This window comes from Phacochoerus africanus, chromosome X (assembly GCF_016906955.1).
Source record: "Phacochoerus africanus isolate WHEZ1 chromosome X, ROS_Pafr_v1, whole genome shotgun sequence".
NCBI classification, from domain to species: domain Eukaryota; kingdom Metazoa; phylum Chordata; class Mammalia; order Artiodactyla; family Suidae; genus Phacochoerus; species Phacochoerus africanus.
Genome location: NC_062560.1, coordinates 18,771,102 through 19,019,781, shown reverse-complemented (window position 1 = coordinate 19,019,781; position 248,680 = coordinate 18,771,102). Strand labels below are relative to the sequence as shown.

General features: G+C 39.2%; 2 protein-coding genes and 1 long non-coding RNA gene across 9 annotated transcripts; all 3 read left to right on the top strand.

The window, feature by feature from the left end:
• The first annotated feature begins 100,125 nt into the window (after window positions 1–100,125).
• RPS6KA3 (ribosomal protein S6 kinase A3) lies at window positions 100,126–218,939 on the top strand. 7 transcript variants are annotated; one of them, XM_047765816.1, is made up of 25 exons: window positions 100,395–100,445; window positions 124,657–124,750; window positions 125,736–125,772; window positions 130,774–130,817; window positions 131,859–131,915; window positions 162,248–162,364; window positions 168,246–168,327; window positions 175,820–175,900; window positions 176,654–176,733; window positions 177,263–177,369; window positions 186,106–186,143; window positions 186,376–186,518; window positions 186,701–186,771; window positions 194,330–194,418; window positions 194,615–194,679; window positions 194,756–194,858; window positions 196,701–196,825; window positions 199,448–199,573; window positions 202,542–202,631; window positions 205,488–205,646; window positions 208,208–208,369; window positions 209,493–209,569; window positions 210,082–210,199; window positions 216,304–216,444; window positions 217,356–218,939. In XM_047765816.1, the coding sequence occupies exons 4-25, from the start codon at window positions 130,815–130,817 to the stop codon at window positions 217,476–217,478; spliced, it is 2,157 nt and encodes a 718-aa protein (XP_047621772.1). In that variant the 5' UTR covers window positions 100,395–100,445; window positions 124,657–124,750; window positions 125,736–125,772; window positions 130,774–130,814; the 3' UTR covers window positions 217,479–218,939. The 7 variants fall into 7 exon arrangements, with proteins under 7 accessions (XP_047621778.1, XP_047621771.1, XP_047621772.1 ...); XM_047765817.1 differs by having other exon boundaries at window positions 125,672–125,772; XM_047765818.1 differs by lacking the exon at window positions 130,774–130,817.
• LOC125118918 (uncharacterized) lies at window positions 132,137–138,396 on the top strand. Its single transcript, XR_007132915.1, has 2 exons — window positions 132,137–134,735; window positions 138,353–138,396. It is a non-coding gene; the product is annotated as an uncharacterized LOC125118918 (long non-coding RNA).
• A 6,819-nt stretch (window positions 218,940–225,758) lies between the features above and the next one.
• On the top strand, window positions 225,759–244,652 carry EIF1AX (eukaryotic translation initiation factor 1A X-linked). The gene is made up of 7 exons (XM_047764699.1): window positions 225,759–225,993; window positions 231,505–231,588; window positions 234,450–234,553; window positions 235,619–235,669; window positions 237,907–237,988; window positions 238,937–239,028; window positions 242,080–244,652. The coding sequence occupies exons 1-7, from the start codon at window positions 225,978–225,980 to the stop codon at window positions 242,083–242,085; spliced, it is 435 nt and encodes a 144-aa protein (XP_047620655.1). The 5' UTR covers window positions 225,759–225,977; the 3' UTR covers window positions 242,086–244,652.
• The last annotated feature ends 4,028 nt before the right edge of the window (window positions 244,653–248,680 follow it).

Genomic DNA, 248,680 nt, shown 5'->3' with positions numbered 1-248,680 from the left:
GAAAGAATAAGAAAGTCTGAAAATGTCCTCTCCCCACCCCTGGTAAACACCGCAGCCTGTTTTCCTGCAGTATGGATTTATTTTAAGAGAACTTACTATTTTTATATTATCTGTAGTGCAAATCTCAGTTATCAGGAAACCTTAGGTGATGAGCTAGTTCTTCCAGGTTTAGACATAAAATATTTTTTTTTAATTTTAGTCAGTTCACATCTTGAGCACTATGTCAAGTGAAAGAACCCAGACTTGAAGGGCTATATCCTGTAATTAGATGACTGTATAAACTTCTCAGAATTCATTGCACTATACACACCTAAACAGGAGGAGTTTAACAGTATGTAAATTATCCTCAATTAACCTGTCTGAATTTTTTTCATCTATTCAGAGTGACGTATTTTGAAATCCTTTTACTTTCTTGCATTTTCTACCTCTAAACATAATCTGACCTTTATCAATTTGGGATTTGAAAAGAATTAGGAGTTCTAACAATTGTTCTCTTCCATATAAAACTGATGCCCTCAGAGCCTGTTTTCCCTAAGACTAAAGGGTCCCAGATTGCTGTGCTTTGTCAGTCCCTGTGACTGCTTTATACTTTTTCTTTCTCTCCCCTTCCTATATGCTGTCAGCATTGGCAGATACCCTACCCCTACTCCACTCCCACCCTACCCCAGAGTATGTACTTTGCCCAGACAATTCTAGATTGCCTCTTCACAGGGAGCTATACCCAGTTTCCTGGGATAGACCCTGATAGAAGATTATATGAGAAAAAGAATATAAAGAATATATACATATGTGTGTGTGTGTGTGTGTGTGTGCGCGCGCCACTTCGCCATACAGCAGAAATTGGCACAACATTATAAATCAACTATACTTTAATAAAAATTTTTGAAATAGTTTGCTGCTTCTAATCTGTTGCGAACTATGGGGAGTAGGAGTGAGGGCAGATAATCATATGGCTAAGAATTGCGTGTTAAGTACAAATAAGTAAGTGCTGAATAAGGGCCTGGGAAGGTTTCCTATAATAAAGTGCACGAATTGAGTGATTAATCTGGTGTAGCCACTCAGAGGCCTGTTTTACGTATTTATTAGTTCTTGACCAAGTTCCTGAAAGGTCAGGTTGCCACATCCCTGCATTCATTCGGGGTGAAGTGTTATCACAGTGTTTTATTCATACACACTCATACGCATGTATTTACACACAACAAACTGCTTAAACAACAAGGAGAAAGGAAGGAGCCAAAAGAAACATTCCATTCTGGATCATTCAGAATAGGTACAACATGGAATACTACATAGTTAAATAGCTAAAATGGCCCTAGGGAGGAAAATTACACATGTATTATGCCTTATTATTACATTATATATTGCATCTATTTCTTGAGTTGGACAGAAAGGACTTGGCTCACTGCCCACAGGATAAGGTCACACTTTGAGTCAACCAACTGATAATGGTCGGAAAGCTTTTTAAAGAAGTACAAACAGTAGGGGCTGTTTTCTATCTATTTCTCAAACAGGGTATTTGATTAACCTTTTTTCAAAGATAAGAGAAGCAATGACATGCATAGCCTGCTGCATGTGTATCCACTCATGACGGAACCGTTTTAAATCTCTATGAAAATAGGGTGATTTCTACACTCACGAGTCTAGATGGAATTTTGTTAATTCATTCTCAGGGGACGTAGTAATTAATGCAATATTTAAAGCAACAGGAAATAGTAATGCGGCTTTGGAGTTCTGGCATAAAAAGGCATAATGACTGGAATACAGAATTTCAATTCTTGGCTTCTCTTCCCGGTGCTAAAACCTCCACAATTGAGTTCGTCGATGACTTTCATTACATTAGTCAGACGTCCTCGGTTTGCTTCTCTCTCTTTTCTGTAACTGCTACCGTTTTCAGAATAGCCTTGTAAAAATGAAGGCATTCGTTTCAAATTTATAGTCTCCTAATATTTTTGAGCCTCTCTTTTGTTTCAGGCACTGTGCAGGTGCTTTTCATCCTCAAAGGACAGGCACTAGCATTTTCTCCATTTTACAGCAGAACCAGCTAAGGCTGAAAGAGGTTTCAGTAGATTTCCCAGAGACACGAGGCTGGTAAGCCGAGACCTTGAATCTGAAGCACGGATGCTGCGCCAATGTCCTTGAACTCACTGACATCGCTCCACTACATGAAAGGTAGAGGCCTCATTCCCTTGACGTTGTTGTAGTGGGGAGTACCTACTAAGTCTCAGTCTTCATTTCTTTTAAAAATTTCTACCTCTGGTGCCTCTGCTCCTCTGAATTATTATTCTCTCATCATTTTATTTGGGCCATCAAAGTATTTTTGGTAAACATGAGCCATAATCTGTTACATCCAAGAATTTTTAATTCTCTCTGTAATGTGCCAAGCTCTTCGGAATCCTCCTTTCATTGTGAAAACATCAGTTTTACCCTTTCCAAGTATAACAATGGCCATCCTGAGACTCACCTTTATAACCCTCACCAGAAGAAAATGGACTGAGTCTTCATTTTCTGAAATTCTGAGCAACCCTGCCTTCCCCCATCACTTCACAGGATCATCACATCTTAGTAAGAAAAGAATTAGACCCTTTTCACCGTGTCCCAGGATTTTTTAAAAAGTAAAGGTATAAGAATACCTGATACAATCTGTTGATTTCATCATTTATGCTTTCACACAATTTTTTTTAAATGTTGTGTCTTCACCAAATGCCATACCTCCCTCTCCAAGTGACTCTGTAGAAATGCAGAGCTTTGGGGAACCTTTACAGGGAAAAAAAAAATGGGGGCCCAGAGAGCTGGCCTCATGCATTGTTTGTGAGAGCCAGTGCCCAGGTTTGCCTCGCTCCCACTGCTTCTCTCCTGATTAACTGGCTCTCTCCAGTCTCCCCATCAAACTGCTCACGGAGAAAGCTATGCCTGCCGCTTCCCTAGCAGAAATGTCTTCCCAAGTTCTAATGGGTACCGATCTGCTTCCCTTGGCGATATTAAAGCACCGCCCTGCTGGTGTTAACTTTCCGGATCATCAGATAACGAGTTGAGTCACTTCTGTGTTCCGCCGAGTGCCTCGGCCATCCACTTGCTGACTAATGGGAAATTCAATGAAGGGCAGGCAAGCGTTTCTGGGGCAACAAGTCAGAGGAGGAGCGGGCATCGATTCTTTGCTTCGATCCTGCTTGTTACCTGTCAGGTCAAGACAACCCAGCCTCTTGCAATAACCTTAACAGGAAAAGAGAAAGGAGAATTCCTTCTAGCTCTCACTAGCCTCGTTTCAACTTATATGTCTTTTAAAAATGAGAAACTGAAACGAAAGACGGAAGGAATGAGAGCAAGGAGGGAGAGTGATTACCCGAGGGTACCGAAGGAAGTTGAGAGCAGAAGGGCAAGTCCAAATTTTTGTCCCTCCCCTGGAAAGACCTGGCTCTCTTCCTTTCTGGAAGCAGGCAGGCTGCTCCAAGCAGTTGGCCACCTGTGAAATATTGCCCCATGCTGGGTTTTCATCAGGAAAAACAAACACAAGCCAAGTTACCTCATGTGTAAAATGCAAAACACAACCTGTACCTCCGAGTGCTGTGAGAATGGTGTGATAGAACAAATGCGAGCGCGCCCCCGCCCAGCCCTGATACGTGGAACGTGCTTCTCAAATGTTAGAGCACGTGGTGGCCACAGAGCCCCCTTCTGTGAAGGGCTGGTCACCCCCACTGCCAGGAGCGCTGTCGGCTCCTCCAGGGACCACCTCAGCTGCAGAGAGCCCCCTGGGCCGAGGCACACCCTTTCCAGGGTGGCTCACACCCTGGAAAGGGAGAAGTAGAAAGGCCTGACCATTTGGGCCCAACATAGGACACCTGCCATGGGCCATACTGTCACCCTGCTCCCCGTGCTGCTGGCCCACACTATTGCCGGGCCTGCCTTGCAGGTCAGCTTCTCCCTCTGTCCACTCCTGCTCCTGCTTCCCCCTCCGTCCCTGCCACAGGTGCTGCCTCCCAGTGCACACATAATAAACATCCTGCCCACTCAGCCACCTCGGAGCCTGCTTCCGGGGCAACCGCACCTGCCACAGGAGAGTGTGGAATTCAGGTTTTAAAATGGTGTAGAGCTCTGGCTGGTACTGAATACAGCCTGTCCAAACCTATTGCTAAAATATTTATACAGCACCAGAAAAATAGCCCTCACATGCACAACGACTTTCAAAAACCATCTCAAGTTAGTGTTAACTTGGCAGAATGGGCCTAGGAAATGAGACCCTGGGAAAACCGCACCCTTTGGGGAAACATTTCTGGATATGGCTTTCACTTCCTATATCACCCAGTTCGTTTTCAGGTATATTTGAGAGCTAAATGCATCTTTTTTGAAATATAGGACCATATATACGTGACTCTTTAGCTGATTTCTTTCGTGACTTTTTAAAGGAATGTTCACATGATGATTAAATTTTAATTTTTCATACTTTTGAGAAATTTAAAAGTTACAAAAATGCAAAGAAAAATATAACAAACTCCTATAGCCCCATCACCCAAAATTAGTAACGGTTGATGTTTTGTAATGTTTGCTTCTGATCATTTGTTTAAAATTCACATGCACGATATTTTTATTAGTTTGCGGACTTGAATGCAAGGAAGCCAAAAAAGGATACATGGTTATTGGGACATTAAACTATAGAAGGTAGGTCTGGAGATGGCCTCACAAGACAGGCAAGTGCAAGGGCAGCTAGGCAGTAGCTAGTTGCTGTGGCACAAGATGTGGCACAAGAACAGTCTTATTTGGAGTCTGGACTCTCAATACGGCTGTTTCAACCCTGAGTAAATTTTCATTTCTTCCCCAGTCCGGGCATCACTCTGTCCCGATTCACAGTTAATTCAAATGGCCTGGGTCATGCTTTAGTTGTCAAGCTTGTGGAGAGGGTATATCTGATCCCCTTACTGAGGCAAGACCCCATCTCCCAAAAAGACTCACGGAGTGGGGGAGTATTCGTTATCAAGCTACTTTTTTTCTCAGCTTCCAACCCCGTCTCCTGTCTCCCATTTTGTGAGGCCAAAGCTGAGACTGTAAACCACAGTTCTCCTTTGCCAGCTGATCCCTCTATTGACTGCCAATAGAAGATTCTAGAAGAAAACTAGAAGTCTGAGAAAGAAAAGTCCATGCTTCTTCCTATTTACTTCCTGTGCCTGTCAGCATTAATCTAGCAACGCTTCTTCACCCAAGCAGTGGTGATTCATGCCAGTAGTAGTAGTAGATTCCAGATTGTAGTTTTTCCCACATGCCCAGAACAAGCTCCCCATGTTCCCTTTGAGCGCAAGGACACCAGGACCAGCCAATCAGCCCTCACCTCCTCACAGGTCTAAGTCCAAGCCCCGCAGGGCCCCTGCTCCCAACCTCTAAGTCTTAAACATTCCAACCTTTTCTGTCTGTTCTTTCACTCCCAGGGACAGTAGTCCTTAGTGTCTCCTCTTCTGTGAATTGCCTAGCCATAGTTTTTATTCATTACTATTATGTTATTTGTCTTTTCCTTATTGATTTGTAAGACCTCTTCGTATATTCTAGATAATATCATTTTTTAAGGTCTTCTCTTGGTCATCATGTGGCTTTAAAAATGGAAGTAGAGGAGTTCCCGTCGTGGCGCAGTGGTTAACGAATCCGACTAGGAACCATGAGGTTGCGGGTTCGGTCCCTGCCCTTGCTCAGTGGGTTAAGGATCCGGCGTTGCCGTGAGCTGTGGTGTAGGTTGCAGACGCGGCTCGGATCCCGCGTTGCTGTGACTCTGGCGTAGGCCGGTGGCTCCAGCTCCGATTCGACCCCTAGCCTGGGAACCTCCATATGCCGCGGGAGCGGCCCAAGAAATAGCAACAACAACAACAACAAGACAAAAAATAAATAAATAAATAAATAAAATGGAAGTAGACTTGCTTTACAATGTTGTATCCATTTCAGGTGTACGGCAAAGTGAATCGGCTGTGCATATACACGTATCCATTCCCTTTCAGATATTTTCCCCATATAGGTTATTATAAAATATTGATTAGAATTCCCTGCGCTATACAGTAGGTCCTTGTTTATCCCTTTCATATATAGTAGTTCGTCATCATATGGCTTTTAACATTTTTGTGATATCATGTGCCAAAGAGAGGTTTTATATTTTGATATACAAATGTATCAATCTTTTCCTTTATGGTTTGTGCATTTTATGTCTTATTAAAAGAGGGGGGGAGGTAGGCAGAGAGAGAAAGAAGAAAGGAAAGAAGCGATCTAACCCAAGATCATCCACTCATTCATTCACTGAAGAAATGTTTATTGGGCATCTGCGCCATTCTTTCTTCTGCTAGTACTTGTAGCAGCAAATAAGACAGACGAGCTCTGCCCTTGTGGAGCGTACATAAATATAGAATTGACTGTGGGGAAGTGAAAGTAAACAAGGGTAAGCTCATAGAAGGACAAGGGGGCTACTTTATCTAGGATGGTCAAGGAGGGGACCTTGAGCAGAGGCCTGGATGGAGTGAGGAAAGAAGCAATGTAGGTATCAGGGGCAGGAGCCTTCCAGACAGAGGGAAAAGCCACAGGAAAAGCCCTGAGGTGGAAGAGATGTTTGAAGTGGTTGAGGAACGGTCATAGTGGGGCTGGAATTCAGAGGGCAGGAGCAAGTGCTAGGAAATAGAGCCAGAGAACTAGGCAGGGCAAGAGCCAGCTATAGGCCACTGTGGAGAGGCAAGAAAGGGACCTTATCTTACTTACGATGTAAGAGTCACGGTGTTCTCCAGTGCCGAGAACGGGTTGGGGGAGGCATGACAGAAACCAGAGAGGTTGGTTGGAAGGGACCACGGCATCCAGGCAAGAGATAATAACTGCATGAACTAAGTCATCAAGAGCTTCTCATATTTTCTTCTCTTTAAGCACATTGTTTTGCTGTTGTTTTAGCCTTTAGGACTTTAATGTAGCAAAATTTATTTGGGGACATGATATAAGGATCTAATTTTAAATTTTTTTCCATATGGAGAGCCAATTGTCCCAACACCCACTGTTTATTGAGCACAGTTCATCTTTTCCCAAATGATTTGTGAAAAAAGCCGTGTTACATACCCATGGCTCTTTGGGGGCAGGGTCTCTATTCTGTTTCATGGATTTAGTTTGTCTATTTCTGTGCCAATACCCTTCTTTTCAGAGTGTTGTAATTTGGGATTATATCTTAATATCTAGAAGGACTGGCTTTCCCCTTCCCCCCACTTCCATCTTTTGTTCTTTTTCAAAATTGTTTAAGATCTTTGTTCGCTTTCATTGTTTCATATGAAACGTAGACTCTGTTGTTGTTGAGTTCCCCCCAAAAAAAATCCTGTGCAGATTTTTGTTTTCATTATCCTAAATTTATAGCTTAACCTGGGGAGAAATTACATCTATAAAGTATTAAGTCTTCCTACATATAAATGTAGCAAGCTTTCCATGTATTCAGATCCTTCAAAAAAGTTAAAAATTTTTCTCTATAAAATCCTCCCAGGAATTTTATAATTTATACTGCTATTATGAACCTCTGTTTTCCTATTGAGTTTTCTATTGGTTACTACTAGTGACAAAGGACTATATTTTTAGTGTCAAAGATATTCTTCTCAAGCATAAAAAGGCAAACAAACAGGGGAAAAGTGGACAAAGGACACAAACAGAAAATTTTCAGGAGAAACACAACCAATCAACGTATTGAAGTTTTTCAGCCTAAGTAGCAATCAAAAAAGTGCAAATTCAAATAACCCTGAGATAATCATCTTACACCTGCCAGAGCGGGAAGGTTAGTTTTCAAATTCTCGTGCTTCCTCTGTTGTAAGGAGAACACTAACAGGAATACTCTTACTCTGCTGGTGAGAGTGTGATTATGGAAAAAATAATATAGCCCAATGTTTTAAGAACTTTAACAACTGTATATTCCTAATCCTGGGGATTCTGACCTGAAGAGAAGGTCAAAGATTGTTAGGAGAAAAATGCTCATCAAAGAGCCATTTCTGATAACAAAAACTTGAAAGAATCTAGGTCTCTGACACCAGGGGAACTGTTAAATAAAGTATGTTACAGCTTCGTGATTAAATGATGCAGCCATAATCATAACCATGTTTGAAGAATCTTTAATGGCCAAGAAAAATGCTCGCGATCAAATATTAAATGAAAAAGGAAGATATGAAACTGGAATCTCATTATTAGTATATATAGCAAATTAGAAAATACATCAGAATATAATATTTACATCTGAGTAGTCAATCACCAGTGTTTTTTATCTTTTGTTACAGCTATTTGTAATCCTAAATTTTCTACAATGTGTCTGTGCTATTTATTTAGAACTAGGACATGATAAGGTTAAATAAACAGTACATTCTCAAAACTGCTGCAAGAAACTAGTGTGAAAGGTGGTGTGAAAGGACCCACCGTGAATTCTCAGTTCACGTCTAAATGTTTGGTTTATTGTAGGTAATAACAGATGGACACTGTCCATGGACAGACTAGTCTCTGCTTGACAGTGTAAAATGTTGGTTGTAACAGTTTAGCTCCTAGTAAGAAGGGGTGCACATCGTAGTCTTGAGATCCCTAATTAAAGCAAATGCAGCCCTGAGTTCTGAGAGCTCCATGGTGTCAGGAACTGGAGCTTCATCAACATACCTTAAAATGCATAGGATTTCTTTAAACTGGGAACTCTTTATAGTTCTAAAGTATGTATATTGTTCACTCATCCACTCAATAAATATTTTTCTGCATATTTGGTTCTAGACTTTATTAGCAGAGTGTCGGCATTTTAAGAGAGATGAGTTTGTCGTGATTTTAGCAAAAAAGAACACGTTTTTCCTAAGGTTTATGTTGTGACTTGGTCCACACGGTGTTCAAGCCCAGCATGTCCGCGAATATAATCCCACCCACAACCTTTCTGGGGAATGTAATTCACTCCTCCTCGCCCTTGCAGCCGGGAAAGATTTCAGAGTATCCTTTTACACTTATGTGGAACTGCCTACCGAGATATTTTTATCGTATCCTCAAAACCACTCATCTCCTTTTCATTTGCCTTTTATACTTGTAATAGCTTCGACTCTTTCCTCTTTCTGAAAACAAGGAAGTTCCCTTGATATTTGTGTATTTATTTTGCTAGGAAACAAATCGGAATTAAGCCCACGTTTCTATTCAGTGTCAATAGAGCTCAGAGAGAGACCAGTTTCCCCCTTGGTTCAGGCCTCTTGGTCAAATTTACTCAGCTTCTCGATCAGCGATCCATCCCCGTCACCAGCACTGGGCTTCTCCGGAGAATAAATAACCTCGGGCGGGAGCTGCGTGACTAATCGTGTTTGCCCAGCCCTCACCATTCCCTCATTAAACAGCTTTTAAAATTCAACTTCCTCTGTCTACCCGTGAGTAACCGAAATACAAGGGGAGTCTCCATCCCAAACTCCAGCCTGAAACAGAGGCTTCCCCTTGGCCCCTTCCCCAGTCCGGTCCACACGGGCACGCAGGCAGGATGATGTGCATCCTGGTGCAGCATTTGCCCAACTGAACAGACCCCCTTGGGTCTGTCCCCATAAGGAGTATCTGCAGTCAAATGCAAGCCCTCAACCAGCCAGTATGGAGCAAAGTGAAGGAGTTTTATGCTTGCAAAAATGATGAGGTGAGGCACCTAGAGACAGAAAACAGAATGCTGGTTGCCAGGGGCCGAGGGCAAAGGGGACCCAGGAGTTCCGGTGCAAGGGGGACAGAGTTTCAGCTTGGGAAGATGAAAACGTTCTGGAGATGGATGCTGGTGGTGGCGGCATAGCCATGCGAGTGTACTTTTTGCCACAAAACTGTGCACTTAAAAGTGGTTAAAATGGTAAATATTTGTGAGGTAGATTGGACAACATTTTTTTTGATCAACCAAGTCGATAGGAGGTAAAAAAAAAAAAAAAAAAAGGAAAAAACAGCCTCATTTCACTCCTGTAATCCAAACCCTCTTATCTAGATGCTGCCTCTTCACATTCCAGATGGGTGAGCTCTTAGATTTTCAGAGTTCCACACCAGGTCACCTGGTGAAAGGGAGCTGTGAGGAAAGGGAGAGAAGGGAGAGTTTGATGCCCACGCCACCCGTGAGACCCTGAAAGACCACTGCACAGAAAGTGCACTTGGGCTCCAAAATTCCCGCAGGCTCACTTTCCCACCCTGGGCTTCCCGAGTCCTTCTTAGGCAGCTGGCCTTGGTCCTTTCCTTCACCTTGTTTCAGGGTGAGCACCTCCCGCCCCACCTTCAACAGAGTTGATTCTCTTTGCCCACCAGCTTCACAGACACCGCCACCCTGAGTGAAGCTCATAGTTTTCCCCCTCGGCCCGTCCAGCCCCTTGGGGTCCCGTCCCCAGTGTGCCCTCCCTGAGCCCAAATAGCAGGGAAGCGGATGGGACAGGAAAATAGCACTGGGCATTCAAGTCTGCGTTTTTCTGAGCCTTCGCCCCAATTCCTAAGTAAAATTCCTAAAGTAAAAAATGGAATTTTTGCTGGAAGAATTTTTAAGTCAAGCAAATCTGCCACATTCCTTAAACGACAGCTGCGGTAAGTACAGCTACTGTGTTGTTATGCAACATTCAGCCAATATTGGCAAAACCGAGCACATGGATAAAACATGAAATGCTTTCCCTGTTTTCCATGTTTTGCCACAAAATTCTGTTCAGAAAAGTCTGTGACTCTTCACTGTCTGTCATTTCTGTGGGCTCCTCCGGAAATTTAGAAAGTGCCCTTCCAGTTAAAGCTCCTGCCCAGGGTAATGGAAGTAACCTCTCTGGCCTTAGGTAACACATTCCTTTCTTACCTGAATTAATGTGTACCTCCATATGCTAAAGCAGCAACAATTCCTATTTTTATTTTGCACTTTCATGGGGTGATATACAGGACTGAGGATTTTTCAATCCTAATTGCTGAGACAGCGAAGACCCACTAGTCTGTTATAAAGACCAAATTCTTCCCTTCCGTCAACATTTGACAGCTTCCCTGCTCTGTGGAAACAGTATTGATAACACTTCTCAGTATTTGCCATCTGTGTAGGTGTAACATTGGTGGAAATTAAGAGTAAGGTGTTAAAGGGAACTAAAAAAACAAATTTCGAACCCGAAATGGCAGTTTATGCCATTGAAATCTGATATGTCAAAAAAGAGAGAAAGCGCTCCGAAATCTATTTGTACTATCGCAAGCATAGCTCTTACTTAGGCTTTCCTCGGCAGTTAGTAAAACAAACTGTTTTGTTTCCAAGAAATCGATTTGGAAAATATTTAGCACACCTCCTTCCTTCTGGTGAAAGAAAAACTAGTAATGAGAGTTGAAAAGATTTGTCAGATTAAAAACAAAGTATCTACAATGCCAAGCCAAAATATTTTCCAAAGCCAGGTTCTAAAAAGTGAACTACATCTTTCAAAATCCCCAAGGATGATTCCAGATTGAATTTCATAAAAATAAGTACCATTTTGGCAAAAAAAATGTTTATTCAACAAAAAGATTGCCAAACCCTAACCAGTAGCCATTGACTGTAACAAAATTTCAGCACAGTAATATTTTTAAAAATTTTATTAGAATATAGTCGACTTACAAAGTTGTGTTAATTTCAGGTGTCCATCAGAGTAAATCAGTTATGCATTTATCCATTCTTTTTCACAGTCTTTTCCCATATAGGCTATTGCACAGTATTGAGTAAATTTCCTTGTGCTATCCAACGGGTCCTTGTTACTCATCTATATTATGTATAGTAGTTCAGCACAGTGATATTACGGCTTAAATGGTCCTTATGAATTCCAGCACACTGTGTGATTAAATATCAAACAATATAGGAACAGCTTGCTTTATTTAATATACTAGATGTGTTCTTGCAAAGATTAAGGTAGCTCAAATTTTTGCAAGATTAAGTCATATTTTTAAAGACCACAGTTCTCCATCTAAAGGAGAACTCTGGTCAACCTTTTATCAAATGAAGCAGTTTTAAAAGAAAGTCGTCATCTCCTAATTTATGTACCTTTTCAATGTATCAGTTCAGATTCTGGTTTTTGTAAAGGGGAGATTCCCACATAACACAACCCTCAACATTTATTTAAGATAGCCCATCTAAGGAAGAGTTATTATCCTCTTGAATACCTCACTACCAAAAAATCTTGAAAATTCACACTTATAATAGGCAACATTATGTGGTCCAATAGTTTTCAAATGTCAGATTGAAGCAAAAAGTTGAAAATAACCTAAAAGGCCATGGATAGGGGTGCTGGTTACGGAAACTGTGATATAGCCCTACAGCAGAATCCTATGTGTCTATAAAAATGGCATGAGTATGCTTTCTATGTATATGTATTGGAAATGCTCCAAAGTATAGTGTAAAGTTGGAAAAAGCAAATACAGAACACTGAGTATTGTTTGTGTAAAGGGGATGCAGGAGAGAATAGAAATTTGTATTTGCTTGTATATGCAGCATTTTTTTAAATCCCTGGAATAATTCAGAAGCAAATAATAACTGTGGTGACCTATGAAAGGAGGTGAATGTGCAGACAGGGAGTGGGCTAGGGGAGAGACCTTTCACCACATATCATTTTCTACTGTGTGGGTTTTGAAGCATGTAAATGTATTTCTGTTGGAAAACACATTTGTTTTGACTCAAGGTCAGATTGAATGATGTCTAAGTCATGTATTCTCTACATATTCATTTCCATCATGGGAGCCTTTTTCGCCTTCCCATCTGCTTTGCCTAGAAGCAGAACCTGAGACAGGGATTCAGATGCTCATGATGGGGTGAAGGACTGCTTGCTGGAAAAGCCCGTTATGGAGGGGAGGAGGCAGAACAGGATGGGGAATGAGCCCAGCAAGGATGTGGTCTCTGGTAAAGCTCAGAGCATAAATCCACCACAAATTGTCCCTCTTCAAGACTAAAGGGCCAGCTTGTCATACCTCAGTATCAGACTGGGCCTTGGGGGCCAGGGGCAGGGGGCTGTAACCTCTCGGGCTCTGTGGCTTCTATTTGGCCAAAGGCAAGTCTCCAGAGATGGGGCTGGCTGAGAGCAGTCAGCAACCAGTATTTCTGGCACTTGGCAGCTGTGTGCACAGCATGGGAAGGGGGTGTGGGTGGGGCCCCAGCAGCACTGAGGATTCTCCACCTTTAGTGTTCATCAGAATCCCATGGTGGAGAGCTTTTTAGAACAGGTGATTGGGCCCCAGCACCAGAGTTTCTGCTTCAGTAAGCCGGGGGTGGGAGCAATGGAGGGAGAGGGACTCGGCAAGTTCTAGAAAGTTCCAAGGTGATACTTTGCCACTGGTCCAGAAACCACTCCTTGAAAACCACTGCCCTACATCATCTTCGCTTCTTGCCCCTCCGTTTCCTCTATAGCTGATTCAGGACCTTCTTAGCTTCCTCCCCCTGCCCATTGCTGACATTTCATTTCAGGCCCCTATTTTATTAAGGCCTAGGTTAAGGGTAATTATTACATTTTTAAAAATAGTGGGACCTATTGTGAGTTACCTTTATTGGCTACACTCATTAAAACCATAGGGTAGTTATCTCACTTTGATTGTCTATAAGTGACACAGGGAGGGCTTGACATGGGTTCAAACAGTGGAAGACCTGCTGCAGTTCCTTGCCAGCCAGCCGTGTTGCTAACTCTATTCTTTTCTGGAAGAGCACATACAGATCATCCAGTTCAATAATTTTCATGAGGTGGTGACACTGTGGGGCAAGGGAACAGTTCTAAGAACTGAGTGGGTGTAGGCTACTGATCTGCTCCAAGCCTTGCATTTTATAGATGTGGAACCTGAGGCCCCACTCAGAGGCATATACCTTCGAGTGATGCATAGCCCTTTGTTCTGGGAGCATCTCAGTCTGGGATCTGGGATGAGGACCCCAGGTTTGGACTTTTCCCAGCCCAAGAACTTCAGTAGCAGTTAGTTCAACTGCAGCTCCATTCCTGTTTCCAGGCTCCTTGCCCCTAAGAAACAATGACGCTAACACTTACTGAGACCCTAGTATGTTTGAGACAATGTACCAGGGCTATCGTGTATATTACCTCTCTATCTCCCTTACATATCTTACCAAGACCAACAACAGGACTAGGGTGAGGGAAGAGGAGTGCCTCATCCCAAACCTGCCCAGGACCACCACCTCCAGGGTGGAAACAGCCACCCTCTGGGGATACGTGACCCTGGCAACCCTGAGAGACAAGTCATCCTCAAGCGACATTGTGCGTGTGACTGTGGCAAAACTGTGCACCATAAGAAGTGGTGGTGGTGTGCAATACTCATCGATAAGAAGTTACCCTTAGGTTCTAAGAATCACAAACTCCCTTGTGAAAAGGAGAGTGGTGGCAGCCACCCAGAAAAGCCACCCACAGCCTCATTTTCATGTCCTCAGCCCTGTCCTTAAAGGTCACATGGCAGTGCAGGCTTTTTTTGACCTGAGATGTCTCCCCCAAAAGGAAAGGGTGTCTCTTTCCAATGGGAAGATTTCTTGTACCTTTAATGGAGTGGCTTCCTCCAGGCAGTTCCTCTGTCTAGAAATGTGCTGCATGAGGCTATTTCAGATTCAATTTAAATCAATTAAACATTAAAATTAAAAATTTCATTCCTCAGTCTCACCAGCCACATTTTCTGTGCTCAAATAGCCACTTGGGCCTAGTGGCTACAGTATTTAACAGCACAGATGGAGATATTTCCATCATTATAGAAAGTTTTGTTGGACAGTGCTAGTGTCAAGGCTTTCCCTGTACTTGATTTATTCAGACTCTTATTTCTCAAAGTCACCTAGGGAAAAAAAATCATTTCATCTTAGTTATACAGAATCTGATTTTCCCTTTAGTATCATCCTTTAGTTCCTCTATGACGTTTTTTTTCTTTTTATGGCTGAACCTGAAGCATATGGAGGTTCCCAGGCTAGGGGTGGAATCGGAGCTGCAGCTGCTGGCCTGCACCACAGCCACAGCCACAGCCAAGACCAAAGCCAAGCCCCATCTGTGACCTACATCACAGCTTGTGGCAACACCAGATCCTTAAGCCACTGAGCGAGGCCAGGGATCAAACCCAGATCATCACAGGGACTACGCTGGGTCCTTAACCCACTGACCCACAATGGGAACTCTGTAGATCCTCTGTGACTTTGCCTGAAATCGCTTTAAAAAGAAGCTCATCAGTGTCAGCCATTCTCAAAATAGAGCCCAGAAATCCTGAGGTTCCCCAAGCCCCTGTCAGGGGGTCTGCAAGGTTAAAACTACTTTCATAATAATACAGACATTATCTTTTTCATTTTTATTCTCTCCAGATGCACAGTGGAGTTTTCCAGAAGCTCCATGATATGTGTTATCACAGAAGCAGATAAAATAATCCATGAATCTTCTATTAAGTCAGACATTAAAGAGATTTGCAAAAATGTAAAAAGAGCAAGCTACTTGGCAGGGAGGGATCAATTAGGAGTCTGGGATTAACAGATACACACAACTACATGGAAAATAGATAAACAACCAGGACCTACTTATAGCACAGGGAACTATATTCACTATCTTGTAATAACCTATAATGGAAAAAGAATATGAAAATATATATATATATATATATATATATATATATAAAACTGAATCTATATGTGTGTGTGTGTGTGTGTGTGTGTGTATAAAACTGAATCACTTTGCTGTACACCCGAAACTAACACAACATTGTATATCAACCAAATTCAATTTAAAAAGATTATATCAGGGGAAAAAAAGCACTACTTTCCCTCTAAGTGTTTTTTGTTTAGGAAAATAGTTATTTTGATTTTTTTAATGTTATTTATGTTCACCTATAATGGTTTGTTAATGCTATCTTAAATGAATTAGTAAATAATTTAAAACATATTTTCGTATCTTACATAGTAAATATTGGTAGTTATAACCCATGTAATCTGTAGCTCCTTGGGGGCCTTAATTATCTTTTAAGAATGTAAAGGGGACTTGAGACAAAAAAGTCCAAGCACTGCCAAGCTATGTTATTAGTGATATCATTGCTTTTTTTTTTTTTTTTTTGTCTTTGCTATTTCTTTGGGCCGCTCCCATGGCATATGAGGTTCCCAGGCTAGGGGTCGAATCGGAGCTGGAGCCACCAGCCTACGCCAGAGCCACAGCAACGCGGGATCCGAGCCGCGTCTGCAACCTACACCACAGCTCACGGCAACGCCGGATCCTTAACTCACTGAGCAAGGGCAGGGACCGAACCCGCAACCTCATGGTTCCTAGTCGGATTCGTTAACCACTGCGCCACGACGGGAACTCCTCATTGCTTATTTTTGTTTTTGTTCTGTTTTTTGACATATACCCATCACTAAATAAGAAAGACCAGTCCCATCCCAGATTCTCCCATTGTTCCTGGCTTGTTTGCCATGGTATTAAGGAGGCAATGGTCTCAAATCCCTTGTAGAATGAAACCAACGTGAACAGGAGAGCAAGGGCTCTGTTGTCTCCCTTGTAGATGAGCAGAACGAACATCTTTCCAGGAAGCAGAGCAGCAAGCATTGGGAATGGGCTGCAGCAAGGTCCTTCCCACTCCCTAGCCCTTCTCTCCCAACCCACCCCTGCCTTCTTGGCCTAAGAGAGGAACTGGAGAAAAGTCCAAAGCTTGAGAAAAAAAAAAAAATCCAAATCCAAGGAGTATGCCAAGGGAACTCTGGGATGAGCATTCAAATCAGTGGCTGCTAATATGATTGGTATTAAAATAAACATATATGTAAGACTGGGTCACTTTGCTGTACACCAGACACTGCAGGAACATTGTAAATCAACTATACTTTAATAAAAAATAAAATTTTAAAAATAAGCTGTTAAGAAACAAATTAAGGAGTGGAGAAAATATACACTTGTGTATTTTAAAAGTCTTTTTTGTAAAGAAATTCTAAAGGGGTATCTGTTTCACGTTGTTTAAGTTCTGTAGGATTTATTTTTTGCTAAAGTGTCAGAATCATATAGGAGGAAGCCAGGTATAAATACATCTAAACTGGAGTTCCCATCGTGGCGCAGTGGTTAACGAATCCGACTAGGAACCATGAGGTTGCGGGTTCGGTCCCTGCCCTTGCTCAGTGGGTTAAGGATCCGGCATTGCCATGAGCTGTGGTGTAGGTTGCAGACGCGGCTCAGATCCTGCTTTGCTGTGGCTCTGGTGTAGCCCTCAGCTACAACTCCGATTCAACCCCCAGCCTGGGAACCTCCACATGCCATGGGAGCAGCCCAAGAAATGGCAAAAAAAAAAAAAAAAAAAAAAGATAAATACATCTAAACTGCTCTGTCTGCCTGAGTGTCAGGAGTCAGGAACGGAGGAGAGGTAAAGCCACCTTAAAAAAAAAAATAGTATCTGGACAGATACTAAAACTGAAGAGCATAACAAAGTTATGAATATTAATAACACAGAAAAGAGAAACCTAGAGCCTGGAACCTAGGGATGCTGATCTGAGGGAAATTATCAAACGTTGGATCAAGTTATATTCTTTTCTGTTTGTTTTTCTCTTTTGAATGGAAGTTGTTTTGTGGAGCGTGTTTAGAACAGTGCCTGGTACATTCAGGGTCTCAACACATGGGACCTGCTTTTGTTGTTGTTTTTGTTATTGTTGCCGTTATCTGAGGGGGTGAGAGTGGGTGAAGGGAGGAAGGAGGAGGAAGAGGCACACCTAAGGGCTTCAGAGAGCCTCGTTTACTCCCACCTTCCAGCTTCCTTTGTTCCTTTTCTTACTTCAGTTGCTGTGGTCGGGGGAAGGATTGCATTGACGGGCCAGGTCGGAGCTATATCCCAGAACGGGCAAGAGGGGTTGGCCCCAAGGCAAAAAAAAAAAAAAAAACTTATGGTAGCTCCATACCTTCCATTTCCAAATGTGACAGCTGATGGCAACGTTCACTCTTTGGCTCCAAATCTGTGAAAATGCCTCCTGAATCATATAGCAAGTTTCTCTTCTGGCACTTGCACCCCAATTTTATAGCATGTTATTGATGTCCCTCAACTATAACTAAGTGCACAACAGAGGTAATACCAAAAGCAAGTGAAGTTAAAACCAAATACTATGAGGGCAAACACCTTGAGGGCAGTACTTAAGAATTTCTCAAGATGGTCTTTCTAAGAAAATACTTGACTTTAAGATAGTTTGATCCAAGTTACATTAGTAAATGGCTGACTTTATGTTTTAGTCCATCCAATCATTCCTCCACAGCCTAATAGTTGAGGTGAGTTCTCTCTTCGAAGGTTCCAATGTGGTAACGAGGGTCACTATGCTACTCACCCCAATACCAAGGTCTGCCTACCTAATGCTCTCTTTGAATTTGCCAAGGTAACCCTCAAACAAAGGCTGGATGGCCATGTCTGGCAAGGATGCTGTGAATGGCATACAAGGTTTATGATAGATGTGTTTCCCAAACTGTAGAGACACTGATTATCTCATTAGGTCAACATACTTTTGTTTAAAAAAAAAAAAAGTAGTTCCTGTTGTGGCTCATCGGGTTAAGAATTAGTATCCATTCGATCCCTGGCCTTGCTCAGTGAGTTAGCCACACGCTGCGGTGTAGGTCGCAGATGCAGTTCAGACCCCGTGTTGCTGTGTCTGTGGCATAGACCGGCAGCTGCAGCTCCTATTGGACTCCTAGCCTGGGAAATTCCATATGCTGTAGGTGCAGCCCTAAAAGGAAAAAAAAACAAATAAAAACAAATTCCTTGACCAAATTGAAGAAGCATGCTGCAAAGTTAAACAGGTTTCTTTACTGCAGGATTTCTCAGGGCCTTGAAGGTAGTAACTTGCACCATGAATCTCCACAAGAGGAACATAGAGTGCAGCATTCCACATACTTCTTTACCTCATAACAAGTTTTTTTTTTTCACAGAAAACCTTATGATAATTAAATGAAATGCCATAAAAGATGAACATGAACAATTCTTACCAAATCAAAGATTTCATAGTTCTATTACTTCATCCTCCACTGAAGACCTAACAGAAATGTGACAAGTGATTTTCACATTTTGATATAATTAAGTGACCGTGTCTATCGGACTAGAATTTCCCAAAGTAGATTATGCAATTCTTCAACGAATTACTGAAATTTTAGTTCAGCTCCAAGTTCTTTTACTGTAACAGAGCATTGAGGGTTTCAACATGTCTAACTAAATGTGTCAAAATTAAACATGATTATTACAGACCAAGAGAGACAAAATAAAGTCAAAACTATCTGAACACTGGCATTTTCTTCAGGCTAAAATACACTTTTTACAGTGTGCAGCCATAAAACTAGCATTTATGTCAAGCTAGGATTAGTATTATCATATTGTAGATACACTGAGGTGCTTTTAGCAATTTTGAAAGGCAGTTTCATATTCCCTACTGTAATAGAATGCCTGAGAAATCACACCCATCTCACTAAAACCAGTGTAATTATGAGAGTAAAAACAACTAAATATCTTTGACACAGCCCTTTGGCTGTCTTATAATACTGAGACATTAAGTTAATGCAGTCTGCTGCTCTGAAGAAATGTGGAATCTGCCCTTCCATCCTAGTTTGAAACAAAAATTGGTAGCATAAAATTGAGAAGTAAATGAACCAAGAAAGATGTCCGTATTTTTTTTGTAATAGCCTTGCCCTGGAGAATAAACTCCCCACTGAAAAAGTAGTTAGCTGTAGAAAATGAGCAAATCATAGACTCTCAGAGGCAAAAAGGGACTTTAGAGATCATCTTGTATTATGTAGACCAAGTTGTGCAATTTATTTTTTGAAAGCGATAAGTGTGGCAATGGGGAACAGATGCCTCAAGGTGAATAATGTCTTATTACATTTATTATTTCATGTTACTTGCCCATTTGAGACTGCTGTAACAGTTGCACACACTCTTCCCAGACTTGGAGTTGGGAACTAGCAAAACAAAGGACCAGGGACAATGGAGAATCCATTTTGATGGTGCCAGCAACAGCATTGGCAGCAATGGCAGCCATATCTGGATTCCAGGGCAGAGGTGGCAGCATCTGCTGTCCAATGCCAGTAGTGTGGTGACACAAACTATGGCATCCGGTGTTCACTGGAAGCAGGAAGAGCGTCACATTGAGGTGTGATTTTTGGCAGTTTGGACTAAATCAGCCAATGTCTGAGCTACAGTCCAGCTGTCCTTGATACTTTGTGAGCTATGCAAAATCTTTTCATTGGCCCTTTTCCTATTGAAGTCATCAGAGTTCAGTTTATTCTTACAGAGAAAGGGAGTCTAGGAGATGGTTTTTTAGGTGGTCTCATCAAGGTTTGCTAGCCTGATGTATCCATGACAGGTGTCCCTTCTTGACATCAGCCTTCTGATCAGGTTTTAGTGCATCCCTGTCTTTCTTGTTTGTTTTACAAATATCACCCAATCCTAGGAGTGCTATGCTACATCTTAATATACTGATCATAGAAGAGAATGAAAGAAATGTCTTTAGGACCAGTTCTTAGAGGGCTTTGAATGTCAGCATGGAGTTTGAAAGTCTCTAAGCAGAGGGATAGAATGACTATAGCTATCATACTTTTACCAACTAATGATGTATAGACTTAATCGGGAGGAGGAATCCCAAAAGGCCAGTTGGGAGACCATCACAATAATACATGCAGAGTGCTAGAATTCCAAACATACTCTCATGGGAATATTCTTCCCACACTCAGATGAACAACTAGAATATATCTTTCAAGTCTTAGTTCAGATGCCAAATCACCTAGTGAGCCATCTCTGAATACCCAGCTGGGCCAGGCGCCTGTTTTCTCTGCTGTTAGATGTTTGGGTGCATTGCTCTACATCAGCTCTCAGTACATTATCTTGAAAGTATCAATTTACCTGATAGTCTCTTCCAATAAACTGGCTTTTCTCTTTGCATTCTAAGCATCTAGAAGTTCGTGGCATAGCCAGAAAGTACACCCACTTATTCCTTCCCAAATCTGGTCTAATTCCAAACTTTCCCATTTCAGCAAGTGGCTCCTGGTTCAAGGAGAAAACCTGGGAATAATTTATGACTGATACATCTTCCTTCTTACCGTCAACTGCCTCCAGTCCCCCTACCAATCTAATCCATCACCATTCAAGATGTACCTGGAAAGAATTCACTCTTATCCATTTCCACTGCCACCATTTTAACCCACATGACCATCATCTCTAACTTGAATGACTGCAACAAACTCCAACTCAGCTCTACTTTTACACGCTTGCTTATCATCAATCTATTCTCCACAGAACAACCAGAGGAACCTTCTTTAAAGCATAACCAGATATAGTCAGTTCTTGTTATTGCAGTAGTTACATTCTAGAAGTTTCTGTTAACACTAAATTGGCAAAAACTGAAGCATTGCTCTTAGGGGGAATACCTACTTAGGTTCCTGTGAGCCTCTGGTCATATTTTCATCAACCAATAAATTCATAACCTTATTTAATGTATGTTAATATTGAAAGACACCTTATTTAATGCATATGGTTGATTCATTAACATTAAACTCCCAGCCAGTAGCACTTTAACTCATGTTTCAGCATATTTTCACCATGAAATACATCACAGCTTTTTTTTTTCTTTTGGCCAGGAAAACTTAAGGATATCATAAACTGCTTAAAGGAAAAATAAAATATACATATTACACACATGAAAATATGTGTCACTACCATTATAGTATCAAAATATATAAAGCCACTATGGACAAAATTGCAGGTATACATAGATGAACCAGGATTTTAACATACCATTTCAAAAACTGATGGATCAAGCAGACAAAGAAAATAAGCACACATATCAAGACCTGAATGCTATAATAAATAGATATAGAGAGAATGCTAAGCCCAACAGGTAGTTGATACACATTGAATCAGAGCATACATGGAACATGTACGAAACTTGACCATGCATTGGGGCATAAAAGAAATCCTAATAAATTTCAAACAAATTTTACACAGAACATGTTTCCTCAGCATAATGCAATATAAGTAAAAACAAGATAAGAATTTTTTTTTTTAATCCTACAATTTTTGGAGATAAAAATAGCCCTTGAGTTAAAAAAGAAATTGAGAAATACCTAAAAGATAAAAACACAATTTGTCAAAAAACAGTTTTCAGAGGGGACTTAGAGCTTTAAATGTGGGTTTTTTGGAGTTCCCACCATGGAAAAGTGGATTAAGAATCCAACTTCAGCGCTCTGGTCCAGCACAGTAAGTAGGTTAAAAGATTTGGCATTGCTGCAGCTGCAGCATAGGTTGCAGCTGGGGCTTGGATTCAATCCCTGACCCAGAAACTTACATATGCTGCAGGTGTTTTTTAATTTAATTTTTATTTTATATTGGAGTATTAGGTGATTTACAATATTTGTGTTACTTTCAGATATACAACAAAGTGATTCAGTTATACATACACATATAGCCATTCTTTTTTCAGATTATTTACCCAAAGAGGTTATTACAGAATATTGAGTAGAGTTCTCTATGCTATACGGTAGGTCCTTGTTGATTATCTATTTTATATATATAGTAGTGTGTACATGTTAATCCCAAACTCCTAATTTATCCCTTCCCACCACCTTTCCACTTTGGTAACTATAAATTTATTTTTGAGGTCTGTGAGTCTTTTTCTGTTTTGTGAATAAGTTCTTTGTATCGTTTTTTTTTAGAGTCCACATATAAGTGATATCAAATGATATTTGTCTTTCACTCTCTGACTTACTGCACTTAGTATAATCTCCAGGTCCATCCATGTTACTGCAAATGGTATTATTGCATTCTTTTTATGGGTAATACTCCATTGTATACATGTACCATATCTTCTCTATCCATTTCCCTGTTGATGGACATTTAGGTTGCTTCTATATCTTGGATATTGTAAATAGCACTTCAGTGTACATTGGAGTGCATGTATCTTTTCAAATTATGGTTTTCTCCAGATATACACTCAGTCAGGGATTGCAGGATCATAAGGTAATTCTATTTTTAGTTTTTTTTAAGGAATCTCCATACTGTTCTTCCCTATGGTTGTACCAATTTACACCTACCAACAATGTAGGATGGTTCCCTTTTTTCCATACCCTCTCCAGCATTTATTGATTATAGACTTTTTTATCATTTATTTATATTTTTTTCTACTGTACAGCATGATGACCCAGTTACACTTACATGTATACATTCTTTTTTCTCAAATTACATGTTCCATCATAACTGACTAGACAGATTTCCCAGTGCTAAACAGCAGGATCCCATTGCTAATCCACTATTCACAATAGCCAAGACATGGAATCAACCCAAATGTCCACTGATAGATGATTGGATTAGGAAGAGGTGGTACATATACACAATGGAATACTACTCAGCCATAAAAAAGAACAAAATAATGCCATTTGCAGCAACATGGATGGAATTAGAGACTCTCATCCTGAGTGAAGTAAGTCAGAAAGAGAAAGACAAATACTATGTGATTATAGACTTTTTGATGATGGCCATTCTGACCAGTGACAACACAGCTTTTTTGCACTTACAGACACTGTACAACATTTTAGCACTAGTTTGGGAACTGTTTTAAACAACAAAATCACCAACAAAAAATAATAAAAATATGAAAAACGTGGCACTAAATATACCACAAAAAAGGACATTGGTTTACAGTATGAGCGCTGGAACAAGAAGGCAGGGTGTTGCCTTATTTGACTTCACCTTGGAACATGCATGTCACGCAAGTCAAACTTTTCACCTCTTTACACGTATTCACAAATGACTGATGAAGCACCAAGAGTCTTAGTTTGGAGGTTACAAATAAATTTCAGACTCCATCGTAATTCATATGTATAGAACCTATGAATAATGAGGAATGACTGTATATCACTCCCTTGATTAAAAGCTCTTCAATGGTTACCAACACTGCCTAGGGGGAAAAAACAAAACTTTTAATATTCTCTACAAAGCTCTGCATGGTTTGCCCCATGCTCAACATCAGGCCCACACTTCCCATCACATCATTCAGTTTCCTTGTGGTAGTATCATAATTTGTAACTACATGTGTTACGTATTTGTTTAACATCCCTCTCCCCTACTGGCTCTAACTTTGATGAGAGGTAGAACTCTTCAGTTTCATTCTTCATTATTTCCCCGAGTCCAGTCCATAGCAGGAAGCAACAGGCAACCACCAAGAAGCCAAGAAAATGTAGAGCACTTTTTGTGCTCTGTACCATGTCCCTTAGCCTACCTCTGAGTTCCTCTTTAGCTGTGTGGACAGTACCACACATGCTACAAGCATCTTGCCCCACGGTCTTCCACATCTCTCCGCTTTTTGCCTTAAGACTTTTTCCAAGGCTTTTTCTCCCAAGGCAGTCCAGAAGCATAGTTAGGTTGGCGGGTGGGGCTGGGGGGTGATGCAGTTACTAATCCAGAGAAACCTTCAGCCAATGGGGAATGAGGATGGATAAATTCTCCCATGTCCTACACTGGGAGGACATTTCTGAGGTTCATTCTGCACAGTTCTTCAAATGGTTTCTGGAGGCATCGAGCCCAGTTGCCCACAGGGATAACCAGCTCAGTAAGGCACATGTAGCTGGTTCTTCGTCCTTCCTGTGTCCATCTCCCAAATAAGCAACCTGCACCCAAGTCTGTTCCCAGGGTCTGCTTTCAAGGGAACCCAGACTAAGACAGTAGTGGGCATATGTTCTTCCTAGCATCTTTTGAACAGCTAGCATTACCCTAAAGATATAAATGAGCTCTATTGTTTGCAACAGAACTGAAGCAGAGGCTATGGAAAATTCAGGATACTGAAGATAGTTCAGTAAGCTGGAGAAGAGCGAGCAAGGGAAACTGTAGCAATAGATCAGACTACAGAGGAAAGAAGAGGTCAGATGATGGGACGAGACCTCACAGAGCCGGCTTTAGTAACTACAAACTCCAACTAAGTCAGCATCCAGAGAGTGCAGCAACAGAGGCACATAATACATTCGTTGTATCCATAATGATTGTTTTCTCCTAAACTACTGACTATACTTCTTGGCCAAATAGATTAATATGAGAATCTTGGACAAGTTGATATAACTTCAGAGAGAAGCCCCAGAAGCAAATAATGAGTAAATGACTAACATCTTTGGAATAAAGATATGTTATTTAATGTGAAGAAACCGAAACCTTTAAGGAAATTTCTGTGGTATTCCGATGCAATGACTAAGCTAACAGATATAAAGGATATCATGGGGTCCTTCCACATATTTCTGAAAGGACCAGGAGAAGAGGCTCTCAGTAACTATGCTAAACCCAGGCCTTCCTATAGGTACCCAACTAGGAGAGTAGAGGAGAGAAGACTTAAACTAGAATTGGTTGACAGGATCTCAGGAAATCTGTGTAAATCAACACAGACTTACTTCTCTGTGCTCCAGGAGGCATATAGGCAATATTAAAGGACTGAAAAGGCTAGTAGCCAGCCAAGTAAAAACATGTTATTTGGAAGCTTTTACATCTCACAGCCCAGCATAGATGCCTGGAGTTCCAACTTTAGATTACAATGAATTACTCCATCTTCATGTGGCAAATTCCACTACCTTCTCCTGTCTGTTTGAAAAGAAGCCAAATGTCACTGGTAATTCACTAGTCAGAAATGAAGCTGGGAAAACTCGTAAATGATGAGAAAATAACGAGCAAATACAAAAACATTTTGCATAAGGCAAGAGAAGAATCTGTTAAAGTGGGGGAAATTCTCTTTAAAGAGATTGTAAAATACTAGTTACGTCCTTCCTATTTCCAGAATTAGGGGCTTCCCAGATACACCCACTAGGAATTTTTATCTTACTTGACTCTTACAAAACTGTGGTAGTACAGTGTCTTCGTTATCACAGGCACCATCCTCCCCCATTAGTTCATTCACTGGTTTTCTTAATAGCACTATTGCGCCACGCTTGGAAAATCCCAGTGTAGAGCTGCACCATCAAGTCAAGCCTTTATGTTTTGCAAAACCCCACAAAATGTTTTCCATTAAATAGTGTTCGCTGGAAATTATACCATTATCAAGATCCCTTGAGGAAAAAGACATTAGACGTCTTGGTAAAAATAGCAGCCATCCCCAAGATGCTGCAACAACCCAATTGTCCCTTTGTGATAGTTCACACTTGCACCAGGAGCAAGTCTACTCACAAGAGCCACTGCGTGGATTATCTTGGCAGACTTGAATTTTATGTAGAATTGTGACCGATTAGTTCTACCCTCCTATCTCCTCCGATGACAAAAAGTCTGACCTTAGTTCAGAGGAAAGTTCATATCCAGTTGATGCCCTGTGTAAGTCTAATTGGGGTGATTGATTCAGAGAATTTAAATGGAAAGGATTAGTGTTTGAATTACATTCCCTCCTTTTAAAGTTCAGGTCTTCATTTTTTAAAATCTAAAGCCCTTTCATCTCCCAGCACCTTTCCCCAAGTGTCACCTGTCACAGTGTTGTACACAGTGGCCTTTACTGGTATCGGTGGCAGTGCTTGCAGTCAGTTCCTTGCTGCCAGAAGCAAATTCTGCATCCTGTCCACATAACCCCTACCTAAGCCAGATGTTTATAACTCAGTGTTCAAGCTTGGTTTGTCACTTGACATTGGCATTTTTCCTTGTAGAAGCCATCTTTGAAGGTACTTAATTGCAAATGGGGGAGGGAAAGGAAGTGGGATGGATTGGGAGCTTGGGGTTAATAGATGCAGACTATTGCCTTTGGAATGGATTAGCAATGAGATCCTGCTGTGTAGCACTGGGAACTATGTCTAGTCGCTTATGATGGAGCATGATAATGTGAGAAAAAAAATGTATACATGTATGTGTAACTGGATCACCATGCTGTACAGTAGAAAAAAATTAAAAATAATTTTTTTAAAAATCATACTAGAATTAAATGTCTTCCTAATTTGTTCCTCACCATCTCATTCCTCTTAAAAAATTTTATGGTGCTTCACAGATTTCTGAAAGATTCCTCTAAGTTACTTCACTTGTTCCTCACTCTAATCAGTAAGCAGGTGTGGCAGATTTTAGTTGTGAGGAAACTGAGATACACAGGGATCCAGTAATTTGGCCAGAGTCTCCTGGATAGAAGACGATAGAGAAGAAACTCAGAGCCAGCACTCCCATCACCTAACCCAGTGTTCTGACAGTTATTCCCCTTCTTGCTTGAACGTGATCTTCTATGAGGGATCCCCTCTTATGGTTCCTGATCATTTGCCTGAACTTTCTTGGGACTGCTGTCTTTGAGATTGGTGTCTCCTTGGGTCTACCTTTCTCAACTCCGACCACCCTGTACAAGTGTGTAGCAGGTGGTGTCAGAGCCTTGCCTATATGCCCTTGGAATTTACCATTCCTATACCTGCTGACCCAATGATTACCAAATACAAGCACCTGCTTGGGGGCTCTCTCGAATTGCTGGAGCCCTCAGCCTGTTTGTAGGTACCTAATGCCCTCTTCATCACAACATTCCCAAAAACAGCTCTCAACCAATGGCTGACAGAAGTTGGTGGATAAATTCCCCTGCTCCCTTACCTCACAGGTGGAATATGAAGCATATTCTACATTATCTCCTATTGTTTCTCAGGTGCACTGATGAGGATGCTCCTAAGTAATACCCCTTCTACTGGTTTCTTTTCTCTCCCTGTCTCACTTTTTCCTTCCCTACCAGTGCTTCCTGGAATCTCCCACCACACAAATCGCTTGCACTCTAATTCTGTCTCAGGGGCTGCTTCTGAGAGGACTCAAACTAAGACGACATGCCCCCGCATCCCAATCTGACTTCCTGGTTGGGATTCTCAGGATTCAGTAGGAAGAAGCTGTTCTCCTCAATAACATTCCCTTGGCCTTTAACAACTGCCTCCACTTGGACTACCAACTTCCAGATTGATCCTAAGTCCAACTATTCCCATGCCTTCCTCATACCCTATATACGAATGTTGTAAACATCTTCTGTCCCTGCATCCTCGGCCAGTCGTGCCTCATACCTCCATCGCCAATGCCAGAGCCCCATAAATTCTTGGAATTCAATTGGATAGATGGATGTTGTGATCCAGATAGGTGAGGGTATATTCTAGAGGGGACAGCATGAACAGAAGGCAGAGATTCATGTGTGAATGTGGGACAAGCAGGGGGTTGTTTATGTCTGGAGAGTTCTGTATGTCTAAGGAGAAGAGGGGGCAGGCGATGACAATCAGGGAAGAAGAGATTACATGTAGAAGGACTGAGCATGCCCTGTGAAGAAGTTTAAATTTTATCCTGAGGTCAGCCAGTCAGCCCTACAAGATTTCAAGCAGGAGAGTGCCAAGTTTAGATTCATATTAAGGAAAATTACTCTGAAGGCTCTGTGGAGGACAGTCTGGAGTAAACTATTATCTTAAATTAGATAATGGATGTGAAAGCACAATGTAAACTGTTAAGGTGGTTCCCAGTGAAATATTTTGAGCCTGGAGGTAAATTACCCCAGGAGTCCTTATTTACACAATGTAGGGCTCTCCTCTATTCCCTCCTCCAGTCGAATCTGGGACTCCTGATGGTAGGAGGCAGCAGTAGATTTATTGCATAAACATGTATTCAGTACCTGCTATGTTCCAGGCACTGAGATTGTGTTGGGATGCATAATGCGTGGCCTTGGTAGAATGCACTATGCAGATTCCAGAACTCACAGCCCCTGGAATCACCTGAATATCCCACCACAGACCTAATTGCAGGATTTTGTAATAGCCATTTCAAGACTCTGATTATACTGCACCCAGTGATGGAAACTAGTGTGAGACCAAGAGGAGGCAGAAGATGGGACCAATGCCAGGTGGGGAGAATATACCTGACTATGACAAGTGAGAAGAAGTGAAGAAAGAAACAAAGGATATGGTATGGCTAAATGTGGGCACGCTGCACACCCACAAGCACTCTACATACCTAGTGTCATTTGGTTCATGTAGCCACCCTGACAATGAGGGACTGTTGTCTCCAGTAAAGAGCAAGCATCTAGGAAGTGGCAGAGCTCAAATTTGAACCCAGAGTGGTCCACCACCAAAGCAGGTGCCAGTAAGCATCACCATCATGGTTCATTTGAGAGTCAAGCAGGCTTCTGCACCTGGATGGGGAAGGACCAGGTGGGAATGTGTGGAGAAAGAAGGACTAATTGGAAAAGCTGAGCCAGAGGGGTCTTGGGGCAGTCAACTCCAAGAAGGAAGTGTGGGGTGGGGATGGGTACGTATTGCCATAGACTGACTACCTTTTGCATGAAGACACCACCATAATTGTATGAATTACCCAACTGTCATCCTGCAAAATACCAAAAATTCCTAAGGCAACCCACAACACTCTTGCCCATTGGCTCATACTAAAATCATTATTATATCTTTAATTTTGCTCTACATTCTAGATTATTCATCCCATATTTCCTAATAAATTGTTGAAAATGGACATATACAAAGAGTTTTGGCATGGTTTTACATTAATGACACTTGAGAATTTTATAATTGAAAACAAAATGTTTACTGCACTCGTGTCTCCCTTTTTCCACTAAAAGAAAATAATCCAGCTGAACCTAAATGAGGTATATTTAAAAACTCAGTGACAATTTTACCAACAGTATGAATAACTAAATGGTGCATTGTCTTGAATGAAACAAAAGCATTTGCTAACTTTTGATAATATTAAAAAAAGTTATTTTTTTCTATGGAAGATGCTAATTCCCTAAATATAACACAGTGGTTTTGCATTATAATATTATGTGTAACAGCTACTTTATAGCTAATGTTAAATATATATATAGCTAAAATATATAGCTAAAAAAATACAGCTAAATATGACTCAGCACACAATTGCTTTGAATTTCAATATTCTTGGTAATGGCTGATGTCATAATGAATAAAGGTTATTATTTGATATAATCTCTGCATTATCTTTTCACATACTATTTTTGATTAAATGTTCCCTTCCAATATCAGAACTGACCTTTTGCAGAAATCTCTACACCAGAGCAGAAATTTATCTCATAAGGCAAAGGGATATTAAATAACAGAGCTTGTCAGGGATGTACTATTAGATCCTGGTCTAGCGTTTTGCTGCTTATGGATGTTGCTACCTTCCTAAAGTTATAATTAACATTCATAGGTGAACTCGTTGAGGCCACTGAGAGGAAACACAAGTCAGTTGAGGTCAATGAAAACCTAGACCTACATCAATAGTCATCTTGACACATTACTCAAAAATTTTGTCTAAAAGAAAAGTTGAAAAGTCAATAAGAGAGAGCTTCTAACTGAATATTAGGCTTCTTGCTCTTAATTCCCCCTCCTACCCGCAAACTCTCACCCTAAAATGAGTTTGCCTTAAAAACAATCTAGAAATGGAGAATGGGCTTGTGCTCAATATGCCTCTTTGCATTTTAATCCTTTTTCAATCTTCACAGGGCTTCATTTCCGGTGTGTTTCGCCAGGCTTTAGAATGTTTACATGGACCATTCCATTTTTCTTGCTCTACAGATGCAGAGAGGTAGCCTGGATAATTTTAGAAGGGATAAGACTGTTGTGGAAAATGTAGAAAATGAGCATATTTATAACTTTTCTGAAAAAAATTCAAAAAGCCAAATTTAGATCTCATAATGTAAAATTGTTAGCTAAAAAGCAATAATATTTTCCATAACCTCCAGAGTGACAAAGAGAAAAGGACTGTCTTGATAAAAAGTCCTTTTTTTTGAGATAGCAATGGGGAGGGAAAAAACCCTACAGATTGTGTAATAAATATACAGTTGACCCTTGGACATGGGTTTGTTGGTATAGCATGGGTCTACTTATACATGGATTTTTTTCAATAAATATACTTGACTGAGACAACTTGACGATGTTCTCCAAATGGGTTTCCCTCATCACTGACTCATCATGTAGGCAGTGAATCTCTATGTTTGTCTTTCAGTCTTTGTCATGAGAATTAAACCTTGTGTTGGCCATCTATGTAATAGCGAGGTTTGAAGCCTCAAATGACTAAAGGTTAGTCCAGTCTTGCTCTGAATTGCAAATAAAGTATCTTTTTCTGCAAACCACCCCACCCCCATATATTTTACAGTATTTTCTATTGCCTGGTAACTAATGACGAATGTTCTTAAATAAGAGATATTTTCAGATCAACTTACAGGTTACTAAGCATTTTTGAGCTACTAATAGATTCCGAGCTCTGAAGGGTGATGTGGAATCTTGCTACTGCAAGTGGTTCCATAGACCAGAAGTATCAGCATCCTCTGTGAGCTCATTAGAAATGAATTTGGGGTCCCTCCCCAGACCTACTGAATCAGAATTTGCATTTTGACAAGATCCCCAGGAGAATCCCATGCACATTAATGTCAAAGAAGTTTGGTTATAAAAGACTGAGAAAAAATAATTCCCACATAGGCACCAATGTGATGGAACCTTTCTGGAGGGAATACAGGGAGGAGGGGGATGGTAAGGAGACCCTCAAATCTGCCTGTGTGCAGGTATGTATCTTAAATAGAGGTGATAGCATTTTACTCCACAATCAGAGATGAGGTTTAAGAATAAACAGCTGCTGGAAGAGGGAGGATACTGACTAAATTCCCAAACATACCTGCTTGTTCTGACTCTATAGCTCCAGTTTTTCCCACTCCCTTGGCTTATCTTCCCATGGAAAGTGAAAAAGACCTGTGCTGTGCAAATAGAGATGAACTGCCCTTCCTGGGCATCAGGTCCCCAGAGTTGGGCCTCAAGGGGCTATACTCACACCCCACTCACATCCCAATCCCTTTTGTAAATTTTATGTTACTTAAAACTTTTTAATTGAAGCATAGTTGATTTCCAATGTTGTGTTAGTTTCAGGTGTACAACAAAGTGATTCCATTTTACATATTTTTTTCAGATTCTTTTCCATTATATGTTATTACAAAATATTAAGTATAGTTCCCTGTGCTATGTAGTAGGTCCTTGTTCATTATCTATTTTATATTATAGCAGTGTGTATCCGTTAATCCCAGACTCCTAGTTTTCCTTCCCTTCACCTCCCTTTCCACTTTGGTAACCAAAAGTTTGTCTTCTACATCTTTGAGTCTATTTCTGCTTTGTATATAAGTTCATTTCTATCATTTTTTTTAGATTTCACACATGAAATATCATGTGATATTTATCTTTCTCTATTTGACTTACTTCACCTAGATGATAATTTCTAAGTCCATCCACGTTGCTGCAAATGGCATTATTTCATTCTTTTAATGGCCGACTAATATTCCATTATATAAATATACCACATCTTCTTTATCCATTCCTCTGTCTATAGACATTTAGGTTGCTTCCATGTCTTGGCTATTGCAAATAGTGCTGCTATGAACATTTAGATGCATATGTCTTTTAAAATTATGGTTTTCTCTGGATATATGCCCATGAATGGGATTGCAGGATCATTTGGTAGTTTGATTTTTAGTTTTTTAAGGAACCTCCATAGTGTTCTCTATAGCACTTGCACCAATTTACAGTCCCAACAGTGTAGGAGGGCTCCTTTTTCTTCACATCTTCTCTAGCATTTATTATTTGTAGACTTTTTAATGATGGCCATTCTAACTGGTGTGAGGTGATAGCTCATTGTAGCTTTTTTTTTTTTTTTTTTAGGGCTGCACTCGCAGCATATGGAAGTTCCCAGGCTAGGGGTCAAATCAGAGCTACAGCTGCCGGCCTTCTCCACAGCCACAGCAACTCGGGATCTGAGCTCACATCAATGCCAGATCCTTAACCCACTGAGCAAGGCCAGGGATAGAACCCGCATCCTCGTGGATACTAGTTAGATTCATTTCCACTGCACCACAACAGGAACTCCCTCATTGTAGTTTTGATTTGTGTTTCTCTTAAATTGGCGATGTTGAACTTTTTTTTTTTAATGTGCCTTTTGGCCATCTGTATATCTTCTTTGGAGAAATGTGTATTTAGATCTTCTGCCCATTTTTTGATTGGGTTATTTGGTTGGGGTTTTTTTTTTTTTTGTCTTCTTTGGGTTTTTTTGGTTTTTTTGCTATTGAACCGTCTGGGCCTTATGTGTATTTTGGAGATGAATTATTTGTCAATTTCATTATTTGCAAATATTTTCTCCCATTCTGTAGGTTTTTTTTGTTTTATTTATGGTTTCCTTTGCTGTGCAGAAACTTTTAAGTTTAATTAGGTCCTATTTTATTTTTGTTTTTATTTCCATTACTCTAGTAGATGGATCTGAAAAGATATTACCATGATTTACGACAGAGAGTGTTCTACCTATATTATCCTCTAGGAGTTTTAGAGTATCTGGTCTTATACGTAAGTCTTTAATCCATTTTGAGTTTATTTTTGTGTATGGTGTTAGAGAATGTTCTAATTTCATTATTTTTCATGTAGCTGTCCAGTTTTCCCAGCACCACTTACTGAAGAGATGGTCTTTTCCCCACTGTTTAGTCTCGCCTCCTTTGTTGTAGATTAATTGACCATAGATGTGTGGGTTTATTTCTGTTCCATTGATCTATATTTCTGTTTTTGTGCCAGTACCATATTGTCTTGAGTACTTAGCTTTGTAATACAGTCTGAAGTCAGGGAGCCTGATTCCTCCAGCTCCGTTTCTTCTTTCTCAGGATTGCTTTGGCTATATGAGGTCTTTTGCATTTCTATACAAATCTTTAAAAGTTTTGTTCTAGTTCTGTGAAAAATGTCATTCCAATCCCTTTTGAATCATACACCCCAAGACAGTGACCTGGTGCAGAAAAAAAATAAAAATACTACCTCCTGGTGCCAGAATGTCTCTAGCCGAATCCTGGATCTATCCTCCAACATCTATACACATCCTCAATAGGACTGAGCATGCTTGCTGAGAGGACAGGCTCTGGTTTCAGGTGCCGGCCCCATCAACTACTGTGTGGCCTTTGACAAATGACTTAATTGCAATGAGCCTCATTTTCCATATCTGTAAACACAACCGTAGGAATAGCTTCTATCTCCTGTAGTAATTGTAAAGGTTAAATGGGTTAATACAAATAAAGCACTTTTAGCAATGCCTGGCACACAGTAAGAACTCAAAAAGAAAGAGCTACTCTTATTATCGTCATTATTATAATTGCTATTATTATTACTCTTATTGCTAGAGCTCTGCTTTTGATTCATCATTAATTAGCACTCTCCGGGTAGAGTTGTCCAACAAGTTTCGTAGGCACACCATCCCTTTCTGCTTCTCAGCCAGTCCATAATTCTCCACCTTATCAGGAAATGGAGTTTTATAAATTACTGTGCAAAACAGGGCTAAAATCCAGTCGCAGAGTCTCGACGCCGGAATACAAACCCTAATCTGCCAGAGCACTAATGATGAGGGGACTCATCGGGCATGACACAGTGAGTCCACGCTGTTTGCTGGCCAACCCCTCCTCCCTTTCTGAGTACCTAGAAACCACTCAATTTAATAATTCATTCTTGAGTTTTGAGTGAATTCAATTTCTAGTTTGAGGTTAGAGTTTGGGGGACATTCAGACATTTTCTCTTTTCCAGCCTTTGAGCTCTCCTTTTCCCCACAATTCCTCAGAATTACCAGCAGTGGCTCAGCAGTTTCATCTGCATTTGTCTAAATTCCCTCAGATTGTCATTTTTCTGTGTCAGAAGACATAAATCCATTTATAGCAGCTTGTGGCTCTCTGCTGATTCCCTCACTTATCTCTGCCTTCAATTCCTCTTAACCAAATGTGTTCTGACCTTTCTCATTCTCTCAATTGCTCACCGACACGACCCCATCAGACCCAAGCAGTCAGGCTAATCCCATTTTATTCTTTGTGAGCCAGGACAAATGGAAAAGCCTATCCCCAAAAGAATTAGCTTTGATTCATTTGGGGTTAAAATAGTTCTGATAACAGTTTTACAGGCTTGTGTTTGTTCCTTTAAAAATTAGAGGATGCTGGATGGGACTTTGGGCCTAAACCTGAAGGCAGAGAAGTCATAATTAGTTCCACATTCTTAAAGATGAGGGAGTGTTGGAGGTTTGGAGGCTTCTGTGAGCATGGAAACTAGAGCCTGCTTCTAGCCTGGAGGTATAGAACAGGGTAGAGCAAGGTGGATACTGCAACAGCCCCACCCACCCACCCCTCACCCCCTTGCCCTGCCCCCATCGGAATGACAGTGAGGAAGGCTGGCACTGGCTATGCTCGCATGCCACAGTTTAGCAAGGTGAAAATGAATACCTTTCCTACAGGCCAAGGAGACGTTGAGGAAGAAAGTATCTGGGCTTAAATTATCACCCTCAACCCACTCAAGATGGCTGCCCACTAGACAAAGGGACCCTCAGGAGCAGGAGGCTTGAGGCATGCAGGCTATGGTAGTAGCTAAGGGAGAGAAAAAAGAGATTGTGCCAGTCCTCATCCATCGGGGACCTATATAGTGGGGAGGCCCTCCAGGGTCTTCTAAGCAGTGTTTCTCAGCCTGTAGTGTGCCCACATGGATCGTGTGGGCATGTTATTAAAATGTAGGTTCTGATTCAGTGAGTCTGGGATGGGGCTCCGCATTTCTAACAGGATCCCAGGTGATCCAGATTCTGCTGGTCTGTGAACTGGCTCGGAGTGTCAAAGCCCTAAATCACTAGTTCTCAAACTCTCCAGTCTTGGGGGCCTTTTGCACTCTTAAAAATTGTTGAGGTGCTAAAGAGTTTTTGTTTGTGTGGGTTATAGCTGTTGATGTTTTCTAAATTCAAAATTAAAACAGATTTTTTATATTTATTGATTCATTTAAAAAACATGAAAATACAAATTTTCAACTTTTGCTTGAAGCCTAAAATTTTCTCATTGACAACAATGGTTTCCTCAAAGTGGAAGGTTCAATTCCATCATCTGCAAAATGACCGCCAAATGCCTGTGTCTAAATAACCAGAGCTGATCTGTCAGGAGTTCTTTCAAGTCAAAATGATTTGCCATGAAAATAAGTGGCTAGTTCAGCTCGCAACTCGACCAACCGCACACATAATTTTTCTCCAGATAACCATCGTATTTCGGTATGCAGCAGAAGTGCTTTCTGCATACTTCCCATTTTATCACACAGAGTATTAAAAAGGCATGTACTCAAAGGTCAGTGTTTAACACAATTAGTAATTTTTACTGCTTTGTCAAGGACATTCTTAATTGAAATTGGATTCTTAATTGAAATTGGATTCTTAATTGAAATTGGATTCTGTTTTGTTTTGTTGTGTTACCAAGAGTGACAGTAATGAAGAATGCCATGACTACTAGCAGAGCTTAGTGCCACTGCTTTGATTCGTGCTAAGGCAAGGCAGTTTTAGCCACCCTTGCTTATTGCAAATTCCAACACAGTGAAAAAGACAGATCACATCTCAGTATTAACAGGAAAATAGTTTTGGTCTCACAGACCAAAGAAAGGGTCTATGAGAACCTGCCGTAAAGAACCCACCATGTACCACATAAGAAAGTCAGCATTTGGAAAGCTGCCACCAGAGGGTATAGAGGCCACAACAACCAAGAGAGAGCAACAATAGCATCCCATTAAGTAAAGATATGTTTTTATATTAAGTGAAGGATATATTTTAAAGCAAGACCAGGCCACTCCAACACAGCTCAACCTTAGGCTTGGGAAAGGAGAGGAAATGAGCAATAGAGATCAAAGTTGAGGTTGAAATTTTAAGCTGGACTGGACTTCTAATAATCAAAAGTGACCAGAAAGTTATGGAATCTGCCCAAGATGTTATTAAGAAAACGGGAAGGGCAATAAGACAGAGCACAGTTGGAAATAGAGATTAAAGCAAAATCAAACACTTTGATGTTTCTATCCCCACTGAGTTGAAACTCTTCATTAAAAAGTTATGTCTCGTCCCCCTTCCGTTTATAATACATACATATTTGAGCTAATTGAAAAGCTCCCTATGTGACATGCCATATTCCTTTTCTTCCTTGTCAACATCATATCATTCATCTATTCAACAAAGTTCGATTGGATGCCTACTGTGCCAGGCACTGTTCAAAGGGCTTGGGAAACACCAATGGAAAAAACAGATGAATATTGTTGGTAGAGCTTATATTTGTAATTGTTACTTTTTAAAGCTTTTTCCCACTTAACCATGCAGGCTCAGCTGCAAAGCATGCTGGAATTTTGGAACAGCACAGCAGGGTTCAGTGGAGCTTGGCAAAATATTCTGAGTGGTCCATAAAGCCAGTCTCAAGGAACATGGCCAATCTATATCACAATGTTCCAGGGCCTGCAGGCTCCAACAGTCAAGTTTATCTGACAATCTAGTGGGCAGGAGCCCAGGATCAAAAGGCTCTGAGCAATATTAATAAGTGTGGCAACACCTTGATTTCAGTGAGATCTAGGAGGAACCCAATCCCAGCCAATAGCTGGATGTACAAGGGACAGTGTACAACTCCAAGGAAGGGGATCTGGTGAGTGCTTGACAAGGGTGGGGTCATAGTGAAACAAGCTGGTGTTCCCCTGGAAACTAGTCATAGGAACAAAAACTAACTCACGAGCTAGAATGGACACTCCAGATTGGATTTGGAACAAAGAGTGATTCAGTGAGTATGTGGCTGCCTCCTGCTGAGCTCTTTGAAGGGTAGTTCCAGGTCCAGTTTAGGAGCATTAAATGTGCTACACTCTGAAAAGACATGTAATGTAGAATGAAAACAACTCTAAACCAGAAAATAAATGTAAGGAAGTCCAACAGAGTTCTGCTTTTTCCCTTGATGTCATCTTAAAGTTGTCTCAATATCCACTTCCTTCAAATGTGTGTGTGTGTGTGTGTGTGTGTGTGTGTGTAAACATGCACATGCGTACAATAGCATGTTTACACATGCACATGCTATTGTACGCATGATCTTATGTTTAGTCTGCCTCAGGGATCATCTATATTGGTCTGTCCCCAGCCCAACAGGTCATTAAGGACATATGATAGGAACTCCAGAGTGAACAACTAGCATTGATGTGATTAACCTTGAGCAGGGCTTCAGTCTCATTACCACCTCCCATTATGCCCTCGGCCTGTCCCTCTGCCTCTGACTGTACCTGTACTCAGCACTACCAGTTTGTGACCTAACCACTCTACTGCGCCACCACTCAGTGCTTCTACTTCATTCCTCACCTCTTTTCTGTCCGCTCATGGTGCTTCCTTGAAATAGCTCTTTCAGAAATGATCCCCTTCAATTCCTCTCCAGGTCCCCTTCGTACTGCCTGACTTCCTGAGGAAACTTAGCTGGACACCATCTGGCTTCCCACTTCCAACTCTAGCCTGGACATGGAAGAAAGAGGTCAAGCAGGTAAACCTTCCTTATCCCTCCCTATCTCTATCCCCAAGTATAGTCATAAGACTCGAGTGAGGAGTTCCCGTCGTGGCGCAGTGGTTAACGAATCCAACTAGGAACCATGAGGTTGTGGGTTTGATCCCTGCCCTTGCTCAGTGGGTTAACGAACCGGCGTTGCCATGAGCTGTGGTGTAGGTTGCAGACGCGGCTCGGATCCCGCGTTGCTGTGGCTCTGGCGTAGGCTGGCGGGTATAGCTCCGATTCGACCCCTAGCCTGGGAACCTCCATATGCCACGGGAGCAGCCCAAGAAATGGCAAAAAGACAAAAAAAAAAAAAAGACTCGAGTGAATTGCAAAGGCTCTAGAAAATAGTAGATCAATAAAAAAGAATGCTAACATCCTTAGATTTAATTATCATAAAAGTCTCAAAGCAGAGCTTCTCAAAATGTTGTATGTTATGCCATGTGCATCGAATCATCCTAGGGTGCTTGTTAAAAATGCAGTTCACTGGGAGTTCCCACTGTGGCACAGTGGGTTAAGGATCTGGCATTGTCCCTGCAGTAGCTTGGGTCACTGCAGAGGCCCAGGTTCAATCCCCGGCCCAGTGCAGTGGGTTAAGGATCCAGTGTTGTGGCAGCTGTGGTGTAGGTAGGTAGCAGCTGTGGCTCAGATTTGATCCCTGGTCCAGGAACTTCCATATGCTGAAGGTGTGGCAAAAAAATGCAGATTAGTGGGCTAAACTCCAGACCAACTGTCTTAGTCTGAGTTCCCCCAGAAACAGGCCCTGAGGCCAGGATTCAATTGCAGAAATTTGGTTTGGTAGGTGGTCCTAGGAAACACTTGTGAGGGACAGTGAGCAAGTTAAGACATGGAAGGGAAGGCAGCCAATGAAAGGTAGGCTCTCACGGCACTTACTACTATGGACAAGAAGAGCTGCATGCCACTGGGAACTTTGGAAACAGTATAGTACACTCATCTCAGAATCTCGACACTGAGGAGGAGAAGGGGTTAGGGTGTTTGGACACCAACTCCCCTCAGCCACTGACTGAAGCTGCGCTTGAGTGATGTTAATTCCCTGATACCTCTGGCCTACAGGATCATAGTCCTCCGGCAAAAAGATGAAGGTGCTAGGAATTGAGGGTGTCGGGTGGGGTGCACTGAAGTTGTCATAAGGGTTGAAGAAATATAGGCAGGGACCCAGCATCATCTGCTACACCACCTAAATCAACATGCCTTTGTGGGGGGCCGGAATCTACATTTTGATCAAGATCTTCACACTATAGCTGGAGAGCATGGAGTGTTAAGAAAATGTAGTACAAGTGGGATTGGATTCCTGTTTTCCTAATGGCTTCTATGCATAAGACACTTCTATTCTATCCTCCCCCCCCCCACCAAAAAAAAAAAAGAAATCAAATTTTAGTAAGCCCTCCTTTTCTTATAATGAAAGCATAGAAGTTGAATCTATCACTTACCTTTATAATCCCTAGGTTGAATTTCCATTTTGTACCAGGGAAGCTATTTTAGACAAACCCTGTGAACTTAAATAGGGAAAGTGATTCATTGGCATGTAAGGTCCGTTTCATGTTGATGTCAGGATGGAGAAATCAGATGGTGCTAAATGTTCTCTCAGGTCAATACTTGATGACTTCATAGCTTTCACCAGCGTTTTTAATGTTTCGACATTTAGCACTCAAGTCCAGGAGCTTTTTGCCACCTCTTTGTGAAGGGGGAGGTTGTGGGAGAGGGATGCTATTGAAAGGTTTTTTTCAAAAGGTTAGTTAATGCACCAGGGCATGGATTTCGTTACACGATCGCATAACACTGAGTGGCAGAACGTATAGTGGGTAATCTAAAAATAATTACTGCTCAGATGTCGATTAACCAAGGGTTGGCCAGGAGCCGGACTTTGAAAATGTGAAGCTGAAGGCTAAGAGACCAGGTTCCTGGGACACTGATCTTTGATAAGGCTGCAGGTTGGGAGGAACTAAAATCAAAACCCTGCTCTTACAGGTCTCACTCACTTTCCATTCCTCTTCTTCATAATCAGTAGCCTTAAAAAAGCGGGGGGAGTTCCCGTCATGGTGCAGTGGTTAACGAATCCGACTAGGAACCATGAGGATTCGGGTTCAATCCCTGGTCTTGCTCAGTGGGTTAAGGACCTGGCATTGCTGTGAGCTGTGGTGTAGGTCACAGATGCAACTCACATCTGGTGTTGCTGCGGCTCTGGCGTAGGCCATCAGCTGATTCTTCCCTTAGCCTGGGAATTCCCATATGCTGTAGGTGCAGCCCTAAAATACAAAAAAAAAAAAAAAAAAGAAGAAGAAGAAAGAAAAAGAGAGAAGAGAAGGAGGAAGAGGGGGTGGGGAAGGAAGGAGAAAAAGGTGGGGAGAAAGGGAGAAAAAAGGAAAAAAATATAGGACCTAACTGAAAGAGCTCCCAGTGGTCAAAGCTGGAACAGTCTGAATAACAAAATAGTATTGAATTATAATTCAAAGTATAGAATAAATATCCATGAGTCCATACTCACATAAATAAATGATTGAATAAATTAATAAATGGGGAGAAGGAACAAATCCTCCATGCAGAATTGGAAATAAATTTTGTAGATACTCTGCCCTAAAGGGAGTGGAGGCTAACTTCCTGTCCTTAAATGTGAGCTGTGCAGAGTGACTTCCCTCCAAGGAGGGAAAGGACGAAAAAGAGAAGTAATGTTGCAGTAGAGAGACTTGACAAACACGATGTTAGCCAGATGACCGATATTAATGTCAAAAGTCATCAGTCATGTAGACAGTATGTGTGTCTACACATACTATGATGTGATGAAAATGGCACCTCGTCTCTGTGATCTTCCTCCCCCAAACCCATAACCCCAGTTCGATCTTGAGAAAAACAACAGACAATCCCAATAGTGGGCATCCTACAAAGTATCTGACCAGTCCTCCTCAAAACTGTCAAGGTCCAAGTTCCCACTGTCGCACAATGGAATTGGCGATGTCTTGGGAACACTGGGATGCAGGAATGATGCCCAGCCCAGAACAGTGGGTTAAGGGTCCGGCTTGGCCATGGCTGTAACTTAGGTTACAGCTGTAGCTCAGATCTGATCCCAGGCCCGGGAGCTCCATGTGCCATGGGGCAGCCAAAAAAGAAAAAAAGACAAAGAAAAAAAAAAACTGTCAAGGTCATCAAAAATAAGGAAAGTCTGTCACAACCTCAAGGAGCCCAAGGAGACATGATGATCGAACCTATAATATGGTTTCCTGGATGGGATCCTGGAAAAAAAGGACATGAGGGAAAAACTAAGGAAATCTGGATAAACTATGGGCTTTAGTTAATAATGCATTAATTTTGTCCTTTTTTTTTTTTTTTTTTTTTTAAGGGCCGCACTGCAGCATGTGGAGGTTTCTAGGCTAGGGGTCAAGTGGGAGCTGTAGCCTCCAGCCTCCACCGCAGCCACAGCAATGCCAGATCCAAGCCACATCTGCGACCTACACCACAGCTCACGGCAATGCTGGATCCTTAACCCACTGAGCAAGGCCAGGGGTCGAACCTGTGTCCTCATGGATACCAGTCAGATTTGTTACTGCTGAGCCATGACAAGATCTCCAATAATGCATTAATTTTGATTCATGAGCTGTAACACACATATCTTGCTAAGGTAAGATAATAATAGGGGAAACTGTGTGAGGTAGTGAGGGAGGTGATGTATGTGGGAACTCTCTGTTCTATCTGATCACTTTGTCTATAAATATAAAACTGTTCTTAAAAATAGTCTATTTTTAAACAGAGAGAGGGGAGGTAAGAAGGAAGGAAGGGAGAGTAGGAAGGAGTGGAAGAGAAAGAAGGAGCTGGGAGTTCCCGTCGTGGCGCAGTGGTTAACGAATCCGACTAGGAACCGTGAGGTTGCGGGTTTGATCCCTGCCCTTGCTCCGTGGGTTAACGATCCGGCGTTGCCATGAGCTGTGGTGTAGGTTGCAGACGCGGCTCAGATCCCGAGTTGCTGTGGCTCTGGCGTAGGCCGGTGGCTACAGCTCCGATTCAACCCCTGGCCTGGGAGCCTCCATATGCCGCGGGAGCGGCCCAAGAAATAACAACAACAACAAAAAAAAAAGACAAAAGACAAAAAAAAAAAGAAAGAAAGAAGGAGCTGGACGGTTTAGGTCTGTGCCCTTAGGACATGCATGGCCAGTTCTGTTACACAGAACCTGTAAGGAACCATCAATGGAAAACTCCTATGGCGCACACTGTCACCCTGGATGAGAAGCAGTTTTCCCTGTGATGCTCCAGCAAGAATTTCCGGCCTGCACGAGAGGCTTGCTGAGTGCCCGACTCCTGCCTTACATGATTGTACAAGTTGTTTGTGGATGCTGACATGGATGGCGTTTAAAAACCAGTGGGCCCACAACTCTGGGTTCCTCTGGCCTAGGAAATGTCTCACTGTTTTCAGGCTGCCATAATCACCAAGAAAAGCCAGAGAAGGAGTTGCCTTATGGTGCAGCGGGTTAAGGATCCAGCATTGTCACTGCTGTGGCGCAGGTTTGATCCCTGGCCCAGGAACATCCTCATGCCATGCGTGTGGCCAAAAAAAAAAAAAAGGAAAGAAAGAGAAGAAAAAGCCAGAAACGTGATGGGGAGCTGCATCTACATCTCTGCATTCTTATCTCATATAGTATTTGCACGCTTTCCTAGCTGCTTTGAGAGAAAGTAAAAGTAACCTCAAGGTGAGCTCACCCATCCTTGCATCCAGACCAGAATCTGGCCTGGTCCCTCTGTAATCATGGATTAGTTTGGACCTGAGGTTGCCTCACCCAGTGAATACTGCTGCCTTCTTCCATTCTGAATACTGTATCTGGCCTTCCCAGTGAACTAATATCTCTTGCTGGTTTTCTGGGTGCTGGCATGCTTTTTTCCATGTTGTTGCATTGATGCTACTACTTACACAGAGGCGGTTATCTTTCTTTACCTGGAAATGAGAACTTGAAGTTCTAGGAGGAGTTGTGATCACACCATTAGGGGCAGAGTTCATCTTTGCACTTCCTGAATGTGAATGGAAGCTGGGGCTGAGAGAATAGACAAAGTCGTTGTCCCGGGAGACCCCCAAGCCCCTGGTGGTCTCACAAGGTTTGCAGTCCACAGTTCTACTTCTTTCTGCCCCACAATCCTGGGTAAATCCCAGGTCAGTAAGAAAGTCTCATATAGTGATTGGCCTAACTGTGGCCAAGAGTCAGAGACCCTCAGTTTTATGCCAGTTCTGCCCCTGACTAGTCAGAACATTCCTCGATATTGATGCTGACACACGCTTCATGGTGATAACAGCAGGAAATTTGCTGAGGAATTGGTCTCATCTCTTTGTTCCATTCATTTTGATAATAACTAACATTTATATCACAGTTTGCAGTATTCACACGAACCTTATCTCACTTGATTTTCAAAAGAATTCTCTGAGGTAACCAGAAGAGTAGTTATTGTCTCATTTTTGCAGAAGGGGAAGCCAAGGCTCAGAGAAATTAAGCAATTGGTCGCAAATTAATGTCACAAGAAAGGTCGCAAAGGCGCAGGCAACTCAGCAAATGGCTGCTCCTGAAACCTACAGTCAGGAGCCATCTTATGTATGCTAAATGTCAGCTGAATGGTTTTCCCCCGTGTGCCCATCCTGCTCTTCTTACAAGCTCCATCAGTTGGATTTTTTAAATCTCAAACTCACATAAGTCTTCAAATGGGGCTCATTGTTAAAAATGAAGAAATAGGTTCAAAGTTACATGCCCACTATCATACAGCTAAGAAGATCTCAGCAAATAGAATCCAGACCTGTATACATTCTGTTTTCTCACATTATGTGCTCCATCATAAGTGACTAGACAGAATTCCCAGTGCTGCACAGCAGGATCCCACTGGGTCACCATGCTGTACAGTCGGAAATATATATATATATAGAAATAAATGATAAAAAAAAAAGAATCCAGACCTAATAAAATAACAGAACTCCGGAGTTCCTGTTGTGGCTCAGTGGTTACTGAACCTGACTAGCATCCATGAGGATGAGGGCTCGATCCCTGGCCTTGCTCAGTGGGTTAAGGATCCGGGGTGGCCATGAGCTGTGGTGTAGGTTTCAGGCATGGCTCGGATCCCACATTGCTGTGGCTGTGGTCTAGGCCGGTGGCTACAGCTCCAACTGGACCCCTAGCCTGGGAACCTTCATATGCCACGGGTGTGGCACTAAAAAGACAAAAAAAAAGACAACAAAAATAATAGAGCTCCTGTTCTTCCCTCTCAGGCACAGTCCTTTGCTAAATTATACCCTCCCTGAGTGACATCCTTTACACCTGTGACATGTTAACCATCAAATTTGTCTCTAGCCCACCCTTCTGAGCTCCAGGCCCATATATACAAATGCCTGCTAGCAATCTCCACTTGGGTGTCCCATACACACCTCCAGGCCAACACATCCTACACTGAACTCATACATCTCCCAAACCTGCTCTTCCCTGAGGACTTCTGACTGTAAGATCACCACAGCCCGTGGGAGTTTGCAGTTAGTAGATGCAAACTATTACATTTAGAGTGGATAAGCAATGAGGTCCTGCCATATAGAACAGGGAACTCTATCCAATCTCTTGAGATAGACCATGATAGAAGAGAATATAAGACAAGTAACGTACATATATGTATAACTGGATCCGTTTGCTATACAGCAGAAATTGGCACGAGATTGTAAATCAGTTATACTTTAATAAAAATTTAAAAATTAAAAAAAAAACAGCCCTGTACTTTAATAATATAATTTTTAAAAGAAAAAAAAAAGATGGGTTAAAATCAGTGAGATGTGTTTGGACAGGAATGAGTGAAAAGGCCTCTATGTCAATTTAAATGATTAATAGTGCTGCCAAAAAGACCTAGAAGTTTTAATTCCCCAGAAGTCAGTATCGAGATGCAGTAGTTAAAAAATAAACTTAGTCTTGGATTGAGTTCATTAGAATTTAGCTTATAGGAAAGTTGTCTATTTTGGAAGTCTTTCTCTATACTTGTATCATAGTGTGGGATTGTTCTGGGCTCTACATTTTAATGGTAAGATTGAAAAATGAAATAAAATACTTTACAAAGTAAAAAAATGTGCAATTCTGACCTAGCAATTCCATTTCTAGGACTTTAACACTATACTTTATGTTTACAGTCAAAATTGTACATATACCCGGCCATTCAGTGATTAACTTTCTTGCAAGGGTCAAAAGACTTAAAGCGACATGAAGTCCATTCTTAAAGGATGACATAAATACATTACACTTATTCAAAAAGCCATTAAAAGAACAAGGAAACTTTTGTTATACTGATATATGAAGAACTCCAACATTTGCTATTAAATAATAATTATTATTATTATCTATTATAATAATTATAATAATCAGTCCAGTGTAGAGATAGTGTTCTAACATTTGTGTAAAAAAACAAAATTAAGGTAATGATATCTTTTGAATTTTAAAGCACGTGAATGTATTAATTATTCAAACTAATAGTAAAGAATAATTTCAAAAATAAAAAAACAACCCCCCCCCCAAAAAAAACAATGACAGCTGGCTTTATATTCTAATGACATCCTCAGGAGTGTTTGATGCCTGTCCCAAGAGTGAACTCTGTGCCATTTTTCCAAATATAAAAAATTATTATCATTAAAAAATGACCGTCATATTCATAACACTGATCTCATAGGCTTGCTGTGACATTGAAATGGGATTAGGCATACAAAGTACCTGGGTACAAAACCTGTCATATAGCAGAATCCCAGTAAATATTAAGAAAATAGAAGAGTTCACATTGTGATGCAGCAGAAACGAATCCAACTAGTATTCATGAGGATGGGGGTTCGAATCCCTCGCTCAGTGGGTCGGCGATCCACTGTTGCCATGAACTGTGGTGTATATAGGTCCTAGACACAGCTTGGATCCCAAGTGGCTATGGGTGTGGCATAGGCCAGCGACTGTAGCTCTGATTCAACCCCTCGCCTGGGAACTTCCATATGCTGTGGGTGCTGCCTTAAAAAGAAAAAAAAAAATAGATCTCATCTATTAAGAAAAAGAAATCATTGTCATATGACAAGGTAATCAAGGAATATTCAGCCAAGAAATTTAGCAAAAAAAAAAAAAAGTATTAGAGGTATGTTAGGCATTTAGTTAAATGTCACATTTTCCAATTTTGCAGTGAGTTTTGGCAGTCATCATAAAATGTGTGATCTACTGTGATTTCTTAGTCTAAATGAATACTTCATTTAACCTGAAAAAAATATATTACCACAGTCCAGTCCACTGCACACATCAGAAACATGTAAATCCTATGACAGCCCTTCCTCCCCCTTCCCCTTGCCCTCCGCCTTCTCAATTCTTTCTCCTAAGCTCGTCTCTAACCACTCTGCTGCTTCATCTACCCTGTGTCTTGCAATCCTTTATCCTTTGTCTTCTTCAGTGGATTTCCCAGTGATCCCCTTGCCTCAAGTCTCACCCCACCCCCTCAAACTCTTCTCTATCTGGCCACGTGGCCCTCCTAGATCTGGCCCTGCCTGACGGCTGTTCCAGCCTCACTACCCTCACTTTACCTCAAGCACGTTGTGTTCAACTCCAAAGTGCATCCAGTCTGCAAACAGCCATGTGCCTTCTGCCTGGAATGGTCTGTCTCCATCTTCGAGATTCAGTTCATCAACCACTGGCAGACAGTTCCTCTACGAAGCATGCCACTCTCCAGGGAAAGTTGCTCACTATCTCCTTCGTGACACACTTGTCCCTTGCACTTGTCCATATCATGGCCCTTCTCACAATTCTTTGCTTACCTGCCTTCCCTCCACCACTATCACCATCCTGGGCGATCCTTGAGAACAAAGACTAGGCCCGCTTAATTCTAGCCCAGTACCCAACACATAATGAGCCTGCCCTAGGTATGCACTGGACGTATGCTGGCATTCATCATCGCTGGATTTTCGAATCACTGAAGGCAACTTAGAGTGAGTCTAGTCACTCCAGACTCTCATTTTACAGATAATGATATCAAGGCTCAGAGAGGATATGACTTGCTGAGCTATATAACTACTTGGCAGTGATGGCAATAAATAGATTCAAATCTCCCAAACCGATTCGCTCCTTTATCAGCTCTTTCCATGATTCCTCACTGCCTCTCACACTCAAAGTAGAAAAGCCATTACGCCTGTCACCGTCTCTGTTTCTAGTCACACAGAGACAACGGAAATTACTAACGCCTTCCCTTTCTACAGCCGAGGGATTTTATTTAACAATGGCTGAATGCTGTCTGTAAAAACGCTTTGACTTCAGAGATGAGATACAGCACAGCCAAGACTCAGCGGCCTACCACTTTGATTTCAACTTCTCAGTTTACTCTCTCACTTCCTATATTGACTTTTCCTCCCATGCAGCCTGCAGCCCAGCAGAAGCTGGAGGAGAAAGAGATTTGCGACTTCCTTTTCCACTCCAACGCCACTTAAACAAGGAGAAAGGTATTGTAAATAAAATAAGTCAAAGGTTCCTGTATAGCAGCATGAAAAATATCGCCATTGATTTTAAGTTCAGAATGAGAATAAAAGGCGGTTCAAGTTTAGAGTCTGGCACTGGGAGTGGTGATGGCACTGCTCAGACACTGCGCATCTATCCATATGTACATATATAAAAGAGCCTGTCAACCTAAGAGATGTTTCTCATTTCTGACATTCTTTAAAAGGGAGAGGTATGTTACCTTGAAAACTAACCATGTCATAAAAAACAAAGAAAGGCCGTGAAAATGTTCCAGATTAAGAGGCTAAAGAGACACAACAACTAAATGCTGTATCTGACCCTGTCCTGGGTCCAGTTATTGAAATGAGAACAAATTATTGATACGAATGTGTTATATTAGTATTAAAGTGATAGAAGTTGATCCCTCTGTTGTGATTAGTTGAGAAATTAGCCTGTTCTTAGGAAACAACACACTGAAGTATTTAAGGGTAAAGCCTCATGATGCATGTAATTTACCCTCCAATGCTTCAGAAAAACCCCCTGTGTGTGTGTAGATAACATGATTCATGGATAGATAGATATGGATATAAAGGAAACAAAGTAAAATATTTACAGCAAGTGAATAAGGGAGTCTAAGTAAGACATTTACAGACGTTATTTTTTTAAGATTTTGGGTTTTTTTTTTGCAGATGTTGTTTATGCTGTTTTTATTCCTGCGACTTTTCTGTTAATCTGAAATTATTTTCAAATAATATTTTTTTAGAAAATCATGTGTGAACAAAATTTCGCTTTTGTGATATTTAAGTTCGATTTGCTCTATCTTCAGTAATCATGTCCCTGACTATATTTTAAAAGCTATACGATTTTTTAAAAAAAGAAATAGGCATAGCATTGTCTTAATTCAGAAGAGAGGGCATAAACACAGAAAAAGATAGAAATGCTAATAAGCAGTAAATGCCAAAATCCAAATGAGTAATGGCAACAAGCGGGAAGGCAGAATGTGATTTCAGGGCTTTAGAGAAGAGATGGAATTGGAGTCAGGCCTGTGACTGGGGGAAGGGTCTAGAAAGGAGCAGAAGTGAGGAAAGGACACTCCAAGTGAAGAGTACAGTGGAGCTAAGGTGTGGAGTTGGGAAAGCACATTCTGTATGATTCGAGAGGTTTCATGGGGGAAAGGGGGGATGCGGCAAAGGTCAGGTATCAGTGAGGTGGCGGCCAACCAGGGATGCCTGGAAATGCCAGTTTAAGGGGTTTGGGCTTTACTCCAGAGGTCAGAGGTCAGCAAACACTTAGAAATGGCTGGCCCCTCTTTCTTCTGGACAACCACAGATAGAGCTGGGAGTGGGCTGTGCCAATGATTATGCAAAGATGACGAGAGGACTCACATAGTTAAGGAACATGTCCTTCGTAGAGCCTACCAACCAGAAATCCATTCGAAAACAGAACTATCTTTGGGCAGCTAATTTGGTACTTCTTGTTCACAATTGAGTGCACTTCATCAGATAATCGTGTCTTGCTTTGAACATGTGGCTATTTCAGCTACGTTATTAACCATGCTGAGGGAATGGAAATTTTTAAAGAAGGATGGAGAGCAGTAATTTTTGAGAGTTGCATGAGGGAAGACTGAGAGGGCAGGTTTATTAATCAGGGTAGTTAATGCTAGCTGCTGTAACAAAAAAAAAATAGTGATTAACATAGTAGTGTTCTATTTATCATTCATTCATGTCACGGTCCGGTATAAGTGGGACAGCTCTCCTTAGTAGGTCCCCTCCAATCGGGTGACTCAGGAATCCAGGCTACTTCTGTCTTGTGATGCCACCCTATTAAACACATGGCCTCTGAAGTCACCATGGCAAGGAAAGATTGATCACACCAGGAGTTTTGTGGTCAGGGAAGGAGGTGATGTATATCACTTTTGACCATGTGTCAGAGCCTAGTCACATAGGCTCAAGCAGACTGCAAAATCCAATGGATTATGTAGTTGTTCTGTGTCCCCGGGAAGAGGAAATAAAATGGTGAATTTGGGGTTCCCCCAAGAGCCAACTCTCAGACAAGCATATGGGTACCAATAGTTTAGGCAAAAGGTTATCTGGGAACATCAGTAGGAGAGTAGGGAAGTGAGATAGAGGGAAAGAAGCCTATGCAGAGGATGCTAATGAGCATCCTCTGGGCACCTTAGACTCAATCGTCCTGGGGGCTATTAGGAGACTTTATAAAATTAGCACTGAGTTGTTCCACCTGAGAGGTGAGCAAGTTGTGCTATTTATCCACCAACTTCTGTCCTTCTTTGGTTGAAGGCTGCTCCCGAGGAAATTAACTCTCTGGCATTTCTGGCAAGCAGGCAAGCATGCTCCAGCTGCCAGAGAAAGTCCTCAGGCAGAGAGTACATGTGCTTGGGTATGACGCCAGCAGTGTGTACAGAACGGTGAGTGCTGAATGTGTGTGAAAGGGACATCAACAGCATCTGCTATAGTGAGCACCCACCCATAGCTTGTAGCCTTTTGCTGCCGCAGAAATAACCCTGATAGAAGAGCTCCCAGGAGGCCAGAGTACAGCCCCGGGGCTATGCCTCTAGGGTGAGTCCTAGAAATGCATATTTAATAAGCTCCCCAGGTGGGTCCAAAGCAGTCCATTTATAGATGAGCATGTGGAAGTACCTCCCATTCTCTATTCAAACTTCCTTCATCTCACTTCTCTTGCAAACCACTAGTGAAACCACTTTCCATGGTCACCGCTGGCCTCCACTTCAAATCTCATTGTCTCCTCAAATCCTCAACTTAGGCACTTGATAAGTGTTATTATTCCCTTCTTGAAACACTCTCCTTCCTTCTGGACGCCGCTCCGCGCCCCCCACTCTTCTAGGGCTTCCCCGGCTCTCCTGGGTGCTTTCTCTATAACCAGAGCTCCTGACTCTTCCTTGGATGCCCGCAATTGTTCCTGATCACTACAGCCAGACTTGGGGAAGAAACCAGAAATGATAAGTGGATTTATTGGCAAGGGTTCCCTGAAGCCATGTGTTGACAAGGATTCTGAGGCCCTATGTTCAATTAGCTATGTCAGCTATGAGGATTGACATAAGGAGCGGCAGCCTGAATTCAGACATTAATCAGCTCTGCTGTACATCTTTCTCAAGTTTCTGCTTTACATGATCTCCCTAACAATCTCATCTATTCTCAAGGTGTTAACTATTATTTATATAGATACAATCTAAATACATATTTCTATTCATGACCTCTCTCAGGAGATCCAAATCCAACTCTCTGGAGGACATATTGACCTTGATATTTATTTTCTAATTACAGTGTCTTTCATCTGCATTCTCTATGTCACATGATGACTTTACCATCTTTCAAGACCCTCAACTTAAAACCAAGGCAGCATCTTCACTCCTTTAATATTTCCTCATCACATTTCACTATCATCCACTATGGTGTGCAACAAATTCTTAGAATTAATTGCTTACACTCTGTCTGCCCCAACACATTGTGGATTCATTGAACCAAAGAACCAGATTTAATTCATCTCGCACCTTTAACTTCCAAAACTGTTTCTTGTACCAAGTAGATGCTAAGTGCCTGAGGATGTATTTATATATACACAAAGTATGTGTGTATGTACATATATTTAGTATATAAATTAGATGTGTGGGTGTTTTGCTGCTTCTAACTCTTCCACCCTTTCCACCCCACGTCTCTAATCAGTCACCCAGCTCAGTCCACTCAAGTGCTCTACAAAGACACCTATAAATTACAGCTCCACTTCTAGCCTAAGTATTTGCCACAAGTGTGGTCCCCTGGAAAACAGACTCTGAGGTAGAGACGTCAGTGCAGGAAGTTGTTTAGGAACACCTGTGGAAGTGTGCAGTTAGTAGGGTTAGGGAGAAGGAGGAGTTGGACTGAAATACCGTCACAATTAAAGCCTCATCTTTTAGGGAGCTCTAGAGCTGGGACGACCTTTAGAAATCACACACCGTCCCATGCATGCGTGCACGCGCGCGCACACACACACACACACACACACACACACCATCGATTAATCATGGGATGTAAGCTGTCCTAGAGAAATGTGATTTGGGGCAGGGGAGTGCTCCTCAGGTGAGTGCAGGGCCCAAAAGGAGACTCGGCTGAAATCCATCAGCCACCAGCACTTCCTGCAACTGGGCTAACAAGCACTGTAGTCCTGAGGTGGGGATCTTGGAAGCACACCACAGCATTCCTTAGGCTGCCTATGTCCTCATCCATTCCCACGTGACTTCTTGCCCCCACTACTGCAGGCTTTGCTAAGCAGTTTCACTGCTCCCAACCTCTTTTTTCCAATGCATCATTGGCCTGCCACCCAGGCTAATTTTTCACAAGTCAATCTGATATGTTCTAGAGTCAAGATACATGTTCAAGAGTCAACACAATATGTACTGTGTTGTACAAATCCATTATACTGTTGTTGTACAAATCGCAGTATGTACAAATCCATTTGTGGGGGGGGGAGTATATATGTATTTATATACTTAAGTGTGTATGTGTGTGTATATGTATATTTTTTTTGTTCTGCACGTATATGAAAGTATCTCTGGGAAAATCCATAGAGACAGAAAGTAAGTTAGTGGTTGCCAGGGGTTGGAGAGATGGTTGCAGAGCTTTGTAAATACACTAAAATGCCCTGAATTGTATGATTTAAAATCATAATCTCATTTTTAAAAGTATTTCAGAGTGGACATAAGAAAATGATAGCAGTGATTATCAGGTTTGTGTCTTTTGTGCTGGACTGGCTTTCAGATTTCCTGAAAGTCAACGTATTTTTTAATATTAATTTGGGAAGGAAATCACTTGTCCCCTCAAAGTTACTCTACTGCTTTAAAACCTTTGAAACTTCATCCCTATAGAAGGAGTGAAGGCCAAACTCCTGACAGTATAATGCAGGCTCTTTGAGAGCAGCCCCCAACCTGCTCTAACAGACACTCATCTTTCCCTCGCCCAGGACTCTTCACCCCTGACCTCAGCCACCTCAAGTTTCTTCATTTTCCGAATGTGCCCTGGCCGTCCTGTCCCAGAGTCTTTGTTCCCTGCCACTTACCACCCACTCCCTTCTTTATCTCCTTTCCCACCCAGCCTTACCTGCATTAGTATTTCCGGGGCCAGATCAAATCTCACTTCCCTAAAGTTGCAGTCGAATGGCTCTCTGTCTTTCTAGGTCTGCTACCACTTTTTTGGCATCTGTTTTTATAGTATTTATCGCAGGCTGCCATTTTATGTAATCGTGTACTTTTTGTTAAGCCAATTCACTTTTGATTCCTCTGTTATATACAGCATGTGGAGTAGATAATCAGTCCAACCTAATTTTTGGTTTAAAAATTTTAAGTGCGGAGTTACGGTTGTGGCTCAGTGGAAACGAAGCCAACTAGTATCCATGAGGATGCGGATTTGATCCCTGGCCTCGCTCAGTGGGTTAAGGATCCAGCGTTGCTATGAACTGTGGTGTAGGTCACAGCTGTGGCTCGGATCTGGCATTGCTGTGGCTGTGGTGTAGGCTGGCAGCGGCAGCTCCAATTCGACCCCTAGCCTGGGAATGTTTTAAGTGCAAATCCACATTTATGCACTTGTTCAGTGATAAGTATGTGTCAGGCTGTAGTGCCCAGGTCACAGACTGTCCTTGCTCTCATGGAACTTACTTTTTAATTTTTATTTATGTATGACATACCTAGAATGTACATGAGTCTTAAGTATACACCTCAGTGACATTTTACATATGTACGTATCCATGTAATCACCACCCACATCAAGATACAGAATATTTTCAGCACCTCATGCTCTCTCTCTGTCAATATCCTCCCAACCCAGAGAAAACCACCATTCCCACTCCTACCACCATAGATTAGATTTTGACTGTTCATGAATGTCATAGACATGGAATCATATAGTATGTTCTTTTTTGTGCCTGGCTTCCTCTTTTCCATCCTAATGTCTGTGAAATTCATCCATGTGCTGTGTGTAGCAGCAGTTCATTCTTTACATTGCTGTGTAAAATCGAACATTTCACAATGTATTTATCCATTCTCCTATTGACGGACATCTGGTTTGGTCCCATTTTGGGGCTACTGTGAATGAAGATGTGATAAACATTCTTGTACATGAACCAACTATAATGGAAAAAATAAAAATCATTTAAAAAAAACATTCTTGTACATGGTTTTTGATGGACATAAGCACTCATTCCTCTTGGAGATACTCCTAGGAATGGAATTGCTGGTGCTTAGTTGGCTTTCGTGGCTTTTGCCCAACATCCTTCTCGAAACAATTGTGCCAACTTGTACTTTCACCAAAAACACATGAAAATAAAGATATAAACAAATAAGAAAAACATCTGAGAGTGAAAAAAGTAACTGACAGAATTAAGATCAGATGATCAAGCTGTATTAGATTTAGTGGCCAGGCAAGACTTCTCTGGCAAGGTGAATTTTTTTTATATTTTATTGGAGTATAGTTGACTTACAATGTTGTATTAGTTTCAGATGTACAGCAGAGTGATTCACTTATACATAATACATATACATATAGCCATTCCTTTTCAGATTCTTTTCCCACATAAGTCACTAAAGAGTATTGAGCAGATTTCCCTGTGCTAGACAGTAGGTCCTTGTTACTCATCCATTCCATATGTAGTAAAGTGTATATGTCAATCTCAACTTCCCATTTTATCCCTCCCCCCAACATTTTCCCTTTGGTAACCAGAAGTTTGGTTTTGAAATCTTTGACTCTATTTCTGTCTTGTGAACAAGTTCCCATTGATCATTATTTAATAGATTCCACATATTAATGATCTCATTCAATATTTGTCTTTCTCTGTCTGACTTACTTCACTTAGTATGATAATCTCCCATGCCCATCCATGTTGCTGAAAATGGCATTATTTCATTCTTTTTATGGCTGGGTAATATTCCATCATACATATGTACCACATCTTCTTTAGCCATTCCTGTGCTGATGGGCATTTCAGTTGCTTCTGTATTATTGTAAATAGCACTGCAATGAATGTTGGGGAGCATGTATCTTTGTGAGCTATAGTTTTTCCCAGATATATGCACAGGAGTGGGATTGCTGGATCATATAGTAGTTCTATATTTAGTATATATTTTGTATATAGTATATAGTAGTTCTTTTGCCATAGTGGCTGCACCAATTTACATTCCCACCAACAGTGTAGGAGCATTCCCTTTTCTCCACACTATCTCCAGCATTTATTGTTTGTAGACTTTTTGATGATGGCCATTCTGATGTGTATAAGGTGCTACCTTATCATAGTTTTGATTTGCATTTCTCTAATAATCAGTGATGTTGATCATCTTTTCATGTGCTTTTTGGCCACCTGTCTGTCTTTGGAGAAATGTCTATTTAGGTCTTCTGCCCATTTTTTGATTGGGTTGTTGGTTTTTTTGCTGTTGAGTTGTATAATTTGTTTATTTTAGAGATTAAGCCCTTGTCAGTTGCGTCGTTGCTCAAGCAAATTAATCAAATCTGAGGAGAAGGTCATGAGAGCATCCAATCCCATGTATATATACTGACACATATATATACTGTATATAATATATACTCACATATACAAAGCTGTATTAGGTGTTTGTATATTTTGGAGATTAATCCCCTGTCAGTCACTTCATCTGCAAAGGTATCCTCCCATTCTGTGGGTTGTCTTTTTGGTTTTTTACGGTTTCCTTTGCTGTGCAAAAGCTTTTAAGTTTAATTAGGTCCCATTTATTTGTTTTTGTTTTTATTTTCATTACTGTAGGAGGTGGATCCAAAAAAAGATATTGATGTGATTTATGTCAAAGAGTGTTTTGCCTATGTTTTCCTCTAGGAGTTTTATTGTATCCAGCTTTACATTTAGGTTTTTAATCCATTTTGAGTTTATTTTTGTGTAGGGTAGGGTGTTAGGGAATGTTCTAATTTCATTCTTTTACCTGTAGCTGCCCAGTTTTCCCAGAACCACTTGTTAAAGAGACTGACAAGGTGAAATTTAGCCGGAGATCTAAGTGACAAGAAGTCTGTCATACACATGTCGGGGAGGAGTGGTTCAGGCAGAGAGCAGCACCTGCAAAGGTCCTTGGGCAAGAAGATGAGCAGAAAGTAGGCTGGTGGCCCTGGAGTGAGTGGGGAAGTGAAACAGGGAAGGGAAGTGAGCAGATGAAGGGTATGTTGTTAAGCCAGCTGCCACAATAGATGACTAGAGTTTAATTCTGTGGGAAAGGTATAAAATACATGTTTCAAAATTATCCCACCCAAAAGCTGAAAGAGCTGGGATATTTATGTACGAACTGCCATAGTCATTGGTTGGGAATCGCAGCTCACATGTTGAGATGGGAGGTAGATGTCCATTCCCTAGCACTTCTGTAAAGTGATCTCCACAATTTTGGAAAAAAGCCCTTGGGTACAGGAATGCAGATGCTGGCGGATAGAAATTGTCCAGAGCCCACTGAAATGGACAGTTTGGGGGCAGGGATGTACTGACAGAGTGCTATATTTTCTTATGTTAATTTTACCTCTTTTCTATTTTAATACTTAGTCACACATACACACATCTAATATAGGTATTTCCTTCCATAACTGAGATTCAGTATCTTCCTCTTTATCTAGGCTTTTAACTTTACCCCCTTGTCACTGTTTTCCTTGACCCTTGACCCCACAGCTAGCTCCTTGATTTCACCCTTCTCCATCACCGTAAATATCATTAGCCATTTGACCAGCTGCATTCCTATGGCCAGCCCCTCCAAATCATGTTGGTCATTGACTTTTGCTTTTCTTGGGCTCCCATTCCTAGGTATTCCTCTTACCATTGTGTCTTACCAATAACAGACTCGGTATATGCATGCAGAATGACTGTTAGAGGGGGATACATAACTGGGCTGGTGTGGAAAGACTTCAAAATTGTGTTAAATCTCAGTTTGGTTCTTGCTACTCACTGCAATCCTCCAAATCCTTAAGTTCTCCTGGATGTTTTTCTAACAACTGAAGTCTTACTTTCTGTACTGTTCTCATTTGCTGCATAATGCTGTGTAACAAAACAACCCAAGCTTCAAGGTCTTTAAACAATAAGCATTTATTTACTTCGCAAATCTGTATAGTGGTAGTTTAGACTAGGAAGTGCTTTTGATCTCAAACGGACTCATTCAGAGGTCTTGCAGCCAGCTGCCGCTCAGCTGATCCAGGATAACCTCAACTGCAATGACTGGGGCAACTCAGTTCTATTTCTCGTGTCACATTTTCCAGCAGGACATATCGTCATGGCAAACACAGAAGAAGAACAAGCAAGTGAAAACACTCAAGATCTCTTGAGGCCTAGACTTGGAACTGACACAGCATCACTTCCACCACATTCCATTGGCCAAAGTTACAAGGCCAACCCCAGTTCAAGAGGAGGGAAAATGGACTCTGATTCTTTAGTGAAAGAAATTCCAAGATCGTGTGGTAAAGGATGTGGCTATAGGAAGTGGTAAAGAATCAAGGTCATTAATGCAATCCGCTGTATTTTACTACTTGCCTTTTGACTTAGAAGGTTGAGTGTATATTCCCTTCCCTTTTCAGCTCAAAATTTCTATCTTAAAATATTCCAATAGGCATTCCAACCATGGCTTATCAGACTGAGAACCCAACTAGTATCCATGAGGATGCAGGTTCAATCCCTGGCCTCACTCAGTGGGTTCAGGCTCCCACTCTGCCGACAGCTGTGGTGTAGGCTGGCAGTTGCAGCTCCAATTCAGCCCCTGGCCTGGGAACTTCCACATGCCCCAGGTGCAGCCCTAAAAAAATTCAAGCAGTCAGTCCTTTTTGGTTCGAATTATTAAATATTGCTTCAGTTCTCCATGTAGATATCAGAGAAAGAACTATAGAAAGTGTGATTCGGGTCATAAATATCCCAAGAGATTTTAACAGGATTGCCAGTCACCAACTGAAGAGCGATCTTGAGCAGAAGTTAGATAAAATCACCCACAACCTTAGAGTTCACTTTCTTCTGTATTGGAGAGAGGGATGCTCTTGTACATCTGACGTCCTCGTGGGAAGAGAGGCAGCACAAGAAGGTGCTTAAATTATATTTCATTTATGGAAAGGAACAAAGGAGTTGCCACTATCACAGCTGTTGCCTTGGCCTTATCATATTAAATCAGGATAGAGGAGGGTACTGAATCAGGTTTTTAAACAGAGTGTCTCCTCATGAGACATCTCTGCCAGTGACATCAGCAGGAACACCAAGTACAGAGTGTCCACTGCCGAGGATGTAAAAAATATTCAAGATGATGTTGATCCTGTGAAGCAAGCAGCCCTGCTGTGGCCTGTTCAACACTATTTCTGTCCTGTGTGAGGTGTGTATCTTGAATTCGATTTACTATCTCTAACGCCATTCACCCACGGTGAGTATGTGAATGCCATAAGGGACTCTGGTTAGGACCTGGAAATCCAGCGCAGTGCAATGAAAGCATAACAGTTAGAAACAGGTAAAAGCATGGAGAAGTCCCCTGGTGGCTCAGCAGCTTAAGGATCCGGCATCATCGTTGCAGCAGCTCAGGTCACTGCTACGGCACGGGTTCCATCCCCGGCCTGGGAACTTTCACATGCTGCAGGCACAGGCCAAAAAAAAAAAGCTGTGGAGAGGGAAAAGAATGTGAAGGCAACTCATTCCTAATTTCCTGCCTAGCGAGAAGGGACAACACAGAATGGTGATTAAGAAACCAGGTTTCCAAGATAGTCTTAGATTTGAGTCCAGGCTCTGCCATTGTTCCCTACATGACTCCAGGTAAGTCTCTTAGCCTCTTGAAGCCTCGGTTTCTTTCTCTGCAAAATGGGACTACTGTTGAGACAATCTCAAAGGTTTTATCGTGGGTTGGTTGGTTGGTTGGTTGGTTTTTGTCTTTTTAGGGCCGAACCCTCAGCCTATGGAGGTTTCCAGGCTAGGGGTCAAATCGGAGCTGCAGCTGCCAGTCTATACCACAGCCAGAGCAACTCAGGATCCAAGCCACATCTTCGACCTACACCACAGCTCACGACAATGCCAGATCCTTAATCCACTGAGCGGGGCCAGGGATCAAACCCGCATCCTCGTGGATCCTAGTCGGGTTCATTAACACTGAGACACAAAATAGAACTCCTCTCAAAAGTTTAATGGAGGAGTTCCCGTCGTGGCGCAGTGGTTAACGAATCCGACTAGGAACCGTGAGGTTGCAGGTTCAATCCCTGCCCTTGCCCAGTGGGTTAACAATCCGACGTTGCTGTGAGCTGTGGTGTAGGTTGCAGACATGGCTCGGATCCTGCGTTGCTGTGGCTCTGGTTTAGGCTGGCGGCCGCAGCTCCAATTGGACCCCTAGCCTAGGAACCTCCATATGCCGCGGGAACGGCCCAAGAAAAAGCAAAAAGACAAACAAAAAAAAAAGGTTAATGGAGGAAAGAGATCATAGGTAAAGCACTTCATGAGGTGCCTAGCACAAAGTAATAAATGTGAACTATACATTTTTTTAAGTGGAAGGGACTTAAGAGTTCATCTAATTAAAGCTGCTTATTCAAAAGATGAAAAACACAGTCACAGAGGAGTTCCTGTTGTGACTCAGCAGGTTAAGAACCCGGTGTTGTCTCTGTGAGGATGCAGGTTTGATCCCTGGCCTCACTCCGTGAGTTAAGGATCTGGTGTTGCTGTGAGCTTCGGTGTAGTTTGCAGAAGCAGCTCGGATCCCATGTTGCTGTGCCCGTGGCATAGGCCAGCAGCTGCAGCTCCAGTTCCACCCCTAGCCTGGGAACTTCCATATGCTGTATGTGCAGCCATAAAAAGAAAAAAACAAAAAACAGAGCCACAGAGAAGCTAAAGGAATCTCTGTTGGTTACATAGCTAGTGACACAATCAGGGCTGAAAACTCAGGACGTTCTGATTCCCTGGTCCCTGCCTTTTCCGCCACTAGCATACCCGCTGGGACCCGCAGCCCTGCCTCCCCTCTTCCACAAAGTGGAGCTTCAGTAAATAGCTGGGAGTTTTCCCCTTTCCCCTCGATAGCCACATCTCAGGCTCAGGAAACTCTGAATGGTATGGAATTTGCTAATGTGGCCCTCACTGCCTGCTCACTTTAATCTGCTGCAAGTGTCTCTGGGAAATAAAATATTGGCAGGTTTGTCCAACAGCTGCTCAGCCTAGAGACCACAGCTTATTTTGGTCCATTTATGTTAACTCATCTGTCTTAAGCTCTTTGTTAGTGACTCACCGCATACTGCTACCAAAAATATACACCAAAATCCAAGAATCATTCATATGAAGGGCAAACCTCTTCCTTAAAATACCACATTTCTGCCGTCTTGTTTTTGTGAAGTTTTTCCTTCCTCCCACCTCCACATCACATTTTCTTCTTTCTTCCTTCTCCATCTTTGCGTGCCTTTGGCGACATGGAAGCTGCATGCTGTGGTCCAGAGAATTCTAGGATGGACATTCGAAAGCCTGGTTCTGGTACTGGCATTCTTTAGCTCTAAAAACTTAGCAAGTCATAGCCGGTATGAGACTCAGTTTCCTTATCTGCAACATGGGAGGGTTAGGTCAGCTCTATAGATCTCAGTAGCCAGGTGGCCAAAAACGCCCTCGTTACTTTTCCCTTCAAGGATTCCAAGCTTTGAAGGATTTTCCTCTGCCCTGTAAATTGCCTCTTAAAATAAAATTAATATTCCCCATTTCCTACTAATTGCAGGTGTAAACAACCAAAGTAATATATATTAGACTCAAGAAACAACAATAAATAGAAAATAAAAGTCTTAAAGTCTTATTAAGAAGGCTGTTCTTTCAAATACCATGACCAGACTTATCACAGGAAAATATGCCATCTTTTTTAGACTTGGTGAAATATTGAAAATGGTTAATATATTATGTCATACACTTAAAAATAGACAAATGTGGGAAGATCACACCAACTTCAGGATGATGCTAATTTCCAGGGAGGAGGAAGGGGTAGGAGATGGAGCTTTTGAGTGCATTTGTAATATTTCATTTATTAAGATCTGAAGCAAATACAAGAAATTTTTAATGTAGACGCGAGGCTTTCCACCATTAATAGCATTCATTCTATTTTATGTTTGAAATATTTTACAATTAAATACATTAAATTAAAAATAAGTTTATCAACTGAAACTCTTATTCATTACTGGTGGGAGTGTAAAGTGATGTGACCACCTTGGAAGAGCTTGGCAGTTTCTTAAAAAGTGAAATCTACACTTACTGTACGACCTAGCAATTCCCCTCTAATGTACAGGCCCAAGATAAATGAATACATACATTCACAACAAACATATACAAGAATGTTTGTAACGGCCTTATAATAGCCAAAAATAGGAGGCAGCCCAAATGCCCATCCGTAAATGAATGGATAAACAAATAGTGATATAGTCATACAATGGAATGCTTTTACCTCCTTTTATCCTTTAATGTGGATAAATCTCAACAACAACAGCAACAACAAAAACATGCTACGCATAAGAAGCCAGATAGGAGGAGTTCCCATTGTGCCTCAGCGGAAAGGAATCTGACTCGTATCCGTGAGGATGCAGGTTCAATCCCTGGCCTTGCTCAGTGGGTTAAGGATCCAGCATTGCCGTGGGCTGTGGTGTAGGTCGCAGACGCGGCTTGGATCCCATGTTGCTGTGGCTGTGGTGGAGGCCGGCAGCTGTAGCTCTGATTGGACCCCTAGCCTGGGAATCTCCATAAGCCGTGGGTGCAGCCCTAAAAAGACAAAAAAAAAAAAAAAAGAAGAGGCCAGATAAAAAGAATATACACTGCATACTTCTATTTACATGAAGTTCTAAACCAGGCAAAACAAACCCACAGTGATAGGAATCAGAACGTGGTTGCCTATTGTGAGACAAGAGTGCCTGGAAAGCAGTGCAGGAAATTTTCTGAAAAGAGGGACATATCTTGAGGAAGTATCTGGGATTGAGGCTATATCTTGACTGGGATGGTGGTTACATGGGTGTTTGAGTTTGCAAAACAAAATTCTATAAATTGTGCATATAAGATTTGTCCTGTAGGAGGTCCCATCTTGGCGCAGCAGAAACAAATCCGACTGGAAACCATGAGGTTGCGGGTTCGATCCCTGGCCTCGCTCGGTGACTTAAGGATCTGGTGTTGCCGTGAGCTGTGGTGTAGGTTGCAGACGCGGCTCGGATCCCGCGTTGCTGTGGCTCTGGCGTAGGCCGGCAGTAACAGCTCCGATTAGACCCCTAGCCTGGGAACCTCCATATGTCATGGGTGTGGCCCTAAAAAGACAAAAGACAAAAAAAAAAAAAGATTTGTCCTGTATATAAATTTTACCTCAGTTTTTGAAAAAATGCCTAAAGGCCATAAACTTACATACTATCCTCATGGACTCCCGGGAGCCCTAGGGGCCTCGGGATAGGAACCAGCCCTGGATGAGGGACTCCTGCAGATTTTCATCTCTGAACTGCATAGGATTTTGCTTTCTTTACTGCTCTTCACTCTCCTGCCAAATAGAGTCTGTCTTTGAAGAAGTCTTTCAAAGGCGATATGTGGTAGAAAGAAGATGGGCTTCAGAATGAGCCAGAGTCCTGGATTTGAGCCTCTTCTCCATGACTCTGACTGTGTGACTCTGGGCAAGGAAGGGACCTCCCTGGGTTTGTTTTCTTAGCGGTACACAGGAGCGTATGAAGCCTCTTTCCCGAGGTTATTTGAAAGATTAAATTAGATCACACGAGCCAAAGTGTATTTCACACAGCCAGGCTCAGCGCAGATGCTCCATGCATTCTGGTTTTCTTTTCTTCCTTCCTTTACTTTTTATAGACCCTCCACAGAATGAAAGTTTCATATCTCTCCCACCATCACAGTTAAAATCCTGAGCATATAGGAATAGCCTCCTTGTTCCTCCTCAAGCACGACAAGCAAAAGCGCTGCCCTCAGGTCCTGGAAAAGGGGCTGCTGCTCTGGGATCCATGATTTCAAGGGTCTTGCTCTGACCAGCTGCCGCAACCACACTCTGCTCTACAGGGCAGAGTCAGTGGGGTCAAGGGGTGGTGCCCATCAAGTGCCTGTGCCCCATCTAGACCACATTTGGGTTACCCAGGACCCCAGAGTATGTTGCCCAGTGGGCCAAGAGCTGGCTTCCAGGGCCATCATGGGTCGCTTCCCCGGTTTGTTTTCCCAAGAGCAGACTGGGTCATCAGTGTGCAGATCCCTAGTTCCAAAGAGTCACCAGAAAGCAGCTGTTTGGGGGAGGGGGGTGTTGACAGAACTTCAATACACAGGCAGAGATGTCCACTCACGTGGTGTAAGACCGCCCCTGGTGATGGGAGGATCCTGGGATGGGAAGGGAAAGGGGGATTGACCTCTGGCTGGGACCAGATGCCAGAGGCTGGCACACCCTCCTTGAGGAGTCCGAGAATTCTAAATCTAAACCCATCCTTCCCGAATTATATTGAGGTATATTGGTCAAGTGTGCCTGACACGATATGTTTTAGAACTTTTGATGTCTAGGCATAAATGTCATGGGCTTCCATGTGCACTCTTGCCCTGGGCTTTACAAATGTTAGGGACAGGCCTTCGCACTTGCTGTTCCTATGCCTGGAACGTCCTTCTCCCGGCTCTCTGCTTGGCTTCCCCCTCGTTTCCCTCATGTTCTTCCTCCCATCCCTCCTCTTCACTTTTCTGAGCATCACGTTTCAAACAGCTCCCTGCCCTCATGTCTCTATATCCTTGCCATAATTTCTTTTTCTTGTTACAATTTGATTTGATTTTTTTTTTTTTTTTTTTTTTTTTTTTTTTTTTTTTTTTTTTGCTTTTTAGGGCATGTGGAAATTCCCAGGCTAGGGGTCGAATCGGAGCTGCAGCCGCCGGCCTACGCCACAGCCACAGCAACACGGGATCCAAGCCGCATCTGCGACCTACACCACAGCAGATAGGGGCAGATCCCCACTGAGTGAGCCAGGGATCAAACCTGCATCCTCATCATTACTAGTCAGGTTCACTGAGCCACAACGGGAACTCCCTGATATTTTATTTATTATGTGTCTAACTTTTCCATTAGAGTATAAGTTCCAAACCATCAAAAAATTTGCTTCCTTAAATACAAAAAGAGTCCTATTATGGCCTAGTGGGTTAAGGTTCTGGCATTGTCACTGCAGCAGCTCAGGTCACTGCTGTGGCATGGGTTTGATCCCTGGCCTGGAAATTTCCGCATGCCTTGGGCATGTTTAAAAAAAAAAGTGTCTTTCTTGTTCAATACTGTATTCACAGTCCCTGGAATACTGCCCAGCACCTAGGAGGGGCTTGGCAAGGTATTTGTTGAATTAATGCAGGAGTGAGTTAATGAATGGAATTCAACTCTCATGCCTTATTTTCTGTTCTAGTCCTAATATTTTTTTTGTCTTTTTGCTTTTTCTTGGGCTGCTCCTGCAGCATATGGAGGTTCCCAGGCTAGGGGTCGAATCGGAGCTGGAGCCTACGCCAGAGCCACAGCAACGCGGGATCCGAGCCGCGTCTGCAACCTACACCACAGCTCACGGCAACGCCGGATCCTTAACCCACTGAGCAAGGGCAGGGACCGAACCCGCAACCTCATGGTTCCTAGTCGGATTCGTTAACCACTGAGCCATGACAGGAATTCCTCCTAATATTTTATAGCATAAAAACCAAAACAAAACCGAAAGAACTTTTAAATAGGCCATCTCGCTTGCATTTCAGATTTATTTCTCTTTTAATAAACTTGCTGAATACAGCCCTCCACTCTTCTAGTTCTCTTGCTCTATTTTTATCATTACGTCTGTTCTTGTTACAGAGCCCTCTGGCCCTTGACATCTCCTATTTTATTTTCATCTATCAGCCTTCGCGTCTCCATCTCCTTCCTTCTTCTGTCTAGAACTCATGGCACATCACTTCAATCATTCTTTTGCCAGCCCTCTCAAGTATCTTGCCCTTTCACCTGGTAAAATCCTAACTCTGGATCAAACGAAGAAATTTGTCCATTTCTACACTTGAGCTACATCAGAGGATAATAAATTAACAAGGATAGCGAAATGATCTAAAAATATACTCATTTCTTTCCTGGCCCAAACTCTTGCCTACCAACTATTGCACATTCTTTGCATGGCTAAAATTAAATATGCAAGTCTTCCATGGCATTTAATTAGCAATCTGTCAGAAAGCAAAAGCTGCTCTACTTTCATTCACAAATTTTAGTTTAATTACATTCCTCACCCTTTCCCAACCCAAGATGGTTGGGTTCAAATCTCTGGTTTAAAAAAAAAAAAACTTAGGTAAATGTTACATCACTTTTGAAAAGCTTGAAACTCCCAGTCAACACATGTCCCCTCTTTTCTTTTTCTGCAACAGTGACGTAGCTTCCTTAGTCCTATTTTACAATCTCCTTATAGAAATTCCAGATCTCTTTTCAAGAGACTTGACAGTAGAAAAGCAGAATGCAATACGGTATTCCATACTGTGACTGTTACTATGTTTAAAAATATTGGAGTTCCTGCTGTGGCACAGTGGGTTAAGAATCTGACTACAATGGCTTGGGTCGCTGCAGAGGTACGGGTTCGATTCCCAGCCCAGCGCAGTGGGTTAAAAGATCCAGCATTGCAGAGTTCCCATCATGGCTCAGCGGAAAACAAATCTGACTAGCATCCATGAGGACGAAGGTTCGATCCTTGGCCTTGCTCAGCAAGTTAAGGATCCAGCGTTGCCATGAGCTGTGCTGTAGGTCACAGACACGGCTCAGATCCCATATTGCTGTGGCTGTGGTGTAGGCTGGCAGCTATAGCTCTGACTAGACCTCTAGCCTGGGAACCTCCATATGCTGTGGGTGTGGTCCTAAAAAGAAAAAAAAAAATCCAGCATTGCCACAGCTGTGGCGTAGGTTGCAGCTGTAGCTCAGATTCAGTCCCTAGCCTGAGAACTTCCATATACTGCAGGTGCCACCATAAACACACACACACACACACGCATGTGTATGCATGGGCAAAGAATAGAAGGCAACAAATAGAAATAATAGTAGCATTAGGAATTTTGTTCCTTAATGCTTTTAGATATTATAATACTGTTTTACAATCAAAAGTGAGGATAGATAGGTAGGGAGGAGGGACAGAAAGGCAGTTTTACTGGAGAAAGAATATGATGTCATTTCATATTCAAATGTCTTTTGAATTTCAAATCAGCATTGGTTACATTAATACTTAGAAGTGTCCATCTCTCCAACCTTTAATAAATATCCCAAACAAATCAAAGTGGTCACAGTAGAACATTTATAATCCTGTGGCTTTAATGTCACATGCATCCTACTTATTACAAATGTCTTATCAGCCTTTTGTTAAATCCCAGAATACAGAGAGCTTTTTTGTACGATCCCAGAGTCTGGATCAAGTTGCAAGAGAAAAATCACTATAAACCCTCATGAAAAGACAACTATATTTTAAAGATTATAAGTAATAAATGTATTACTAAAATTACCTCATAATGTATACATATGCTTTTCCAAGGCCAAAAGTTAAAGGTCAGAGCCTGGAGACTCAATTCTTGCATTGCAGAGGGGGAAATATCTTTAAAGCTGGATTACTCTTTAAACCTAAAGAAAAGTGAAGAAGAGGCCTTAATATTCCCTTCAAGTCCAGGTTCACAAAAAAATAAATGAAACCTCAATCAGACACAACTTAGAATAGATTTACAAGGAGATCCTGCTGAGTAGCATTGAGAACTTTGTCTAGATACTCATGTTGCAACAGAAGAAAGGGTGGGGGAAAAAATGTAATTGTAATGTATACATGTAAGGATAACCTGACCCCCTTGCTGTACCGTGGGAAAATAAAAAAAATTATAAAAAAAAATAAATAAATAAAAATAAATGAAACCTCAGTGTTTCAGTAAACAAATGAGTCAAATAATCCACTTATGATAGCACTAATTTCATGAGGTTACTTTCTAATAAGGACAAAAGTCAATCCTATATCCCTTAACACAACATTGTAAATCAACTATACCTCAATAAAATTAAAAAATAAAATAAAATAATTTTCTAACCCCCCAAAATTCAGTTTTGGTACACTCTCTTCTCCAATTGGAAAATGAGACTCTGAACACCAAGGCCTTTATCTGGTAAAGACCCCTTTCTGGAAATGTTTACTTGCATTTTATTAAGCAAGGCACTAAATACATTGCTCTTGTAAATGTCATCACTATACATGCAGCATTAGATATATCCACTTTTAATTCTCTGGACCATCCCAATTTCATTTCTATAATACAAGATCATTTTTAAAAATTAAAGCTTAAGGGGGTGGGGGGATGTAGTGAGGGTTTGGGATGGACATGCTATAAAATTTGGTTGTGATGACTGTTGTATACCTACAAATGTAACAAAATTCATTAAGTAATAAAAAAAAATTTTTTAAGCTTAGGTTTAATTCTGGGCTTTCTATCCTGTTCCACTGATCCATATTTCTGTCTTTGCACCAGTACCATACAATTTTGATGACTGTTGCTTTGTAGTATAGTCTAAAGTCAGGGCACCTGATTCCTCCAGCTCCGTTTTTCTTTTTCAGGATGTCTTTAGCTATTCTGGATCTGTTGTGCTTCCAAGCGTATTTTAAACCCATGCCCCTACAGTCAATTAATCTATGACAAAGGAGGGAAGAATATACAATGGAGAAAGGACAGCCCCTTCAATAAGTGGTGCTGGGAAAACTGGAAGGCCATATGTAAAAGAATGAAATTAGAACACTTCCTAACACCATACACAAAAACAAACTCAGAATGGATTAAAGACCTGGATATAAGACCAGACACTATAAAACTCTTAAGGGGAAAACATAGGCCAAACACTCTACAACACAAACAACAGCAACGTCTTCTCAGATCCACCTCTTAAAGTAATGACAATAGAAACAAAAATAAATAAATGGGACTTAATTAAACTTAAAAGCTTCTGCACAGCAAAGGAAATCCTAAAGAAAACGAAAAGACAACCCACAGAATGGGAGGAAATCTTTGCAAATGAACCGACTGACAAGGGATTCATCTCCAAAATTTATAAACACCTTCTGCAGCTCCATAACAACAAAAAAAAAAAAAAACATCAAAAAATGGGCAGAAGATCTAAACAGACAATTCTCCAAAGAAGACATACAGATGGCCAAGAAACACATGAAAAGATGTTCAACATCACTCATTGGTAGAGAAATGCAAAACAAAACCACTCTGAGGTCCCACCTTACACCAGCCAGAATGGCCATCATCAAAAAGTCTACAAACAATAAGTGCTAGAGAGGGGGTGGAGAAAAAAGAACCCTAGTACACTGTTGATGGGATTGTCAGTTGGTGCAACCACTGTGGAAAGCAGTATAGAGATTCCTCAGAAAACTAAAAATAGAACTACCATTTGATCTAGCAACCCCACTCCTCGGCATCTATCCAGAGAACACCTTGACTCACAAAGATACATGTACTCTGGTGTTCATTGCAGCACTATTTGCAATAGCCACGACATGGAAACAACCTAATTGTCCATCAACAGAGGAGTGGATAAAGAGGGTGTGGTACATATACTCAGTGGAATATTACTCATCCATTAAAAGGAATGAAATACCAGCATTTTTAGCAACATGGATGGACCTAGAAATTATCATGCTAAGTGAAGTCAGCCATACAATGAGACACCCACATCAAATGCTATCACTGACATGTGGAGTCTGAAAAAAGGACACAATGAACTTCTTTGCAGAACAGATACTGACTCAGACTTTGAAAAACTTATGGCATACAAAGGAGAGAGGTTGGGGGGTGGGGGAATAGGGGGTTTGGAATGGAAATACTATATCATTGTACAACTATAAATGTAATAAATTCATTGAGTAATATAAAAAATAAAAATAAATAAAAGGTTAAAAAATAAAAGATAAATTGAAAAAATTTAAAAATTTAAAAAAGCTTGAAATCAAAAAAGTAAACCCTAGACCTAAATGAATCTTGCTAGTGGCTTCTCCATAAATTACACGGCAAGTCAATAATTATGTCCATTTCCTTCAGAATACCTTATTATTCAACATTCTAGCATAGAGATATGAGTAAAAACATAGATAATTAAATAGAGACCATTCCAGCATCCCAGTAGGTTCACTCTCTTAGCAGTTTTGCTACTGTTATTTAAATTTTTTTTCAAATATGCCTGACTGTTTATCTTAAGGAATACTTTGAGGGGTGGGAAGACTACACTGGTACAGTTTAATATCACTGTGCTTTTCAATAAAGAATGATTGTAGGAGTTCCCGTCGTGGCGCAGTGGTTAACGAATCCGACTAGGAACCATGAGGTTTCGGGTTTGGTCCCTGCCCTTGCTCAGTGGGTTAACGATCCGGCGTTGCCGTGAGCTGTGGTGTAGGTTGCAGACACGGCTCAGATCCCGCGCTGCTGTGGCTCTGGCGGAGGCCAGCGGCTACAGCTCCAATTCTTCGACGCCTAGCCTGGGAACCTCCATATGCCGTGGGAGCGGCCCAAAGAAATAGCAAAAAGACAAAAAAAAAAAAAAGAATGATTGTAAACTATAAACATTTTAAATCATCAATAGAAGCAGCATGCCCCTACTAACATTCAATTTACTCCAAGAGCAAGTTGTTTGTTGTCTCACTTATTTATTGTATTCCTTTATTTGCTATCAAAATTTGTTTACAGAAATAATGAAAGAAGATTGAAATAAAAATTAAGTGCATAGATCACGGAGCAATATTCATAGAAGCAGCAGCAACTGAATGTGCCACCTCTTTAGCATGATACCATCATCTTTTCTTAGGTGGCTCACTTACAGCCAAATAAGGCAGTGTTATTAAATAATGAAGCATGAGCAGGGTGAAGGATAATGGAATAATTCCCACTTACCCCTTTGTGCTGTTTGAGCTCAAGTCAAGGGACATCTCTGCTACTAAGTGTGTTTTATTAAGCAACAATAAAGAGTCCTGGGAGATTCTTTTGTAGTTCTCATTTTTAAATAAGCCCTAAAGTAAAGGAACAATTTCTAGCAACACAGAAATCCACTAGCACTTTTTTGATATGTGTCTTTTAACTAAAAGGTAATTCACAACTCAGAGGAATGAAACTAGTTCTGGTGGAATCCTGATGGTTGCTGATGATAAATATGTGGAACCTCAGAGATGAGTCAGGGAGGATAAAAATGTTGAGGGTCACTGGTTTAACAGTTTAAAATGCAAAATGACTGAGTCTCTTAAGGCAGTGTTTCTTAATTTACCAGCATAGTTCCTTTACAGGCACAGGGATATGAACTCTTAAAATGCCATCATCATCCTACCCACCCTAGAGTCTGGGGGTTTAATTCATACCAGACTCAATGTTGGGCATGTTGCCTCAGAAGCAGACCTGGAGACTAGGATTTGAATGGTTTATTTAGGGGGTAATCCCAAGAAGCATGGCTAGAAGGGTGAGGGACGTATGCTAGAAAAGCAAGGAAACCAATCCAGGGTACATTAAGGAGCAGCTTATTTCTGTGGGCAGAGGGCTCGGTCCCACAGAGGACCTTTGGGAAACAGTGTGGAACATAAGCCAAAGTGTCCTCTCCCACCCTCTGCCCAAAGTCAAGAATATTTAAATTTCAGCTCCCATTCATCGTTGGCTTAGGATGGTTCTGAGGTTTGTTAACTGCTACTCTGACCATAGGCAGAGAGTCACAGGTATTTATAGTAAGACACCCATTGGCTTGTACCAGAATGATGAATGTCAAGGAGACATAGGTGTGACCCAAATAGTCAGCTGCATTCTGCAAGCATGAAATTTTTCAAACGTCTCATGATTTATTATAAAAATTCACACTAACTTTGCATCTCATTCTGCTATAGTCTCTAAGCTAAAGTGATGCTCTAAGAATGGGAACCATATTTATCCGGTGGCTTCCAGTATCTGTCCCTAACATGTCTGAGAATCTAGGGTTAGCACACTCTAGTTTTGAGAAAATCAGAAGCAGAGATAATCAGCATCAGGCTATGCCCATCTGGGCAGGGAGGGGGAACAGGCAGTCTTGGCAAAATTTCTCCACACAGGCTTCATTGAGGAGTATACTAAGTCCATGCCTTCCACTTTGATTTTCCATTTCCTGGCTTTTCGTGGAGCCCCAGTTTGTGCTGGCCTCCCTCTCCCAGAAGTTAAGATCCCCTCTTGACGATGCATGCAGGCTTGGACAGCCAATTCTACCCCATCCTTCAGTAGTTCTTGTACTTCAATTCAGGTACCTGAGAATCCATCAGTTGGGGCCCCAGACTCCAGTTCTGGCAATTGTCTGATTTCCAAGACTCTGCCCACCACATGCTCCCATGCTCATACCCGAGTTCTGTCTTTGTCTCTGTGTCTGAATTCCTATCTTGGTAATCAGCTTCATCCCCAATCCCTTCTAGGACTAGGGCTTCATCTTGTGCTCCTCACTCTTTGTTATGGACTAACAGGCTATGCCATATTCTATCATAGAACATCTTCCTCCACATAGCAGTGAATAACGATGATAGAATATTGGCTTTCTAGGACTCTAGATAGTATTGCCTGTTCCCAGGGCTTCATATCTCTAAAAGAAAGTTATTCATACTCATCTTGGTCAATTATAAGTTGCTTCAACCTGCTCCATGTTTAGGGGACCCTCTCCTTTTTAAACTGTTGATAAGAATTAATCAAGCAGACCTCAATGTTACTCTAAAATTGAGACACTCTGGATAGCAAGTATTATCACCTAATAATCTTTGGAAATAACAATTTTTTCCTCCAGTTATGAGAGAGAGAGAATGCACTTATTAAAATGCTCCAAGAGGAGTTCCCGCTGTGGCACAATGGGTTAAGAATCCAACTGAAGCGTCTTGGGTCACTATGGAGATGCAGGTTTGATCTTTGGCCTGGTGCAGTGAGTTAAAGAATCTGGCATTGCCACAGCTGCAGCTCGGATCGCAGCTGAGGCTCAGATTCAGTCCCTGGCCTGGGAACTTCCATATGTCATGGGTGCAGCCATTTAAAAAAAAATGCTCCAGGAACATTTAGTATACATAAAAATTGGAAAGAGTCAGGAGTTCCCATCATGGCACAGCAGAAATGAATCCGACTAGGAACCATGAGGTTGCAGGTTCAATTCCTGGCCTTGCTCAGTGGGTTAAGGATCTGGTGTTGCTGTGGTTGTGGTGTAGGCCGGCAGCTGTAGCTCTGATTAGACCCCTAGCCTGGGAATCTCCATATGCCGCCGGTGTGGCTCTAAAAAGACAAAAGACAAAAAAGAAAAAAGGAAGCGTCAAACTGCAATGTCCATTGCCACTTTCTTAGCACACCACAGCAATATTACTATGGTTTTTATACCCATCCATATAATTTAGTGGTAACCTTGAGGCAGTCATTTCCTCTGCTAAATGGGGGTGCAATAGGCCGTAGTATACCATGGTTCCGTCTTTGCAGTTCTTCCATTCTTTGTACATTCTTACTAGTGTTTTTATTCTGCGATTTCTGTGTGATACTACAAGAAGATGGAGATTATGCAGTGGTTTTCAGCTATAATACAATATACGGAAACCACATTATCCCCTGCTTTTTACTGCCTCTTCCTAAAGCACTCTGTTGTCATTACCGAATGAAAGTGTTCCCTAAGGATATAATGCTTTGAACTTAATGTTCATTGAATAGGGAGGCTTATTGTCTCTTAGTAGCCTGCTGAATTCTACGGTGAGGTATCCTAAGGCGAGTATTAGAAGTTGCTCGAAATCATAATTTTGATTAGATTCTTGTTCTGCATCTTCTGAACTATTTTACTAATTCAGCATTAAAGTTTTTTTCAAGTCACCCTAAGATTTCTGTTTGAGTAAAATAATAACATTGTACAATGTAGAACGGAATGGAAACTTTGATCTTTAGCCCTACCTTCTACTTATATGAAGATTGAAACAAGCTCAGAGAGAATAAGTGATTTACCCAAAATGCCAGAAATACGTAGTAGCAGGGATCCAGAGCCTGCGTATTCTTACTCCTAATTAACAATCTTTGGTCTACATGTAGAATATGTATAGCTGAACATAACCAACTTTAGGCAAAATAGTTACATTAGTGAAATACATCTTCTGAACCTCATTCCCTGTGCCCCAAGGTTTTCCTTCTTCCTTGAAAGAAAACCTAAATTTTTCTTTCCTTATTCTCCTTTCCCATTCCTATCAAAATGAACTTGTTTTGAGTCATAAACTCAGGAGCTTTTCTCTTGTGTTTTGGGTGGCATCTAACTAATTAAAGTCACATGATAGTGTCATATGGCTTCATGCTAAGCTGTTCAAATATGGATACCCATCAGTATCAGGCCAAGTTCATGGGATAATTGAAGGCATAGATTAAATATTATGATTCATCTTTACCAACTATCAAACTATCTGAAGAGATTGGTTGTGGAAAATAGTGATTAAATCTTTGCCCCTTCAGATCTACTCTCCATCCCTCTCTACCCAACTCAGTGCTCCTGGAGGCCGACCTGTATGGCCCACATCAATGACCTCCCTTCTCTTTTGGTTTCTGATTGGGCTTGAAGAATGGAGAGCATCAATAGGAGATCAAAGGGCAGGAGGAACCCATTGTGGCCCAGTGGGTTAAGAACCAGACATAGTATCCATGAGGATACAGCTTTGATCCCTAGCCTGGCTCAGTGGGTTAAGGATCTGCAGTGCAGTGTTGCTGTGGCTGTGGCGTAGGCTGTAGCTGCAGCTCCGATGTGACCCCTAGCCCAGGAACTTCCTTATGCCACAGCTGCAGCCTTAAAAAAGCGGGGGGAGTTCCCGTCATGGTGCAGTGGTTAACGAATCCGACTAGGAACCATGAGCTTTCGGGTTTGATCCCTGGCCTTGCTCAGTGGGTTAAGGATCTGGCGTTGCCGTGAGCTGTGGTGTAGGTCGCAGACTCGGCTGGGATCCTGCGTTGCTGTGGCTGTGGTGTAGGCCGGCGGCAACAGCTCCAGTTAGACCCCTATCCTGGGAACCTCCATATGCCACCGGAAGCAGCCCTAGCAAAGGAAAGAAGACCAAAGAAAGGGGGGAGGGCAGGAGTAGCAGGAAGTCGGGGTATTGATTACCTCAGCTCTATCTCCATAGGATCTCTACAGGTTGCCTCCATCCCTCTCCTGAAGGCTGGCTACTGTCCCACTCCTTACAGCTGGGTCCCCGTGGCCACTCTCTCCCCCTTGCTCCTCCAGTCCTAGAGGTAGTAACAGCTTCTCAACATGACTACTTCCAGGGTAATGCACTGTCCTTCTCTGGTTTCCCTAACCTCTAGCAGTGTTTTTGTAAGTAGTCCTCTATCACACCTTCTTCAGTTGCCCAGTTTGAATGTGCCATCTGTTTATAGGCGAGACCCTAACTGATAGTCAAATTGGACATTAAGTAATTTGACTAAATAATTCAAATATTTTTATATTATCGCAAGCATGGATATATTAAAGAGCAAAATGCAAAGTATGAATGTATTGTCCTCTGCCAAAGGGTATGTCTGTGAAAAATTTCAAGACATACTGGCAAATATGATCTCCTTCCCTAGGGAAAATTTATGAGAACCTGAACTCAATTAGAACTTTTGCATGACCACTTTTATTCTGGCCTTTGGTTCATAATGAAAGAGGAAGAGGAAAGGCCAAAAATGAAAAGAATTTCATGGTGAGAATTCACCTTATAAAAATGTTTTCAAATAATGCCCTGAGCTCAGAACACTTACTTTCCTTTTTTTCTCTAAATCCAGTATTCACATTGAAAAAGTTTTCTTTTTATATTTCTACTTGCAAATATAATTTTACGAAAGTGCATGAATCTGATCATATCATACACATTTGAATTTTTTTTCCACTTTTTAGGGCCGCACTTGCGGCATGTGGAAGTTCACAGTCTAGGAGTTAAATCAGAGCTATAGCTGCCAGGCTACGCCAGAGACACAGCAACGCGCGACCCAAGCTACGTTGGTCTGCGACCTACAGCACAGCTCACGGAAATGCAGGATCCTTAATCCACTGAGCAAGGTCAGGGGTTGAACCTGCGTCCTCATGGATGCTAGTCAAATTCGTTAACCACCAAGCCATGATGGGAATTCCCACATTTGAATTTTTGGTGTGTCTTTTCTTCTTCTTTTTCCATTCAACGTGGCTTCCCTTTCCCCCTTGCTTGCCCTCCTCTCCAGCATGTATCTTCCTTCCAAATAATCCATGATAGCAACTTAGTATTTCTCCATACACATTTTCTCCAAGCTCATATCTTATACACACACATACACACGCACGCGCATACACACACACACACACACACACACACACACACACCCCTGCATATATAACATTTAAGGGGTTATTTTGGTCATTATTATAGAAAAATGGATTTATACTATAGATTCTTTTCTGCATCTTATTTTCCTCATTCAAAAGCACCATTTGGAAATTTCCAAGTAAAATAGTATACTTCTCATTCTTTTTTTTTTTTAATGGCCACACCCACAGCATACAGAAGTTCCCAGAGCAGCAACCCGAGCTGCAGCTATGGCAATGTCTGATCCTTTAACCCACTGGAATCGAACCTGCACCTCTGCAATGACCAGAACCTCTACAGTCAGATTCTTAGCCCACTGCACCACAGCAGGAACTCCTCTCATTCATTTTTGAATAGCTTATTACACAATATTCCATTGGATGGATATACCATAATTTGTTCAACCCTTCCCTCTTAATGGGCATTTACTTTGATAATATACTGCCACTAACAAGCAGTGTGTGTAAATGCACAATTGTTGCTCTTAATTTCTAAGAGTTGAATATCTTGAGAAGGGATGACTAGGTAAAATGGCTTGGATATTTTTAGTTTTGATAGATGCTGCCAGATTGTCTTGCAGAAAGCTGTAGCAGGTCAAATTTCATCCAGCAGTGAATGAGAGTGGCCTTTCCCCTGACTCCAACGAGCAGTAAGAGTTAGAGATACTTTTAAATTTTGTACCTGTTCCTTAGGCAAGATCTTATTGTTACCTTAATTTGCATTTTGTTTGCTAAGAGCATCATTTCATGTGCTGTTGACCATTTGGATTTGCACTTTGGCCTGTATTTTCTAGTGGCAGAGAAATTATATGTATAAAATAGAAATGTAGAAAGCTTAGGACCTATAACTCAATTTTCTTGGCTACTTATCTTCAGATTGCCTATTCTACAGAAACTTGGTTGAAGCATATAAAGTGTAAGCTGATCTAGATGTTTTTTTTTTCTTTTTTGACCACATTCATGCATATGGAAGTTCCCCAACCAGGGATCTAAGCTGCAGCTGCAACCTACACCACAGCTGTGGCAACTCCAGGTCCTTAACCCACTGCAATGGGCAGGGGGTTGAACCCCATACCACCACAGAGACAACACCAGGTCTATTGTGCCACACTGGAAACTCCACATCAGCCTTCTCTTCTTAACATTCTCCATTCTCTCCCACACTCCCTGCCTCTCCCCAAATCCTCTAGTTTCTCCCACAATTCCTTATCTCTCCCACAATCTTTCATTCTCTCCCGCTATTCCCTGTGTCTCCCACATTTCTTGATTTTTCTCCCAGAAGTCTCTGATTTCACCCATAATTCTTTGCTCTCCCACAATTCCTTATGTCTCCAATAATTCTCCATTCTCTCTCACAATTCCCCATTCTGTCCTGCAATTCCCCGTTCTTTCTGACACATCTCTGTGTCTCCTCCATTTCTACCATGATTCTCTCATTCTCCCCAGAATACTCTCTCTTCCAAAATTCCTTACATCTGCCACAATTTTTGCCACTCCTACAATTCTCCCACAATTCCCTGTCTCTCTCATACTTCTCTGTTCTCAAAATTCCCTCTTACATAATTCCATGTTTCTCCTACAATTCTCTGTTCCCTCTCACAACTCTATTCTTCCCCACAATTACTTGTCATTACTAAATTCTTAAATATATTGGAATTTTTCTGGACTCTTTTTTTCATTAAATGATTTGTTTATTCTTATTCAATGCTATGTTGATTGGGTGTTAAAATATGTTATCTTATCTGGAGAAATGTTGCCTCTTGTGATTTTTCAAAAAAGTACCTTGGCTCTTCTCAGACATTTCTTCTTCTACCCAAGGGGGAAAAAGGGATATTTTGCTCAGTTTTTTAAAAGTGTACAAAAATTCACCTATTAGCATTCTAACTAGAATTAATTGAATTAATATATTAATTGGAGAAAACCAAGGTTTTTCCACTGTCTCCTCCACGATTTAAAGTGTCTTTCCATTTGGTCAAACATCGTTTTATGACCTTTGATTTGAATTTATTAGCCTTTTCCTGGCAGTTCTGAACCTTTCTTATTGGCTTTCTGTTATGAATCTCATGTGAGTTTTTCTCAATATTATGAATGGAATAGATTTTTTCAATTTCCTTTTCTAGGTACATATTGATAGAAAAGAGAAAAGGTATTGATTTTTAAAATATGTATTTTCTTATTTGCACACATGAGTGAATTGAAGCAGTGAATTATATAGAGAGCTGGGGAAATAGCATTCCAGGTAGAAAAAACAGTAAGAGTACAGACTCTGAGGAGGGGACATGCTTAATAAATCAATAAATAGTAAAAAGATCACCATGACTAGAGGCAGTGGGTAATGGAAGAGTGGTATAAGATGCAGTCAGAGAGGCAGCCTTGTGCAAGATTATGTACCTTTATAGGCTCTATCAATTTCTATTGCTACATAACAAATTACCTCAAAATTAGCCATTTAAAGCAACAATAAACATTTATTATCACACAGTCTCTGTTGGCCAGAGATTTGTCAGTCATTTAGCTGGGAGGTTCTGGCTCCTTGATATTGCAGTCAAAATATTAGCCAAGGCTGCAAGCATCTGAAGGCTTGACTGGGGCTGAAAGATCTAAGATGGTTTACTCACAAGAGCCCTGTTGCCAATTTTTTTTTTTATTTCAATCATTTCCTACTTAATGCCTGAAGTAAAACCCTGAAATGTGTGCATCATCAGTTCTCTCTGATTATATTTCCTTGGTTCCTATGCTAATTTTGAAAGACAGATTTTGAATATGAACCCATCTAAATGTCAGACCCTGGCTACAAATGTCACAACCCATGTGCATTTCTAAAGCCTATAAATGCTTTGTTTTGGAAACACAATAGCATTTAAGCCAGCAAGAGGATGGAAAGAAAGTAAGCATGAATATTTTAAAACAGGAAATATGGGGAGCCTCTAGATTTTGATAGAATCTCTTTGATGAAATACTCTGTGTAGCTTTTCTCTTGCAGACATGATAAAAGGCATTATCTCTTTGCAGGGTGACTCTATCATGTCTACCTCTTTACAAAAGGGGAAGCCTCATGTAAATGAAAGGGGAGCAGACTTGGATTGAGAGAATTACCCCCATCCTCCAAGAGCTTAGTCTCTCCTTTCAGAATTAGGTTACATGTTTAACCTCAGGCTGTGACCCTAGAATTGGCATGATTTGTTCTATTTGTTTCTTTTAGTTTTATTAAATTCTTATTATGATAATTGGAGTTACTTTCAACAGTCAGCTTTCTGTGGACCTTCTCCTGGTCAAAACTGCTGGACCTGGTGAGTAATAAAGAGTTCCAGGCCTTTGGAATGATAAGCAAAGAAATCCTTCTATATAGCACTGCTATATATCTAGTCACTTATAATGGAGTATGATGGAGGATAATGTGAGAAAAAGAATATATAAATGCATGTGTGACTGGGTCACTTTTCTGTACAATAGAAAACTGACCACTGTAAACCAACTATAATGGAAAAAATAAAAGTCATTTAAAAAAAAAAAAGAGTTCCAGGTTCAAGAGGTAAAGGTAAGAGCCAGGAAATATATGAATAGCGAATCAGTCAAAATTTAGAGAGAATATAATGTCTTTGATGAAACTTAATAAATTTCAAGAAATTAGAGAGGATCCATCCAGCAGAATAGATGCCAGGAAAAAAAATTGTCAGTGCAATAGTGAGGATGATATCTAGAACTTTCCCATAGACTACTATTCTGTTTTTGAAAAGAGCAGTTCATTAGGATATAACAAAGCCTGGATGACATATCTTTTATCGTCATTTTGATTTCTCCTCTCTGTAATTCCATCCTCATCAGCATGACCTTCTGATAAATAAGATGGTCTCTAGCTACACCAGGAAGAGAGTACCTTGGAGAGAAGAACTCTGTGGTTCAAGTCACTAGAAAAGTCTACACCTCTCTATAAATTAATAAAGTTTTCACTCTGGTTCACAAACTGGACTCCTATAAATTTTGTTTTATGGTTTTCTGGGACCTGATTGCTTCCTAGAGTAGGAGGAAATAAAATGGCATGCTATTTTTTCTTTACTCTCTCATTTTATATTCAAAAGGAAAATCAATGTGCTAATGTTAAAAGCACTTAAAACTTTTTTAAAATCTTGATAAATGTGGATGGAGAAGTATGAAATAAGGGAAAGTCTGAATTGTAGCGCATTTTTTTTTGTCTTTTTGCCATTTTTTTGGGCCGCTCTCGCGGCATATGGAGGTTCCCAGGCCAGGGGTCGAATTGGAGCTGTAGCCACCGGCCTACGCCAGAGCCACAGCAACGCGGGATCCGAGCCGCGTCTGCAACCTACACCACAGCTCACGGCAACGCCGGATCGTCAACCCACTGAGCAAGGGCAGGGACCGAACCCACAACCTCATGGTTCCTAGTCGGATTCGTTAACCACTGCACCACGACGGGAACTCCTGTAGGGCATTTTTAATGAAGCAAAGTTTTGTTTCATACATATTTATGATAGCCTAACCTGCTAACAGACTTTTATAAACAAGAGATGTGTTAAACTTACTTCATTTAATAGATGATTCATGTCTAATTAGCAAAATCCATTTGAACATGAGTAATTACACTAATACACAAAGTTCTTAAGCACAGGTTAATCCCCTGATGTTGAAGGGACAGTTTCACATGTACCTGTGTGTTGTAGGTAGTACTCTCTCTGTTACAGGTTAAAAATACTCAAACTAAACTTGTTCAAGCAGAAAGAGGAAGTTAAGATAAAGATTTCTCACAGGATTCAAAGTCAAAAATGTGATTAGCTGAGCCTTAAAAACTACTAGAATAAAAGGCACATTGGATGAATTCTATCATAAGTCTCTCTGCTCTTTGGCTTTATCCTTCTCCCTTGCTGGAAACTGACTTTATCCATGTGACGGAAAATATAGCTAATAACTACTTCAGAGCTTTGCATCTTACTTTTTCAAGTATCTGAAGAGAGACTGGTCCTCTTTCTCCTTTACTGTTCCTGGGAACAGACTCTGATTGGCATGATTTGGGGCAGATGATCATCCACTGACCAATCAGATGCAGCCAAGGATGAGCTCATGTTGTACCAGCAATGGGGCTCCTATGATAACCAAGTAGACGGAAAGACAGTTTCCAGGAGAAAGGTGATAAGGAAATAATCCCAATATATGTATGATGCCTTGAATATAGGTTTCTTCTTGGGATAGACCCATTAATTTCATCAAATTCGCAAAGGACCCTGACCTCAAATTGTTACTGCCTCAGAGAAATTTACATACTTTAACATTCTCCTACACCAGGGCGTATACACATATATGTGCTTCCCTCAGTATTTCTATACTACATTATTACTTAAACTTTCTTAAGGATTGTACAAAGTAAGTGCAATGAAATTCCCACAAATTCTAAATTATTAGAATCGGCAATTTTATCATGCCAGATCAACAGATTCCATAGTCAATCTCTTGCCAATGTTCATTGTTTTTCTAGTCATATATTATTATTCAGATTACTATAATGGGAGGCGTTAAACATGTCTTTGGCTAAAGAAGAATTATAATTATGTATGTGATCTTTAATTAATGTTTAACAATGATAGTTCAGAGATTTCCTCTAGTGAAAAATGGAGCATAAACTATTTCAGACTGAGAACCAGAACTCAACTAGGGAAGTCCATGCCTCTGTCCTTGATTACTCTTAATATATTTTATAGTTAGTTATTTCTCCTAATACCTGAGCTTCTTTGTAAGGTAATAACTTCTGGAAACTGCATCATGACCTCATCATTCAGCTTTTATTATTCGGTCCACAAAAAGTATGTCTTATGGATAAACTTGGCATATAAACTTGGTGAAATAAGTAGGTAGTTTTTGGATCATCCTAAAATTATGTCTAAAGATTTTCAAGATAAGGTAGGTCATTCTGTATATTACTACACCAGTTGTGAAGAATTATCTTATAATTTACCTCTATTTGCCCAGATTCATGTCTTAATAAACAGAGACAAAATTCTGAGATCTTCAAGCATATAGCTAAGTGATCAGTAGATAGCAAAGAAAGACCTCCTTTTTCACCAAATATACAAGTCAATTTACTAAAAGATTATTTGCTTATTACTATAATTATTGTAACTAAAATGAATGGAAACATAAGAATCAGGTTACAAACTGTTTTGATCAATGTGAATCATTAAATGGGCAACATGAAGTGGGAAAGAGTGATCTAAAGTGAACTGGATTTTATACCAGACTTTACTTCCTTTCTACTTTTGTGACCTGGGTATATGAGTTAACCTCTTTGCATATTAGTTGTCAAGTAAGAGTGGTGAGTTCCCACTGAATCATCTTCCAGCTGTAATATTCCCAAATCTTATTTCTATCAACAGACTAGATTTGGTAGCAAATAACAAAGAGCCAAAATAACTGTGGCAAAAGCCAGGCCAAAATGTATTTCTTTCTCACATAAAAATTAAGAAGTAATGAACCTAAGACTGCTAAGCAGCCTTGCTTCACAAAGTCCTCAAGAACCTAAGGTTTTTACCATAGGATGTGAACCTCATCCTCGTGGCCTAAAATAGTGGCTAGAGCTCCAGTCATCATACCTGTGCTTTAGGCAGCAAGATGGAGAAAGGGAAAATAGGATAAGAAGCAAAGATCACACACTGGCCGTCCTTTAAGGATGATCCTTGTAAATTGCCACATGCCATTTCTGCTAATATCCCACTGGCTACACTAAGTTGCAAGGGAAAATGGGATCTTCATTTTGGTTACTGGGGAACACCTTGCAGTGTCAGCATCATACATCATCTAAAAAGTCAACACTTCTAATAGAGTGCCAGGAAATCTCATTCAATATTTAGTAGTAGGATTATCCATATCCCTAAGGAGTTAAGACTGTTTCTCTTTCAATTCACTTCCACAAATATTTCATTGTTTCCCTTTGCCAGCCACTGTGCCAGGCTCTGGAAACAAAATAAATGTAAGACAGGCTTATTTTCCCGGTCTCATGGGCCTTACATTAGAATAGGGAAGATCATAAATATGTAATTATAAGTGTGATGATTGTTACATAAGAGAATGAGGTGCTTTTGTATTTGTTGTAATTTATCCACCAATGCCTTTAGACGCTCTCAATGGGGAAGAACATGATATTACTCATATTTGTCACAAAGACCATAAAGGAGTTTTCTAGAATATTAACTGGTTCCTGGATAACCTATCTTTTTTCTGGCTCTTTCTAGCAATGCTGGGAAGTGGTCTGAGTTAACTAATTTTCCATGAAACTCTAATAAATTATAAGCCAGTTTTTACCCTGCGAGTCCAGCATGTTAAAAATCTGTGTTCATCTTAATATCTAACAGTAAAAAAATAATAGTGCCAGAGATAGTGAAAAATGGGTTTCCTCAAGTTCATATTTATGGAGGCAAGAAGCCTTGGGAACGATTACATCGGGAACTTTATAACTGATTAGAAATACTTGGAAGTTCCCATCATGGCTCAGTGGTTAACGAATCCGACTAGGAACCATGAGGTTGCGGGTTCGATCCCTAGCCTTGCTCAGTGGATTAAGGATCCGGCGTTTCCGTGAGCTGTGGTGTAGGTTGCAGACGCGACTCAGATCCCGCATTGCTGTGGCTGTGGTATAGGCCGGCAGCTGTAGCTCTGATTAGACCCCTAGCCTGAGAACCTCCATGTGCCGCGGGAGCGGCCCAAGAAATGGCAAAAAGACAAAAAAAAAAAAAAAAGAAGAAGAAGAAAAAGAAAAAAAAATTATATTGTATTGAGAGTCCTCCTTTGTCAGAGACTATCAAATCAGGATATGGTATTTCTTTTTTCTTCCTTTTAATATAATTTTCTTGAAAACTCATCAGATGTATATTTGTCATTAATCATCCACAAAGCAAGCTGTCTGCTACCTACAGTATTTATGTAGTGTTACATGTGTACACATATATATGCTTGAACATTGTACAGAGAGTTGCTCAATAGTTGTAATGCATTCAGAAAATAGAAAAAGAGCTCTTCAGGCACAACATGGTAAATCACCCATACTATATTTTTTTAAATGTTAATATAAAAAAATTAATTGGATATGTTTGGCTAAATGGAAAAAAAAAAAAGGAAAGGAACTCTTCAAAGATAAACTATTGGGAGTTCCCGTGGCTCAGTGGTTAACGAATCCGACTAGGAACCATGAGCTTGCGGGTTTTATCCCTGGCCTCGCTTAGTGGGTTAAGGATCCGGTGTTGCCGTGAGCTGTGGTGTAGGTCGAAGACACAGCTAGATCCTGTGTTGCTGTGGCTGTGGTGTAGGCCAGCAGGTGTAGCTCCAATTCGACCCCTAGCCTGGGAACTTCCATATGCTGCAGGTATGGCCCCCAAAAGATAGATAGATAGATTAGATAGATAGATAGATAGATAGATAGATAGATAGATAGATAGATATTTTAAAAAATAAAATATCAACAGAGCTCTGTTGATATTTTAATATCAATATTAACAGAGCTACATATATAGGAATGTGTTAAATACATATGTGAGAGTGTAATTTTGTAATAATGAAGGAAGTTCATTGTAATGTTCTTCACATCATTTTCCTTCAGACAGGCTACTGACTCTCCTTCAGAAAAATCCTTTCCCACTGAGTTGGCAAGGGTCATATGGGCCTCGAAAGCATTTAACCACTGTACTAGATTGAATGATGTCCCCTGAAATTCATGTCCATCCAGACCCTCAGAATGTGACCTTACTTGGAAATAGGGTCTTTGCAGATGTAATTAGTTAAGATGAGGTCAACTGGATTAGGAAGCCCCTGAATCCAATAACCGATGTTCCTTATAAGAAGGCCATATGAGGACACACAGACACACAGGTGAGAACTCCATGCTAAAACAGAGGCTTGTTGGAGTTCACTTGGTGGCGCAGCTAGTTAAGGGTCCAGCATTGTCACTGCTGTGGCTCTGGCTACAGATGTGGCGTGGGTTCAATCCCTGGCCCCTGAACTTCTGCATGCTGTGTGCATGGCCAAAAAACTAACATAAAAATAAATAAACAAAATATAGGCATATATTAAAGAGATGTATCCAGGAGCCACGGAATGCCAAGGATTGCTCTGACCAGCAGAAGCTAGGAGAGAAGCATGAAATAGATTCTCCCTAAGAACTTCCAGAAGGAACCAACTGTGCCAACAACTGATTTTTGACTTCTAGCCAACAGAACTATGAGGGAATAAATTTCTGTCATCTACATATGTCAGCTGGAATTGTTGAGGACATCTTGGAACCATGATGGGACAAGCCTGAGGAGCAAACCAATTCTCTGAGAATGGCAGAGTAAAACTATGAAAAGAGCCTGGGCTTTTAATAATGTTGTCAAGTCACTGAATTAATTAACCTTGCAATCACTATACCCTTTGTTCTCTTCTTATTGAAAATAACAAATTCCCTGATTCCTTGAGCTTCTTTCAGTTAGGTCTTCAGCTCTTTGCAGTCAAAAACATCCAAATTGATAACCAAAAGGGCAATAGTTTAGCTTCACTTCATGTTAACTAGACTTTTGTACATTAAAAGCTTAACCACTGGGATAAAAAGATGAGTAGAATAGAAACTTTGTATGAGAAGGGGAAAATCTCTTATGTAAAGAGAGAAAAGATTATTATCATTAGCACCATGTTTTTGTGCAGATAACTATGACATCAGTGGTCTTGAATTATTTAATACTTTGTTCCACAGTGTCATTTATGAGCAATGTCTTTTGCAGTTGAAGATTAGCAGCATCTTAGCTTTGTATTTGATTTACCTTGGTCACATAGTTTTCAATTATATATTTTTCCATGTTGGCTATACTTCAGTTCCTCTTTTCAATTTATTAAAACTCTTTGTCAAACCTGAGCAAAATACAACAGAATAGATGCAAAATACAAAAGTAGAGAAAATGGAAATAAGCAGTCACTTCCAGATAAATAATCCACCATGTAAAACATTGATCTTGCTATACAAAAAGTTAGTATAGCAAGTAAAAAGAGCTAAAAGTGACCAGCAAACAATGACAATAAAACTTGTGAATATGGAGTTCCCACTGTGGATCACCAAGTTGATAACACGAAGTAGACTCTGTGAGAATACAGATTCAATCCCTGGCCTTGCTTAGTGGGTTACAGATCCAGTGTTGCCACAAGCTGCTGCATAGGTCACAAATGTGGCTTGGATCCAGTATTGCTATGGCTGTGGCATAGGCCTACAGCTGCAGCTCTGATTCATCCCCTAGGCTGGGAACTTCCATACACTGCAGGTGCAGCCATAAAAAGGGGAAAAAATGTGAATAGCTATATGAGATGAAAAAAAATATCAAAAAGCATTTCTCTCTAAGGTGAAGCTGTTATGACATTAACAAGCTTGGTGAATGAGTTTAAGTACTGAGCAGAAGCTTGAAATAGTACCAGGGAAATGCAGCAAGGGCTGGGAAATTAGAAAGAATAAGTAAAATGGAGCCAAAGAGAAAGATGAGATCATTAAAAGCCATCTACTTAAGGTTCAGATTTGAGATTTGTATAATTAAAGTGAAAACTTTTCCATTTCAGGAACTGGAATTATGTTGAAATGAATTTTGATAAAACTCACCATTCAAACTTTATGAGTATGACTCCATGATTGCTACCTATCCATTATATAGAATGTACCCATGAAATTCTGTTGGCTGAATTAGTCATGACTCATAGCTATGTTTTTAGAACATTTAGATATATTGGTTGCATGAACATTTCAAGCAGTGTTATTCAAATGTACCTTCATTTGTACTGAAGAATACTTCAGTAGTTTTCACCATTTCTAATTAAGGACTAAAACATTATAAACCGCATTATAAACATGTCATAAAATAGACATTAATGATTATGTTTTGTTAATTCTAAAGGAATTCAGCAAAAGCCTAACCAAAACAGTTGTTGACACTGTTTTTAGTGTTAATTATACTCCCTTCAATAGAAATAAATATTAACTTGGTTATTTATTTGCTAGCTCAACATTCATCAGCATCACTCTGTGCAAAGCTTTACAGTAGGCCATGTGTGGAATACTCAGATGAATTAGGCAGGGATTCTGCCCATTCTGATATCACAGTTAATTTGAGAAGTTAAGATACATACACAAATGACTATAACACAAGATAGGAAGTAGTAAATGCTAAAAGAGATGTGGATATAAACTTCAAGGAGAGTGAGAGTATATTGCCATCAGAGAGGTACAGGAAAGACTTTGTGGATAAAGTCCATTGATGATGAATTCATTCCTTTTTTCAAGAAAAATGTACTGGAAAGGTCCCAACCCTCACAGAAGTTGCAATCCTATGGGGAAGACAGATGACGAGTAAAGATTCAAGAGTAGTAAAATCAAGGAATAGAAATAGGGCCAATGTGGGCAGAGCGTAATGAGAAAAAGGGAGAGTGATAGGGGATGAAGTCAAGGAGGTAGGCAGAGTTCAAACCACGTAAAACCATGTAGGTCATAGGAAGGAGTTTGGATTTTACTCTAAATGCTTTGAGAAGCCATTAAATGGTTGAGCAAGAGGGTAACATGATCTGGTTTGCATGTTTAAAAGTTCACTGTGGCTGCAAGGTAGAAAGGGGATTGTAGGGAGGTAAGAGTGGGAGCAGAAACGCCTCTCAGGAGGCAACTGGAAGAATCCAGGTGAGAGATCATGTTGACTTAAGTTCCAGTGGTAACTGGAGAGCTAGACAGAAGTGGATAGGTTCAAGATCTATTGTGAAAATAGAGCCAAAAGGACTTCCTGATGTTGCATGTGGAGTGTAGGGGACTAGAGAAATTAAAGATGATTCCTAGACTTTGGCTTATGAATGGTATTGACATTTATTAAAACTGAGAACGCTTGCAGAAGGAGTGGGGCTGAAGAGAAAGACAAATAAGGGTTCTAATTTGACTGTACTAAGTCCGAGATACTTGTTGGGCATTCAAGTGGAAATATCATGTAGACAGTTATATATACAAATCTGGAGCTCAATGGGAGGCATAAGGGCTGAGGCTATAGATTTGTGAATCATTAACATATAGGTGGTGTTGAAAGCTGTAGACCTAGATAAGATCAATAGGGAGAAAGTGTTGATAGGACTAAGCTCTGGGGTACTCTAAGGATGGATAACATTTTGATAGGCAGAAGTGAGAAGATCACTTAACAGAAAGGAACAAAGTGAATAAGAGCTCAGAGACAAGAAAGTCTCTTATCAGGAGTGGGGAAGCACAGGTAATCCATTTATGGAGAACCTATAATAGATGCCAAGTCCTAGGTTTGGTCCACAGATTTCAGTGGAGAATCGTGGAAGGTTTTTTAATCTGTGGAGTGATTCTGCTCCTGATAATCTGCGGGGTGATTCTGCTCCTGATAATGTGAAAGTAGCTCCTTTGTGACCACCCTTCTCTAGATAACAATTATAAACACTGGGCAAGATTTTTTTTAAAAAAACTCTTACCTAAGTTCAAACAAAAGCAGGAATGTATTGGAAGAAGTCAACACTCGAAGACTTCTGTGAAGTCTTCAGCCCTTTGTGAGTTTTCCATATTCTTTTTACAGCTTTTTGCCTGAACACATGTCCCAATCTTCACCAAGAAGGGCTGCCAAACCCGTAGTCTTATTGGATTGAAGAACCAGAGGACAGTTTGTAGAGTTTGGAGTGAGAACTGGGTGGGGGCTGGATCTCTGAACAGAGAGAGACAGAAAGGAAGTACTTTAAGTTCTGTATTTAAATTTTGCCTAAATCTCTGGGTGATCTTGGAAGAACACATGTACAGGGCAGGCTCCAAGAAGCTCAGGTAAGGTTTTAAAAAAAAATGAACTTTTACTTCAGGTGCTGCCCACCATGGGGGAGACAGTTTAGAATTTGAGTTCAGGAGTTCCCGTCGTGGCACAGTGGTTAACGAATCCGACTAGGAACCATGAGGTTGCGGGTTCGGTCCCTGCCCTTGCTCAGTGGGTTAACGATCCGGCGTTGCCGTGAGCTGTGGTGTAGGTTGCAGATGCGGCTCGGATCCCGCGTTGCTGTGGCTCTGGCGTGGGCCGGTGGCTACAGCTCCGATTCAACCCCTAGCCTGGGAACCTCCATATGCCGCGGGAGTGGCCCAAGAAATAGCAACAACAACAACAACAACAACAACAAAAAAGAATTTGAGTTCAGCCAAGTTAACTGCCCACAAAAACACAAAGTTCCTTTGGAAGAACAGAACCCAATCTCTAAAACATGTCATTGACAATAGCCAGGATACAATCCCAAATTATGAGACATGTGAAGAAATAGGAAAACATGATCTATATTCAAGAGAAAAAACAATCAGTGGAGAGAATCAATGGATATGACCAGGTTTTGGAATAAATAGACATCAGGAAAATATGCTTGTAATGCATAAAGCTGAAGAGCAAACTCAACTCTCTGTATTTTAGAAGAACGAATCTAAAATCAATGTGTGAGATTAATTTGAGGATGCAAAGGCCAGAGATGAGAGAACAGTAAGGAAGTTTTGATGAGTGAGTAGTTCTATAGATGTAAAGTGAGGAAATATGGCAAAAAAAAACTTTGAAAAGTATCATCTGATGGACTAAGAGAAGCTGTGAGAGAATCAGAGATGGCACTTAAGTTTCAAGTAGGGTTGACTGAAAGAATGGTAGCACCACCAGCAGAAATAGAAACATCAATAGAGAATATAAGGCTTGAATATTGGATGACAAATTCAGCTTTCAAAATATTAAGTTGGAAGTGTTAACATGATATCCAGACAGAGTATCCAACGTGGAGTTCCAAATTCAAGATAGAGCTGTGCAGAAGTTCAGAGTCAAAGCTGAGGAGAGTGAGTTGAAATCATTCAATATGGAATGGATTATTGAAGTCCCTGTGAATGTGGATTTGATCTCCAAGGAAGAATGCATATAGTTAAAAGAGAAATCATATGTATTAGTTATCTATTGCTGCACAGCAAATCAAAAATGCTTAAGACAACAACCTTTTATCTAGCTCATAATTCTGTGGGTTAGCAATTTGAGCTGAGTTCAGCTGGACATTTATATTGGTCTCTTGCGGGCTCACTCAGTATCTGCCAGTACAGCTACAAAGTCATCTTTGCTTACAGTTCTTGGAACTATGTCGAAATGGATTTTGATAAAACTCACGCTTCAGACTATATGAGTATGACTCCATAATTTCTCCCTATCCATTATATAGAATGTACATCTTTCAGGCCTCATCTGGGATGGCTCATCTCTGCTACATATGCTCTCTCATCCTTTAGTGGTCTAACCTGAGCTTGTTCATATGGGTTCCAAGAGGGCAAATAGATGTATATAAGACCTCTTAAGGCTCAGACATGGACCAAGTTCCACTTTGTTTCCATCTCATGCTATTGGCCAAAGCTAGTCATCAGGCTGTTCTAGACTCAAGTAACAGGGAAATAAACTCCACACTTTCACAGGAGAAACTGCAGAGTCACATCAAAAAGGACATGGATACAGAAAAGGGAATAATCTATGGCCATTTTGCAATCTACCATGTCATCAAAGAACTTTGGATTTAAACACTCATATTCATAGTAGCACTATTCACAATAGTCAAGAAGTGGAAGCAACTCCAAGTGTCCATCAACAGAAGCATGGATAAACAAATTATGGTATATACAAGCAGTGGAATAATACCTGGCCTTTAAAAGGAAGGGAATGTACACATGCTACACAGGAATGAAACTTGAGGACGTTATGCTAAGTAAAATGAGCCAGTCACCAAAAATACAAATATAGTATGATTCCACTTATATGAGGATCTAAAATAGTGAAATTCACAGAAGCAGCAAGTAGAATGATGGTGGCCAGAGAGGCGAGGAGTAAATGGGAGTAGTTGTTTAATGGGTACAGTGTTTCAGTTTTGCAAGATGAAAAGTTCTAGAGATTGGTTGTACAATAATGTGAATATTCTGGATGCTACAAAACTATATGCTTTAAAATGGATAAGATGGTAAATTTTCAACAACAACAACAACAAAAAGACAAAAAGACCAAAAAAAAGATGGTAAATTTTATATGTTTGTTACCACAGTTAAAAATAAAATATTTTCTAAATAATAGGACCTTGGACACAACCCATACTTTGGGGAGAGAAGGAAAAAGAAAACCAAAGGAGGAAAAACTTGCCCAGTCTAGAGCTAATGGAAACCTGTCTAGCAAGTGGGATTTGAAAAATGGTTCTCTACTCTTCTGTCTCTAAGGACCACTGTCAGGCAAAGGGTTCCAGAATTTAGCCTTTCCTCGGTGGAAGAAAGACGAGACCTATCTGCTCATTTGTCCCTCTTCTCTCCAGGATTTTAGAGTTCATATGCTTTCTTCAATTATCCTGGCTTCCAATAGCATGTTAGAAATTCCAACCCCAGGCTCACCATTTTTTTGTCACTCACACCAGCCCTATCTCCAGATCGTGGACCTCAATTCTGCTCTCTTAGCTTCATGTCCAAATAGTTATTCCCCATCAATAATACAATGTGCCACCAATCCTTCTCAGAACCATAGCCCAGCCTTGCTTCCAGAGAGCAAACATCCCTAGGAGAGTGATCCATTCCCAGAGTGATTCTGAAGTTCTACTGCACTCAGGGATTTGTTTGCTGTGGGCTGTCCTTTTGCTGCCAGAGAAGGGACACTCCTTCTGCCATCCCAGATGTTGACATTTTCCTGGTTCTGCCTTGCTTCCTGCTTCCTCATTCATTACATGCGTGATGTCTTGTGGCCAGACCTGGAGTCCTTCTTCTCTCCTGAAGCTGCTGCAGGTATCAGAGTCAGAGTCAGGGAGATGGGCACCCCAAGAGCTGAATGGGATACCAAAGCTAGGTAAAATTTTAAAACCACCAAATCCTACCCTTAATCACATTTTCATGGTTATCTCAAAAATGTATTGTTCAAATCAGGATCCAAACAAGATCCATGCATTACATCTGATGGTCTCTTTTAATGTGAAGTATTACTCCCTCCCCCTTTTTATTCATTCCATTGACTTTTTGTAGAAACCGACTCAACTAAACCTGAAGAAAACATCACATTCTGTGTATTTGTCTACTTGCTTGCTTCTGGTGTCATTTAATTTCTCTAACTCCTTTTTTTCCCACAAAAGAGGTTATCCCTGGGGCAACACTGTCCAACAGAACTCTCTGCCATGATGAAAATGTTCTATAATGTGCACTGACACACAGGTGAAAATTGACGCTTGAAATGTAGTTAGTCAGAGTTACTGTTGTGGCTCAGCAGTAACAAACCTGACTAGTAGCCATGAGGGACACAGGTTCAATCTCTGGCCTCACTCAGTGGGATAAGGATCCAGCGTTCTCGTGAACTGTGGTGTAGGTCGCAGATGCAGCACAGATCCTGTGTGGCTCTGGCTGTAGTGTAGGCCAGCAGCTACAGCTCCGATTCGACCCCTATCCTGGGAACTTCCATATTCCATGGGAGCAGCCCTAAAAGGCCAAAAACAAACAAACAAAAAAGGAATGAAATGTGATTAGTGGGAGTTAAAAACTCAATTTAAAAATTTTATTTTACTTAATTTAAATTTAAATGGCCAAAAGTGACAAGTGGCTACCATATTGGACCAGCACAGCTCTGGAGGCCTAATTTAATTCCACTTTAGGTTTTAGAAATAATACTTCATAAATGGTGATATATGCTTCCTACTGCACGACACAAGAGGCTCATAGTGCTTGGTTGTTCCACTGTTTTTGATGCTAAGATTGATGTTGAGTTCAAGTGGTGATAGCCAATTTCAAGTTCTCCACCCACCTTTCATCTAATGGCTTCATTCATTTACAATTGTTGCATCAATCTGTTCTTTTGTCACGGTTTTCAAAATGGCACTTTTCTAAGCCTATCATTCCTTCTACAGAATTCTTCTTAAGGAAACTTTATCAACTAATATTACATGTTGGCCTGAAATACAGTTTATAAAAGAAAAGGCATGAGAAATCCTCAAATATTTCTTTGTAATTGTCATTAATAACTGGAGAAAAAGGCAGATGTCTTGCATCTATACAAAGGTGCTGGGATTTTTTCCTGAGGAAAGGAAAGCCACCGTGGATTTCAAGCAGGGTATAAACAAGGTGAGATTTTCATTTTAGGAAGCAACCTTTGGCCATAGTGTGGATATTGGGTGAAAGTCAGGAAGGTAGCTGTTATAACACAGGCCAGATATGATGAACTCTGGTGGGAGTGATGGGGTAGAAGTGTTTGACAGAATCCAGATAGAATAGAGAGCAGAATCAATAAAATCTAGCTGTCAAATAATATAGGTGGTAGGGGTGAGAGGGAGTGTGGTAGGATGACAGGATAAACCCTTGATTTCTAATCTGCTGAACTAAGTAGGTGATAATGCCACAAGCCACCTTGAGAAATACAGGAAGAAAAGTACAGAGAAGTTACTTTCTAAATGAAAAACTAAATCAGCCCAAGCACAGACCTCCCAGAAATAAGGAAAGATTTGGGATGCTACAGCATATTTTTTTTTTTGCACTTTGGCCTAATAAATAATCGTGAGTGCATATTATAGTTTACTAGGGGGAAATTGCTCGTATAGATTTGTTTGGATTCCAGAGATCTGTAAATAAAAATCAGGGATTATTTTTGTTAGCAGTCGGTGTTGAACCTGAAGAAATTAAATTCTAAATTTGATTCACAATCCATCTTTAAACATATTTCAAACTCCTATCTATCATTATTTTTTGCCCTATTGCTTACAGAGGTGTACCTACCATTTTAGGAAATCCTTAATGCAGTGTTTCCAGAAGTAAAAATGCTACTCAAGTGTATAAGCAAAAATATTCTGTGTTGTATTAGTTTGCTAGGACTTCCATATGAAGCATGACAAACTGAGTGGCTTAAAACAATAGAAAGTTAAGGCTCACAATTCTAGGGACTAGGAGTCCAAAATCCAGGTGGCAGCAGGGCCAATCTCCCTCTGAAACCTGGGGAAGAATCCTTGTTTCTTCCTAGCTTCTGATGGTTTGCCAGCTTTCTTTGGCTTGTTGATGCATTATTCCAATCTTGTCTTTACAGGGCCTTCTTCTTATAGGGTAAACGGACATATTGGATTAGGGGCTCACTCTACTCAAATGTGACCTCATCTTAACTAATTATAACTACAGTGACCTCGTTTCCAAATAAGGTCACTTGCTGAAGTGCTGGGTGTTAGAACTTCAACAAATCATTGTGGGATGGGGGTGGGGTGGGCAGAATTCAACCCAAAACAGTGATCTAAAGACCCATAAAGTAACACAGAGAAACATGAAGTATGGAAAGAAAAAATTTTCATTTGAAAATTATCTCCTTTAGCATCCTTTTCAAAAGCCGTATAATGCTCTTTGGAGAAACTAAAATTTATTTTCTTTTTTTTTTAAGAAATGGTATTCACAGAATCTTGCTCTCTCCACCAAGGTGAAATAAAGAATTAGAAAGCAACATGACATGCAGGTATATTTAATAAGAATAATTTTAGGGGCATTCCTGTCACGGTTCAGCGGTTAATGAACCTGACTGGCATCCATGAGGACGCAGGTTCCATCCCTGGCCTTGCTCAGTGGGTTAAGGATCTGGGGTTGCCATGAGCTGTGGTGTAGGTAGACGCGGCTCGGATCCAGCATTGCCATGGCCCTGGCATAGGCTGGCGGCTACGGCTCTGATTGGACCCCTAGCCTGAGAACTTCCATATGCCATGTGCAGCCCTAAAAAGACAAAAAAAAGGAGAAGAAGAATGAAATAAGGTAATGTATGTAAACCATTTAACAGTTTGCAAGTACTCAATAGCTATTAGCAGCTGTTCATATGTATTTAGTATTTTAGGATTTCAATGATGATTATACATTATTATACATGAAATGCTTACAATAGTGCTTGAAACATAGTATCTACTAAATAAATATCTACCTGTTACTGTTAACATTACCATCTTTCTATAAGATGGTAAAGCGTCAAAACTGCCAATGCTACTTCAAATTGGTTTGTTAACTAGCTGCACTTAAACAATATTTGCATATAGTTTCATTTGGTGGGGTTTCTTTAAATTTCATTTAATCTATAGACTCCATCCCTTATTTAGTAGACAATTGTAAGTTAAATTTGATTTATTTTCTAATAAAGGAATTTCTTAGTATCTATACTTCCCCAAGTATTTTACTTACCAGTTACCAGGAACATGACTTGAAAATAAGCTACTGAAATCATAATCGATGCGTTGTTTGATGAAAATGTACTTCATTTACAAATATGGCATTATTAGTCAACAACCATTTTCTCCAGTAACAGCCCTGATCTGACACTGCCTCATTCACACAATTTCTTACACATTTTTGTGATTAAAGCTGCAGATTTCTTTTGTCTTTTTTTAGGGCCACACCCACAGCATATGGAGGTTCCCAGGTCAAATTGGAGCTGTAGCCGCCGGCCTACACCACAGCCACAGCAATGCAGGATCTGAGCCGCATCTGCAAACTACACCACAGCTCATGGCAACACTGGATCCTTAACCCACTGAGCAAGGCCAGGGATGGAACCTGCGTCCTCATGGATGCCAGTCAGATTCATTTCTGCTGAGCCACGAACTCCAAAGTGGCAGATTTCTCAAGTATAGAGATCTGATGTTGAGTTGGTGGTCAAGGACTAGAGTTCCATATAATGCCATAGATTTCCCCAAAGTCACTTCCCCACTTGAGGTCTGGTTATAGACTGGTCTTAAATGAAAGTCACTAAAAAAGTTAGGATATTTTTTTAAAGTATCTTTTCTAGCTGCAGACCTAAATCTACATTCAAAAGCACAAATAAACTTTAAAAATAAAAATTAAAAAAAACCCATAACCACAATAACAGCCACGTTCTAAAACAACAGTTCCATAAAGTTTGGGTTTTTTTTTTTTTTTTTTCATAGTGGTGAGTAGTGGTTCTTGAGTTTTTGCTTCAGAATGGTTTGTGGACTGAAAAAAATTTGAGAACCACCGCTCTAACCAACCAAACTAAATTGATAGTTATAAAACGGGAATGTTTATCCTCTGAAGGAGTACTTTATACTGCGATTTTTGGTTAATGTTAAAGCAGTTGTTTTGAATATGAGTTTGAAAATGAAATTTTAATGTATTATCTCCCTCTTATGAATTAGTGTTTATAAACAAGAACATTTGGTGTGTCTTCTCTGTTCTAGTAGAAGGAAAACAGCAGCTTATTAAAGCTCCACGAATGGCTTCTCCGTTTCTTGTCAGGTCTCAAAGCCCCATAATTCTTTCCCTTCAAACAACTCTGAAACAAAATGACACCTCTAAGGATTAAATATTTTGGAAACCAATGAAAGAAAACATTAAAGCCTGTCTGACACAGACTTCTGCTCCATACTTCCCTGTTCCTCCCATCCTCCCTACATAAGTATGAGTCAGGTAATGTTAACTTTGAATCATACATTTGTTAGTTTCTTTTGACCATTACATAAACAAAGTTTTGATCATAGCCTATGAGGCAACTGACCTGTAATCATTTGCATTTCAACATATGTGGCTTGAAAAACAGAACTGTAAGTTACCTTACATGCTCTTTTCTTTGAATTCCACAGGAAGTTGCAGTAGCATTTGTGTGTGTGTGTGTGTGTGTGTGTGTGTGTGATATGAGTACCTTAAAGAAATCGATTGTGCCATAATAAAATGCTCACATAACAAATGGAAAGAAAGAACTTTCAGGAGTGAATAATTTGAACTACATTACGCATGCAGGAATACTCCCTTTCCGAAGCTGATAACAATAGCTCCATTTATTGAGTGTTTCCTTTGTGGCAGGCACTGTGCTTAATGCTTCCCGGACATTATTTCCATTTAATCTTCCTTAAAATTCTACGAGGAGGGTGTTGAGGAGGGTGTTATTATCCTATTTTCAGGCGAGGAAAACAAAGCTTATGTCGCGAATATTTATTGAGCAACTACTATGTGCCAGACCCTGTTCTCGGCTGTTAAGTTGAAGCTTAGAAACATAAAGGAATCTGGAGTTTGGACATGGGCCTGGCTCTGCTCTTAGCATGATCCCCTACTGCCTTACCTCAAAGAATGTTACATGCTGCAAGTATTTGTATCATAGATTGTTTTCCCCTTAGTTCCTTATAGATTTTATTAGCATCTTTCATCACATGTAACCCTAGAATCATTGAACTCTATATCTGCAGGGCAACCAAGAGAAGATCCTTACATTTTCCAGAATTTGAATTTTCTCAAATAAAGTGTTCAAACAAATGTAGAAATAGTGATTTTTCTCTTAAGCTGTGTGTCCAACAGGAAAATATTCTTAATTTTTATTTGGGAAATTTCAAAGAAAAAATGAAATTCATACACATGAAAAAATATGTCATCATGTATTTTAATTATTGTCTTAAGCAAGATAAAATTTAAGCCTAACTTTTTCTTTCTCTCCAGAAGGGAATAGTTATACAGTCTATAGTGGGTTTTTTTTTTTTTTTTGTATGAAAAGTAAAAATGCTTCAGATAATGTAAAGGGAAAAACCTTTTTTTTTTTTTCAGAGAGATAATGATGATTACACGTTATGGGTTTTCCATAGGGACAAACCAATATGTAACAGAGCTGTGAGTTTTGGATGTATAGGAGGCAGAGATTGTGCCATGAGCCATAGTTTAGTCATCTTGTAACTTTTCCAGACTGATGTAACTCCATTTTTTGAACAAATGTTATTTTGTTAAGTAAATGCCCATTTAAACTTGTATACAAAGGTTATAATTATAGCAGGAAATTGTTGGGGACAGAGGAGGTTAAATCTGGTTGTCCTGTCATACATCAGGAATGATTTCTTGGAAATCTAGTCCAGATTTTCGACTGAGGTTTGCTGTTTTCTTTTGCTGTAGTTTCAAGTAATAACTTTCCAATATTTTGGTTCTGACTAAGAGATATATGTGTGTACGGAGGGGGGAGGGTATTGAATTAGTAGGTAACTGAATCAGCCCTTTCTGCTGATTTTTCACCCAGGAGCCTCAAAAGACAGTGGAATGTGAGAATATCACTTAACATTATAGGACTTGTAGGATTACATAAAAGGCTCAGTGTTAAAGGAAAGTTTTAAAGCAGCACTGTCTTATAGAAATTTCTGGACAAGTAAGCCATGTATGTAAGTGTACATTTTATAGTAACCACATTAAAAAAGTAAAAAGAAACAGGAAATTAATTTTAGCAACGTATTTTATTTAACTCAATACATTGAAAATATTTCAATTCGTAGTCATTACAAAAATTACTAATAAGATCCTTTACATTTTTTGGGGGTACTAAGTCTTTAAAATCTGGTGTGAATGAATATTACACTTACAGCGCGTCTCAATAGCGACCAGCCAACTTTCACTGATCAAGAATCACTGTGTGGCTAGGGGCTAACATATTAGCTTGCACAGGTGATCTCTAGAGGCAGCTATTCTTTAAAGAACTAAGAATTTTCATTTCTTAAACAGGAAAAAAAAAAAAAGTAATCCTGCCCAGGGTAAAATCACCTTCTACATTCAAATAAATCTTTTGGTTGTCACCTAAGAAAAATCCCCCAGATTTTCCCAAATTCTCTCAGCCAGAAAGAGTGGTTGCACTGCTCTTGGATTTAATAAATGAATGAAATAAATTTTTAAAATATTGTTAACCAAAAGGAAAAAAAAATCGCTTTCTTTTCTTTTCGGCCAAAAGGAAGGAGAATAGTGTTTTCCCCAAATCAATGCAAATACTTATCAAGTTGATTTTATCTGCAAGACAGCTGTGCTACTGGTAGTTTGGCCCATTATTAAGTTACTTTAATGCTTAATTCCTGCAATATGACCACTGTTCACATTACTTTTACAGATCAACTCACTGTTTTAAGTTATTTTTCTAGTTTTCAAGATAGAAATGAATAAAAGTTGATACTGAAATCAGCTTTTCAATATACAATTTGATTTACTTAAAAAAGGTTAGTTCACTCTTTGAGTGGAGTAATTAACGCTGGGCGGTGTTAGACACATAATAACGCTTTTCAACTATGTATGTTTTACTAAAGAAAGAATGTTAATTGGAATAATTGAGCATTGTTGGGGGGGGTAACTTACCTTAAACTAACGAAATTGACCAACTTCTTTTCGCTGTAAGGAATGGTAATGTGGCTTTGCAATATAAATGTAAGATAAATGAGGCACTTTGTACATAAATGCAAAACAATACACAACTCCCTATCTTTTCCAACTTTGGCAAGCTGGTTTCACCGTCAAGAATTACAAAGACGGTGGCTGCCAAATTAGCTGAGTTTTGGGTCCAGATTGGATTTGCAGCACTTGAATCAGCATGTTGGGGGAGGTGACAGAATCACGAGCTCAGTCCTCCCCACCCCCACCCCACAGACCACGCTGAGCCTGCCCAGATGTTGCTCAACCCTGAGCTGTCCCCCTGAGTCCAAGGCTGCGGGAGAGGGCGCGCAGCGAGTATTTCCGGCCGCCTCCTCGGGCCGCCTGAACAGTTGAAGCCTCTTCAGGTGGCCACGAGGCTCCCGGGCCTCCCAAGCCTGTGCCCAGGGGCGTGCCCGCAAAGGCAGGAGAAAGAGCCTAACACCTGGCTCTCTCCGGCCAGCGGGAAACCTTGCTCCGCCCGCGCAGACTGGCCGGCTAGGTGTGGAGCTCTAATCTCGTCCTCACACCTGCGTTAGGGAGGAAGGCGAGGGCTCTCCAGGTGTGTGGGTCCTGGGAGGATGAAAGAAAGCTGTTAAAAGGCGTGCACTGGGAGCGCAGCGGGGGACGCGCTGTGGTCGCGGGGCGTGGGAGGCTCGGGACGCCTGGGCCGAGGCCTGAGGGGATGGAGGCATTGGCCGGCCAGGAGGTTTCCCTTTACTTTTTTTCCTTCTCCTTGTAAGGCGGTTAGCCAGCCAATGGCTGCAGTAGCTTTCCACTCAGCCCGGCGACTTTTGTACATTTCTCCCCTGGCGCACTGAGCTCGCCACGGCACCTGGCGCGGGAAACAAGGGGTCGAACCTCCCCTCCCGCCCGAGCCACTCCAGTCGCCCAGGCCTCTCCCTTTGAGCTCTCCCGGTCCTCCTGCGCTCCGTCGCCGTCTGGGGCTTGGGTTTCCTTAACCTGGGGCTTCCCTATCTCGGGCAGGAGGAGTTAGAACCCCTCCCTCTCTCCCCTCCTCCACCCACCGCCAACCTGATTTTTAATCTAATCTTTTATTTAAAGTCAACAGAAGAGCAGGAACCCCGGGCTCCTGCCAACAAGATATTTTAAAATAATTCCCCGACCTCTGCCGAGAGGGGCAGCCTTAAAGAACCTCCTTGTTTTCTCCTTCATGAAGATTTAAGCAACGGGGAACGGCGGGTGGGGGTGCGCTTCGAGGGTAGAGCCTGAAGCCCGAGGGTTCTGCGGCCTTGGAGGGGGAGGTGTCGACTCATGCAAGACAACTAATTCCAAATATTAAAAATATAACACAAGAGCGTCAACTTGGAGAGCCTTGAATCAAAGGGAGAGCCGAACCCTCAGGCGACTACCAGGGCACGATGCCTTCAGTCTCCCAGTCCTGGGGGGGGGGGCGGGATGGTGAAGGGGCAGGTGAATGCCCATCGAATGACCCTGGAGAGGGCGGGTTCTGGGTCTTTACGGCATACGTCCATAGCCTTGGCGCGCCCACATGCACCCACGGAATAATCAGGACGAAAAGACAACCCCGTGCCCCCTCCCCGAGTCCTTGCGCCTCGCCCATCTCCTCCCTAGTTGGGCGGGGACCACTGTTCTCTACATCCCCGAGGAGCCTTCGATCTGCTAGGACCCAGGGCGCTTAGAAACTCCGAGCCTTTCGCACCTCCTCCCTTTCGCCTCTTTTCCCCCCACCTCCCGCCGACGCCCCCAGATCTCTACGGCTCAGCCTTTCCGAAAGTAGGCGAGGCCCAAAAGCTGAAGCTGGGGCGAGGAAGGAGGGAGAAGTGGAGTGCCGCGGCCGGGGGCGTGTCTTCCCAGGCCCCGCCCCCGGGTGCGCGCGGCGGCGGCGGCGCCCGAGCCTCGCTCTGAGAGACAGGTATCGCTTAGGCGCCATGTTGTGAGCGGAAGTGGGGGAGCGCGCGGGGGCTGCTGTTCTGCTGGGAGCGGGCGCGGGAACCGGCGGGGGGGGGGGGGGGGCGGAGCTGTAGTCCCGGCGGCGGAAGGAGGAGAGGAAGAAAGGGGCGAGACCCGGTGCCCGGCAGCGGCGCGAGGCTCTCGCTCGGCGCGCGGGCGTCTCCAGCCGGGCGCGCGGCGTTCGAGGGTCGGTGTCTGCGCCGAGCCCTCTACCCAGCAGCCGCCGCCGCTGCTGCTGCAGCTGCCGCCGGCGCTACTGCCGTGGGGCTCGGGCGGCGACGGAGCGGGGCCGGCCGCGGGGCGGGCGGGGAGGGAGGAGGCGGTGAAGGCGGCGGGCCGGGGGGGAAGATGCCGCTGGCGCAGCTGGCGGACCCGTGGCAGAAGATGGCTGTGGAGAGCCCGTCCGACAGCGCTGAGGTGAGTGCAGTCGGGCGGCCGGGGCCGGCGCGCCCCCCTCCCCGCGCCCCTGCCTGTTCGCTCCCTATCCGGAGCCGGCCACTCGGCCCCTTCGCGTCTCCCCTCGGTCCGGGGTTCCGGTTTGGGTAGTTGGGGTTGGTGTCTTTGCCCTTCTGTTCCTCCACCCGCACCCTCCTCTCCCCTCCCTCGCTCTGGGGGCTGTGGTGTGGTGGCGCGTGGGGTTGGGAGTGGGCGCCGGGGCTTTGCGAGCAGCCGATTTTCATCAACTTTGCGTGGGGGAAGCGGGAGGCGGAGCGGGGGCTGGCGAGGAGTTACGAAGTTCGGCCCTGCCTGGTCGGGGGCTTCCCTGGACCCTGGTGACTTTGGGAAATGCGGGAGGGGTGTGGATTGGGTTCGCTGGGGAGCGGGGACTCTGGAGTCCGGCGGGGGGCGGGGGTTGTCCTGGGGAGCCGTGCACGCGGGGGCAGGCACGCCCCGGGACAGGGGTGGCGACCTTTGGGGGGTTTCGGGGAAGGGGTGCAGGACAGCCAAGACTTTTTGCCCCCCCCCCCCCGCAACTGCAGCAGCGGTTTCTGCTGCTGCAAAGGAGAAAGTGGAAGCCTGGGCTCCTGAACACAGACAGACACACACACACACACCCCGCCCCGTTTCTGAGGTCGCTGAGCTCGAGGACCCCGTCCCTGCGAGTTTAACATGAGTTTCCTGTCCGTAGAGGTGAGAGGGTGATTTTCAAGGAGATCGGCGGCCGCGATAAAGGGCTTTCTGGTTTTCCTCGCCGGGGATCTGATGACCGTCCCCGAGACACCCACCCAAGTGACCCAAACCCAAACTGTGTGCCTAAACAGGGCACACCAGCATTTCCCCGGCTCTTCGCAGCCACCCCTGTCCCAGAACCAACTCGGGTCTGTGAAAATAATCCGGGCAAGACCCATTCCAGGGCATCAGCGCTCCTCTCCGGAGTGGAAAATCAATTCCTGATGGTGGCGCGTCTGTGATTCTTCCTTCTTGACTTTTTGCTGTCTTATATCCCCACAGCGGACTTTGGGGGATTACAGGATGGTAGGCTGCGTGTGTGTAATAGTTACTGAGTGAGTGACCCCATTTCTGGAAAGCATGACTGAAGCGCGGGGGTGGAATGGGGCAGGCTCTGATGAGTGGTGTACTTGGCGGCAGCCGCTGCCCTGCCGGCCTCCGCAGTGTGAGAGGTGGATAGGGTTACTGGTTACGTCAGTAAGACCCAGGCTCAGTTTGATCTGAGATGCGGGACGCTTGCGTTCTCGGGTATAAAGGAGGGGGAGGGGGACAGGGATCAGTTCAAATCACTTTTCACTTTTTTCCTAGTCACCTCCGCTGCTGTGTAAAATGTTTACTTGCTCTCCATACCGCAGGCAGAGTTGTAATAGTGCTTATGGTTGGTGCTTAGTATTTTGAGACTTGGATCACATTTTTAAAACCTAAATGAAACACTGCTCTTCAGTAGAAAAGACATTGATAAATGTTAAGCCAAAAATTTCGTAAAGGAAATTATGCTTTAAAGTCTGGCAGAATTACGAGAATTTCATTTAAAATTGTTAGCCAGACCGATACTGTAAAATTTTTAATAAGAAAATCAAATTTAGAATGTTTAATCAGCTTTTGAATGGATAGCATGAAAAATAGGGTGTCTGAGGCTCGTTTCATTCGTTTTTTTCTTCAGAAAACATTTTGCATTAAATAATATAGCTTAAATGTTAATAAAATAATGTCTCTAAGTGCCGACCTTGTGGAAAGAAATTGAATTTGCTTTGAGCCTGAATTTTAGATGCAAACTTTAACATTTGCAACTCATAATCAGTCCACATTTCTGCTTGGCACATATCAGTGTGTTTAAAAATCAGTTAAAATTCCACCTGATCCTTTTTCTATATAGTACACATTTGGATTAGGAAGGCACAGAGCTGATGTTTATTTAGCACCTACTACATGCCAGATAGTGTGGTACATGCTATTTCATTTTATCCTTCCAGTGATCCAACAGAGTATGATTATGGTCCCAATTGTTACAGATTAAGAAACTGATCTCAGAAGTTAAGGGCACAAAGATTATAAATAGTAAATGGCAGAGCCATGATTCAAAGCCAAGTGAATATAATTCATGTGCTTTGCTTTATATTAGAGTAACTGCTTCATATCTTTTATGGAAAAAGCAGAGTATAAATAAATAAGCCAGTAGTTAGAGGTCATGTATTTTTCAGAAACAGTTATGGTATTATGAGATGTCTCATTTGTTAAAGCATAGTTATTTCAGTTACTGTCATGGTTTCCAGAACATGGCAGATAGGTTTCCACAATTTGCCATTTTAAAGTAATTGTCTTGAGATTCTGGTATAAGGTATGTCAATCAATCAGAGCCAGTGTTGCCTAGCTATTAAAACTAGATTTTAACATATTGCCATTAGATATTTTATTGCCTTTGGTTTTTCAGCTGTTTCAAGTAAATTACTTGTGATTCATATTGCGAAATATTGAGGTCGGTAAGGAAAAGATTGAGGATTTTCATTCAAAAGTAATATTGAACTTAATATTATGCTTGCTTTTATGCCGTTTCTTCCCCAGTAAGTTCTTCTCAGAAATAATTGTATTTTACTAGAATAAAATAATTTTTAAAATAGTCATTTGAGTAAAAACACCAGAATATTTCTCTTCAGAGTATAAGATTTCAGGGTTGATCTCTATAGAAATTTACCTTTTTGGTCTCTTCCTGGTAGGTTGAATTGTTCAAAGCAGAGACTTTTTTTTTCCCTGTATATCCTCAACACTTAATACAGTGCATGGCACATACATAGCATAGACACCCCCCCCCATTACCGCTGAATTAATTATGAAGGTCAGGAATAGGGTAATTATCTATCTTATCTCTGTTCTTAGCGTTTTATAATTTTTTAATAGATGGTTCTTGACCTAGATTTTTTTTTCCTATACCACAGCTCACAGCAACGCCGGATTCTTAACCCACCAAGCAAGGCCAGGGATTGAGCCTGTGTCCTCGTGGATACTAGTTGGGTTCGTTACCATTGAGCCACAATGGGAACACCTGTTCTTAGCATTTTAATCTTCCATTGAAATATGAACAATCTTTAAAGACCTGAGTACTTCACCAAAAGTACCATCCGTTTCTTCATTCCTTTACATGTCTTCTTGACCTCACATGGGTCTCATGGTGTTCAAAACAAAAAAACCCTTGTGGTTGAACTCAAACATGGGTCAGAACATGATAGGCTAGAACTATGCCAAGTATTTAAAGAAGCAAATTTAGGATAATAAAGCAAGTGCTATGTAAGCAGAACCAAGGTTGGTGCAGGATTAAAAACAAAATAGCTTTGTAAATAGTCCAGGTGAATTCAGAACTCTTTAATTAGTTGTTTAAAGATGCTAGTATGTTTTTGAATATTTGAGATTGATATCAAAGAATTGTGGCTGTTCTCTTCTACAAACTCCTTGCCACTGCTGTCAGGGACGTTTACTGGATCATAAGCCTGAACTAAAGTGACACTTTTTTCTCAGTTTCAGTAAAGATAAATTATAGTACCTCTAAATATGAACAATTTTCAAAAATAATAAAATTAAAGAGGTTTATTTTTGCTTTATAGAAATGTGTTACATAAAAATGGCTACCTCGGAGTTCCCTAGTGGCTCACTGGGTTAAGGATCCAGCATTGTCACTGCAGTGGTTCAGGTCACTGCTGTGGCATAGGCTAGATCCTTGGCCCTGGAACTTCTGAATGCCATGGGGCACAGCCAAAAAAAAAAGATACTTTCATTCTTTTAAATAACAAGTTACCCATAAGACATTGAAAAATATTAACTATATAAGTATTTATAAAGAATGAGACCCTTGGAAGTTCCCTTGTGTGCAACCGGTTAAGGATCCAGTGTTACCAAAGCTGTGGCACAGGTAGCAACTGCAATGCAGGTTTGATCCCTGGCCCAGGAACTTCCACATGCCATGGGCATGTCCAAAAAAAAAAAAAAAATGAGACCCTTGTTTTGGAAACCATTTTCAGTGGGTGTGCAACCATTTTTAACGTCAAAGATTATATTGGATTTTGTAGTATTTCCACTATACCAGTATCTCTTATATTTCATTTGTAGGGAGAAACATTCTATTAAAGTGTGATCTTTGGTTTTGAAAAAAAATGTTTTATTAAGTTTCTTTTCCTTTTCCTGTTTCATTTTTACCACCTTTCAGGTTTTTTTCTTTCCCCAAAGTGAAGATCTGAGGAGAGGACAGGTATTGTTACATGTCAACTGTCAAGTAACTGTGAAACATTATTAAACACTTTGTTGTTTTCAGTGATTATAATATTGGATATCAGTTCTTGTTAAACTAAAATTTAAGAGGGTTTGCTTCATTTTGGCAGCTTGATCCTATACTAATGGGGTTGATCCAAAATGTGAAACTTCTTTGCTACATTTAAATTTTAAATATAGAGAGAAACTTAGCCAATTAAAGGAACAAGTATAAGCAGACTTTGCCTTTTCATTAGTATGTTTCTGGAGATCACAATGAGTACATTCTATTTTTATATAAGAAGAGTGGCATAATTGAGTTGTACACTCTTGACCAAGGACATGACATTGAGTAAATTATAGAATGATCAAAAATATAGCAGATCATTTATCAGATGTCTGAGTTTCAGAAAAGTTGCTCTAAAGATTTTTTAAAAATTTATCCACTAAAAATTTTATCCCATTGTGATCATTCACAAGATTTGCTCTAGAGTTCCGTGCTCAAGGACATGTGACCTGCCAGGCTGGGAATGTTGGGTGACATCAAGTGGCCCAGTTTGTCCAGTGCAGACTGGATGCTTTAGACCCAGTGGTTCAGATTACAGTGTACAACAGTGACATCTTGATCTCTTGGTAATGCATGAGTGTGATAGTGCTCAGTTGTGTTTTGATGGATAAAAGTTTTGAAGCTTCAGAATGGAATTGAGCAAACGTATATTTTACACATCCCATTCCAGAGTTCACATAATAGAAGGAAAAAATAAGTAATTGCATTTTAACACTTGACATTAGATGCCCGCTCCTTCTTTCAGAGTTGATAAAATTTCCTGTGTCATTAATCTGTAACAGCAAATCTCAGATACTCCTGTATTTCAATAATACCAAATAGCACAGAAGCAAAGACAAAATAACGGTAAATTTTAATTAAGTAAAATGTGTCAAGTTAATGAAACAAACATGCTATATATGTTGTGTAAAACAAGGTAAAATATATCCATATAAAACTCATTTCATACACTGGGCTGCTTTAAACAGATACCTTACTTACTAGCAATTAATTATTACAATTTTACCTAGTCCACTTTATGAGATAATTTGGATATATGATAAAGTGTTGACGAACATAAGCTTTGAAGCCATGAAGACCTGGGTTTGAACCCTGGCTCTGCCGCTTAATATCTTGTTATGCAAGTTATTTAATGTGTTTATGCTTCAATGTCCTAATCCATAAAATAGGAATGAAAATAATATCTACCTCATGGGGCTGTGGTGAGAATTAAATGATAATATATGTTAAGCATATATCAAGTGTTTAATAAGTAATAGTTATAATGAATCATCTCTCAAACAGAACTGTCTTAGGAAGTTCTGTGTTTTTCTTCTGGAGTAATTTTTTTAGAATCAAACAGAATGATTAAAAATGGTTTGTTTGATCTGTTCAGACAGAGCCTTTATAATATTTGAATATAACTGTAATGGTAAGGTGAACAGAAATCTCTTGAATCTTGTTCTTTTTTTGTACTGTTCTCCTCTTTGATGTCTTTAAAGGGGGGAAACATTTTGAACACTATGAGTGGAAGAAGGAAGAAAGCAAAGTATGTTCATATTTCAGAATTGCTCAAATTGGAAGCCTTCTCAGGATCCATGCATGTCATTGTTTAATTAGTAGTGGGTTTTTTTTTTCTTAGAGATTTAAAAGAGAATAGTGTATCTTACACATGGTGGTGTCTTATAATCGATGAGATATGGTGTATTACCCTATATGTCAACACTTGAAGAAAGTGTGTCTCTGAATGGATAAAATCAATATATAGCATCAATAGGTGGAATTTTAACTTACTTTCTAAAAAGTACCAAAAGAAAATCACACCTTTTTATATTTTAGGATCAATTTTGTTAATTTCATTTTTTAGGGACAAATTAATATAGCACACCTCCCTCCTTGTTACTATAAACACATTTGTTTTGGTTGGTTATTCAGATATGCCCTGAATAACTGGGTTTTCCTGTCTAGAAATACAATCCTTTGGATTTTATTCTGTTATGTGGTATTGGTACTTAAGGAACTTTCAATAGTATGTATGGTGTTTTCAGTTGAGAAGTCTGAAAATGTTCAAAGTGTGTCTCTGCTCCAACAACCATCTCCCACCTCAAGAAAAAAAAAGGCAAAGGAGCATGATAAAATCAAATAAATTTGAGGGTTGTGAATTTAAATGAAATTTGACCAATGTCTCTATTGCATAACTTAGAACTTTTAAGATGATGATGTATGTGATGAATCTGCAAAAAAGAAATTGCTCACAGCATTTGAGACTCTATATCAGCACCCCTTTTTCATGAACCATCTATTGAAGTCTCAAAGGACACAAGTGCTGTGCAGAACACAGTTTTAGAAAATCTGATAACTGCAGTAACCTGATCCAGTATTGCCTGGAAATGAGTTATTATGTTTAATTGACTTTATCAAAGCTTCTTTTTCTTTAACTGTCAGGAGTTTTTATTTCATTTTGAATTGAAGTCTTTCTCAATTTGTGAAACAATTTTCCATTTTGATAGTGACTGAAATTTTAAATGCAATAATTTAAATATTTTAAAATAGTTTAAACTTTTATTCAATCTTCTGAAAATTAATGGTCATATTCTACCTTAATATCAATCTAATTGCCCTGACTATAACTTGACTTGCTCTGTAACTTATGTTTAATATCTGTCGTTTTGGGGAACTCTTTTATTTGCTACTTAGTGCTGTTGTCAATCTGTCTACCTCTTCCATTCTTATTTTTTAATTAATTGCTTCAAACTTGTAGATACTAGAAAACAGCTGGGATTAATGATTTTTGATGCAGCTGTTGTTAATTTGGAAACATTGTTACTTCATCTTTTAAAAAATTTACACTTACAGCTTACCAAATCATGTAAAATGACCTGCTCACCCTTTTTTTTTTTTAATCTCTGCCCATCATATACACATAGCTCTGGATTCAGGGGTATTTGATGGGCATATTACCTACTAACAAACAGTGATTTTATGCTTCAGCATACAATAATGGGTGGCTCAATTATGTGCATTACCTACTCTGAATATTTACCCTCTCCTCTTGAAGGTATCAGCTAGAAAGTAATGTGAATGAACTAGAGATCAGATAGCTGCAAGACTGAAAGCTAGCCTACTGCCCCACCTGGAGTCAGCTCACCACATTGTCTTTTGGAGAGTACTTTTGTGTTTTTGTTTTCCATGAAATAATGCTAGTTTCCTGAATTTTAGATAACCGTACATTTATGCGTAAATCCAAAAGCACTTGTATACTTTGTACCACTCTGAATTATAGTGGTAGCATGACAAATCAGATTTGCCCATCTTAACTAATACTGTATGTATGGTTTCTTACATACCTTAAAAACTAATTATGTTTTATCCACCTCGTTTATTTTTACAGTCTTTCATATGATGATGATCTCATCTTCATATCTGACATGGTCATCTAAATTTCTGTGAACTTGTCTCTAATCCTTTGGCCTGCAAAGCTTGTTATAGGAAACTTGGTTCAGTCATTTGATATGTGTTAGAAGCAGATGTCAAATGATAGCTTGAAACAAAAGATCATTTTGACATTAATAGACTGAAGTGCCTCTCAAGTATAGTGTTTTGGGAAAAATCTTCTCTCCAGAAATCTAGCAGAACTTATTCTGAAATGATCAGTTGGAGTTTGTGTTGTGGCTCAGCAGTAGCGAACCCAGCTAGTATTCATGAGGGCATGGGTTTGATCCCTGGCCTCATTCAGTGGATTAAGGAACCAGTGTTGCCATGATCTGCAGTGTAGTTCACAGACTTGGCTCAGATCTTGCGTTGCTGGGCTGTAGTGTAGGCAGGCAGCTACAGCTCCGATTCCACCCCTAGCCTGGAAACTTCCATAATCCATTGGTGCGGCCCTGAAAAGACAAATTAAATAAATAAATCATCAGTTACCCATAATGTTATTTCATGTCTTCATGTTTAGAAGCAGAGGCGTCTACCCAAAAACAACATAAAGTAATCACTTTAAAATAAAAACAAGTGTTCCCATTGTGGCACAGTAGAAAGGAATCCTCCTAGGAATCATGAGTTTGCAGGTTTGATCCCTGGCCTCCCTCAGTGGGGTTAAGGATCCTGTGTTGTCATGAGCTGTGGTGTAGGTCGCAGACACGGCTCGAATCTGGCGTTGCCGTGGCTGTGGTATAGGCCAGCAGCTGTATCTCTGATTAGACCCCTAGCCCAGGAACCTCTATATGCTGCTAGTGCAGCCCTAAAAAGCTAAAATAAAATAAAAACAAAATTCTAGATGGGCACTGTTCAGTAGCCACTAATCACATGTGCTCATTGAGCACTTGAAATGTGTCCAGTATGGCTGAAAAACTGAATTTTTAAATTAACTTAATTCAAATTTTAATAGTCACCTGTGGCTATTGGCTACCACATTGAACAACACAGTTGCAGATTGTAGGCTTAAAACAAATTGAATCCGTTTTTCCTACACTAGTGTTTTTCACCTCTACCTTCTCTTACTTTTATTTTGAAATTATTAGGCTAAAGCTTTTTCTAAATGAAGAATATATTTAATATACTTTTGCAGATTATGTTTAATCAGCTTTAGCTTGTCCCTCTTCTACCCTGAAGCCCTAAGTGGTACATGCTCCTCAAATAACTGTTCTGAACTTTCTACACCTTTGCTATTTACAGTGACATTTCTCATTCAAGTGATAACATCGAAGCATGGGGAAAATTTAGCTATCAAAAATGGTGCATTATGTTCACTATACTGTGCTGATTAAACTGGGAAAGTAGATTGATATATCTTGGAGATTAACATTTACAGACTGCCCTCTCTGACTAGATGCTTTGTGTATATCAACTTGGATGAGGTAGACATACTCAGCCTCAATTTACAGATTAGGAAACTGAAGCCTAGAGAGGTTAAGTAACTTGCTCTTGGTTGCATAGCTATTAAGTAGAGGAGGCAGGGTTCAAAGGCCAAGTCTCACAAATTGCAAATTCCATTGATTTTCCTCTAGACTGCCCTGCTTGGGTTGAGAACAGCATGTAGGTGAGTGGACAGTCTAGAGGACATCTCTTAAGGAAGAATGGTTCCAGGTGGTTTACATTGAGTAGATGTTTTTATGGGAATGTATAGGTTGACTTAGAAAACTAAAATTGATATTTCTCCCCCAGGCTTAAATAGGCTTTTGTGAGCTAGCCTGAGAAAGAGCATTTGTGACATCATATGGGAAAATTTTTGAGATTTCCAAATAGCTGTCTTACAAGTGAGCATTTGAAACAAAAACTACTGTATTTGGAAAAGGGGAGCTGCTCAGATGTTACTTAACACCTCTTACAGAAGCCCCTAGGTGTGTGCTTGAGTAACTGTGCTCTGTTTTTTAATTGCAGCTTATTAAATCATTACCTTTTTATATTCGCATCTTCTTTTCAGAAAAATCTGTTTGACTTTCCCTCAAGGTACCAGAAAACAGAATTTGGCTAAACCTAAAAAAATTGCCAGTTATCTTGCTGCCATAAAGGAAAAGGAAATTTAAAGAAAAGTTACACAATCATTACTGGCTTTTTTTCCCCCTTTTGGGTTTTTAAACTGTTAGGTTAAATAGCCCTAGTTGATCTTTTAAAAATTGAGATATGATTTATAGACCACAAAATTCAGCCTTGTAAAGTACGCAATTCAGTGGTCTTTAGTATAGTCCCAAAGTTGTGCAACCCTCACTTCTGTCTAGTTCCAGAACATTTTTATAGTCCCCTAAATCCCATACTCATTAGCAGCTACTCCCTAATCATTCCCTCCTTCACCTAGCCCCTGGCTACTAATAATCTACTTTGTCTCTATAGATTAGCCTTTTCTGGACATTTCATATTAATGGAATCATGATACGTGGCCTTTGTGTCTGACATCATTCACTTATCATAATGTTTTCAGGGCTCATCAGTGTTATAGCATGTCCCAGTGCTTCATTTTTTGGTTGAGTAAAATTCTGTTGTGAGGATACACCAGTTTTGTTTATCCATTCATCTGTTGGTGGGCGTTTACGTTATTTTCATTTTTGGGCCATTATAAATAATGCTATGAACATTTGTCTACAAGTTTTTATGTGAACATGTTTTCAGCTCTCTTTAGTATATGCCTAGGAATGGAATTGCTGTGTTATATGGTAAGTCTATATTTAACATTTTGAAGAACTGTAAAACTGTTTTCCAAATTGTTTGTACCATTTTACATTCCCACCAGCGGTGTATAAGGGTTTCAGTTTCTCCACATCCTCATCAACACTTGTTACTGTCTTTTTCATTATAACCATACTAGTGTGTGTGTGAAGTGGTATCTCATTGTGGTTTTGATTTACATTTTCCTAATGACTAAAGATGTGAAGGATCTTTACATGTGCTTATTGTCTACTTGTATCCATAATTAATTCCTGTGCTTATTTTGTTACTGATTTGGGGACTTGAGTGGAGTTTGGCTCTAATGCTGAAACAGAAGATCTTTATGTCATGTTATATAGACAGTTCTCAGAAAACTTAGTTTCAGTTTGTACTTTTAAAAGATTTTATTCATTTTTATACATGGTAAATAAAAAGCGTTTTCTGTAACAGTGGCTTTCCAACTGGGTGAATAGGGCCCTACATTCTATGGAAGTGTCTTAGAGTACCTCATCACCTGGACCCACACCTTCTCCCAGCCAGAGCGGAGTTTGCACAGGAATGCAGCAAGGAGTTAAAACATTAATTATGAAAAAATTGTAGAAAGAAAGCAAATATCGAGGCAGTGATATTTTTCCTTAACAATCTCCTCAATCTTGTTATACTGTTCTTTAGTTTCTTATTTAAAGCAAGAGTACAGGTATTAATTGAAGGTCAACCAAAACATAAAGTCTAGAATGTTTGAAATTACATGTGAACAAATAAATGAATTTTCAAGGATCCATCTCTTTAGGTGAGATATACAGATGTTTCATTTAAAGAAGTAAAAATGCAAAACACAACCCCTGTTTGCTTCTTTTCCTGCTGGCTCTCAGTATAATTCAAGAATAACTATCATAGTGGTTATTGATAGCAGTAAGGGAGGTTACTGAAGGAAATATCACAGGCAAGTTAAAAGTAGGATTTACCTTGGATTATTAAAAAGAGAAGCTTAAAATGAGTTTCAAAGTGTTCTTTTTCCCCTGGCTATTCTGTTTGTATTGTATAGTACTAGGTGATAATGAATGAAATAGAATTCTTTCCTGTGGATTATTAGAGTCTAAAACTACTGAGGTAGAGGCAGTTGAATAACACGAAGCATTCTAAATTAGCCAGGAATGATTCAAACAGATGTAATTAGATTTTTAGGGAGAAAATTATGATCTGTGATGTTGTAGCAGTTTGCCATAGTGCATTTTAAACCATAATGTGGAAATCTGGAAAATAAATATCATTACCCTGAACACCTAATAAAGTTTTGATACACATAACACACACATGCAGAAAATGTTATTTTAACATAAAAATTAATCACTTGGAGGAGACTTCTGGTTCTGCCAAGATGGAGGAGCCCTTTTCCTCCTAGGTCTTCCTTTACAACTAAAACACCTAAGACATCACACAATAAACAAGCACAGGAACACTCTGAAAGGTGGAAATGAGAAGGCACACTGCCTATGACTTTGGGACTAAAGGAATGACACAAATAGTGAGTTCCCTGGGTGTTCTTATTGTCTTCCATATAGCCTGTACAGGTTGGTATAAAAGCCTCTGACCTGGAAACACCAACTGACATGGACAAAAAGAGCTCCAAGAAAAAGCCTATTCTCTTTAGCTAGATGATTGGGGAAAGGGTAGGCTAACAACAGTAAACCTTTTTTTTGGGGGTGGGGCAATACCTACCCTACTGTAGCCAAGCATCCACAGACCCCCCCCCCCCCCGCCCCACACACACACTCACTCACACTCCAAAGAAGCATGTGGCAGTACTTGGATTCTTCCACCCAGCAGTGTTCACTGAGCAGATTGGGGCCCTGATCGCCCCTTCTCTGTCTGTCAAAAGTGGACAGCACTTTGATTTTGCCTGCTGGATGGTTTTGGCAGGAGTTCCAAGGACCTGATCTTCCCTTACCACCACCTGTGTCCCACTTCCTGCAGGAGGAGTTGGTGTTCTCACTAGTGTAATGTCAGCAGGGTCCAGCAGCCAGCTGATCTGGGAGCATCCCAACCTGGGAGCAGTGAGACAGGATGAGGTGGTGTGAGGCAGGGCTAGTCCCCACAAGCCTCCCTCTGCCCTGTGTCGGTGAGGTGCTGAGCCTTCACCCTCACCCAGCATTAACAAGGCAAAACAAGGTGGTTGGAGGTGGCATGGTCAACACTCTTCCCCCCCACCTTGTTGTAGGTCTGAGTGAGTAGTTGAGCCTCTAGCCCCATGTGGCATCTATAAGGTGGAACAGAGTGGTAGTTGGCAGGTCTGCTTGGCACTCCACTTCCCCCTGTCCTCTTCCCCGCTGTCAGCTGGACCTTTCAGGCAGCTGAACTTTCCACTCTACCTTGAAGCTGCGTGAGTCAACCCTCCACTTCCTCTCTTCCTGTTGTCAGTGGGGTCTGTCAGGGAGCTGAGCTTACACCCCTACTCAGAGGCAATGAGGTGATGCAGGTTGGTGCCCCACTTTCACTGAGAACAAGAGTGAAGCTGAACTTCCATCCCACCCATCTGCAGAAAAGCAATGTGAGTCATTGCTCCACTTTTGCCAGGGTGGTGTTGGCGGAGCCCAGCAGGAAGCTGAACATACACACTCAGCCTGCTCTCACACTACACCTCAATTGGTAGACTGCCTGCTAGGAAAGATTAAATAGGATCCAGAGTCTTAAAATCTCCAAAATGTCCTTTATACAGTTGAAATTCACTTAGAGTAAGAACTAGGAAAATTGCATCATCAATGAGAAAAGAGACAACAGATACCAACACTGAGATGCTTCAGATATTGGAATTGTCTGGCAAGGATTTTAAAACAGCCATCATAAAAATACTTCAGTAAGCAACCACAAAGACATTCAAAACAAATGAAAAATTAATCTGAAAAAGAAAACAAAGTGCAAGGTTTAGAACTGAAAAATACAATAACTGAAATAAAATTACTACATGAGTTCAGTAGAAGAATGGAGATGACTGGGAAGAGTCAATAAAATTGAAGATAGAGCAATAGGGAGTTCACTGGTTAAGGATTTGGCATTTTCACTGCTGTGGTTCAGGTTTGATCCCTGGCCTGGGAACTTCTACATGCTGTGGGAGTGGCCAAAAAAAAGATCAATAGAAATTACCCAAAATGAGCAGCAGAGTAAAAAAAAAAAAAAAAATAGCCAAAAAATATCTGAAGAGTGCCTCAGGGAGCTGGGGAACATTAACAAAAGATTATTAATTATTATAGTATTAATTCATGTCATCACAGTCTCAGAAGCAAAGAAAAAAGGTAAACTGAAAAAATAATTGTCTGATATTTCCACAATTTGGCAAAAGATATAAACTACAGATATAAGAAGCTGACTGAACCTCAAGCAAGATAAACCTAAAGTAATCCATACCTAGACACATCAAAATCAAACCTTTGGACGTGACAAGATGTTTAATGGATATAGCGTATCAGTTTTGCAAGATGAAAAAATTCTGGAGATTGGTTGCACAACAATATGGATATTCTTAACATACTGAACTGTACACCAAAAAATGGTTAAGATGGTAAATTTAATCTTGCATGTATTTTACCATGGTTAAAGGACAAAGAATCTTTTTTTTTTTTAATAAGGGCCCATGCCTTCCTAGAGCCCAGGTTTGTGTGTGTGTGTTTGCCATTTCTTGGGCCGCTCCCGAGGCATATGGAGGTTCCCAGGCTAGGGGTCTAATCGGAGCTGTAGCCACCGGCCCACGCCAGAGCCACAGCAACGCGGGATCCGAGCCGCGTCTGCGACCTACACCACAGCTCACGGCAACGCCGGATCGTTAACCCACTGAGCAAGGGCAGGGATCGAACCCGCAACCTCATGGTTCCTAGTCGGATTCGTTAACCACTGTGCCATGACGGGAACTCCAGGACAGAGAATCTTAAAAGCAGTTAGAAGTACTACCTATAGGGAAACGACAGTAGGTCCCACATAGAAACCATGGAAGACAGAAGGAAATGACAGATTAAGTGCTGAAGAAAAACTAGCAACCCAGAATTCTATACCAGTGGAAATACCCTTCTAGCATGAAGGTGCAATCAAAGCAGTCTCAGGTGAAGAGAAGCTAAGAGAATGTGTCTGTAATAGACCATGAAAGAATGACTACATGATCGTTCTTCAAGCAGAAAGGAAATGATAAAAGATCTGGAAGATCAAGAGTAACATGAATTCTACACATTCTCTTCCAGAAAATAAAAGAGGAAATACTTCATGATGCACTTTTTTTTTTTTTGCCTTTTTAGGGCTGTACTCACAGCATATGGAGGTTCCCAGGCTAGGGGTCTAATTGGAGCCATAGCTGCCAGCCTACACCACAGCCACAGCAATGCCAGATCCGAGCCACGTCTGTGACCTATACCACAGCTCATGGCAACGCTGGATCCTTAACCCACTGAGCAAGGCCTCATGGTTCCTAGTTGGATTTGTTTCCACTGTGCCACAACACAATGCATTTTTGAGGCCAGTATTACCTGATACCAAAATTTAAAGACAGTATGGAATAGAAAACTACAGACCAATATCCCTTAAGAATATAGACACAGAACTGTGAGCAAAATATTAGCAAAACCAATCCAACAACATATAGAAAGAACTATACTCTATGACCAGGTGGGTTGTATTCCAAGGGTGTAAAACTGGTTCAATACTTAGAAATCAATTGATATAGTCCACCATGTTAAAAAATTGAAGAAAAATCATATTAATACGCAAAACAAACATTCACTCATAATAAAAACTTAGCAAACTAAGAATAAGGGGGAACTTTCTCAACTTGATAAAGAACATTTTCAAAAACTCTACAGCTAATGTCATACTTAATGGTGAAATGCTTTCTCCTTGTCGGGAACAAGGCAAAGATGTTCACTCTCACCACTGCTATTCAGCGTAGTCCTAGAAGTTCGTAACATTATAATGGACAAGAAAAGGCAATGATTAAAAGACATACAGATTGGACAGGAAGAAATAAAAATGTCTTCATTTGCAAGTGACAGTTGCAATGAAAATCCCAAGGAATCTACTTAAAACTAGAATAAGTGAGTTCAGCAAAGTTGTAAGATACAAGATCAGCCTACAGGAGTAAATTGTGTTTCTCTGTACTAGTGATGAATATGTGGGAACCAAAATGAAAAATGCAGTACCATTTGTAATTACTCAAAAAAAATACTTAGGTATAAATCTAATAAAACATGTATAGGACTTGCATGCTGAAAACTAAAAAAAAAATGTTGAAAAATTAAAGGTCTAAATAAATGGAGAGGTCTACTGTGTTCATAGATTAGAAGACTCAACATAGTAAAGATGTCAGTTCTCCCCAAATTCTTCTATAGGTTTAAAACAAGCTTATTCTAAAAGTTATGTGCAAAGATAAAGGAACTAAAATTCCTACAACAAGTTAAAGTGGAATTACCCAATTTGGTGACTTACTGTATAGTTATCAGTAATCAGAATAATGTGGTGTTGAAGGGACAAATATATAGATCAGTGGAACAGAATAGAGAACCCAGAAATAGGCCCATATAGGTATGGCCAACTGATTTTTGTCAAAGCTGCAAGAGCAATTCAATGGAGGAAGGATAGATAGTTTTATCCAACAGTGGTACTTGGAACAGTTGAACATCCATAGGTAAAACAGTGAACCTTAACTTAAAAATCTTCAGGACTCTGATCTTAATGAAGGGTTCATAGACGAAACCCCAAAAGTATAATCCGTAAAGAAAAAATAAATTGAACTCTATCAAAATTTAAAATGTTTGCTCTGTAAAAAAGATTTTATTGGGGGATGAAAAGACAAGATATAGATTGGGTGAAAATATTTACACACCTATATCTGAGACAGTGCTTGTATCTGGAATATATATAAGGAATTCTCAAAACTTAACAGTAACAAAGGCAAATAGTCCAATTAGAAATTGGATAAAAGAGATGAACAGACCTTTCACCAAAGAGGATATATGGATTGCAAATAAGCATATGAAAAGATGTCAGCATGGTTGGCTATCAGAGAAATGTAAATTAAAACAATAGTGAGCTATCGCTACATGCCTTTTAGAATAGGCGAAAAATAATGACAATACCTAGTGTTGATGAGGATGTGGCCAAACTGGATCTCTCATACATTGCTGATGGGAAAGGAAAAGCCTTTCAAGAAAACAGTATGGCCAATTTCTTTCATTTCATTTTGAAACATAAACCCAGCAGTTGCACACCTAAGCATTTATGCCAGAGAAATGAAAATGTATGTCCACACAGAAGTCTGTACACAAATGATCATAGTAGCTTTGTTTGGAATATCCAAAAGTTAGACACTGAATGTCCTACAATGGGTAAATGGTTAAACAAGCTGCGGTATGTTCATGCCATGGAATACTGGAATACTACTACACTAAACTAAAAGGAATGAATTATTGATACACTCAACAAATTGGATGAGTCTCAAGGGAATTCTTGTTGCGTGGGAAAAAGTTACATATTGTATGATTCCATTTATATAACATTCTTGAAATCACAAAATTGTAGACGTGAAGACTAGATTAGTGTTTGCCAGAGTTAGGAAGAAGGGTGAAAGAGTGGAGGATTCAGTTATAAAGGGGCAACACTCAGGATCCTGGTGGTAAAGAACTGGACAGTATCTTTACTATGGTGGTAGATTCAGGAACCTATACGTCTGATAAAATGTGTAACATGAGCACACACACACACCCGAGAACCTGTAAAACCAGTGATAGCTGAATAAGGTCTGGGCATTGTACCAGTATAAATTTCATGGTCTTGGCAGGAAGTTGTGTAAGACGTAATCACTGGGTTAAGGGTATATGGGACCTCTCTGTATTATTTTTGCAACTTCCTGTGAATATATTATCATTTCTAACTTGAGAGTTTGGGAAAAATTAAGAAAGCATTAGATAAAATTGTGTCTATTCTCAATTAAAAATAGTAAAGTAGGAATAAAAGGCTATGTCCTTAATATTAAAAAAGAGTCTCAGGCCAGTAGCCAGCATCATGATTGACAGAGACATATTATGGGCAGTCTCATTAAAACTGCCCAGTGGAGTTCCTGCTGTGGTATAGCAGGATTGGTGGCATCTTGGCAGCGCCAGGACACAGGTTTGATTCCCCGCGTGGCAGAGTAGGTTAAGGATCTGGCATTACCGTAGCTGTGGCGTAGGTTGCAACTCCAGCTCGGATCTGATTTCTGGCCCAGGAACTCCACATGCCACAGGGCGGCCAAAAAAGAAAGAAAAATTTTTTGTACCTCATGTTTTCACCTCTATTTTACATTCTAGAAGAGTTTGCTAATGAATTTAGATAAGAAAGTCACAGAGTGTTCAAAAAAAAGATAAAAGATGGGGAGTTCCTGTTGTGGCTCAGTGGTGAACGAATCCCACTAGGAACCATGAGATTACAGGTTGGATCCCTGGCCTTGCTCAGTGGGTTAAGGATCCGGCGTTGCCGTGAGCTGTGGTGTAGGTCGCAGACGTGGCTTGGATCCTGAGTTGCTGTTGTTGTGGCTGTGGTGTAGGCCGGAGGCTACGGCTCGGATTAGACCCTTAGCCTGGAAACCTCTGTATGCTGCAGGTGCAGCCATAGAAAAGACAAAAAATAAAAGATAACTATTCATAGATGATATAATCATGTACTTAGGTAATCTAAGGAAACTACTAGGGTTTGTTAAATGATAGTCTAATACGGTGGTATTAAGCAGAGTATATTTAAACATTAATAAATAGCTTTCCTTGTTAGAAATTATAATGGGAGAAAAAGGTCTCATTCAAAATAGCAGTAAAATATTAAATGTCTGGACATAAAAAAGCAAAGGGCAGGAACTAAATGAAAAAATAGTTGCATTAAAGAATAATTTAAGTTGAGAGAAAAGCTATGGTTCTTTAAAATATCTTCAATAGAATTTGAGATTTGTTATTTTCTTGCTTACATTTTTAAAATGAGCATAACTTTTCCTTCTATCTTGAATGAATGTTCCCAGATTAATTTTTCTCTAATTTATTTAGGTTTCTTTTAATTACTTTGTAGCTTATATGGTCAGTTAATACTAATAATTTTTAGTAGACTATTCTTATTGAAAGTGTGCATAAAACATATGTAGCTAGAATTCACTGTGGAGGTGTAATTATAAACTATATTTCTCATTTTTTTTTTCAGAAATAAGCCTTGCTGCCAGGTTTTATTTATACCTATGGTAATTTTAAAGTTATATATTTGAGTAGTTTGGATTGTTTTTCCCCACGTAAATTATACTTCAAACTTATCTTGTGTTAAGATACAGTTGATACTACACAAACAAGAATTTTGCTTGCATGTTAAGCTCTTTTTTATTGTCTATTTGAGCAAGTCCCATTCTGTCTTGTTTCACTTGCAAGCTATTATTGCTGTCTTTTTGTTCATAAGAATGCAGGACTCTGTGTAGGTTTAATTATTTTAAATGGTTATTAGTTAATAGTTATGTTATCAGTAACATATGTTGGGTTCAGTTCAGAAAACATTTAACCACCACTTGTTTTACCAATGAGGAAGCAGAAGTTCAGATAATTTTGCCACAGTCACAGTAAATAAAGCTTTGGCTTTGAAGCCCAGCATAATGGTGAATCCGTTTTTTATCAGAGGGTTTCATTAAGCCTCTGGAAACCAGAAGAAATCATTAGACTTTTTCCTAAGGCCTAAATTAGCCAAACCAAGTAGTACATTAAAGAATTATCTAATACTCATATTTTTAGCCCTAGAAATGAAAGTGGATCCATTAAGGTAAAGGACTTGTCAGAATACTCTCAAGTATTGGTTTTTTCACTTTCTCTGGCAAGATGAGCAGGAGGAGAGAAGCTAACACTTAACTGAATACCCAGCATGTCCAGGCATACTGAACTTTACTACAACCTCTGGCATAACTAATATCCAAATCTTACGGATTAGAAGGCTGAGAGTCATGTTAAGTAACTTGCTCAAAATCACACCTATAAATAAAGGACAAAGCCATGTTCTGAAGTCTCCAAAGCCAGTGATGCTTTCTCTACACTGTGATTTCCTAGACTTAGCTCATCACAGAATTCATCCAGGGTGCCTGGTTAAAAAATGAAATACCCCCCAAAAAGAAAAATGAAGTTCCCACTGTGGTGCAATGGGATTGGTGGTGTCTTGGAACCGCTGGGATGCAGGTTTGATTCCCAGCCTGGCACAGTGGGTTAAGGATCCGGCATTGCAGCAGCTGTGGCTTAAGTCGCAACTGTGGCTGGGATCATCTGATCCCTCGCCCAGAAATTCCATATGCCACGGAGCAGCCAAAAAAAAAAAAAAAAAGAGAGAGAGAAATGAAATACAACCATGGGGCTCCTGGCACTTGTGATTCAGTTTTGGTTTGGGGTAAGGCCAGATAGTGTTTTATTTAACAGGAATCCTAGGTGATTCTGATCATCATCAAACAGGTTTGGGAAATACTGCCAGCTCCTTATTGAGGTGAGGTTCGAAGGTGTTAGGGAGGCAGAAATAGCATTGGGAGTATATAGAGGAGCTTAATAAGTTGACACTTTACTAGTAAAATAAGAATAATAAGGAGTTCTCTTGTGGCTCAGTGGGTTAAGGATCCCACATTGTCACGGTGGTGGCTCAGGTCGCTGCTGTAACGCAGGCTCCATCCCTGGTCAGGGAACTTCCGCTTGCCATGTGAAAAAAAAAAAAAAAGAATAGTAAGATTAGATTCTGGAAATTATAAAATTGCTTTAGATTCCTTAGTCTGCAAAGAAAAACAATGTTTTATTTAATTTTTATTTTTAATTTTAATTTTTATTTTTCTATATGCCATACCTATGGCATATAGACATTCCCAGGCTAGGGGTCAAATCAGAGCTGCAGCTGGAGCCTATGCCACAGCCATGGCAACTCTGGATCCAAGCCGTGTCTGCAGACTATACTGCAGTTTATGGCAAGATCCTTAACCCACTGAACCAGGCCAGGGATCAAACTCCCATCCTCATAGAAATGACTGTCAGGTCCTTAATCCACTGAGCCACAATGGGGACTCCTTACTTATTTTTTATTAGTACTTCGCTTTCAGTGACAACATTTGTACAATCAATTCTTTGGCATTATCTTCTTTACACTTGGATACAAAGACACCACTGAAGGATATAGATAAAACTGTATTTTGGATGCAGAAAAGAAAGCAGGAATTAAGAGTTAGAAATAACATAGAAACAGCTTTATACAGAATTGGTAATTTCCTCAGGTGTAAAAGCCCCACAAAAATTTAAATACTTTTAATCCTTGAAGTCACAAGATTATAACATTTTTAAGCTGGAAGAGCTCTTAGATATTCACATATTTTATGCATGAAGAAACCACAAGTCAGAGAGGCGTAAGGGCTTGCCCACAGTTAGTGGCAGACTTTCAAATCCATGCTGGCCAAGATTCCATTGAACTCTTATGGATAGGAAATAAGTACCAGAAAATAGTGACTTTTTAGAAATAAATTTAGTGGCAAATCATCTTTACCTTATATTTCCTAGTTTGATTTATGGTTTCTTCCTTTTTTAATTGCCCTATTAAGAATATGGATATATTCAAAGGAATCTCTTTTAGGAGATGATGCATTTTGAAATATAATATTGCATCAGTGATATGTTAGAAAAACAAATCATTACCTTCTTAGTATAGGGTATTTAACAGACACTTTCAGAACAATATGTGTTAGGGAAGAATTGTAGTTTTTTCCACTTTTATTACAAAATTTTATTTTATAAATAGAGAAAAATGAGCACAGCTAGATGCTTGTACACGAATTCTCACAGTAATATGAGGAGTTCTCTTGTGGCATAGCAAATTAAGGATCTGGTGTTGTCATTGCTGTGACACGGGTTCCATCCTGGCCCAGGAATTTCCACATGCCTCAGGCATGGCTGGAAAAAAAAAAAAAAGACACAATCTAACAGTAATATTGATATTTCTGTATAGTAGTATGAGCTTTGGCTTCACAACTGGGTTCATTTGTCTTATCTGCAAGATTAACAGCTCTGTGATCTTGTACAAGTTACTATTTTTCAACCTTTTTTTCTTCTCTATATAATAACACCCCTCATGGTTTATTAGTGGTTAATTGGGATTAAATGAGAATATATGTAACATAGCTAAAAATGAGCATTGCATAAATGATAGCAATTATTATTTATCCTTGAGCCAGTAGTTAGAGTAATATTAATATCTGAATAAATACTTTATTTCCTTATTCAATTTTAAAAAGTCATAATCAAAATGTGAACTGTACTATTCCTGCTTTTAAGAATTTTGTATTTACTTAATTACCTCAAACATGGTCAGTCTTTATAACTTTTCATAGATAGTTGAAAAAACCCATATTCTTTTTACATTATAAAATTCAGTATCTACCTATTCTAATATGTTACACCAGTAATGCTTTGTCGTCTTTGTTTATTATTGCTAGTTGATGTTAGTCTGCTAAAATTTCCCCTTCCATTTTGTTTCCATTTATTTCATATTATAGTTCCCAAAATATTTCCTTTTGTGTTTTGTGGTTAGGTTAGTCTCTGATTAAGTGTTCAGTACCATTTTGCATTTATTATTTTTAATGACTTATTTTAAAAACACAGGCTAATTGTAGAAAATCTGAAAAACAAAGAAACGTACACAGAAGGAAATAAACATTTTCACTCTTACTATGAAATCATTATGAAAATATTTAGATGTGATTGAGTAGTGGTTTTAGAATCAGATTTAGGTTTGAATTTGGACTCTGCTTATTAACCTTAGGGTATTAGACTTTTTTATTTATTCAAGTAGTTTTTGAGCACCTACTGTGTGCCAGGCATTTTGCTAGGGGCTGAGGATACAGTACTTAAAAAGATTGACGTACCCGTCTTGCCTTAATTTCCTCATTTGTAAACTAGTGATAATACCTTACAGAGTTGTTAGAACCATCAAAGATGTACTTACCTGGTCTGCGATAATTGCTTAGTAAATGATAGCAATTATTACTCTATGTATTAAACACTAATCATATATTTAGTCCAAATCAAATCACCTTTTTTTTTTTTTTTCCAAATCACCTTTTTAATCAGCTTAAGGATTTTGCTTTACATTTCATTTTTGGCCTAAATATTTAAAACACCTGCTTTCTGGGAGTTATCTGGGTTAAGGATCTGGTGTCACTGCCTTGGCCCAGGTTTGATCCCTGACCTGGGAACTTCTGCGTGGTGCAGGCATTGCCAACAAATGTTGTAATAATAAAAAACAAAAAAAACCGCTTGCTTTCTGTTTCTTTAAGCTTTTCTATGCTTATCTGTTTTTGTTTGGGTTTCTCTTTAAAGCAATAAATAATTGTGGATTTTTTAAGCTTTTAAAAAATATAACGTATTAAAATTTTTATTATCGAACATTTCAAACATAGCAGAGTAATGAGAACATTATAATGAACCACCATATTGCCATAGCCCAGCCTCAAAAATTATCAACTCATGGCCAGTCTCATTTCATCCGTACTCCCCATCACATACACACTACTTTCTCTCTTTCCCTCCCTGGCTCCAGTGGATTATTTTGAAGCTAATTGTAGATATATCAATTTAGACCTAAATATTTATATTTATATTTCTTAAAAGATAAAGAATTTTTAAAACATCTAACTACCATGTTATCATCACTCATAACAACATCAATAATTCTGTAATAGAATCAAATATTTAGTAAGACACTTTGTTTTAGATACTTTAAACTTTACATTTCTTACATTATTATTTTTGAAATTATTTCTGTCATCTTATTTTAAGTTTTTTATTCTTGTGGTTTTTTTTCTTCTGCCTTATGGATTCTTTTGTTTGAGGTTATGAAATATTGAAGAAAGAATTATGGAGCTGAAAAGACTTGGTTTTGAATCCTGCTTTTGCCATTCACTAACTTTTCTGAGCCTTGGTTTCCTCATCTGTAAAACAGGCAATTGTACCTACCTTAGGGACTTAAGGTTGAATGTGATACCTGCATAAAGTACTATTCACAGTCTTTGACAGTTATTATATTCGCCAGTGATTTGGACTGCAATAAATAACTATACTTCTTGGTTATTGTATGGTTTTTCAAAGCATTCCAAAATTTATATTTATTAGCTAATTACTAAAAGCAGTGGTTTTTAAAATATCCTTTTAGGAAGGACAGAATTTAGAATCTTAGTTTCTCACTTCTTCCACTACCTCTTTTATTTTGAGTCCACATTGATTTAGCCTGAGGTTACAAATCTTACCTTTAACTTTCTGAAGTTTTATATTGTTTATATACTTATATCAATTATTTATTCATTATTGACCCTTTCTCCTTTATTGGGGTTAATTATTTTATTCACTTATTTCTTTATATTAAGTTGGTATCAGTATACTTCACCAGTTCTTTCCTTCAGTATTCTTGAGTTCTTATTTTGATTCTCTTTCAATGGTCTAAGACATACCTTTGAACGGTTTATGAAAAAGGGTACTACTAGGATGAAGTTTTATAAGACTTTGCAGAACTAAGAATAATATCCTGTGATCTTTGTACATGAAAAACTAGAGCAAGTTATACAATACTTAGATCATAACTTTTCCCTTTTAACTCTTTATAAGTCATTACTTCATTGTCTTCTGGCATTTTATTGTTGCAGAGGAGAAATCTGAGGTCAACCTGGTTTTAGTTTCTTTGAAAATAACCTATTTTTTTCTGCTTGTATACTTGTAGGATTATATCTTTATCCTTGAAATTTAAAAACATTTGCCAGGACATGTCTTGGTGTTGATGATCTCTGTTGAACCTTCTCAGTCTCCAGTCTCAGGTATTTTTTTTCAGAACTGGAAGTTTTCTTATACTTTTGATTGATTAAACTGCTGTTTGTTTTTTTTTTTTCTTTAGGAACATCCGTTATTCATAGATTATTTTTACGTCTGTCCTCCATAGTTTTTTAATCTTTCCTTTCATTTTTTTTTCATTTACTCAAGTTTGTCCTCTGTGGCATGAATTCTGTTTTCTGCAGTGTCAGTTCTAATACTTGCTATTCACAATGCAGATTTAATTTTGGCTACCGTGTTTTCATTTCTTTATTATCTCAACATAACTCTTGTTTCATAAGCAGAATTCCCCTTAGGGGTACACTCAAAAAAAATGAGGTGGATTCAGGCCTAAAAATGTATTTATTTTCTGAGTCTGCAACCAAAGGAAACCATCAGAGAGAGAGAGAAAAAAATTTCTCAAAGGTTCCTCTAAAACTTAATGTAAATATAACCAGCAGTCATTCCTACCCTAATCCAGAAAGTAGAAATAGTCTTGAGTACTAGCAGGCCTTTAGTTGCTAGAGGAATAGCAAAGCAGGTGTATAAGGGCATCTTAACTAGAAATAAATGGATTTTTCTAATTTCATTGTTTTTTCTCTTTATAAAATAATATATAGTAAATGCATATAATTTTGAAAATACAGTACAAAGAAGAAAATCCTATCACCCAGGTAACTACTGATAAGGTTTTTATATGTTTTGCCAGTTACATGCACACATGTTGGGGGGGGTTCAAAATTGGGGTCATAGTATTTAGTTTTATATCCTTTTTAATTTAATATATTGCAAGCATTTTTTTTCATCATTAATTTTTCTTTGAGGCCCTGATTTTAACCATTGCATAGTATTCCTACATATGAATAGATGTATTATGATTTATTTAACCACTCCCCTGTTGGTCATTTAGATTGTTTTCTATTTTTCAGTATAATGAGTATGATGAATATCACTGTACATAAGTCTTTATGCACATCTCTGATATTTCCTTAGGATAAATGAGGAGCTGATTCTTAATCCTGTCACATTGGTAAGGATTATATACATTCCTTATTAAGAATATACAATGCTTGTTTCTTATTGTTTCAATGATTGCGTAGAAGATTCTTTGGATTCTGAACAATTTGATGGTATCTTAACTGAAGTTTTAGAGAGGTTTCTAATGTCTTATCCTCGAGCACCTTCATGGAAGTCCTATTGCATATGCTTTGGACAGGAAAACCACTGCTGATATCAGGGAGTTTGGAAGGCAGATAATATTTGTGGAAATTTGAGGATGGTTTAAAAAAAAAAAAAGAGAGAGACATAGCCCTTCCTTGTATCTACAACCTGGGTCTCCAAATTAATACACTAGGGCGCTGGCCCCATTCTTTTCCTCTTCCTTTCTTGTTATTTTAGGCTGTTCTCTGTGGGGGATTCTTTTCTGCCAATGTTTTTATGTACATTTCATTTCTAGGTAGTAAGATATATCAGTAGATGATATGTCGTACTAAGTTCAAGGTAGCATTTATGAATCACAAATCATTTTTTTAATCCTAGTCTACTTGTACAGGATGTTCTCCTGGACTCAATGCATTTTTAAAACTTATTTATATTTTCTTCAGAGGTATCAAACAGCAGCCTGGAAATGTACATTGCTATAACATGTCATTACAGAAAAACAATCTGTTTAATAGGGTTGCTTAAATTGGAAATTTTTTCATTAGTAAAATATTCTAATTTTTAACATTTCAAGTTTTTCTTTACAATACTTGGTTCAGAATTACTGATTGAATTGTTCATCCTCTTAAACCAGGAAGATTATCTTAAGTAGTAGTTTTATACCACAACATTAGAAGTTATTTTGAAAACAGTACCTGCTGAAGCTCAAGCTAAAAGTCTTCTTTAACTGATTTGTTCTGAAGAGACTTATACTGTATACTATTCAATTTTTGACTTCTACACATTTCAGACTACCAGAGTAAAGCATGATTAGCATTTCCTAACCTTTTCCAGTATTTCACATAATATTTGCATATGTACAGTCTGCCAAGCTCTGCAGTTTTTTGGCTGGAAGGCATTATGGTGGGATGGGAGAGGATAAATATATTTGCCTCACGTTTTAACTCTTCTTTTTTGTCCGTACTCATTCTTTAGCCACATTATGTAAAAACATGTCACACATATAAATGATCTCTTCCACCCTGCTTGGCAGAAGATTGGCTGTAGTAAGTGGTGAAACAGGTATCTCAACAGTCTCCTGTATTTCTTCATTGCATTCCAGCTTTAGAAGCTCACTCTAGAAATGTAAATATTACATGGTCAGTTGAGGCCAAAGAGGAAGTAGCATTTACTGATCATCTGCTCTTTCCCTTGGTAGGTCCTTTCAATTATATCATCCCTATGAAATAGGTATTTTATGCATCTTATAAATGAAGAAACTCAGGCTCAAAATGTTAACTAATCTACCCAAGGTTGGGTAGCTATAGCAGTAAGTAATAGAACTGAGGTTTAAACCTGGTACTAACTAGATTCAGACCACATGTTTTTTCTCTTTGTTTCTTAAAATTAGAGAAATGAATTTTCTTGTTTAATTAGTATTATTACTTGAACTTTTGGAACTAAAAGTATTGCAGTGTTGAGTCTGACTTGTGGTCCATGTAACATAATATCTAGTGAAGCCAAGGGTCATTTTTCAAAAGCGAAAATTCTTAGCTGCAGAGGTAACTTTATACTCATTTCTAGTAGGTAGCATTTGAATCCTTGTTTTGGTGAAGTAATACAAAAATATTGGTATTTTTAAAAAAATTTTTATTATAGTTGATTTACAATGTTCTGACAAAGTAAAGATGCTTTTCTGGGTCAATTTTGATAAAGCTTCACTGGTTGTAGGATAACACTGGCTTTTATATTTTCGTGACCTAAAAATTAAATTCTTCAGGAGTTCCCGTCATCACAGTGGAAATGAATCCAACTAGGAACATGAGGTTGCGGGTTTGATCCCTGGCCTCCCTCAGTGGGTTAAGGATCTGGAGTTGCCGTGAGCTGTGGTGTAGGTCGCAGACACGGCTCGGATCCTGCATTGCTGTGGCTCTGGCGTAGGCCGGCACCTATAGCTCCGATTCGACCCCTAGCCTGGGAACCTCCACATGCCACGGGTGTGGCCCTAAAAAGCAAAATAAATAAATATTAAAAATCATTAAAAAATTAAATTGTTTAAAATTTTAAACCTTTGCTAAACTCAGAAAGGAAGTAGATGTTTTGCAAAAAGTAGAGCATAAAATACCTTTAGATCATGTTTCGCTTAATTTTTTTCTTAAATTGCTTTGTTAGTATATTACTGTTAATTAGCTGAGTGGAGAGTTTAGAAAAGAAAATATTTGTACAGTTTATGTATTACATGAAGCTGAAAATAGTGAAGAAGCTGATTTGGAATCTTAATCTATAGAAGCTATAGCAATGATTTATAACTGGAAAAAGAGGAATCAGAATTTTAAAATAAGGATTATATATATGTATAACTGAATCGTCATATATTAGTAATCCTCTTAAAGGAAATTTGTATTCGAGGGAAGTTACTATATAAAGAAGAATATTATCTAGCAGTCAGTGCTTTTTCTGAGGTGGTGTAGTAGGCTGCCTATTGAGGTAGTACTTTCTTGTCCTGATAGTGTTCATATATAGGTGAGAATGGGATAAGAATTTAAACATGTGGATGTGTATTTGGAACACAAGATCCCTTACCAGTTCTAAATTTTTTTGATTCCAAGATCAAAAGGACTTTATGTAGCAGTGTTTTATCCCAAGGAAGCTACCCTCACCTTAATAATAGCAGTTTGTGTTGGTATCACTTTTTACAGTTTGTAAAGTATTTTTCCTATGAGTTACCTCAGTTTTAACAATAACCCTTTGAGTAGACAGAGCAAGTATCCCCATTTTGAACAAGTAAAGCAGTAGGCTAGGAGAAAGTCTGAACTGCCCCAAATCATAAAGGTTATCATTGTCAGACCTTAGGACTCTACCCCTGGTCTACCAATTCCAGTTTTAGTTCTGTTCCTACTGTACCAAAAAGTAAATTATAATCTGTGATTCTTACTTTTCACTAACAGTTATAAGGAGCAGATGATTGTCATATTTCCATGGAAAACATGAATGTCGCTCAAGTTAAACGAAGGGTTCTTGGAAGTTTCCGTTGTGGCTCAGTGGTTAACAGATCCAACTAGGAATCATGAGTTTGCAGGTTTGATCCCTGGCCTCCCTCAGTGGGGTTAAGGATCCGGTGTTGCCATGAGCTGTGGTGTAAGTCGCAGACATGGCTTGGATCCCGCGTTGATGTGGCTCTGGCGTAGGCTGGCGGCTATAGCTCTGATTGGACCCCTAGCCTGGGAACCTCCATATGCTGTGGGAGTGGCCCCAGAAAAGGCAAAAAGACAAAACAAAAAAACAAAAAAAACCCCAAGGGTTCTAAAAATCAAATAATGGGGAGCCATTGAGTAGATCTGTGTTACAGGAAAAGAATGCTGGGTACAAATAATGAGAAAATCTAGTTTTAGCTACTAGATTAATGATGATACCATTCACTAAGATTGTAAATATAGGAGAGGTAGCAGATTAGTGGGCCACAGAGGGAGTGATTGAACTTTGGCTACAGTTAAAATAGCTGACTTTGGAAACTATATTTAGTCACTTATGATGGAGCATGATAATGTGAGAAAAAAAATGTATACATGTATGTGTGACTGGGTCACCTTGCTATACAGTAGAAAATTGACAGAACACTGTAAACCAGCTATAATGGAAAAAATAAAAATCATTATTAAAATAGCTGACTGATTATTTACTAAATGACAGGTAGTGCACTTAAAGTCCTATTTATATCATTATCGCATTTATTTTTCACAACTCTCTGAAGATAAGACTTTTTAATCTCTACTTTCCATATAAAGAAAGTAAAGCTTAGTTTAAATAACTTGTCCAAGGCTTCATAATTAGTTTAAGGGAAGAAATTCGAATCTAGGTGTCTGACTCCAAAGCCAGTGTTCTTAGGAGCTAGTTTAAGGTTTGTCTGGGATGTTTAGATACAGATGATCAGTATTCAGTTGAATACATGGTTGTGATTTTTAAGAGAAAGATGTATACTTGAGTTATTTGAGTTCTTACCATCGAAGTATGCAATACCATAGCCTCCGAAAGTGTCTTAGGAAAATAAACATTTTATACCTGCCTCTCCCTTTTCTGTATTTTGGCACCATTTCTATGCTTTGTAATTTGAGTAGGCATTCCCTAACCTAGAAACATATTCTATGAATGTTTGAAAATGAAAGTTGCCCTTTTTATGGCTGAATAGACCTGTGAGATCTCCTAGGATGGATCTTTAGGATGGGGGCTGTGTTTCATTAACCTTTCATCTCCAGCTTAGTGCCTAGAACATAGCATAAATGAAATGAAATGGGTGGATTGATAAATAGAGATAGGGAGAGTAGAGAGAGGAGTTCAAACTCAGAGCAGCTGCCTTATGTGGGATATGAGGTAATGTGTGGGCTACCTTTTATTTCCTAGTTGATAATGCTCCATAGATGGTTAGCTTAGATCCTTGTACATTTACTGAATTAATGAGTGGTCAGGGGAATTTCCTCCTTTCTCCATTGAGGGAACAACAGAAGACACTATGTATAACTAACTTTTGGTTTTGCTTTGTTTTTAATACAAAAATAATACATATTGTAGATATTGTAGATACATTAGAAAATTCAAATAAACAAAACCATTTAAATTGTCTGAAATTCTGCCACCCAGAGATAGCCACTGTTAACATTTTGGTGTATATCCTTCCAGAGTTTTTCCCATACAAATATATACATTGAAACATGTATATATTTATTTAAAATGGGATCATTACAATCCATATTGTTTTGTAAACTGCTTTTTCACTTATTACATGTGACTGTCTTTCTGTCAATAAATTTACATCTTTCTCATCATTTTTAGTAACTGCATAGTATTCCATTATATGGATGTACCATAATATATTTAACTAGTTCTCTATTGTTAGGAATTTAGGTTTCCAATTTGGAGTTCTTTTTGGAAAAAGTTATGGTGAGCATTCTTATATGTACATCTTTGCACACTTGTCCACTTTTTTTAAAAAGGTGAAATGATGGCATATTTCAAAGTTTTATGTGTCTTCCTTTTTAAAAATAAACACCTAGGTTGCCTTTCTGAAAGGTTGTGCTGATTTACACTTTATCCAGCAGTGTATCCTGAGTGCTCTTTTCCCTAAACCTGTATTAGCACTGGATGTTATTTTTTTCTGTAAACTGTTACCAGTTTGAAAGGCAGAGGTATCTTTTGGTTAAATGCATTTCGTTTATTAGTACTAAGGCTGAACTCTTTTTTCCCTTATTGCTCATTTCTGTTGAGGTTCATCGTTTTTTCTTACAGGTTTGTAAAACAAAAGTTCTTTATATATTGAGGTTACCAACCCTTTGTCATATGTTGCTTTTTTTGTAATAATTTGTCTTTATCTTTTTTATGTCTGACAGAAGACATTTTAAACTTTTATGGATTCAAGTGTCATTTTTTTCCTTTATGATTTCTGCCTTTCTTACCTCATAAGTATTATTCACCTATATTTTTTTCTAATACTTGTATAATTTTGCTTTTTGACATTTAAATGTTTAATCCATCTAAAATCTCTTCTGATGTAGAGATCTAGCTTAATTTCTCCCCAAATAATTAATCAGTTGCCCTGATTAATTATCACTGGAGTTGAAATTTAGAATGTGTTTTGCCATAGAAAGTATCGTTAAGTGATATTTGGAGAGGTTATTAAATAAGACCGTTGTAATGCATTTAACTAATAACAAACTCAAGGGCTTACCTGGAAAGGTAGCCATCATTTATTATATTATTTCCATGAGAAAACATTTTTATAGTTGTAAATAATCAATTTACACATTAACTTTTGAAGCACAACCTGTTGCAATTTGGCAACTGCATACTTTAATGGTGGTCCTGTACTTCATTATAACCCTTTGGGGTAAATATTATTCCTATATGATTTTGTTTTGTTTGCTTTCATGTGACTTTATTGTGAGATCTGTTTTGGTAACTTTCTACTTGCTATGCTTTTCACAGAATGGACAGCAAATTATGGATGAACCTATGGGAGAGGAGGAGATTAATCCACAAACTGTAAGTAAAATAATTGTATCACAAAATACATTCTTGAATATATATGCCAGTGCCTTTTTTTTTTTTTTTGGCTTCTTAGGGCCGTAGTCACTGCATATGGAAGTTCCCAGGCTAGGTGTTGAATTGGAGCTATAGCTGCCGGCCTATGCCACAGTGATGCAGGATCCAAGCCGCATCTGTGACCGGCAACACCAGATCCTTAACCCACTGAGTGAGGCCGGAGATCAAACCTGCATCCTCATGGATACTAGTCGAATTCGTAACCCTCTGAGCCACAGTGGGAACTCTAACCAGTGACATTTTAAAAAACAGTTTGATGAGACTAATTTCAAGAGAATGACAAAAGAAACTACGTTGTTGAAGTTTTTCATTAGTAACCTAAAGCTTACCTTTTTAAAGAACCAAACTGCAGACTTACTAGTGAAATAAATAAAAAGGTCATACTTGATGGAGATATTTAACATCGAAAATTATTGTTCACCATCTCCTCATCTTATTTCTTTGGTTCAGCCCTAAATCCCTAGCACCTAGACTGGTGCCTGGCACATAATAGGCACTCATTCAGTATTATATAAATTAATTAACAGATTGCAAGATAACCATTTTAGCTCAGTTATTATCATCATTTTATTCTGTACATAAGATAATTACTGATATTTATGAAATACATATATTCTGCAACTTTCTCTTTTCACTTAGTATGTCTTGAACATCTTTTTATGATGGTATATGTAGATCTGTCTCATTTTAAATGGTTGCATAGTATTCTGTTTTATGCATCTCCTATACTTAATGTAATTTCCCCCTGTTTATTTATTTGGTTACACCTGCAGTATACAGAAGTTCCCGGGCCAGGGATTGAACCCGAGCCATAGCAGTGGCAATGCCGAATCCTTAACTGCTAGGCCATCAGGGGACCCCCCCCCATTTATTTTTGTGAACTTATGTTTCAGTAAGATATAATCTTAGAAAAGAATGTGCCAAAACAAAGGATATGAACCTTTAAATCTTAATAGGCATTGCCAAATTGACCTCCAAACCAAAAAGATATAAAAATTCCACTATATGTAAGTGCCTATTTTACCATACCCTGTTCAACACTGGATATTATCAGAAATTATTTTTAATTTGAGCCACATTAAATAAATCATACTTTCTCATTTCATTTTGCATCTTATTTGATTATTAGTGAGGTTATATATCCATGCATTATTGGCCTTGTGTTTTCCAAATTTTCTTTTGGGATATTTATTGTCTCCTTGTGGTCTGTATGATCTCTTTATATATTCTAGATGATAACTCCATGACTATATCTTGCAAGTATTTTCTCCCTATTTTTTAACATTGATTATATTGTCTTTCATTGTTTATATACAGAAGTTTTCATTTTTAAATGGTCACATTTGCCTTCTGGGTTTCTTGTTTTAGTTAGAAAATTCTTACTTGAACCAAGCTTATGAAAATAACCTCTTACATTTTCTTACACTTTCATTGTTTTGTTTTTTGCATTTAGGTTTATGATCTACTTGGAATTTTAGTACCTGTTATGATGTAGAAATCTAACTTTTCTTTGAAAATGGATAGCCTGTTGTTCCAGTCTTTACTTATTGAATAAATAAAACCAATTCATTCCCATTCATTTGAGATCCCTCTTTTAGCATATATAAAATAGCCTTATAGCCCTAGTGTTAGTTTCTAGGACTCCCCTAACAAAGTACCATGAACTACATGGCTTAAACAATGGAAATTTATTCTCTCATAGTTCAGAAGAGTAGAACTTTGAAATCAAGGTGTCAGCAGAGCCATATTCTCTCTGAAGTTTCTAAGGGAGGATCCTTCTTTTCCTCACCCATCTTCTGGTGGCTGACGGCAGTCCTTGGCATTCCTTGGCTTGTAGACACATCACTCCAATCTCTACCTCCATTGGTCACAGGGCGTTCTCCCTGTGTGCACATCTGTGTCCAAATTTCCCTCTTCTTAGTAAGGACACCAGTCATTGGATTGGGGCCCACCTTATTCCAATATGACTTCACTTTAATATTATCACATCTGCAAAAACTGTTTTCAAGTAAGATCACATTCACGGGTAATGGATATTAAAACTTGAACATACCTTTTTGGAAGACACAGTTCAACAACCCACAATACCCCTGAACATTTTAACTTTACATACATTTTCACTTATTGTACATTTATTTTGATTGTTTTTTTTTATGTATGGCAGGGCAAGCCTTCATACCTTTTTACTTTTCAAAATTGTAGTCTTACACATTTTCTAGAATCAGTTTATCAAACACTTCTGATAATTTTTTTTTAATTAGTCCCTGGGCCAGGGATCCAACCTGCACCACAGCAGCTACCTGATCTGCTGCAGTGGCAGTGCAGGAATCTTAACCCACTATGCCATGAGAGAACTCCCACTCCTAAACATTTTATTGTAATTTTTATTCAAATTGCATTAAATTTACAAATTAACATAAGGAAAATTATTTTAATAATGTTGTCTTCACTTCCAAGAACATTCATTTATTCTGACTTCTTTTATATCCTTTATTGAGATTTTATGGTTTTTTAATATGGTTTGTACATCTCTTATTAAAATAATTCATGAGTATTTTGTAGTTTTTGTTCTCTTGTAAGTGGAATTTATTTTTTGCTATGTCTTCCATCTGGTTCTTGCTAATATATAAAAAAGTTATGTTTTGTATGCCTTTTAATATATTTGGAGAGTTAATTTTTCAGAAATCAAACAAATTTTCATGAATGTTAGATCACTTATGAAGAAGTGAGATCATTGTACTCCTCCTCTCAGAACCCTTCGTAAGTTTTATGCTTCTTTAAATAAAATCCAAACTCTGCAGTGTGACCTATATAATAAACAGTAATAAATATGACCCTGCATAAGACCTTTGCATACATCTCCCTATCGTCTCCAGCCACACACCTCTACCCTCTGCCAAAAGTCCAATCATCCAAATGTATCTGGTTCTCTTTTACTCCTGAGCCTTCATAGGTGATAGTCCCTCTCCCAGAATTCTTTTCCCTTACCACTCCCCTCCATTTGAGTCCTGATCATCCTTCAGGTCCAAGTTTTGATATCAGTTCAACTGAGGTATCTTCCTCACATAAGTGCCACTTTCATTTCTACCTTGAGTTGAGTGTTTTTCCTTTGTGTTACCCTAGCAGCCTGTGCACACCTTGAATGACACCACACTACATTCCACTGCTTATTTACTTGTCTGTATTTCCTACTAAACTGTGAGCTTCCTGAGGCAGTGACCATGTCTGAATTATTCCTTGTTTATATCTGTCTATCTGGCACAGAGTACCCAGTAGATGTTGCATCACTGCTTGTTAATCAAAGGAACATGTGAATTAAACCTTGGCTAGCGCAGGGACCCAGGCATGGGCAGTGCCTGAGACTGCCTTCAGATTTGGTCTAGATTTCTGTATCTCCATTTGAGGCATTTTACTTCATTTGTCTGTATTATATGTGATAGTATATATTTATTAGCATTTAAGCAAATGTAAAAACAATTGCTAAGTGTTAATATTGATTTTTGTGCCACCAGCCACATTTTTTTTCCCTTTATGCAAGAATTCCTTTAGGAGAAAAACCTTCAAATTTTTGATTGTCTATAGTCTAAAAATCAGAGTATTTTCCATGGTTCATACTTTCCTTCTGAGTGCTCATAGCTGTGTTAGCAACATTTACATCTGAAGGAAAATAGCATTCTCGAGATTGGCAAAAAGATGCAGTAGTAAAATATTAGCAGCAGTGTGGGTGAAGTTGTTGAGATCATTCCACATTATAGGAATTGAGTACAAGTATAAGATAAAGCCTACTACTTATTATCTCTTTAATGGTGTTAAAGCCAAAAGATTGTCAAATATATTTAAGCCTTATACTTTTAAATTGTATTTGCCTTTAATGTACAATTGAAAATTTTCATTTTGTCAGTTACTGATAATTTAAATAGTGAAAGTTGAGATGTTGCAGTAGTTTCTATTTTATACGTAACATAGCTTATGCATAAACTTACTAGCTTAAAACAACATACATTTATTCTCTCACAGTTTCTGTGGGCCAGGAATCTGGGCACAGCTTAATGGGGTCCTTTGGTTCAGAGTCTCTCACAGGCTACCATTAAGGAGTTTGCCTGGTCTAGTGTTTCATCTGAACCTTGACCAGGGAAGGATCTGCTTCCAAGCTCATAAGTTTGTTAGCCCAGATTCCTGGCCCATAGAAACTGCAAGATACTGACTGTATGTATGGAGCATCAACTGATGGGCTTTCTTGTAGGTTGATTGGCCCCTTTTCTATGCGTCAGAGTGCAAGAGTGTGATTAGCCAGTTGCGGTCACAACAAAACTATAGGATGGAGAGAATAATAAGAGAGAAGAAACCTGGATCCTTAATGACCTAAAGATCTGACGACACCCTTCCCTCTAACCTAGCGTCACACCTATCAACTGCTTCATGAGAGAAAAATAGGCACTTATGTGGTTTGAACCTTTGCATTTTGGGGTCTTTTTATTACAGCAGCTTAGTCTGCTGACTACATCTAATCACTCATTAATGAAGTAGTTAATGAATGTCTGTTAGGTGCCAAGAACTCTGCTTACTTGTTAGAGAAACAAAAGGACATATGGGAAACTTGAAATTTTAAAATGGCAAAATAAAGCTGTTTTCGTCCTCTTCTCCTCTGGAAAATTACCATCCAAAGCAACAAGGAGAGTAAGAAACAGAAACATGGTCTTTGAAATTAGAAAACTTCTGTTATTTGAACCACAATGTATAGAATATAAAAAGCAGGAGTTCCCGTCATGGCTCAGTGGCTAATGAATCCAACTAGGAACCATGAGGTTGCAGGTTCGATCCCTGGCCTCGCTCAGTGGGTTAAGGATCTGGCCTTGGCCGTGAGCTGTGGTGTACGTTGCAGACGCGCTCGGATCCCTCGTTGTTGTGGCTGTGGTGTAGGCTGGCAGCTACAGCTCCGATTGGACCCCTAGCCTGGGAACCTCCATATGCTGCGAGAGCGGCCCCAGAAATGGCAGAAAGACAAAAAATTTAAAAAAATAGAAATTAAAAAAATGAAAAGCACATAAAAGTCATAACAAGAGGAAATTATAGGACCTAAGTGTTTGTGAGGAGTACCTCAGCACGAAGCCGTCATCCAGGGCCCCAAAGCACCAGAAGATCTCATGAATGAGGTCATCAGGTCCTATAGAAAGTGGAGGTATGGCATGGAACTGAATCTAGAAATTGGTTAAATGTCTATATAAAATGCTCTCACTCTATTTCCTCTCCTACTCCTGGAAGAGACAGAAAGTATTTCATAGAGAAAAATGAACCAGAGAGGCTCCAGACTTGGGGATGCCCAGGCATAGTAGAAAGTGAGGTGAGACCCTGGGATAGAAACAGGGAGACCAAGTGAAAGCCTATTCTTCAATGGTGATATGATCCCCTTCCCCTATCCATTCCACCAACCAGGACCATATCCTCCAGACACGAAAGTAGAATCATCTTTCCTGAAGAAACCAAATGATCCCTGATAAAATACTTTGAGTTACTGACATTTGGGAGATCTGAGATCTTCAGTGTAAGGCTGGCTACTTGGCTAGCTAACCCACAAAAAAAGCCTACCAGTTGACAAGCTCTAGAATATCCGGTACACTCTTAGTGCCTCATTCTTTTTTTTTTTTTTTTTTGGTCTTTTTAGGGCCACACCCACAGCACACAGCATATGGAGGTTCCCAGGCTAGGGGTCCAGTTGGAGCTGCAGCCGCCGGCCTACACCACAGCCACAGCAACGTGGGATCCAAGCTGTGTCTGTGACCTACACCACAGCTTACGGCAACACTGGATCTTTAACCCACTGCACAAGGCTAGGGATCAAATCCACAACCTCGTAGTTCATAGTTGGATTCGTTAACCACTGAGCCACAACGGGAACTCCAGTGCCTCATTCTTAAATATGAGTTAAAAGCGAAATATCACCAGATATTTGAGAAAGGATTCCAGCGTGAAAGAATAAGATCTTGGGGAAACAGACTGTACAGGAAAAGGGAAAAGAAAAGTTAAATTAATATCCTTTGAGGGAGTTCCTGTTGTGGCACAGTGGAAAATTAATCCGACTAGTATTCATGAGGATGTGGGTTCGATCCCTGGCCTTGCTTAGTGGGTTGGGGATCCCATGTTGCTGTGGCTGTGGTGTAGGCTGGCAGCTCTAGCTCCGATTCAACCCCTAGCTTGGGAACTTCCATATGCCACTAGTGCAGCCCTAAAAAGCCAAAAAAAAAAAAAAATCCTTTGAGTGCTAAGAGATGGAATTGATTTCCTAAACCAAGAGTAGGATGCTATTTTTTATCAGAAAAATAAACTCTAAGAAATTAAAAATGTGATAGTAATATTTTCTATTTTAATACAATATTTAGAAACTAAACTTGAGAAAACCTCCCTCAAGATAGAGCAAGACAAAGAAAAAGAAAAAAAAGCAATCTAGCACTTACCCAGTAGGAGTTCTAAAAGGAGATAGTGGAGAAAAAATTAAGAAAGAATACCAGAGACACATGCACCCGCATGTTCATTGCAGCACTATCCACAATAGCCAAGACATGGAAACAACCCAAATGTCCATTGACAGATGATTGGATTCAGAAGAGGTGGTATATATACACAATGGAATACTACTCAGCCGTAAAAAAGAATGACATCATGCCATTTGCAGCAACATGGATGGAACTAGAGAATCTCATACTGAGTGAAATGAGCTGGAAAGACAAAGACAAATACCATATGATATCACTTATAACTGGAATCTAATATCCAGCACAAATGAACATCTCCTCAGAAAAGAAAATCATGGACTTGGAGAAGAGACTTGTGGCTGCCTGATGGGAGGGGGAGGGAGTGGGAGGGATCGGGAGCTTGGGTTTGTCAGACACAACTTAGAATAGATTTACAAGGAGATCCTGCTGAACAGCATTGAGAACTTTGTCTAGATACTCATGTTGCAACAGAACAAAGGGTGGGGAAAAAAATGTAATTGTAATGTATACATGTAAGGATAACTTGATCCCCTTACTGTACAGTGGGAAAATAAAAAAAGAAGAAAAAAAAATTCTGTGATTGACCTGGGATTAAAAGCAAAAAAAAAAAAAAGGAAAAGAAAGACTACCGTAAGATACATGTTTTTTTCCCCACATCTTAATATCTCTGAAATCAGAATGTTTGTTATAATTGAAGGTATGACATTAATTGGCAGCACTTTTTCTTTCATAATGGTACAGTGATCATTGTACTCTTAGATTATATAAATTACAAAAAAAATTACAAAATACCAAAAAAAAATTTTCCCCAACATCATGGCTATGAGTCTCCAGATTAAAAACAGCCTCCTGGAGTTCCCGTCATGGCTCAGTGGTTAACGAATCCGGCTAGGAACCATGAGGTTGCGGGTTTGATCCCTGCCCTTGCTCATTGGGTTAAGGATCCGGCGTTGCTGTGAGCCGTGGTGTGGGTCACAGATGTGGCTCGGATCCCGCGTTGCTGTGGCTCTGGCGTAGGCTGGCGGTTACAGCTCTGATTGGATCCCTAGCCTGAAAACCTCCATATGCTGCGGGTGCGGATCTAGAAAAGGCAAAAAGACAAATAAATAAATAAATAAAAATAAAAATAAAAACAGTCTCCTGAAAGCCTATCAAAGAAAAAGAAAAACAACCCTACTCTCAAGAAATTTCATTATTATGAAATATCAAAACATTAGGGATAAAGTGAAGATCCTAAAATTTTTGCTGTGGGCTAGATATGTACTTTCAAGAGTCATTGTGTTGAAGCCTAATCCCCAGTGTGATGATGTTTAGAGGTGGGGCCTTTGAGAGGCGGTTAGGTCATAAAGGGCACACCCCTCATGAATGGAATTAGTGCCCTTATAAAATAGACCCCAGAGAGCTCCTCTCTCACCCCTTCTGCCACATGAAGATACATCAAGATGGCCATCTACGAACCAGGAAACAGATCCTCACCAAACACTGAATCTGCTGGCAACTTAGACTGGGACTTCTCAGCCTCCAGAACTGTGAGAAATAAGTTTCTGTTTATTATAAGCCATTCAGTCTATGGTACTTTGTTATAACAGCCGAAACGGACTAAGACAAGCTTTTAGAGATTTTTTTTTTTTTTTTTGCCTTTTCTCTTTTTAGGGCCACACCCGCAGCATATGAAGGTTCCCAGGCTAGGGGTCGAGTTGGAGCTGTTGCTGCTGGCCTATGTCAGAGCCATTGCAATGCAGGATCCAAGCTGCCGCATCAGCCACCTACACCACAGCTCACGGCAACGCCGGATCCTTAACCCACTGAGCAAGGCCAGGGATCGAACCCGCAACCTCATGGTTCCTAGTTGGATTCGTTTCCACTGCACCACGACAGGAACTCCTTTTTTTTTTTTTGAGGATATATATATATATATATATACACCATGTAGAAAGCACTGGGTATAAGAATAATATCAGACATTTCAACATTGAAAGTTAAACGTCAAGGAGTAATGCCTTTGATGCTTAGTGAAAATGATTTTCAACCAAGATATTTTAAGACTTGTACCTCTTCTTAGGAAGTTGATGAAAAATGGGCTCTGCCAACACTAGATTATTATCTAAGGGAAAGAGACATGAGATTCAGGCAACTAATGATCCAGCATTTACAAGCACAGTGAAGAAAGTTCTTTCCCATTATGATGAATAAAGGATGCTCAGAAGACTGGTTCATTCAGTAGGCTTAGAGAATCTTCAGTCCATATTGAAGCAGACAGATGATTCCAGGAGGGCTGTCTCCAGAAAAAAAAAAAAAAAAGTTAGCAGTGATCAATTATCCAGTAGGTTTGAGTATTGAAAATTCAACTTGCGAGCCAGGGTGAGAAGAATTTGAGATAGGCATAAAGAAAAGAAAGCAAATTTTAAAACAACTATAAACTTAAAAAAGAAACATTATGCACAAGAAATGTAACTAGAGTATATTTCTTTAAGCAGTAAACAGTGAAATTCATATTTATGTATAATTGAATTCCTCACCAATTAACTTGCTCCAGCTCATGCCTTTTGTTCTCCATTTTCTGCTCAAGAGACTTAATTGTTTTTATCCTTTGTTCTGGTAGAGCTGGGAGAGAGACTGCCTTAATAGCAGAAGGTAGAGTGCTAAGATATCTGAAGCCAAGATATCTTCTTGGATGCCAGAATTTTCTATCCTTTCTCACCTGGCCAGAGGATGCCAGGCTCTTAAGATCCATGCTGAAGAAATAGGGACTCTTGGCAGTTCAGGTCTCCATAATCATCCAAGAATCATTAAAGCATTTTTTGCTTAGTGGGGAAATAATTCTCTTAGTGGTCCTTATATTGCTGGGCAAAAGGTTCTTCTGAGGTTTGAGAATTAAAGAAGGTAAATAAGTACCTAGCACAAAGTAAGAGCCCAGTAAGTGTTAATTTTCCTGTCCTCTTCCTTCCAGAGGCTGATTGATCCTGCTCTCTTAGACCATTCATCAGGGATAAAGTATACCTCTTAGGAATTAGGATGGTATCCAGTAATTTTGTGGCTAACAGTAGGCCTTGCCTCAGACAAAATTGTACAATTACTTGACTTTCTCTTAACTTGGTCCCTTCTGTTCCCCTTATTGTTTATTTCTAATGACCGTGCATATATTAATCGCTTATAACATTAACTTTGTAAATATTATATTACTACAGTCCTCAACATAGTATTTATTATCAACTCAGTCTTTATAGCTCTTGTATCAGAGTCACATGCATGATTGTGAAGAATTGGAGAAAGCTAGTTAAAAGCAGTAGAGGTAAAAATGGTTTAAAAAGAAAATGGAAATAGATTGTAAATGACCTTAGATGCCAAGTTAAAGAGCAGCACCCCTAGGAACAACATAGGCAGGAATACACTGTTATTGCCCCAGTCTTTTCAAATCCCCTTCAGCATGATGGGCCTTTAGCACTACTTCCTTCTGACTTCTACACATGCTGTAGCTACCATTCATATAATAACCCTAAAGCAGCAGTGGTGTGTATGAAAGCCTTCACGATATCCAGGGAATTTCATCAGGTCCCATTTGTCTGCTGGTTTCCATCATTTCCTTGAAGGTTCCCTTAGGCTACCTTAAAACTTGCATTTGAACATCCAAAATGATACGCATAGTCGTGAATCTAGCACACACTTGCACAACTCTTGCAGTTGTCATGAGTCAAAGACAAAATAAACTACAGAAACAGAAGCCCTAGCCGAGTATACAATAGAGACAGTGAAGAACCCACTCAACACAGAAAAGCACAATAGAGCCCTCATTGGCAGGGAACGTTTGTGGAGTGATACGATAACGACACTTACTGACTTACTGTGTAGACTATTGTCTGTTGTTCTAACTCATTGCCTGAGAGTATATTTTAGCATTTAGAACATGGGAAAATATGCTCTAGTAGATTTAAGCATATACCACTTAGGAAGTTGTATTTTCTGAGATAAATAGCATTATAATTAGTACTTCATGGTGCCATTAAATGGAGTATGTGTATAAAAGCCAAATTTCCAAGCATGTAAGGTTTCCTTTGCTATGTTTTTGGCTCTCTTTCAGGGCTTTTTTTTTTTTTTTTTTTCATTTCGAGTGTCTCATTCTCCCACCCTTAAGAGCTTTTTAAAAAATACAGCACCCCCCCTCCTCCAGAATTTCCTTGGTAGCCTAGTGGTTAAGGATCCACTGTTGTCACTGCTGTGGTTTGGGTTACTGCTATGGCTCGGGTTTGATCCTTGGCCTGGGAATTTCTGCATGTTGCAGGTGCAGCAAAAAAACAAAAAAACCCTCCTTTTTAAAAATCATGGCTTGGAGTTCCCTTGCGGCACAGTGGGCTGATGATCTGGCATTGTCACTGCGGTGGTTTGGGTCACTGCTGTGCCATGAGTTCAGTCCCTAGCCTGGGAACTTTCACACTCCATAGATGCGCCCCACCCCCACCAAAAAAAATCGCGGCTTGCCTAACTCCTCTGATCCTTCTAATCCACATTCACTTCTCCTCTGCTGTAGTCTACTCATCACAATATGTCTTTTTTTCAGCTTAAGTGGTCTAAACCATAATTAAAATTCTTTTGATTAAGTTCTGTTCAAATATGAATGGTTTATTGAGTCAACCTGAAATATTGGTGTATTGAAAGTTGTAACCTCTGTACTTAATTTAACCATTTTAGATAAACATGACTAAAGAACTCCAGGCTAAGCAGGAAAAATCTGTGTGAATAGGGAGACCAGCAATACCCCCTAGGCTATATTGCTGCTTACTGCAAGATTTCAGCCTGGGACAGTGGTAGTGCTGCCCCCTTGCCCTCTCTTTTTTATGGTCAGGGGAGATACTGTGAGTGGAAGGTAGCGTGCTTTCCATTGACGTAGAGCCTTAGAAGCAACCCCTCTCAGTGCTCTAGGAATTCACTACCATTTGATTCAAGTTGATGATCATGAAACTTATTTCCTATCTCTAAAATCTTAGAACCTTAGCACTATAGGACATTATCTGCTGATGCATGTGTACTACAGAATAATTCTCAAATACTTAAATGTAAATCCTTAGATATTAAACCCTTTAGTGTCTGAAAAATTGATTTATACCAAAAGCAGTTGTATCCAGAGGAATTAGTTAAGAGCAGGTTAATTTTAAGTTTTTATCATAGCAGTTCATTTTTCTCCAGTGGGATTCATCTGTCATGAAGTCATGAAGATGACTCCTAACTGGGTTTGACCAAGGTTCAGGTCTTGTCAGACAAATATAATGTATGGTGTAGAAAAAATGTTCAGGAACTCTGCCATGTACCCTCTACTGAGCTGTCTTCCTTCAGGGTCTCATCTAAGGGTTTAGTACCCTGGTTTCTGACCTAAATCAGCCACTGGCTCCTTCCCCAGATAGTATTGCCTGGCTATGCTCCCATCAGCCTCACAGCCATTCCCATTTCCAAACTGTGAACTTGCGTAGCAGATCCCTTAACTTCTCTCTATGTCTTAGCCTCTTCATCTATAGTGTGGATAATAATTCTTACTGTGGTGAGAATTAACTCAAATAATTTCTTATAAAGCATGGGTCTTAGCGTATAGTAGTATCTTAAATGATATTGTTAGAATTATACACTATATTGAAAGGAATTTATTGATAAATGAGAATTCATTTATAAATAAAGGAACAAAGGATTCAGTGAAGGAAACTAGAAAAAAACTACCAAGTAAACCTATAAAAAGCAAGAGAAAGGATTTAAATACAAATTCCAAAATCAGTGAATTCGAGGACAGGGAAAATAAAAACAAAAGCAAACACACAACATTAGAAAGGCAAAATAGGGTATGCCCATAGATAGGAAGGAGATTAAAACATGGTATAACAACTGAAATATTTACAGGTGAAATGATATAATATCTGGGATTTGCTTCAAAATTATTATGAGAGTGGGGGAAATAAATATATGAAACAAGATTGGCCAAGAGTTGATAATTATTATAGATCAGTGCTGGGTTCATGAGGATTTGTTCCACTATTCTGTCTACTTTTAGATATAATTGAAATTTTCCATAAATGTGATTTTAAAAACATGATAGTATATTAAGTATAACTCTATGCTAATATGAAAGTCTTGCTGAAAAAAGTGGTTTTCTAAGAAAATCTAAATGATACAGTTTAGGAAGGAATAGAAAACCTATGACTTTACCAATAGCAAGGGAAAAATTTAAGTTATTAAAGTATGCGTACTGCCACATGCCCTCACTACAGTGCAAGGCCCTAGTAGGAAAAACTTTGAAACCTCAAGAAATAGATCATGCATATGGTCTTTAAAATATGTGAAAGCATAGAAGAAAATTGCATTGCCTTTAGTCAGTTTTGTAAAGTTAGCATAGCCTAGCCCTGAAAGTGAAAGTTAACACATAGAAGGAAAGTGTGCCAATTTCATTTGTGAATGCAGATGCAAAAATGCTTTTAAAAATTTACAAATCAAATGCAGACTTCTATTAAAACAATGGAATTTTCCCAGAAATACATATTAGGACATTTATTGATTTAAGTTATCAAATTGGTAGGTCAAAGGAGAAAGACTAAGTTTATTACATTAGTAGATAATAAAAAGACATTTTATAAAATTAAATATTCCTCTTTTAGTAGAGGAAGTAGTCTGACATTAACATGATTAAAATAAGTTCAAAACCAAACACTGACATTATATTTAAATGATTTACTGAGTCTTTTCTCAAGATCACGGTAGCTCTATGCTCCATATGAGAAATTTGGGATTTATTCTGGGATGGGAAGCAATTAAAGAGTATGAGGTAGGGTACGACCTGGTCCGATTAATGTTTTAAAGTTATTCTGGCTGCCGTGAAGAGAAAGGACTATACAGGAAAAGTTTAGAAGGGGGAAAACCAGTTAGATGGCACTATATGATAATGGTTTGTACTGACAGTGGTAGAAGAAATAGAAATAGACAGATTTGAGGTTTATTTCAGAGACAAGTGGAATTTGTTGATGGATTAAATAGGAAGAGAAGGAAAGTAGATAATGAAGATAAGAGAAAGGAAAAAGGAAAAAGACTTACAGGTTTTGAGGACTGGTATTAATTCTGCTGCCTAAAATGAGGAAAGTTGGCTTCCCATTTGAAATCAAATCCAAACTTCTTGATAGTCTGTGAGGCACTACTTAATATGGCTTGACACTTAAGGAATTCTCTTTTAAATATTGAGATAAGGGAGTTCTCTTCGTGGTGCAGCAGAAACCATTCCGACTAGGCACCTTTAGGTTGCAGGGTTCCATCCCTGGCCTCACTCAGTGGGGTTAAGGATGCAGCATTGCTGTGAGCTGTGGTGTAGCTCACAAACACGGCTCGGATCTGGCATTGCTGTGGCTCTGGCATAGGCCGGCAGCAACAGCTCCTATTAGACCCCTAGCCTGGGAACCTCCATGTGCCATGGGTACAGCCCTAAAAAGACCAAAAAAAATTGAGATAGGAAAGAAACCAGATTATCAAATAGACAGCTACTTCATATTATCCTGATAGCTTTAGAAATTGGGCCTCGGAGTTCCCATCATGGCTCAATGGTAATGAATCCCACTAGTATCCATGAGGATGCAGGTTTGAGCCCTGGTCTCACTCAGTGGGTTAAGGATCTGGCATTGCTGTGGCTGTGGCGTAGGCCCCAGCCTACAGCTCTAATTTGACCCCTACCTTGGGAACCTCCATATGCCACAGGTGCAGCCCTAAAAAGCAAAAAAAAAAAAAGAAGAAGAAGAAATTGGGTTTCATAAAGTGTTTCTTTTTTTCATAATATCCTAGTTCAAGCGTATATTCAACATGAATTTTATCATTCTTTTTTGAGATGAATGTTCTCCTTATAGAAATGTTCACTATGAATTCATTTGTGTTTTTTACATGTCAGTGTACACTAAATTGTCTTTTAAAATGTTTTCCAGTCATTTTGATTGATATTAGCATGACATCTTTAACTTGTGTAGGGTAAGGGACTGTGTACTTCTGAACAATCTTTCCATTTAGTGATCAAGATATGAAAGCTGATCTCTGAAAATACTCAATATGTGCTCAATATGTGTCCTAATTGTTCCCGGTATCATCCTTGGTGTTCACCACATTCTAGCCACCAAGGTCTTTCCTTTGTGTTTTGAATTCATTAAGCTGATTCCTAATCTCAGGGTTTTGCATTTTTGCATTCTATTTGAGGGCTCAAGACCATGAGTCAACAAACTTTGTATATAAAAGGGCTGGGCAGTAAATATTGTAGGCTTTGTGACCAGTGAGTTTACTGTAGCAGCTACTCAAGTCAGCAGTAGCCACAGTAGAGTAAAACCAGCAGGAGCTCTTACGTAAATAGAGATGAACAGGACCAGATTTAGCCCATGACTGGCCCTGTCTGGCAGTAGTTTGCTCCTGCCTGAGGTCTTGGTGTTGTTCCCTCATTATTATTTAGGTTCTTCTTGGAGGACAACTTGGCAAATAAGTGAGGATCAAGAAACTTTAAAGTGCTTGCATACTCTACTTCTAGAAATACAGTGCCATTTTTAGAAAGTATTTCTTTTGTTGTTGTTGTTGTTGTTGTTGTTGTTGCTATTTCTTGGGCCGCTCCCGCAGCATATGGAGGTTCCCAGGCTAGGGGTTGAATCGGAGCTGTAACCACCAGCCTACGCCAGAGCCACAGCAACTCTGGATCCGAGCCGCATCTGCAACCTACACCACAGCTCATGGCAACGCCGGATCGTTAACCCACTGAGCAAGGGCAGGGACCGAACCCGCAACCTCATGGTTCCTAGTCGGATTCGTCAACCACTGCGCCACGACGGGAACTCCAGAAAGTATTTCTAGTGCATTGTGAATGTGCACAAAGAATGGGGACATCCCAACAATATAGACGATCAAATACCCACGAATAGGGGATTTGTATAGTAGCATCCTCTGTAGTCATCAGTAGTGTATAGAAGATGACTTAATGATAGAGAACAAAGGTCAGCAAACTATACCCAAGGCCTATACCCTATTTTTGTAAATGAAGTTTAATTGGAACACAACTTTATCCATTCACCTTCCTGCTGTAATGGCAGTACTGAAAGAGACCAATAAGGCCTGCAAAGCCAAAAACATTTACTTTCTGGCCTTTTACAGAAAAAAAAAGTGATATATGTGTAGTATGGTCCAACTGTGTACATGTACATATACAGAAAAAGACTGGAAAGAGCCAAAATAGTGAATTTTTCCCCTGTTTTTCCCCCTTCTTTTTGTTTATTAAGTTTTCTATACTGGACATGGATAATTTTTATAGTAAGAGTTGTTTATGTATTTATTTATTTTGCTTTTTAGGGCCGCATTTATGGTAGTTCCCAGGCTAGGGGTCCAATTGGAGCTACAGCTGCCAGCTACGCCACAGCCACAGCAACATGAGATCCAAGCCACGTCTGTGACCCTGCACCACAGCTCATGGCCATGCCAGATCCCATTGCCCCTTCTGAGCAAGGCCAGGGATTAAACCCACATCCTCATGAATACTCGTCGGATTTGTTTCCACTGTGCCACGACGGGAACTGATAAAACCAGTAAGATGAAAAAATGAAAAACTAGCCGGAAATTTAATAAGATAAATTTAAAGATAGTTAAAAGAGGAGGAAAATTATCAAAATACTATCTAGTTTTATGGACACAACCATACAAGTAGTGTATACTTCAAATTTCAGTATATGATACTTAATTGGGTAGCCATTATTTGAGTTCTTCCTGTGCACTGTTTGCTTTGAGGATACAAATATAAGTATGGTGCCTGTTCTGGAGATTAATCTGGTAGAGGCAATGGGATGTGCTTAAACACTATTAAATGGCATAAGCAATGTACTGAAGGGCCTTAAGAGCTTTCATTCTGGTTAGGAGATAGCTACACAATCAAGTAAAACAATTGCTCAGTGATGAGTGTGTAACACGATTATAAGGGATTCTAATCATAGAGTCTTGAAACTCTATGGTACCTTTTGATGTAAAGGATTTTTTGAAATTTATAATCAAATGTACATCAGTATTTTCCTCTATAGCTTCTGCATTTTCTGAACAGGTAGCCACATGTCCTAACATCTCCCTCAGATGTCATGTCACATTTATTCTTTTTTTTAATTTTATTGGAGTGTAATTCACTTACAGTGTTTTACTTTCAGGTGTATAGCCAAGTGAATTGGTATTTTATATGTGTGTGTGTGTGTGTGAAATTGGTTAAGTATATATATCAGAACCTACTGAACTATACAGTAAATTCTTGTTAATCATCTATTTTGTATAATAGTGTGTGTATGTTATTCCCATCCTCACAATTCCTCCCTCCCCCTCATGGTTTCCCCTTTGGTAACAATAAGATCGCTTATGAAATCTGTGAATTTGTTTCTGACTTATAAGTAAGTTCCTTTGTATCAGTTTTTTTTAATGCATTCTTTTTTAATTTTTTTATTACTCAATGTAATACATTTATAGTTGTACAATGATCATCACAGCATTTCCATCCCAAACCCCCAGCACATCCCCCCATCCTGTATCAGTTTTTATTAGACTTCACATATTAGTGATCTCATATGATATTTGTCTTTGACCTCACTTTATGATAGTCTCTAGGTCCACCCATGTTGCTGCAAATGGCATTATTTCATTCTTTTTTACGTCTGAGTAATATTCCATTATATATACATGGGTTTCTTTTAAACAATTTTATGATTAGTTTTAATTATACTTAAATATATGTATATCATGTAGCATATACCACATCTTTATCCATTCCTCCGTTGATAGACATTTAGGTTGCTTCCATGTCTTGGCTGTTGTAAATAGCACTGCAGTGAACATTGGGGTGCATGTATCTTTTCAAATTATGGTTTTCTCTGGATATATGTGCAGAGTGCAGTTGCTGGATCATATGGTAGTTCTATATTTAGTTTTAGGTTTTGTTTTGTTTTGTTTTGTTTTGTTTTTGTCTTTTTGCCATTTCTTCGGCCGCTTTCACAGCATATGGAGGTTCCCAGGCTAGGGGTCGAATCGGAGCTGTAGCCACCGGCCTACGCCAGAGCCACAGCAACTCAGGATCTGAGCTGCATCTGCAACCTACACCACAGCTCACAGCAAAGCCAGAACCTTAACCCACTCAGTGAGGTCAGGGATCGAACCTGCAACCTCATGGTTCCTAGTCAGATTCGTTAACCACTGTGCCATGATGGGAACTCCAGTTCTATATTTAGTTTTTAAAGGAACATTTATACTGTCCTCCATAGTGGTTGCACCAATTTACATTCCCACCACTAGCTTAGGAGGGTTCCCTTTTCTCTACATCCTCTCTAGCATTTATTGTTTGTAGACTTTTTGATGATGGCCATTCTGACTGGTGTGAGGTAATACCTCATTTTAGCTTTGATTTGCATTTCTCTAATAATTAGTGATGTCAAGCATATTTTCATATGTTTTTGGCCATCTGTATGTCTTTGGAGAAATGTCTTTTTAGATTTTCTGCCCATTTTTTGATTGGATTGTATGTTTTTTTGATATAAAGCCGCATGAGATGTTGGTACGTTTTTGAGATTAATCTGTAGTTGGTTGCTCTGTTTGCGAAGGATTTCTCCCATTCTATGAGTTGTCTTTAAAAAAAAAAAATGGTTTCCTTTGCTGGGCAAAAGCTTTTAAGTTTAATTAGGTCCTATTGGTTTATTTTTTTTTTTTATTTTCATTATTCCAGGAGGCGGATCAAACAAGATATCGCTGTGATTTATGTCAAAGAGTGTTCTCCTATGTTTTCCTCTAAGAGTTTTAGAGTATCAGGCCTTGTGGTCCTTGATCCATTTTGAGTTTATTTTTGTGAATGTTGTTAGGGAATGCTCTGATTTCATTCTTTTACATGTAGCTGTCCAGTTTTCCCAGCACCACTTATTGAAGAGACTGTCTTTTCTTCATTGTATATTCTTGCATCCTTTGTCATAGATTAGTTGACCATAAGTGCTTGGGTTTATTTCTGGGCTTTCTAGCCTGTTCTGCTGATCTATATTTCTGTTTTTGTGCCAGTACCATATTGTTTTGATGACTGTAGCTTTGTAGTATAAAGTCAGGAAGCCTGATTCCTCCAGCTCCATTTTTTTTTCCTCAAGATTGCTTTGGCTATCTGGGGTCTTTTGTGTTTCCATACAAATTTTAATATCTTTTGTTCTAGCTGTGTGAAAAATATCATTGGTAACTTGATAGGGATTGCATTGAATCTGTAGATTGCCTTGAGTAGTACAGTCATTTTGAGAATATTGATTCTTCCAATCCAGGAGAGCATGATATATCTTTCCACCTGTTTGCGTCATCTTTGATTTCTTTCACCAGCATCTTATAATTTTCAGAGTATGAGTCTTTTGTCTCTTTAGATAGGTTTATTCCTAGGTATTTTATTCTTTTTGATGCAGTGGTAAATCAGATTGTTTCCCCAATTTCTCTTGCTGATCTTTCATTGTCAATGTATAGGAATGCAAGGGATTTCTTTGTATTAATTTTGTATTCTGCAGCTTTACCCAATTCATTGATGAGCTCTCACAGTTTTCAGATAACATCTTTAGGACTTTGATGTTGTCTTCAAACAGTGACACATTTACTTCTTCTTTTCCAATTTGGGTTCCTTTTTTTTTTTTTTTTTTGCTTCTCTGATTGCCAACAGTAGGACTTCGAAAACTATGTTGATAAGAGTGGTGTGAGTGGACATCCTTGTCTTCTTCCTAATCCTAGTGGAAATGCTTTCAGCTTTCACATTTATTCTTTTCTGTCACTCTGCTTATCTTTTATACAGCAGTACCATGCTATTTTAATTAAGGTATTTCAAATCAGGGAGACTTAGTTTTGCTATCTGAAATATTGCTTCATTTTTTGGTGGTAATATTAAAAAGAACAATGTGGATTGCTAACTTGAGCATCACTTAGTCATTAAACCCAATTTAGACTCATCCTTTAAATTCAAAAAAGGTTATTTGGTTGCTCCTGTTCTTAAGTATTACTTGAGTAAAGTTGATGATGGCTCTGTACAGAGATACTCCTGTTTTGTTTTGTACACCTTAATTGGTTGAGCAGTAACCATGATGTTTGCCTCTTCTTGACATTCTTAAGAAGCACCTCATGTTCAGATGGCAGTTCTGTGTTGGGTGATTGTCCTAGGCTTGCTGCCCTTTTGCAGTCTTATAAGGAGCCTTAAGTAATTCCTTTTGGGAGATGAGCAGGTTCATGTGGCAATGGAAAACTTCCTTAATGCTTTCCTTGCTGAAAAATTTAGGCACACTTTTTTTTTTTGCTTTTTGGGGCCGGCACCCATGGCATATGGAGGTTCCCAGGCTAGGGGTCAAATCGGAACTGTAGCTGCCGGTCTACACCACAGCCACAGCAATGCAGAATCCTAGCTGCGTCTGACCTACACTATAGCTCATGGCAATGCCAGATCCTTAACCCACTGAGCAAGGCCAGGGATCGAACCCACGTCCTCATAGATACTAGTCAGATTTGTTACCACTGAGCCATGATGGGCACTCTGACTCTCTTAAACTATGAGCCATGATGGAACTCCCTAGGCACACACTTTTAATCAAGAAATATGCACAGTTTCCTGAGAAGAATTGAAAGTTTTATCTGGGATATTTATTTGAGTCCTGGTTGATTCTGATGTACTTGGTTACATAGAATAATTTTTTTAAATTGAGCAGTTTTTTTTACTCTTCAGCTTACATTAGGTCATTTATAGAACACTGTCATAAAAATTTGATCTAGCAGTAACATTTATAAAACATTGCCATAAAAATTTGATCTAACAGGAAGAGCTCTGACCTTTCACATGGTGCTTGTAGCACCTAATGGGCCCTCTAATGTTTGCTCATTACAGGACAGCAGCACTGAGCTCCCATGATAGATAGCTCTATTACCAGATATGTGCCTACGTTGACCATAGTCCTTTAAGCCTGGAGCATGCTTGGTGATTTCGAGAGATTCTTCAGGTTTTGCAAATTCAGTGATTTTATTGAATTCATATAGGCTATGTAGCTTCACGTTTGAGGTTTTTATTGGTTCTGCATAGATTAAGTGTACATTAGGTATTTTCCCATAGCGCTTCATGCTTCTGTCCTTTGGTTTTGTTTAAATGCTGTGAGGTCAGTGATCATGTTCTGAATATTGGCATGCTTTAAAAAATAGCTTCCAGGAGTTCCCGTCGTGGCGCAGTGGTTAACGAATCCGACTAGGAACCATGAGGTTGCGGGTTCGGTCCCTGCCCTTGCTCAGTGGGTTAAGGATCCGGCGTTGCCGTGAGCTGTGGTGTAGGTTGCAGACGCGGCTTGGATCCCGCGTTGCTGTGGCTGTGGCGTAGGCCGGTGGCTCCAGCTCCGATTCGACCCCTAGCCTGGGAACCTCCATATGCCGCGGGAGCGGCCCAAGAAATAGCAACAACAACAACAATAACAACAACAAAAAAGACAAAAAAAAAGATAAAAAATAGCTTCCAAAACAAAAATATCTTAAAAGAACTTGTGAAAGCTATTAGAGGATGAAATGGAGTAAGGGATTGTCTGGTAGGTTGACCCTCTCCTTCTTTTACAGGTTGACTTCATCAGTAAATGTTCCTTCTGCTCACTAATAACTGAGGGAGTGGACTTTTTTTTTAAATGTAGATTTTATCAGCTAAGAATGTGAGTTTTAGCTATGAATCTTGATGTTTTTATCCTGGTTGATAATTGATGTTTATAACCAGTGTGAATTTAAATTTAATTTACTTTCATTTAATACCGGAAGAATTTGTCCTTACATCAAACTCAAAAAGGTTTTTGCATATGGGTCATTTTCTTCTCATAGTTAGAAAACTCTTCCTCGTTGACAGGGAACACCCATGACATGTCTATATATAGACATAACCTTAAAATAGTCTTGAAACTATCCTTTGGAGTGTGTATAAACATTACAAAGGGTAAAATTTCACATGTGTATCCATGACTTTTATTATTTTAATAGTGCTGACTAGTTTCAGTTGCTTTTAAAGTGTCATATAGTTAAGAAAAACCGGCATTTCTCAGGATTCTGGAAATAAAATTATGTTCATTTCACTAGTCGTGAAAATTGTCTGGATTTCTGGGAACCAGGAGTAAAGAACATTTCAACAGGATTTTGCTATCAGCAAATCTGTTTTGGTTTCCTGTTCTGGCCTCCCTACCTATCAGCTACATTAGTGCCCTCGTCATTACGTTTCTCCTTTCTTTTACCACAGGAAAATTGTCAGGCCTCTTTTTCTAGCATTCAGGACCCGCCTGACAGGAAATTTTCTAATCACCGGAACAGCTGGTAGGGAAAAACTTTGCAGGGGCTTGGCCTTCCCTTTCTAACTTAAGTTTTACCGTCAGATTCTTTTATCACCGTCATGGTTTCGTAGCCATGTTTAAATTTTTGTCTTTTCGTGTTCGCTCTATACAGGTAAGCTTTGTTCAACTTCTTAAAGACTAAAATATTTTGGTTGGAGCTAGGTATAATTATACTAATTAAATAATTTCATTTTATACATTCTTTTAGCTTTTCAGAATTCAAAACCAGTTCCTAGGGAATATTTAAAGGGCAGTGTTTGTTTACTATATGTATATTATACATCTCAACTCTGTATATTTTGTAAACCTATTTTTACATTAGCTTCTTAGTGCTAAAGTAGTTTTTATCTTTCTAATGTTTGTAATTTTGTATAATAAAACACATGGGTGTAACTCAGCGTGAACAAAATTGCTAACTTACTAATATTTAGAGGATTGCTGTGTAATAATAATGTAAGCAGTATTTTGGGGAATATATTATTTTAAACAGTCAAGAACTTAAAATCAGATTTTTGTTGAAATTGGTTCTTTTAAAAATTTGAAGGTTTTAATCAGTTATATTTAACTTCAAGCAAGTTAATATTAAAGTAGGTATAGTTTTCAAAGCATTACTTTGTTAAAATGTGCTTACTGAACGATAATTTACATTGTGTTTAATCTAAAAATCTTGCCAAAATCAACTGTTATTCTTTAAAGAGATTTAAAGTTGTCGATCATGATTCCCAGTTGGGAAAAAACTGTTCTTTGCAGCAGTTGTTGAGAATGTTAGCCTGGAGAACTGGCAATGCTGTTTTATCAAATGTAGATTTAAGAAGCTGGCTTAGCTAGGCTAGCGTACTCTCTTAAAGAATTTGGTTGAATGAAAAATGCTGGGCATATTTATCATCCATTAGCAATCACGTAAATTGGATTTGGTCAAATTGTAGTCTAGAATAAATTAAAATGTGGTTTCTCACTACAGCTCGAACAACCAGTTTAATTATGTGTCACAGCCAAATAATTTTTATGCATCTTGATCATCTAAAAAAACTAACATATCTTTTTTAAAATTAAAAAAAAACTACATTATGGAACTGTAGATATCTATATAGAGAGCAGTGCTTTATTTAATTTTGGATTATATTTTAGAGGTAAATACAGTATACCCTTTTCGTTCGTTAGGTCTTTTTTAACGATAGAGCAAAAAATGGTTATATATCCATGATTAGAAAATAATTATTTATTGGCTTTTGCTAAGGAATATTTAAACATTTTATTTCAAGCTTCAACAATATTTTCTGACATTCAAAACAATTTAAAAAATACCAATGCCTTAAGAACACACTTCCTGACTCAAGGGAGGGGAGGAAAAAGGAAATTATGTATACAAGGCAGGGCATAGTGCCAACAGTTGAATCATTCTTTAAAATCAGTTAATGTCACCCAGTTTGTTTTCTAGATGTTTTCATGTTACAATATTGGGTTTTATATAACTCAAGTAGGTAACATCGATTTCAGTTCCTTTCCTTTCACCGTTTTTAGAAGCTTTTTAAGAACAAAATTTATTTTTTTCCCTTTCAACTTAAGAGGGAAATGTTTAGTTTTTTCCCATTAAAAGGGTGAACCTCAGAGACCATTTAAGAGGGAAACTACGTACTTTTTGCTGATCCTGGGAAACAAACAAGGTGGCTTTCTCTGACTATGGGAACACCAAAAGATCGACTTGTCCATGAATTTTCTTCTGCCATTTTTCTCTGATGTCTAAAATTATACTCTTTACAAATTCCTAAAATTATAGATTTTTAAAACTGAGCTGAATTGGTTTTACCTATCAGGGTCATATCTCAAGAGGTATTTATCCAATAGTAATCTTTGAAAGCCTAGGTAAATTGCTGGTAGGTGGATACTCTTCTGTATCTTAGTGTTGCTAATACCTAGCACAGTATCTGGCCCATAATCCAAATTGCCTTCTGACAAGAAAGGAAAGAACCTTTGTCACAGATCAGAAACACTTCCATCAGGGTCAGGCAATCGAGGATGCAAAAGCACAAAGAGCCACCCAAGTTTTAGTCCCCTGTTGAACCTTTTCTTTTCTTCCTTTCCATCCTACACTCTAATCCAAACACTTATCTCCATGTGTGCTCCACACTGGCCTTTGCAGTGGTTTGTCCATTTCCCTGGGGTACTTTTTCCCCAGATGGTTGACTCCCTCACTTCTTTCGGGAAATAGTACCTTTTCAGTAAAGCCTACCCTGATGCTTTTATTTAAAATCCTAAGCCCTCCTTTCCATCCATGCACTTCTGATCTCTCCTATCCAAATTAGTATCTTTTTTTCACATGGTATTTATCATATTCTAACATGAACTTTCTTCTTCTTCTTCTCATTATTATTATTATTGTATCTCTCCCAAAACAGCAGAGATTTTGGCCTATTTCATTTATTGTGTATCTCAGACAACTAGAAGAGTGCTTGGCATGTATTAGGTGTTCAATAAATGACTGTCTAAATGAATGAACAAATGAATTCCCATTCATACCTTGAGAGTGTTGAACACCTGGGCTGGAGTGGCAAATGTCTGAAAGTACTGGGAGTGTAGATGAATGATACAGGGTTGTGATGTGGACCAGCTGCCAGCCTCACAGTTTTGCTTACAAGTAGTTCTTTACTTGTCAAATAAATGTAGACTTTGTAAAAATAAAATTTTGGATTTTACTATAATTTTTTAAAATCCACAACATAAGTTTTTAGTGATAATGAATAGGCAGGAATCCATCTATCATTTAAAGTACACTTATGCCGGAAAATGTAACAGTGTGAGCCTCACAGACTAATTATAATGGATATAACTTCCATCTCTGCTCTACTTCGTTGATAAAATTCTCTTTCCTTAAAACTATAGCTGCTTCACTCTGTACTCATAGGCAAAAACACAATTTGACAAACTATCGAACTATAGTTCTCTGTTTTCATATGACAGATTTATTTCAGTAGCAGATGATTTAGGGACTTAAGATAGGTTTGTCACATGCAAATATCGGTCTGTCCTTAGTAATCAGTGGCTTCAGAAATTTGATATTCCTCTCTGCATCCATCTCATTGAATTCTAGGTATGAGCTAGACGATCCCATTGAAAAGTAGATAGAAAATGTTTTGCTGGTATGATTAGTAAAAATTTAAACTTAGAAGTAACAGAAAAATTTGTTGGGGATAGAACAGTGGCTTTTATCTTTTCTCTCCACTCCCAAGAACATTTTTTTTGCATCCCAACTTAGAAAAAGATTTTTTTTTCTTTTTTGCCTTTTCTGTGGCCATTCCCACGGCATATGGAGGTTCCCAGGCTAGGGGTCTAATAGGAGCTGTAGCCGCCAGCCTACACCAGAGCCACAGCAACGTGGGATCCGAGCTGTGTCTGCAATCTACACCACGGCTCACGGCAAGGTTGGATCCTTAACCCCACTGAGGGAGGCCAGGGATCAAACCTGCAAACTCATGATTCCTAGTTGGATTTGTTAACCACTGTGCCACGACCAGAACTCCTAGAAAAATATTTTTAAAATTCTGGTTAATATCTTCAAAGAGATTTGAAATGATTGCATCCATTTTGAGGTATGGGAAGATGGTAAGGGAATGAGGGAAGGTGCTGTTTAAAAAAAGAAACATTGAGAAAAGAAGCACTTGAAATTTTGTTTTAAAGTAAGATTTGTCAGAACAAAAAAATTAGTATTAGGGGAGGAAAATAAGGATGTCTCTCAGAAAAGAGACAGAAAATGGAAAAAAGGATAAGAATTCAATTCCAGGAGTTTCTGTTGTGGCTCAGCAGTTAATGAACCCTACTAGCATCCATGAGGATGCAGGTTTGATCCCTGGCCTCACTCATTGGGTTAAGGATTCGTCGTTGCCGTGAACTGTTGTGTAGGTCACAGGTGCAGTCGGATCCTGTGTTGCTGTGGCTGTGGTGTAGGCCAGCAGCTACAGCTCCAATTCGGCCCCTAGCCTGGGAACGTCCATGTGCCGCCGGTGAGGCCCTGAGAAGGACAAAAAGAAAGAAAGAAAAAAAAAAACGAATTCAATTACAGACATACAATATCCAACTAACAGAGTTGTTGCAAAAAGAGAAACCCTGAAGTGTGGATGGGAGGAAATTATCAAAGAAATGTTAAAATACTCCCAGAGGTAAAGAATTTGTCTTAAGATTATAAAGGTTCACCAAGCATCTAGCATTCTGAAGAAAAGGAGACCCATATTTATCTCAGTGTAGAATTTCAAAAGTACAAGGACAGAGAAAAATCCTAAAAAAGATGCCATGAGCAAAAACCAGGTCACATACCAAAAAAGTTTGTATCAGACTAGCATCATCCAGTTCATCAGCAGCACTGACTGCTAGAAGGCAGTGGACGAATGGCGCCAACATTCTTGGGCAAGATTGTTTTTATTGTAGAATTTGGTAGCATGCCAAACTATACAAATGTGAAGACAAAATAGAGACATTTTCAGATGTGTGAGATGCAGAAAGTTTTCTTCCACATCACTTTTCTTAGGAAGTTACAGGGAGTAATCTAAGAAAGAGAGATAATGTAGGAAACTGAAAATAAGGGATTCAACCAGGAAAGCACTGAAGATGTATCCCAAGGTAATAGCTGTGCAGCAAAGACTAAAGAACAACCAGTCCTGATGGGGGGTAAGAGAGGGTTCTCAGAAGAATGGAAAATATAGTTAAAAGCTAAGATGTAAAGTCCCCTTTAGCAAAAAATAAAAAAATAAAAAAGTCCCCTTGGATTGTCCCAGAAGTCAGTTATGGGCCAATATGAAAGGATATTTAATATACTTCCTAGCCTGTGTTTGAACAATAGGTTGCCATGAAAACGTGGCTGCTTATACAGACTTTCAGATTTTAGGATCAGGTTGTGGAGAGAGCACAAATGATTTGATTGTGGTTACAGGAGAGAATGTTAATTTTCTTAATAGCCTTAATATTAATAAAAATGTAAAAATACAGCAAGTACCAGGTGGGGGAAGTTTGAGGGAAAGAATGTAATGGGCACCTTTACCCACCTTTTACAAAGTAAGGGCTTAGGATTCTGTCTAAAACTGATAGAAAAAATAAAGTTTATATGAAAGTAATATAATTATCGAACAGTTAGGAGGAAGATGATTTCTAAGAAATTATCAAAGTAGCTATAGAGAGACTTAAATTTTTTTAGAACTTAGATATGGGGGTGAGAAGAGACTTGCTTTTCAACATAAGCTATTTTGCCACTATTTGATTTGTTTGTTACCCATGTGCATGTATTACTTTGATTTTAAAAACAATACATTTTGGGAACAGGAAATAACCCAAGTTGACAAAAGGTAAGGGAATATTGGGAAATAATACTGGAAAAGCAGGTTGATTCCATATTGTAGAGGGCCTCCAGTGCCAGGGTAAAGCATTGCATTTAATTTAGGGAAATTTAGAGGAGTTTTTGAGCAGTCTGGTCATATAACTGAAGTTACCTACTTTCAGATAATGAATTTATCAGGAGGATGAATTGGAGTGGCAGTAGAGGAAAGGGACATTATGAGTGACCAAGCTAGTTTCAGTTTTCTACAGGAAAGGTAGTGAAGGATTGTACCTGGATGATACTATTAGAAATAGAAAGAACAAAAGGTATTCCCAGTATTATGTTTGATATATAGTGGATATTTTAATGGGTGTATCATATGAAGGATCAAAGAGAGACTTTTTTTTAGTGATTTTTACCATGAAAGGAAAGAGATGGTAGTTATTAAAGATGAAATCTTTCTTGAACAGTAACTGCTTTTTATTTTGATTCATGGCCTAATTGTAGCTCACACTGTAAGGGTAAGGCTTGCTCCTGTGTACCTACAACAAAATGCAAAATGGTTATAATTCAGTAATCCTTCCCTCCCTGTGTTGCATCTTTATTTGTGACAGACAGTTGTGGTAGGTGTTTGCTGTGAAATATAACATGAAAAAATGTTGCAGCCTAATAAATCACATCCCACTTAACCCAAGAAAGAAAAGTAGAAAAACATATAGCATATTACAATGTATAGTTCTTCACAACCTCATGATATAAAGGCATAAATAGCCATTAGATTTCAGTTAGGCTATTAAACAGTAGTTCCCACAGGAGGCTCACTGACACATGCTAGAATCCAACCAGTGAACTTGGCATCATGAGTTCAAGTCTATAATCCACTAGTCTTCAGATTTTGATGAGACAGCACTTTAGGGTGTAGAAAAGAAAGAGGAGAACTTCTTTATAGTTTGACATCCATGTATAATATAGATAATAATACAGAAAGTATATGTATATAATTACAAGCCAATAAGTATACAAATACTGGGTATATGCTCATGTTTTTCGCTAATAAGGGTGTGCTACCAAAAGTTCAGAGACCATTTCTGTAATCAGTTTAGTGAACTGACCCAAGAGATACAGAACATTTACTAAGACCAGGGAAGTCTCTATGTTCCTGTGATTGATCTTGGGTGGAGAACCACCAAGAGCCCTGTGACAGTCTCAGCATGGTATAATGCTAAGATCCTTGTTTTGGAAGTTGTTAGAAAACCTGGAATTGAGTCCTAAATCTGCCAGTTCCTAGCTTGTGATCTTTACTTGATCTCTTTAAACTTAAGACTCTAGTGTATTCAAAGCATTTAACCTTTAAATGATCTGTCAAATTTCTAACAGTGAATGGAAGAATTACCATAGAGAATTCTGAAATCGTTTTGCTTGCTCTGGGGTATACTCTACTCCCTGTTATCATCAGCCCTCTCTAATACTGATATGTAGTCGAAGATTTGTCATGAAGCATAAATATAACATAAAAGGTGAAAAAGCACGTAACCCAGGCTTCATCTATGTTACGTGCTTAATAAAGACTTGCTGGATTTTAATCTAAATCTTTCTTACTTACTCCCACATATACATTGTTCTTTGACAGTTTCCATGGGTTTTGTTTTTTTTTTTTTTTTTTTTCAAGATTTTGATAATTTGCGTTCTTTCGTTCCTGATGTTCCCAGGGACAGCTGTCACTCTCAAACTCTTGTACATTGATCTCATTTGGAGAGAAGAGATGCCCAGAAAGGAGTCAGCTCATGTTTGATTCTACCCTAATGCCTGCTGCACAGGATCAGTATGAAGGGATTGTTTTATTATTGTTGCCAAAGTTCCAAGAAAGTCCAGAATGATTATTAAGCTGCCTCACTGGTAGAACATTCTACAAACTACAGCTTCTGTCTTACAGAGTCAAATCATGGACCTGGATTTCTTTTTTTGTCCTCTTAGAAGAGCTTTTTTCCCTTTTACTGCTTATTTTCAAAAGCTACCACATTAGGATAGCCAGGAATATATTTTTGAGAAATCTTTGTAATTACCTATATCGCCAGCCTTCTTTGAGTGTGCAAGAGGATGTTATTTGAGTTCAAACATTTATATGGAATATAATGGTAATAAAAATAATGAATTACTTATGTTTGTGTAACACATTTAGATCCTACTGATAGTATATATACACTAGAAAAATATGCAAAAAAAGATAGTCTTTCACAAGCTTATGTTTCTTGTTGAGTTTTGTTTTATTGTTGTAGTTTTGGGCTGATTTATAATATGTGTTTTGATTAAATAAGGTGTACTTGATTTGTTGACTCAGGGTAAATAAGTAATTGAAATTCTGTATATACTTACATATATTTTCAGCTTTTCTCATCAGACACTTCTCATAATATAGTAAAGTACCCACCATCTTTAAGTATCCTTCTCTTAACCCCAAGTCTTCCTACTATTGCATCATACTGAACAGTTTTTTTTCTATCTAATCCTCCATCCAAGTGTTAAATCTTTTTTGATTTTGTGTTTTAGAGTTATCCCTTTCTCCCCTCTCAGATCTCAGGTAGTCCTTGAAACAGAAAGTAACTTTGATATTTCAAACACAGTGAACTTCAGCCTGCCAGTTCAAATGGCCTTGCTGAGGGTAGAAATATCTACATGGTTACCCTGGAATATTTTTCAGCCCCTCTCCCCAATAACCAGGATTTTTTGAGACCAGCATTGGTTCTACCTGATACAACCACATGTAAGAGCACAAGAGATTACTCTGATCTGTTTTCAGACTTCTTTACACACTCTGCCCTTACCCAGCTAAACCACTTACTCTGATTATCTCCAATAGGAAGAGTGAAGACGTGAAAATACTCAGTGGTAATGTTATGTAGAGGTTCAGCTGGCCAGTGTCCTTGACTGTTATTAATATTCTGTCTCTGACACTTAAAAGTATATTTGCTTGGTATATGTTCTCTTTTTACTTGGCACGCCAGTAAAGTTGATTTGTGTGTATTAATTTGAGGATTTCTAATATGATAAACTAAATTTGTATTGCAAATTTATTATTGCCAGAGGAAGTAGCTCTAACTCTGTTTTATCCCTTTAAATTTGCATCAACAGGAAGAAGGCAGTATCAAAGAAATTGCAATCACACATCATGTAAAGGAAGGACATGAAAAGGCGGATCCTTCCCAATTTGAACTTTTAAAAGTATTAGGGCAGGGATCATTTGGAAAGGTAAGTAATGAATGTGTGCTTTTTTAAAAGTTGTTTTTTCTGTAATTCATATATATTTCATACAAATGGGGAACGGAAATATTTTTTGAAATACTACTGATCTCCCTACAAAGCAGTATTTTCTGTGTTTTTACATTTCTCACTGTCAGTAATTGTGAGAAAATGAATAAAGTCGTTCAAAAGTACATTGCAAACTTTTGTAAATTGGCAGTTTTCACCTCATGTTAGTTTTATCTTCAAGACTATATGATCTCCCTAATTGCACTTCCTGAATGATTAAAAATCACAAAATGTTTCCTTGATACACTGGCCTCTTTCTGAGTCTTTGTGTAGAATTAGAAGGTGATCTTGCAATGCCAGTGCATCTCAATCCTCCAGAGAATCCCTAATACCAGCAGAAAGTGAATGGGTACTCCTAAGGAACCAGGGTGGGGCGCTCCCACTATAAGTATGAAATTTGGGGGACTTATAGCTTGGCTTCAAAGTGAATGCAGGGGTTGCATTCTATTCAGTAATATCTGTGTGTTTTTAATATCACAAAATATTTCCCAAATCCACCAGCCAAAATTGCTGCAGAAGATATAACATCCTTGTCATTCTTCTGCTGCATACTTCAAGAGCACTTCCTGTACTCCATTTTGAGAAGTACAGCATTATAATCACTACTGCTTGATCTGTCTGGTCCTTTTCTCAGCAAGAGGAACATTCTGATGTTGCATTCAACTTTTGCATTGCTGTGCTTTCTCAGTGAGGAAACATTTGAAGATATCATGCTTTGCAAGCTTCAAAATAACACCATTTTATGTATTTTAATGAAACCATTTAGTAATCCTTGGCGGAGTTCCCATCGTTGCGCAGTGGTTAACGAATCCGACTAGGAACCATGAGGTCGCGGGTTCGGTCCCTGCCCTTGCTCAGTGGGTTAACGATCCGGCGTTGCCGTGAGCTGTGGTGTAGGTTGCAGACGCGGCTCGGATCCCGCGTTGCTGTGGCTCTGGCTTAGGCCGGGGGCTGCAGCTCCGATTAGACCCCTAGCCTGGGAACCTCCATATGCCGCGGGAGCGGCCCAAAGAAATAGCAAAAAAGACAAAAAAATTTAAAAAAAATTTAATCCTTGGCGAACATAGGTAATCTGTTACAGCTGTTAACATCTTCCAAACCCAATGTGATGTTTTCAATCCAAAAGTAGCCAGCAGAAGATAATGGTTGCAAGTTTAAGCTCTAGGTCAGCCAGACATGGATTCTCTTTTTTTTTCTTCTACTTGCTCTGTGTGGTTGAGCAAGTTATTTAACTTTTTGGAGCCCCATTTCTAGGCAGTTATTAGGTATTGAAGTTCCTCAAGGTTCATTCTAGGCTCTCTTCTCAGTCTTTATTCCCTACTAATTATTTTCTCTATGCCAACTGTCTTAATAAAACCCACATTCAGCTGACGTAACAAATTTGTTTCTCCATTCTAGATTGTGCCTCCCAGTCTGAACTCTATGTACCACTACTTTTCTCTTTGCATGTCTCAAAGGCATTTTAAACTCAGCGTGTCTATGACCAAACTCATGCTTTTCTCCTAACCCCCAAACCTCTCCTCTTTCATTTTTCTCTGTCACTATGAATGGCATCCAATTAAGCAAGCCAGAAGCTTGGGGAGGCATTCTTGACACATACTTCTGGTCCCCACCATCCCTCCCACCCCCACCCTGCCCCACTCAACTCCCACAAGTTCTGTTGATTTGTGGATGGATCAGAAATTTTCTGTGAAGATTTCTCAAGTCTTGCCTGTTTTCTTCTTCTCCCTGGTACTTAGCCAGTCTGTGCCACCACCATTTCTTCCTGGCTTATTGAAGGAGGCTCCTAACTTGGGCTTCCCAAATTTATTCTTGCCTCAAGCCATTGCCATATAACAACCAACAAGAGCTAGTTTTATACTCTACTCCCTTAACCTTTCAATAGCTTCCCTTTGCTTTTAGGAGAAAGACAAATTCTTAAGATGGCTGAAGAGCCCCCCAACCTGCCCACTAGCTACCTCAACAACATCAGTTTATATACTTTTCACTACCTCTGTTCTGGCTACATTGGCCTTCCTTTTTAGACTGTAAGCAAAAGCCTTTTGCACATGTTTCTTCTTCCTGAAGTACCCTGCCCCACCCCTACCCCTTCCTCATCTGGTTACCTCCGCTCATGCTTATGATCTCAAAGAAGTCTTCCCAGCCATCCTGACTAGGTCACATTCATCTGTTTTACCCTCTCAGAATGGTATATACCTCATCTATACAGCGCTCACCACAATTGGAGGGTTTTGTTTGTATAATTATTTGTTTATTGGCTATCTCCCCTACTAGACTATATGTTCCATGAGTGCAGGGCCCATGCATGCCTTGTGCCATGTCTCAGCATTAAACCAGTAGCACAGTACCTAGTATATAATTCTGAAAAGAATTAATGAGTTAATAATAGTCCTGCCCTCATAGGGTAGTAGTGAGAATTAAATAATATAAGACCAAGCATGTAATATCTGCTGTAAGATTGTATTATCATGCAATTTATTATGGATAAACCCAAATAGATGGATTTATTTCCAGGGAACATAATATTGAAGTTTCCAGGAGTTAGCATCCTTCTTTTATTTCTTTAAAAGTAATTTAGATACCTTACTATAGAGAGCAGACATTAAAAATAGGGTGTCTCCTTTCTTACTCATCCTCAAAAGCCAGTCTAAGCCAAGGAAACAGGGATGACCTGTCAGAGCCTAAGAATAGCTTCATGGAGGAGTTCGAAAGGTCAGAAATGCTAGTGGGGGAAGATCCAATGGCATCTGGGACTGCTCCTGCTGTGCTTGACTGGTGACAGCCCGAGGGAACAGATTGAGTGCCCTGAGCAGGAGTACAGAACTGGATGGCTGGCCTGGTTCTTGTCCCAGTACCTCCACTGTGTCACTAGGTGAATTATTTAACCTCTCGAAGCCCTAGCTTGGGCAGCTATAAAATAGGCATTGCTTAGTAGGCCTGCCTCCCAAAATTATCATGATGATGTATAACAAATGCTTGTGAAGGTCCTTTGCAAAAACTAATAGGAAATGCTGAAAAGTATAAAGAAGGTGCTTTTGAATAAGGGGGTAGAAAGTTTGGAACCCATGAGGAGAATTTTTCTTATAGAATGGCACAAAAAGGCTTGATTAGGAAATCTTAAGGAATAATAAGCATCAGATGAATCCTAATTATCTCCACCTAACAAATTAGAATTTATTTCAGTTCAAAAACATTCAGGGAGTTCCTGTAGTTGCTCAGCACAAACAAACCCGACTACTATCCATGAGGATGTGGGTTCGATCCCTGGCCTCACTCAGTGGGTTAAGGACCTGGCACTGCCATGGGCTGTGGTGTAGGTCACAGACGTGGCTCAGATCCTGAGTTGCTGTGGCTGTGGTGTAGGCCGACAGCTTCAGCTCCGATTTGACCCCTAGCCTGGGAACTTCCATATACCGTGGGTGTGACCCTAAAAAGCAAAAAAAAAAAAAAAAATTTCATAATCTCTGATTGCCTTTAGCATTTGAACATCATTCCATCTTAGGAAACACCCCGATTGAGAATACTTATCTCTGCCTAGGTTGGCTCAGTGCTAATTGACTGAAAGAAACTAAAGGGTGGGTCACAGTGAAAGGGGGACAGGGCAGTGATTTGGGGAGAGAAACACACCCTGCATCAGGGTTTCTGTACACATTGTGGCACTTTTCACTTGATTTGAGGTCATTGCCCATTGTCTTTGGCACAATTTCTCAAAGTAAGGAACTCTGCCTTGCCCTTGAATAAGTCGAATGAATCATTTTTTGATTTTGTGCCAGTAGCCTGTTGTTCTAATGCAGATAATTGAGAGATGACCCTAAAGGTAATTGTTGATTGTAACTGCATCTCTTCTTAGTATCTGTGGCAGCTCAATAGCACTGCTAGAAAAGAATGGGTAGGAGGAAAATAGTTGGAATTAAGGTCCACTAAGTAAGACTTTTTAAAGGTTTGGTGGAAGAGATCATAAAACTAATGGTCAAAATGAGTAGAGGGGATTTATCAATAGTTTTACATGAGTCATATTATAGCATGACTGAATTATTTAGAGCAGGCTCTTTATTTTGCATAAATCCCACACTATATTTTAAAAACAACTTAAAGTATTTGGAAAATCAAGATGCTCAATAACATAGCTGGGAATTGTGTTCTTCATATTTAGGTGTACCTGTATATTTGATTTTTAAAAGGTAATAAAGCAGGATTCTGATTTAATATACATTAAAAATTTGTGAGTAGCCTTCTTCAGTATAAGTGTTTTAAATTGCTCTGCCCAGATCAAAACTACAGTGAGGTATCACTTCACACCAGTCAGAATGGCCATCATTAAAAAGTCTCTAAATATCAAATGTTGGGGTAGGTGTGGGGAAAAGGGAACCCTTCTGTATTGTCGGTGGGAATATAACGTGGTGCTTCCACTGTGAAAAACAGTATGGAGGTTCCTTAAAAAACTAAAAATAGGAGTTCCCCTTGTGGCGCAGTGGTTAACGAATCCGACTAGGAACCATGGGGTTGCGGGTTCAATCCATAAAAAATAAAATAAAAAATAATTCCATTTGCACCAACATGGATGAACCTAGAGATTATCGTACTAAGTCAGTTAAGTCAGAGAAAAACAAATACCATATAATTTCACTTATATATGGAATCTTAAAAAGATATAAATTATTTACAAAAGAGAAACAGACTCACAGACATAGAAAACAAACTGTGGTTACCAAAGGGAAAAGGGAGTGGGAGAGGGATAGATTTGGTGTTTGGGATTAGCAAATACAAACCACTGTATATAAAATAGATAAGCAGCAAGGTCCTACTGTATAGCACAGTGACCTATATTCAATATCATGTAATCAACTATAATGGAAAAGAATATGAAAAAGAATATATTTGTGTATAACTAAATCACTTTGCTGTATATCAGAAGCTAACGTAACATGATAAATCAACTATACTTAAAAATTTTTAAATTTAGGAGTTCCCATCTTGGCTCAGTGGTTAACGAACCCGACTAGGATCCATGAGGATGTGGGTTTAATCCCTGGCCTTGCTCAGTGGGTTAAGGATCCCGTGTTGCTATGGTTGTGGTGTAGGCTGGCAGCTGCAGCTCCAATTCAACCCCTAGCCTGGGAACTTCAATATGCCACAAGTGCTGCCCTAAAAAGAAAAAAAAAATTAAAAATTTAAAAGAATTATTCCACCCATCAATGAGAAATTTATGTGAAATTTTCAAATATAAAAAAGACTATTCAGTTGTAAATCAACTATAATAGAAAAAATTAAAATCTTTAAAAAGAAAGAGAGAGGCTTTTCAGGAGTTCCTGTTGTGGCTCAGCACTAACGAACTTGTCTGTATCCATGAGGACGTGGGTTCGATCACTGGCCTCGCTCAGGGGGTTAAGGATCTAGCGTTGCCTCAGCTTCGACTTAGTTCGCAGCTGCAGCTTGGATTAGATCCCTGGCCCAGGAGCTCCATATGCTGAGGGATGCCTCCCCCCCAAAAAAAGACTATTCCTCAACAGAAATTTGTGGTCAAAGGGAACTCTTCCCATGTAACAGTTTTTGTGGAATCAAAGTTTTTGCTTTGTTAAAAGCAGAGCAATCACTACTTATTTTATACTTTAAAGATGTTAGACTTTTATCTAATTGCCACATAGTTTAGTTTAATGATTTTTGTTTCTGTCTTACATGTTGCTTGGTCTTTGGAAGCTGGCAAACAGTTAATATATCAGAACCTTTCTATTAATAACCTATATTACAATAGGAGTCTTACTTTAGCAATAGTATAGTTTGTTATACTTTGTAAAACTTATTTTCTCCTATTTAAATACAGGTTTTCTTAGTCAAAAAAATCTCAGGCTCTGATGCTAGACAGCTTTATGCCATGAAAGTACTGAAGAAGGCCACATTGAAAGGTAAGTGCTGCTGCTGTTTGTAGTTCGCATAGAATGAACAAACCGAAAAATCTCAGTAAACCTCATGATTCCTAGGCCAGTTACTTAAATTCTGAATCTGTTCCTGTTACTGTCTTTAAATTTAGACTTTCGTTGAGTAGATTTTTCCTAGTGGGCTAAGAATCATATGACTAGTGAGAATGGGAGTTACCATGTTTTAAAAGAAGTATTATAAATTCTTCTTGGGCATTAGGCAAGGAGTTTAGAATATTTAAACTGGATTTAATTCATCTTCCAATTCATATGATTATTTTAATGTTTTTAAAACTTACTGATCTACTGAATACTGAATGGAAAATAACTTTCATTCTAAGGACGTTATCATTTTGACTTCTGACCTCCAAATAAAATTTTATTCTGAGGAGTTCCTGTCATGGCTCAGTGGTTAATGACTCCAACTAGGAACCATGAGGTTGCGGATTCGATCCCTACCCTTGCTCAGTGGGTTAAGGATCCAGCGTTGCCGTGAGCTGTGGTGTAGGTCGCAGACGAGGCTTGGATCCCGCATTGCTGTGGCTCTGGCGTAGGCTGGCAGCTACAGCTCAGATTGGGCCTCTAGCCTGGGAACCTCCATATGCCGTGCGTGGGTGCGGCCCTAGAAAAGACAAATAGACAAAAAAAAATTTTTTTTTTATTCTAATCCCCTAATTTTGAAAAATTTAATCTCAGATTTGGCTCTTACAGGTAAATAGTCACTTAGAAAAAATTGTACATAGATTTTAAAATACCTAAATCTTCCTTTAATTTAGTAGTATTAGTTATTTTACCACGTAACCTCTAATTGTTTTATGTACTGATTCCTAACATCCTTTTCTTCTTTAACTAACCTGTATTTTCAACAGGTTTTTAAATACTCTGGAAGGAATGTTTGTGATGATCATTTGTTGTTTCTGATGTTAGTCTTCCCAGTTAGTAACTCACACTGGATACATCATTTCAAGAAACTTTACCTTCCTTTATAAAAATCACTCTTTGCTTTCATTCTCTTGCTTCCTTCCTGAATGTATTTTCTTTCCTATCCATTCTCCACCTCCTGGTATACTACTTACTTGATTCATGCTAGGATCAGGGAATTAAATTATATCCTTATTGCCCTACTTGATATCACTGATTTTATACTTTTATAATCATGAATCCCATGTTATAAAACTGCATAAATGGGACTTAAGAGGGCTCATTTACAAAAGCAACAACTACTCTTGAGTTGTAATGATATATATATGATAGGATTTATATTGTGCATAATACATGTAAAGGAAACTGTCAAACTCTGAGAAGCCTAAAAGATACCAGGAAAGGAAATAAATGCCCAACTGCTTTTCAAGAAGGCTAAGACTGTCAGTATTCCTGTAGCCATCCTGTTACCACCACATCCCCAAGATTCTCGTTGCATTTTCCTTGAAGTGTTCAAAATTTCGCTTGAAAAGCATGTACCTCAGAGTATTCTGAAAAAAGAAGAGTGAAAAGGGAACAAGCTTAACAGGTTTAAAGCTTATTTAAAGCAGTAATAATTCAGTGTGTTTTGAGGAAAATGATACAGGCATATAAACCAGTGGAACATAATTGTACTAAAGTTTTAGATGTTAAAGTTTAATGTATTTGTTACAACAATATTGAGTAATTGCTATGCTGTATGATAAAGCAGGTATATAAAATGATGGGAAATTAAATAATGATTTTATAAATTTTGTTTGAAATACTCCTGAGAAACCTGGAAAAAAAAATAGAATTTTCTCTTAAACCCTATACCATAATAACTAACAATCTAACTGAATTTTATAACTTAACACAGCCTAGGAAGCTTGTGAAGAGCAAATCAAAAATTACAAACAAATTGACAGTACAAAAAAATTTGGCCTTGCGTACAGTGAAAAATGGTGTAAATAGGAGATTAGGAAATTATTCCCCTCAAGTATTATATAAAATATTAATATGTAAAGAATTGAGTAAAAGACTCCTGGTCAAATCTACGACAGTTTAAACATTGCAATAATTAATGATAGTGATAGATTACAACCCATGGAATAAACAAAGAATCCATGAGTTAATCCGTAAATTAATTAATGGGGAACAGGGGAAAACTCTTACAGTATAATTCCAACTAATAAATGTAAAGGAAATGACTGAGTTAGGAGTTCCTAAGAAATAACATTATAACTTCTCCTAAAGGATGTAAGAATACATTTTATACAAGGCGATAAAATAATATTTGGGAAAATGTCCCAGTTTTCTGATAAAGAAATGCATATGTTAATGAATTATTGTTTCATATGATGGCAACATGAATTAGAAAGCAGTTTTGAAGTTCCCTGGTGGCCTAACAGGTTAAGGATCTGGTGTTGTCATGCCATAGCTTGGGTCACTGCTGTGGCATAGGTTTGATTCTGAGCCCCACAACTTCCACATGACATGAGGGCAGCCAAAAAAAAAAAGGAAAGAAAGAGAATAGTTTTGTAGTAAGTACAAAAAGTAAGCTGAGGAAATAATCTCAAGTAGTTTGTACACTTAAAAATTTTCATTATTAAAAAAAAAAAAAAAAAGGAGTTCCCATCATAGCTCAGCGGTAACAAACACCAACTGGTAACCGTGAGGACAGGTTCAATCCCTAGCCTCACTCATTGGGCCAGGGATCCGGTATTGCCGTGAGCTGAGTGTGGCATAGGTTGGCAGCTGTAGCTCCGATTGGACCCCTGACCTGGGAACTTCCATATGCCACACCTGTGGCCCTAAAAAAAGCAAAAAAAAAAAAAAATTCATTATAACGTTATTTACAATATGAAGAATTTAGGACTATTATAAATATTGAAAAATAGAGGGATGTTTAGAAAATTACAGTATATCACTTAATAGAATATTATTTAAATAAAATTTCAAATATAATCACAAAACTAAGCATAATGAAAATTTGTAAGTGAACAATGGTAGTAAATTTGGCTGCCACAAGATGTAAAACTATACAGATGTAAGCTATAGGAGAAACCATAGAAAAATGAAGATACTTGACATATTGGAATTGTAGGCTGCTGATGTGTTCTTTAATTTCTCTTTTTGTCATAGTAATATGTATAGAGTCTTATAAAATAGCAGTGCTTATCCTACTCTTCTCCCTATCCCAATTCTTGATCCCCAGAGACAATGACTTCCATCTTTCTAATTGCTGCTTCTGCTATTTACCTCCACATTCAGTAGTCTTAAATTGCAATTCTTTGTTTTTATTTGAAGACATAATCTTTTGACTTCCTACCATGAAAGATTAAGATTTAGTTCTCTTATACTGCGACCTACAGTTTCTCTTTTCATGTACTCCTAGTAATGTTTTTATAATGCTTTATAAATATTGTTCCTAGCTGAGCCAAATAGTATAGTGAAGTCACATATTCTTCACATCTTTGCTGTATTGGATTATCCTTTGTTAAATTCTGTATCTACCTTTTTCTTGGTTTACTTTTTAGTTTTGATGGAACACATCTTCTAGTAGTAGCTACTTCAGAATAGCTGAATAGATGGTAAATTTTTTGTAGCTTTGCATGTCTGAAAAATGCATTTATTCTACCCCCTCACTTAATTTATAATTTGGCTGGACATAAAATTGTAGATCAGAAATTTATTTTCCCTCAGATATTTGAAGGCATTGTTTCCATTGTCTTCCAGGTTCCTGTGTTGCAATTATGAAATTTATTGCCAATATGGTTCCAGTCCTTTTTTTTTTTTTTTGTCTTGTTGCCATTTCTTGGGCCACTCCCGCAGCATATGGAGGTTCCCAGGATAGGGGTCACATCGGAGCCATAGCCGCTGGCCTACACCAGAGCCACAGCCACGCAGGATCCGAGCCCGAGCCGCGTCTGCAACCTACGCTACAGCTCACGGTAACACCGGATCCTTAACCCACTGAGCAAGGCCTGGGATCGAACCCGCAACCTCATGGTTCCTAGTCGGATTCGTTAACCACTGCGCCACGATGGGAACTCCCCAGTCCTTTTTGTGTAAGCTATTTTTCCTCTTTCAAAGTCTTTAGAATCAGTCTACTCTTTATCCCTGGTATTCTGAAATTTGTATAGTATAATTTCTTTAGTGTGGGTTTTTAAAATTCATCATACCAGATATGGTGTGGTCTCCTTCAGTCAAGAAACTCATTTCTGGAGTTCCCATCGTGGCGCAGTGGTTAAGGAATCCGACTAGGAACCAGGAAGTTGCGGGTTCAATCCCTGGCCTTGCTCAGTGGGTTAAGGATCCGGTGTTGCCATGAGCTTTGGTGTAGGTCGCAGACGCGGCTTGGATCCCGCGTTGCCATGTGGTGTAGCCCGGTGGCTACAGCTCTGATTAGACCCCTAGCCTGGGAACCTCCATATGCCGCAGGAGCGGCCCTAGAAAAGGCAAAAAGACAAAAAAAAAATTATTTCAGAGGAATGTAGTTGCTTTACTGACATGAGTCTGTATTAATATTAATTCTATTTTAGAGTTTGGAGTTTAACCATGTAAAACTTACCTTCTTCCTAACCACTTATGTCCTAATCAAAATTCCTGATTGTAGGATGATTTATATTTGTCACTAGGTCTTTACATACATAGAAGAAAACAGATTAGACAAGAGGAAGGAATTCTTTAGTGAGTGAATTTCACTGTCCATTTTGAACTAAACAAGGTCTCGTTGATGTTACATGTCAGGGAACTATCTCACGAGATAATCATAATAGAAAGAAAATCATCAAGTTCTAGCCTCTCATTTTATAGAGAACGAAGCAGGAAGTCCCTGAGCAATGAAAGGATTTGCCCAAGGTAACTCATCTAGTTATTAGCATGGCCGCTAAACTATACCTTTTGACACCCTAGTAATTGTTCTTTTCATAATGGTAGAATAATAGAAGAGGGATATATAGTAAATATATTGATGTATATTTTTGTGCCTTACTAAGCAGCTAGGTGATTTTTAAATAAGCTTTGTATAATTATTGAAAGAGGTAGAAATTTGAAATCTAGCTTTAAAGTAATCTAATATTATCTTAATCTTGAATGTAATCCAAGAACGTAATCCAAGATTGTGTGGGTAGCAGTGGAAAAAAGGGTAGGTTTGGGCTAGCCTAGAGTAGAATTACCTACAGGCCTGGGTGATGAACTTCATTCCCATAAATAATAGAACGAGCCTGTTGGACATAAGACGCCAGGTTGTAGTGATAGGACAAGATAAGGAAATCAGAGATTGAAATTGAATTTGATACATCTACAAGACAAGTCAATTAAAAGATAGCTGCATTGATATCAAGAACAATTGATTCCTTTTCCTGTTTTGCCTATTTTCAGTCACTGGCACCAAAATCTCCCACTTGGAGGTGGAAAACTGGTAGAATGGGAAACATAGGATTTTTTTTAATCTTTATTTATTTATTTTTCCCAGGGGCCTTATTTATGAGTTTTAAGTACATGGTCACCTTAAATTGACAAGAGAACCAACTCTTCCTTCTCTCTGTTCCCATCCCCCCTGCCGAAAACGACTTTTTCCCATTGTTTGTGTTAATCTTTGGCACAACTATTCAGTCTCTCTGGCTGAAAAACAGAAGTTATTTATGATTTATCCTTAATTATCTCTCATGCAACAGAAAAGCTTTAATGATCATTTTCACCTCTCAAATCCTTTGAGCTACCAACAGAGTACTTATCAGATCATTTTCTTAATCATCTCTTTACTTGTCTGTCATTCCCATAAAGATTATTTTATTTGTATTTGTATTTCACAGTGCCTGGCACGTAGAGTTTGCTCAGGAAATGTTTGTTAAAAAAGCTTTGTTTACAGGGTCAAATGTAAATTCATCCCAGCAGTCCAACTTGGCAAGAATCTTGATCTTCTCTACTTCACCTCCCCAGTTTCCACATTGATGTGGTTCCTTCTTGCTCACCGTGAATGCCTCCATGTCTTTGCCTGCACTGGTACTCCATACTTGGAATTTTCTTCTCTAGGTCCAATCCTTGCCTGTCTAAATTCCACTCTAAAAATCCCCAACCCAGCCTTTTCACTCTAGCCTCTCTGCTATACAAGTTAAGACTGATCTTTCGCTTTTCTGAATTCCTATGTTAGTTATTGGTGGTAAGACATCATTTTATCCCTTTATCATATCCATGGTACTATAGCTACCACTTAATTGAATATCTCTTACATACCAGCTTCTGGGATGTACAGACCTTATCTCAGATGGTCACACAACCCTCAGAGATAGAACGGTGTTATCCCTATTGTGTAGATGAGAGGTAACTGAGGCACAGAGTTTAAATAAGTAACTTGTTCAAAATTACACAGACTGGATTCGGATTTTTCTAACTCCAGAAAGCCTTACTCTTTCAGCTGCACCAGAGTATCTCCTCTCAGTATCTCTCCTCTCCTGCCTCCCTCAAAATACACCTTTTGGAGTATATCCATCCGTCTCCATGTCTTCCACATATTTTAGATGTTTAACAAATGTTTGTTGAATTGAGATAATAAGGTTGGTAGGGAGGTGTATTAAAACCTATTTCGTTTTTTGGTATGTTTTAATATTTTATTGGAATGCCCTGTTTTAAAAAAGTTACTCCTTTTTGGGCCATTTTTCATAACTTTGATTAAAATACTTGCACATCTGATGTTAAAGTCAACATCGAATATGTTCTTTGTATTTTTTTAGTGTAAAGCACAGATTTTGTAAATATATACAGTTTCTTCTGGTAATACAATTTAGTAGAAAATAGTTTTTAATTTTGAAAGTTCAAGAATAATAGTTTTTATTTACACATGTAAATAGCCTTATTCATATGCATAAAAATGGGAACTCACATTTTTATCCATATAAGCAAAGTTTTATTTAAAATGGGCACCATGGAGTTCCCGTCGTGGCGCAGTGGTTAACGAATCCGACTAGGAACCATGAGGTTGTGGGTTCGGTCCCTGCCCTTGCTCAGTGGGTTGACGATCCGGCGTTGCCGTGAGCTGTGGTGTAGGTTGCAGACGCGGCTCGGATCCCGCGTTGCTGTGGCTCTGGCGTAGGCCGGTGGCTGCAGCTCCGATTCAACCCCTAGCCTGGGAACCTCCATATGCCGCGGGAGCGGCCCAAGAAATAGCAACAACAACAAAAAAAGGCAAAATAAAAAAAAATTAAATGGGCACCAAAAAGATTTTGTTTTAAAGATTGTGTCTGGAATCTGGAATTCCTGTTGTGGCTCAGTGGGTTAAGAATCCAACTTAGTATCCATGAGGATATGTGTTTGAACCCTGGCCTTGCTCAGTTTAAGGATCTGGCACTGCTGCAAACAGCAGCATAGGTCGCAGATACGGCTCAGGTCCGCTGTGGTTGTGGCGTAGGCTGGCAGCTGCAGCTCTGATTCAACCCCTAGCCTGGGAAATTCCATATGCTGCATATGTGGCCGTGAAAAGAAAAAAAATTGTCTCTGGAATCTATTACAGTATAACCATTTGTGCATTATTTTATAGTTCGAGACCGTGTTCGGACAAAAATGGAGCGTGATATCTTGGTAGAAGTTAATCATCCTTTTATTGTCAAGTTGCATTATGGTAAGTTATGAACAACCTCCCATCTCATACTTTTACCTCATTCTCCCACTCCCTGAATGTATTCAGATATACTAATGTATATAAATATTTATTCATCTATATTTGTATGTGTTTAGTAGATACATATAGTAAAGTCATGGAAATTAAAACATTACTTCTTAGATAAACGTTAAAAGCTTTTATTGCATTTACCATCATGTTTCCTTTAAACATTACAGTTTCTGAGTGATAGCCATAGGAACAGGTAGTAATAATCATTTTTAAATAATAATAGTAATATACCAGTATTTTATAGTCGGTATGTTAGCCTAACAAGCAAGAGGGATCCCTAATATCAATGTCCTGACATTCTTATTTCATGTAATTAAAGCTAACGAATGTACTTGTTTGTGTGTATTTTAGTGACATGGTTTTTGTATTTCATTTCATAGTTAAGTAAGTCTTTTTTTGTTGTTGAGAATTTATATTATTGATCACCTGTTTTAGAACTGTTGTATTCCTGAGAGACTGTTGGCCTGAATAAAATCTAACAAATGTTCTAGTGGTTCCGTAATAAGAAACACTGTATTTAACATTTCTACATGGAAACTAAGAGAAATCAGTGGTTAACTTTTAAATGCAAATCAATTTAGATCTATGATATGGTCATTAATTTGCCAAAAATAGTGTTCATTTCTGAATGAACTGACCTTATGTTAGCCTAAAAAATTAAACTATGGTGAATTAAATGGAAATTTTCATTTCTTCATTCAGCTTTTCAAACCGAAGGGAAGTTGTATCTCATATTGGACTTTCTCAGGGGAGGAGATTTGTTTACACGCTTATCCAAAGAGGTATATAATTAATCTCTGTTTTAAATCTATTTATACATATCCTGTTTCAACTAAAGTTTTGTTATGCTTAAATATTATGCTTATCATGTTTTCTCTAATGGCACAAGATTCTTACATTGAAGAGTCAGAGCCAAAAAAAGTTGTTTTCTTAACTTTTGAATTTATTCTGAAAATAGATATTAAATTGATGAACTGTCTTTTGCCTCCTTTTAATTGTACTTTGCATTTAAAGATCATTTTTCATTTCTAAGGTGTTACTGTGGTGGAACAACAATGGCACAATTTGAATATAGTTGTTATTTAACAAAATATAAAATTATTTCCCTCACAGTGAATATTTAGCATTCACTAAATATTAGTTGACTGATTTGATCATTTTCGCGAATTCCTTTCATAAGTAAATTGTGGATGAAACTACTTGGAATTAGCATGTTTATAATTTTTTAAATATTTAGACTGTAGGATAGAACTTTAAATAGAAATAGCAAACACAAAAAGAAAAGTTAGAAAAATTATTATTTTATTTTAGGTGATGTTCACAGAAGAAGATGTCAAATTCTACTTGGCTGAACTTGCGTTGGCTCTAGATCATCTACATAGCCTGGGAATAATCTATAGAGACTTAAAACCAGAAAAGTAAGGAATTATGCTGCTAAGTCAAATAAAATGTAATATAATTATTTAAGATGTAATATAAAAATAATATTATTTCATAAAACTACCACGAACATTGAATTAAACTGCTTGGTCTTCGCATTTCTGCTAACCCTGTGTATTCTCATACTTTTAAATATCTGGTAAAATAGCTGTTTACATTATATTATTTTCGTTTGCATTTGACTTTTAATGAAGTTGAAATCTATGCTTATAGGTATATTGGCAGTTTGTATTTTTGTGTGATTTTTCTGTTCGTGGACTTGGTTCATTTTTCTTTTGGAATGTTAGTTTTTCCCCCATTGATTTGTAAGAGACCTTTCTTTACAAATTAAGAATTTAACCATATGGGAGTTCCCATTGTGGCTCGGTGGTTAGTGAACCCAACTGGCACCCATGAGGACACAGGTTCCATCCCTGGCCTCCCTCAGTGGGTAAGGATCCATGAGCTGTGGTGTAGGTCACAGACACAGCTCAGATCCCCTGTTGCTGTGGCTGTGGTGTAGACTGGCGGCTACAGCTCCAATTGGACCCCTAGCCTGGGAACCTCCATATGCCGCGATTGCGGCCCTAAAAACACAAAAAGACCAACAGCAAAAAAAAAGATTTTAACCTTTTTGCTTTTTAGGGCTGCCCCCACGGCATTTGGAGATTCCCAGGCTAGGAGTCCAATCGTAACTACAGCTGCCAGCCTACACCACAGCCACAGCAATGCCAGATCTGAGCCGCATCTGCAACCTACACCACAGCTCACGGCGACACCAGATCCTTAACCAACTGAGCGAAGCCAGGGATCGAACCCACAACCTCATGGTTCCTAGTTGGATTCATTTCCGTTGTGCCACAAGGGGAACTCCAATTTTAACCATTTGACATAAATTGCAAATACACTTTACTAGTGTATCTTTTAACTTTGTTGATTTCTTTTATTTTTAATTTTTTTTATTACTCAATGAACCTATTACATTTATAGTTGTGCAGTGATCATCACAATCCAGTTTTATAGGATTTCCATCCCACACCCCAAGCGCATCCCCTACCCCCCAAACTGTCTCCTTTGGAAAACATAAGTTTTTCTTTTTCTTTTTTTTTTTTGGAAACTATAAGTTTTTCAAAGTCTGTGAGTCAGTATCTGTTGTGAAAAGAAGTTCATTATGTCCTTTTTTCAGATTCCACATGTCAGTGATAGCATTTGATGTGGGTGTCTCATTGTCTGACTGACTTCACTTAGCATGATAATTTCTAGGTCCATCCATGTTGCTAAAAATGCCGGTATTTCGTTCCTTTTAATGGCTAAGTAATATTCCATTGTGTATATGTACCACATCCTCTTGATCCACTCCTCTGTCGATGGACATTTAGGTTACTTCCATGTCTTGGCTATTGTATATAGTGCTACAGTGAACATTGGAGTATATGTGTCTTTTCAAGTCATGGTTTTCTCTGGATAGATGCCCAGGAGTGGGATTGCTGGATCAAATGATAGTTCTATTTTGAGTTTTCTGAGGAAACTCCATACTGTTTTCCACAATGGTTGCACCAATTGACAGTCCCACCAACAGTGTACTAGGGTTCCTTTTTCTCCACACCCCCTCTGGCACTTAACTGTTTGTAGACTTTTTGATGATGGCCATTCTGGCTGATGTGAAGTGGTACCTCATAGTAGTTTTGATTTGCATTTCTCTACTAATGAGTGATGTTGAACATCTTTTCATGTATTTTTTGGCCATGTGTATGTCTTCTTTGGAGAACTGTCTGTTTAGATCTTCTGCCCATTTTTCAATGGGGTTGTTTGTTTTTTTGTTATGGAGCTGCAGAAGGTGTTTGTAAATTTTGGAGGTTAATCCCTTGTCAGTCGATTCATTTGCAAATATTTTCTCCCATTCTGTGGGTTGTCTTTTCGTTTTGTTTAGGATTTCCTTTGCTGTGCAGAACTTTATGTTATTTTAAACATAAGTATTTTTTCACAGTCATATCTACCAACCTTTTCTTTTGTAATTTCTTCTATGACTTTTTTTCTTAGAAGGACTTTTCCAATCTCATGCATCATATGTTTTCCTTCTAATTTTATGGTTTCTTTTTTAACTTTTAACTCCATCTAGAAATTTGTCACGAGGGATGGCATGAAGCTAATTATTTCTTCCAAATACCATTTATCGAAAATTCTCTTCTTCACATGATTTCAGATTTTTAGTGTGAGTTGAGCAAATTTCCTATTGCATTTATGATAGTGGTTATTGAGAAGCTAGTGTTATTTACATTATACGTACTTCTGTGTTTTAATTTTTCAGTGTTTACTGTGTACCACTTTGAGCAAGAAAGAATATTTTTTCTTTTTTAAGGATATAAACAAGAGATTTGTTCTATCAAGTTTTTTTTTTTGTCTTTTTTGCTGTTTCTTGGGCCGCTGCCACAGCATATGGAGGTTCCCAGGCTAGGGGTCGAATCGGAGCTGTAGCCACCAGCCTACGCCAGAGCCACAGCAACACGGGATCCGAGCCGCATCTGCATCCTACACCACAGCTCACGGCAACGCCGGATCCTTAACCCACTGAGCAAGGGCAGGGACCGAACCCGCAACCTCATGGTTCCTAGTTGGATTCGTTAACCACTGCGCCACGACGGGAACTCCCTCTATCAGGTTTTTAAACATCATTCTTGAGGTGTAATTCGTATAGCCCAATATTCATAGTAGCATTGTTTACAGTTGCCAAGATTTGGAAGCCACCGAAGTGTCCACCGACAGACGAATGGATAAAGAAGATATGTTGTGCACGCATACACACACACACATACACACACACGCAATGTAATACAACTGATCCATAAAAAGGAATGAAATCTTGACATTTGTGACAGTGTAAAATGAACTTGGAGGGCATTATGCTAAGTGAATAAGTCAAAAAAACACAAATACTGTATGAGATCACTTATGTGGAATCTAAGAAACACAACAAACTGGAATTTGCTGGTGGCTCGGTGGGTTAAGGATCCTTCATTGTCACTTCTGTGGCACAGGTTCACTCCCTGGCCCGGGAACTTCCGCATGCCATGGATGTGGCCAAAACGAAACAAAACAAATAAAAATAAACTAGTGAATGTAACAAAAAAGCAGACTCACAGATACAGAGAACAAACTAGTAGTTACCAGTTAGTGATTGGGAGAGTGGGAGGCAGAAACTATTGGATGTAACATAGGCTCAGAGATATATTGTACAACATGGGGGATAGAGCCAATATTTTATAATAACCGTAAATGAAAAGTAACCTTTAAAAATTATATTTTAAGGAGTTCCCATCGCGGCTCAGTGGTTAACAAACCCGACTAGGATCCATGAGGATGCGGGTTCGATCCCTGGCCTCGCTCAGTGGGTTAAGGATCCAGCATTGCCGTGAGCTGTGGTGTAGGCTGGCAGGTAGCTCTGATTCGACCCCTAGCCTGGGAAGGTCCATATGCCGTGGGTGCGGCCTTAAAAAGCAAAAAAAAAAAAAAAAAAAAGTTTTAAAAAATTTTTAATAAAAAAAATACTTCTCCCACTTACATATGAATTCCTAAACAATATAGGTTAGTTTCATTTGTTTTTAAACTTTTTAAAATAAATGCTCTATTTAAGTTTTGTGCCTTGGTCTTGGGACCAGTGTTATACATTAAATATCCACCTATAAAAAATAAAACAGGGGAGATCCCGTCGTGGCTCAGTGGTTAACGAATCCGACTAGGAACCATGAGCTTGCAGGTTCAATCCCTGCCCTTGCTCAGTGGGTTAAGGATCCGGCGTTGCCGTGAGCTGTGGTGTAGGTCGCAGATGGGGCTCAGATCCTGAGTTGCTGTGGCTGTGGCGTAGGCCGGCAGCTACAGCTCCGATTAGACCCCTAGCCTGGGAACCTCCATATGCCGCGGGAGCGGCCCAAGAAATGGCAAAAAGACAAAATAATAAATTAAAATTAAAAAAAAAAACAATTCAGTCGTTTTTAATAGATTCATAGAGTTGTGCAACTATTTATTAAGAATTTGGATATTACTTACATTAAAATGTTACATGCGAAATTTTAATGCTTTTTTTATTTTTATTTTTTGCTTTATTTAATTTTTTTAGGGCCACACCCACAGCATATGGAGGTTCCCAGGCTAGGGGTCGAATCGGAGCTGTAGCCACCGGCCTACACCAGAGCAACAGCAACGTGAGATCCAAGCCACGTCTGCAACCTACACCACAGCTCACGGCAACGCCGGATCGTCAACCCACTGAGCAAGGGCAGGGACCGAACCCGCAACCTCATGGTTCCTAGTCAGATTCGTTTCCGCTGCACCATGACAGGAACTCCCACAATTTTACTTCTATATTACAACAGGAAATAGGAAATTCTCCTTTGGAGTCCTGTTAGGTGATCATTTGGAAAAGGTTTTATTTTCACATTTCACATTTGTTTTTCAGGTGTTTTGTTTTTATTTATTTTTTTTTTGTCTTTTTTGTCTGTTGTTGTTGTTGTTGTTGCTATTTCTTGGGCCGCTCCCGTGGCATGTGGAGGTTCCCAGGCTAGGGGTCTAATCGGAGCTGTAGCCACCGGCCTACGCCAGAGCCACAGCAACGCGGGATCCGAGCCGCGTCTGCAACCTACACCACAGCTCACGGCAACGCCAGATCGCTAACCCACTGAGCAAGGGCAGGGACCGAACCCGCAACCTCATGGTTCCTAGTCGGATTCGTTAACCACTGCGCCACGACGGGAACTCCATGTTTTGTTTTTAGATAAGTTTCATATGGTTCTGATTTTATTCCCCAGATAATGACTAGAGTTTTTCTTGTCATTTCCCCAATTTGTAACTATCATGACATAAAATATAATTTCTGGTGAGAATATTCAAGCATATAATCCTTAGGAGAAAAGACTATAAATATAAGACTATACATTCATAATAATAATATGTTCATGTTTTATTTCATTTACTTGAATATATTTATTGTAGACCATTGTATTAATGTTGGTCACAAAATTACATGTAGGGCGTGGGCCCTGTCTCAAAGGTCAAATGAGAGCTAGTGTAGGTAAGATTGCTTATAGTGAGATATTTCACATAAATGTCTAGATAACACTGTTAAAATGAAATTACAGTTAATTGTTAAATGATCCAAGTAGATACCATCTTATAGAACTTGAGAGAAATTTAAATTTTTAGAACAATTGTTTTTATGCACTGTGAGGTGTTGTCCAGATTCTTTTAAACTAGAACTCTTTTATAATAAATATGGCTAAAAATAATTATTAATAATTAAAAGAAACTGCTTTTTGAGAGTAATACAGCTGACTTTTTCTTCAAGGGTAAAGAATGGGCATGGTTATCTTGAATGCACTTGCTATGGGAAACATAAGTAATACTCTTTTAGCCACATTTTCTTTTTAAATTTTTTCACAATTACTGAGAATCATTTGAGGTTTGTTTTGTTTTTAGAACTGCCTTTCATGTATTCCTTAGACAAAAAAGAGGATGATTTCCAGCATACCTAATAATTCCTTTTATATTCCCTAATGTATTGGTCTGCTTTCTAATCAAGCATACTCAGTAGTATTTTCTTTATAACAACCCCCTTGTTATGAAAGAGACTCAAAAATTATGTCCCTACTCAATTACCCTCGTTGCTAAAGTTTATTGTCATCATAGTCGAATTGATGATATAGGAGAGTTCATAGTCTTTTTGACGTAGTAAAATTTTATCATAACAGAATTTGCTCGCACATTTTTTAGTTAGAATTCAAAGTAAGGAAATGCCTCTATCATGGAATAGTTTTGCATATAAGTGAAAGTATATTACTTGAACTTTCAAGTCAGTGTACTAAAATACCTATCCAGAAATACAGTTATTAGCCTACAGCTTAATACTTGACCCTTTCTATAGCTCCTTAATTAATGACATTACTCGCCACTCAAGTAGCTACTAAAGCCAGAAACCTTGTGGCTCAGTGGTTAACCAATCCCGACTAGGAACCAGGAGCTTGCAGGTTCGATCCCTGGCCTTGCTCAGTGGGTTAAGAATCCAGCGTTGCCGTGAGCTGTGGTGTAGGTTGCAGACGAGGCTTGGATCCTGAATTGCTGTGGCTCTGGCATAGGCCGGCAGCTACAGCTCCGATTCGACCCCTAGCCTGGAACCTCCATATGCCATGGGAGCGGCCCAAGAAATGGCAAAAAGACAGAAAAAAAAAATCGAGAAACCGGAATGTCTTCTTCATTTGTTGTTCTTTATCATAATCCATACCTAAGAGCACACTAAGGATTATTTTTCCTTCTAAATTGTTTCCTAAAATTGCAGATCTGATTATCTCTACACTCCATGCATGTAAACTTTTTATGATCCTCATTGTCCTTGAAAAGAAATCCAAACTCTTTGGAATGCTCTGCTGGCTCTTTGTGAACTGGCCCCATTCATGCAATATACATTTCTTATTTATCTGTGCTCTGCCAGACACTGAGCTACAAGATGTATGAGGTAGTCTCAAGGAACTGTCAGTTTTCTGAGAAAGAGAGAAAACACTAGATAATAAATACATACAATGAAGGGATGGGTCAAGGAAAAAGAGTGTGAGGAAGATGTGTTGAGGAGAAGAGGATTATGTAAGTTGCACCAGAAAAAAATTTAGGGGAGTTCCCATTGTGGTGCAGCGAAAACAAATCCGACTAGGAACCATGAATGAGGTTGTGGCTTCAATCTCTGGCCTTGCTCAGTGGGTTAGGGATCGGGTGTTGCCATGAGCTGTGGTGTAGGTCGCAGAAGTGGCTTGGATCCTGCATTGCTGTGGCTGCAGTGTAGGCCAGCAGCTGTAGCTCCAATTAGACTTCTAGCCTAGGAACCTCCATGTGCCATGGAAGCAGCCCTAAAAAGAAAAAAAAAAAAGAGAAAAAGCTAGGAAAGAATGACTGAGTCAGATGCCTTAAAAATGACCAAAAAAATCAAGTATAATAAAAAAAAATTTTTTAGTTAAAATTTTTAAAAATGACCAAGAGAGAAATGCAAATCAAAACTGCAATGAGGTACTATATCACACCAGTCAGAATGGCCATCATTGAAAAGTTTACAGTAAATGCTGGAGAGGATATGGAGAAAAGGGAACTCTCCTGCACTGTTGGTGGGAATATAAGCTGGTGTAACCACTATGGAGAACAGTATGGAGGTTCCTTAAAAAACTAAATCCAGGAGTTCCCGTCATGGCGCAGTGGTTAACAAATCCGACTAGGAACCATGAGGTTGTGGGTTCGGTCCCTGCCCTTGCTCAGTGGGGTAACGATCCGGCGTTTCCGTGAGCTGTGGTGTAGGTCGCAGACGCGGCTCGGATCCCGCGTTGCTGTGGCTCTGGCGTAGGCTGGTGGCTACAGCTCCAATTCGACCCCTAGCCTGGGAACTTCCATATGCCGCGGGAGCGGCCCAAGAAATAGCAAAAAGGAAAAAAAAAAAACTAAATCCAGAACTACCATATGATCCAGCAACCCCATTCCTGGGCATCTATCTAGAGAAAACCGTAATTTGAAAAGACAAATGCACACCAGTGTTCTTTGCAGCACTATTTGTAATAGCCAAGACCTGGAAGCAACCTAAATATCCATCAACAGAGGATTGGATAAAGAAGATGTGGTACATATATACAGTGGAATATTATTCAGCATAAAAAAGAATGAAATAGGAGTTCCCATTGTGGCACAGCGGAAATGGATCCAACTAGTATCCATGAGGATGCAGGTTCGATCCCTGGCCTGGGTCAGGGATCCGGCGTTGCCATGAGCTGTGGGGTAGATCACAGAAGTGGCTGGGATCCCATGTTGCTGTGGCTGTGGTGTAGGCCAGCAGCTGTAGCTCTGATTTAGCTCCTATTCTGGGAACTTCCATATGCCACAGGTGCGGCCCCAAAAAGAAAAAAAAAAAAAGAAATAATGCCATTTGCAGCAACAACATGGATTATCAAAGGGAAAACATGAGGGGGGGGAATAAATTAGGAGGTTGGGATTAACATGTACACACTACTATGTATAAAATAGATAAGCAACAAGGGCCTAACTGTATAGCACAGGGAAATTTCAATAATCTGTGATAACCTATATGGGAAAAGAACCTGAAAAAGAATGGATACGTGTGTATGTATAACTGCTTCACTTTGCTATACACCAGGAACTAATACAACACTGGTCAACTACACTCCAATAAAATTTTTTTTAAATGACCGAGAGAATGACAACTCTAACACATTTGACTTAAATATGTGGATCCCCGGTCTACTGTGCAAGTACTAGGGAGTTTTGTTAGGCACCTCTGCAGAAAGGCATTAGACAACTTAGAGAAGTATAGGTTTTGGTTTTTTCCCTAATAGTTCTCAAATGTCCCTGGCTCATTAATACAAGTTTCTAAGGCTTTGCCTTTGGTATTTATTACATATATGTGTCCAGAAAAATAATTTTTCTCCTTTGCCTTTTCTTTGGCCGTACCCATGGCTTGCAGAAGTTCTGGGGCTAGGGATCAAACTCGCACCACAGCAGTGCCCTGAGCCATGGCAGTGATGACAGTAGATTGTTAACTAGTCGGCCACGGGAATCCCACCTTTGCCTTCTTACTCATTCTAAAGCAGGATTTTGCAGTGAATGTTGTGATCTGATGTTTAACAAAGTAATTTCAGTTTTAGCTTCAAAAAAATCTCTAGTGGTTTGAAAGATTTTCTGACTTTGTTTTCTTTCAGCATCCTTCTTGATGAAGAAGGTCATATCAAGTTAACAGGTAAAAATCCTCATTTTGTTAAAATAGTCTCTTCTACTCTATGTAATTTCTTTTAAGGTAGATCACAGTACAGATATTATGTAGTACATGGTGTTAAAAACTTGAATTAGAATTTTAAATAATCAATGTAAATATTGGAACTGTTAATGTAAATTTTGAAACTCAAAAGTTTAAACTTTATTTGTGCAAATTATTTTTAGGAAATTTATAAATTCGATCTTTATTTTGGCAGATTTTGGCCTAAGTAAAGAGTCTATTGACCATGAAAAGAAAGCATATTCTTTTTGTGGAACTGTGGAATACATGGCACCAGAAGTAGTTAATCGTCGAGGTCACACTCAGAGTGCAGACTGGTGGTCTTTTGGTGTGTTAATGGTAAGGTTTGGGGTATTTTTTGGCCTAGTTCAGTAGTTAATATAGTAGAAATATAAGTCACTTGTTGTATTATATAGCAATTTTAGAAGATTTGGTTGTAATTAATTAAGCTGATGCTTTTTTATCTCTGGCCCTGAGATTTCATACTTACTAATACCTCTGATTATTTTGCCTTTTTGTAGTTTGAGATGCTTACTGGTACACTACCTTTCCAAGGAAAAGATCGAAAAGAAACAATGACTATGATTCTTAAGTAAGTACTCCCTAGTGGATGTTTTGATGAAATTTAAAAATAAATGCTTCAGGAGTTCCCGTCGTGGCGCAGTGGTTACTGAATCCGACTAGGAACCATGAGGTTGCGGGTTCGGTCCCTGCCCTTGCTCAGTGGGTTAACGATCCGGCGTTGCTGTGAGCTGTGGTGTAGGTTGCAGACGCGGCTCGGATCCCACGTTGCTGTGCCTGTGGCATAGGCTGGCAGCTACAGCTCCGATTAGACCCCTAGCCTGGGAACCTCCATATGCGGCGGTAACAGCCCAAGAAATGGCAAAAAGACAATAAATAAATACATACATACATACATACATACATACATACATACATACATGCTTCAGGAGTTCCTGTCGTGGAGCAGCGGAAATGAATCCACCTAGGAACCATGAGGTTGTGGGTTCGATCCCTGGCCTCGCTCAGTGGGTTAAGGATCCGGCGTTGCCATGAGCTGTAGTGTAGGTCACAGACGTGGCTCAGATCTAGCATTGTGTGGCTGTGGTGTAGGCCAGCAGCTACAGCTCCGATTTGACCCGCCATATGCTGCAGGTGCAGCCCTAAAAAACAAATAAATAAATAAAAATTAAAATAAATGCTTCAAACTAAAAAATGAGATTTTAGAGTGTTAGCTATAGTGTAAGAAGTAACTAAGAAATTCATTGATATTATGATATCAATATTATGTGATTTAAGTATGAACAAACCCCATAGATCTAGAATACTCATATTATCTTCATGTTAATATTGGAAGCTTTGGAGTTCCCATCGTGGCTCAGCAGGTTAAGGATCTAGTGTTGCCACTGCAGTGGCTGAGGTGGATACTGTGGGGTGGGTTTAATCCCTGGCCCAGGAACTTCTGCATGCCGTGAGTGTGGGAGAAAAAAAGAAGAAAGAAAGAAAGCTTTACCTTTACCTATAAGATTTGGAGTACAGCAAAGATGCCCATTATTCCACTTCTGTTTATGTTGTCCTGAAGGTACATGCAAGAACAGTAAGGCAACCAAAAGAAGTACAGTTTAAGGTTTAGAGAAAAGGAAGAAAATTGTCATTATTTAGTTAACATGATTGTGTCTGTAGAAAATCCAAATCTTCATATAAATCCTTGAAATTAAAAACAGTTTGGCACAGTTGCTGGAGAAAGGGTCAGTAAATAAAATCTATTTTATGTCTGTATATTAGCAACAGAAAATGGAATCTTTTTAAAGAAATGTTTACAATAGTATAAAAAATACCAAACCTACAGATACATCTAGCAGAAATTTTGCATGAACTCAGTGCAGAAAACTTAGAAAATGTTACGAAATTTTAAAAGGCTGAAATAACTTGAGGTTGTACTGTATTCACATTATGACAGACCTAGTGTTATAAATGTGTGTTATCCAGTAGAAGTATAATGTGAAAAAAATAAACAGAAACAATTAAAATTAATTGTAATATATTTTATGTAACCCAGTATATTCAAAATATTATCTTTTTTTTTTCTTTCTTTTTAGGGCCACACTTGCAGCATATGGAAACTCCCAGGCTAGGGGTCGAATCAGAGCTACAGCTGCCAGCCTAAGCCATAGCCAGAGCAGTGCGGAATCCAAGCCATGTCTGTGACCTACACCACAGCTCACGGCAACACTGGATCCTTAACATACTGAACGAGGCCAGGGATCAAGCCCACATCCTCACAGATATTAATCAGGTTCGTTACCACTGAGACACAGTGGGAACTCCAACCCATTTTATATACATCAAGGTACTTGCACGTCGAGAAACAGGTACCAAGATATTCATAGCAGCATTATTTGTAATAGCCAAAATGTGGAAACTAAATAGTTAACAGAAGAATGGACTAAGAAATTATGGTATATTCACACACTGGAACCCAGCAGGCATTGACAAACTCTCTGTAAATATTTTAGGTTTGGTAGGCCACACACAGTCTCTGTCCCATATTTGTATTGTTTATTGTTTTCCAGCACTTCTAAGCTGTAAAAATCATTTGTAGCTGAAAAGCCATACAAAAATAGGCTGAAGCTTTTTGCCCATGGATGGAGTGTGCCACATGGCAAAAAAAATGAACAAACCACAGTTATATGCAACAAGAATCTCACAAGAATGTTGAACAAAGGCAGTTTAGACACAAAAGATTGAGTAGTACTACATAGATGATTCTATTTATAAAGTTTTAAAAGTAGACAAACTAAAGCATAGTTTTTTAGGGTCCATATTTAGATGGCAGAAGCCTGCAGTAAAATAAGGAAAGTGGTTACATTGGATGAGGGGTTCTGGCAAAGTTGCATTTCTTGGCTAGGTAACTGTTCACTTCGTGGTCATTCATTGAGCTCTGCACTGTGGCATTGAGTTTGTTTGGGGGGGGGGGGTTGCACTTCATGTTATTCTTCACAATAAAAAAGCTTAAAATATTTGCTATATAAATGAACGTTCACTGAACCTTCATCACTCCATCTACTCTGGCCCTTTCCTTTCAGCTAATAAGTATATTCAATTGTTGAAAAAGAACAAACCATTTCTTTGACCTGGCTTTTTTTTTTTTTTTTTTTTTAAGTTTCTGTACCATCTTCCTGCATCTTTTCAACACAAAGCCTCTTTAAAGAGTAGCCAGCTTTCTGTTACCTTTTTTTGGCTGCTTTTATTACATAGCCTGTTTGTCATTTTTTTCTACCACTGTCTTGAAACTTCTTTCTCTGTACCATTTGTTCACCCAATTCATTCAGCAGATGATTGGGGTCTTGCTTTATGTACTTAGGATGCAATGTGAACAGGACTGACAAGATCTTCTGTGGAGAGAGCTTGGGTTCTAGTGGGGAAGACAGGGAATTCATATTTAAACAAATAATAGTTTTCCATACTAATAGGAGCAGTAGGGGTAAACCAGGGTACTCTTGAAGTGTGAGAAAAGGGGCAGAGGCAGGAGTCATTTTAGATGGGACAGTTAAGAGAGGTCTCTTTGAGGAGTATTTGACATTGCCGGCCACTCCTTCTCCTACTTTAATATGCTTCTCCCACTTCTCTAACCGGTCCTCTTTTGGTCTCTCTTACTTGACCATTTCTTCTCTGCCTGCTTTCCTCTTTTTTTAAATTATAGTTGATTTACAGTGTCGTACCAATTTCTGCTGTATAGCACAGTGGCTCAGTTATACATATATATATATATATATATATTCTTATAATATTCTTCTCCATCACGTTCTATCTCAGGAGATTGAATATAGTTCCCTGTGCTCTACAGTAGGACCTTGTTGTTTATCCTTTTTAAATGTAATAGTTTGCAGCTACCAAGCTCAGACTCCCCGTCTAGACCACTCCCTCCTCCCATCCCCTTAGGAACCCCAAGTCTGTGGGTCTGTTTCTGTTTTGTAGATAGGTTCATTTATGCTGTATGTTAGATTCCACATATCAGTGATAAAATAATGATATTTGTCTTTCTTTTTCTGACTTACTTCACTTAGTATGAGAATCTGTAGTTGCATCTGTGTTGCTGGAAATGGCATTATTTCGTTTTTTATGGCCGAGTAGTATTCCATTGTATATATGTACCTTATCTGTTTAATCCATTCATCTATCGATGGACATTTAGGTTGTTTCCGTGTCTTCTTGGCTATTGTAAATAGTGTTGCTATGGACATAGGGGTGCATGTATCTTTTATATATGTATCTTTTTGATCTTCTTTTTAATTATGAAAAATTTCAAGTGTAAATTGGCAAAAATAGCATGATAGAGTGCACATACGTATGCTAATCACCCAGATTCAACAGTCATCAAGATTTTTCCACATTTTCTTTATCTATTCCTTCTTTCTTTTTTTTTCTTCTTTACTGAAATATATTAAACATTCCAGACATGTCACTTCTCACCTACTTCAGTTTGCATCACTAAAGAGTATGGACGTTTTCTTATGTAACAAAACTAGTAATAATCATCTAATGCCGATCCTTAACCAGATTTTTCAGGTTTTCTCCAAAACTGTGTCCCAAATCAAGTCTACACATCTCATTTGGTTGTATTTCTTAAGCTTCTGTTCATCTAGAACAGTCTACCCTGTTTTCCCCCTGCCATTTACTTGTAGAAACCAAGTTACTTCTGTAGAATTTCACTTTCCAAATTTATCTTGTCGAAAAATGAGACTTCTCAGTATCTGACACAAAAAGCGTAAAGATGACTATTGCTTATTATAGTAAGGGAAAACGGTGCTAGTCCGATAGCGGTGCTAGTCCAAAGTGAATCGACTACTGTTCTTATTAGGGTTTGGGGGAAGGGTAGAGTTCAAGAATTGGTAGATCTTCAGGGCCATAGTGAGTTGACATCATTTGTAAGATTGTGGTTACTTGGGTGGGACTGTTGGCACTCAGATGTGGTTATTGGAGTCAGTTCATTCTTGTTTGGCTAATTTTCATAGATGAAAAGCAGTTACTGATTGGTTTGCAAGAACAAAAAACGAAAAACTATTCACCTAGGCAGGTTGTCTTTGATCAACAGAATGGATTTAAAACCAGTTGTGGTGGCTCTGTTGTTACCATGGTTCCACAATAATTAGTCTTTTCCTAGGACTGTGGAAATTTTTTTATTCTTCTTGTGATATTGTTTCACTTGTTCCTTTATCACATTTTTGGTTAAACTTTTTTGGCAAAATTATTTCATAGCTTGTGCTTTTGCACCTTACTGCGTCATATCGAGAGGCTTACAATACACTCCTGCTCCCATGGTTATGGTAGTGAGCTCCCATGGTTATAGCCGATCCCTCCATTGTAAAATTCCCTGTCAAGCTTTCATTTAATAGTTGCATCCATTGATAATCATTACTTGAAACAGTTGTTTTATTGGGAGTTTTAAATGGTGACTTTTTTTATTACTGTTGTTCTTTCATTTGTTAGCTGGTATTTTCCGAAACAGTAAACTTTCCTTCATTAACTAGGGCTACTTAGGTACCTTAAAATAAGTCTCAAACAAGAAAGGCAGAATAAATGCTTGACTCTTTTTTAAATTAATTCTATTTGTCAGAGCCCTAGTTACTCCCAGTGGGGGTGATGTCCACTGAGTTGAGTTTTTGTGTTAGTTCTGACTTTCTCTTTTTCCTTGATGACTACAACGAACTCAGGGGATTTAATAATCAGTGTGATTCAGCCAATTATATTCATTATTTTTAATGCCCAGATTGTTCTTTTTTGACCACCTTTTAAATGTTTTCATTCTCCAGGGTTCCATCTCTGATATGCTTTTTTCCCCCTCTGTGTGCTCACGTTCCTGTCTGACATCAGTCTTTCCAATAACTACTCAACATTTTAATTACTCCCAAATCACCTTTTCTTACCTCGGTTTACCAGACGCCAAACCTGTTTTTCTATTTACTCACTTGTGTGTCCTTTCCAAAACATATGATATCCATGACTTAACATTTTTAAACTAAATTTATCTCTCTTTGCTGTTCTGTTCCTCTTCTTGTATTCCCAAGTAGCAGCATTTCCATGCACCCTATTTCCCAAGCCAGAAACCTAGAAATCATTCTTTATTTTTTCCTCTCTTGCATATACACTTATTTACCAAATTTGCTCTGAAAAATATTTCACTGACCCAGCCTTCCTCTACATTGCATTGTTTACAGTTCTCACATCTCCCCATGGTAATCTCTCAGCAATGCTATAGGGCCAAGCTTCTAAGTAGAACTCCTTACCATTAGTTCCTACTCCACATCATTCTGTACGTCCATTGGAGTTAAAATATCAGGTCAGTCCACTGTTTACGGACCTCTGCTGTGTCCCTGTTACCTAATACAGCAATGTTTCCCCTTGTTTCTGTTGTTTAACAGAACCCTAATTCTATAAGATGTTCATAGGTATTTCCTGAAAAGAGATACTAAATACAAGTCTTTAGATGACCATCATCTTGAATGTTAAGGGAATACTGACCAGATCCTTTAACACACTTTGCCAGGCCAGGGATCAAACCTGCATCCCGGTGCTGCAGAGATGCTGCCAATCCCATTGCACCACAGCAAGAACTCCAGGAATGAACTGTTAGTACAACAGCTTGGGTGAATCTCAAGGGAATTATGCTATGTGGAAAAAAGTTACATACCGAAAGTTACATCGCATTCTTAAAATAACAAAATTATAGACGTGGAGGATAGATAAGTGGTTGTCAGAGGTTAGGAATTGAGGAGGGAAGGAAATGGGTGTGATTATAGAGTGGCCACTTGAAGGATCCTGGCGGTGTTGAATTGTTCAGTATCTTCACTGTGATGGTGGATACAGGAACTTAAAAATATGATTAAGTGGAATAGAACTTCACCTCACACCTGTCAGAATGGCTATCATCAAAAAGTGTACAAATAGCACTTGTTGGAGAGGGTGTGGAGAAAAGTATACACTATACCCTTGTACACTGTTGGTGGGAATGTAAATAAGTTAGTACAGCCACTGTGGAAACACTTTGGAGGTTCTTCAAAAAACTAAAATAGAACTACCATATGATCTAGCAGTTCCACTCCTGGGTATATATCCAGGAAAAAAAAATGCTGTTTAGAAAAGACATATGCACCCCATAGTTTATAGCAACATTATTTACAAGAACCAAGACATGGAAGCACCCCCAGTGCCGGTCAACAGATGATTGGATTAGGAAGATTTGGTGTGTTTATATATACAATGGAGTACTACTCCAGCCATAAAACTGAATGAAAGATGGAGAAATGTGGATGGACCTAGAGAAGACTGTACTTAGTGAAGTAAGTGAGACAGAGAAAAACAAATACTGCATGATATAACTTATACGTGGAATCAAAAATTAATATAAATGAATGTATATGCAAAAGAGATTCAGAGAAATAGAAAACAAACACAGTTACCAAAGGGGAAATGGAAGAGGGGAGGGACAAATGTGTAAAACAGGTAAGCAACAAGGATGTATTGGATACCACAGAATTAGAGGCGTTACCTTGTAATTACCTAAAATGGAATATAGTTTGCAAAAATACAGAATCACTATGCTATACACCGGAAACTAAAATAATACTGTAAAGTGAATGAAATGAAAACTGGAGACATCTAAATGAGATTAGCAGGTTGTATCATTGTCAGTATAGTGGTTATGATATTGCACTATAGTTTTGTGAGATATTACCATTGGGGAAGACTGGGTAAAAAAGCATGCAATGTAGGATCTCTGTATTCTTGCCTGCTTGCTTGCTTTCTTGCTTGCTTTTTAGGGACGCACCTGCGGCATATGGAAGTTCCCAGGATGGGTGTCCAGTCAGAGCTTCAGCTGCTGGCCTACACCACAGCCACAGCAACATGGGATCTGAGCCACATCTTTGACCTATGCCACAGCTCACAGCAAGGCCAGGGATCAAACCCTCATTGTTATGGACACTAGTCAGGTCCATTACTGCTGATCCACAGTGGGAACTCTGAATCTCTGTATTATTTCGTCCAACTGATTTTGAATCCACAGTTATCTTAATATTAAAGTTTATTTTAAAAATAAAATACGGATGACTTTTAAAAATTAAATGTTATTATATGAATTTATTATTTAGAGCTAAACTTGGGATGCCACAGTTTTTGAGTCCTGAAGCCCAGAGTCTTTTACGAATGCTTTTCAAACGAAACCCTGCAAACAGATTAGGTAAAATTTTTTAAATTAATTTGCTGCTTTTGTATGTTTGTTGGTGTCTGCTTTCTAGGGGGAAGATGGATATTCGTGTTTGTTGTGGCATTGTGAAATATTAGGACAAATGTTAAAAGTGAAGACTGAATGAATAGTGTATATTTGTCCTTGAAATAAAATTACCATTTAATGAAAACCGGTTAACTTTTGATAGGTGCAGGACCAGATGGAGTTGAAGAAATTAAAAGACATTCATTTTTCTCAACGATAGACTGGAACGTAAGTATAGAATGAAAATTGCTTGAAATGTTGTTTTATAACTAACACATGTCTAAGTCTCTGTTTTTCCCTACAGAAACTGTATAGAAGAGAAATTCATCCACCTTTTAAACCTGCAACTGGCAGGCCTGAAGATACTTTCTATTTTGATCCTGAGTTTACTGCAAAAACTCCCAAAGGTAAGGAGAAAACATGAAAACCAAAATATAAGACAATATATATTTTTTCTTGTTCAGTCAGAAAATCTTTTCTAGTGTTAACTCTTTATGTTATTTTTATTTCTCCCCTTCATACAGTATTCCTGCTGCAATAACTAGATCATTAGTAAATCCTTTACAGAATGTTATAGCAGTTAAGATCCTTGTTAAATCTTTTAGCAAATTTTGTTGTGCCTTAAACTTTGATACTACTTATGCAAAAAATTATTTGATTGTACGTTTATTTACCTGTAGGTATTTTCACATGTAATACTCCAGAATAAATGGTGCTCTTTAAAACTCTAATATTAGATGATACTCTGGAAGTACTTGTAAAGTTCAGATCCCAAATAGAGAAACTTAAACTGTACATGAGATGTAATAACTTCAAAATGATTCATATCCTGTATCATGCTTTATCCTAAAATTGCATGAACAGTGACTGTTATCGAGAAGTGATCTTTGAAATTGTAACCTGTATTTCATTAATTAGCATGTGTATTATACATAATGGCATGTTTTGCACTCTAATATTCTCTCATTTCTGTGTGTCAGATCCCAGGTTTATCACTGACAAGCAAATAGAAAATGTACTTGCATATATTTCCCATAGAGTGTATCATTCAAACCTTGCTGTAAAGCTTTACAGCCAAAAGCCTAACAACCCGTATTAAGCATTGGATGTTTATTTTTATAAGGCAGTCTTAGAAATTTGGATTAATATGGAACAAAATGTTATCAAATGCACAGACAGTGATATGCATGGAATTGATGATATATGGTAATGTTTTACTTTGCTTTCTCAATATAATTGGTCCTGATAGAGATAAAAATCTTAGAGAAGGTCTATATTCGGCCGAGTTAGGTTCTCATAGAAAAAGTCTTTAGTACAGTACTGTGACATAGATGTGAAATTCATGTTAAAAAAAAAGCTTTATGTGGAGCTGATATTTAAGTAGATTTACCTATATGTTTTTTGTTTGCCTTTAGCCTTCATAGTATATTTTTAGATATTAGTATGCCTAATTATTTATATTTATGAATAACATATTTATTATATTTTTATTATTTATTTTTATAGTAAACACTAACTGTATTGTGAAAGTAGTTTTCTGTTTTTGTAAATGCCAATAGAGTCTACATAAATAATTTGAAAACAGTACATGTCATGTCATAAAATCTGTTTTAAGGACTACATATAGTAGTGAGTATCCTAGAAAATTACTTTAAAAATTATTATATATCCACATCTATGTAACAATTTTACACTTGAGTTTAGTTTTCTAGATTATCTGTAGATCAGTCTTGTATCTTCCCCTAACCAGGAGCCATAGCATTGTTAGGTTATTTAAGGTGGCACTGTCCATTATGGTAGCCGATAGCCATATATGGCCATTTAAATGTAAATTAATTAAAATTAAAAAATTTTTTCTCAATCACACTAACCACATTTCAAGTTCTCCGTAGCTGCATGTGGCTAGGAGCTACCATATTGGACAGCACAGATAAGGAAAATTTCCTTCACTGAAGGAGATTCTTTGGGACAATGCTAATTTGGAATAACATTAACCCAGTAATTCATTGACTTAGTACATTCTTCTAATGAATTAGCTGTTTTCTGGGCTCTGAGGGACTAGGGTGTTAGAGTTGTGGTGGCAGTGAGCCATCAGGACATCAAGATACTGAACCTTACTGATTTCTGGAAACAGTGGGTACCTGAGAGGTAGAATTCCAGAATAAGTGAGAAAGATCAAATGTCTACAGTTCGTCCCTTAATTACCTTTCAAAGCAGTTAACCTCTTAGTTATTTATTACTCTTTTCAGATTCACCTGGCATTCCACCTAGTGCTAATGCACATCAACTCTTTCGGGGGTTTAGTTTTGTTGCTATTACCTCAGATGATGAAAGCCAAGCTATGCAGACAGTTGGTGTGCATTCAATTGTTCAGGTGAGTGAATGTTTAATTTTAAATTGGCTTGGGCTTATCAGACACAACTTAGAATAGATTTACAAGGAGATCCTGCTGAATAGCATTGAGAACTTTGTCTAGATACTCATGTTGCAACAGAAGAAAGGCTGGGGGGAAAATGTAAATGTAATGTATACATGTAAGGATAACCTGACCCCCTTGCTGTACAGTGGGAAAATAAAAAAAATAAATAATAATAAATAAATAATTTTAAATTGGAAATGCTGTAAGATATAGTTCATTGTGTGAATAATTTTGTTAGATTTGATCTCCTGACCTTAAGTGAACAGCCTAAAATGTTTTATATCATTGACATTACTCTTAGAAATTCTTTTCATAAGCCGTTGAAAAGATAGAATGCACCAAAATCCGGGATATCTATCTGACTTGAAAATGAAATTCTAAGAATTAAGATAAATATCACCATCTTGTCTGTCTTGTCTCTTATGCCTCAAAATGTTTGTTTCATCCTCTACCTCATGTCTCTACCAAGAGACATCAGGTATCCTGGTTTCCTGATGTTTTAGAATAGGGGTCAGCAGACTTTTTCTGTAAAGGACCAGATAATAAGTATTTGAGGCTTTGTAGACTATATGGATCCCTTTTGTGACTACTCAACTCTGCCACTGTAGCCCAAAAGCAGCCATAGAGTAAGTACATAAATGAATGAACCTGGCTGTGTGCCAATAAAACTTTATTTAGAAAAACTGATAGTGAACCAGATTTGGCCCAGAGGCCATAGTTTGCCAACCTCTTCCATAGAAACATAGAAGAAATAAAAATGAACTTAAATCTTAAGTTTTTCAAGTTTTGTGTCCTTGTTATTTTAGAGCCCCATTGTCATTAGGAAGAATTTGGTTATGGGTACTGCCTTAGGGGGCCCCCTACCTCCTGATCCTATCTGTTGATCAGAGTGGGAGAAAAAGGAGCTACAGAGGCAGTTTTTAAGTCTGTGTGTGTTTATAACAGGGAACTACACTAGTAAATTAAGTGTTATTAGAGGACCACAAGTAGGACAAACTATTAGATACACTTCTTCCCATCCTAGTATTTTGGAAAGATAAATTTAATTCATCTTTCTAATCGTAGAGGGAACTAGATCAATTTTTTTTATTACTCAATGAATTTACATTTATACTTGTACAATGATCATCACAATCCAGTTCTATAGGATTTCCACCACACACCCCCAGCGCATCCCTCCACCCCTCCAAACTGTCTCCTTTGGAAACCGTAAGTTTTTCAAAGTCTGTGAGTCAGTATCTGTTCTGCAAAGAAGTTCATTGTGTCCTTTTTTCAGATTCCACATGTCAGTGATAGCATTTGATGTGGGTGTCTCATTATCTGACTGACTTCACTTAGCATGATAATTTCTAGGTCCATCCATGTTGCTAAAAATGCTGTTATTTCGTTCCTTTTAATGGCTGAGTAATATTCTATCGTGTATATGTACCACCTCTTCTTGATCCACTCCTCTGTCGATGGACATTTAGGTTACTTCCATGTCATGGCTATTGTGTATAGCCCTTCAGTGAACATTGGAGTATATGTGTCTTTTCAGGTCATGGTTTTCTCTGGATAGATGCCCAGGAGTGGTAGATAAATCTTGTGAAACATTGAATTGTTTTTAGGGTGTAATTAGTGCTTGAATTTGCCTTGTGATTAAGTTGCTTTTGCTCAGAAGTTTTTTTCATGAGTCAGCTTGCTTTCCACTTTCTAGAAAAACAGTCTAAATACTGGTTTTTGAACAAAGCTCATGTTGAATTAGTCTGTTCCTTTTACTATGGTGAGCATGTAATATATGGCAAGTTTCTAAGTTATAATTTCTGTACTTAATGTAGAAATCACAAACATATACTCTATGGAATTTGAGTTTTAACATGTTGGCATGGAATAGATCTCCTATCAGTATAGCCAAGGGCAGCACAACTTCCCTCAGCTTGTTTATGGAACTAGTGATTTGCTGTTCATCATCCTGCTTCATGTTATTAGTCAACAGCTTCTCTAGCCAAAGTTGTATTAAAACTATGACTTCAGGGTGGGAGAAAGGAGGGCATGGCTAGTGATGGTCCAAAGTGCCAATACTAGGTATCACCTTCAAATAGATTATTTTCTTTAATCCTAACCATTGCCCTCTGAGAGTACATAGGCTCAAGGTCACATGGTCTACAAGTGGTGCATCTGAGAGAAGAATCCAGACGTTCTAATTTTGAATCCTCCTAATAAACCTTTTCTCCTATACCAGAGATTTCAGCATATCCCCATTTGCAAAAATACTTCAAAGACTGGCTGTTTGGGGAGTGGAATGGGACATCATCACAGACAAGGCTGTTGGCCCCTTATCATGTAGCTCTTTGGCCTTTGTTGTAAACATAAGCTTTTTAAAAGGGTATATTTTTTACTGTGTGTTTTATCATAGACACTTATGAAATACACAGTTGTAGAGGAATAAATACTGTAAAGATTCATTTTTATTTTTAATAAATTCATTTATATTTATCGTTAAGGTCAGTGGTGCATACTGAGTAACCTGTTTCCCTATTATTGTAATGTACCAAAGTCATTACAGAGCTCTTCATCAATTTGTAATTGTGTTTGTAGCAGTTGCACAGGAACAGTATTCAGTTTACTGATGGATATGAAGTAAAAGAAGATATTGGGGTTGGTTCCTACTCTGTTTGCAAGAGATGTATACATAAAGCCACGAACATGGAGTTTGCAGTGAAGGTAAGCATTTTAGGTTTAAAATGCAGCTCTAATAGTTCCTTTTCATACATGCTAATACCAGTTAAAAATTACACTCTTCTTTGGTAAGTGTGCCTTTTGTTAATATATAAAAAAGGTGAGAGGAGTTCCCGTTGTGGTGCAGTGGTTAACGAATCCGACTAGGAACCATGAGGTTGCGGGTTCAGTCCCTGGCCTTGCTCAGTGGGTTAAGGATCTGGCGTTGCCGTGAGTTGTGTAGGTTGCAGACGCGGCTCAGATCCCGCGTTGCTGTGGCCCTGGTGTAGGCTGGCGGCTGCAGCTCTGATTAGACCCCTAGCCTGGGAACCTCCATATGCTGTGGGAAGCGGCCCTAGAAAAGGCAAAAACACAAAAAGAAAAAAAAAAGTGAGATAAATTTAAATGTCTAACTAGTGTAGTGACCTTCAAGGATTTTAATCTGGAACCATAGATTCCCCTGTGAGCTAAAAAAGTAAGGCAAGGCAACATGTATCCAGTTTTTTGAGGGCAGTACCATTTTACACCTTACCTGGTTTTTAGTGGCACCCCTTTTACTCTCATAAGTCCCCCATTTATGATCAAGATGTTAGCCAGTTCTTCAAAATTAATGTGCAAAATTTTGTATGTTTACATTTTTCTAGCAAAAATGTTCTTACTGTTCTTCACATTTAAAAGGATCTGTTGAACCAATAAAAGAATAAGAACCACCGTCATAAAATTTATTATCATTAGCTATTTTAATTTTGTGAGGTGTCCTAATACAGTAGGGATTTTCTAAGCCAAAAACTAAGGCACATGACTGGCTCTGTGATAATGTTTTAGAGTCCAAACCTTTAGTTGTAAGTGAACAAATACTATAGGCAAGCCTCTGCCTTTTCACTTTGTGGGCTGGAAGCCTCTGCTCTCCCATCATAAACAATTCAAGTAATGTCTGAAGCTTTCAATTTACCTTGAACTTTAGAACTAGTCTGTAAGTAATGGGTAGCTCATATTTAGTTAGTGGGGAAGAGTGGCATTAATTATGATTACTTCTATCCTTCCACCCATCTGTCCATCTATCAATATCTTGTATGATTTCACTGTGTAAAAATAATAAATGTTTATTTATACACAGCAAATATCTGGGAAGACACACAAAAATTGTTATTGCTATTTTTAACTTGGGTGTAATCGCATTAAAAAGTCATCAGTGTCTTTAAGGCTTTCTGTGAGATGTAAGTTGAATCATAGAAATACATTTTAATTTACTCTTCTACTCACTGCAATCTAGAGTACATAGAAATTTTCAAATTGTACACATGAAAGGAGAGAATGAATAATGTACTTGGTAGGCAATTTAAGAATGTATCTTGCCTCCATAAACATAGCAGAAAAAAAGCAGAACTGTCCTGAGGCCCACTTTGAATTATAGAAACCAAGAGCTGTATAACAAAACCTTGAAAATGTCTTCCATCTATTTAGTAGATTGTGATTTAAATTAGATTCCTAAAACCAATCTCAGGACAACTTGATTCTACTGAAATTACTGCATATCTAAAATTTACAAGCACAGTTACAAATATAGTGTAAGCTCAGCTCAGATTAGCAGATCAGAGAGACTGTTGCCAAAAATAAAACCTCCTAATATATTCTGGTTTTCAGAAGACGAGTACCAAATCGTCTCTCTTGAGTTAGCATGTCTACTCCGTATACTTTCCACTTAATCATCCATTTGCCTGATTCCACACTATCATTTGCAGTTGATCACAGTGGACACCTGTATGTTTGTCTTCCCTGTTGTCCAAATAAAGAACTGTTTCACAACTAAATCTGTTTCAGATAGCAGGTTTGGCTAAATATTTTTTTTCTTTTTAGGGCCACACCCAAGGCATTTGGAAGTTCCCAGGTTAGGGGTCCAGTCAGAGCTATAGCCTACAACACAGCCACAGCAATGCGGGATCCGAGCCACGTCTGCAACCTACACCAAGCTCATGGCAACGCCGGATCCTTAACCCACTGAGCAGATCCTTAACCCACTGAACGAGGCCAGGGAATGAACCCACAACCTCATCGTTCCTAGTTGGATTCGTTTCCGCTGTGCCATGATGGGAAGTCCCCAGGTTTGGCTAATATTGAGAGTTGCAAGCTCTCCTAGGATATTGGGGCACTTGGGTATATATTGCATATGTATATATTAAGCTGTTTTAAAATTGAAAGTATGAAGATCATAAAATTTGTTTCAGACTACCTTTTGAATGAAATGAAAACTCGTTGCCTTTTTAAAAATATAATATTACTTTAACAGATCAAAATATCAAGTATTTTTAAGAAGCACCTGTCATAAAATGGTTGGAAAGCTACAATAGTACTTTAATGGCTTTATTATAATAATTAAACTTATTCTAGCCAAGTAGAATTCTAGGTTTGGTGTTTTGCTTAGATTTCTGTCTAGCTTCAAAAAGAAAGCTTATTCTACGTAACTACTAATTTTTATAAGTAGCTTACAACTAATGGGCTATTCCATTGAAACATTTTATTAAAGGAAATAATTCAATAAACATGATAGTGGTGGTATTATAGATACATCTTGCTCCTAATTATCTGTATCAATAGTGGTTAGAAGTTAACTAAGTTCCCAGTGGTCTAAAACATTTAAGTATGGAAGAAGGGTGTTAACTGTGCTACTGGTACCTTTTCTTGAGGCTTTTGAACTTTTACTAAATCCTAAACTTATTACAAACTTTAACGTTTGACAGACCTGGTATGAATGTGACTCATGGCAAAGAGTTTACTATAGCCTTGCCATCTATATCAAGACTGGCTTTCAAATTTTGATTAGACAGTTTGGCTGGGTACTTGAATAAGAATGGTTGATAAATGGCTTATATACACAGTATTTACACAAGATAACACCTTAGGTCTGTAGCTGTAAATACTTCAAGTTTATATTGTATAGTTCATGAAATTTTATGATAAATATTTTGCCTTTTAGATTATTGATAAAAGCAAGAGAGACCCTACAGAAGAAATTGAAATCCTTCTTCGTTATGGACAACATCCAAACATTATTACTCTAAAGGATGTAAGTAGATTGTTTAACATAAATCATTTGAATCAGTTGTCCAACTCACATTTGGAATGTTTTCAAATATCATGTAGTAGACAAAGAACTTACATAGTGAGTAAAAATAGTTTAGAGGACAACATGCATAGCATAATTCTGTTATAGATGAAAAGATGGTCATATAGTTTATTTTTCCGCTTTTACTTTAAGAAGAAAAGTATTACATTGCTTTTAATATCAATATTTACTGGAACACTTGGGTATTAATTATATTCGGGATTGACTAGTCTCATGCTCCATAGGCTCCCCAAACTGTCTTCCACGGTACTGCCAGAGAGAACTTTCACTTGTATCTAACCATGTTACTTTACTTCCCTGCCTACATTTCATACTCCCCATCACCTCTGGTCCCTGCATCCCTCCATCTGTAGAAGTTTTCATACTTCCTCACACACCCTATGCTCTAGCCATGCTTGAGTTTTTGCACAAGTTTTTTTGACATGCCTGATTTTCTCCTGCTGGTCTGTCTTTGGATTTATAATTCCCTCCATTGAAAATACCATTCCCATTCTTTGCCAGGCTAACTACCACATATCTAATATTTGTCTAAGGCATTACTTCCTTCGGGAATCTTGCCCTGCCCATCACAACCACCCCACCCACCCCTGCTGACAGGTGAAGTTTCCTTTCCCTACTACCTATGGCTTTCATCATAACTGAACTGTTGGCAAAGGGTGCAAACTTCCCAGGCAGCATTAAGTCCTCTCTTGCTGATGGTGCTTATATAGGCTCAAAGGCCATGTCTGGGTGTTCTAGACCAGATAGAACACGCAGCCAACAAAGCCACAGACCCCCAAAGTATCTTTCACCTCTGAGATTTTGTGAAATTCCAACATTTATCCTCCCTTCTCCTTCCTAACCAAAATGCCCAATTTCTTCAGGATATTCATCACTGCTCATTGTTAGAAGGAGAAGGTTAACTTGGCCCCATTAAAGTGTGAAGCTGGGAGTTCCCGTCATGGCGCAGTGGAAATGAATCCAACTAGAAACCATGAGGTTGCGTTGCGGGTTTGATCCCTGGCCTTGCTCAGTGGGTTAAGGATCTGGCGTTGCTGTGAGCTGTGATGTAGCTCACAGACGTGGCTTGGATTCCGAGTTGCTGTGGTTGTGGAGTAGGCTGGCAGCTGTAGCTCCCATTTGACCCCCAGTCTGGGAACCTCCATATGCCGTGGGTGTGGCCCTAAAAAGCAAAAAAAAAAAAAAAACTGTGCAGCTGTTTCACTTAACTGACTCTCTAATTAATATAGCCTCCAAGAATCCAACCAAGTGAATTAAAAAGCAAATGTAGAAAATAATTTCAGCCTTGCTTGAGTAACTCCCTAAGCTATTGCTCTTAGAACTCTTACTTCTGGAGTTCCTGTCGTGGCTCAGTGGTTAACGAATCTGACTGGGAACCATGAGTTTGCAGGTTCGATCCTTGGCCTTACTCAGTGGGTTAAGGATCCGGCATTGCTGTGAGATGTTGCTCGGATCCCAAGTTGCTATGGCTCTGGTGTAGGCCGGCAGCTACAGCTCTGATTCAGCCCCTAGCCTGGGAATCTCCATATGCCTCTGGTGTGGCCCAAAAAAGCAAAAATAAGTAAATAAATAAAACAAAAACTCTTATTTCTATATCTATTTCTCCCTACTAGAATAAAAACTTTGAGGGCAAGTACCTCGTTTTCTCCATATTTGGGGCTCCAGTACATAGTACCTGTTATAGAACTAAACAGAGCTGTACTGTAACTCTATGAAAAGGGAAAAATAAAAGGGCCTGAAGTTTAATAAGAGGATTATTTCAGTTTGAGATTGCCTACATAGTACAAATCCAAAGTTACAGTGAGCTTTCTTTTTCTATACTAGGAGTAAATGGGTATGCTTCTGTGTGTTTGGATGGAATTTCTCCTTGCTACTTAATCTTCCTACTTAATTCTTGCCACAACTTGTCTTTTAATTTCATCTAAATCAGAATAATTCATTGTACTGTGTATAGAAATATAGAAGTTTTGCAGTTGCAAAAGTTCCAGGAAAATCACAACAGTGTGTCTTTCTACCAGTCACTGTCATCATCAGTAGGTAGAGAGATCAAGAAGAATGCTCCCTGAGAGTTCTCTTGTGGTGCAGCAAGTTAAGCATCTGGCATTGTTACCACAGTGGTTTGGGTCACTGCTGTGGTTCAGGTTTGATCCCTGACCCGGGAACTTATGCATGCCCCAGGTGCAGCCAAGAAAAAGAAAAAAAGGAGAAAAAAAGAGGAACACTACTTCAGAGCAGAAGTTTAGTTCTCCTTTGGATACCATACCCATAATTTTTTTGATTGCCACTGAGTTGAGCTTCACAGAAGGAAGTTACAGGTTGTCTTTCTGACATTTGGTCTCATCAATTTCAATTTTAGTGTTTTAATGTATATAAAATTTTTGCACATTTTATATCCTTCATTTGTTTTGGTAAGTGAAATTTTCCTTTAATATAAAGTGTTTTGGAGTTCCCATCATGACTCAGCGGAAACGAATCCGACTAAGAACCATGAGGTTGCTGGTAAAATCCCTGGCCTCGCTCAATGGGTTAAGGATCCAGCATTGCCATGAGCTATGGTGTAGGTCGCAGACAGAGCTTGAATCCTGCGCTGCTGTGGCTGTGGTGTAGGCTGGCAGCTGTAGCTCCGATTTGACCCCTAGCCTGAGAACCTCCATATGCCGAGGGTACGGCCCTAAAAAGACAAAAGAAAAAATAAATAAATAAATAGTTTTAATTTCTTTTTACTATGCTGGACTTTGTGCTGAGCAGATTGAAAGCTTCACATAATTTTTTACATTTTGTTATTGAATTTTACAGGTATATGATGATGGAAAATATGTGTATGTAGTGACAGAACTTATGAAAGGAGGTGAATTGCTGGATAAAATTCTTAGACAGAAATTTTTTTCTGAGCGAGAGGCCAGCGCTGTCCTGTTTACTATAACCAAAACTGTTGAATATCTCCATGCACAAGGGGTAAGTCTTTTTAATATTTTATTTCTATGTGTGTGTGTATTTATATGTGTGTATATATGTACATATATGTACACACACATGCGTACACACAAACACACAAAAATAACCTTTTTTCAGGAGTTCCCATTGTGACTCAGGATAAACTAACCCAACTGGTATCCCTGAGGACGTGGGTTCAATCCCTGGCCTCACTCAGTGGGTTAAGGATCCAGTGTTGCCATCAGCTGTGGTGTAGGTCACAGATGCAGCTCGGATCTGGCATTGCTGTAGCTGTGGCATTGGCCAGCAGTTGCAGCTCCCATTTGACCCCTGCCTGGGAACTTCCATATGCCGTGGGTGCGGCCCTAAAAAGACAATAACAACAAAAATAACCTTTTTTCTTACCTTTCCTTTCTTAATGTTTGAGTTGAAATTACAAAGGTAGAAGTTAGTTTATGCATGTAATGAAAAATAACTATTATTAGCTTAATTATCCTATTCTTCCTCTATGTAGAGTTCTCCCACTGAACTTGAAGTTCTACTTTGAAATTTTAGCTTGTTGATAAACATTAAATTCTTATTCTTCCCAAGAAATGAGTAAGATCTCCTTATCTGGAAGACATAGCACCTTTTTGCTAGGCCACCGTATACTCTTGGGAACTAGGCCCATTTTGAGTTTAGAAGAGAACGAGAGATTAATGGGCTGTATTCACTTATAAAAGGAAATCCTTCCAACAGATGAGGCTGAATAATTGCCACCTGGTTTCTGGCTCGTGGATGTTATTTCTTACTGCATACAGATTTTTAGTAAATGGTCAAAAAATATGTATTTTGAAAAGTTTAGGAGGGAAGTGGGGACAGAGCTGTGGGGAGGGAGGGAAGAAAGTAGAACAGCAGAGGAGTGAAGAGGACTAGGAAGCAAGGAAAAATAAAGGATCTCTCTCTCCCTCTCTCTGGTTTTGTTTTTGTTTTTGTTTTGTTTTTGTTCTTTGTTTTTTTTTTTTTTGTCTGCGGCATGCAGTGGGATCTCAGTTCCCAGACTAGGGATTAAACCTGTGCTGCAGCAGTGAAAGCACTGTATCTTTTTTTTTTTTTGTCTTTTGTCTTTTTTGTTGTTGTTGTTGTTGTTGTTGTTGCTATTTCTTGGGCCGCTTCCGCGGCATATGGAGGTTCCCAGGCCAGGGGTCGAATCGGAGCTGTAGCCACCGGCCTACACCAGAGCCACAGCAACGCGGGATCGGAGCCGCGTCTGCAACCTACACCACAGCTCACGGCAACGCCAGATCGCTAACCCACTGAGCAAGGGCAGAGACCGAACCTGCAACCTCATGGTTCCTAGTCGGATTCGTTAACCACTGTGCCACGACCGGAACTCCTTTTTTTTTTTTTTTTTTGTCTTTTGTCTTTTTGTTGTTGTTGCTATTAAAAGCGCTGTATCTTAACCACTAGACCACCAGGGAACTCCCGAGATCTCTTCTTAAAGAGTTTATTTTCAATACATTATTCTTGTTTTCTTTGTCTATTCCTCTAGAAGCTAGTAAGTGGAATGTGTTCATTTAATTCTAGAGCTTCTTGACTTAACAGTGCTCAAGATTTGCCAAGTGCTATGACTCGAAAGTAGTGGAACTCAGTTTTCACTAAAGAATTTGTAACTTTGTAGTCATCTAAGTCTTCTTTGTTATTTTCTCAATGCCTCAGCAGTAGTTAGTTATTAAAATGGTCTGGAAAAGTAACATTCTGGGTGTTAGGACCTAAAACTGGGATTACTGATTAGAATATAGACTCAGAATTTGGTGATGGAAGAAACACATAAGTCTAGTAAGGAGTGTCAGAGAGGCTTATGATGAAAGAAGTATTCGTGTAAATGATTAAAGGGGGACAATAATACACAACTTTAAAGGAATGGTATCTTTGTGTATGACACTGTTACTTGGATATCAGGCAGCATTTAAATAAATCTAGGTTTTTTTCCCTTTTACTCCTAAACTCCTATGCCTGTTCTGTTGAGCCTGACAGCACATGTTTGTTGTGTACATCCACTGTGCATACTATTCCCTCAACTTAGAATGACTATCCCTCATTCTTCTGGCTTGTTCATTCTGTTTGTCAGATCTTGGATCTGAGTCTCCTGAGTCTCCCCACCTCTCACCTATTTATTCTCTGCCTCCCCAACTACTGTGTAAGCTCCTGGCCTGTAAAGGCAAGGATCTTATGGGTCTTGTTCACCACAGTATCTGCAGCTCCTTATATAAAACCCTGGTACATGATAGACACTTGATAAACATGTGTTGAAATGAATAACCTGGAGACAGATATTATTGCTGTTTGCATGTTTCCTTCATCCACTTATTTAATTGGATAAAGAAAGGAAAGGTAAATACTATTCTTTCTTCCTCCTCTCCTTGCCCCAGTTCTGTGTTAGAGAGTTGTACTTAAGCTATCAGCATTTCGTAATGTTGGGATAATGTGAAGGTCAGTACCCATCATCTTATTAAATGCATTGCTTGACAGTTTGTGAATAAATAATTTACCATAATGGAACTGTATTGTTAATGTGCCTCTTTCATTTGTATTTCAATTAGGTGGTTCACAGAGACTTGAAACCTAGCAACATTCTTTATGTGGATGAATCTGGCAATCCAGAATCTATTCGAATTTGTGATTTTGGCTTTGCCAAACAGCTAAGAGCAGAAAATGGTCTTCTCATGACTCCTTGTTATACTGCAAATTTTGTTGCACCAGAGGTAATTGTGAAAGAGTTTGCTTGCAATATTTTAGTATATTTAAAAACTGATTTGCTGTGTTTAATATCAAATATAAAAACATTCTTCTATTTAATATAGAATAGTTGATAGTTGCTTAATTTAAGAGTTTTTGAGAAAATAATTAGAATAAAATGTCAGCCCTTTTTCTTCCATTGGTAGTTCGTGTCGCCATTCCACTATTATCTACAGTTCTTTTCCTGCCCTGCCTTCTGTCTTTCTGCATAATCACACAACTGTAGCTGTCTACTATCACTAATGCTCTCATGCTTGTCAGTCCATGGAATTAAATGGAAACTAGCTTATTCTTCCCCTTTGCTTATACCCTTCTATTTTCCTGGTTTTGTCACCATCTTGTATTCTCAGAGCTAAAACATCACAGTCTCTTCTTGTCTTTAGCTGTAGAACCAGTTACCATCTCTGTTATCCCTTAAAACCAGTTCAGAGTTCTTTTCATAGAACCACCATCCTAGCTTCTGCTTCCCTCACCACACCTCCAGATGATGCCACCGCCTAGGGGCATGTTGCTCCCTTTTGTCATTCTGTGACCAGTCCTCAAAAGAGCTCAGAAGCGGAGTTCCCGTCGTAGCGCAGTGGTTAAGGAATCCGACTAGAAACCATGAGGTTGCAGGTTCGATCCCTGGCCTTGCTCAGTGGGTTAAGGATCCAGTGTTGCCGTGAGCTGTGGTGTAGGTTGCAGACGCGGCTCAGATCCCGCGTTGCTGTGGCCCTGGTGTAGGCTGGCGGCTGCAGCTCCGATTCAACCCCTAGCCTGGGAACCTCCATATGCCACAGGAGCAGCCCAAGAAATAGCAAAAAGACAAAAAAAAGAAAGAAAGAAATTTACCTTCAGTTTATTTTCATAGTCATCTCTATGCCACAGCAGCATTCAATAAATTAATTTGAATATCAAAATTTAAATTTGTATGTATATAAATTATTAGTAGTAGAAGGTTCTAGAATAGGACTACTGTACTGCCTTGTTTGTTAAACATGTTCTGTTTTTCTTATATGCATTGATTTAGGAAATATAATTCAGTCCACAACCTATCCAAATCTATATAATAAACAGTAGTGTGTTAATACTAATTTTTACTTTTTCTAGGTTTTAAAACGACAAGGCTATGATGCTGCTTGTGATATATGGAGTCTCGGTGTCCTCCTCTATACAATGCTTACTGGGTGAGTATGTACCATTTTATCAATATTTTGTTTGAAGTATCTAGGTTTATTTTTTAAATCTGTTTTATATCTTTTTTCCATATCTTCTCATGTTGTCTAATAATACAATTGTGTGTGTGTGTATAAAATCACATTTATAGCTGAACCATTACTGTTTTCTATAATGTACTATTTATTAATATCTTGAGGCCATAAATTGATTTTTTTCTATATCTTTCTTATACTCTTGTCATAAACATATACTATTTTAAATATTTTATTCCATAATGAATCATGTCTCAATATTTATTTTATTGTATATTAAATCCAAATTAATATTTCATTACTTATACCTTGATCTGGTACTTTATGAAGCTTCATGTTGCTGATATTTTTGACTTTAGTAGATTTCAATAAAGTATTACATTAAATGAACTACTTAAGAGTACTTTTGGACATTGGAAATAAATACACAGATTACCAGCCAAAAAGGAAATTTTATTTATTAGCATTTTAATTTTATTATAAATTAGTTACACTCCATTTGCAAACGGCCCTGATGATACACCAGAGGAAATATTGGCGCGGATAGGCAGTGGAAAATTCTCACTCAGTGGTGGCTACTGGAATTCTGTTTCAGACACAGCAAAGGTAAGTATGGCTTTCTATTAGAAGCTTTCGGAAAAATAATTTTTCATAATCTTTGGCTAGGAAAAAATAATATCAGTTAGAAATTTGTTTATAAAGTTGTGTTGAAGTGATGTTAACCAAATAACTTGAACTCAAAAATTGACCAATTATTGGGAGTTGCCATTGTGTCTCAGCAGATTATGATCCTGACTAGTAATCATGTGGATATGGGTTCAATCCCTGGTGTCACCAGTGGGTTAAGGATCTGGTGTTGCCATGAGATGTGATGTAGGTCTCAACATGGTTTGGATCCTGCATTGCTGTGGCTGTGGTGTAGGCTGGCATCTGCAACTTAGATTCAGCCCCTAGCCTGGGAACCTCCATGTGCCACAGGTGCAGCTCTTAAAATAAAAGGGGGGAGCAAAAAAAATTAACCAATTATTTTGTTTCTTTCCCAGAAGATATTGGTTTGGCTCTATTATCTATATATCTCAAGCTACTTCTTACTGACAGACATGATGAATGATAATAGGGGTAGTCTTTGTGATTTGTGTGACTACTCTGTGCCTCACACTGCACTGTACCTAAATTATCCCATTTAATCTTCTTAACCTTGTAAAATAGGTGGTAGTATCACCATTTCGCAGAAGAAAACAAAGGCCCAGAATTTTAGTGTGAACTTATCTGCAGTTGCACACCAGGCATGTGTGGGTGCTTCAGAATAAATAGCTGATGGCAAAGCCTTGGTTCCCTAGAATAACTACACCAGGTTCTCTTTTTTGGTCCATATCATGAAGAAATGGGTCTTTTTCACAATAAACAGTAATTTGGCTTTATAGTGTCTGCTTGAAATCCATTTGAAAACATTTCTCTCTGGAAGCTCTGCCATTCCCTGGATAACACTGATTTGCTTTCTAACTCCACTCTAATTTCTCTTTATTTAGAGAATATTCTCTTTTAAAAGGAACAGGAGTTCCTGCTGTGGCACAGTGCGTTTAGAATCCAGCTGCATTGTCTTGGGTCACTGCAGAGGTACAGGTTAGATCCCCTGCCCCATGCAGTAGATTAAAGGATCCAATGTTGCTTCAGCTGTGGCATAGGTTGCAGCTGTGGCTCGGATTCAGTCCCTGGCCCAGGAACTTCAATATGCCACAGGCGCAGCCATAAAAAAAAAAAAAAAAAAAAAAAAGTTTTCCATTTCAGTATAAGAAAAACATAGAGGAGGTAAGAAAGATATATACTGGTTAAAAGTGCTTGCTGATTTTCTTAGAGGCAGAAGTAGTTTGTTTTTGTTTTTGTTTTTGTCTTTTTTTTTTTGCCATTTCTTGGGCTGCTCCCGCAGCATATGGAGGTTCCCAGGCCAGGGGTCGAACCGGAGCTGTAGCTGCCGGCCTATGCCAGAGCCACAGCAACGCAGGATCTGAGCCACGTCTGTGACCTACACCACAGCTCACGGCAACACCGGATCCTTAACCCACTGAGCAAGGCCAGGGGTCGAACCCACAACCTCATGGTTCCTAGTCGGATTCGTTAACCACTGAGCCACGACGGGAACTCCCAGAGGTAGAAGTTTAAGTTGTGAGGTGATTGCATTAGTAAATAGGGTATGTCAAAAATTTATGTAGATACTTTTGGCATAGAAATGAAGCCGCGATTGACCAGTTTAGTGTCTGTATAGATAATAATCTAGTTTTGTAACTATTTAAAATGATTTTTTTATGACCTGTCGCATATGGAAGTTCCCAGGTTAAGGGTTAAATCAGAGCTGCAGCTGCCAGCCTATACCACAACCACAGCAACACCAGATCTGAGCTACGTCTGCGACCTACACCAGAGCTCACGGCAGTGCTGGATCCTTAACCCACTGAGCCACAATGGGAACTCCCTTGTTCACTTTTTAATTCATATATTGAGCACCTACAATGTGCTTTAATAAGTAAAGGCTCCAGGGGTAAAAGATGTGGCTCAAATCGAATTCCTGATATTAGAAAGCTTGCAATCCTGATCTCATAGATGGCCAAAAATATACAGTACAATGTCACGTGTGCTGTTACAATGGTATGTTTTCTGTGCTAAAGTTCTCAGATGATGCTTAATCAGAAAGAGTTCAGGGAAAGCTTTCCAGAAGCAGTGAAGGAATTTGCCAGGCAGCTTTTGGAAGAAGGATGTAGTCTATCCCAGGCTGAGGGAGCAGCACATGCTGTGCATGGTTACGAAGGCATGGGAATGGCACAACACTTCCTGGGTGGCACAAGTAGTTTAATATGACTAGTACAGGGTACATGTGAGAGGGGAGCCAGTGAATCCAGATTATGAAAGGCTTTGTTGATTGTGCTCCAGCCTTGGGGTTTAAGTGTTGGGGAACTGTTGAAAAATACTAAAGATTGTAGTGATCAGATTCCCCTTTTTCAAGATCACTCTGTGGAGCAGTGATTCTTATCCATTCAAGTATGCCACAAACCTTTTTTTTCATGGTCAGTTGTGAGGCTAGTAAGTTAAAGCAAATCAAGGTTATCTCTTTTGGTTCTTATTTTCTTGCATTTTATTAGGCTTTTTTTGAGTGAAAGACAAGGTGAGAATGAGATACAAATAGAGCACAAAAAATTTCGTCCAACTCACAGCCTATCTTATGAATGCCATATTATTACTAATAGCTTTTGCTCATTTGTCCAGTTAAGACTTGGAATTACAAGTATAATGTAATACTGTGAGTACCCATAAAATTGGGAGGGAGGACACAGTCTGGTGTGTTCCCTCAAGAACAGGCTGCATATGTGAATGTCATCAGTTATATAGGGCATATGTGTCATAAGTGGCTTTGAGAAGAACCAGACCATAGGTACCATTTACTGAGCACTTAAGTGCCAAGGACCGTGCTGACACTTTTACCTATGTAACTGTATTCTGTCTTCACTGACTTTTATTAAGGGTATTACTTGTAAGATTTTGCACCATCTCAGGTCATGAGTAATTAAGACCTAAACTAGAGCAGTTATAGTGGGATTTGAGCCAAATGGAAGAGAAATTTATGAAGCAGCATAGACTTGCCAGTTTATTGGGCATAAGAAGCATGAGAGAAGCAGCTACCAAGTGTGAGGTTCACATTCCCACCTCAAGCAAATGAGTCGGTCTTGGTGACCTTCACCAAGATGTGAAATAACAAAGAAGTAGTTTTATGAGGAGTCATGATTGCAGGTTTGGACATTATAAATTTAAAATGCTTCCACGATAGGAGTTCCCATTGTGGCTCAGTGGAAACGAATCCGACTAGGAACCATGAAGTTGCAGGTTCGATCCTTGCTCCATAGGTTAAAGGATTTGACGTTGCCATGAGCTGTGGTGTAGGTCACAGACGCAGCTCAGATCTGGCATGGCTGTGTTGTAGGCCAGCGGCTACAGCTCCGATTAGACCCCTAGCCTGGGAACCTCCATACGCCACAGGTGCAGCCCTAAAAAGCAAAAAAAATAAAATAAAATGCTTCCACGATATATAACTAAGAGATGTTTTCTATTAGATAAACTGGCTATATGGATATAGATCTTAGTAGAGAAGTCTAGGGTAGACATTGATTTTAGGAGTTGTCATCAGTAGTAGCTAAAGCTGTAACATCAGTAAGCTTATCTGAGCAAAGTGATAAGAGAGCCATGGAAGGAATTTTGAGGAGCACCACCATTTAAAGTGAGAGCTTAGCAGTAGTAGCCATTGAAGGGTAGCTATAGGAGAAATGGTTCTAAGTGACTTCGCTGAAAGAGCGCTGGTTAACACAGACTTGATTAAAATTATAATAAGAGTTTTGTTGTGCTCTGGACAGTTTTGCACATTTGCCCACTTTTAGAATTTATTTATTTATTTATTTATTGCTTTTTAGGGCCACACCTGCGGCATATGGAAGTTTCCAGGATAGGGGTTGAATCTGAGCTATAGCTGCTGGCCTACACCACAGCCACAGCAATGCAGGATCTGAGCCTCGTCTGTGACATACACCACAGCTGACGGCAACGCCAAATCCTTTAACCCACTGAGTAAGGCCAGGGATTGAACCCACAACCTCATGGTTCCTAGTCAGATTCCTTAACCACTGAGCCACAACAGGAACTCCCACTTTTAGAATTTGGAATAGGAGGTCCCTAATTACTGTGCTTTTTATTTCTAATTCTGTTCTGTAGCTTATTCCTCTTCTTAGCTGTTAATGACAACTTAAAGTGAGAAATGTAATTATCAAACAGCAGAGGGATACTTGGAGTCACGTCTCCCCAATTCCTAGTATCCATTTAACACCAGGTTCTGTCACTTCTTTTCTTAAGCACCTCAATTCCATCCATATTTCTCCATCTCTTATACCCCACTAACTCGAAGCTACAGTCTCTCTCACCAGTCTCAAATTAGGGTCTCCAATCCATTTTCCTCCACATTTAATGAGTATAATCCCTCTAAAGTACAAACCTGACCACATCACTCCTTCGCTTTAAATTATTTCTCAGCTGCATACAGTGTCCACATTTGCTAATGTGGCCTTAAACGGTCTGCCCCTTCTCCCACTTTTTCTGCTGCCATGTTCTCCTTCACAGTCTGTGCTACAGCTAGGACACATTCCTTTGACTTCCTTAACTGTAACACCTGAGGGCTTTCCTTCAGACATTCTCTTTCCCTGAAATGCTCTTTCTCCCTGCCCTTCTCTAATCCAGTTCCCATTATCCTTCAGATCACACATTCTTTTGCAGAAGTCAGTTCTAAGCTACCCCACCCTGTTCAGGTAGGGTGTCTCTTTGTGTTCCTTTAGCTGCACTTCATATTTATCCATCCCATCAAAGAACTTGTTTCTTTGTCTCTCCCTCATTGGGCTGAAAAGTTCATGAGGTCAGAGTTCATTTCTATCTTTTTTTTTTCTCTCTCTCTTTTTAAGGCCTAACCTGCAGCATATGGAAGTTCCTGGGCTAGGAATTCAGTCGGAGCTGCAGCTGCAGGCCTATGCCACAGCCATAGAAACACCAGATCTAAGCTGCAGCTTGTGGCAACCCTGGATCCTTAACTTACTGAGCAAGGCCAGGGATCAAACCTGCATCCTCACGGACACTATGTTGAATTCTTAACCCACTGAGCCACAGTGGGAACTCCTCATTTCTATCTTGTTCACTGCTAAACACCCAATGCCTAGCAGAATGCCTGGCCTTTAATGTATACTCAATAGATATATTGTTGGGAGAAGGTTTAAACAAGTGATAGATGGCTTACAGTTATTATTTTGGACAACATAAAACTATATAGCAATTATATGGATCTCTACGCATGTAAAGCATTTGGATAGATAAAAAGCATTTGTCTTTGGAAGAAGAGGATTCTGGGTGTTTATGTTGCTTTACTTTTATGAATTTGTGATTTTTCTGTAATGCTCATAAATTGTTTCTTTTCCTTTGTCTTTTTAGAGCCATACCCGTGGCATATGTAGGCTCCCAGGTTAGGGGTCAAATAGGAGCTGCAGCTGCCAGCCTACACCACAGCCACAGCAACGCCATATCCAAGCCTTGTCTGTGACCTGTACCACAACTCACAGCAATGCCAGATCCCACTGAGCAAGGCCAGGGATTGATCCCACATCCTCATGGATACTAGTTGGGTTCATTACCACTGAGCCACAATAGGAACTCCCATTAAGTTGCTTTTGAAGTAGGAAAAAATTAAAATAACTCTGTAATCTTTGAAGAGAGCATTTGGAGCCCTCCAGTTAATTCCTTTTATTGCACAGCTATGTTCTGCTTTTGAGTATTACCTATAGCACTAAGAAGTCTTAAGTAGCTGAAAATTACTTAGAAATAAACCTACCAAAATTTAGGAAACTCAGAATATCTTAGGGGAAAAAGAGCCACAGTCCTTAAAGATACCTAAAATTTAACCTTTGTAATGCACCAGAATTACTCTTATCAGGGAGGAAAAAACGAAGACTTAAGTTTTTGCTTAAAAAAAAATTGTCATATTGACCAAATTGCTTTGTACCCAAAAGTCTGCTACCTGGAAAAAATAGTGCTACCAGGGGGGGAAAAAAAAGGAAAAATACTCAACAATATTAAGTGCTATAGAAAAAATAAAAGGTTTAAGCTTGTTTTTATTATTGTTTTTGCCATTACAGGACCTGGTGTCAAAGATGCTTCATGTGGATCCTCATCAGAGACTGACTGCTGCCCTTGTGCTCAGACATCCTTGGATCGTCCACTGGGACCAACTGCCACAATACCAGCTCAACAGACAGGATGCACCACACCTGGTCAAGGTGAGTGGCCCAATCAGGCACTGTTAGCAACATGCCCTCCAGCAAAGACCTTGAGACATCCTCTCTGTACCGCAGCATCTTTCCCTTTGCCTCCCAACCTGCATGCAGTTCTTGTGTGAGATTCTCTTAAGTGGGTGATTTAGAAAAGGAAAAGTCAAGGCATGCCAAAATATCATAATAAAACTGGTTTCAGAATGATTTCTAAATTTATCAATCAGATAAGCTTTATGAATTTCCTAACTTTTCTTTGTACTTTTCTTTCTTAAACACAACCCAAAGCAGACTCTTTAAGGTTGTCAGCAGTGGCAAAAACAAGTTCCAGATAGCATGCCTTACTGTCTCTCATGGTAAAGAATTGCAAAGGGAGAAAACTTGAAATGTCCTGAGAAAAGTAGAGACTGCTTGTTATGAGCCTGTCCCTGTCCACACTCATCCATAATTTTTTTTTTTTTTTGTCTTTTTGCCATTTCTTGGGCCGCTCTCGCGGCATATGGAGGTTCCCAGGCTAGGGGTCGAACCGGAGCTGTAGCCACCGGCCTACGCCAGAGCCACAGCAACGTGGGATCCGAGCCGCGTCTGCGACCTACACCACAGCTCACGGCAACGCCGGATCGTTAACCCACTGAGCAAGGGCAGGGATCAAACCCGCAACCTCATGGTTCCTAGTCGGATTCGTTAACCACTGCGCCACGACGGGAACTCCCTTATCCATAATTTCAACCTCCCACATTGGCCTCTTCAACTTTAGTTAAATCAGAGCGTTGGACCAGTGTGGTTATTTTCATTATAAGCCTAATAAAATCTATATAAATTTGCATATGAATAAGTTATCTGGGAAAAATTCATTTCATATTCTCTGTACAAGTGACTACTCACTGTCATTATTTGTGACCTTTCTTTCCTGTTTTCAGGGTGCCATGGCAGCTACATATTCTGCTTTAAACCGTAATCAGTCACCAGTTTTGGAACCCGTAGGCCGCTCTACTCTTGCTCAGCGGAGAGGTATTAAAAAAATCACCTCCACAGCCCTGTGAAGTGACCTCAGTGAGATATTTGGTACCATGGTGTAAGCTGATAGCACAAGTTCTGGCGACAGGTAGCACATATCTGAGAGACACCTGCAAGCACACACTGTCCCAGCTGGTACCCATAATGCTGCTGCTCCTGCTGCTGCTCCCGCTTTCATCTCTTCTCGCTTTAAATGATTGTTAGCAAGTTAGATTTTCCTGGAGCTTCAGATGAAATGAAAATGGAAACGTGATGAAGATATATTCACTGAATCAACAAGAAGAAATAATGAACATATGAATACCACCTAAAAATACACTGAATAAAGTACTCTACACCACATAGCATTATTTTTATAGGAAATATTTCATGTCCCTTAAATATTCTTTGTTAGTTATAGGGATGGACAGTTTATGTTAAGCACTTAGCTTAAACAATCCGTTTATATTAGCACTGTATCCCTTGTGCCATCCAACATTTTGTATGTTTTTGTAAACAGTTCATATACAGTACATTTCTGTACTGCTTTCTTTAATGTATACATGCCTTGTTTAACTTGGAATCTATTATTAATCAATTGACTATTAAATCTGGTTAAATAGTTCATCTGGATTAACAGTATTGTTGGACAGCCCTAAAAATGGCCAGATTGTAGAACAGCTGTTGAATGTAATACTTCCAAAATGTACATATCTTTCCCCATGTCTGTTTCACTGGTTCATTTGTTTGTTTCTTAAAGTCAGGTGCTCTGTTAGGCAAACCTATAGAGCTGTTTTGGTTAGAAAGTTATCATATGTGTGTGGCATGACATCAAGAGTACACCTGTGAAGTTAGTTCATATACTTTGCAACTCCTTAGGGTCTTTTTTCCTTAATTAAGGAAGTAGTCCTTGCACTTTTATAGTATCCATACTTAGTATTTGGCATAAATTTGGGATTTTTCCCAGTATACATCAAAGGCCTCTTAAGAGGCCTGATAAAAAGATTGACAAAGGAAAATTTAGCAACAAGTCATTCAAGTCCCATTGGATATTTCATGTTTACATAGATCAAATTGCAGAATTTAGCATATGAATAACAGGATACATACTCTTGTACACCTGCAAGGAAAGTATGCTTTTTTTGGAAAAAAAAGGTAAATCATGATGAATTCTGTCCCATTAAGATGCTCTATATTAAACACTAATTTGAATGTAATAAAGGCCCAGGCCTCTATATGAAATTGGGCTTAAACTTTCTTATTCTGGGGAATAAAACATTCTTGATCAAACAGTATCTGTTCTAACTTGAACACATAGCTAAGGTAGGCTAAGTGAATGTTCAGCATTGAGTGTTTCCTGAATTCCTCCTGATGGTTTATAGCCACATAATGCTTTCTTTAACTTCAGAAATGATCAGTTTTCATATTGGTTATTGGATCTGCTTATATTATTCATTATCTACATCTAATTCGGTAATTTCCACAGATTAAAGAAACATATGCACCCATTATTACCTGTATCTTTGCCAAGCTAGAGTACATCAGTATGTAATATGAAAAACATGAGCAAAGAAAAGGTGATTTAACCTATCTCATCAAGAATGTGCCTGAACAGATCTTTCTTAGTCATATACTAAGCAGTTTACATCAGAAACCTTTTTTCCTGCCAGAAACTTTAAATCTTCCCCTGAGAGTACAAAGCCACGAAAGCATGGTTTATCTAAATGTCTTGGAAGCCACTTGTTATTCCTTAATTTCTCCTGTGTGCAATTAAAGAGAAAGAGAAAATCTATAACATGCCTTTTGCCCAAGTGATAGAAAATTATTATTGCATAGAAATCAAACGTAAGTTTTATCTTTTAAGTGAAAAATGTATAGGAGGAGATATTTCAGAAGACCTAGATGGAGAAATTTTTTTTTTTTTTAATATTCATGAGTATATGGATGCTCTTAGAAGCTGCTTTCTATTGCCTGGAAAGAAAGCTTTTTTTTTTTTCTCTCTCTCTATTACGTGTTTCAAGCCATGGTCATCTCAAATTCTTGTCACTTTAAAAATGTTAATGTAACTTTAGGCAAAAAAAGATATATTTTCAGATTTTTGACACTGATGCCATAAGTGCTTAAGTGGTATTGTCCATCATAGTCTTTTAGAACCGGAAGTAAGTGTGTAAATCCTTACAATTTATTTAGTCCAGCTTTCTCATACTTCATGTAAAGAACCTGACACCCAAAGCAAAGACTAGAATTCTTAACTTCCCGTTCTGTTTTTTTCCCTCCTAACACCGTGCTGCCTTCCTCTCATAATTCACTCTACCAGGAGCTGAGTTGTTCAAAAACTACATATTTCCTTGGGCAGTCCTCTGCTGGTATATGAATGCCAAGTTAATTGCTTTCAAAGATACTGCCTTCTTTGCCTAGTACACCTGCCAGTTTTATTGGAGAAAAGCAAGTTATATATTCACAAGACTGAAGGCTATCTGCCTAAAAGCAGTTGAATCTTCTGTGATTCTGGTGTTCCTATTGTCTTTGATTTACAGCAGACTAACTTGGCCAACAGTATGCTCTAAATGTAGTATTTGTGCTGGGTTAACCTTTCCATTAATTTCTCTCCAAGTCCAGTTCCTCCGGGCCCCTATAGTTGTGGTGGTGAGGCCCTTTACCAGTTAGTGCTGCTGGCTACCAAGGCTACTCCCAGAAGATTTTAGTTCAGTCTGAAAGATAATTCAGTGTGAAAGAAGGAACTAAACTATCGGGCCACTTTTACAAATCTTCTCTTAGTTTATAATCCAAAATAATATCCAGAATGGTAGGTTGAATTTAACATTGCCAAGCACATACTAGAAAATACGGATTACACTATCGTGTGTTTTCTATCTTCCCTTTCAAGTGATGATGCTAAATTAAGGTAAGTTTTTTGTCCTTTTAACTTTTTATGTAAGTCATTTCAGCCCCTTCTAATTTATAGAGATGTCTTCTTTCTACATACAATAGACTCTTCACTTTAAAATATTTGATATGGATCCCTTTATGCACAAGCAAGTCCAAAAATGTAATAATTTTGACAAGACACAGAGTCAAGATGTTGTGAGGCTAACATGTGGGAAAAGTCATTTTGCGAGTGTCTGGGAGAGTGTGGTATATATGCAGTAGAGATTCCACGTTGCACACGCAGTAGGCTACAAGGAACAGGTTTGGGCCAACAATTACCCATCTTTTTTTTTTTTTCTTTTTTTTCTTTTTTTTTTCTTTTTTGGCCATGCCCACAGCATGTGGACGTTCCTAGGCCAGGGACTGAACCAACACCACAGCAGCGACCCTAGCCGCTGTAGTAACAACACCAGATCCTTAACCCACTGTGCCACAAGAAACTCCTCCATCTGTTTTTTTAAGAAATGGTTGCTCTTGGGACCAGGGGATATCTCGGGAGGTGGGGCTGGCCTGTTAGCTGTGCCCTGTACCCTCGGCCCATAAAAGGCTTCATGAGGGGGCAGAGTGAGTTGGATAGGAAAGGGGCTGGGATGGATCTAGCCTGGGGTGAGAGCAGAAAGGCATTCAAGATTTGGGGGCTTGGTACAGATGCACATCACCATGAAAGCCAGCAATATACAATTGAACATGGTTTTGGTTTTCTCAGCTTCCTGCCCTTTATAAATGACCTAAAAGTTTTCAGGTTGCTTTACTATGTTTTATAGAGAAAATTCTCTCTTACAGTGGTATCGAGCATTTGAGATTTATGAAGGCATTAGGACAGATATCTCAGGAATGTAAACGGTCAGAAAAGTCTGCTTTCTGTGATGAACAAATACAATGGCTTCCATGGCTGACCTTGGTGCTTAAACCAGGAGATTCCAATCTAGTCCTAGAGTTCTGTCCCTCTGAGAGGTCCAACTCTATGTGACTAACAAACTGGATGTATACTTTGAGCCTTATTTAATTCACAGATAAGTTGACTTAATTTTTGTTTCAGTTAATGAAAATAGTCCTCTTTTCACCTCCGGATTACTTACATTTTGCTGGTCTCTCCAAGTGACCATTGGTGGAGACCAATTAATGAAGGGATGAAATTCACTTTCTTGGAACTGTGGTATTCTGCAGAGCCACACTTAACCACTTTTTCTAGTGAAGAATCTACAGAATGATAGCTAAATATGGATGGCCAAGAAGAATTTGTATCTACAGTGCGCTTTACGTATTTTTGACACTGCTGTATTCTGTGTGATTGAGTGACTTGTAACTGGTTCCAATGTGACTGAATGTGCTCAAAGAACTCTAGTAACTAAGTCAACTTAATTTTCTTAAGCTTTGTATTACTATCAGTCTCACATTTACCACTTTGATTCCAGTCTTTTAACTGTTCATAACAGGGCATACCAAGGGTTGGGATGAGAGCATAATTCCTACCTCTTAAGGCACTTTCCTCATTATTTTGCCATATAACCTTGAAGTGCATGATAAGCTGTTTAAATGTCCATGACTTCTCCCAGAGCAACTAGCAAAGTATATGACATCGAATAGAGATTAGTGGAAAGGAAAATTTAGAGATTAAGTTCAGAGGTGCAAACCTTGAGAAAACCTCTTTAGAGCACATACCATTTGAGTTAAATATATGTAAATGTTTGTGAGAAGAGAGTCGCTATAATAGTCCTCTCTAAGTAGATTAGTTCAGTATCTAATGGAAGTGAAAATCTTTACTCCTATTATCACTATAGTACTGAATGAACTGTATTCAGAGTTTTTCAAACAAGTACTTAAAGTAGAACTTTCAAATACAAAGCAAGGGCATAAGGATAAAGGTTGTGGTTTGTGTTTCTCTAAGTGTAGTTTACCATCTAAGGCTTTGTTTTTTAATTTAAAAAAAGCTTCAAGTTATTGCCATTCCTTAGCTTCCTTAATAATTATGGCTGACGAGTTTTTAACTCTTAAAATTATGTACCTATATTAAGTTTATCTTAACTCTTACCCTAAGCAAAAAGGAAGGTATATACCTAAGGGATGTAATTATTTTGCATTTTTGGCCATGGGTGGGAGAGGGGTGGGAATCTACTTAAACAGTTTTTAAAAAAGAAAAAAATCACAAATATTTTTCTACTATTATATATGATCTTACTTTATACTAGTTTCTCTCTAGTAAGGCATGCCAGAAGCCCAAGGCACCATATCATGAGTTCATATGTATTGTACCTTTTATTGGTGGTTAAATCACATCAGATGCTTGGCACTGCTGCCATAATTATGAAATGCTTGTAAAGGATTAAATATCACTGAATACTTTAAATTGTTTTACTTAAGAATCTAATCTTGGAAGTTTTCAGATCATACTATTAATGTGTAATCTAAGCTCTTTCAGATGTATCCATGAATAATCCTGGAACAATATTGCTTGTATTCCTGTCACAGAACAGGTTTTGTAATCTTTAAAAGAAATGAAAATTTATATAATAAAGTTTCGAATAAATGCATGTATGTCCCTTTATGAGATTATTTCAATTATATGATGATTAATTCTTCACATTACCAAATTATTCTATCTAAAGTATAAGTTGTCAAGTTGGATTGATAGAATTTAAAACAGGTATGTTTCGGAGTTCCCTGGTGGCTCAGAGCGCAAAGGATCCAGCATTGTCACTGCTGGCTCTGGTTACTACCGTGGCTCAGATTTGATCCCTGGCCCGGGAACATCCACGTGTGGTGGGTGTAGCAAAAAAAAAAAAAATGTTTCTGAGTTAATAAGTGCAAAATATTCTATGCAAAGTCTTGGTTAACCCAAAGAATTTGTCATATCAGACTCACATCAATCACAGATCTTACCCAATACCAAATTTGATAATGATTTAACAGATACAGGGTGATCACCAGACACTGATGAAATAATCTTTTCTTGAGGAAGTCCAAAATTTACAGATTTGGCTCCACAATGCCTCTTTTCTCCCTTATTATGGCGCATCTTGAATTCAGAATTAAAGGACACTTTCCTTCCGAGCAATGTATTCAGACATTGTTTAAACAAAGGAGTCTTTTGGTTTTGCAACATCCTTTTTTATACTTCATTAATTACACAACTTAAATACAAGAACTTTCGTTTTCTTTCTGCTAGTAAGTATCAACCTTTTCTTGCTGTTTTTCGAGTATGCCAAGCATGCTTCCATTCAGGGCCTTTGTCCTTGCTATTCCCTCAGCCTAGCACACACTTCCCCCCAGATGTCCCTATGACTCACCTCCTTTCAAGTGATTCTGATGATCAGACAGATTTGGGAGCCATTTTATAACAGAAATGAAGCCTGATTTTTTTTTTTTCTCCTTTGGGGTTTTATATTGGGTAATTGACAGACTTTTGATTTTTAAATATTTGAACTTCTCATCTTTGGAATCTGATTGCTTACCATGTGCTGGGTACAATTGCTAGACACTTGAATGCATCATATCAATTTAATTCCCACAACAATCCAATACAGTAAGTACTATTCCAACACTCAATTTAAAGATGAGAAAATAGGAGTTCCCGTCGTGGCGAAGTGGTTAACAAATCCGACTAGGAACCATGAGGTTGTGGGTTCGGTCCCTGCCCTTGCTCAGTGGGTTAAGGATCCGGCGTTGCCGTGAGCTGTGGTGTAGGTTGCAGACGCGGCTCGGATCCCGCGTTGCTGTGGCTCTGGCGTAGGCCGGTGGCTACAGCTCCGATTCAACCCCTAGCCTGGGAACCTGCATATGCCATGGGAGCGGCCCAAGAAATAGCAACAACAACAACAACAACAAAAGACAAAAGACAAAAAAAAAAAAAAAGATGAGAAAATAGCCTTATAAATAGGTTAAGTGACTCGTCCAAGTTCATAGAGTAATAAGTTTCTGTATAGCTGAATTTGAACTCAGGTCCCTCCAACTCCAAAGCCCAAGTTCATCATCATTTGGCCTGGAAACAAAATTTGAATAAATTTTATAGACATCCTTTCATCCTCAATTGTGTAAACTACAAAATACTGCGTATGGAAATAGAAACCTAGATCTTTCCATTTCCCTCTAAGAAGTTCATCTGTCATTGGTTCGTTTTCCTCAACTCTAATAATGTTTGGGGCTGTATAATGCTTTGTTTAGGGGTAGGGGGACTGTACTGTGCACTGAGGGATGTTTAGCAGAATCCCTGGCCTCTGCCCACTAGTGCCAACAGCTCATCCCTCCTTCCCCAGTTGTGACACCCAGAAATGTCTCCAGATACTGTCGTGTGTCCCTGTTAGAAAACCACTGTGTTTGACAACCGTACTTTATTTTGGTCACATAGGTATGCCCATAGCCTTAGAAAATGTTAAAATGCTCATGTGTTTAGAAAGATGATTTATTTAAATAAGCTTACTTGAAAGTGAAGCTATTCATCCTGCATAGTCAGCTGCATTAGTTTTCTGGGGCAACTGCAACGAAGTACCACAGACCCGGTGGCTTAAAGAACAAAAATTTATTTTTTCACAGTTCCGTAGGCTACAAATCTGAGATCAAGGTGTCAGCAGTGTTGGTTTCTTTTGAGGTCTCTCTCCTGGGCTTATAGGTAGCTGCCCACCTTGGTCACAGGTCTTCCCCTCTATGCCTGTGTCTAATCTCTGTATATAAAGACACCAGTTAAAGGGCCTGCCTTAACTATCTCATTTCAATGAAATGACCTCTTTCAAGACCCTATCTCTAAATACAGTCACATGCTCTGAGGTATTGGAGGTTATGAATTCAACATAACAGATTTTAAGAGGATAAAATTCAGCTCCTAACACTGAGTTTGTCTTCTCCCCTCCCTTCCTCCCTATGTGTATTGATCACCTACTATGTGCCACACATTCTGCTAAATTCTGGTAATGGTAAGCAGCAGATGTTCTTTATTATTAGAGTAATAAGGTTTACAGTGAAGTAGGGAGGACAGATATTTATAACAATAACAAATGTACGCAAATATTACACTTTGGTAACGGGTATGATAGGAAAGCCGAGCCCTTCCTCTCAGACTCCCAACCAGACTGAGCGGATCAAAAGGCCCCTTTAAAACTGAGCTATGAGATTGCAGTTAATGAAACAGCAGCTCAAACCCAGACTCGCCGGCTGGCCACAAAGCAGCAGAAGTCTGGGGTCAGCCAGCAGCGGGCGCTACCTAAACCCGCCTTTACTGTGACGCCTGGGTCCCGCCCACTCCCTCCCAGATTCTGCTTTCACTCTGCTCACCGCCCCGCCCCTGTGAGCTAACTGCGTTGGAAGCTCCGGGAGCGTGTCTCCCTCCGCTCTAACAATAGGCGTCAGTCCGCCACGCCTGCGCCGTAGGGCCTGGGGAGGTGGGCGGGCCCAGTTGGCGTTGGGAGGCGGGGAAAAGCGACGCAAGCAGCCGCGACGCCATTTGCTGCGGCCGAGCGTGGGCGCAGGCGGGTCTCGGAAGAACTCGGTCGCGAGACTCTCCCGCGCACGCGACCCGGTCTCCCGCGCCTGCCTGCTGCTGCGCTGTCCCACCCGTCGCCCCTCGGAGGAGTCGCCAACACCTCCCGGATAGGAGTCAGCGAGGTCGCGAGGCCGCAGTCACCGCCATGCCCAAGAATAAAGGTAATGCCGCCTGGACCCCGGGAGCACGACTCCGCTCGGCTCGGTCTCCACGGCTCTGCCCCCGGCCTCCGGATCGCCTAGGCCGCCGTGACCTTCCTCTCCGCCCTGCGTGCACGCAGCTGGTTGATCCGGACGCGATTCTGGGCTCTGGAGAGGAGCTGGGAAGTTACTCCTGCCCTCCAGTTTGGTCACATTGGGGTGGAGCCGACGCCATTTTTGTAGGGCCTCCTGCGGGAGAACGTGTGCTTTTGCTCCGGATTGGCGCCACACTGACCCTGGCACTGAAAAGAGCTGTGGGGAGAGCCCCCACGGGCGGCCTGGGCTTCTCTGACGGGCGCTTCTGGCCTTTCCGGCAGTTCTTAACTTTGAGAGGGTGATGCCTGCTTTAAGTGGCCATCAGGTACGCCAGCATGGGTGTCTTTATGAACAGTTGTTGGGTATTATTGAGACTACTCCCTCTCCCTTGTAAATAGTGGACGAAACCTTGATTCGTTAAGGTTCATCCCTAAAGATTTACTCTTCTCCATCCTTTTACGCGGTTTAACGCCCCCCCCCCCAAGAACACTTGTTCCATATTTAGCCAAGTTTTCTACTTTTGCTCTACATCAGTATATGTTGGGATGGGAGTAAAGACCTTTAAGTTCCTTCCATTCTTAGGTTAAACATTCAGAAATTCTCAGATTTGAGGGTAAGTTTATTTGGAATTTCCAAAATGGAAGGTCTAATCTGGGTCAAAACAGGACAGTCCTAAAGAAATTGTCCTTTTAAGTATTCTTAGAATTTCTCAAAGGAAATTGTGGAAGTAGAAACAGGGAGAACATTGTAATTCCTACAGAAGTGTTGTCCTTCACAACCCACAAGTTTCCTTTGATTATTCATCTTTGAGACCCCTGCCCTTGACCAGGCCTTCTCTGTTCTCTTTTCTACTTCACAGTTGGGTCCAGGGATTCTACCTCATTTCCTCTTTGTGGCTGTCACTACTCTTTTTATCCCTTGGGGCAATCGGTTGCAGTTGTGTGCAGGATTCGGCGCAGTTCCCTCAGGACACTCCCCCACCTTGCTGCCCTCAGAAATCTTACTTTTCAGGGCCTTTTTAGCATGGACTTTACTGCTAATCTGGAAAACATTGGGGTGATAAAATAGTTTTTGAAGTCATGGTTTTCCTGTAACCTAATCTTTCATTCCCTCTGAGATGGTAACTGAATCCCTTAGATAGGTATCTTGTTTTCACCCTTATTTTTAGCGATGAGATTTCCAGTTTTCTCATTAAAGTGTAAGCTCCAAAGGGCAGCAGTAGTCTTTGTTAATCAACATTGGATTACTGGCACTTGACTCTTCATAGATGCTCAATAAATAATTGTTAGATTAAGTCACCTCCCTTCTATTGACTCCACCCGTAGGTGAATAGTGAATAACAGGTTCCCTTTTGGTTCCAAGGGAACTGGACTTCATTAAATCACATCTAGTTCACCATCCTCCTTTACAGTTTATTCCCTTTTGAGGCAATAAAATAGGGGGTGATCAGAGTATGCTTAATTCTAGTAAATTGACAAGCAATGAATCATTCTTTTATAAATAACATTCGAGGCATACCACAAAATATAAATAAGCAGTGGACACCTGGGAATCAATCCATTACTCTGAATTTGACAGTTACAACATAGATTGAGTTAAAGCCCTCTATGTTCCCCTCCTGGTCCCCTTCCCCTCTCTTCATCTTTTCCAGGAGGTAGCCACCATTCTGAATTTCATGTTTATCATTCCTATACTTGTAAAACCAATCTTTTATCTTTAGTTGTGAACCTTACTCAGTGGAACAGTACTTTTCAAGACTCCTGAATTTTATGAAATGAGGTTTACTAAGGTGAAATACATTCATTTGTATTTTTATGTTTTTCTTCATTGGAAAAACCAGAGGCCCTGGGAATATAATCCTAGTGATGTTTACACAAGTAAGGATATAAGCTGCCATGAACTATGTGTTGAATGACTTTGGAATGATTCTTCTTAGCTTATTTCCTCTAGATTCTATCAGTATATTGCCTCACCGCCGGGGGGGTGGGTGTCCTTGGGCCCACTTGGGAAGAGCATTTGGGGTAATGTGCTCCCACATGTTAAAGAAGTTACTACTTTTAAAGTCACCACTCCTTTAGGAAGGTATAAACTACTCTTGACTGATTCAAAGAATTGTCCAACTAAATATGTAACTCGTAAACAAAGTAGATGTGTTCCTTGCCCTCATAGAGCTTTCACTCTGCTTTGAAGATGTGGTGTGATTGGTGGCTTGAAGCAGAGGATACTTTTCTCTTTCTGGGAAATGAATTTTGGCATGCCTCGAGACTGCCTCAAATACTGAACTCTGAGGACTCTGAGTGGGTCAGTACATTGTAGAGGCTGCCTAACAGCACTGACCATTGTGGGACCTCACCCAGGACAGAGTAAGTGACCTTGCATCAAGAAGTTAAGAGTCGGCCTTTGCAGTGGCCAGGTACCTGATCTTTTTTCTCTTTGGACTGTGAACCTCTTTTCATAGCTTCCAGGTTCTTCCCCTAAGTCCCTTAGTATCACTACCACTTAAAGCCTTTCTCCCACCTTTTGGAAATGGCTGCCAATGCGGTTAAGGTTCTGGAACGGGAGCAAAATGTTGTGGAGCGATACCCTGATGTGGGGCCAAGAACAAAAAAGGCTTAGGTTGGATCTGGTTCCCCCCCCACCCCCACCCCGGCTAAGGGTATGTGAATTACTTCTCTGAGCTTCAGTGAACTCACTGGTAAACTGGCGATAAACAACTGATATTAATTACCTCATGGGGTGATTGTGGAGAGTAAATGGGTGGCATTATTACATAGTGGTTAAGAGCATAGTCCCTGGGGTCACACTGCCTGATTCAAACCCCAGCTCTCACTTCATAGGGTCTAGGCCCACGGAAGTGGTTTAACGTTAGCTCTTCTGAAACACACAAAATAGTGCCTCTCTCATAGGCATGAGCTTGTTAAGGGCAAGTCACTGGGACCGTGAGAAGTCTACTTGGATTGAAGCATAAGGTAGTTGAAGAGAAGTATTGAGAGGTAGATTGGTGTTGTGTTTATAGGTTGAGAGATTTATATTCTTTAAGGTAGTTAGATTACCACTAACAGAAGTAAGAGTGTTGGTTAAGGAACAGCTTTGCAAAAGAAAGACTTTTGAGTAAAATTTGAATGACAGTCGACCAGTGCTTAGTTGAAATAGTACGGTGAGATGTAAAATGATTAGCATAGAAGTGAAGGGTGAGAGAAAATTTTCCTTAGAAAGTGGGTAAGCAGAAGGTGAGAGAGAACTTGGGTTTAAGCGCCAAAGAGATAGTTAGAGTGAAGGGGGAGGGGTTATGAAAGGTCAAGAATAGCGCAAGCAGCCCTTTAAAAGTCAGAAAAAGAGTTGAGAAATGACTCCTTCATTTGCAGAGGCTGGGACTGGGATCCTGAAAAGTTTTGTAAGAACACCATTTATCCTTTATTCCTCACTCCCTCCAGATCTGGCCACAATTCCTTTGTTTTCATCTCAAAAACATTCTTATTTGTCCCTTCTGCTTCATAGTTAGGCTAGGTGTGCTTCATTCTGTGTATAATAAGGACAGTGACCATAGTATTTTCTCACCCAGAGAATCATGTCATACCTCTGGTTTTTATTGAAGTATTTGATTAAAATTTTGAATAGTGGAGTTCCCATTGTGGCTCAGTGGGTTAAGAACCCGACTGGTATCCATGAGGATGTGGGTTCAGTCCTTGGCCTCGATCAGTGGGTTAAGGATCTGGCGTTGCTGTGGCTGTGGTATAGGCCTGCAGCTGCAGTTCCAATTCGACCCCTAGCCTGGGACCTTCATATGCTGCAGGTGTGGCCATTTAAAAGAAATAAATAAAGTGAAATTTTTGAATAGTAAAATCACAGTTCCAGTTTCAAAAAGTGTAGAGTGAAATCTCTTTCCTACATGTGTCTTCTTGCCAATGAGATCTCATAGGCAGTCATTGTAAACTTTTTTGTATGTACTCTTTCAGAGATATTTTATGTATATATAAGCAAGTATGAATTTGCCCTTTGGGTTTTTTTTTGTTTTTTTTTTTATACAGTGGTGACTTTATACTCTTCTTCACCTTGCTCTGTTTATTTTAAACTTATATTATGAAGAATCCTGAATATATACAAAAGTAGACTAGTATAATGAACCTCCATGTACTCAACTTCTGGCTCCATCATCAGTTCACAGCCAAACTTGTACCATCCACACCGAATCTAGATATGGGTTACACATTGCCATTGGTTGATGTCTCCTAAGTCTCTTCCGATCTGTGGGTTCCTCGTCTATGTATGGTCATGGTTTTTGGGTTTTTAGGGCCGCAGGTGCAGCATATGGAAGTTCCCAGGCTAGGGGTCGAATCAGAGCTGCAGTTGCCGTGTCTGCGACTTACACTGCAGTTCATGGCAACGCCAGATCCTTAACCCACTGACTGAGACCAGGGCTCAAACCCATATCCTCATGGATACTAATCAGGTTTGTGACCCACTCAGCCACATCAGGAATTCCTGGTTTTTGTTTTTTCCTTCATAATGTATCTCTTGAAGAAAATAGATGTCTTGTACGATTGTCCCACTGTCCCCATCCCCCAGCCTGGATTTTGCTGATTGCATCCCTATTGTAACTTTTCATCATAATCCATTATGCATCTGACCTTGGCCCTTGTGGACCACTGTGGGAGTTGTGCCCAGAGCAGTGTACCCAACCAAGTAGTCGTCATGTTCGTGATCCACTGCCATTTGCTTCTTAAAGGCAAATGTCCTCAAAGAGGTATTTATGTACTAATAGCTCCTTTTGGTTTGTTTGTATTTTATGTCAGTGGTATCCTGAAAGGAGTTTCCGAGAGGGGTAGGGCAGTGACAGTATGTATATGTTTAATATGATTGAAGATACATGACCAAATTTAAGTCATTTTTATGTTTTTAGCATTTGGTTTTGTTAGTTTGAAGTATAGTTGATTTACAACATTATATTAGTTTCAGGTGTACGTCATAGTGATTCATTATTTTTGTAGATAATACACCATTTTAAGTTATAAAATACTATATTACCTGTGATGTACAATAAATCCTTGTAGTTTATTTATTTTACACATAGTAGTAGTTTGTGCCCCCCCTCCCTTTTTTTTTTTTTTTTTTTTTTTGCCTGTTCTAGGGCCACACCTGCTGCATATGGAGGTTCCCAGGCTAGGGGTCTCATTGGAGCTGTAGCCTCCAGCCTACACCACAGCCACAGCCACAGCAACACCGGATCCTTAACCCACTGAGCGAGGCCAGGAATGGAACCTGCAACCTCATGGTTCCTAGTCAGATTCGTTCACCACTGAGCCAGGAAGGAAAATCCCCATGTACCCCTTCTAATTTAAGTGTTTTTTAAGAACATTTTGTAAGCCTTGGTTTATTTTACTTTCTTTTCCTATGGTTCTGCAGATAATTAATGTCTTTCTCCTTTAAAACCATTAGGTAAAGGAGGTAAAAATCGACGCAGAGGTAAAAATGAGAATGAATCTGAAAAGAGAGAGCTGGTGTTCAAAGAAGATGGGCAAGGTAAGCATTTTCTAAATTAGGTTTCTCTTATTAATAGTTTTTTTTTAATGTTATTGGAGTACAGTTGACTTAAAATGTCGTATTAGTTTTGGATGTACAGCAAAGTGACTCAATTATGCATACACATCTATCCATTCTTTTTCAGATTCTTTTCCCATATAGGTTAATAGTAGTATTAAGTTCTCTGTGCCATACAGTAGGTCTTTATTACTTACCTATGTTACAGGTAGTAATTTATATATGTTAATGTCAACCTCCTTATTTACCCCCCCCCCCCATGTTTCCCCTTTGGTAACCAACCATAAGTTTGATTTTGAAATCTGAATCTGTTTCTGTTTTGTAAATGAATTCTTCTATATCTTTTTTTTTTTTGTCTTTTTGCTATTTCTTGGGCCACTCCCGCGGCATATGGAGGTTCCCAGGCTAGGGGTTGAATCGGAGCTGTAGCCACCGGCCTACGCCAGAGCCACAGCAACGCGGGATCCGAGCCGCATCTTCAACCTACACCACAGCTCACGGCAACGCCGGATCCTTAACCCACTGAGCAAGGGCAGGGACCAAACCCGCAAACTCATGGTTCCTATTCGGATTCGTTAACCACTGTGCCACCACGGGAACTCCTATATCATTTTTTGTTAGACCCCACATATAAGTGATAATCATGATGTATAGTTTTCTTTTTTAAATAAGGAATTTCAGTTTCTTTTTTTTTTTTCTTTTTCTTTTTTTGTCTTTGCCTTGAGGCCCGCTCCCGCGGCATATGGAGGTTCACAGGTTAGGGGGTCTCATCAGAGCTGTAGCCGCCGGCCTACACCACAGCTCACGGCAATGCCGGATCCTTAACTCACTGAGCAAGGCCACGGATCTAACTTGCAACCTCAGGGTTCCTAGTCGGATTCGTTAACCATTGAGCCACAACGGAACTCCAGGAATTTCACTTTCTGAACATAAGATGCTTTTCATCATCCTGAGCAAACAAATCATATTTCCTTTTTTGCTCTTCCCCATTTCTCATCCATCCCTCACACTTGTCCAGAGCCTTTGCCTTGATGATCATTTCTTGGTAGAATACTCCATCTGCCTTGTGCATGTATGGCGTTTCTTTTTTTTTTTCTTTTGTTTTGTCTTTTTGTCTTTTTGCCTTTTCCAGGGCTGCTCCCGTGGCATATGGAGGTTCCCAGCCTAGGGGGTCTCATCGGAGCTGTAGCTGCCGGCCTACACCACAGCCACAGCAACATGGGATCTGAGCCGCGTCTGTGACCTACACCACAGCTCACGGCAACGCCAGATCCTTAACCCACTGAGCGAGACCAGGGATCAAACCAGCAACCTCATGGTTCCTAGTCAGATTCGTTAACCACTGAGCCATGGTCAGTGGCGTCTCTGTAAACATGTAATGAAACTGAGCAGTTGACTCACCTTTTCAAACCGATTAAAATTTTGTAAGTCCCAGAGACCAAGATACATAACACTAGTTTCCCATGTTTATATGTTGAGTAATTTCAAACATTCAGAAAAGTTGGCAGTGTAAGTACATTGAATTCACTCAAATCCTTCATCTGCATGTGTGTGTTACCTGAACCATTCGAAAGTTGGCTGCACACCTCTTGATTCTTTTCTCTTACTACTTATTTCATGCGTCCCCTAAGAACAAGTATATTCTTTCACATAAATACAATAGGCTTACCACACTCAGATATTTTAACTTGAGTGTATTAAACATCTAGTATTTAGTCTGTATTTAAATTTTTCCAGTTATCTCAATAGTTCCCAGCAGTTGTGGACAGAGAACTTTTCTGATTGTCTTTTTATAGAATTTGGTGAATGTGTTCATGCCATGTGTGTGTATATATGTAAGCCATTAAAAATGAAGCATGTTATCTGGCTAAAAGACCTTTTTATTTCTTATCCTTAGTCATTCTTGCTTCTATTGGCAGTTGACTTAGTTTTGACTGCCAGTACTCCCCCCCTCCCCCGAATTTTGCCTTTAAATTGACCAACCATATTGAGGCACAACGTGGGTGCTAGGTTCTCTGTATTCTCAGTCAGTCACTCCCACTTGTCAACTGCACACTTGAGCCTTTGAAAGTTAATGTCTCAGTGTATTTATAAATTGGTGGGTAGCCTCTGGGGATCAGTCTTACAGCTCGAGTAAGCTAAAGGTCCTAAAGTGACTCCATGCCCCATCCCAGGTCTTGTCGTTTAATGACAGAAGAGATAGGCCCATGTGCAAGCTATGCTCATAATCTCAGTTTTTCAAGTGACATTGAAACTCGGTGGCCTTCTTTTGGAAGATTTTTTTTTTTTTCTTTTAAGTTTTTTTAGTTACAAGTTTGGCATTTTGCCTGGGAACATCTTACTGGCTTAACAAAAACTTTAGAATACTCACTAAGATAATTCTAATAGAGCAAAGATATTAACATTTAAGCTGCTTTTATTTTCCAGTTTACCAAAAAAATGTGTTGCAGTTAGTCTCTAAAGGTTCTGAGGGAAAGGAGATCAAAAATTGGGCAATGATCCAAAGAGGTTGATGAGATGTCCTGTAAATTTTGAGACAAGCCACCCTGATCCCCAAAAGCAGAGGATACAGTCAAGAAGACAGTAGTCAGTGTACTTAACTCAAAATGAGAAGATAATTAAAACATTTGGTAGCAGAGACAGCTTGTCATAGAAATGTCTTGGTTCTGGCTCTGTCATTAATTAGCTTGCTGTTTATCACTCCCTTGTACTTATTTTATTTCATATACTTATTCCCAACCAACAACACCACTATGTATTTTAGTCAATTTTATGCGAACTTTTAAATTGCTTTTATCAGTAATTGAACGATATCCTGTGCCCTTTTCTTTTCCCTCTCCCAGAGTATGCTCAAGTAATCAAAATGCTGGGAAATGGACGATTAGAAGCTATGTGTTTTGATGGTGTAAAGAGGTTATGTCACATCAGAGGGAAATTGAGAAAAAAGGTAGGTGTGGAGATTTGTTTTACTGGAACATAAAATTGTAGTTAAGGGGGGACAATGGCTCTAAGGTTTTCATGGGCCAAGGACCTCATTTTTTTGAGTTTCGAAAAAGTTTCTGTGGAGCAGTGATTTATTTATCTCTAAGTCAAAGCAGATCTTTGACGGTGATTTTATATAGATTCTGTTTCAAGACTCATTTGCATTACCTATGTTGTATTACTGCCCAAAACGATTAACCTGAATCTAAGGATGAGGAAACCACAAATACAAATTGAGGGACACTGCAAAACAAATGGCCTCTTAATACAATGTCAATGCTGTGGAGCGGGAGTTGGGGGGGAAGGCTGGGAAGGCTATTTCAATGTAAAGGAGATTAAAGAGACTTAATGGTTAAATGGGGTAGGTGGCCCTTGTTTGGATTCTGGTTTGAGAGTGGAGGAAATAGCTGTAAAGAGTGTTAAGAAAATTTGAATATGAATTATGCTAGCTAAGTGTTGAATTAATGTTAAATTTCCTGAATTGTGACCCATCAATAAGCCGAGAGTAATTTACTTTTCCATCACAAAGGTGTTCGGGCAGATTGACTGGTTAAAAGTCCCTCCAACCTTGATTTTATTATTATTATTTTTTTAATTTGGTTTGTTATTCCTTTTGTTAACAAACTAAAGGAGTTTTGCTTCCTGTGTGTATGCGGAAGGGAGGGAGGGAGATAAAACCACACTCCTAATTTACTATTTTCTTATGTGAAGGATGGACAGCTAACCACCTAGAGTGGTTCACTGTTAAAAATCTCTTAATTTCTAATCATTATTTATCTGGAATTAGTAATGTCAAGTAGTTAAATGAGATTGTTAGAAAAATCTAATTTTAAGCCCGAACTATAGAAAATTTGAAACTAGCTCAGCTGCTTGCTATAGTTTTTTTTCCTAATTCTAAATATAGATACTTTACCCGTAGTTGGGTAAATAATATGTATATTTGTATGTTTTGTGAGAAGACTGACTCAGCTTGGCTCTTGATTGATTATTTTTATTTTAAATCTAGCTTGCTGTGACTTTTGTCTTTTAGGTTTGGATAAATACCTCAGACATTATATTGGTTGGTCTACGAGATTACCAGGTAAAAACAAGATTAAAGTTTTCATTGTTGACTTGATTGAATCGAATGAGCCATTAATGTTTAGAACATAACTCATAACCATATTTGACCAGTTCCAAGCCAGTACTTTGCTCACCATTCTGTCAACAAACATTTCTTAAGGGTCAGTTCTATCCTAAGCATTGTGCTGGGTACCCCATGGGTCATGGTTCCCAAATGCCAGTCTTCGGGGTCTACATTTTCAGCATAGAAGAATCATAGGCAGTGTGAATTTTTCATGAAGCTAAATGTTCCTTTTTCCCTTTTTTGGAATGAGTGAAATATATTGTGATTTTGTTGGTGGTCTTAATTGGCAAGATAAAAATGTATCTTTATGTTGGACCACCTGCTCCTTTTTTTTTTTTTTTTTTTAATTTATACATCTTGAAATCAATATCTGGAAACCATTACTTTAGGGGATACAACTAAATGAGTCAAGCTTCTGTCTCACAAAATGTTTATGGCCTGGTAGTGGAGAGAACAAGAAACACAAGTGATTATAATACAAACCATGATAAAAGTATGTGCTCTAAATTTAATTGAGCACTTAAGGAAGAAAATGGTAGTTGCCCTTCATGATCTCAGTCTGGAGATTCTCCTCATTGTAGGTCTGTGAAATCCCTTTGGTTTCCACCTATTGAAACTCATCATCATGTGCTTATTTACATTTTGAGTGATAGTATTTCAGTTTTTATAACCTTGATCATACTTTGACTTTTTAAAATATGTGTTCCAGAATAAAGAAGTAGAATATTTAAATCAATGGTTCTCATTTATGGGTGATTATTTTCCTCGGGGGGACATTTGGCAATGTCTAGAGACTTTTCTGGTTGTTACAGCTGGGGGGTAGGGGCCAGTGCTGCTGGCATCTGGTGGATAGAGACCAGGAGTGATGCACAGGATAGTCCCTACAACAACGAATTATATGGGCCAAAATATCAGTAGTGCTGAGGTTGAGATAGCCAACTTTAAACTCATACTACTGAAATGCCCATTTTCTTTTATTTAAGGGCCACACCTATGAATATGGAAGTTCCCAGGCTAGGGGTCGAATGGGAGCCGCAGCTCGCAACAATGCCAGATCCTTAACCCACTGAGCAAGTCGAGGGATCAAACCCGCATCCTCACAGAGACCACATCAAGTCCTTAACCCACTGAGCCACAATGGGAACTGCTCCATTTTCTTGTTTTAATCTTAAAAATAATCGCAGAAGTAGGGAGAATTACTTGCCTGTTTAACAGATAAGGAAATTAAGGTGGGAAAGGTTAATATTCATACTATAAAATGACAGCCACAGTAAGTTTTGGAATTCTTTTTCTTTTTCTTTTTTTTTTTTTTTTTTTTTGCCTTTTCTAGGGCCGCTACACGCAGCATATGGAGGTTCCCAGGCTAGGGGTCTAATCGGAGCTGCGTCTGTGACCTACACCACAGCTCACAGCAACGCCGGATCCTTAGCCCACTGAGCGAGGTCAGGGGTCAAACCCACAACGTCATGGTTCCCAGTTGGATTTGTTAACCACTGAGCCACGACGGGAACTCCAGTTTTGGGATTCTTAATCTCAAGCGATTCTTTTTCTGTGCCCCTGCCACTTAATAAAAAGGAACAGTAGCATCACTAGCTTTTTGCAGCTTATTAGAAATGCGGATTGTTGGACCCCCGCCCCAGGCTTCCTAAGTCAAAATTCATGTTTTAACCAGAATTTCTTGGGCCTCTATACACATTACTTACCGTTTAAGAAGTGGTGGTTTGAATCACACATTCTTGGATCACTATAATCACTTTCATTGCCTTTTTAAAGTTGAAATAATCCGATTCACCCGTTTTTTTTTTGTTTTTCTTCCTTAACTGAGTCAGATTCCTTTCAGATGGGGGAGTGTGAACATTTTGTATTTTAAAGGACAGTTCTAATCAAAGGGTAACTATAAATAACCTGAAAGATTGGGTCTGTACAGTTCTCTTCTTATTGAAGTGAAGTGTATAAATATCTTCCTAAGTTTGTTGATCATTATTCATTTATGCATGCATGCTTCTTTATACTGGGTTAAACCCAAGGATGTTTTTCAGAGGGTAGGAAAAAATAAGTTTTTAGAAAAAGAAGAGTGAGAGATGTAATTTTTTTTTCCAGTAATTTTTTTTTTCCAGTTTGAAACTAATTGATGAAATAGCAGATAATATTTTGGCATGATCATTTATAAAAGTTATTCATCTCTTTTTAAGGATAATAAAGCTGATGTAATTTTAAAATACAATGCAGATGAGGCTAGAAGTCTGAAGGCATATGGCGAACTTCCTGAACATGGTAATGTCTGAGTTATCAACCTGTCATATGGTGTTATTACCTGATGGTATTTAGATGAAGGAATTTGGGTAGAATTTTGTGGATTTTACATACTTTTGTGCTTAATGTTATTCACTCTGAGTGTGCCTGCCTGTACTTCATAATAGCAAACACCTTACTAGCAAACATCTTAAGAAGCTAAAAGTAAGATTCTATTCCTAATAAGTATACTTTTGATGAGGCCTTCTCCTTTATAAGCTCTAGACTTGCATAATGCCAGTCAAGGGAATAAATTTACTATAGTATTTATTTGAAAATTCCTTTCTAAAGAGATTATCATTGTTCATCTACTTTAAATGTGAAGAAAGGATAGTAAATAGGTATTGTGGATTTTATTAAAAAGTCAATTTTTTTTTTTGGTTTTGTTGTATATTATCAAGAAAGCTATAATTTTACTTGAGCGTGGAAGCCCTGCTGAAATTATTTACTTGGCATTTCCAATCTAGAAAATGCTAATATATCTGGGAGTAGGACTAGCACTTCCTGGTTCATTTTCATTATTTAGGGATAAGCATGATTTGACCAAGATTTCTGCTTGTTGAGTTTATATCATGATTTGTGGCTTGTTAGCATGTGCTCAAACTTTTTTTGAAGCATGACTGGAAGTTGTAATAGCTTTAGAATTTGTGTAATTAGAGCCTGCTTCACTAAAAACACCTATGTGAAAAAAGAAAATTATTTCCATCTTGACTTTTTTGAGATTTTGTTGTATAAAATACTGTTGATATACTAGGGTTGTTGGGTAAAGGTTAAATAGAATCTTTTTGGTAATGGCACTTAGGTTAAATTAAAGGTTTGACTTATAAGAGTCTCCTTTTATAGTTCAGCATTTTATATTCGACCACTTTTAGTGGACAATTTATTTTAGTAACATCTTGGTTATGAGTATATTTGTTCATTTTTCTTTAGCTAAAATCAATGAGACTGATACATTTGGTCCTGGAGATGATGATGAAATCCAGTTTGATGACATTGCAGACGATGATGAAGATATTGATGATGTAAGTAGATGCAGCTTGCGTTTTTCAGCTTTTGTTTGTAAATTACAGAGAAACCAGCTCCTTCCCCTAACTTCTCTTAGTCTAAGAGTGTTGAACACTTACATAAGGGTACATTTTGAGATTTATGCATGAATTAAATAAAATACACAGTATTATTTAGAAGACAGCTAGTTGAACTGTTTATACTTGGAGAATTTTATAATCTTTTTCAGTATTTCTTCCTGAAAAGATCGATATTTGCTTTGGCAATATAACTTTAAGAAGATTCAGAAAGATAGCTATTAAGAAGTTTGACAGTTGTAAGAAATAATAACTTGCAGGTTTACCACGTAGTGATTCACAATTTTTAAATGTTTTACTTTGTTTATACCTAATTATATATTCCCTGTGTTGTACAAACATGCCTTCTATTAATTGAAACACTAGTATGTTAAAAGAATAATCTTGTTTGAACCAGTTTTGATATACAGTGTTGGAATTACAATATCCCATTAAAAGCCCTGTTAAGGAGTCCCCTGGTGGCCTAAGGATTGTCTTGTCACTGCTGTGGCTCAGGTTCAGTCCCTGGCCTGGGAACTTCCACATGCCACAGGCATGGCCAAAAAATAACTAAAAATAAATAAATAAAAGACTTGTTAAGATTGAGGCCTAGATCCAACATTGCCGCAGTTGTGGCATAGTTCAGCAGCTGCGGCTCAGATTAAATTCCTGGCCTGGGAACTTCCATATGGGTGCCGCCGTATTTTGTTTTTATTTTTTAATTAAGACCTTTTGCCAATTACATTATTGTATCTCTTGGATATGCACTATTGGCAAACTCTTGAATTGGAGTTGGTTTGTTTATTTGGGGGGGGGGGGATGCATGGTTTTTCCTAACAAAAGTAGTGATGCTCACAAGAATAAATGCTTCATTGCCCTTCCTATCACAATATTTAAGTGAAATTCAAACTTAGTTTTTGGAAATATAAATTTATTTAATAATTGAGGTGGTATTATAAGTTACTTTTTTTTTTTTTTTTTAACTGCGCCCATGCCATGTGAAAGTTAGCAGGTCAGGGATGGAACCAGTGCCACTGCAGTGACCCAAGTTGCTGTGGTGACAACACTGGATCCTTAACCTATTGAGCCACAAGATAATTCCCTAAGTTTCTCTTAAATCTGGTTTGGGCTCTTTTCAACCCCCTTTAAATAAAAATGTAGTTCAGAAACCACCTTTGTATATAAATCTAAAAATAATGATACTAATGTTTGATTTGATTTAAAGATGAAATTTTAGTATACCTAGAGCAGTTATTCCTGATCATGATAGTTTGTACAACAGAATTACTAGAGTTTTTCAAAAATTGGAGTTCCCGCTGTGGCTCAGTGGTTAACGGATCCAACTAGGAACCGTGAGGTTGCAGGTTCGGTCCCTGGCCTTGCTCAGTGGGTTAAGGATCTGGTGTTGCCGTGAACTGTGGTGTAGGTCGAAGATGTGGCTGCAGCTCCAATTAGACCCCTAGCCTGGGAACCTCCACATGCTGTGGGAGGGGCCCTTAAAAAAAAAGGCAAAAAGAAAAAAAAGACACACACACACAAGTTATCTTATGGAGCGGCGGGTTAAGGATCCCGAGTTGTCACTGCAGCAGCCCAGGTCACTCCTGTGCCGTTGGTTTGATCCCTGGCCCTGGAACCTCCCCATGCCACAAAGGCTGGTCTTGGGGAGGTCTGAGTTAGGCATCACAAGTGATACTACCATCAAAATTCTAAGTTAACTTTTTTTTGGTCTTTTTGCCTTTTCTGGGGCCGCACCTGCGGCATATGGAGGTTCCCAGGCTTGGGGTCGAATCGGATCTGCAGCCGCCGGCCTATGCCAGAGCCACAGCAACACCAGATCTGAGCCTTGTCTGCAACCTACACCACAACTCATGGCAACGCCAGATCCTTAACCCCCTGAGCAAGGCCAGGGATCGAACCTGCAACCTCATGGTTCCTAGTCAGATTCATTAGCCACTGAGCCACGACGGGAACTCCCCGTATTTTTAAACTTGATTTATCACATATCTATCTATGCTTTATTCATCAATCTATCTTAATATTTTGATGCATCTCTAAACCATGAATTAAAGAAAATTTGATTCTTTAATGTGTATATGCATTTAAGAGTTTTTAAACATAGAGTACTGTATTTTAAAGCATACCTTAAAATAGAAAATGAAAAGGGATAAGAAATAAACACATCATTCTGTTTTTAATGTGCCTCCCTTTGGAGACCCCGAGACACAATTCTTGTGACTGAACTTAATGATACTTGGACAGTGGATTTATGAGTGATATTCTATCACAAGAACCTGACGTGGAGCTATTGTGTTGTAGATTAAGGAGTGATCCAAACATTCTGCTGGGGTAGAAGGTCTTTTTAGGGAATTAGGAACCTAATCCTAGAACATGCCTTAAAATGAAGCCTCACAGACAGTGTTGAAAGAGCGAGGCTCTAGATAGGGTTAAGCTTTTCTAATTAAAATATTTCTGAATCTCTGCCAATGCTTCCTTAGAACTGGGTGTGCAGCAGGCTGGCAGGGAGGGATAGTAAAGACAGTAGTTATTAAAGGAATTTAAGTTTTCTTGGACATTTAGTAAGGGTTGCTTTGTTCATCACCTGATCCTCAAGGCATTTCTCCATATGGTTTATATGTGTTCCAGCCTTCACTCCTATAACCAGGTTGACTGGGAGGAGAATTTGTTAACACATTTGTCCCTTTCCTAAAGAAGGTAATACTCTCTGGGACACACTGCTCCTAGCCCCAAGATTAATCCCTAATGTCTAGCACAAAAGGAAGGAGACACAATTTTATTGAGAATATTCTGTATTAACACCTATCATTCTGAAGGATTTTGTAAAGATTAACTGGCAGCAGGCCAGAATTGAGAAAAACCTCGTATACAGAGTTTCCTCTTCAAGCTGGGTTTGTTTCCCCAAGAGTCCAAGGAGGTGCATGCCTCCCTTACATGTAGTAGACTATTGAAATAGGAACATTCTTGCAGTTGACCTGATGTTCTTTTTCTTTCCAGATCTAAATCAAACTCAGCCTTTTACATTCCACTTTCTCTGAAGATTGTTCAACAATTTGGATTTTGGCTGTGACCTGTTAAAGAAGATTAAAATCTCATTAGCATGAGTGCAATTTGTTAAAGCAGACTGATTTGTTTCTAAGGTATTTCTTTAAAACTGGTAATACTGAACTCTCTTAGGTAAAACGTTAAGCCCACTTTGTTCTTTTGACGTAATGGAGCTTATAGGTAAAAGACCACATCTACTGTATTAAAAAGAAAAAATGCATTACTGCCTTTCCCACTTTGACCACTTCCACTAAGTTAATGGATGTTTTGAATAAGCCATTTGCCGTACATTCACATCATGGATTATAAGTAAGCCCTAGATTTGACTAGCCTGTTGACTGTACAGTAAATTTCTGTATATTCCAGTTACCTAGATGGTCCCTTTAGATTTGGGTACATTTCAAGGGAGGCAGAAATCTGTATTTGAAGTCAAAAATGATTGGCCTCTTTTTCATACTTAAGTAGCATGTGGCTATTTTTATACTAATTTTGATAATGTATATTCTTTTCATGATCGTATTTTGTCACTGTAAACATATCAACAAAAAGGCATTTCCAAAATGCAGTTTTTAGAACCTGGGTTTTAAAACCAATTTTGAATTTGTTAAGGTTAGTAGTTGCAGAAATCAAACACTAGGTGGCGCCCAGTTAGTCTTAACATTGGGAAGTACTGATAGAGTTGTCCCTTTTTTTTTTTAACTTTTACTGTGCACAGGAGGAAATTTCCCAAACAACAAAAGATTGTGTTGATCATATGCATGTATGTAGAATATTTTTACAAACCAAAAGGATTGTTAAAAGTGACGTTTTATTTTTAGAAGTCATCTATCTACATGTAAGCTACAGTTCCAGTGCTTTATAAACACTTAAATTATGTGTAAATGAAAATTTAATTTCATAATGGCTTGTACAAATTAAGCCTTTTTCAAAGTATCCCGAAGCTGGGGAAAGAGGAGGGAATGACAACTTACTGAAAAGATGGTCTCCAATTTCTGAATGGAAGAACTACATATGCAGAGAAATATAATAAAGATGATGTCATGCTGCAGAGTATATTATACCTTGCTTTGTGTTTAGGATGTATCTTGTTGTGTGTACAGGTTTGTTGGCTTGTATTTTGCTGGGAATTTTGACTTACCTTTATTATGCAGTTTTTCATTATCAACTCTACTAAGATGAAATTAGGGGCGGGGCTGGTTAGACCTCTCCAGCCGCATTGAAATGGTGTGCAGCTGTAAAAAGAAGAGATCCTTCATTTAGTTTGTGAAGCATTTATTCTGTTGGTCTCCAGAGAGCTCTTCAGTGGTGAAAAGTAAGACACAGGGGAGTAAACCTTCACATGGCTTTAGAAAATAAGCACATCTTCTTTAATCCCATACTCAGTATAAATTCCTAAGTGTGCAAACTCAGGAGTAAAGATCCGAGGTACTATGAAACATTATTAAATCAAAGAATAGAAATTAAGAGTGGACAATTGCAGTTTATGTTTCTTACTATTCTATGGAGTTCCTGGACACTTTACCTAGATGGAATGAGTCTGAGACCATGATCTGGTTTTTTAATACTTCTAAGGAACCAGCCGTGAAGAATTGACTTAGTGATTGTTTTCATTAGTCATCTAAACTTGCTAATATATTTAGGCTTCTGTACATAAAAGTGTTTTGCTAAATGTGTGCAGTATGTGTAGATTTTCCCTCCACATTGTTTTACCCGAGAATGTTTTGACTCTGTATCTGTGCTACAATTCATGGTAGGGATAGTGCATGCAACTCAAACATTAGTTTCTCTACTTACCTCCTCTAACAAATATGGTTTGTCTAAAGATTCTTTAACAAATTACAACTATGACCCCAATTCATGTGTTTGCAAGTGATGTATTTTTTTCCTTGTCTAGCTAGTAACAGCCCTAGTGCTGTTGTACCCTAGAGACTCTCAAATCATAATGATTAAAATAATTGGGGTAAACTTGTAGTTCTTATGCAACACTACTTAGAGGAGTTATTTTACTAACGTTAATGTAGAAATTAGTTTCATTGATTTGATTATATTTCACATGAGGAATGGAAGTGGTCCTTAAGGGAAAAAAAAAATTGTGTTATCCTGTTTGATTCCTATAATACAATGGTATAAGGTGTGCCCTGAAAGAAAATAAAATGTTTGAAATCTAAGAATAATGATTCTTACTGCTAAGAGAGTGTAGTAATTACTCCAAATGTGTTTGATAGGACTGCATTTTTTATGCAGTGTTTATTCCACTTCCAATAGAGTGTAAATATGTTGTATTACTAAGGTGGCTAAATAACCAAACCAGGTGTTTGTTTAAAAAAAAAAAAAAAAAGACTTACCAAGAGTTAATTGTTTGACTGTCACATCTTTCTTGAACATCCAGCCTCTTAAAGAGACCACCTCTTAAGGAGTGTGTAAACTATGCATGATGAAAATTCTTGTATTTTATTAAGGAGTGGGTCGGTTTACTCACCACATGTGTGGAATCGTTGTTACAAATATAGTTGCTTAGAAAACTCCTTGTGACTTGTAGTTTAACTTCCTCTCATCTAGTGTAAATATTATAAGATGTATAACATCTTCAGTAGATACAAACTGCTGTCAGTATTGACTTCAGAGCAAGTGAGTAATCAAGTAAGAGCCTGTTCCAAATAAAATACCTAGTTGGATTTATACTTTATTGTGTACAGATTTAACAACATCCGATATTATTAACTGTGGCTTGACAGTGCAACTCAGAATGAAAGTAAGTTCTTTGTGTTACCTGACTGTCCAAGATTTAAAAGATGTGTATTGGTATGAGGTGTTTCAATCTCTGTCCTGCTTATAGTAAGGGGAAGTTTCATTGATACCGCTTGGACTCCCATGAACTTTTACATACCATTTGTGTTGTGTTTTTTATTTACTGTAAACTACCATCCTTTTTATCTTTATTTTATCCTTCCTCTTCAGAAAAGAACAAAATCTGAATTAAGTCTCAACATAAGTGTGATAAGACACTACCCTTTGCGGTATGGAGTGAACCAGGGAATTTGGAGAGTGTATCGGACCATCCTCTCTTACCCCCAGCTCCCTAATATGTGTGAGGCAGTGTGGTGGAGAGTGAAGAGCATGGGCCCTGGGGTCAGCCAGCCAGTGCCCCAACCCCCTACTCTGCCCTTTACGTGCAAATGACCATGGGCACCTTCTCCAGCTTGTCTGAGCTTCAGGCTCCTCACTCGTAAGGTGGAAATAATGAAAACAGTACCTGCAGAATCAGAATTATTTGGAGGATTGATAATGTGTGTTCATACGTGTAATGCACTTAGAGCGGTGTCCACTGCCGTTCACTTAATATCTAGGACTTGTGTAAGAATATGCACGTCTTTGATATTCTCTCTCTTTTCTTTGCAGTCGTTGGTTCCTATAATAAAAGAAATGCGTAGGATATATATTTGTATATTCGTGTTGACACGATATTTAAAATAATTGCTACCACTCTCATTTAATTCAGTATAAGACTAACAGATGGAAGTCTCTAAATTGCTTAAAGGTATTTTGCAAAGTACTAACTTGCTCTGTATTTCTTTAGAGAAAGTTTATAATTAGTAATATTGATAGCTCTGATCATATTTCATTCTCAAGTTGTTAATGAGTCTTTTTTACTATAGATTCATGCCAGCTAACTATTGGAGGTTTCCTTTCACATCATTTGGAATTATGTAAAGGAATCAGATACAAACTATTGCGGTTAGAAATAAAATATGAAATAACTTTCAACAATGTATGCAATTTGATTCTTTTCAGACTGACATTTTTATCTAAACTTTTATTCATGATAATTTCTCAAAATTTGGTCTTAAAAAAATTGTGATGTATAAGGGAAATGTATACTTTGTCTAGTTTTTTACTTTTATGTTTCGGGTTGTTTGATTCGAATGAATCTGTTCAGTCAGACTCCAGATACAGGGTTGTATTTTCCGGGCTAGTGAGTTTGTTATAAACCTGTGCTGAAAGCAATTTTCTAATGGTCAATCAGTTGTCCAAGATGATCTCAAATTTCCAGAATGCCATTCAGTCTACTCAGTAGATTTTTTTTTTTTTTTAAACCTTTTGGCCCCCTTGCAGCATTTGGAGTTCCCAGGCCAAGAGTTCAGATCTGAGCCACAGTTGTGACCTATGCCACAGCTGCAGCAACAGTGGATCCTTAACCCACTGTGCAGGGCCAAGGATCAAACCTGTGTCCCAGCGCTGCAGAGAGGCTGTTGATCCCATTGCACCACAGCAGGAACCCTCAAAGGACTTTATTTTACACTGTGCAAAGACACAAGTGAAGTAGATATTTATCCTCTGGTCAACTTGCTCACTTTTAAAATGCCAGTCTTGGAGTTCCCATTGTAGCTCAGCCGGTTAGGAGCCTGACTAGTATCCATGAGGATGTGGATTCGATCCCTGGCCTCACTCTGTAGGTTAAGGATCGATCCAGCATTGCCGCAGCATGTGGCATACGTCACAGATGTGGCGCAGATCAGGCGTGGCTGTGGCTGTGGTGTAGGCCACTAGCTGCTGCTCTGATTTAACCCCTAGCCTGAGAATTCCCCTATGCTGTAGGTATTCCAGTCCAGGCTTTGTTGGGTTCTCAACCTGATGATGGCAGATCAAAAAGTGGGGACCCAACCCGAGTAAAAAGTTATTTGCTGATTTGATCCTCTAGACTGTCAGGTATAGAATTAGTTGGATTTTTGCAAATTTGGCAAGGATATTTACGATTTTAAATGTCCCAGGAATTTAATAATGAGAAGGGTTTTCCTAACTTGATAGTTTATCTACGAAAGACAAGGAAACACAATTTCTTTTTAAAAGCGAAATGACAAGCAGTAGAAATGACTAATCTTATTAAATCCAACTCGAGTACACATCTTAATAGTTGGAATGGCAGAGTAAGAACTGCTCCATGAAACCATTTTGCATACTGTTGAAGTCCAGCAGTTTTCTCAAGGAAGACACTCATGACTCTGAATTGTAAGCCGAACTTGCATCATTTTTCATAGAGTGCCATTTTTACTTGAAATAACTACAGACAGACTGGTTATTCAAACTTAGGCTTCTGGTTCTCAAAAATGAATGAAATGACCCGGTAGCTTCAAGGAAAACAACTGACGCCATTTGTTGGAGGTGATAAAATTTGAACTTTCAAATGAAGATTCAGTTTGGGAAAATCGTTATGGCCATCATTAGCTTGACAGCTTCAGTAAAGACTTGAAGAGAACAATGATCATTGTCAGTAATAATGAATGTTTCTTTTTAATACCATAAAGTGAAATGTGTTGACATTTGGAAGATCTTCATAGCAGGGCCAACCAGTATTTTCTAAATGGTCAGTGGATTTTAATATACTAGTTTGAAAAGATCACTGAATTAGTGTTAGGTTTCCACATTGCAACCAACCTTAAAAAAAATTACCGTTTATCCAGATTTGATATGGTATCAAAGAAAAACATAGATAACTTCCTAAAAAGGTCATTAAAATATTTCTCCTTTTTCCAGCTACATAGCTCCAAGGCCAGATTTCCTTTATGTGCTTTAACCAAAACCTAACACAATGAGTACAGAAGCAGATATGAGACTTGCAAAAATGTGAAACAATGCCATTCTTTGCAAATTGGGGAGCTTGCAGGAGGTGGGGAGAGTTGCTTTTCACTAAAAGTGCATTATGCTAAAGCTTTATTGTTAACAAGTCTGTCTAAAATTTTCTAATGCATCAATATTCATAGATACAGCCCACAAGTAAACTTGTCATTTCAAAGAAAACCAAGTTTTCCTTGTTTGTTGCCAGTATTACGGGTGCGCTTTCAAGTGAAAAAAAAAAAAAATTGGAAAATTTAACGTCTTACCACCATTAGCAGATACAGAAATTCTTTAGGAGTCTCACTTTTAGGTGTAAACTAGGAGTTGGTGAACTTTTACTGAAGGACCAGATAGATGGTAGATAGTTTAAGCTTGCTAGGCCTTGTGATCTCTATTAGACCTACTCATTTCTGCCACTGTAGCACAAAAGCAGCCCGAGACAAGTGTAAACAAATGAGTGTAGCTATATTCCCGTAAAACTTTATTAACAAATAGATGCCAAGCTCCATGTGGCCCATGGGCCATAGTTTGCCAACCCTTGCTGTAAAGGGTCTCTGGGGCAAAAAATCTGAGAATTGCTGCATTAAACTAACAACTAGGTGGTATAACAGATTTTAAGATGTTCTTCAACCCTTAACTAGATTTTTAGGATGTTAACCAATTGGGGAAAGCGGAGCAAAGTAAAGTCCTTTAAAAAACAAACAAAAAAAAAAAAAACAGTTCTTCCCAAATTATTCTGACTTCAGTATAATTCCATGTAACATTCCAGCAGGATTTGAGGAGAGAGACTAGAAAAAACTGGTTCTAAAGTAAGTTCAGGGAGTTCCCGTCGTGGCGCAGTGGTTAACGAATCCGACTAGGAACCGTGAGGTTGTGGGTTCGGTCCCTGCCCCTGCTCAGTGGGTTAACGATCCGGCGTTGCCGTGAGCTGTGGTGTAGG

Bases quoted from the DNA above. Each gene is read 5' to 3' on its own strand.
- RPS6KA3 (XM_047765815.1), top strand. From the start codon at position 100,377: ATGCCGCTGGCGCAGCTGGCGGACCCGTGGCAGAAGATGGCTGTGGAG. The intron at 194,680-194,755 runs GTAAGTATAGAA...TTTTCCCTACAG, and splicing joins TCTCAACGATAGACTGGAAC to AAACTGTATAGAAGAGAAAT. The intron at 205,647-208,207 runs GTAAGTCTTTTT...TATTTCAATTAG, and splicing joins AATATCTCCATGCACAAGGG to GTGGTTCACAGAGACTTGAA.
- EIF1AX (XM_047764699.1), top strand. The intron at 231,589-234,449 runs GTAAGCATTTTC...TCCCTCTCCCAG, and splicing joins GTTCAAAGAAGATGGGCAAG to AGTATGCTCAAGTAATCAAA. The intron at 234,554-235,618 runs GTAGGTGTGGAG...TTTGTCTTTTAG, and splicing joins GAGGGAAATTGAGAAAAAAG to GTTTGGATAAATACCTCAGA.